General features: G+C 47.2%; 8 protein-coding genes and 1 long non-coding RNA gene across 25 annotated transcripts in view; 6 read left to right on the top strand and 3 right to left on the bottom strand.

The window, feature by feature from the left end:
• BCL7C (BAF chromatin remodeling complex subunit BCL7C) overlaps positions 1-6,376 on the bottom strand; it is an 11,529-nt gene extending 5,153 nt beyond the window's left edge. The window contains exons 1-5 of the mRNA XM_035136555.3: positions 5,726-6,376; positions 3,708-3,786; positions 2,247-2,355; positions 538-699; positions 372-457 (exon numbers count right to left, since the gene is read on the bottom strand). Of these exons, the coding sequence (XP_034992446.3) occupies positions 372-457; positions 538-699; positions 2,247-2,355; positions 3,708-3,786; positions 5,726-5,817 (528 nt within the window). The 5' untranslated portion in view covers positions 5,818-6,376. The remainder of the gene's footprint in view (positions 1-371; positions 458-537; positions 700-2,246; positions 2,356-3,707; positions 3,787-5,725) is intronic.
• Positions 6,377-16,906: 10,530 nt separating this feature from the next.
• On the top strand, positions 16,907-27,330 carry LOC118095352 (cardiotrophin-1-like). Its single transcript, XM_035136554.3, has 3 exons — positions 16,907-16,948; positions 23,511-23,635; positions 24,345-27,330. The coding sequence occupies exons 1-3, from the start codon at positions 16,933-16,935 to the stop codon at positions 24,804-24,806; spliced, it is 603 nt and encodes a 200-aa protein (XP_034992445.3). The 5' UTR covers positions 16,907-16,932; the 3' UTR covers positions 24,807-27,330.
• Positions 27,331-35,413: 8,083 nt separating this feature from the next.
• Positions 35,414-44,442, bottom strand: LOC118095534 (cardiotrophin-2). Its single transcript, XM_088655498.1, has 3 exons — positions 44,000-44,442; positions 41,651-41,793; positions 35,414-38,539 (listed from the first exon to the last, which is right to left on the bottom strand). The coding sequence occupies exons 1-3, from the start codon at positions 44,013-44,015 to the stop codon at positions 38,081-38,083; spliced, it is 618 nt and encodes a 205-aa protein (XP_088511624.1). The 5' UTR covers positions 44,016-44,442; the 3' UTR covers positions 35,414-38,080.
• Positions 44,443-45,610: 1,168 nt separating this feature from the next.
• LOC148684006 (uncharacterized) lies at positions 45,611-48,546 on the top strand. Its single transcript, XR_015946598.1, has 2 exons — positions 45,611-46,007; positions 48,224-48,546. It is a non-coding gene; the product is annotated as an uncharacterized LOC148684006 (long non-coding RNA).
• Positions 48,547-59,752: 11,206 nt separating this feature from the next.
• Positions 59,753-68,255, bottom strand: LOC118095533 (uncharacterized). Of its 2 annotated transcripts, none has more exons than XM_060281780.2 (3): positions 67,979-68,255; positions 65,192-65,401; positions 59,753-62,689 (listed from the first exon to the last, which is right to left on the bottom strand). In XM_060281780.2, the coding sequence occupies exons 2-3, from the start codon at positions 65,289-65,291 to the stop codon at positions 61,773-61,775; spliced, it is 1,017 nt and encodes a 338-aa protein (XP_060137763.2). In that variant the 5' UTR covers positions 65,292-65,401; positions 67,979-68,255; the 3' UTR covers positions 59,753-61,772. The 2 variants fall into 2 exon arrangements, with proteins under 2 accessions (XP_060137763.2, XP_060137764.2); XM_060281781.2 differs by having other exon boundaries at positions 65,192-65,315; positions 67,979-68,248.
• A 9,470-nt stretch (positions 68,256-77,725) lies between these two features.
• FBXL19 (F-box and leucine rich repeat protein 19) lies at positions 77,726-116,536 on the top strand. 7 transcript variants are annotated; one of them, XM_060281777.2, is made up of 13 exons: positions 77,726-79,062; positions 79,267-79,317; positions 85,768-85,972; positions 88,284-88,427; positions 88,532-88,618; positions 91,172-91,387; positions 92,642-92,674; positions 93,694-93,834; positions 97,004-97,731; positions 101,500-101,663; positions 104,235-104,396; positions 105,152-105,370; positions 107,107-116,536. In XM_060281777.2, the coding sequence occupies exons 3-13, from the start codon at positions 85,799-85,801 to the stop codon at positions 107,328-107,330; spliced, it is 2,292 nt and encodes a 763-aa protein (XP_060137760.1). In that variant the 5' UTR covers positions 77,726-79,062; positions 79,267-79,317; positions 85,768-85,798; the 3' UTR covers positions 107,331-116,536. The 7 variants fall into 7 exon arrangements, with proteins under 7 accessions (XP_060137760.1, XP_088510687.1, XP_088510690.1 ...); XM_088654561.1 differs by having other exon boundaries at positions 88,203-88,427; XM_088654564.1 differs by lacking the exon at positions 79,267-79,317 and having other exon boundaries at positions 88,203-88,427.
• Positions 116,537-128,083: 11,547 nt separating this feature from the next.
• Positions 128,084-144,987, top strand: ORAI3 (ORAI calcium release-activated calcium modulator 3). The gene is made up of 2 exons (XM_035135941.3): positions 128,084-128,843; positions 141,292-144,987. Exons 1-2 carry the CDS (start codon positions 128,589-128,591, stop codon positions 141,883-141,885), a joined length of 849 nt encoding a protein of 282 aa, XP_034991832.2. The 5' UTR covers positions 128,084-128,588; the 3' UTR covers positions 141,886-144,987.
• Positions 144,988-152,265: 7,278 nt separating this feature from the next.
• Positions 152,266-185,420, top strand: SETD1A (SET domain containing 1A, histone lysine methyltransferase). 4 transcript variants are annotated; one of them, XM_088656359.1, is made up of 20 exons: positions 152,266-152,552; positions 154,294-154,412; positions 155,941-156,093; positions 161,266-161,361; positions 162,129-162,399; positions 162,499-162,605; positions 162,997-163,220; positions 163,373-164,432; positions 165,202-166,098; positions 166,778-166,954; positions 167,103-167,190; positions 167,315-167,448; positions 168,329-168,401; positions 169,200-169,475; positions 170,266-171,756; positions 172,819-172,988; positions 176,214-176,324; positions 177,133-177,252; positions 178,735-178,872; positions 179,880-185,420. In XM_088656359.1, exons 3-20 carry the CDS (start codon positions 155,956-155,958, stop codon positions 180,051-180,053), a joined length of 5,745 nt encoding a protein of 1,914 aa, XP_088512485.1. In that variant the 5' UTR covers positions 152,266-152,552; positions 154,294-154,412; positions 155,941-155,955; the 3' UTR covers positions 180,054-185,420. The 4 variants fall into 4 exon arrangements, with proteins under 4 accessions (XP_088512485.1, XP_088512482.1, XP_088512483.1 ...); XM_088656356.1 differs by having other exon boundaries at positions 170,254-171,756; XM_088656357.1 differs by having other exon boundaries at positions 152,449-152,562; positions 170,254-171,756.
• Positions 185,421-201,915: 16,495 nt separating this feature from the next.
• HSD3B7 (hydroxy-delta-5-steroid dehydrogenase, 3 beta- and steroid delta-isomerase 7) lies at positions 201,916-258,669 on the top strand. Of its 7 annotated transcripts, none has more exons than XM_088656100.1 (8): positions 201,916-201,965; positions 218,752-221,259; positions 233,014-233,178; positions 243,177-243,320; positions 249,067-249,175; positions 253,853-253,952; positions 254,687-254,849; positions 255,640-258,669. In XM_088656100.1, the coding sequence occupies exons 3-8, from the start codon at positions 233,019-233,021 to the stop codon at positions 256,062-256,064; spliced, it is 1,101 nt and encodes a 366-aa protein (XP_088512226.1). In that variant the 5' UTR covers positions 201,916-201,965; positions 218,752-221,259; positions 233,014-233,018; the 3' UTR covers positions 256,065-258,669. The 7 variants fall into 7 exon arrangements, with proteins under 7 accessions (XP_088512226.1, XP_034990879.3, XP_060137754.2 ...); XM_088656099.1 differs by lacking the exons at positions 201,916-201,965; positions 218,752-221,259 and adding exons at positions 226,734-226,942; positions 230,391-230,481; XM_035134988.3 differs by lacking the exon at positions 218,752-221,259.
• The last annotated feature ends 25,376 nt before the right edge of the window (positions 258,670-284,045 follow it).

Genomic DNA, 284,045 nt, shown 5'->3' with positions numbered 1-284,045 from the left:
TATAATAAATCTAGCATTACCAAGAAACAACCCCTCTCCAAGAAACATTCTGCCTTGATTCCCTCCCCCCCCCCAAGTCTCACCCCAAAGGGCCACTGTACTAAAACAGGTCTATTGTATGGCTTCAGCCAGAAAGGAGGAACTTTGTGGAGCTGGTCGGCTGGTCCCACTCAGCCCTAGACTTAACACACTGCAACACGGTCCATTGCCATTTTCAAGGAGATGCAAGAAGCTGACTGAGTCAGGTCACTGGGTCTATCTAGCCGAATATGGTCTACTTGGAAACGTCGCCATCGAACCTGGGAGCTTTGGCATGCAAAGCAGGGCCTCTACTACTGAGCTCCATCCCTTCTAAGGATCAGCAACCTCACCTGGGTCTCTGACATCTTGGAATCCGGCTCTTCTTTGGTAAGCATGGGAGGTTCATCTGTCCCCTCCAGAAGCATCACTCCGGATTCTGCCACCCAGGAGAGAAATGGAGAGATTAAACAAGCACAGTGTAAGGATTTAAAACCTCACCGTCCTAACATCACCTACCTCCTTCCTGCCCCAGCAAAGGAGGCTGAGAGTCCTCCGCCTTGAGCTCCCCTAGTGGGGTGGGAGTTACGGTCTGGCTGCGGTCCAGGGTGGAGCTGGGGCTGGTGTCCCCGCCTTTCAGCAAGGAGGTCTCCGAAATGGAACTCTGATTGCTGTTCTCGTCTGAGGAAAGCAGAAAGCGGAGCATTAGGAATTGTCTGTGGCTGCTGTTATTGGGCAGCTTGGTTTTATTCAGGGGAGGATCCAAACGCCTCTTTGATTTCGCCATCCACCCTTCTTGCATGAATCCACAGGGTGCCTGGTGCCATTTTTAGGCAGGGCTTAAACTGGAACTCATTTCTGGCACCTCTCAGGTGGGCACCATTGGCAAGGATTCTAGGCGTAATGCCAGCATCTCCATGTGCTTAAATAACAGAGCTGCTCCTCCCTCCAATCACATAGGGCCACTCCAGACTGGTTGGTGGTTTTTAAGGGTGTCTTCTGCAACATGTCACTAATAACAGTGTATGATTACCACTGTCCACCCATCATTCTACTTTGTTATTGGTTCTGCTTCCCCAATGTTGTCACTATTGCTTTCTGGCGAGGCACTCCTGCACTTCAGCCCAACAAAAGCAGGACAAAACCTGGAACATTTGCAGCAGAAAAAGGGAAAGGATTTCAGCAGGAAGTTGTGGAACCTACGCTGATTGCAAACAAAGCGGTATGACCGCCCCAAAACATTTGCAGGTGCAAAGAGTATCGAAAGAGGAATTGTGAATAGCCACCCCAATACCATCATCAGTTCGATTCAGGGAGGTTCGGCTGGTGCCTTCATTAAACATCTTTAGGCACCAGGGGGAAAGTTTCTTCTTCAGCCTTTGGCTGGTTAACCATCTCTGTCCTTTTAAATGTGGGAGGAGGAGTTATTGGTTTGTTCTTGTTATGTGCTTTGTGGTTTGATTCTGCATTTTTATGCTACGAACCGCCCTGAGATCTTCTGATGACAGGCAGTGTACAAATTTAATAAATAAAAATAATATTTTTTTTAAAAAAATGAACACATGATAATAAAAAAAACATGACAGGAAGGAAGTCCTTCTACCTAAAAATCTCAGTAATTTATGGAAAGTTGTCACACATGAGATGTAAGGAGAGGCCCACTAAGCAATAAAGGGAAACGTCTTCCCGAATTAAGGAGCAGATATGAAATATTTTCCTTTAACTTTGCAGAGCCCTAGTTCAGTGCCACTGCTCAGGCTGGCAGAGTGGCACCTCTGGAAAGAGGCCACAGAGGAAGGGGAGGCAAGCCATAAGTGAGGGGGCAGGATCCTAGACTCCATCTCTGCTGCAAGCCCCCCATTGCTTCTAAAACTGGGTATGTCCCCCTCTAGTAGCCAAGAGCAGGGGTCACCAATCTTTATGGACCAGGGGGCACATTTTGAATTTTTGAGAGATCGCCAGAGGCAGCAGTCACAAAACGGGCTGACATAGACACCAGTGAAGTAAACACTGCCGTGGATATGCTTAAGTTCCAGAAGCGTCAGGCAGAACCTCTTCCCAGAGTTAAATTTCAGATCATATTTGGGGAAAACCTTTGGAGAACTACTGTGCTGGAAGTGGCCTGGGCAGCTATGTGGACGGGGCCTTGTAAGCATCCTTTCTCCCCAGCCTGACAAGTGTTTGTCCCTCCCCTCTCCTCCCTCCCCCCCCCACCTTCCACAATGTACCATTGAGGTCCAGCATGAGGAGGGCTGGGTTCCTCCGAGGGCTGGGCATGCGGGCTCTTCGCTCTTTGGTCCGCTGCTGCTCGCTGTTGCCTGCCAGCCGCCTTTTCTCCTGTCAAGGAAGGAAAGTGAGCCAAGAAATAAGGGAAGACTTGAAGAGGATAGGAAAGGGAGCTTGAGAGAAATCGATGTTTTAGCACGGCAGGGCCCCTTCTCTGGAACTCCCTACCTATTGATATTAGTCAGGTGCTGTGGGGTCTCAGGAAAAGCCAAAGAGGCCTGTTCTTGTCCTGTTTTTTTTGCTTAGCCTAACTGATGCCATTTTGTTTCTGTAAAAAAACTGCCTCCTTTAGAACAAGCATAGGCAAACTTGGCCCTCCAGATGTTTTGGGACTACAATTCCCATCATCCCTGACCACTGGTCCTGTTAGCTAGGGATCATGAGACTTGTAGTCCCAAAACATCTGGAGGGCTGAGTTTGCCTATGCCTGCTTTAGAATTTAGGAGGGTGAGCCACAAATCTGTGAAGACCAGATAACGTTGCAAGGCGATTTTCAGGAAAACCTCCCTCTGCCAGGCAACTCTCCCCTTCAAGGTCTCCAGGCAGGGGGTCCTCGAAAGGGGGGAAGCCTATAAAAAGTATGAACAAAATCTATTTGGGGCGGCTTCACCATCACACTGGTGAGTGTGGCTCGCCCGCTCTGTTTTACTTAGCTGAATAAAGGAGTGATTATGGGAATCTCCTCTGTCTATGGCATTTATTGGCTTTTTAGTGACCAAGGCAGCTTGGGCCCAATTAGCGGACCCCAATACAGGTAGTGCCTTTGTTGTACTGTTTTCAACACCCGCTAAACCCTTCTTTGCTTAGGAAAGCCTACCCACTAGACATGTAATTTCATTCCCCAAAATGGAAAGAAGAAGAAGTCCCAGCAAAGGAAGAATGATACATGGAATATGCAGAAATGGCGAAACAGGAAGAATAAGAAATCAAGATAACGAACCTTTTAATAAAAGAATGGAAATGGTTTATTGAATACTTACAGATACAGATAAGAACATTGGCAGGGTTATTGTAATAACCTGAAGTTTCATAAGAGCATATATTTAAAGAAGAAGAACAAATGAGCAAATTTAGTTAATTAGGATATGCAGAAGATATTAAAAATAAATTTAAAGAATCGCAGAAAGAGCGGGGAGGGAAGCCAAGTTTGGAAATGTCAAAATGATTGTAAAATCAGCGAAATGTATAAACTTGAAAAGTAGAATTTTTTTTATAAAAAAGACATGTAATTTCATTATGTACTGTTGATTTTATCTATCTTTTTGACCCCTTTTGTTACATCTACTGTTTTTATTACAGTTTTTAATGAAAATTTTATACTATCTTATGTAAACGGCCTTTTTTTATTAAGCGTTATATAAATTGAGCTAAATAAATATAGAGATAGAACTCTTTCCCCTTACCTCATCTCGGGGGTCCACAATAGGTACCCACTTGTAGATCCGAAGAGATGTGTCCCCAACCGTCACCCATCGCTTTTCCCTAGGAAGCAGAGAAGAGCAAATGGAGTGTTATTAATTAATTTATTAATATTGTTAATTATGCAAGTTGCAGCTTCCCATGTGAGCTCCCAGCAGCACCCACTCAATACAACGTCCCAATATGCAGTCATTTACAGAGAACCAATTGATAGGAACAGGATCCTCAATATTATATTACACATGCATTTATATAAGGAAACATTTAATATCTTGCCATTCCACTAAAGAACCTTCGGTGGCTCATAATGGCAAATATATAAAAGCAACAACAACAAAAACACCCTGAAAACAGCCATAAAAGGGGGGGAAATGAGTCAGATGGAAACTGGACCACCAATAGCAACTAAAGTGGGCCAAATGTTTTCCTAAAGAAAGACATTTTAGTTCAGGCATCCCCAAACTTGGCCCTCCAGATGTTTGGGGACTACAATTCCCATCATCCCTGGCCACTGGTCTTGTTAGCCAGGAATGATGGGAGTTGTAGTCCCAAAACATCTGGTGGGCCGAGTTTTGGGGGGGTGCCTGTTTTAGTTGCTCATCAAAAGACAAGCAGCAAGGTGGATGCCGCCTTCCTTGGGAATAATATTATACTGTACAGTGGTACCTCTGGTTACGAATGCTTCTGGTTATGAACGCTTCAGGTTACAAGCTCTGCTACCCTGGAAGTAGCTGCTCCTGGTTGCGAACTTTGCCCTAGGATGCGAACGGAAATCGTGCAGCGGCAGCGGGAGGCCGCATTAGTGAAAGCACGCCTCAGGATAAGAACAGTTTCAGCTTAAAAATGGATCTCCGGAACGAATTAAGTTCATAACCAGAGGTATTGTAGTCCAAAACATCTGGAGGGCCGAAGTTTGGGGATGCCTGCCTTAGGCCAAGGATAGCCAAGGCGGTGTGTACCAGGTGCTGTGGACTACAACTCCCATCAGCCCCAGCCAGTATGGCCAATAGTCACAGATGAAGGGAACTGTAGGCCAGCAACATCTGGAGGGCATGAAGTTGGCCTCACTCTGCCTCATCCCACCTAATGTTGTGGCTATGAGGAAGAAATAATGGGAACAAAGCAGTGCTTTTCAACAGCCCTCCCTGGAAAGGAAGCAAATGTGGTAATTTATTGGCTGGCAAATCTAGGATCATTCCACACCACCAATATCAATGGATGGAATAATAATAATAATAATAATAATAATAATAATAATAATAATAATAATAATTTATTTGTACCCCGCCCATCTGGCTGGGTTTCCACAGCCACTCTGGGCAGCTTCCAACAGAGATTAAAAATACTGTACATTAAAACATCAGTCCTTAAAAACTTCCCTAAACAGGGCTGCCTTCAGGTGTCTTCTAAAAGTCAGATAGTTGTTTATTTCCTTGACATCTGATTGGAGGGCGTTCCACAGGATGGGCGCCACTACCGAGAAGGTCCTCTGCCTGGTTCCCTGTAACTTGGCTTCTCGCAGTGAGGGAACTGCTTTAAAAAATGCAACTTGACAATCCCCATTCAAAAATGCATTTGGCAAACATTCGCAAAATTGCATGAAACGGACCATGTGCGTCCCAGTGTGAAACTTTGGTTTGGAATACACAGGAGCACAGGCAGCTACAGCTGGTCAGATCACTGGTGCAACTAGTCCAATATTGCCTACACGGACTGGCAGCAGCTCACACAGGTTTCAGACAAGGGGCATTCCCAGCCTCAGCTAGGGTCACCAAGGTTCGAAACTGGGGCCTTCTGCTCTAGCACTGAGCTGCAGCCCAAAACACAGCTGCCAAGCCTTCCGAACGAGACAGGTGTTGTGCCACATGCACCCCAAAGCCCAAACCGACCCCTCACGACCTGCACCGCGGCAACCAGCTCACATCCCTTCTAAAAACGGATGCAGCCAGAGATGGCAGGTCCCTCCAAAAGTTCCTCCGGCCCCTATGCCCATTGGCCTCACCATCTGCGGACATGCTCGATGGCTGCCATCACTTTCTTGATGTCATCTTTCGCCCGGCTGCGTGTCTCAGCTCGAACCGCACGTCCAGACATCACCGGGGATAAACTTTGGAGAGCTGAGCAGAGTGTGGAGGCAGATGCAGAGGAGAAACGGAGACCGTTACGACTGGGATTGCTTTGTTTTGCTTTTGTTCTTCTGCTCTCTTTATCCCATTTCTTTCTTTCTCTTTCTTTCTTTTCTTTTTTCTTTCTTTCCCTGTTCCTCTGCCCCTCTCCGCCTTCTTTTGCTGACTACCCCGAGCACAGGACTAGAAATATCCCCTGTGCATCACTCTGCCATCCGGATATTCAGCCATAGCCTGCCTCTCCATCAGTCAGTCTTCCTCTTCTGTCAGTTTGCGTCAATATTTTGCTGTTTCTCTCCTCTTTTGGTTTCTTGGTTTTTGTTTTTTGGTTTTAATCTGAGCCGTCAGCTACTCACAATTCTCCCTTACGGGTTAGTCCACCATTAATCTCTACTTCCTCCTCTTTGTCTTCTTTTTCCTGTCCTCCGTTTGTCAGGGGGGGGAAAGAAAAAAGAAAACGGAAAAAAGGCGGCTCACCATCGGAAGAAAATAATATAAGTTCTTTGGGTTGTTTTTCCTTTTTTCATAGAGATTTGCAGCACAGGGAGCGCCCTCTGGTGACTAGGAGAGCTGGAGAAGAAGAAGAAATTGACAGTCTGAAATAGAGGATTGCATCCTTTTTGATAAATGCAGAGAGGCAGATGATGGAGCAGGTGGAAAGACAGATTAAGGATAGGCAAAAACAGAGCAAGTGATTGTGTACACTTCTCCTTTGAGCTTAGAGGGGATGCTCGGTTGATCATTTATATCAGAGCTGCGGGTTTTAAACATCAGGTGGGACCTCAGGAAGGTAACACCTTTCACTAGGACCAGCTAAAATGCAACAAGACAAGCTTTCAAGGGCTGTGTACAGGCTCCAATTTATTCTGCAATCCATTTAGCACTGCCTTGTGAAGCAGCATATGCACGACTTAGCCGCAATCTGTATCTATCCTGTCCTTTCTTATGAAATGCTGCATTTTGGCACGTTTTTCCCAAACCAGGTTTGATCCGAATTGAGAAATAGAACAACCTAGCTGCATATTAAGCTGGCAATGTGGCACACAACCAACTTCTCCAGAATTATTCTTCTTCAAGGTGGATATGAAGCAAAATGAACAGGGGATACGGAAAGAGAGAAAAGATGGAGTGCAGAAAGAAAAGGTTTTAGACAGGCTTAAATTCAGTCCTAAATGAGGTTAAGCGTGTGTAGCGCTGCACATTTACATTGGAGTAAGCCCTACTGAATTTAATGAGACTTACTTCTGAGTAGGATTGCACTGCTAGCGTCCGCTCCTAGGCACATTTTTTCAGTGGTACGCCCCACTGAATTCATTGTCACTTATTTCTGAATAAATGTGCACACAAATCGCACAGGAACTTAGATTGCTAAATGCAGAACAGATATTGCATCTTCAAGAGGAGCTGCACCTGTTGCATGCCTGCCTGGCACGTGCCTATTAGAACTACAGAGCCTGTACCGGAAATTGTGTGGCGACCTAAAACCTATGACAAAAGGGTGGGCTGGCAGCAGTCATTCAGCCGTGAGAGGAATCTAACACTCTGCACATGCTCAGGAGAACTTCCTCCTCGTTGGGGGGGGAGGGCAGGGAGGGAAGAAAGTGGCAAGCAACTGTCAAAAAAGCAGCTGTTTTCACGCAAATGGGGGAACCCCATCTTTCTTTTTTACAATTAGCATGTGTTTTTCTCCACTGTTTCTTTTCTTTTCCCATGCCATCCACCCCACCCCACCCCCACCCCGGCCCGCTTTTCAAAGCCTATGAGACAGAACCGGTTAATCTCCGAAAGCTGCTTTCTGGGGATTGGACTTGAGAAGCTCAGCCATGTTCCCACACTGCGCTCAGATCCTTGCGGTGAGTCAGAGGCGTTTTTGGGGGTTGCCATTACCTCAGCCCGGTCTTTGCAAGGCGAAGGAGGGAGGCCCACGTGCTTCCGGGCCCAGTGGTACACTTAGGTAATTTTAGGCTGAGGACTTAATGCTCTTTCGATAGGAGTACCTGCATTCTTTCACTAAGCCCCCCCCCCATGTATGCACTGTGCATTTAAGGCACTGCCACGCCACTTTAGACCCTCGTGGCTTTGCTCAACCATCGTTTGTCCAGGGTGCTTAGTTAGAGTTGTGAACAGGCCCCCATTCCCCCGCCACACACACATGGCTCCAGTCCCCAGAGTTCCCTGGATTTGGATTTCATAGCAGCTGTTTTTATTTTATTTGTGGGGGTTTCATATTCTGTGGTTCCTTGAGCAATTGGAAAAAGGGATAAATATATATGCTGTGTACAGTATATTTCTTGGGGCAAGCTTGGCCCCAAGACACTCTCCGCTGCCTAAGATGACAGACAAGATGGAGCGCCCCCCCCCCATTTTATGTACAAAGGCCAACCGCACTGGCAGCCAGCTCTCACTTTGGAATCAAAAAATGGGACAGGGTCATCTGAAGGCAGCAGGCTAGGTTGGGGGGGGGCGGTTATAGGGCAGGCAGTGGTGGTTGGGACTGGTGGGGCAGAAAGCCAGGAGGCCAATAGTAAGTGGAGCCAGAGCCATTGAGAGGCAGAGTCAACTCATTGCAGTTTCCTCCCTCTCTTCTGTTGAGTTGTGAAAGAGTTGTGAAAGGCTGTGTCACCCTTTCAACTGATTGTAAGTTTTTGGGTTTTTTAAAGGTAGGTCAGTGGGGGCTGCCTGAGGGCAGACTAAGGTTGTTAGGGCAGTATCTTATTAGTAAGGTAAAAAGGTAAAGGTAAAGGGGCCCCTGACCATTAGGTCCAGTCGTGACCGACTCTGGGGTTGCGATGCTAATATCACGTTATTGGCCGAGGGAGCCAGCGTACAGCTTCCAGGTCATGTGGCCAGCATGACAAAGCCGCTTCTGGCGAACCAGAGCAGCGCACGGAAACGCTGTTTACCTATTTATCTACTTGCACTTTGACGTGCTTTTGAACTGCTAGGTTGGCAGGAGCTGGGACTGAGCAATGGGAGCTCACTCCGTCGTGGGGATTCGAACCGCCGACTTTCTGATCAGCAAGCCCTAGGCTCAGTGGTTTAACCCACAGTGCCATCCGAGTCCCTATTAGTATGGTAACTAGCATCATATAACTAGCATTCTGAGTCTAATTAATGCATGAAGGGGTTAATGCCATAGAGTAAGCTGTCCTGCCAGGCTTATTAGCTATGCCACTTCCTCTAACCTCGGGAGGAAATGGGCAGCCAAGCCTTTTGTTGTACTCAGTCTACATATAAATTCAGTGTGTGAGGGGCAGCCTCCATACGACACCTGGAATACTGTGTCTAATTCCGGACACCACCATTTAAGAGGGATGTTGAAAAGCTGGAAGGTGTGAAGAGGAGAGCGACCAAGATGATCGAGGGCCTGGAAACCATGCCTTATGAAGAACTGTTGAGAGGAGCTGGGTATGTTTTGTCTGGAAAAGAAGTGACAGAGGAGATCTTATGGCCGTCTTCAAATATCTAGATGGCTACCACATGGAAGATGGAGCAAGCTTGTTTTCTCCTGCTCTGAAGGGTAGGACTCGAACCCATGGCTTCAAGTTACAAGAAAGAAGATTCCAACTCAACATCAGAAAGAACTTTCTGACAGTAAGAGCTGTTCAAGAGTCAAACAGACTCCCTTGGGAGGTTGTGGACACTCCTTCCTAGGAGGTTTTTGAACATCTGTCATGTATGATCTAGTCAAGATTCCTGCATTGCAGGGATGGACTATATGACCCTTGGGTCCCTTCCAACTCTACGATATTATGATTCTATGATTTACTTAATATTAAGGGTGTGTCCTGCAAACCTTCAGCACACAGGCACTCTCGGGACAGCATAACCTCTTGTTATCCTCTTAGGATAAAAACCGATATAAATCAAACAATAAAAACCAGTGAAACAGCAATAAACAACAGATAAATCATACTGAATACATATAAAAAAATAAGGAGCAGCTAGTAAAAACTATGACTGGCTTAGAAGCCCTAAAAAGTTCTAAATCCGATTGATGGATTGCACTTTCGTACTGCCCACCAACCTGGGCAGTTCACAATGTTATTTTGTAAAAAAAACAACCCACACACAATCCTGGAATTTAAAAAACATCAACCCAAAAGACCAGCTGTAAAAAATTTGGAAGAATTGGGCTGCGATCCTATGGCGCTTACTTCTGTGCAGTCATGTACTGTGGTACCTCGGTTTATGAACACAATTGGTTCCAGAGGTCTGTTCATAAACTGAAGCGAACTTTCCCATTGAAAGTAATGGAAAGTGGATTAATCTGTTCCAGACGGTCCGTGGAGTACTTAAACTGAAGCGTTCATAAACTGAAGCGAACTTTCCCATTGAAAGTAATGGAAAGTGGATTAATCCGTTCCAGACGGGTCTGCGGAGTACTCAACCTGAAGCGTTCTTAACCCGAAGCATGGGTGTAATTGGTTCCGGAAGCCTGTTCATAAACTGAAGCGTTCATAAACTGAAGCAAACTTTCCCATTGAAAGTAATGGAAAGTGGATGAATCTGTTCCAGATGGGTCCGCGGCGTTCGTAATTCGTAAACCGAGGTGTTCATAAACCGAGGTTCCACCGTATAGGGTTTGCTTTGTAAAAAGCTCCCGAAATCAACACCATGGGTGTTGCCAGGCATTCCTCCCTAGGGACAGGAGGGGTGCCACTACCAACAAGCCCCCCTCTTCACCACCATGGAGGTGGTTGTGGAAACGTACACTACCCTAAAGCTCTCGGGAAGAAGAGGGAGATGGTTGTTAAAAGTGCAATCGACGAGAATAAATGCACATTCTGTGCAAAGGGACTGTGGGTGAGAACATGAGGATCATGTTTCTGTGTCTTTCCCACTGCGACCCACAAGGCCCCTCCCTTGTCTCATTGAGTTCAGATAACATTGTCATTTTCTTGGGAAAATGACAGGGAAAACCCCAGCTGGTCAGCCTGCTTCCTTAAGGAAAGTAACCAGCAAAATTCCTTGGGTAGCCCAATGTTAGGGCAAAATTCTGGATGTGAGAATGCTCAGCCACCCAGCTCATCAGGCAAGGGCCTGTGGTCGTTGCAGAGTATAAAAGGAAGGAGTCCAGCCACGATCCGGAGCAAACAGCAAGGTTTATTACTGCGCAGCAGGTTCAATGCCAGACTGAACCCCGTGAACAGGGCTGCAAGAACTTTTAAAAGTTCCCACCACCATCCCATAATGCACATCGAAAGCATCATACATACATCACTTGTGACAGGGTGAAACGTCAGAAAAGGGGAAGGTGCAAGGGGCATTAGCATACAGGTAAACAGGATTAACATAAGGTAACAATGCATGATGTCTCAGGACATTGATAAGCAAGTACCAGTAAGTATCTGGGAGGGGATCCTTGAGTACCTGGCGGGGGGGGGGGGCAATGGGTCCAGGTGTGTGTATTGCCTCTGGCTTCGGAGGGTCGGGAATGGCAGGAGATGGTACCTGAATGCATTATGGATATGCAGAGGAGCACCACCCTGGCTACGTGACCTCTCGCTTAAAGGATTATGGCTGTTCCCTGCATCCCTGAGAGCCCTTGGCCGGAGTCGCAAATCCAACTGTCTCAACGATGGGGTGAGGCCCGAGGGACAAAGGAAACCCCTCAAGCTTCTCTGTCTGGCCAGCAGATCTCTCCCGAGGCCACATCCTCCTCCATGGCCTGGATTCGAATCCTGTGTGTTTTTGCCTAGCTGGAATGTGTCCTTGCATTTAGATGATGATGCCTCTTGCTCACCTGCTCAGAAAGGAGAGTGTGTGTAGAAACTGGCCTACCCATACAAAGGGAACATTTGCATCCAGTGCTGTGGATGTGGCCCTCAGAAGGTTTTCCCAAGAGGGGATTGAGGCCCTCGGAGTGGAAAAGGTTGCTCTCCCTGCCCTGATCTATAACATTATGCTGGGGAAATTGCCCCGTCAATTTTCAAATAGTAACAAATTTCCTGGGAACTGTAGTTTGTTCAGAGAATTCCTGGAAATAGAAGCTCTGTGAAAAAGAGGGTCTCCTAACAATTAGCTCTGAATAGCTCAGTTGGCACAGCTTGAGACTCTTAATCTCAGGGTCGTGGGTTTGAGCCCCACATTGGACAAAAGGTTCCTGCATTGCAGGGGGTTGGACTAGAGGACCGTCATGGTTCCAACTCTCAGCACCCTTAAGAAACTATAGTTCCCAGGATTCGTTGGTGGATTGGGGGGGGGGTTGTTAGCAAGACAAAGAAGAAAGACTAGCAAACACAAGGCTAAAGTCACTCTGCACCTGTTGAACAAAGACAGAAGAGTCAGCTCTTTAAGCATGTATAGCACACTCTGTTTAAAAAGAAAAATCTTTTTGGCAAAGAGTTCTGTGTAACCAAAAAGCTTACAGTTGCCGACACCACATATGCATCTTAAACAAGTTAGGTTCATTTGTTCCTGCAAAAATCTGCACCTTTCCATTCTTGCTCCCTCATCCTGCACCCTGAAAGGATGTGAGTCATAGGGTCTGGATGGGCATTGTACTCCATTCCTTATGATATGTGTGTTAACTGTGCCCATGTGTGTGTCCAATACCCCAACATGAGATTTTCAGAATGGTGACCGTGAGAATTGGCTTAAAAAAAGAAAAAGGGAAAAAAGAAAACATTGCTTTCTAAACAGAACTTCCGGTATTATTTTACGATAAGCCATCTAAGCTTTTGGGTTTTCCCTCCTGCCCCTGACCTGACTTACTGTAAAAGTAAACTCCGTATTGATTTTAATTTGATAATCTTTTACTATTTTATGACTGTGTGCATTATCATTAACTACCTACCATGATGTACGGGTCTAGGTTTAGAAACTTTTTTTATTGTAGTGTGTATTGTGAATGTCAGTGTGGGTGCAAACTTCCTGGTGACACAGAGTTCTCGCTCAAACAACTGACAGTTTTGATGAAACCATGCTGCGATACGCCAAGGAATCCTGCTGGCCTGGCATTCTCTCCCTGACAGTGGTCAGCCTAGGTGCCTCAGGGAAAAAAGTGTAGGGTCGGAGTGGATCAGCCATGTGGGGAAGGATGAAATTATCATTTTGGGGAAGAATATCTGCTGTAAAGATGAATGTGCTACCTAAGATGTTGTTTTTATTTCAAGCAAACCCAGTGATCAGCGGGGTGGGACACTTTAAGGACTGGCAAAAAGCATTATCAAGATTTATCCGGGGGGGGGGGGAGGCACCAAGAATTAAATATGAACTTCTCACAGATATAAAAGAGGTGGATTCTCCCTACCAGACTTGAAATTATATTATGAGGCGTCCTGCCTTTGCTGGCTGAGGGATTGGATATTGGAGAATACAGACAGGGCCGGCCCTAAGGCAAGGCTGGGTGGCGCAATGCACCAGGGGGCGCTGCGCTGCTGCGCCCGCCAAACAGCCGCGCTGGGAAACGGGGGGGGCGGCAGAGGGATCTTCGCACCACAGCGCCAGATATGCTTAAGACGGCCCTGAATACAGACTTACTAGATTTAGAAGGATATGATAATAGATATGGATGGCACACATATTTATGGTATTACAAAGTCAAAGTTCATAGAGGGTTCCTGAAGCACACAATAAGAAAATCAATTTATGAGGTATGGAATAGATATAAAAACTTATTAGAAGTAGAACGGTGTGGATCAGCCATGCCATTTAAGAGCATAAGAGCCTGTTGGACCAGGCCAATGGCACTCTCTTCTTACAGTAGGCCCGTCAGGGACCCAGGTGGCGCTGTGGTTAAACCACTGAGCCTAGGGCTTGCTGATCAGAAGGTCAGCGGTTCGAATCCCTGCGACGGGGTGAGCTCCCGTTGCTCGGTCCCAGCTCCTGCCAACCTAGCAGTTCGAAAGCACGTCAAAATGCAAGTAGATAAATAGGAACCGCTACAGCGGGAAGGTAAACGGCGTTTCCATGTGCTGCTCTGGTTTGCCAGAAGCAGCTTTGTCATGCTGGCCACATGACCTGGAAGCTATACGCCGGCTCCCTCGGCCAATAATGCGAGATGAGCGCCGCAACCCCAGAGTCGGTCACGACTGAACCTAATGGTCAGGGGTCCCTTTTCCTTTCTTACAGTAGGCAACCCATGACAAGCCTGAAGACAGGACTTCTCCCCATTTGTGATTCCCAGCAACTGACACAGTGGAAACAGAACATTGTCAGTGGGCTAGGATCCATTTTCTCACCACAATGCCTAATTGTTTACCCCTCAACCTTTCCTCTAACCTAAAAAGTCCCAAAAGTTTTATCCTTTCCTCAAAGAGGAGTTGCCCATCCCCTTGATTACAGACTCTCCAAGTGTCCCTATTGGCCAGGGACAGTCCTGACTCGAGGGTTGGTCTGCGTAGATAAGATCATTTTTTCAGCCCAACTTCTATTCCCCATTTCCAGAGTTTCTCTTCACAAGGGGGAAAACATCCTTTGCTGTAACATTTGATTAGCAAATACAATGGTACCTTGGTTCTCAAACTTAATCCGTTCCGGAAGTCCGTTCCAAAACCAAAGCATTCCAAAACCATAGAAAGTAAAAAAAAACTTTCTGGAATTAATCCATTCCAGACTTTTAAAAACAACCCCTAAAACAGCAATTTAACATGAATTTTACTATCTAACGAGACCATTGAGCCATAAAATGAAAGCAATAATCAATGTACTGTACTGTAAAATAAATAAGACAGTATTGTAGAGGATAAAAAATAAAATTATTTTTTTTCTTACCTGCACTGATAATAAGGTCTTTGTTTGGATGGGGGGGGGCTTTTATCCATATCCGTTGTCACACAATCAATCAATCAATCAATCAGTAGCTGAACTGGGTTCCACACAGTCACAAAAACAAATTAATCGAAAAAGCCTCAAAGACAAAAACACAAATTAAATAGCAAAAACAAAAGCGCCAAACTTAATCAGTTCCGGAAGTCCATTTGACTTCCAAAATGTTCAAAAACCAAGGTACAGCTTCTGTTTAGTGCAGACGCCCCAGAAACAATGGCCACATAGGATGTTCGGCGTCCCAAAAAATGTTCGAAAACCGGAATACTTGCTTCTGGGTTTTTGGAGTTTGAGAACCAAAGCGTTTGAAAACCAAGGCGTTTGAGAACTGTAAAACTTTGAACTTTCTTGTATTTTCTTTTTTGGTCTGGTTGTTTATCCTGGTATCCTTGCATTCCCCCCCTTTTTTGTTGCAAATAAAAGATCCCCTGCTGTACAGTCTCTGTCCTCATCAGCTTTGGCACGCACAGCAAGGCTGTTGTTGAAAGTTCGCTATCCGGTTCCACCACTACCGCCAAACCGGGTTGTAACAGTGTGTCTGAGCTTTCTTACTTAAATTACACAGCATTCTTCTTAATTGGGCAGGACTGACCTTTCGGGAACTGGCAAGTGAAGCGTGTCAAGGTATGGTCTAAGTACTTTTTGTAGTCCTTCCCATTCATAATACTCCCAAACCAGTTTTGATAATGAATAATTATTTCACCAACCATTTACATTTTAACTACGGTAATTCATAGATCAAGCTATTACATTCGCATATCCAGCTGCTCTTTGGAGATACCAAAGGATAAAATATGCAGTGATCAAAAGCTGTCCATTTCAACTGTACTTGGAAGTCAGTTCCCTGGAACATAGTTGGCTCAGTAAATAGTAAATAGGCTCAGGTTGCACAGCTTAAGGTAATTCATTGAACCCGTTAAAGGTTTCAGCCACATTTGAATGTATTTTTCTGTTATATTTCCCCAAAAAACCTTTTTTAAAAAATAAATAAATAAATCTATTTCTATTATTGGATCAGCTTTGACAGGTGTTAAAAGAATTACTCTGGATCAGGGGTAGGCAACCTAAGGCCCATGGGCTGGATGCGGCCCAACTACCTTCTCAATCCGGCCCACAGACAGTCCAGGAATCAGCATGTTTTTACATGAGTAGAAAATGTCCTTTTATTTAAAATGCATCTCTGGGTTATTTGTGAGGCCTACCTGGTGTTTTTGCATGAGTAGAATGTGTGCTTTTATTTAAAAATGCATCTCTGGGTTATTTGTGGGGCAAAGGAATTTGTTCATTTCCCCCCCAAAATATAGTCCGGCCCACCACATGGTCTGAGGGACGGTGGACCAGCTGAAAAAGGTTGCTGACCCCTGCTCCGGATACTCAGGGATGGGATGGCACCGAAGAAGAAATTGCATAGGTCCTGTTTTTCCCCTAACAGTCCCAATATTGTTTTCTGCTAATTTAAAACAAGTTTGTTGGTTTTTTAAAAACAACAACAAGAACAAGAACACTTAATTCTGAGACCCCACTATTATAACAACTATGTAAACTGGACCCACACTTTAAAATCCCGGGGATGGGGGGGGGGCGAATTCCACCCCTGAATTGATGTTTCCTAAATAAAATGAATCCATGCTTTCCAGTTCCTCCGAACTCTTCATAATTCAGCTTCTCCTATGTTGCTGTCTCTCTCTCTCCCCAACCCCCACTTTACTGACCTGCTGTTTTGTAATTATTTAATGCACCGGATTTTAACTTGGCTGTTTTAATGTTTGGATTGGCTCTGGAAAATCACTGAAGCGGAGGATAGAAATATTTGGATGGAGCTGAATTAAATAATAGGGTCAGCTTCCCCTCTCTGATCTTCCCACCCTAGCCAAAAAATTAAAAATGTATGTAACCGCGGCCCCTTTAAGCCCCACGAGCTGACTTTTGGCCCTGGGGCAAGTGGACGGCCATTCATCTGTATCCAAAGGAGAAGGGGGCGGAGAGAGACATGCGGCCCGCGGGCCGTGCCTTCTCGCCTGCCCCTTGATCTGCCCGCGCCCAGTTACCCCCGCGGACGAGCGGCTGGTCAGCGCCAAGTTTCGTGGAGGGGGGGTCAGAAAAGGGAGAGGAGATTAGATTCCTTGTTCCGGGAACGGAGGCATGTGTGATCTCAGCCTCCTGGAATCCGCGAGTCGCCTGCGATCCCGGGATAGGACGAGGGAGGCGCGGGAGGGGGTGGTGGAGGAAACCCGAGTCCTATAAGAAGCGCGCCGCCACGAAGGTGCAACAAGTGGAGGTGACCCGAGGCTGCAAAGGCGCTGCTGCAAGGATGGAGGTGCTTTCAGGTAGGGGAGAATTGCCAGAAAACTTGGGAAATGGTGTTGGGGGGTGTGTAGAGATAAATCGGTGGATGTCGCCCTGTAAATCCCTTCTCCCACCCCCACAAAAAAGGAGAATGGCTTGATCGAGTTCTTGCTCTGGAAGTTTGCAAAGCGATAGAAGTCAAAGTTCCCAGGCAGCGATGGGGGAAGAGATGCAGAGAGCTGCCCCCCTTAAAAGCAGCTCCGTTTGGAGATGTTATGGAAAGATCATTGTCATATAAAACTTTTATCTGCCGATCGGGCTGGTGTTTGTCTATATGCCCTGATAAGTTGGCAAAAAGGAGCTATTTTTTTCTTTAAAAATGTTTAGGGGTACTCTCATTTTGACTCAAGAAAATCACCATGTTATAGATCAGGTCGGGGAAAATAAATACAGTAAATGGACAAAAGTACAAAGATTCACGAAATATTTAGGGGTATGCGTACCCCTGCATTCCCCCCCTCCGAGAAAAAAGCACTGGCGAAAAGGAAATGGGGAATCACGAGTTGGGACGAGGGAAGCAATCATGTTGGAGCTCCTAGGAGCAGGAGTGGGTAGGAAAAATTGACTGTCCCCTCCTGATTTTTTTTAATTGCCTGGAGGTTTGTTATTGTTATTATAACCTAACTTCAGCTATCCTCTTGTGAAGCAAGCTTTTTCCTTGTTTATAAAGGCAGGTCTTCTGTGCCTTTTAACAGCTGTTTAACGGGCAGGGGTTCAACTAGTAAATCTACTACCTGTCTCACAGGTCTTAAATGTGGAAGAAACCTGCCTGAAAAGCACCCCCCCAAAAAAAAATCTAATGCAATTAATAATTCTGTGACTTTTTGTGTAATAAAAATAATAATCAAATGGTAGTTCTGCCTTGGCTTCAATTGAATTACCAGGCTGGTAAGAGAAAGGAAGCTTTTATCAGGGAGAATCATCAAGGCCAACTTTTGTTTGAACTTGCACAGTGTACACAAGTTCAAACATCTTGGCATCTGCGTGAATGAGTCTGGATGCTATGAATAAGACAAGTCTTTGGTTCAAAATTTCCCATTAGCAGGGCAATGCTCTACAGAAGAAGCTGGTGGAAAATTAACTCAGGGTAAAGGACGCCAAATCCAAACTCTGTTCTGGAACGGGGCTACTGCTGGCTTAGCCGGCAGAAGGAGTACAAATCATTAAATGGTGTTTTTGCTGACTTAATTTATGCCAGGTTCACAAGTCAAAACTCTGAGCTGGCTGGGTTTAGGATCTGGCCTAAGTTCTCTTTTGGGTCCTGCCCGTGCCACACCCCTGGAGGACCCCCTTTCCAGGGCTTACCCCGGCCGCAACGCCACTGGATGCTAACCCCACTCAACTCAGTGGAGCAGAACCCAGCCAGTTGAGCCCACCAACTTAAGCCCTGAAAAGGGGAGGGGGGGAGGTTCTGCGGTGGGACTTAGGCTGGATCCTAACATGATTTCACTTGGTCATGTGAACTAGCCGGTAAGTTATACTGTACCACAAAGAGGGTGGTGTTAACTCGAACACTATTTTAAAGGCTTGTTTCCCCCTCTGCCAGGTTTAGGCTGAGTGGCTGCATTCAGTTGACCAAATTCCCAAGTTGTGCAGACATGTCCTTGGGTGTTCATTATGGGGAAGAAGCTCATAAAACATGGTTAAGTAATACTTCAGATGTGTCAACTGTCAAAAGGCAGGTTTTTCCATACCAGGTGGTAAAGGTTTAAGCTGATTCCACTCTCCCTTTCTAATCTTTCCTGTCCGAGCCAGAATTGTAAAACCTGAGCAATTTCCTTTTCTCCTTCCCTGCCTTCCTTGAGAGCAATGAGTGAGAGATAAATCTTTGCACATATCTCCCGCTTCAGTACCTGAGGCCAAAGTTAAACATTCACTCAGGAAATTTCTCTTCTTCTTGGGGGACTGCTATGCCTGGCCTTGGAGTGCCAGTGTGTGCTTTGCACTTAAGATGGCTGGATGCTATTCTTGGCATTTCCCCCTTGAAGGATTGCAGCTGCGGATGGCGAAGATCTCTCTTGACTTCCAAGATTGCATACAGGCCATGCTACATGTCAAACACCTGACTAAAGAGTCCTGAGAACGGTAGTTTAAGGGTGCTGGGTGCGAGGGTGGACTACAGTTCCCAGGATTCTTTGGTGCAAATAATGTGCTTTAAATGTTAGGTATGTGCACAGCCCCCAGTGCCATTTTGTCCTATTATATTTAGCAATAGCAGCCAACCAAATATCCCCAGGAAGCCCCTAAGGCTTAAGCACAGCAGGAAAGAATTCGCCCTCCCTGTTCTTTTGCACAAGCCTAGCATCTGATTACGGTATCTCTGAACACAAGAGGTTCCATTTAGTTCATGAGAGAAAGAGAGACATAGTAGAGGCTTATTTAAAAACCTTCAGCCTCTGCAACTCTCCTCACCGAGAAACATTTCATCTGTTTCTTGGATTTATATCCTCCTAGGAGTTCAAAGTTCTCCTAGTTCTCATCCTGCCTGTTTCATCCTCACAACAACCCTGTGAGGTAGCTTAGGCCGAGAGCGAGTAACTTGGCCCAAGATCACCCAGAATGGGGATTGGAACCTTGGTCTGCCAAGCCATAGTCCAAAGCTCTCTAACCACTACACCACACGAGCCCCAGGCCCCCAAACTCTCCATCCTTCTCTCATAGAGAAAATGCTTCAGCCTCTTAGACATCTTAGTTTCCTTTTTCTAACTTGGAAAACCAAGACCTGGGAAGTTGCTGCTTTGCTTAAGCACAGGCATGTTCAACAGGTAGATTGTGACCTACTGGTAGATCACTGAACATCTGTGGAAATCACTGGTAGATCACTGGCTCCCCCCAAAGAAGCTCAGCAACTTTGGCTCTCCTAAAAAAGCTCAACTTTGACCCGAACCCCCCAAAACATGGATGGCTTTCCTTCCTAAAAAAGCTCAACAGCCTCAACCTGAACCTCCCAAAGGGGGGTAGATCACTGCCAGTTTTTAACTATGTGAGTAGATCGCAGTCTCTTGGAAGTTGGCCACCCATGGCTTAAGGCAACAGGTAAAGGTAAAGGGACCCCTGACCATTAGGTCCAGTCTTGACCGACTCTGGGGTTGAGGCGCTCATCAGCTTCCAGGTCATGTGGCCAGCATGACAAAGCTGCTTCTGGCAAACCAGAGCAGCACACGGAAACGCCGTTTACCTTCCCGCTTGGAGTGGTACCTATTTATCTACTTGCACTTTGAGGTGCTTTTGAACTGCTAGGTTGGCAGGAGCTGGGACCAAGCAACGGGAGCTCATCCCGTCGTGGGGATTCGAACCGCTGACCTTCTGATCAGCAAGCCCTAGGCTCTGCGGTTTAACCCGCAGTGCCACCTGCGTCCCTGGTAGACCTGGGTAATTATTGCTCGGTGTATTTTTTCCCCCTTTTCAAAACTGGGGGAATCGCCTATCCTGTTGTTTCTTCATCCCTAGGTGTAACCTGAAACTAGCACCCAGGAAGAGCCTCATAACTAAGTCTGCTGCCTCTTCCTACGCTCAGACTTTATGGCTTCCCCCACATGGCTTAGCACCTAGCCTGATGAAGCTTGCACACTCTTTTGGGACCAGCCCAAAATGCCAGGAATTAAAATGCATTTTAAAATGTCAGGAAATAAAAGCTATCGCCCTCCTGTGGATTGCGATATGTCTTCTAGAAATTGGTTGTCTTGCATAAACCATCACACCCTCCTCTATTTCCACTGAGCCCCTCTGTGGGGTTCCCTGCAGTTCCTTCCCACACATAACTCCTGAGTTTGCCTCCCCTCCTGAGTTTGCCTCCCCACCTCTCAGCTTTTCCAAGATACGGTAGAAACACAGGGCACTACACAGGGCACTGCTTCGTTTATCTGACTTGGTATGTCTACTGTGATTGGCACCTGTCCTTCCCCCAGGTTTCAGGCAGGAGCTTTGGGGAGATACCAGGATTGAACCTTTGACCTTCTGCATGCAAAGCAGATGCTCTACCCACTGAGCTACTCTGCCCTTACCCAAGATGTCTGTGATTGCTGCATGAGAGGGTGGGGAGACCAAATTGCTTGGTTGAAGAAAATCTCCTTTGATTGAGGAAATTCTTAGAAGGATTAGAATGCTTCTGATGTGCTGATAATAATCTGTGCATACAAATTGTCTCAATGAGAAGGGTGGAGTGTATCTGATAAGGACAGGCAGGAAGCCTTTGAGCTGTCTGTGATGTGTGTTGATGAGTTGATACAGATGCTGTGGTTTTCCCACTCAGGGAAAAGTGATGTGGACTTTGCCTCTGGTAACCTGGGTTAGTAATCTGATATGGGAGTGCTATTTTTGTTTAAGTCTCGTGTGTGTGTGTGTGTGTGTGTGTGTGTGTGTGTGTGTGTGTGTGTACAGTAGTACTGTACTTAAAAATCCCTTTACATATGACCTGTCATATGCATTAAAGCACCCTTGCAAACTAGGTCAGCTAAAATGTTTCACCCTTAGGAAAAGGTAAAGGGACCCCTGGCAATTAAGTCCAGTCGCAAATGACTCTGGGGTTGCGGCGCTCATCTTGCTTTAAAGGCCGAGGGAGCCGGCGTTTGTCCGCTTCCGCAGACAGTTTTTCCGGGTCATGTGGCCAGCATGACTAAGCTGCTTCTGGCAGAACCAAAGCAGCGCACAGAAACACCGTTTACCTTCCCGCCGGAGCCGTACCTATTTATCTACTTACTTGCACTTTGTGCTGTCGAACTGCTAGGTTGGCAGAAGCTGGGACTGAACAACGGGAGCTCACCCCATTGCGGGGATTCGAACTGCCGACCTTTCAATCAGCAAGCCCAAGCAGCACAGTGGTTTAACCCACAGCACCACCCACGTCCCTTAGGTACAGACTCCAAAATACAAACTGCAGGTCCATTCATTCCATCAGCTGTGAAGACTGCTGGTGTGCCTAAGTGAAATGCAGTTTAATGGGAAAGCTCTTCACTCTTCAATATATTGTTACGTGTGGATCTAGAATTAGCCTCCACAGTCACTGTTAAAACCATGTTTGTGGAAGACAATAAACACCCCCCACACACACACACATCTCCAAGCAGTGTGAGATTCCCAGGTTTCCAGATGCTTGTTCATGTTTCTTTCAGAAATTATGCATGACAGAGAGACTGTGAAGTCTTTATGATATCTGGATTTATTGCACATATATTCAACCCGTGCCTACATGGAGGGATTACAGAGCATTCACATCCTGTGAGGGTCTGGCTTCCCCCTTAAGGGCGGCACTGGAGTCAAAGGATAGCAAAAAATCTGTCCTCTGTGCCTCTTAGTTCCAGCCTGTCATTCCCAGCCCCTCCTTCTCCTTCTTGCTTGCTTGCTCCTTCTTCCTCCCTTACCCCAGCCTCCATCATTCAAAGTTGAAACCCTTAACCTGGCTTTTGCCTCTGCCCGCAAGCACCCAACAAGAAAGGGCCCCACTCCCCTTTGCCTGGCAACCTTGCCCTCCTTGATGGGTTTCCTTGATGGGTCGTTTGTGGCTTTTGTCTCCTGCTAATGGCCCATCCAGCTAGCTCTGCATAACTAAATGCAGGGGTTTCTGTGTTTGGCAAAGTTTAATCGCACCTTGATTAATTTTTACTTTTACTAAATCCAGGAATTATGGGGGAGGATCTGGCATCCAGGAATTTAGGGGAATCTGCCCCCCCAATCCATAGCAATGTTTTAAAGGGGGGGTGCATGTTCTAGAAGTTTTGCTTGCACTTTCTTGACGTATAAATATGCTTGGCGTACTCAAGTTTTTAAAAACATTCTCTTTCTGATCTTTTAGAGGCAAACATAAAAGCCATGTATTTATGATTTTGTTGGATTTTGTTCTGTGGTTTTGAAAGCTGCCTTGAGAGCTTCCTAACCAAGGTGGCCCATAAATATTATTTAAGGCTGTTTTCAGTCCCATTCAACTCCTGCCTTTCCCAACAATTGAGTTATCCTGCTTGTTTGGGGGGGGGGGGAGTTCAGTAAGGAGAGTTGTAGTTTTTTGGATCCCAGCCAACTTCAGCCATTTCCAGTGGCAGGGAGTTGTGACTCTTAACCTTCCCCCCCCCCACACACACTGCCCTATCTGCCCTCTGCCAAAGTGATTTGGTATGTTAGGAATAGGAAGCCATTGTTAAGTGTGTTGGTCTCCCAAGACCTGGGAGACTATGTCCCCCCTCAGACATGAACCTCACTGGGTGGCCTTGGGCCAGTTGCTGTCTCTTAGCCTAACCTACCTCACAGGGTAGCATAAAGGGGGGTGGGGATCCTTGGAGGAAAATCGAGGTGTGTGTATGTATAGGTCGAGAGGTGTCTTTGCTAGAAAATCCCAAAGGTCCCTTGGGGGCACACTGCTTGTTGCATGGTTTTTGGGACCTTGCCTGTGTCTGCTGGGGGTTACACTCTGGGGGGAACCAGTCTGCCTCCTTCGTCTTTTCCAGCCCTTTCCCCTCACAAGCATCTGCAGGGCCCCCCTAGAGGTTTCATATGGGCTGTGAGCTTGCCCAACACACTTATCTTAACTTTCTGCTTGCTTCTTGTCTGCAGTGCCAAGCCACCTTTCGTCATCGCCACCATCTCGCTCCCAGCAAGAAATCGCACTCGGGATCAAAAATGCACACAACCTGGCTATCAACATGCAGGCTGGCACAAAACAGCTGCTAGCAGACTACGTGAGTCTTGAGAACCTGAGAGAGAAATGAACATATTATCAGAGGCTGGGAGTTTTGTGTGTGTGTGTGTGTTCGTGTTCGGCTAAGCACTGGTAGGTTAGGCTAAGGGGCAGTGGTCGGCCCCAGGTCACCCCATGAGCTTGTGTAAAAGTCCCTTTGAGATCCCTTATTGCAAAAATTTGGCTACAATAAAGCCAGCTACGCATGGAAAGACAGAAAGCCTTTCTCCTGAATCCCAGCGAGGATTTGAAACCTGATCTCCTGGGTCCTAGCCTCACACTCTAAACATGAGACAACACTAGCTTTGGATGCAATGCCTTCTGTGTAAAATGATACTGGTTTGCCTTAACTCTGAGCACAGGACGGGGGCTGGCGCAGGTGCGGACAGCCAAGCTGCAGTAACTTGGCCCGTGATCAGAGGCACGTTGCGTTTGAATTGTCTCCTCTTCCCCCATCCCCACCTCCTTAGATCATCTCCTGGTTTGCAATTTCCCTGTAGCTCAGCGAGTGACCTTGGCCTAGCCTCGAAATATCTCAGCCAAACAACAACGTTACAAAAGGGTGTTTGTGAAGACAAAATGCGATTGTCTCATCTGCCGGTACCACCCACTCTCAAGTTCCTTGGAGAAAGGGTGGGGTACAGAGTCCAGGAACCTGAAGGTCAAGGCTTAAGAGCTCTGACCGTCTTGTGTGTCTTTTCATTTCTCAGATGTCTATTCAGGACGAACCCTTCACAAATGCCAGTTTCAACCCTCCCATCGAGCCCTTCCCAGGCCTGCCGTCGCCATCCCTTCCCGCCAGCGCCTGGCTGGACCTTAGTGACGCCGAGCGGCTGCAGCAGAACGCCACAGCCTTCTCCAATTTGCCAGAGTTCCTGTCCGCCGTCAAAAGCCAACAGGAGGAGATCAACCCCGATGCCTGCGACCTGCACCACCAGCTCACGATTTCGGGCCTGCAGTGCCTTGGTCTGTCGAACCACCTTGCATCCATCATGGCCTCCATGGGCCTTGTACCTGCTCCGGCGACGCCGGCTGAGCCGCCGGGATTTGGCGGCTCCTTTTTCATGAAATTTTCCGGCTACCGCGTTTGCCGTCTCTACCGGGATTGGGTCCTCCGTTGCGAAAAGGACCTGGCCCTCCTGGCTGGCAGATACCCTGTCCCCTCGCTCTGAGGGGAAATTATGTGGTGTCAGATGTACCATCCCAGTTGGCTTCTGTTTTTGTGTTGGTGAGGGGAAGTTAGGAGAGTAGTCAACTTTTTCTCTCTACCTACGGAAAGGCTGAAGGAATGAAACGCCCTTCCCTTGTGAGGAATGCTTTTCTCATGTAGCTGCTTCTTCTTCTTCTTCTTTGGCGATCACTCGTATCCGAGTAAGATCATCTTCTGTAAACACAGTTTTAACAAAGTGACTGTGGAGGCCAATTCTGGATCCACATGTCCTTCCACAGTGGGGACATAGGTTTCCAGGCAGGAGTTGATCACGGTGTGGATTTGCCAAGCGTGCCTTCCTCTTAGCACGTTTCTCCCTTGCGTCCTGAGATCGAGTTTCTTCAAAGCCCATGACACCTTTGGTAAAGGCTGTTCTCCAACTGGAGCGCTTGCAGGAAAGGTTGAAGGAATGAAACGCCCTTCCCTTGTGAGGAATGCTTTTCTCATGTAGCTGCTTCTTCTTCTTCTTTGGCGATCACTCGTATCCGAGTAAGATCATCTTCTGTAAACACGGTTTTAACAAAGTGACTGTGGAGGCCAATTCTGGATCCACATGTCCTTCCACAGTGGGGACATAGGTTTCCAGGCAGGAGTTGATCACGGTGTGGATTTGCCAAGCGTGCCTTCCTCTTAGCACGTTTCTCCCTTGCGTCCTGAGATCGAGTTTCTTCAAAGCCCATGACACCTTTGGTAAAGGCTGTTCTCCAACTGGAGCGCTTGCAGGAAAGGTTGAAGGAATGAAACGCCCTTCCCTTGTGAGGAATGCTTTTCTCATGTAGCTGCTTCTTCTTCTTCTTCTTTGGCGATCACTCGTATCCGAGTAAGATCATCTTCTGTAAACACGGTTTTAACAAAGTGACTGTGGAGGCCAATTCTGGATCCACATGTCCTTCCACAGTGGGGACATAGGTTTCCAGGCAGGAGTTGATCACGGTGTGGATTTGCCAAGCGTGCCTTCCTCTTAGCACGTTTCTCCCTTGCGTCCTGAGATCGAGTTTCTTCAAAGCCCATGACACCTTTGGTAAAGGCTGTTCTCCAACTGGAGCGCTTGCAGGCCAGTGTTTCCCAGTTGTCAGTGTTTATACTACATTTTTTTAGATTTGCCTTGAGAGAGTCTTTAAACCTCTTTTGTTGACCACCAGCATTACGCTTTCCATTTTTAAGTTCGGAATAGAGTAGTTGCTTTGGAAGGCGATCATCAGGCATCCGCACAACACGGAAAGGCTGAGGGAATAAAACACCCTTCTCTTGTGAGGAATGCTTTTCTCATGTAGCAGCCCCAGCAAAGCAACACTGAATTGCCTCCATCTTGCCTATCTCTTTCATATTCTCATTCTCGCCCTTCTTGTCTTAAAAAAATAAATTAAAAATCCAGGATATGAAAGGAGAAAATGTTTGCAGAGTTGGCTGTCCCACCTGCCTGAATGCCTTTGCTCATTGTGAGAAGAGCGAGATGGAGCTTCCACCCCACAGCAGCCATTTTGTGAGAGCTACTTTGCCCTCTCAATGTGGAAGAGGTACTCAAGGGGAGCAGGGTATCTTGTTCCATTCCCCCCCCCCCTGTAACACCAATCACTAAGAAACATGATGCTCAAAGGCAGTGGAAAGCCAGTATAGCCTATACTGTATAGTGTCGAGGTCGAGGGGCCGAGGCTGCCATGTCCAGAGCGTGGGGCTTCCAGAGAGTCTTGTGCCTCTGAAGCCTTTCAAAGAAAACATTATAACTCCAGCCTGGCATGTGAGTCCCATGCGCAGAGGGGACCAAGGGCAAGAGAAGAACTGCCTTTTCTTGTCCTCTGTGTGGCGCATTTAGAAATTCAACAGGTAAAGAAAGCCTGTAGGCCCTGTAGATGGCCGACGGGAGAAGCATGAACCTACCACAAAGTTATTCCTGTCACAGTTGTTAAAGGTGCAGAGCGGAGGTGGGGAAAGGTGATTAAGATGGCGCCTTTATGCGCAAGGCTGTTTTGTGGCATTATTCCCGTTCAGTCTGAACCCCTTTCTACTGGGCAGTGAGACACATTGAGAGAGGCTGTATGGTATAGTGGTTAGAGTTCAAATCTCTTACTCTGGCATGAAGCTTACTTGGGCCACTCACTGTCTCTCACCCTAACCTACCTCACAGGGTTATTGTGAGGATGAAATGAGGAGGGGCAGAACCCCCGTCAGTGCTGAGTTAGTTCTCTCAAAAAATTGCCTTGAGGGAGGAACCATTACCTATTTCATGGTATCTTGTTAACCCTTAATAGCCCTTCTCACCCCACCCTTTCCTCCAGTTATGGGGAGGAAGAGGCCTCTTTCTGTGCAAACTCTGGTTTTGAGAAAGCTGTTCTCTTCAGGGTTTTTGTCCCTGCCTTAGAGACTTTAGTTTCTACTGTATGTGTTATTTTTATATTAATTATATATGCGGATATATATATACTGTATGTATATAGCTGCAGCCTAATTATGTGAATATTGTTAAATTAAACTATTTTTAGTAGGAAGCGCAGTCGTTGTGACTTTTCTCTGCGACAGTGGGGAATGGACCTCACGTAATAAACTTCTTTTAAAAATAATAATAATAATAATAATAATAATAATTTATTCATTTTCCATTAATAACAAAAAAGAAATAACATCATAACAAGACGAAAAAGAGAAAAATATAAAAAGAAAAAAGAAAAAATACACACACAAAAAGAAAAATCTCTTGATTTTAACCATTGCCATAAATCTTTAGACTTCCCCCATTCCCCCCCCCTCTTGGTTCCCTATTATTATCCTTAAAACAGTTTTCACATTATTTTCATACATCATGCATCCATTTACATATATTTATTTATTCAATTTCTACTCATTCCAAATCCTCACCTTAATTCAATTCTAACTTATTCACGTAATAAACTTCTGTCAGGTTTCTTTTATTTCCCGAACCTATGGAAGCAAGCATTCAAACGGTACTATATGAAAGGGTGGCCAAGGAAGGGCTCATGGCTACATGCATGCCCACAGGTGCCCCCCCTGTGGCCAACACCGTCCTCTTGTGATGCTGAAATTAGGCTTGAAAGAAGCATTTTATTGGAGTTAACAGGATAGGCCTGGGGGGGGGGGCGGGTGCTCTGTTGCAGAGTCTGGGTATGTGGCTTTCAAATGTGCCCCTAGGCCCAAAATGGGTTTGTTTCTGTCAAAGAGGCCTTCTTGGGCCTGCCAAGAGTGCCTTTCCCTCTCTGCCTAATAAACAGCCCTGTGCGTCGAGGGGCCGAGGCTGCCATGTCCAGAGCGTGGGGCTTCCAGAGAGTCTTGTGCCTCTGAAGCCTTTCAAAGAAAACATGATAGCTCCAGCCTGGCAAGTGAGTCCCATCCGCAGATGGGACCAAGGGCAAAAGAAGAACTGCACACACTGAGGTGATCTCTGCTGAAAAGTGCATTCAGCAGGTGCGACAATTAACTTCATGTGGGAAATCCCTCCATGTTCCATCATGATAGGCACTGTTGCTGCCACTGAGGCGCTGACTAAAAAAAGGCAGCGAGAAAACAGTCACGAGGCAGGCTGCGGGAGCAGCTCAGAAGAGGAGCGCCCCCAGCTTGCAGGCTGCAATTTTTGTCACAGTATTTTTTGTGGACTTGGCTGCCAAAGCAGGCAATGCGGCCCACGGGACGGACTGCCCTGGCCTAGAAGCTGACCCCCCGCTCATAAACACGCACACAGTAGTTCGCTGCTCTGCCCAGGGTCTTTTGCATCGACGCTTCTTCCTAAATACTGCACTGACTCAACAATTCCGACTTAGGTGGTGATGTACCAAATGAGCAGCCAGAACACTTCAGCATTTTTCAACAACTTTCTCCGCCGTTTAAGTGGAAGTGAAGTGAGCAATATTTCACTACCACGCGGCTGTGTTAGAGAGCTTTGGGCCCACTGTCAACTTCAGGGTCTAAATAAAACAAGTGCCAAAATACAGTGAAAACAGCTTCCAAAACTGCAGAAGTGTGTGCTGCCTATGTAGAAGACTGGCAGGGAACAGCTGTCTCTGTGTGTGGAGACATGCAGTTCTGAGCAAATACAGTATTTGGCAGGGAACAGAACTCATTTCAGCAATGCCTCTCTCTCTGTGTGTAGATAAAACCAGAAACTTGTGTATAAACGACTTCTGGCTCAGTAACTGACTCCACGTCATGCACGCATTATAAAGAGGGATTTATGCTGCCTGCCGTGTTAGTTTCCCCCGAAAGGGTTTGCCCTAAACTGATCGAAAAGCCAAGAGGGGGCTGCGAATCCTGTTGTCTCCAGTTCCTGGACTAAACCTGCATAAACACCATACATTTAAAGCAAAACATGCCTCACCATCTGCTGCACAAGCAGCATACACACAGCATTTCATACACATGCATTTTTTTGGACACGAGGGAAATTGTGCAACCACTTCCCACTCTGGAGGCACTGATGGTGAGGTAGGGGCAGCTAAATCCCGAGAGACCGGGAGTCTAGTAGCTCACACTAACAAAATATTAAACTCTGCCCGCCTACCCCTAGGCAAAAACAAAACACAACACAACACCCCAGGATAATGATTTTCAAGAAACCGGGCACTGTTGGTGTCTACATAGTTATAAGTTGCATAGCCAGACTTGAAAGTGGCTGAGCAGGACTTGGTGGAATTCAGGCGAGCCGAGGAAGTTCAGGAGGGCAGATTGCTGTGGCTTGAGCAGCCTGCAAGCTTCATCCCAGTGGACAAGGACAGAGACGAACAGGAGAGACAGGTCTCAGCACTGCCAGGCGGGAACTTTTGAAGAAGGACCATAGCTCAGTTGAAGAACATATGCCTTTGAGTGCAGGTCCCGATTCTTTCCGCAGCATCTTCAGTTAAAGCATCAGGTGATGCCAGGTGTTGTAAAAGCAGGCCCAGCGCCAGCAGCCAACCAAGTAGGACATTGGTTAAAGGCTCCAGGTTATTGGAAGGGCTCCAGGTCATAATAATAATAATAATAATAATAATAATAATAATAATAATAATTTATTTATACCCCGATTAAAAGCTTCCCTAAACAGGGCTGCCTTCAGATGTCCTCTAAAAGTCTGGTAGTTGTTTTTCTTTTTGACATCTGGTGGGAGGGTGTTCCACAGGGGGGGGGTGCCACTACCGAGAAGGCCCTCTGCCTGGTTCCCTGTAGCTTTGCTTCTCGCAGTGAGGGAACTGCCAGAAGGCCCTTGGCGCTGGATCTCACTGTCCGGGAAGAGCGATGGAGGTGGAGACGCTCCTTCAGGTATACTGAACCGAGGCCGTTTAGGGCTTTAAAGTCAGCCTGACCCAGCTCTGCCCTCCTGGCCTGGCCCCTGGGTGCTCTTTGGCAGTGGGTGTTGTAGCACAGCTCCCATCCACAGTGGTTGATTGCCATTTTAAGTTATCCAAAATGTAAGACCCTGGCCCACAGGTATATGAAATTTTCTGATATTATAGATTTTGGGGGAGCCGCTGCCATGGGCTCCCCCAAAATCTGGCGCCAACCCCCCATGTGAAACACATCTCCCAAAAACCCCACCATTGCCAGTCTGTATAGTAAGAGGGCAATCCTAAGCTAGAAGCTCAAGTAGGCTGACCTGATAGAACACTTCTTCACATGCCATAATAATAATAATAACAACAGCAACACCAACAGCAACAGCAACAACCCCCATGACAGAAAGAATAAATTATGCCAGAGCGAAGTACGCCAACTTTATTGGATGGATGCAAAATTATTCTCCCCTGTTTTGTCTTATGGAATTTATACACAGCTCTTGCAAAGAATGTGTTTGTTTGCTTTAGAATATCCCTTTTGCGTCATCCAAAGATACTGGGCTACGTCCAACGACCCAGTGGAACCAGTAAATGAAATATGCCTTCAGCTATAAAGCACTGCATTGAATTCCGATCACCCACCAGCCCCGCCACTTCCTGCATAAACCCGATTGTTGGATGCCAGCCCAGATAAGGAGTTCTCTGTGTCCTTAGTTCCATAACAAATCTCCAAAAGGGTTCGTCACATAGGTTGGGGGGGGCAGCCTCCAAGGGAGCCCCTCGGGATTTCGGAAGATGTTTGCACTGCTCCAGGCAACACATACCCTGTTTCCCCCTTTTTAATACATAGTCATAAAGTAAGCCATGGCAGGGTTTTTAAGCATTTGAGAAATATAAGACATACCCCCAAAATAAGCCATACTTCCGCGCCATGGAAACCAACCCCCACAGGCACCTCCACTCACAGAGTCACTCCATGCGGCCAAGAGCTCTGCTTAACAGCTGATCGCGCTCCCGCCTTGCTGGCTGCATCCCCGTGCTCCGCTTGCCACCACCGCTTGCCACCACCGCTGGGCTCACTGCTTCTTCCTTGCCTGGCCCAGCCAAGGAGCTTGGAGCACCCTGCAGCGGCGGGGGGAGCGCCTGAGCCAGTGGCCTCCGCCTGGCCTGGCCAAGGATGCCTGCTGCCCCACCGCCCGGAACCGGTGGCTGCTGCAGTGCTGAGCACTCAAGAGAGCACAGCAGCGCCCTGAGCCAGCGCCCTGAGCCGTAAAAACCGTACCAGTAATTAAAAAATAAGACATCCCACTGAAAGTAAGCCACCCTGTGTTTTTTTGAGGAAAAAAAGTTATAAGACGGTGTCTTAAAAAGGGGGAAACACGGTACACCTCGTTTTGTGAAACGTTGATGTCAGGGTTCCCCATTTTGCCTTTTGGGGGGAAAAACCCACCAACCTTAAGGAACAGAATTACCCAGCTACAAGCTAGAGCTGGGGAGAACTTGCCCTAACTTTGCACTTCCATTTCAAATGTGTGGAGCCCCATTGGGGAAAGGAGGGCTCCGGTAACCACAGATATTTGGTTAGTCACTGAAGACAGCTAGCATTGGTCAACCCCTGCTTGATTCAGAAATTCCTGGATTCAGTAAAAACTGACTTGAAAGGAGAAAAGAGGATCTGCATGATCTAGACAGGAAAACCACAGAGAGCAGAAGCGGATGGGGAGGGAAAGCTCATGTGCACTAGAGATCAAAAGCCAGCCAGTTCAGGCGAAGGTCAATAGAGGCAAAGGGACCAAGGCCTTCTAGGATGTCGGAAGGAGAGGAAGCCCAACACAGCTCAGCTGGCAGTGCATGGGATTCTTAATCTCAGGGTTGTGAGTTCGAGTTCCACTCGTCATCCTCCATCACCCTGTGAGCACTTCCTACACCAACCTCTCCTTCCCCATCCCCAGCTTGCTCCAGGGTGTCCCAGGCGCTTCAGATGTATGGTGGGATTGTGGCCAAATAAATAAGCAGATGGGGGAATAGTAGGGAGTCCAGTGAAGCTGAGCATGTTCACACATTACACTGGAAACAGGTGCATGCTTGCACCTGTTCAAGTGTTTGGTGAAAGACTGTACACTTTTTTATTTGCACAGCTCAATTATCGTGTACACAGATACTGCACGCATCGAACATTACAAGGGAAAAGTACTCAGGCATGTACAACTATTTTTCTATACAGGGCTGAAGATTGTACACCCTTTGAGTCTCATGGGTATCAAAACGGGGGAAAGTTGATAAAAGTCTAGAATTCTTTATAATGAACTGAGAGAGGACAAGGGTCTTGAGCATTCACCCTGATTTGTCTGTGCAAATTATGCGGGGAGGTGACAGCTGCTATTTATTATTTCATTCTGATTTGTTTGCAAGGGAGGCCATACAATGTTGCATCAAGCCGTTGTGATCCCACACTTTCCTGTGTATTTCCCCCTCACTTTACTTGCCACAAAAGGTATGGTGTGTGTGTGTGTGTGTGTGTGTGTGTGTGTGTGTTTTGGAAGTTGATTTGTCACACGTGCACCACATCCGCTTTAATTGTGCAATCTAAATTTGCCAGTATGCAATTGAATCCCACCCACAAGATAGCAACGGCTTCTTCACCCTCTGTGCATGATCAGAATTTCCCAGGAGAAATAATGACATCCTCACAGCATGCTGTTAGTCATACCGGGCATATAAACATGTTTCATCATCGTATCTGCCGCTTCTCAAAACAGAAGCAAACATATTGCGGTTTCTCCTGCTATTGTACTTCCTGACCATATTCCTCATGGCTTCTTATCAAGCACAGTGTTTCCCTTATCTCTCCGGGAGCCAAAGTCTCATGCCGACTTATCCCTCCTGTCACAGCAATCCTTACAAGCAGCTTCCAGAGAGCCAAAAAACAGCTCCATGACTACCATCCATTTTGCTCTATTCAGTAGGCCTTGTGGGCTGGGTCAGCCTGGATTAGCACCAAGTGAGGCACCGGTCACTAACGTGGTGCCCATGGGTGCCCATGGCTGCAACCACCTCTTGTGGCGCCTGGAAAAGGTCTTGGGGAGGGGGAATCCCCACATCATTTTGAGGGCCTGCCTCTTTTTCTGTGTGTGTGTGTTTCTTTTTAAATGTCGGCCATTATGCCATACTCCCATGGCAGCCATTTTGTGACTGGCGCCCACACCGCTTTCTCAAAAATTCCACATATCCCCACTGGCCCAAAAGAGGTTGGCACACCCTGCTCTGAGGAATTATGAGAAATTCAAAGGATGCCTAGAGAGCTTCCTGCCTCATGACTCCTCAAACATGGATCTGGACCCGGGTGTGCACATCCATGCTCAGAAGCCTTCTTTAACCTTCTTATAGAGCCCTTCCCTCTCACAAAAACCAGTGGTTGCCATCTTTTCTCTGGTGGCTAGATGAAAGGTGCCAATAATACAACTGGCTTATTTTTTTTAATCCCCCAGCATGAAGAGGCAGGGGGGGGAGCTGCACATGTTGAATTTCGGCCTGTCATTCAAAGCATAGCAGGAGGTTTGCCTGTCGCAGTTGGGTCTTCCTTTTGGCCTCTTTGCTTCCTTTGGGGTTGAAGCAATTGGGGATAAAATGCACCCGAGCTCATCCAACAGGGGGCAGCCGTGCCCGTGTCTTGATGGGGGTAGCGTTTGGTGGGTAGGGGGTAAAGGAAGGATGGAATTAGACGTTATAAAGAAAGCAGGGGAGACAAAGGAAGAAACTGAACACCACTGTGGGCTTAGAGAGTCTACACAACAGCCAGTTTCAATCTCTGCACATTCCCAGCGACAACACCCAGAATTCCTGGCTCCCGTCCATTGCTTTCTTTTCTCTGTCATCTCCTCAAACATGTTGGAAAGGGTGTGAATCGTTTTTTTTTTTTTTTTTTTGAGGGAGAGGGAGAGTGACACTCCGGTCTCTGAGCAGATAACCTTGGACTCAGAGGCTGACATGCTGCCCCACAGGCCTTCAAGAGGCGGCAAACAAAGGTCACACTTTCTCCTCCTCCTCCTTTAGTGCCAGGGAGCTGCTACAAAGGCAGGAAGCGGCAGATCCTCTCACTTTCGTTTCCTCAGAAGTGATGCAGGACAACAGACACATCTATCCTGCAAAAGATACGTGCAGCATGACGGCTTAGAACTCCAGGGTCACGCCACTAACTGTGGACATTTCATGCCGTATTTTCGCACCCAGAACCTACACCTGAAGACGCACTTCTTTTTAACTATATACTTTTTCGGCAGAAGTGCTCCAACCCAATTAGCCCCAGGCAGCATGGGAGTTGTAGTTTGGCTATGTCTGAGGGCCGCGGGTTCCCCAGCTCCGCACTAAGCTATTGTTTATTACCGTTTTGGCCTAACTCAGACACTGTGACTGTCCCTCCCTCCATGCAGATATCCTGCAAGCTGTGCTTGCGGACGTCAAGACAGGAACCAGATGGAAGGGCTAGATATTTAGGTGCAGGGTTACGTGGCCCAGCTCCACTTCTTGCTCCCGTGTTGATAAAACCTGCACAGGGATTTTGCAAGTCTGGAAAGCAAGTCTCCTGTTTCCTCAAACACAATTTTGGGGCTTCTCCAAATGACCTGTTCGCTGAGCCGTTCCATTTGCTTTGTTTGCACAAAGCTTAGACAGAAGTTAGAATATCCCCAGGCCTTACTGAGTGCTCATTCTGATTTGTTTGCAAGGGCCTTATACAACAGTGAAAACCTTCCTCCTGATTTGCTTGTGGGGCGTTAAGATGTTTCCTCGTTGACCATTTGTATGCCCCTCACTTTTCAGTGCATTTCCTCATCACTTTCCTAACTGCAAAAAAGTTGTTTGTTTGTTTTTAAGTAAGTTCGTCACGCTACGGTGATAAGACTTTAGTTAATAAAACCTAAATTTCCGGTATGTGGTTGAATCCCGCCAGCAAACTAGCGACATAGCTGCCAAGTTTTCCCTTTTCTCGCGAGGAAGCCTATTCAGCATAATGGAAAATCCCTTTAAAAAAGGGATAACTTGGCAGCTATGACTAGCGACTGACTGAAAGCTCCTTTTGTTAGAGATTGCATACCTGCACCAGTCTTTTGCAAGGAGCATAGTACAGCTCACATTTGGTCTTTGGAAAGTCTCTCAGTCAGGCAGTTTACAAGGAGCACAGGGCAAATACATCAGGGAGGGGTGTTACCATTTTTACTCTTTATTTTGTATGTTAATTTGAGCTCTTCTTCAACCTAGTTCTTCCAGAATAGACTACTGTTGCCCAAGCACCCACACCTTCACAGACATTGGGTCCTCCAATGTCATGGATTTTATTAGACAAAATAAAGTCCCACGTATGTACAAAAGGCAAGGATACATCCAAAGAAATCCTGCAAGGAATGATTGCTGAGGTACCAAAAAATATACTATTTTCAACATTCTTTTTTAAAAAAGTATTTAAAAATATCATACAAAATAAAATCATTTAAAAAAAACCAATTTATAATATCATTGAGAGGTGAGAAAAAAATATGAAGAATATAAAAGACTTTATTTTAAAGCCACTTGGTTTTACCCAAGATGGCTGCATATCCTCCTCAGGATTTTACTGCCTACATACCCAACCACCCCAGAAATGGCTATACCAGGCATCCCCAAACTTCGGCCCTCCAGACGTTTTGGCCTACAATTCCCATGATCCCTAGCTAAGAGGACCAGTGGTCAGGGATGATGGGAATTGTAGTCCAAAACATCTGGAGGGCCGAAGTTTGGGGATGCCTGGGCTATACCTCACTGTTGTTACAAATACATTCTTTGTTCAATATCTAAGGCACAGAGCAAATAACGGCAGTCCCATAACTCTTGTCCTCACTACCCCCAGGTCTGATGGGCTCTTCAGATGTGGTTCATCAGGATGATATTAAACCAAGCAGTAATGTGCATCCCGTTATCTCTTCACATTGCTTGAAAGGCCCTGCAAAGTTCACAAATTCATCAAGGGAATTGGCCACACCCACCCACCCCACCAGCCTGGTGTCCTCTAGATATTTTGGACCACATCTCCCATCATTCATAACCACTGAATGGTCAAGGGAGAGGGCCGGCTCTACCATCAGGTAGTGTGAGATTACCGCCTCAGGTAGTAAATGCTGGAGGGCATGGGGTGGCAACAAGTTGTTGTGGGGACAGAACTGCATGTGCCCTGCAGCCTGCCTTGAATCCCGCAAGCTAGTCTTCTGCCCTAAGATGCAATGGAGAACGCTGCCCTGTTGACACTGTTGGTGTAAGATCCAACGGTCATCGCTTCAGGCAGTGAAATGTTTTGGGCCGGTCCTGTCTATGTGTGATGCCCCCACCTCCTTGAGGAAGTGCTGATGAATATGTAAATTACGTACACTGGAAAGTGTCGTGGATATGAAACACTGACACGTCACAGGCAGCCATGTGTTGGGGTTGCAAGCATCAGATTATTGACGTACATTATTAGTGTCCTCGTTTTACAGTCTATTTTGTAATTTTCCGTCCTTTTCTAAATGTGGAACTTTTCTCTCTCTTTCAGCTCTTCTTAAGCATTATTGCATCTCCAGAGGATGGTTGGACATCAGAAAAAAATTGAATAAATTAGATCCCATTGCCCCTCGTTAAATAGTACATAAATAACCCATACAAACTTCGCTGGGACATAAATAACAATCACTTCATAAATATGCATCTGTGCGCATGTGCGTATATAGATCAGACTTGCCAATGTGGCCTACTCCAAATGTTTTGGACTACAACTCCCATCAACCCCCGCAAAGACTGCCAAGATGAGTAGAGCTGATGGGAATTGCAGTCCAAAAACATCTGAAGAGCAGCAAATTGGAAAAGGCTGGGATGGATCAGTAGACAGATCTAGTTCTCTCTCACACCGCCCCTCCCACTGTAACAGTAGTTGTGATATGCAGTCAGAGTTGAAATCATATTAATCTCAGTTTAAGTGTACGCCTGACTGTTTGCCACTGGAAATAATAGACCACCCCCAGCAGGAGGACAAAGTGCAAAACCAGGAAGCATAAATGCAAGAGATCTCGCTGAGCACAAGTGCACAAGTTGACCTCACAGGGTGAAGACAGACTTAAAGAACTTGGGGTGACCAAGGCCTTAGAACTGAAGTGGCAGGCAAGTGTGCCAGCCAATCGCGTGCATGTTCAACCAACAGCCTTGTCCTCCCTCCTCACTAACACTTCCAGGGAGGTTGTTTGTCTTTTTAAACACACCTTTTAAATTTCTAGATTCAGGTAGGTAGCCGTGTTGGTCTGATGCAGTAGAAATATATTTGAATTTTTTTAAAAAATTGTCCAGTAGCACCTTAAAAGGTAAAGGTAAAGTAGAGACCAACTAAGTTTGTTCTTGGTATGAACTTGCGTGTGCATGCACATGTGTGAAGAAGTGTGCATGCACACAAAAGCTCATACCAAGAACAAACTTAGTTGGTCTCTAAGGTGCTACTGGACATTTTTAAAAAATATATACTGTATATATTTCTACATCTTTTTAAAATGCTGCATAAACATTCTTACGCATTTATCATTTGTTGCATTATTATTATTATTATTATTATTATTATTATTATTATTATTATATTTTAAAATGGGAAAGGCTGTTTTTTTTTAGTGCATGATCTGGAGAGGCCCTTAGTGACATCACAGGGGAGCAGCAGCCAATGAGCACCAAGCACAGCCAGGGGAGGCAGCCAATCAGCACCATGCGCAACCACAGGCTTCTACTGAAAACCTGACGAGTGAGTTGCTGCTTTTTCCAGAGCTCAACTCTGGAGATAAATGTTTGGACTGGATGCAACAAGGGCACTTCCAGATCTTCTCCACCAGTCTGTGGGTATTGAGTCTGTCTTCTCCCTACGCCTGCTTCCCTAAGAAATCTGCAGCAAGGAGAACGGAGGAACCCTTTAACCTGTGAGTTACTCTTTGAGCGATCCTTAAGCTGGGAATTTCTCCACGAGGAGAGAGAAGTCTTTCACCGTCCGGTCAATCCACTCTTTGTACGTGTGGCACACCACGTAGCCCCGGACTTTCTTTTCGAACGTGTCGGCTTCCACAGACTCCAGCATGAGGGGGTCCGTGACGGCAGCGGGCGGGGCTCCCAAGGCAGACATGATAGCCGTCAAGTTGCTGAGGAGGCCTTGGATACGCAAGCGAGTCACCTTCAGCATATCCAGAAGTTCCACTTTGGTGGGGTTGAGCTCAAACTGGTCGTCCCGGACCAGCTGCAGGAACTCTGCAAAGGCGGTGTAGGCCTCGTAATTCTTCTCCACACGCTTGACGTGGCTGAGAGTCCGCCATTCCAGGAACGGGATGCCGGCCGTTGGCACCCCTTCGTAGCGCAGCCTCTGGGCATCGAAGCCGGAGTCGCTAAACGGGCTGCCTTGGTGACTCAGCTGGGAACAGAGAGAAAGAGAGAGGTTGTGTTTTTCAATTTAACAGGATTTGTATGCCACTCAATCACCCGTAACCTTCCAAGCAGAAGAAAGCTGGTGCAGGAATGCGCTGAAGAAATAACCATTGATAAAGATTGCGTTGTCTCCGTACACAATCCGTATTTATGGGGCTGCTGGCCCCTGGCACCTACATGTTGAGACTCTGTCAAAGGCATGGGACAGGAAAACAGACGTAAGAAATGTATTCCCGGGAAACCACCAGCAGTTCAGGGAAAGGCCTACAGCTCAATGGCGGGACATGTGCTTTGCATGCTGGGACTGAATCCCCAGCATCTCCAGCAAGTCTGGGACTGAGAAAAAAAGAACCTGCTTCAGACTCTGGAGAGCTTCTGAGCTAGCTGGGCCGATGACCTGGCTCATTTTAAGCCAACTTCCTTTGTTTCCACTACCTCAAAGGTAGACGATTTTCAAAGGGGTTAAATATTTTTGTGGACTCGAGGGTGCCTGCTACGAAATGCGCCCTCCTCCCTTGTCACTTCTCAGAAATCCTGGGGGTGGCACCCGCCAGTACCAGGCTTTTTCATCCCTTTGGAATTCCTTGCAGGGAAGGCCAACAAAAACAGGCCTCTCGTTGTTCCCCAGATCAGCCGGCCGTAGTTCCACCTGAGTTTCTCTCTCTCTCTCTCTCTCTTTTTTTACAAGGATGCCGTTGGCAGCTTGGCTGTGCGCCAGAGCCCGGGCTGCAATGTCCTCCCTACATCTGGCATCTTGTGCCCAGGCAGGTTGCGGGAAGCAGGGCACAGGAAATCTTTGGGCACTCAGCCACTGCGTTCAGGGATCAGAATAAAGGCGAAGGAGCGGCCACCAGAGAGTGGGAGATATGGGCTCTCGATTGCAGCTTTGGCCGGGGGGGGGGGGGGAAGCGTGGGCGACCAGTGACTCCTCTCTCCCTCGATCATGTTGCAAAGTCAAGGAACAAGCGTTGCAAGAACAATGGAGCAGCCGCAGGCAACCTTTCTGTGCTGTTTCCTGCTGCGCGATACAGGTTTGCTCTGGATCCGCCAGAAGGGGAAAAGGCTCGGTGCAGCTTTGGCTGTGGGTGCCTTTAGCCCGTAGCCTGAGGTGGGCACAGCCTGCTTGGCTACGTTGCCAGGACTGGCACCCGGTTTGCAGCATTTCTTTGCATGACATGGGCTGAGCCAGGTCCTTATGAGATCCTAGCCTCACAGGCCAAATTCAGAAAGTGGAAGGCACCTGCTATCTCAATGATAACAGGTGATTGGGTGCTTTGAAGCCCCAAAGTCGCCAGCACTTCAAGGCTCTTGGCTGTGCACCGGCAGTCATTTTTCTACCTGTACAGCTCCTGATACCGGGTGCAGAGAATTGTAGAGTTGGAAGGCACCCTGAGGATCATCTAATATCCGACCCCTTGCAATGCAGGAATATGCAGCTGTCCCATATGGGGATCGAACCTGCAACCTTGGTCAGCACCATGCTCTAACCCAGCGTTTCTCAACCACTGTTCCGTGGCACACTAGTGTGCCGCGAGACGCTGGCTGGTGTGCCGCGACGTGCGGCGACTGGAAGGGCGATTTGCATTGTCACGTGCCTGGCGGCCGCCAATAAACAGCACTGACCCGCCAGAAAGCAATATTTCTCCTCCTCTTTCCCAAAGCTCAGTGCAAACGAGCCTGGTGGCCGCCAATACACAATACTGACCCGCCGGAAAGCAATATTTGCCAAGTGTTTAATTATAATATAGGGCGGCACAGAGTTAAATTTTTTAACTTTTTTAATGGTGGTGTGCCTCGTGATTTTTTTCACGGAACAAGTGTGCCGTGGCCCAAAAAAGGTTGAGAAACACTGCTCTAACCAACTAAGTTTTGCTTCAGTCCCGCTTGTAATGTGACAGTGAGACATGTCATACTTCGATTTAAATTACAGCAATTCTTTCTGAAGGTGCATGTACACTTATAAATTGGCATATCAATTTTTGTGCAAATCTGCACCCTCTGTTTTTTGGGTTATGCATACCCTTTGTGTTGGTTATGCGTAACCGGCCACCTTAATACACAGATACTGCATATACAAATGCCGGGGGCAAGCAATGAAGTCAGATGCAGCTGTGACCTTTAGGAGCTGCTTGTGAATTTCCCATAGGTATATGGCCGGGTGCTGTTGGAAGGAGAAGGCTGGATTAGATAAGCCTTGGCCTGGTCATTTCTTAAGTCTTTAGCTTCAGGGACAATAATGGAGATTTGAGCCTCACCTATGAAATGTCCCAAGGATACACCGAAAATTTTTAGCCAAAGACCCTCCTACAACTTCACTGATGCTACAAACATATCCCTTAAAAGAGGGGCCTTGTGTCCTCTATACCAAAGAACGCTGATCATATATCCAATGTGTTGTGTAGTTCTGCAACCAAATTCGGGGACTGGTCCTGGGCACAGAATCTCAACCTTTCATTTTCATGAGAAAGCACGCTTCTAGTCCTAAATGTCGCAAGGAAAGGTTGGAAAGGATGCAGGCAAAATCTTAAAAGCATTGCGAGGGATGGTGGCTCTGAGCAGGATTCTCAGGTGTCAGCAACGCCACTGCCCTGCATAGTTTCCTCTCTGACATGCCAGGACCAGCAGTAATAAGGAAATGCATATGTATTTGCTTCATTTGCCTACTTTGCATAATCCTGCCCTCACTTTATTTCTTCTTTCTTTTGCAGACTATAGGTCTGGAACAGAGCAGGTATTTTTTTAAAAAAACATACAAATATATATGTTTAGACTTTCAACTTGCTACTTGCTGCTTATCCATTAAGGACCCCCTTGCTATGGGTAATCCAGAGGGTTCTGGGTTACATTCTGGGTGGCACATTCTGTTCGTGCAAAGTACTTGAACTGAAGGTGTAACGTTAAACAAACAAAGAACCCTCGGCAAATTCTCAATCCCCACCCAACACACCAGATTTCAGAGGAAAGCGGGGAATCATGAGAAAGCTGCCTTCTGAGGAATGCCCACAAGATAATATGCTTCTGAGGAACTAGAAGGATTATTGGGAAAGAGCTGGAACACAGAAGCCGCTCTTCCAGAAGAAAGGCAGAGAGCTCTTACATAGGTGTTCAGAAGGACGGTGCTGTTGGCTTTCATGAGGCGGGCCAGGTTGAAGGTCTGGCCAATGATGGCGTTGACAGGTGAATCCCGGTCAGGGGAGACGATGTGGACCAGGCCTGCACAAATGACGAGGAGACTTCTGGCTGAAAAGGAACAAAATGAATATTCAGTGCAGGGTTGGGTTTTTCTGAATGTGGCTCCTCACCACTGTTTGCTGCCACTTCCCTTTCGCTTCCCGTCTCTCCCGTTGACTCAGTCTTGAGATAAGCTTGCTCAAAGTTCAACCTCCCTCCCAAAATGTGGCAGCGTCCTTGAGATGGCCATTCCCATCTGCCTGAAGATCTCCATCAGGTCGACGTTTTGCTAACCTCGGGAGTCAAGACAGGCCACTTTGAGGCTTTTAAGGGCCCACAAGGCAGCCGCTGTTGATGCTGCGCAGTCGTCCGAAGCAGGAACACAGTCCTGCCATTAGGAAGCGGCGCAAGGGTTTTAGGGCACTCATAGAGGATAGAGCCAGTGGTGGTTGTAAGGGTTAGTTAGAGCAGGGGTGGGCCCAAGGGCCACATTTCCTTCTGGACCACCTCCCAAGGGCCACGTGGTGCCAGAGGTCAAAGTAGACGGAGCAACACATGTAAAGTAGGCTCGTTTCGACACACGCCCCTCTCTAGACTCCAGTCAGACAACGAAGAAGCGTTGGCAGGGTTCAGGGACACATCCCAGCCAGGCAAAAGCATGCGCCACATGAAGCAGGCAGGGCCAATGAGTGGTGTCGTCTAGGGAGAGGGGTGCGGCCTGGGGAATGTTCCAAGGACCAGACAGCAGGGCCAGCCCCGGATGTTTTGTCACCTGAAGCCAAACTGAAAGTGCTGACGCTCCCGGTTTGCCACCACCACTACCACAGAAACCTGCCGCCGCCACCTCCTTGACCACAATTTCACAGGCACACCAGCACTATGGCGACTGGCATGGAGTGTCGCCAATGCCAAGATGCCTGCACCACAGCGAGGAGAGTTGTAGCAAGCGCCTTGTTTACACTCCCGGTTTCCCCATAACTCTCCTCATCATGGCGCAGGTATTCTGCCATTGGTGATGCTCTGGGTTGGCTGCCATAGTGCTGGTGCGCCTGCACATTGGAGCCAGTGGCGGGAGGCAGTAGACGCAGCCTCCAAGGAGCGCACCGCAAGCAGCCTTGGCTACCACAACAACGGGTGGTTGCCGGGTTGTAACGAGCGCTGCAGGGTTAGAGTGTTGGATTACGACCTGGGAGACCAGTGTTCAAATCACTCTCTCAGCCTGACCTACCTCACAAGATTGTTGTGATGATACAATGCAAAAGAGACAGGGGTGCAAACTATTTATATGTCACCTTAATCTCCTAGAAGGAAAGGGTGGTATGTAAATGTCCAGTGATGAGTAAGAATGGAAGCAAAGGGTAGCAATTATATTTCATTTAATATTTAATTTGTGTTGCCATGGGGAAGGGAAGGGCCAATTACATAATCAACTTCATGTCCATGCCTAAAGATGGAAAGAAGAAGTCCCAGCAAAAGAAGAATGGATACAAAAAATTATGGAATACCCAGGAATGCTAAAACTTACCGGAAAAATAAGAACTCAAGATAACAAACTTTTTTTAAATAAAAGAATGGAAATGGTTTGTTGAATATATACAGACGAATTGTAAACAGATAAGAACATTGGCAGGATTATGGTATTCTAATAACCTGCAGTTTCATAAGAGTATATATTTAAAGTAGATGAATAAATGAACTAATTAAGTCAATTTGGATATGCAGAAAATATTAAAAATAAATTTAAGGAACCGCAGAAAGAGGGGGGGAGGTCAAGTTTTGAAATGTTAAAATGGCTCTAAATTTTTTGAAATGTATAAACCTGAAAATCATTTTTTTTAAAAAAAAACACCACTTCATGTCTTAGCATGATTTGGCATGAATGAATCAAATAAAGACACACACACAGAAATGTCTCAATGCAGACATAACACGCTTTGGACTATGACTTGGGAGACCAAATCCATTTCAGACACGAAGCTCACCTGGTGACTTAGTCACCGTTTCTCAGACTAACCTACTTCACAAGGTTGTTTTGAAGGTGAGCAGGGGAGAACTACCCAGAAGGATAAAATGAAACAAATAAAAAGAAAATAGTGCTAGCTTGCATCCACAACATTAACAAATACTGTAAAAGTGATGCGATTATTGGAGCCATAACGTAACAAGTAGAATCCTCCATATTTTTTCCCACTTCTAAAAAAAAACACCCTTAAAAATACCAAGCACGCACATGAATTTATTAGACCATCTTGGAGAAAAGGAAGCTTGCACTTACCCAGAGAAAGAGTCATGGTGCCAAGGTCTCTATGTCACCCCCTAATGGTTGACAAAGGTATCGCTCCTTCCAGGAAATGGCTGCTGTCGCCCCCAAGTGGAGGATGTGGGTATCCCGCTACCCTCTCAAATCACCTCTTTCGCCCCCAAGTGGAGGATGCTTGAATGTCTGGTCCTGACCTCTCTCCCTTTCTCTGAACCAGGAGATGCCAGCTAGTTGTGGGTTTCCTCTGCCCTGAGGCTGCTACTCCTGCTGCTGCTGCTGGTGGTTGATGAGCCCCACTGAGAGAGCTCTTTATATCCAGCCAAGGTGTTGTCCCCATCTTCTGAAATTTCCCCAGCCTTCCTCCCCTCCCCTCTGTGGGCAAACACCTCCTACAGAAAGAGGAAGGGGGGGGGAAAGCATCAGTTCTGCTTCCTGCTCCTAAGACACTAGGCTGGGGGGGGGGAGGAGGGAGGGAGGGGAGGGGCAGATTGTGAAATCTCTCCAATTTCCTGCACAGTTGGGAAGAGAAGGGGGGAGAAATGAAAAGGAAAGCCACGAGGGCATTTTCGTTTCTGATTTGCACAAGGCTGTAGGTTGCTGGTTCAACCAGTGACGCTCTGCTCTGGCAGATAGGGCTGGACTATTTTGGGCAGCTGCCAATGCCCAGATGGTGTGGGATGGGCGACCCCAGACCACCACCCCGCTGCTGAGGAGGGGCAACAGCCGCTGCCTCTGACCGTCCCCTCTCTTTGGGGCAGTGGTAGTAAGAAATATAGAATGGTAGGGGGTCATCTTCTAGTCCGACCAAGAACTGGGCCTGTCTGGGAGGACGGGGCCTCCCTCCTGCAGAGTTCAACCTGCTCGTCTTCCTAGCCCACCACTGCCAACAGGCCTGCCCAATTTTTTGGGGGGCAGATTAGGGATAAGGGATAAGGGAAAGAACTGGGTATTGCCGGGCAGCTGTGGGACATGTTGCTCATCGGTCTCCCAGCTGCAGTTGGCGATGAAGGGAGGATCCCCCGGGGCTGAGGCGGCCAAATCGGAAGGGTGTGGAAGGGGCACAGAGCCAAGCCCTGCTCGCCCCACTGTCTGGGGCCAGGCTCAGATCCTTCCTTTCTTGACTCAGCACATTCCTTTCTCGGCCGCAATACATTCCTGTCCCTAAAGTGGATCCTTTTGATGACCTTGTGATTCCAAGCAAATCAAGCCTGCCCAACTTTCTCTGGTTGCTCAGAGTTGCGAGGTCGAACCGTTCTTTCTATTCTGGCAGCATGTTTAGCAGACAGAAACTCAACAGGCAAAGCTTCCCCCCACCCCTACCCCCGATGCTGTTTTTCCGGGCAGGGGGCAAAACTCTTGCCTTGTTTGATTCCTGCCTGCCAAGCAACTGGTAAAGGCACGGGAACTCTGCCCTGGGGGCGGTAGAAGAGAGAGAGAAAGGACCTTCCATTCATGCCACCTTAAACCCGTTCTTCCTGCCCAGCCCCAAATACACTGGCATTATGCTCCACATTCTGACACAGAGTTTTATGGGCAGGGATGGTGCCAAGAGCCAGACATTCCCCCCCCCCCTCCAAATAGCAGGAAGAGTCAGGTTCCTTATGTGTGTGTTTGTGTACATTATGTACATTGCCGAACTAGGCAGATGCAGGGTGGGGTGAGGAAAGAGGCTGTGAAGCTTTTTCCTACTCAGAGTAAAGCTTTCATTCTGGGAGAATCTGTGGGGCTCCAGAAGTGGGGAGCGGGGAGCTCTGATCGAGTTGGACAAACAAAGTGAAGGCCTCGGGGCCGTGCCACCTGCCTGCTACAGGCCTCCTGGCACGTCCTGGCATTGGGTTACTGTTTGCGAAGAAATTGGAGACGCTCGAGAAAGAAAGAGGAGCAGCGGGCAAAGCGCTGGGCAAGGAGCCAGGCCTACTGGGTCCCCTTCCAGCTCAAGAGACGGGAGGGGTGCGTTCGGAGTCTGATGGGCCAAGTGCAGTCTCCATATCCAGTGCGGAGGGAAGGGAAACCGAGGTGCCAAGTAGGTCCCACGCCTGCTTAGTCAACTGGCATGCCACCCATTCATGCCAGTTGCCAGGAATCGCAAGTGTGGGAAGAGTGGCTGTCGGGCGTTCAGACCCAGCTTGTGGGCTCCCCACAGGCGCCTGGCTGGCCACTGGGAGAACAGGATGATGGGTCCTGGGGGTTCTCCTTACATTTTAGCAGGTGTGCAGCAGAGGGGGGGGGGGTCCAGCAGGTGCAGCTTGCCACATGACGCAGGTCAGAAAAAGAGGATTTAGAGGTGGCGCGGATAAAGACTTGGCAGCCGCACTGCCCTTCTTCTCACCCACCCTGGCAAGCCTCCCGCGCCTTTAAGGGCTGCTCGACAGGCGGAGCATCAACAGGTGTGGCTCCCCATCACACACAATAGGGGGAGGCATTACCAGTTGGATCTCTGCCTGTACCTCCTTTTGTCAGAGCCAGACAAAAGCCTCATCTTCTGCAACCACCTTCGGCCACTTCCACCAGCAACGGCAGCCACAAGCGAGGAGTTTCCTTGTGCAAAAGAAGTCCGGAAAAGACATCTGAGCAACCCTTTGCTTGGGGGGGGGGGGAGGACAATGGAGGGTGGAGGAGAGGCTCCAGTATCTGCCACTTGGGCCTCCCACCCAGCCTAGATCTGCCCGGCCTACTCAGTCTTCAACAGCTTTCCCGCTGCCCCTTCCCTAAAACATGCTTAGAGCCAAGATAATGGAGTGCAGACTTTGCCAGCATGGTGCCCTCCAGTCCAGCTGTTTTGAACAACAACTCCCATTTTTATATTTGTTGGAAGCCGCCCAGAGTGGCCGGGGAAACCCAGCCAGATGGGCGGGGTATAAATAATAAATAATAAATAATAATAATAATAACCACTTGCTTGAGCTCCCATCCCCACCTGCTTTCAAAGTTCAAGCAAATATTCTGGTCCTGAGGGGTAGATTTTTTATTTTTTAAAAATATACAGTACGTATAAGAAAGTCAAAACGACACTCTTGTTCAGGGCCGGCTTTAGGTTTGATGAGACTCTAAGTTACTGAAGGTAATGGGGCCCTTTATATGTCCAACTGCCCTTTGTCAACAACAAATTGTCGCTGTTTTTTTGTGTTGAATATATGCTATATGGCAATTTATGGACCTAATAGGTATCTAAAGCCATTTGCACGTAACAAAGTATGTATTTTACCAAAGTAATTGTTGAACTGAAATACAATTTTAGAGAGCAGGCAGGGCCCATGACTTACATCATAGGAGCCTACACAACACAAACACTGTTGCTGTATGTAGGTTCCATTTTATTTGTTTTTTATCTTATATTTTGGAAATGTACATCCAGGTTTTTTTCCTTCAGTTTTTTTTGGGGGCCCCCCCAAGAGAGTGGGGCCCTAAGCTGTAGCTTGTTTAGCTTATACATAAACCCGGCACTGCTCTTGTTGATGACAAGGCAACCGTGGTCAGTCCCCCTCCAGCTGCAAATCAAAACATAGAATCATCTTGACATATGCCTGTCAAGCCTCTGCTTAAAGACCTCCAAATAAGGAGACTCCACCACACTCCTTGGTAGCAAATTCCACTGCCTAACAGCTCTTACTGTCAGGAAGTTCTTCCTAATGTTTAGGTGGAATCTTCTTTCTTGTAGTTTGAATCCATTGCTCCGTGTCCGCTTCTCTGGAGCAACAGAAAACAACCTTTCTCCCTCCTCTATATGGCATCCTTTTATATATTTGAACATGGCTATCATATCACCCCTTAACCTTCTCTTCTCCAGGCTAAACATACCCAGCTCCCTAAGCCGTTCCTCATAAGGCATCGTTTCCAGGCCTTTGACCATTTTGGTTGCCCTCTTCTGGACACGTAACCACCTTATAATTCCAGCTGCATCCATAATATTTTTGAAGAGGCACTAAACTAGAATACATCCTTTCTTTTTTCCCTTTCCCCTTTTTGCAAGCATTACTTGGTGAGCAGAATACGCTTGATCATTTTGTTCCTGCAAAGTAGTTTCGGGCTCCAGTTTCTGATGCGTGGGGCCTTGGGGTGTGTGTGTTATGGGTGGACCTAAAATTCTCCTTGGTTCACTCACTAGCAACCTTTCCAAGAGTTAATTATTAGGTGCCCTAGACAGTGAAACACACTCTCCTTCCTAGTGACTGATTTCTCTCTCTCTCTCTCTCTCTCTCTCTCTCTCTCTCTCTCTCTCTCTCTCTCTCTGTCGCTAAGGAAATGAAGTCGGATGCCTGGACATGCCAACTTCTTCCATTGCAAGTCTGGGCCTATCCCTTCATCTGGACTGGACCTTGACGTCAGGTGGTGAAATCCTGCCTTTACCCCTCTTCTGGAGATTCCCCAGCATGTCTGCGCATCGGCGGCAAAATCTGGGACAGTGAAAGTGACTCATCCTGGCTAGGAAGGCAGGTGGACTTAGCCGGAGGCGACATTGTCTGAGGCCACTTACGAAAGCTGAAGCTCATGTTGCCTGCCTCCTGCCTCTCCCCCGCAAAACGCTTTTTAAAATAAACGAACAGCAAGCATGGTTGTTTTGACTTTCGTTGCTGCTGGTTCCATTTGAATCTGGCACTGAAATTATTTTGGCTGGGTTTGGGGGAGTCATGTTTCCTGGGTTTTCTCTCTCTCTCTCTCTCCGTCCTGCTCTTTGATGGAAGGGAGCAGATTCCTACCTATAAAAAAAACCCCTGCCTGGCCAGGTGTAGTTGTGGTTTGAGCGCTGGATTCCAGGGAAAGCTTGGAGACCTGGGTTCAAATCCCTGCTGCACTGAGGTTTCCTTTTACCATTAAGAGCTTATAAACTTTATGAAATAAATAAATAAAAGTGCAAAGGCATTCCTCAAACACTCAGCGGCATTGCAGAGACACATGGCAGGGCCTTCCGGTGTAGCGGTTGCAGCGTAGAACTGGACTTGGGTTTGAAGCCCGACTCAGGGCTTGTACAATCTCCTGATTGTCCAAGACTCCCTATTTTCCAGGGGCAGTCCCGGATTTACAGAAGCCATCCCGGTTTCTGATTTTGTCCCGGAATGTCCCGCTTTTCCTTGGGATGTCCCTATTTTCATCAGAGAAATGTTGGAGGACATGGTAGAGCGTCCCTATTCTCATCAGCAAATTGTTGGAGGGTATGGGATAGGACACCCCTATTTTCATCAGATAATTGTTGGGATGCCCTTATTTTCATCGAAGAAATGTTGGAGGGTATGCTAGAAAGCATCAGTCAAGTTTTCCACTTGTCCGGTTTCTAGGCAGGGGTCCGAGCGGTTTTCCCCCTTGCTTTCCCAGGGAAAACCTGCTCTTTAGCGATAAATTGGAACAAACGTCAGTCTGAAGAAAACCCAATTGACTTTTGCTCTGATTCAGTGGTCAAGATCGGATTTCCCTGGTAGAAAGCGGCAAGGTAAAGGCATGGCATGACCTTGGGCCAGCCACCGAGTCTCTCCGCCAAACTTGAGGCTAAACCAATCCCAGGGAAGGAGCATAGCTCAGTGGTATATAAGACATATGCTTGGCGTGCAAAAGGTCCCGGGTTGTTGTTGTTAAAAAGTTTATATACCACTCTATAGCCGAAGGTTTCAGGGCGGTTCATAGAATAAAATCATAATGTAATAACTCAAAATTCAAAATCAAATAAAAAACAACCCAATAATCCCCCCACTGTCTCCAGGTAGGACTGGGAATCTTACATCTGAAACCCTAGAGCCAGTCAGTGTTGATGGTAAACCCAGTCAGATAGACCAATTGCCTGACTTCGAATAAACCTATTCTAAGCCTACCCCAGAGACTGTTCTGAGGATGAAGAGGGTGGATGGGGGGAACCCGGCGTACTGCCCTGAGCTCCTTGGAGGAATAAGAGTAGATTATGATGTGTCTGGCAACAGTTCTGGGGCAATTCTTCGCCCACCATATTTCTAGTTTGTTGCTAGACTTCCTGGTTACCGCAATAGGTGCTGAAATCCCAAGGGAGCAGAAAAGACTATTTATGTATGCGACCACAGCTATGTGGATGTTATTGGCCTGGAAATGGAAAGAAGATAAAGTCCCTACCAGAGAAGAATGGCAGATCAAGTCGATGGATTATGCCAATATGGCTAAAATGACCGGAAGAGTCAGAAATCTGGAAGACCAAAATTTTAATAAGGAATGAGGGAAAATTATAACCTATCTTAAAAAAAAACAACACCATTGTAAACAGTTAAAATCATTAGTAGGATTGGAATAGCACTTTAGCTTAATGGTGAATTTTGGACACAATGGAGATGTAAAAGATTTGGATTATCATAAAAGATGCAGGAGGAAATGATTAACAATAGGAGCCGCAAAGGGGAGGGGGGAAGTTCTTTGGAATCTTGTTTTTATGCTGTATGTTCGATATGTGACTGGAAAATTTTAATCTGAAAAACCAAATAAATAAATTTATATTTCTCGTTTGCTTGTTTCTTTATACTGTTCTTAGCTTTTTGGGGTGTGTGTGTGTGTGCTGACTTTATGCCCCTTCTAATTCTTGGATCTGGCAAGTGTTAACATCTAAGTGAATTCCTGGAATAGCCAGGCTAGCTTTCTTGTGAGGTAATGGCCCATGAAGGTTCAGGGCCAGGGGACAAATGGGTGGTCCCTCTTCCTCCCTCAACTCACTGGTAGTTAGAAAGGCAAAGGCCAAAGTGGATAATTGAGGTGTGTAAACTAGAAGCTGGAGGAGGGACAAGGCTGAAGCCAGTGAGGCAGAGACATGCCTCATTTCTGCTTGCAGCCAAGGCTGCGGCCATAGAATCATAGAATCAGAGTTGGAAGAGACCACAAGGGCCATCCAGTCCAACCCCATGCCAAGCAGGAAACACCATCAAAGCATTCTTGACATATGCCTGTCAAGCCTCTGCTTAAAGACCTCCAAAGAAGGAGACTCCACCACACTCCTTGGTAGCAAATTCCACTGCCGAACAGCTCTTACTGTCGGGAAGTTCTTCCTAATGTTTAGGTGGAATCTTCTTTCTTGTAGTTTGAATCCATTGCTCCGTGTCTGCTTCTCTGGAGCAGCAGAAAACAATCTTTCTCCCTCCTCTATATGACATCCTTTTATATATTTGAACATGGCTATCATATCACCCCTTAACCTTCTCTTCTCCAGGCTAAACATACCCAGTTCCCTAAGCCGTTCCTCATAAGGCATCGTTTCCAGGCCTTTGACCATTTTGGTTGCCCTCTTCTGGACACGTTCCAGCTTGTCAGTATCCTTCTTGAACTGTGGTGCCCAGAACTGGACACAGTACTCCAGGTGAGGTCTGACCAGAGCAGAATACAGTGGTACTATTACTTCCCTTGATCTAGATGCTATACTCCTATTGATGCAGCCCAGAATTGCATTGGCTTTTTTAGCTGCTGACTCACACTGCTGACTCATGTCAAGTTTGTGGTCTACCAAGACTCCTAGATCCTTTTCACATGAAGGGAGCCATGAAGGGAGCCGGCCATGAAGGGAGCCGGCCATGAAGGGAGCCGGACCCTCTTGGGGTGTTGATGCTTTGAACTGCTCCATTGTAGGCTCAGGTTGAAAGATAAAGGTAAAGGGACCCCTGACCATTAGGTCCAGTCGTGACCGACTCTGGGGTTGCGGCACTCATCTCGCGTTATTGGCCGAGGGAGCCGACGTACAGCTTCCAGGTCATGTGGCCAGCATGACTAAGCCGCTTCTGGCGAACCAGAGCAGCGCGCGGAAACGCTGTTTACCTTCCCGCTGTAGTGGTACCTATTTATCTACTTGCACTTTGACATGCTTTCGAACTGCTAGGTTGGCAGGAGCTGGGACCAAGCAACAGGCGCTCACCCCGTTGCGGGGATTTGAACCGCTGACCTTCTGATCGGCAAACCCTAGGCTCTGTGGTTTAATCCACAGCGCCACTCGTGTCCCATAGGCTTAGGTTGTATGTGTGTGTAAATAAACCATATCTCATAAAGGTGCCACAGTCTCCACCGTGCCTCGTTCAAAAGGAAACACAAACTCTGGGAAGGCACCTCAACAAATAACTGGTCCAACTCAGGGATCTCTGGATGTGGGAGGCGATGCAACGGTCAAACTAGCAGTTAACTGGGATAGCGAGAGGGGAAAAACTTTGTTCGAAGTTTTGGTTTTTGTTGTCGTTGCAGAAAATCCACAGCTTGCCTTCACCATGCTAGGCTCAAATCAGGCAGAGGGCCTTCTTGGTAGTGGTGCCTGCCCTGTGGAATGCCCTCCCATCAGATGTCAAGGCAATAAGCAACTATCTGACTTTTAAAAGACATCTGAAGGCAGCCCTGTTTAGGGAAGTTTTTAATGTTTAATGCTGTACAGTATTGTGTTTTTAATATTCGGTTGGGAGACACCCAGAGTGGCTGGGGAAACCGAGCCAGATTGGCGGGGTATAAATAATATTGTTGTTGTTGTTGTTGTTGTTGTTGTTGTTGTTGTTGTTGTTGTTGTTGTTGTTGTTAATATTATATTGAAAGGAACATGACAGATGCCATCAAGTGACTGGCAGAGAAATGATTACTGTATTAAGGAGAACTTACATTTTGCAGCATGAAATACAAACTGTTAAAATATTTTCATTGGGTTTTTTTTTAAGAATCTTTTCCTGGAACAATTTTTTAAATATGTGGATTTGGTTTCTGTCTTTCTCTTCCAGGTTTTCTCATGTGAAATGGGTATTTTGTGGTGCTCGTGATAGTTTCCAACAAGGCTGGGGATCCCGATGTTAATCGGGGCGTTGATGGGGATGGTTGGTTTGGTGTTGCCAAGGGCCTAGTTCTCACTGAGGTAGTAATTCCTTGTGGCTCAGCTGTATACCCCTTCAGGTGGCAGGTGGGGATTACAAGCACTGGAATGCTCTTCCATTTTGAAGGGGAAAACATCCTAGCACACAGACAACTAGATTTAAGGGGGGAGGTATGCAAAGATTTTGCAAACACCCCATTTGCAGTCTCAAGCGGTACAGCGCAGACACAGGATTTTTAACACCTCCATGGAAAGCTGGTGGCAGTTATGGTGGTACAGGCGATTATAGCATTATTTTTTTCTGGTAATAATGTTTGCCGGTGGGGGTGGCGGGGCCCAATTGTGCACAGGATCATGACTGTGTGCTGAGCAGAAAATCAAGATGGCAAAAAACCCCAAACCCACTTCCTAAAACACACATCTCTCATATTAAAACAGTTTTGATGAATAACATAACTAGGAGCCGCAGGCTTTCCAAGTAATTCTGTATTGTTTTAAAGGAGGAAATAATCTCAACTATTTTATAGATAAACAAGCCACTAAAATGTCCTTGCTCCTGAGCTGGAATGTTGCATGTCTACTAAAAATAGGTCCTTCCTTTTACCAGAATGAATCATTACATATTTTGGAGGGGGGAAATGGCCTTGTATAAGGAAACATAAATACAGCTCATCAGAAAGGCAGGTTAAACTGAGATACAGTATCTCCCCTCACAGCCCTACAGTTCCCAGAGAAGAGAGATTGATGATTCAACTGTTCTGGGAATTGTAGATCTATGAGGGGAATAAAGGTAAAGGTAAAGGGACCCCTGACCATTAGGTCTAGTTGTGACCGACTCTGGGGTTGCGGTGCTCATCTCGCTTTATTGGCCGAGGGAGCCGGCGTACAGCTTCCAAGTCATGTGGCCAGCATGACCAAGCCGCTTCTGGCGAACCAGAGCAGCGCACGGAAACGGGGTCCCCTAACAACTCTCAGCAGCGTTAGCAAACTACAGTGGTACCTCGCAAGACAAATGCCCTGCAAGATGAATTTTTCGCAAGACGAATGCGCCTTGCGATCTGATGGTGACTCGCAAGATGAATTTGTTTTGCAAAAAAATCATCTTGCAAATCGCGGTTTCCCATAGGAATGCGTTGAAATTTAATTAATGTGTTCCTATGGGCAAAAAAAGAAAAAAAGAAATTTCAATGCATTCCTATGGGAAACCGCGATTCGCAAGACGAATTTTTCGCAAAACGAATTGACTCGCGGAATGAATTGAATTCGTCTTGCGCGGCACCACTGTATAATTCCCAGGGTTCTTTCAGGGGAAGGCTTGCATAGTGTAGATGCGGCCCTGGTCTGAATTGGAGTTGTCAGAAGACATCAAGGCACTGTGTGAGGCTTGGCCTAGGAGCCCTCCTCAGGTACAGGATGGAGCAGAGGCATGCCACATCAGCTGCTGTAACAAAACCTCTGGGTGAGCCAGGCCTGGTATAAATACAGATAACTCGCAACTTGTGCCGAGTTACGTTCTGGGGCTTGTGTGCAAAGCTGAAATTTCACGCAGTCAGAGTAACCCCAGAAATGCCCTCACAAAGCCATCCCTTTCCAAAGTTACATGCCTTGCCTGCCATGTAAAGCAGAGGCCTTTTAATTTCTCTTCCTTGCTTGCTAGGCTCTGAGATGCTCTCTCTCAGTCTATGGAGGTCCTCATGGGATCTTGAATGAGATTTCACGAGAGCCTTCTTAGGCTGTGCGAGAGCTTCATGGGCGGGAAAACCCAGTGCGGAAAGAGCTTTAAGCTCCCCGTCTTGTGTGCTTCTGATTTGTGTGGTTTCAGCTGGCCAGCTTAAAAAAAATGCTGCCATCGTGCAGGTTAAATGCCTGTGATTGTACAGTGGTGCCTCGCTAGATGAATTTAATTCATTCCGCGAGTCGCTTTGTATAGTGAAAAATTCGTTTTGCGAAGTGGCTCCCATAGGAACGCATTGAAGTGCGGTTTCCCATAGGGTGCCTTGCAAAACAGGGGGGGGGAATCATCTTGCGAGGCACCCTATGGGATGAAAAAAATCGTATTGCAAAGCGCGCCATAGGGAACTTCGTCTTGCAAGTCTCCATTGAAATCGCAAAACGCTTTCGTTTTGCGAGTTTTTCATCTTGTGAGGCATTCGTCTAGCGAGGTACCACTGTACGTGTGGAGTCTGCCCTTCTCCCTTCTCAGTCTTTTTGCTGGAGACTCTTCAGACAAGAGTGCTCTGGTGAGCCAATAAAAGGCACTGTGCTGAAGGAAGCAGAACGCCAATGGCGGATGCTGGAGGAGGGATGTTGCAGGCAGACAGTGAAAGGATGGGTTGCTCAAGGACGGGGGTTATTTTGACTCTCAGGCAAGAGCTGGGAGAAGGGCAGTCACTCTGATTTACTTCAACCCAATTCTTCAGATTCACTTATGGCATGGTGACGTGAAGGGTTGGTCGAGTTTACTTGAAAGGGAGTCCCATTAAATGCAATAGAACAGGGATGTCCATCCAACAGGTTAATCGCGCGGGGGGTCCGTGGTTGATCGTGGGACCCTGACCCCCCCCTCTCAACAACTTTGGCTCCTTAATAAAAAGCTCAACAACTTTGGTCACTGTCAGTTTTTTTTTTTTTAGTGGGAGTAGATCACAAGTGTCTTGAAAGTTGGACATGCCTGCAATGGAACATTTTTGCTGTTTCACAGTCCAGTTTTTGTTTTGGGGTTTTGTTGAATTTCTCTCATTTCAATGTAAAACCCACATCAAAACTTTTTATGCAGTAGTGGAAAGCTCTCTCCCTAGGGATGCTCGCCTGGAGCCAACACTGACAACTTTTCAGTGCCAGGCAAAGACTGTTCTTTAAACATTCTCCCAAGTGTTTGGGCAATAATTTTGTTCTGATCTAGGAGTTACAGTCCTGTTGTTGGGTGCAGGGGGATACAGTATTCTTGTTTTGTAACTGATGATTGTATAAAATACAATATTGTATATCTATAAATATATAAAATTGTAAACTGGGCATGTGGGTTAGTCTCCACTTTTCTCCGAAACCGCTCGATGACCGATTGCTTTCAAATTTGGACACAACGTCCCAAGCGAATATGTGAGTGACCATATACAGGTTGCGTAGATAGATGGCACACCTGTGGCAGGTAAAGCAGCTAAAACCCACTGTTCCCGAACACAAAACTCAGACAGCCGGGGATGCTAGGAGCACAGGAGAGGTTGCAAAACAGCGCCCTCTAGCGACGGCTACACTGGTAACTGCAGCTAGGAAACCTTCCCTCTCCACAGCATCTCGGGTCGGCTTTGAAGACTGGGCCAAGGGGACGGGATACGTCATGGGTCGGGACAGGATGGGGCCAATCACAGGGATGAGCTGGGGAGTGGTGGGGAGGGGACAGAATAGATCATGGGTCGGGACAGAGTGGGGGGAATCACAGGGATAACCTAGGGGTGGGGGGGAGGGGGCAGAATACAGGGATGAGCCACAGCAACGCCAGCTAGTATTGTATAAAAAGCAAAATACTTTTAAGGCACCTCTAGGCCAACACTATTTCTGGATGGGATTCAGTCACATACCATCAAATATCAGATGGCACACTTTAAAAAATGGCTTGAGAGGTCTTGTGCAACGAATCTGCTTCTTTAGAAGACTGGACTTTTTGCAAGAAAATAGTGGGGAAATCCACGGGAAAGTGTGGGACACTTCCTTTGACGCAAAATCACACCTTCCTGCAAACAAACGAAAGTGGATGCTCGTGTTTAATCTACCTGCAAACAAATCAGGATGAATGCTAAATGAATAGCTTGTCCGGAAGCACCCTGAGTGCAGAGTATCGTTTCAATGGATAATGTTTGCTATGTGTGGTATGATTTGCATATTCCTTTTTTTAAAAAAAAAGTCACTTCAAGTCTTCCTTGATTGTCGAAAGTGATAAATAAATTGAATTAATTATATTCACAAGTAAAGCTCTCTTCCCAGGGCTTCATTTGAGCCGGAACTCATGTAGTGGTTGAAAGCATGTATGCTGAGCCAAGTGTCTTCTGCTTGAATGCCATGGCACCAGGTGGCCTAAGGCAACATACTCTTTAGATCCCTGCAGTCTGGTGGGGTTCCCCCCCAGGCCTACTCTGTAACATATCATTGATGCAATAAGAGTGCATTAGTGGGGGATTTTTACTGGCTCACGTACACACTATTTCACTTTATGAGTTTTTCTGTGATGCCTGCCCAGTGCTGTTAAACTCTTGCACTCGCTCTGCTTTAGCACGCCAAAAGTGGTAAACACACAAACAAAAACCAAGGAACTTTTGAAGTATAATAAGTTACAGGATTTCAGCAGGAAGTTAACTTTTTGAGGTTCTCTATAATATCCTTTTCGAGGTTCAGTGGTCAGAACGGTGCACACACTGTTCCTAGGGTAGTTGCACCGATAGCTCTGTATTGCCATGATCACAATTAGTATTATTTATTAAATTTATTTACTGCCTTTCACCCGAAGATCTCAGGGCAATTCACAAGATAAAAAATACAGATAAAAGCACAAATAATAAGTAATAATAAAAAAATGCCCACCCCACAACATTTAAAAGACCATAGAATATTAATCAGCCCAAGGCCTGGTTAAAGAGGAACATTCTTTTGCATGGCGCTTAAAAGTTGTACAGTAATTGGTTCCGGAAGTCCGTACTTAACCTGAAGCGTACTTAATCTGAAGCGAACTTTCCCATTGAAAGTACTTGTTGTTGTTGTTTAGTCGTTTAGTCGTGTCCGACTCTTCGTGACCCCATGGACCATAGCACGCCAGGCACTCCTGTCTCGCACTGCCTCCCGCAGTTTGGTCAAACTCATGTTCGTAGCTTCGAGAACACTGTCCAACCATCTTGTCCTCTGTCGTCCCCTTCTCCTAGTGCCCTCAATCTTTCCCAACATCAGGGTCTTTTCCAAGGATTCTTCTCTTCTCATGAGGTGGCCAAAGTATTGGAGCCTCAGCTTCACGATCTGAAAGTACTTAACTTGAAAGTACTCAACTTAACTTGAAAGTACTCAACTTAACTTGAAAGTACTCAACCTGAAGCGTACTTAACCCGAGGTATGACTGTATAATGAAGGCGCCAGATGAATCTCTCTGTGGAGAGCATTCCATGGATGGGAAGCCACTACAGAGAAGGCCCCGTTCTCATGCTGCCACCCTCCGGACCTCACGTAGAAGAGACATGAGGAAGGGCCTCAAAGGATGTATGTGGAATCCTAGACAGTTTATATGGGGAGAGGTGGTTCTTGAGTTATTGTAGTCCTGAGCCATTTAGGGCTTTGTAAGTCAAAAGCCCTGGGACGCGGGTGGCGCTGTGGGTTAAACCACAGAGCCTAGGGCTTGCCGATCAGAAGGTCGGCGGTTCGAATCCCCACGATGGGGTAAGCTCCCGTTACTCGCTCCCAGCTCCTGTCAACCTAGCAGTTCGAAAGCACCTCAAAGTGCAAGTAGATAAATAGGTACCGCACTGGCGGGAAGGTAAATGGCGTTTCCGTGCGCTGCTCTGGTTCGCCAGAAGCGGCTTTGTCATGCTGGCCACATGACCTGGAAGCTGTACACTGGCTCCCTTGGCCAATAATGCGAGATGAGCACCGCGACCCCAGAGTCGGTCATGACTGGACCTAATGGTCAGGGGTCCCTTTACCTTTACCTTTAAAGTCAAAACCAGCCCTTTGAATTGGGCCTGGAAACTGACTGGCAGCCAGTGCAATCGGACCAGGATCAGTGTAATATGCTCAGACCATCTTGCCCCAGTGAGCAACTTGGCCACTGAATTCTACACCAGCTGAAGTTTTTGGGGTGCCTGGACTCCACTTCTACGACTCCACTTCTACTTCCTGGGTGCCAGACATTTAATTTAGCATGTTAAAATACAAGTCAGGAGCCAGCCTGGTGATGGAGTACTAAATAGGAGTCATTAGCTGGGACAAAGCTCTTTGCCACAGGGCTAACGTGTAGCAACCCCCCCCCAATGGTCAGTTAGTTAGAAAGACAAAAGGAGAGTTTTAGGATGGAGTTTTTGCAATGATGTTGCAGTCTAGAAAAAGCAGCAAGCTGGAAGGAGGGTCAGAGCCATGTTTCAAAGCATGTTTGATTTCTGTTTGAATTTTCGGCTGTGGCTATGGGAAAGGCAAGACCCTTTTGGGGTGGGAATGCTCCGACTCCCAGGCTCAGATTATAGATATAGGTCGTGTGTGTGTGTGTGTGTGTGTGTGTGTGTGTGTGTGTAAATAAGCCATATATCACAAATAAACCACTGTGCCTTGTTTCCAATGGAAACACTGGTGTAAGTGTCAGGAAGCCTCGGAATCTCAGCACTGCTGTGGAGATTGGGTTGGCAGAATATATAATACCCACTGAAGTTTCATCTTTAAGTAGATCTTCCCCTCTTTATCCTTACTATTTACAGTTTTCCAGAAGGGGTGGAACTTTCATAGATTGTGTTTTTGGCAGCAAACCCTCCTTACGCATTCCTGATGGCTCAGTGTTGCCACCTTGTGTCCATGCTGCAACATGCCGGTTTGGTTGCCCCTCACTTGGCGAAATTGAGGGGGACATTCCTAGCTTGCGTTCGGACGGAAGTCTGTTCTGAAACGTTCATTCCCGTGGATAACAAAGAGCTCTCCTTTCTCCCATACTTCTGCCACTCCCGTGTTAAATTAGGCCACGGCCTACAGTCAATGACAGAGTGCAAGTACTCTTGTATCTCATCCGTTTTGATTTCTGCTAAACCTCTTGCATGAGGGATGGAGAACATGTGGTCTCGGCTATTGGTCATGAATGATGGGAGTTGGGAGTCCAGTGAGGTCTGGATGACCACAAGTCATTGTTGTCTCCCCCAATCTTAAAGATGGTCATCCACCTGAGGTTCTGGATACTAACCCTCAGGTTAAGTAAGCTGCAAAATGGGAACCTGGCTCAACAGCGGCTCAGAATGTGTGGACAAATAATTGATAAGGGATCGTGCCGCTTCAACTATTTTATTTGTGGCATGAAACTTGGGAGACAACAGCTTACTCTGCTAGATGGTCAGGGACGATGGCAGCTGAAGCCCAACAACCTCTAGGCCAGAGGTGGGCTACCTGTGGCCCTCCAGATGTCTTGTGGACTCCAACGTCCATCTTCCCTGACCACTAGGCATGCTGGCTGGGGCTGATGGCAGTTGGAGTCCAACAGTATCTGCAGAGCCACAGGTTTGTCCCCTCACAAGGAGGTTCTTAAAGCATCACCGTTATTATTGTTATTGTAATTATCATTATTTGATAAGAAATACTTTCCACTCACCACAGAGGTCCCTCATGAGCTTTTTGCAGACATCACCATCGTATTATAATCATTTGTTTAATAAAAAGGCCCCTGCTTATAACAGGCTTAGAGTCTAAATTAGACAATTCTAGGACACAAATATGGGGGAGCAGGGAGGGCAAAGACCAATAAATACATTTGTCATCTTACAGTACTGAGAAATTCCTTTTAAAAAAAACCCCAAAACCTTTCTCTGAAACAGGCAGGACATTTACCAGTGAAGAAAAGTTGACTTAACACCAGCCTGGGGTCCAGCCCCAATGTATACATTTCAACTATCTCCTCCCCCAAGATGGCCGCCTTGTCTCCTGGCCAGAGTGTCCGTTTTGCCATCCAAAAATCTCCTTGCCTTCCAAACCTCCTCCTTTCTCAAGACCCCCAGCAGGAAGCTGGAGGTGGAACAGAGAACCAAGGTTTGAAGGTCTGGCCAGTCCACCTGCTGACCAGAAAATAAACGTCGGGCTGAATGAAAAAAGGCTTGAGGACACCTTCATGAGTTTTGGTTTTTCGGATGCCTAAATGGGGAGGAAAACAACAACCACAGAAGACACGACTAAGATGGCAACCAAACCACCCATCTCCTCACACCTGTGCTACCTCCCATCTCCTAGCAACCAATCTGACAATCTCCACCCTTTCAAGCCACAAGCCCTAGCAACCGAGTGGCTGGTCCCGAGCTCCTTAGCAACCAAACGTTCTAGAAACACCCAAGCTGCCCGTCTCCTCACTTCCTAGCAACCAACTGCGATCAACGGGACTCCGCAAAATTCATCTGTACCTCTTTCAAATTGGACTTCCCTTCCCTTGAGAAGTTCCTTATCTCACACAGTTTACCCGATAAAGAAATGCTGGTGTTTTCGCTAACCCAACCCTGAAGCTGTTGGGCCTTCTCCCTCTGCCAGCTGCCATGTTTGTGGGCTGCCCTTCCTCAGCCGAATCCCTTGGCCTCCGATTCCACTCATCATCGACCCAACCATCATTCTTAGGCTATCATGGAAACTGACCGCTTGTAACGAGGGCACGGCCAATCTTTACCATTCCCTTCTGAAAACCAGTGATATACTAAGATCTCCGCTGTCTTAAATTATCTGGATAAGAACCCAGGATTCCTCATGATCCCAGGATTCCTCATGATCTCAGCCTTTCTTTATCAGAATAAGTGAACAAAATAATCAACTTCATTGAGAACTAATTCTGCTTTCCTTCTGCTTGTTTGAGAACCTGAATTGTAACTTCCTGAATCACCATCCAATTTACCTTTCCATAGCAACCGATCGCCCATGGTAACCAAACTACCCAGCTCCGTTGCCCTGGTAACAGATACATTGCCCTAGAATACCCTTCCAGGAATGGGATCGGCTCTGGAAAGCAAAGTATTAGTGTTGGGAACCCCACTCCCCCAAATCTTTTCTCCCCCAACAACGAATTGCCCTCAGCAAAGAGCCCACAGCCAACCTCTTTGCCTGGTGGTCAATAAACGCTTTGTGGTAAAATCACCAGTTCTTCTGTCACCTTGGCGACCGAGCAACCAGCCCCCCATCACCCGCTCTTTCCTCCCAAGGACCGATGTCCTCTTGGTGATCAAATCCTGTGGCCGCATGCATTAATCATCTCGCATTCCAGAAACCAGTTGCCACCAGTATTGTTGTGTCTCGTACGGGCCAGATGCCCACTCTTTATTCAACGCCCCACTGCCACCCCATAATCCTCATGGAGCGCGGGTCGATCCGAGGGGAAGGCGGCAGGGGCAACATCGAGGGAGTGAGGGAAGGCCCGGCTAATGTTGGCGACCTCTGAGGAGACAGGGTTTGTTCCGAGTCCCCGTCGCTTGGGCTCGGGCTGGGCAGGCGAGCGAAGGCCGTCCAGATTCCACGGGGTCGCGGTTTGTCTCCCGGAGCGGGCGCCGGGTCGCCGTGCACGCGCTGGTGGCGGATGAGCGTGGAGGAGCGGCCAAAGCTCTTGCCGCAGCGGGCGCAGCGGTAGGGGCGGGCCCCCGTGTGCGCCCTCTGGTGGACGGTGAGGTAGGAGCTGTCGCCGTAGCGCTTGCCGCAGACGTTGCACTTGAAGGGCTTCTCGCCCGAGTGGATGATCTGGTGGCGGATGAGGTGGGAGCTCTCAGAGAAGGATTTGTCGCACTGCGTGCAACGGTAGAGCTTGACGCCCGTGTGCGTGCGCTCGTGGCGCACCAAGTCCGAACGCTGAGAGAAGCTCTTGGCGCACGACCGGCACCCAAACGGCCTCTCCCCCGTGTGCACCCGCTGGTGGCGGATCAGGTGAGAGCTCAGGGTGAAGCTCTTCCCGCAGTCTGTGCAGTCAAAGAACCGGGTGGGAGGGGCCGCCACGCGGCGGTAGCTGCGGCGACAGGGGCGGCTACCCCAGGGGCGCCTCCCTCGGGCGGATTTGGCCCCTCTTGCCTTGGTGCTGCCGACCCCCTCCCCACCGCTGCTGCCGCCACCCTGCAGGACTTCACAGGCGTCCTCCCAACCCAGGACCGGGGCAGAAACCACGGGGGAATCCTCGGAGTCGGGGTCCTCCGGCGCAACAGGGGTTTCTTCCTCTTCCCAGTCCTCATTCTCACTGGTTGTTCCCTCATCTGACGAGAGAGAGAGAGAGAGAGAGAGAGAGAGAGAGAGAGAGAGAGAGTTGAGATATATTATTATTTGTGGTTTCTGCATTTATTTACTTATTTTTAAAATCCATTTTATATTGCCACAGGCATGGCAATACAGTCGGACCTTGGAAGTCGAACGGAATCTGTTCCAGAAGTCCGTTTGACTTTCAAAATGTCTGGAAACCAAAGTGTGGCTTCTGATTGGCTGCAGGAAGCTCCTGTCAGACGTTCGGCTTCCAAAAGTAGTTCGCAAACCATTCGGGAGCCAAAACGTTTGAGAACTAAGCTGTTTGAAAGCCAAGGTACAGCTGCAGTGATATTTATTATACTACTACTACTACTACTGTCCTTTATCAAAAGATCCCAGGGTGGTGCAAAACATGTAGAACACATTTTCCAGAGCATAAACATAAAAACATAATAAAAACCATGACCACAGACAGCAGAATAATAAAATAATCATAAAAACAGCCCCACTTCACAGCTTTAACGGGGTATGGATTATTTAATGGCCCAAAACCTGGGTAAAGAAGAATGATTTTGCCGGGCACCTAAAGATATGATGGCGCCAGGTGATCCTCTCTGGGGGAAGCATTCCACAGTTGTAGAGCCACCACAGAAAAGGCCTGTTCTTGCTTTCCACCCTTTGGACCTCTCTGGGTGAGGGGGGAAAGAGAAGGACCTGCGATGACAAGCACAGGGTCCAATAAGGGGAGAGGCAGTCCTTAAGGTTTTAACGTCCTGAGCCATGTATACTGGTATTCAAGCATATCACAGGGGTTTTTTTTTTTAAAAAAAATGTTTTTAATCTTTATTATGCATTTTAGGTTATGGCTTTAACCTTGTTTCTAACGGCCTCAGTCCAGTATACCTGAAGGAGTGTCTCCACCCCCATTGTTCTGCCCGGAAACGGTGCTGAGGGCCTTCTGGCAATTCCCTCGATGCGAGAAGCCAAGTTACAGGGAACTAGGCAGAGGGCCTTCTCGGTAGTGGCACCCGCCCTGTGGAACGCCCTCCCACCAGATGTCAAAGAGAAAAACAACTACCAGACTTTTAGAGGACATCTGAAGGGAGTCCTGTTTAGGGAAGCTTTTAATGTTTAATAGATTATTGTATTTCAATGTTTTGTTGGAAGCTGCCCAGAGTGGCTGGGGAAACCCAGCCAGATGGGCGGGGTATAAATAATAAATTATTATTATTATATATTTATTAGATGTCAGCTGCCTTGAGCTGTGTGTGAGGAACAGCAGATACAAGAAAATAATAATAGTCATCGTCCTCACTTCATTGAATGTTAGAAACGAGAATGAGAGAGAAACAGAGAGATGATGCTAGGCAAACACCTGGGGGGGGGGGCAAAAGGAGTGCCTTCCCCAGTCATCCTGACCAGCACTTTGCCCAGTGACAGCGCTAGCAGCGGGTCAGGAGGAGGGAATAAAGAATGGAGTGGGGTGAAGAGGGGGCTCTCAGACGTGTCAGAGCCTAGACACCGACCCAGCTGGCCAGAGGGGGAAGGACAGTCCAGTGAGGTGTCGGAGCCTCTGCAACGCTCCAGCCAAAGGATGGGAGAAGGAACGCAGCCCCTTCCGGCGCCCGAACTTAGGCGCGCGCCCACACGCAGGGCTAGGGGGAGGCGCTTTGGGGTGCCCAGGCTTTTATGCTGGCCCAAGACACGAGGGAAGCCATTGCCGGATTCTGAATCAGACTAGGCAGTCATGTTTTCTGATATCTCTGCACTGTAAATAATATGCACAATAAAACTCTGAAAGACAGAGCGGACTGGAGCGTCTTTACTTGAGAGTAGCCGCAACAATCCCCTGACAGCCCCCCACCTTGCTAGCATATCCATCAACTGCCCTGGAAAAAAACGGGACTTTCCTGCTTCTCGCAAGAGGACAGCGGTCCAAATGGCCACTGCGTTTTCATGCAATTTCGGGCTGCACTTTTTTGGGGCACGATGCTCCAAAAGCACATGTTTTGGGGCGGTTTTTCTGAAAAAAAAAGCACTTTTGTGGAGACACAATCTCACATAAGTCATGTGATGTGACACACGGGGGAGTGCAGACCCGGAAGGCAATGTCCTGGATTTGGGCATCACTGCGTTGGAAGATATGTGCTAGCCTTGCCCTGTGTCCGACCATTGGGTCTATCTAGCTCAGTACTGTCCACAATGATTGGCAGCAGCTCTCCTCTCCAGGAATTCAGGCAGGGGTCTGTTTCTGCCCTACCTAGAAAATGAATCTGGGACTTTGTGCACGCAGAGTAGGTGCTTCAACCACCCAACTGCCACCCTGCTTGGGCACCTGAACTCACAAGGATGCTTCAGAATGTTAAGTTAAGGCAAAACCCGAGCGCTCTGCTGCTCTTCCCACTTACACCCAAGTGACGCCACGACACCGTGATCCCCGCAGGATGTTCCCAGAGGCTTCTGGCCTCTTCTAGTCTTGCTCCCCCGTTCTGTGACAGTTTTGCCACTTCCCTCACCTGTTTGGGCATCCCTCGCTCTTTCGCTTTCCTCTGGCCGTCGCTCCAGGTCCCCGTTCGGGACTCGCGGCTCGTCTCTTTGCTCCATCCAGGAGATCATGTTGGGTTTAACGATGGGGGAATCCTACCCACGACAGAGGCGGGGAGAAAACAACAGCAGCAGACTGTGAAATCTTAACACTGCAGTCCCTTCGGGTCTCTTCCAAGCATCTCAAATTGAAATAGGAGACAGAGAATGGATAGATCAGTAGTGTCCCCCCCCCCAAAAAAAACATTTTCCCCACAGACCGCTTGAAAATTGCTGAGGGTCTTAGCGATTTTCCTGCTCGTCACAGCAATTGTAATGCATTGCACTGGAGGCTGCGGGAGTTTTAATTGTGTTTTTATTGCTTCTTTCATTTCTCATATATTGCATCTGACTGTATTTCAATTTGGAATGCACAGAATGCAAGGCGAACGGCGAGAATAAATAATAAGATGCAATATAGAGAAATGAAAGGAGCAATAAAAATACAATTAAAAAGCAGTATGAATATTTCATGGGCCGGCCCCGCCATTTTACAGCCGCTGCAGGTCTGGAAATCCTTGGGGCAGATTGTTATACCAACCCAAGAGGGCAGACCTCTTCTTTTTTTTAGTAAGCAAAAGTGATTTTTAGAAAGGAATTCAGTGAAGCACTATGACAAGCATTTCAGCTTGTCAGACAGAACAATTTCCCCTCTCCTCCCCACACCTAGTGTTCGGGGGGGGGGAATGCTCTCCCCTCACCAAAAAAAACACCAAGCCAATTTGTGGGGATGCAAGGGGCATATGGAAGGAGAGCACAGTTTGCTTTCCCTGGTTTGCTTTCTACTTTCTACTATGGGCAAAAACATTCCTGCGTTGCAGGGGGTTGGACTAGAGGACCCTTGGGGGTCCCTTCCAACTCTACAATTCTATGATTGCTATGGTCTTGGAGTCTGTAAAGAGAAGAAGAAGAAGAAGAAGAAGAAGAAGAAGAAGAAGAAGAAGAAGAAGAAGAAGAAGAAGAAGAAGAAGAAGAAGAAGGAGGAGGAGGAGGAGGAGGGGAAGGGGAAGAAGAAGAAGGGGAAGAAGAAGAAAGTTATTCCACTCTTCTTTTTAACATACAGTGGTACCTCGTGTTACGTACCGTCCCCCTTACGAATGCTTCGGGTTACGAATGCTTCGGAAAAGAATCACCTAGTACAGGAGTTTTAGCTGGTAATGGGGAAGACTTCTCTGAAACCCTGGAGTACAACCTCCAATCAGCAGAGACAATAGTTCGCTAGATCAACCAATGGTCTGCCTTGTTAGAGGACAGCTCTGTATTTTCATATACTTTCTTGCTACCCGTTGATGCTCAGTGAATCCAACACTTCCCTCCCTCACCCATGTGGTTCAAGATAACAATATATTTTATTAAAAAACGTGCATCCAAAATTAAACTTGCAAAGTCGTTTATAACAAGTGGTTCTTCTGAATGACAAGCCCCCGTTTCAATTAAGGGCAAAATCCCCACTGTTCTAAATTGTTTAGGGAGGCTTTTAATGTTTAATAAATTATTGTATTTTATTTTTCTGTTGGAAGCCGCCCAGAGTGGCTGGGGAAACCCAGCCAGATGGACGGGGTATAAATTAATTTGTTGTTGTTGTTGTTGTTGTACATAAACACTATCCAAATGTAATAAATACGGTATGTACTGTAAATAGAAATGTTCACTTCATAGAACCACTGAAGAGTTGGAAGGGCCCTGAGAGTCATCTAGTCCAACCCTCCTGCAATGCAGGAATCACCACTAAAGCATCCATGACAGACGGCCCCCAACGAAGGATCAAAGACAGAAAAAGCAGAATGGGAAGAGAAAGAGGGGAAGTGACAGAAAAGCAGGGAAGGAGAAAGAGAAAAAAAAGATAAGACTTGAAGCTTAGGAGATCTGGAATCAAATTCCTACTTGGCTAGAAAGCTGACTGCGTGGCCTGGAGCCAGCCACAATCTTTCAGCCTAATCTACCTCACAGGGTTGTTGTTCTGATTATAATGCATGTGCTTGTTCATGCAGGGGGAACGGGCTCCTTGTGCCACCCTGAGCATCTTGAGGGAAAGGCAAGACAAAACTGCAAGGGAATAGTGAAATAACCCCACTAAGAACAGGGTATTTGGGGCAGGGCCGTAGCTATGGGGAGGGAGGGGAGCCTTGCCAGGTTTTTTTTTGCCGGGGCGGGGAGTGGGGGAGCACCATCGAGGCTCCCAGAGGTGTGCCAAACTGAGTCTTGCGAAAGAAAGCCTAGTTTGTGTGCGTGGAGGGAGGGGGGGGATAAGAACCCACGTTTTACCCACCCCAACATCTGCGTGCCAGTTTCATGGAAACATTCGCCATGAATGACTGGCAGAGACTTTCAGAAATCAGGAGGCGGACAGGATTGGGTGAGAATGAAGGGATACCTAGATATATATGGAAAGGCGGTGACGGGGAACCAGCCAGAGAAGGAGCTCCCCTCCTTCCCCACTGGCACCAACCTCCGATGGCCATTGTCTCCGCGACAGCAGGTTGCGCCAGCCCTGGCGCCCCTCTTGGGGACGGTGCGGGGTGGTCGTGCCAGGCTGCGCTCTGCCGGACTACACTGGCATAAGCGGCTGAGGATCTTCTCCACACACCCTACCTCCCCCCCAATCCCGGGTGGAGTTTATTCCCCAGTCGCCTCTTCCCTCCCATGGCCAGGATCCTGCTCCTTCCTGCTCCCGTCCGCTGGCCACCCGCCCCTCTCCGCGCCCAGGGAAGCGCACTCACCCAGCGCGCTCCTCCTCCGGGGCGCACGGCGGGCGCGGATCCCCCAGCGCGACCCCCTGCGCGCTTTCTCCTGGGAGGATGGGGCTGTGCGCTGGGGGGCGGGGAGTGGAAGGGGGGCGCGACCTCCGGGGCCCAGCCCCTTTCTCCACCCCCTAAGCCGGTGGCAGAAGAAGCGCACAGCCAGGAGCGCGTGTGCGTCTGGGTGCCTGCAGGAAGTTTCCGCCGCCATGTACCGTCCTTCCAGCTCTCCAGGTTTGCTGCGCTCCCGCTTCTCTCTAGGATGCGGAGGAAATCGCAGCTCGGTGCCTTTAACTCTTCGCGCAGGCGGCTTCCCCGCTCCAAACTTTTCTGTCTCTGATGCTGAACATGACGCCGGCAGCATTGCTAGTCTTCAGCTTTCTTTAAAAAGTCTTGCCTTCACGCGCTATTCTGGGATGGGTGTTCCCTACGGCTTCGCTTTGCATGAGAACCCTGCCGATTTAATATTCATATTAACTTTATTCAGATTTATTTTTCTCCCTTCTACGATTGGATCGAAGACTTCTATAAACTCGCAACATACGAACAACGTGCATGCAAACGCGGACTTGCCATGGACAAATTCAATGATATGTGGAATCCATTCTTACAAATAATGTAGTGAAATACAATAAAAAACTTGTAAAGTAAAAATAAAATAAAAAAGAAGAAGATTTATTCTTCATATTAATGAGCTGTTCGAGAGTGGAACGGCCTGCCCCTGGAGGTTAATAATAATAATATTAATAATAATAATAATAATAATAATAATAATAATAATATTTATACTGTACCCCACCCATCTGGATGGGTTTTCCCAGCCACTCTGGATGGCTTACAGCATATATAAAACACTGAAACATATCCAACATTTAAAACTTACAACAACAATAGTAATAATAATAATAATAATATTTTATTTATACCCCACCCTCCCCAGTCAAAGCCGGGCTCAGAGCACCTAACACCAAATATAAAACTGGTTAAAATACAACTCAACAACAAGACTAAATACTTCAAAATTCAAAATTAAATCAAAAATTAAAACTTACTGATCCTGGGCTGCCTTCAGATGTCTTCTAAAAGTTACGTAGTTCGTGACATCTGAAGCGAGAGTGTTCCACAGGGAGGGCGCAATTACCGAGAAGGTTGTGGACTCTCATTCCTGGGAGGTTTTTAAGCAGAGGTTGGATGATCATCTGTCATGGATGCTTTAGTTGAGATTCCTGCATTGCAGGGGGTTGGACTGGATGACCTCAGGGTCCCTTCCAACCATACAATTCTATGACTCCATGATTCTAACATAGCACCACCAGAGTGCAGTGTGGCTTTGTGGGGCAACTAACTGCATTGCAAGCTGAATTAATGGCACCTCGTTCCCATCGGAAGCATTGGCGTTTAAGTCCTTATGACTAGCACTTCCCCTGGAATTTAACTGAAGCTACACCCAGCTAAAGTCGGGATCCACCCCAAGGTTTCTGCATTCGAAGCCCATGGATATAGATATATGGGTGTATAAGCTCCAGCATCACAATGGTTCTCCAACATCTAAGTCTCATCTTAGAACAGGCAGAGCTGGAGAAATGGACATCGCGGCTGATTATTGCAATGCATGCTATGCAGGCTGCCTTTGAAAGATATTTAGAACTTCAGCTGGTCCAAAATGTTGCAGCTTGGCTGTTGACCAGAGCCAATCAGGGGAAGTACCTAAATCCCTTACTGCAAATGTTCACTGGTTCCTAGCTAATTACTAGGCCAAGTTCAAAGCCCTAAATAGCTTGGGATCGGCATACCGTACCTGCAGGAACATCTGCTTCCACGTCATTAAGGACTTCTGGAGACTGTTTCCTTCACATCCCACCAGCATCTAAATTACATTTGTTTGGGATTTGGAAAAGGGCCTCCTCGGTGGCTGCCCCTAAGCTGTAGAACTGTCATCCTAAGGGCAGCTGCCTTATCCTTCTTGAATGCTCTCCATTGCTGCAGGACCACCGTCCATTCTAAGCAAGTATCTAATCTGCCAATCTGCTTGATGATGATGATGATAATGATGATGATTTTTCCTTCCTGCACATTTTAATCTCAGCGTATCTACTTTCCTATGCCCTGCATTGAATTTTATTGTTTTGTGGACGGCTGTTTCACATGTGAGCGTTAAACTTAACAACAACAACAGCAACAGCAACAGCAACAACAACTGAATGGGATGTTGCTAGATATAATATTTAATACATTATTTCGTAACAAGTTTAATGAGAGTGCATGCATGTGCACATAATAACCTGCTCCTCTACACACTATTTCAAGGGTGAAGAAGGCATCATCGGGCCCAGAGATCCATACAGTACTTTAAATCAAAGGTGGAGAACCTGTATCTCTCTGGATGCCATTGGACTTCAAGTCCCATCAGCCCCTGCTGGCATGACCAGTGGTCTGGGGTGATGGGAGTTGTGGTTCAGCAGATTTTCCCAGTAGCTCAGCAAAGATAAGCAATGAGACCCATTGTAGTGCAGTGCTTAGAGCAGGGGTAGTCAACCCTTTTCAGCAGGGGGCCGGTCCACTGTCCCTCAGACCTTGTGGGGGGCCAGACTATATTTTGAAAAATATATATGAATGAATTCCTGTGCCCCACAAATAACCCTGAGATATATTTTCTATAAAAGCACATGTTCTACTCATGTAAAAACACCAGGCAGGCCCCACAAATAACCCAGAGATGCATTTTAAATAAAAGGACACATTCTACTCATGTAAAATCACGCTGATTCCCAGACTGTCCGCGGGCCAGATTTAGAAGGCGATTGGGCCAGATTTTGCCCCTCCCTGAGCCTTAGTTTGCCTACCCATGGCTTAGAGCACCTGATAAACCCCCTCCCCAAAAGTGCCACATTTTAAAAGGGCATGGGGATGTTGATCAGGTCAACCAAAGGCTTGGTTAAAAAGGAACACCTAAAGGTGTATAATGAAGGCACTAGGCGAACTTCCCTGGGGAGAGCATTCCAAAGATGGAGAGCCACTGCAGAGAAGGCCCCGTTCTCATGTTGCCACCCTCCGGACCTCTCGAGAATGTAAATGTAACACATGAAATAAAATAAACAATTTCTGTCTCTCGATGGTGATGGTGATGGTGATGATGATGATTTAAATTAGTATACCACCCTCCATCCATAAATCCCAGGGTGGTTTGAGGTGGGGAGCAGGAACCTTTTGTGGAAAGGGGAGGGGGGTTATTAGTCTTGTTTTTAATTACGTATTTTGCGTTTTTTATCTCCACCCTCCCCTTCCCACAAAAGGTTCCTGCTCCCCACCTCAAATTAGGCTGTTAGGACCACTTGTTTGTCATAACTCGAATGCAAATTCATATTTATACAGACAGGTAATTCCAGCATTAAGGCTCCCCATCAGCTGTCACCAATTTGCGGCTAATTCTGCCAAAACAAAACACACTCAGCCACTCTCTGGCACCTCGCTGGCTGATGAGACCTTGGTACGCCAACAAAAAGATACCCTTGAACCCTGAAGTTTTACCACATCTACCTTGACAGAATCTAAAATGCACTTGGCTTGATGTCTGCAGAAGGTGTACAGTCTCAGTCCAAAGAGGGTCGTTTGACTGTTACTGACATGGTGCCCTGCCCTCGCTGTGCCTGGCGCCTTATAGAGTGTGCAAGAGGACAGGTCTCTGCCCCGAGAGGCTTGCAATTCAGCTTGGGGGCAACGGCAGAGGAAGAGGAGGCAGCAAGAAGAAATGAGCAGGCAATGAAGAACAGCAACAGTTGCAAAAATACTGTACATCCCAGCTTAATTTTTATTCACATTCTGCCTTTGGTCATTTGGCTCAGTGGTGCCACCTGCTGGATATTTACAGCCCCTCCATGTTTGAGAACAACGTGGGGATGGCTGAAAGCCTGGTCCAGTTTCACTGGACTTCTATAAAATAAAAAATTATAACAGTTCAGATTTCTTATAAATCTATAAAGCGCCATATCCCCCCTATCTTTAAACAAACAAAATAAATGTATAAAGCTGAAACGGATAAGCATTTCTTCTAGCACACGGCAAAACGTTTTAAGTTATAACCTTGATTTTCGTCAAATGTTGCTCATAAATACAGTACGCTTCCTCCCTACCTGCTCCCACCACAAGGTGGTTGGAAGTGTGTTGCCGCCTGCTCAAGGCCATTTAATAGGAATCCACCAATGGGGGGGGGGAAGGTTGCAAGGATTATCACTGAGCAGTTTAATCTCCCTGCCTCCGCACCCCAGATTTTTTTCCCATGGAGATCAGATCAGCAAGGCCTTTTAGCCTCAGGAGAGCTCAGGCCGAGAGAGAGTGATGAGGCAAAGCTCACCTCACCAAGGGAGCTGCTGCATGGCCTACTGGTGGTGATTTGAACCCAGGTCCCTCTGGTTTTAAAATTTAATTGATCAACCTAACCATGGTTGCTATGCTCTGCCTCCACAGTTGGAGACAGTGAGGCTTCTGAATGCCAGTTCCTGGAAATCACAGGAGGGAGAAAGGTCATGTGCAGCTTGGGTCCTGCCTTGTTGGTTTCCCACGAGCATCTGTGTGGCCTGATCCAGCAGGCTCTTCTTATGTCCCCAAGTTCCAATGTTCTTAATTTACAGGATTTATATGCTGCTAGCATTTTAAAGGTTTCACCCATCCATTATGATATCCTCATTCAGGTAGGGGATGAATGAGGCCAGAGGGATATCTGTGTGGGGTATTGCCTCTGATCTTATGGCACCTATCCCATACCCTCCAACACTTCTCTGATGAAAATAGGGACATCCTAGTTCAGTGATGGGCAACCTTTTGAGCTTGGTGTGTCGGAATTCGCCAAAAAACCGAGCATAACTCGGGTGGTGTGTCACTTTGAGAAAAAAACCCATAATTTCACGATATTTATAGTTTAAATAACAAAAATGTATAATTGTAATATATAACTGTATTTAATAAACAAAAAACTAATTATTTAACCAAACCAAACCAAAAAACCCTTATTTATCACAAAGTGCCCAGAGTTGTTGAGCTTTTGGGGGGAAGCTACTGACCAAAGTTTTGGAGGTTTTTTTGGGAGAGGCAAAAGTTGCTTTGCTTTTTTTGGGGGGGGGGGGAAGAGAACAGAAATAAATGTTGAATAATACCTTCGCTGGAACTAACAGAGTCTGCCAAAGAGCCAAAAAAACCCAGTATAGAATGGGTTAAAAAATGAATGCTGTTAACACCCAATCATAGTCTGCCAAAGAACTGAAGTAAAATTTAGACTGGTTCCTATGAACCCAGAGAAATGGATCTTGACCCAGGGAGAGCCCGAGGATCCAGGCAAGCAGACGAATTTAAGCGTCTCCTGCCCACCAAATAACAGAGACCAAACCAGGACGTACGAAGCAAGGCACTTTTATTTTCGCTGTTGCAACAGGGTCCTTCCTCTCTTTCAGTACCAGAAAAAACAGCACAGAAAGGGTTAAAAAACAATCTCTGGCTACCAGCAACAACAACAAAAAAGGATATGGGTTTTAACAGCGGAGACAAGCTGTAGCGGGAGGAGGAGCGGGAGAACAAATGGGGGGGGAAACAACAACAACAACAGCACGAATGGACGGATGGGGCACGTGCCAGCAGTGAGGGCTCTGCGTGTCACGTCTGACACACGTGTCATAGGTTCGCCATCACTTTATTATTATTCATATCCTGCCCATCTGACTGCGTTGTCCCAGCCACTCTGGGTGGCTTCCAACCTTTATAAAATAATAATAATAATAATAATAATAATAATAATAATAATAATAATAAACTTTTTTAAAAACAAAACCTTCCCTATACAAGGCTGACTTCAGATGTCTTCTAAATGTTGTATAGTTATCTCCTTGGCTAAGGGGTTGCACAACTCCATACCCCACAACATTTCCCCGATGAAAATAGGGACGTCCTAAGGCAAAGCGGGACATTCCAGGATCAATTCATAAACCAGGACAGCTTCTATAAATCCCAGATTGTCCCTGGAAAATAGGGACACTTGGAGCGTCTGTCATCCCACTGTAGGCTGGTCCTACATTTTGAGGGCGCTCTGACAGTCTCCATCTGTGGCCTACTGAGACAGAAAGTCTTGGAAGCAGCTTGTTGTTGTTGTTTAGTCGTTTAGTCGTGTCCGACTCTTCGTGACCCCATGGACCATAGCACGCCAGGCACTCCTGTCTTGCACTGCCTCCCGCAGTTTGGTCAAACTCATGTTTGTAGCTTCGAGAACACTGTCCAACCATCTCGTCCTCTGTTGTCCCCTTCTCCTTGTGCCCTCCATCTTTCCCAACATCAAGGTCTTTTCCAAGGATTCTTCTCTTCTCATGAGGTGGCCAAAGTATTGGAGTCTCAGCTTCACGATCTGTCCTTCCAGGGAGCACTCAGGGCTGATTTCCTTAAGAATGGATAGGTTTGATCTTCTAGCAGTCCATGGGATGTTCTAATGAGTGCCACCATTTAAATTTCCCACAATGCTTCAGACCACCACTAAGTCAGAGACATCGTGGGAAATCAGCGAGACCACTCCTCTGGGGATGATCTGAGATCTCTGGGCGGGCGTCAGCAGTGGGGCCGCAGCCTGAGGAACATGGGACCCCAACTCCTGCCAGCATGGCCAGTGGTCAGGAGGAATGATGAGCACTGCGATCAAACCTGGAGGACTAGCTACTGGTTGCCTAACCCTCATGGCAGGAAAAGGAAGATCTTCAGCCGCCGCCATTTCAGAAATGCACTGCTGGGTGCGACAGGTCTTTCTGCACACAGCCCCAAATTGCAGAGGAGCACAGGAAGTGACCAGACCAGTGCTCAGTGTTCCCTACACTGACTGGCAGAAGCTCTCTGGGGCGTCCGACAGAGTTCTCTCCCAGCCCTATCTAGGGATTCCAGGGATTGAACCCGGGACTTCAGCTGCTCTACCGCAGAACGACAACTCTTTTCCGAGAGTGCTGCATTCTGACCCCGGGCTTGATGGTCACCTTGGGGCAGGGAGTGGGGTACTGATGACAGTAGCCGTGAAGCAGGGCCTCTCTTGAGGCGAGCTCTGCTCAGGGTCTCAGCATGGCAGCATGTGGAGCCACCCTTGTCATTTAATGGTATGCATCACCCGGGAACACTCGACTGTAGTGTGCCTTTCTGTCATTAGTATCTGATACTTCAAAAATCACCGAGAAATGTCAAAATGAGGAGGCTCTCCAAAATTAAGAGGAGGCACCTGGCTACCAAATCACTGAATGTGCAAGTGTGGTTGTGAAGACGCAAGGGGAACATATTTTAATCTCGCTCTCTAGCTTCGGCTTTCGAAAATAAATAAAGGAACATTTTTAGGTCCCTGCCTATTTGTATTGTTTTATAGTTCTTTCTTTCTGCCTGACTCTCTTCTTACATTTTCTTCTCACCATTCCTCCAAGATGTGCAAGGCGGAAAAACATGGTTAGTTGCTGTTTTCATTGTTTTCAAATCAATTTTTAGCTGTTTGTATTGCATGTGTGAAAAAGGCCTGGAGATTTACGATGAAGCTGGTTCGTCATTTAATGCGACAACAATTTTAGCTGTGTTATTCTGACTCCCAATGCTCCGTTTTTAAATGTATCGAGATATTATTGTTGTAATCCGCCTTGGGGGCCCTTGTTCAGGGCAGAAAGGCAGAACGCAAATGTTTTTTATAAATCAATACAAATATTGGGCAACACTTCAACTTCCCTACATATTAATATTGTTGCCCACACCCTTATCTCTGAGCAGTGAGAGACTTCAGGGGTTCCTGTGCTTACGGAGAGTTTGCTTTCCTTTGAGTGCCTTTAGGAGATGTGGTTTATTTACACATATATACAACCTGAGCATAGGATGAAAGGGCTCAACAGCATTAATACTCAAACAGATCTTGCTTCTCCATTAGGTTTTCATGGAAGCTCCAAAGCCCAGCTTTGGGTTCAGCACAGAGCAAGACATGTCCTTGGGTTTCCAGTATCAGCCAAGGAATCTCTCTCGATGGAGAACATCATCTAGCAAAGGTGAGGTGGGAACAAGCTCACCTCTTTGTCTCCATGGCAGCCTCTTGGGACATGTAAATGACAGTGCTGTACTTAACTGGACAGCCAAGGTCATTACCTCATCAAAGGAACAGATCTGGCTGCTTTCACCTCATAGATTCTAACTTCACATACACAGAATCAGAGGTTTGGAAGGGACCCGGAGGCATCATGCAGATATCATGCCATATCTAAGAAGCTACACTTTTTGGAGAGATGCTTCTTGCTATGTGAGATAAATTTATCGAAGGTTCTTTCTCCACTTCACTGATTATCGGTCGCATATGAACTGATCTGAAATTATTCAAGTCCCAAACACAGATTTAAAATCACTAAATTTGCTTTTGACCTCCCCTATATGTTGGCTTCTTGCTACCTGCTAGAATAATTCCATAGTGGGGGAAATCATGTTCTTTCTACATTTGAAATTTTAAACCTGAATCCCCTTGTGGGTCATATAATATCAATTTTATGCGGCAAGATCAGTGGGCTTAGGCAGATTCCATACTTGTCCCACATTCATAAGAAATTGCTGATTATAAAGTCTTGTTTTGAGTACTTTGAAACCAAATGTCAAATGTGGTATGGATTGGTTCTTTTATTAAAGTTTCTTTAAGCTGCAGTATTTATGAATTTGTTTCTTTTAACCAGTTAGTTACTTTATTGATATAACTAGTTATACCACTGATATTCTTCCTCTTTTCTTTCATAAGTGAACTGCAACAGCTTCTATTTTTGGTCTTTTATTATTCCAAAGAAACATAAGTGAAATCATCTGTCATCTCACGATCTGTTGCGCTTGCAATTCTATAGCTGAAAACTGGAATAAAAGATTTACCTTTGGTAACAAGGCCATTTTAATTGCGGGAGTTCTCCCAGAGGTTCTCTACATTTGTTTTATTTGTTTATTTCATTTTAAGGAGGGTAAAAACAAACCACACGTTAATACCCTTGAGGAAAGAGGAACTCTGTACATGCTCAGAGGTAAAGTACTCAAACAGTGGCAATCCTATGTACAGTAGATGAAAAAAAAATCTGCATTTTGGTTCGCCTTCCAGACCACTAACGTGCAATGTTGGCAAATGGGAATTATTCACTTAATAAAAACAGAACTCAATTAGCTGTGAGCTATATAACACCACCTCCCGCAATTCCGTTCGGCAGTATACCTCTTTCCCCTCCCCTCCTACTCCGCCATATTAGTTGTAGTCCAGGCTTTCTCCTTGAGGACCTACAGGCAAACGATAAAGGCACTGAGAAATACCCAGACACGGGCCTGGAGGATAGAACTACATTCCCACGATGCCTTTCGCCTCAGTGGCCATCTTAAATGGAGTCCAAACACCTCTCGGAGAACTAGGCTTACACAGGCCTGATCCGATGAGTGAGCAAAACTACCCTTCCCGTGAGGCATTGGGGACGCAGCAGCCGCAAGCTGCCATCTTAGCTGTAGTCCAAACACCTCTTCGGGGGCTATAGCGACCAACGGACCCAAGGCGTCGATGCGGGAAGTAAAACTACAATCCCCACCCGGCATTTCGCGGAGGCATTGGCCGCCATCCCCATTGTAGTCCAAACTTCCCCCAGGTGCCCATAGAGGCGGATGTATCTGAGGTGGCGGAGAAAACTACTTCTCCCATGAGCCCCCGCGCGGCGAGTGTTCCCTTTTGGCCTTCCCGAGACCGCCATGACGGTTTTGTGTGTGTGTGTGTATGTATGCGTTGAGTGAGGTGTATGTATCAGTATGTGTGAGTGAGTGAATGTGAAAGGGAAGGAGGAAGAGGAGAGGATGAGAGAGGCTGGGGGAGGAGGAGGAGGCGGCTCCACCAGCACCGTGGGGCCTAGCTCTGTCCCTTCCGAGGAGCTGTGGGGGCGACTGAACCCCACTCCCCGACCTGCCCCTTTGGAGGGGGGTGGGTGGGTTTAAAGGCCCTCCCTTATGTGGGGGGAGGGACAGCTGGGCAGCGCAGAGCCCCCTTGAGGAAAAGGGTGGGGTGGGGGGCACTAGGTTCCCACTTCCCCCTTGGATTGCAGGGCGTGGGGGCTGGCATTGGGGAGCGCCTAGAGGGCCCCACCCCGTTGCACGAGCAAGGGTTTTGCAAGGTTAACAACCCCCCTTCCATTGCTTCGGAGGGGGGCAGAAGGCTGAGAGATCGCCAAGGAAGGCACTGGGCCTTTCCCATCTGGGCTCTGTGTGTGAGAGTGAGGCCAGAGCTATGTCCCTGATTTAAAGGGAAAGGCTGATCAGCATCAGCATCATAAATATCATTTGGGGAAAGCTTTCACCTAGCCCCCCTCCACTGCTCTCCAAAGTGCATGGAGATGTTGTTAGAGTAACAAGCCAAGGGGCAAGTCCCCCTCCTCCCCCTCTTCCTCCTCCCCCTCTTCTTCTCCCACCTCCAGTAAGCCCAAGGAGTGGGGAGTGGGCTTAGAGAGGGGAGTGGTCTGCCTACATTTGAAAAGGGGAGGGTGGGTGTTCTGGCAACTAAGGAAAATCTCAGTGGTGGGCAGAAGAGGAGGAGGAGTCAGGAGGAAGCAAGGAGGGCTGGAGGGGGGGGGTTACTGGAGGTTGCACCGCGCATAGGCAATGCCCAAGGCTCCATCCAAAATTAGGGGTGCAGGGGGTCCTTGAGTAGATGTGTGCTACAGCGGGAGCTTTCCTTGTTATTTTTTAGATGTTCGGGGGAAGGGAAGCCTCCTCACGCATCATCCCCTTGTTTTCTCCCAAGGGCAAGGAAGGAAACCGTGGAGGGTAGAATAGGAGAGAGGGGGTGAGAGGACTGGGGGAAACTGCTGCTATGAATCTGTAATCGCCTCTTTGGGGAGATCGACCCGCCCCTCCGACTCTTCTCCACCCCCCTATTTTTGTGGGGGGGACCGAGGGAGAGACGCACGCACACACAAATCCTTCAACAACTGGCTGGATCTCTTCTCTCTCTCCCCCCCCCCTCCACTGCCCACCATGACAACAAACCCAGTATTAGAATCGCCATCCGCCCCATGGCCACACAGCAGGTGAGTAGCCCATCTCTCCTTCTCTCCCTGCTCCCAAACCCTTCATGGATTTTAAGGGGGGGCTGCTCCCCACCTCCAATCTCCTCCCATCCTAAGGCACATTTGGCTGGTGCCTGTCTGGGATATGTGAGTGTTTGTGTAGATATATGTGTGTGTGGTGTGTGTAGCGATTGTAAGACGTACAGCATCTTTTCTCTTTCGGAGGCTGCTGATGGATGAGGAAGAATCTTTGGTGCCTGGATGCGCTTCCCAAAGGTAAGTCTCTCCGCCCCCCCCCCCGCCCCAAATCTCTCTTGGCTTTGCGAAAGAATGCTTTTCAAGGAATAGATGTCCCTTTTTTTCCAGAAGCCAACACTTTCTCCCTTCTCCCCCTCCCCATTCAAAATTAATTCGCTCTCCCTCTCCGACCTCCAACGTGATGCTTTGGAGGAGGACCCCCAGTCGCTTTGCAAAACAACCCCTTTCCCCATTAGCTGTATATGCAGGGCAGGTCGTGTGAACGCACACAGCATGTGAAAACATCACAACAACTCATATGCAGTGAAGGAGGATTGGGGGGGGGAGTGCTGTTAAGCTACCAGGCGGGTTGCATGAATGTATCTGTTGAAGGTGGGATCTGCAGCTTCTAAGCCTCCCCCTCCCCCGGTCCCCCCTCAAATGCAAGGTACACTATTGTGCTTTCCTCAGTTTCCCCATTCCTCTCGGCATCTCCTTTGTTGTTTTTGTTTTCTTGGGCATTCTCCCTCTTTCCCACCCTTACGTGCTGTCACCTTGGGCTGGATTGTGTGGAGTGGGGAGGGGGGCGTCGGTATTTTATTTATTTATTTTGTGCCCAAAAGGAAAGCAGGCGTGAGAGCGAGCGGGTACCGGGGTGCATCCTTTTTTTTTGGCCGGGTTGCTTTTTATAAAAAAAAACTGGAAAGAGGGGGTCCTATTCTGGGTGGGCAGCAGCATCTGACGGGCATCAGGGGGAAGCGGAGGAGAGGAGCGGAGTGGCTCCGGGGCGCGCGCGCGTGTCGTGTGCCTGTGTGTGTGGATGTGTGTGCGCGGGGGCAAGCGTGGAACCAAAGTTTCTCCTCTCCGATTTCCAGGGGAAGGAATTGCCGGCCGTAAAGCGCTCCTGCCTCTCTCTCTCTCTGTGTGTTTCTCATGTTTTAAGCCCTGGGGGAGGGAGGGGAGGGGAAGGGAAGCGGAGGAGAGGAGAGGAGGGGATGGGCCGTGTCTGCCGATTTCAGGGGGCCCTGGATCCGGGATGGCTCCGCTCTCCCGCCTCGAGGAGCTGCGGGATCCGGAGGGATCTGCCGGAGGAGGCTCGCCCCCGAGAGCTGCCTGGACTTAGAGGCTTTTAAAGGGGCGGCGAGAGCGGAGATGTGTCAAGCAGGTTGCAGATGGCGGAGAGGAGCCGAGGGGAGCCAGCAGCCGGCACCGTGCAGGGCCAGGCTGAGGTGTTCGGGATCCCTTGCCAGGACCGGGCCTGTCAGCTCTGAGGCCATGCTGGGGCGTGATGAGGTATCGCAGCCAAGTTCCCATAGACACCACGGCCCTCTCCACTGCCTGCCTGCCTCCCACCTGATCCCACATGCTCTGGGAGGGCGAGGGGGCGGCTGGCCGGTGGGTGGCCTTAGGAAGTCGGGGGTGCTGCTTGTGGGATGTGTTTGGTGACTATTTGCAGGGGGGGCACTGTGGGATGTGTGTGTGTGGGGGGGAAGAGCACAGCAAGATCAAGTGGCTTATATTCAGGTTCACCGAGGCCTTCTGCCACCTAACCTGTTTCTCCCCCTTTGCCAGCTCATCCCTAATAGCACCCCCCTGCCCTAATTTACAAAATATATATCTATGAAAAGATGAAGTGATGGTGTTTTGCAGTAAATAACATCAAAAGGTTATGGGCATGCCCAGGTCTGTCCCTCCCCCTCCAGTTTGGGGAACTGAAGTGTTCTGCTGTATAAACCGTAAGTTCATTGCAGGCAGAGGCCATTCAATGTGATGCCTCCACTTTCTCTTCTCTAATTCCTCCTTGAATTTTTTGGTTTGATGCTTTAGGCCTTTCTCCCTAACTGGGACAGACCCTGTCCCCGAAAAACGTGTTAACTCCCCTTGATTGTATTTGTCCCATGTTTCCTTTGCTTCTCTCTCCCCCCCCCCCCCGTGTGAGAATTTAGGGCAAAATTGGACGTTACCCGCAAAACAGCACTTGCCCAGAAAACACAGTTCTGCTTCTGCTTCCCTCCTCCCTCCTCTATGTAATGCCTGGAAGAACTTGCCTCTGCTCTAACAACTCAGTGGCTCTGTCACATCATTCACTGCCAATGGAGGGATGTGCTGACGTCATGGCGCAAGGGAAGTTCTACTGGACATCATGTAGAAAGAGCAGAGAAGTATATCTGAACCAGCCGTGGGTTTGTGTTTTTAAAAAACTTTTCTCAGAGGCTTTGGGATCTAAGTAGTGATGTCGGAGGAGACAATGGGGGCTCTGAGTTTGGTCTTTCAGCTGCAAGCACCTCAGGGCAGGGACCTGCCTTTTTTTGTTGCATTACTGTGCCATGTACCTGTTGATGGTGTTATATTAACGATTGTCATCTGCGACAGTTGCAAATGATGCAAATGTAGCCTTTTCCTTTTTGGCTTTCCCTTTCTGCTTCTGGTATGCTTCTGTTCTCTGAGTTTCCAACCTCCTCTAGCCAACACCCTCCTCCTTTGCCATCTTTCCCCTGTTCAATCTCTCCCTGCTTCAAGAAAGGCCCTGTGAAAATGGTTGCTCTTAGATTAAGCATGTACAGTAGTTTTATTTCAATGGGACTAATAATGTTTTGGGAAGTGCTACCCATAGAAAAGCTTTCTACAGCCTTGCTTTCATCTTGTGTTTATTACTGTGTGATTTTCCTCCTCTGTATCCCAACCTCCCCCCCCCCAAAAAAACACTCCACTTCTAATCCATACTAACAGGCAGCTCCTTGTACATTACAGTTGTTCTTCCCTTTGTTTTATGAAGGTGGAACTCAAATATCCCATGCCCTTACTACTGGTAATTGTTGTTTGAATGTTTATCATTTTTGTATCAATTCCACATCTGAGCCGCCAGCTTGGCAAGCAGGCCTCCAGACAGTACTGGGAAATTTCTTTTGAGATATCATGTTGGTTCCCAAGAATTAGACTTGCTCCCCCACCCGCAATCAGTGACTCGTTGGTGTTTCCTTCTTTTCTCTTTTTTCTAAACCAGATACTGGCTTCTAGAAGCATGAAAAATATTTTTCATGCCCTGCCTGCAGTATTTCCTCGTGAAGGTTCACCTTTCAGGATAGCGACATGAAATCTGCAAATGCCTCATTCTAAACCAGAGGTGGGCAACCTGTGGCCTTCCAGGGATGATGGGAGTTGTAGTCCAGCAACATCTGGAGGGCCACAGGTCCCCCTTTCCTGTCGTAAACCACATTAAAGCAGTGCAACCTTGGCAGCCACACGTTAAGAAGTAACACAGAGAATCACTCAGTGGTGTTGTGGGTTAAATCACAGAGCCCAGGGCTTGCCAATCAGAAGGTCGGCGGTTCAAATCCCCGTGACGGGGTGAGCTCCTGTTGCTTGGTCCCTGCTCCTGCCCACCTAGCAGTTCGAAAGCACATCAAAGTGCAAGTAGTTAAATAGGTACCGCTCCGGCGTTTCTGTGTTCTGCTCTGGTTTGCCAGAAGCGGCTTTGTCATGCTGGTCACATGACCCGGAAGCTGTACGCTGGCTCCCTTGGCCAATAACACGAGATGAGTGCCACAACCCTAGAGTCGGCCACGACTGGACCTAATGGCCAGGGGTCCCTTTACCTTTACCTTTACCCATAGCTAGGGTGCTTCTGCTGTCCTTCCCATTTGCTGATCTCCCTGTCTCTTTAGGAGGGGGAACTCACCTGTTTTCTTGCAGCCCCTTCTATGAAACAGTAGATGGGGGAGAACCTGCATCCCAACACCATGGGCACCTGTAATTAAAGCAGCTATAAATCGCAGTGTCTTTTGTGACTTAGGTGTGAGCAGGTAGAAGAGTGAGAGCAGTGAAGTCCATCCCTTGATCTAACCTAAAAGGTCCCCATTAAGCTGCCGCATTATTAGAATCCAGCTTCTTTTTATTCCGCTACAGCTTTGTCATTAATATTGGGCTTGTAACCTGCGCAGGGTTCTCTGTCTCTTCCTTGCGAGGTGGGTCAGTGTTGCTCTTATTGTAGAGAGAGAGGGACCCGTGGTTGAGCCAAAGTGATGCGCCAAAGGATATATGATGAATCTTTGATAGAGGTAGGATCTGAGTCCATCTTTCTTGCCATTGCAGCAGCTCGAACAGCAAGGCATTTCCTTGGATGCCCCTTACACCTCTGCTGACAGCTGGGGACAACTACATTTTTTCAAACATTTCAGAAGAGTTACTCTCTTTAAAAACGCACCCTCCAACCGCTATAAAAAATTTTTAATTGGGCGCTTTCTCTTCAATAACACACCAAAACCCACTGCAAAGGTTCTTTGATTTGTTCTTCTTTATTGGCTATTGCTGTATAATTGCACCCAGAGCCATGCGTATTCTGTGATTGTATTGGGCATGTGCAAAAGTTGACATTTAGACAGTGCAATCAGCATCAGGACCATGTTTCTAAGTTTGAAAGGTTGCAGCTCAGTGGGGAGGAGGGAGCTGTGCTGGATTTTCAGTGATGGGATGGAGGGGGAGAGAGAGAATCTTAGGGAAATATTTGCTGTCTATCATGATCATAAACAGAATAAATAATGCGGTGGGGGGGGGAGAACTGCTCAATTTTGCGTCATTTACTCAGGTTGCCATGCACCTCAGTTTTTATTGGGGATGAAAATGGAAGCTTTGGTGCTAAACCTTTTTGTTTTGGACCACAAATGTGCTCAAGGTTGCTTCTGGCAATTGTTGCCCTCCCTGCTTGATATTTCCCCCTCCCCAACATTGTTGTGGGTTTCTGATATTTTGACTCCCAACCCATTTTTGTGTGATAACTGTTACAGGGGAGGGAAGTTGGTTTGCATTGAGAACTCTCCGGAGGCTGAGGCAAACCAGAAGACTCTGTGTTGGATGGGGACCCCTTTTATCACTTGAATTTACTGCCCCTATATCCTGCCTTTCTCCCATGATAGACCTTAAGACAGCTTATAAAAAGGTGTTGCTGCACAGCCTGCTTAGTGTTAGCAAGGTTGCTGCTTCATGTGCCTGAAGATCATGTCTTGGAACAAGTAACCCAGAGAAGGAAATAAATAAACTAGAGCCCTAGCTTTCTTTCTGTATTTGTTCATATAGATCAGGGTGCAAAGACACAGAAACAGAAAGATAAAGAGGATTCAAAAGTGGCTCCTCTGTGGGATTGGGAGCTTTGTTTCTGTTTCTGAACTTTGCTGTGCGGTTATATTCGGCAAAGGCTGATTTGCTCTGCATTCTTGGTGCTGATACTGTAATATCGCTTGGTTCCTTACCCTGCTGTGCGATGTTTCTGAGAGAGCTGTAGGGTGTTATGTCTGTGTGTCTGTGTAGTTTGTTCAACAGCAGAGCATTTTTGAAAACTTAGTTTTTGCGGCAGTTGTGGCCTGCAGACACATATACCTTTTTTACCCTTCTTCAGTAAAGTGGCTTGCTCCTCAGGGGTGTGAAGTGCTCCCCCCCCTCCCAGTTCTGTTTCGGACAAAATCTAAAGCCATGGCCATATACACAGGCTTCCTGTTTATAACAAGAAGCATGTCAAGAGCTCTGTGTCGCGTGTCCGGAGCATTTCCCTGATCTTGGAGAAGGATGAAAATCCTGTGTGTGTGCGTGTGTGTGTGTGCGTGCACACACACACACACACAAACAAACAGAGCGATAGCACAGAACGGGCTGCTGTAGGTGAAGTTGAGCAATGCCGTTTGTGGCAAAATGAGAGCTGCAAAATGAGGCTCTTGATTGCTCACACCAAAGAACCAGGCCTGACTGGAAAGTTCTGCAAGGTGTCCGGGTTTGTCACATGACCTGTCCTAGCCTAGACGGCGATGGGATGCACTGCTTTGCGGTTCCACCCTCTCTGGGACGCTAAGGTTCTTCACAGACTCAGAGTTGTGGGCCCACTGCAGACCCCAAGTTCCCTGAATCTGCCAAACTGCAGGTGCATATTGACGCTGGACCCCTCATGCTCTTCACCCTTCCCAAAGCTGGGAGTCGCACCAAGGCATCCTGATGTAGTGGGTTGCCCCGATTTCACTTTGAATGGGTGCAATATGTCTTAACCTGAACTCTTCATTCCATGACCCCTTGATGACAGGGGTGTCTGCGCTCTGCATCTGCCCTGTTGCACAGGGCTGATCAGCAGTGTCTGCACCTTCCTTTTCATCTGAGCCACATCTTTGCTTGCCCCTTACATGACATCAGATGTAGGGCAGGTGGCCTTGGCGTGTCCATCATGACCTTGCAGGCCACATTGGAAATCTTGGCAGTCTTAGCTAGGCCTGTGGGCAAAGGGTCTCCACCGCTCCAGTTTCTTCTTCCAGCTCATTGCATGTTTAATGGTTTCTTCCCCATGACGATTATGCCAGGATCTCGGTTCACTTGTTTTTGCGTTTCAGTTTCCCTCCCTCCTCTTCACCTCGGCGGCTGCCATTTTCCTTGCCCTGCCTGCCTGCCCGCCTTGGGAAGCCGTGGCTCGCTCATTGGTTGCGCACCTCTCTCTTTCTTTCTCTCTCCTTGCAGCCCAGAGAGTAGCTGAAGCGGGACGTAGCCAATGTCGTCCAGCAAAGGGGCGGGGGCTGGAGCTCGCCGGCGGCGGACGCGGTGCCGGAAGTGCAAAGCTTGCCTGCGGTCGGAGTGTGGGGAGTGCCACTTCTGCAAGGACATGAAGAAGTTCGGGGGGCCTGGGCGCATGAAGCAGTCGTGCCTCCAGCGGCAGTGCACGGCGGTGAGTGGGGAAGCGGCCGGGAGGGTGGTTTGCAGGGTGGGTTTCTGTCCAGGGTTTGGGGCTGCTGGTCCCCTGACTCCACCACAGCAAACAGAGGGGCAGTTTGGCGCAGATTGATACGAGAGGCACAAAAAAACCAAACCAAATTGATTTTATTAAAGTTATCACGGGGAAAACTAATAAGCCCAATGGCAAAGTGGTAAGGCACTGGATATCCAATAGGGGCATTCAAAGTGTGTGTGACTAATTGCTCCAAAATGAACTGCGCTGCCATGCCATATGAGAGTCCGGAGTCACCTCTGTTAGCATATAGGCGAGGACACTAAAGTTCAGTAAAGGTATCCTCTCACTTAGATCAGTGATAGCCAAAATTGGCCCTCCAGCTGTTTTGGGACTACAACTCCCATCATCCCTAGCTAACAGGACCAGTGGTCAGGGATGATGGGAATTGTAGCCCCAAAACAGCTGGAGGGCCAAGTTTGGCCACCACTGCTCTTAGATGATTCCTCAGCAACGTCACTTTTGTTGTGTCAATTTCTCTAAAAGAGCCAAAGACCATACCTTTGATCATCAACCATCCAACGTGGAATATGAACTGTGTTTCCAATTATGTGCATTTTCTAACTTTGCCCATGAAAGAAACATGACAAGTGATTTCTGGGTTAATTGCTTGAGATGTGCTGTGATTTTAAATGTGGCATAAGTTTCTGGTCCTTAGGATTGTGAAGGTAAATGCTGTCGAGCCTGCATTGTGGGAGTCTTCAGAAACTCTCACGTGCTTCTAGTTCTCTCAAGGGTTGAGGCAGGTCATTAAAAATGCCGGCCGGATCTCTTTTCAAAGTCCTCATTCTTGCCGCATGTTCCTGTCTCTTCTGGCTTTGGTTGTGACTCTTGGATACATCAGACGTGTAGAAAAAGTTGTGGGGTACAGTTCTAACCAGGATTTAATAATTCAGGGTGCAGGTGGAGGGCTTTGCATGGAGGAATTCTCCATGTTTACAAATATATCTGCATCTGTGCAAGACCACACTGCTCCCTACATATAGAAAAGTAGTATGTTAGGAAGGGAGAGATTTGAAAAGCATGTCCTGCCAGACATGCTGACTTATTACTTTCTGCAGGCAGGATTTGCATTATTATTATTATTATTATTATTATTATTATTATTATTATTATTATTATTAATTTCTACATGGGAGGACTTTCACATATTCAGCTTGCTCTCTGACGTGTCAGCACTGTCCCTCGAGCTATTTTGCTGCATGTTGGAACCTGCTGAGCGTTGCATGTAAAACCAGATCACATCATGTGAGCAAGTGAGGAACTTTGCAAAGGAACTCTCTGCATCTAAACAGCTGCCATGTCAGGCAGAACTGCTGCAGGTTCTTCTTGCAAGCCAGCTTTTGCTTGCAGGGATGGAATATGTTTGTTTGTATCTGTGAGCATTCAAAGATGCCTCCGTCTCCCAATCCTGGAATTGTGCAGCCCGGTACCTGAGTTTATCACATGATTTGGGTTTCTTTTCTTTTTTCCCACATGTTTTAGATCTGCTTTCTATAGGCTGCAGGAGACTTGTTTGATTTGAAGCAAAAGTAATCTTTGATCGGTTTAGATGCTGCAAGCCGTAGTTATTCTAGGAGCCTCCCACCTGATCATTTCCCCCCAGTCTCATAGAAGGTCCCATAGCAATTGCTGAGTGCTATTCTTTCCCTGAAATATTTGTAGAGTAGCGTGTCCTGTGTTTCAAAGTGTTATGTCAGTGATTGCCCCTCTTATGAAAGCTCAGGAACCGAGCACTGTGTGTATATGTGTGGGGTCTGTATTCCTTGTGAAAGAATTACAGAATCATAGAATTGCCGAGTTGGAAGGGACCGCGAGGGAGCCTTCATGGCAAAGCAGGAGCCTTTTACCCAACGTGGGGCTTGAATCTGCAACCCTGAGATTAAGAGCCTCATGCTCTACGAACTGAGCTACCCCAATTCGCATAGAACACGTTTTAACCAATACTTTTGATGCAAAGTTTAGAACCGGGTGTTGCATTCAGTGGTGGAAAAAATTGCAGTGCATTCCCACGAGCAGTGGTGCAATGGATTGGGAAATTGTCAAAGATATGCTTCTTCAGGAATCTCATTTAGCTGCATGGGAGAGCGGCTGCACGCATCTAATGTACTGTCGATTTCTTGACTTTTCCGCAGTTCCTCGTTGTAACCTGTTTCTGCGGGGTGGGAAGGAGCCTCACATGAGTGACCCCCCATCCCTGCCCCCTACCCTCCACCCCTGCCCCTCACTTCCCACCCCTCTCTCGTTGCAGCCAGTTCTACCTCACACGGCCGTGTGCCTGGTGTGTGGGGAGGCCGGGAAAGAGGACACAGTGGAGGGCGAAGAGGAGAAGTTCAACCTGTCGCTCATGGAGTGCACCATTTGCAACGAGATTGTGCATCCGGGCTGCTTGAAGGTGAGGTGGAGGGAGAGAGAGAGAGAGAACGCTCTTGCAAACAACAATAACAACCCCACTCTTTGGGCCTAACAGATGTTGTCACCCACTTTTCTCTTTTGCAGATGGGAAAGGCCGAAGGGGTCATCAACAACGAGATTCCAAACTGTTGGGAATGCCCCAAGTGCAAGAGAGAAGGCAAATCGACGAAAGTACGTCTATGGGGCTGCTGGGCAGTGCAGTGTGCGCTGGGGGGCCATCCGTGCCCAGCCAGGCCAGTCTTGCTTGGGGAGGCTGTGTGTGTATGTGCTGGGGAGGGTGGGCATAACGGGGTCAGGTTTGTGTGTGTATCCTTTCAGTCTGATTTTGCCATTTGGGCTCCTTGCCCTAAGTAGCTGCTTCCGCATCCAGGTTAGGCTCCCAGCTTCTGTGCTTTCCCTTCCCTTGCCCCCTCCCAACCAGGGGCGGATGGTTGTGGGGCCCTGGGTGCAGGGAATACTCAGTATTTCCTGTTGTCGTGTGGAAATAAACTCTTCTCGAGGCCTGCTGGCCCACCATCCTCAAAGAGAGCGGAGCTGCTTGTTGCCTTGGTAGAGTCATGCTTCCAGACCTCATGAATGCAGTGTTGGAGGGTGCTTCTGGGGGCAGGAGAGACAAAGGGGGTGCTGAACCACTGGGCCCTCAGATTTCTCCCCAGTGAATTATCACCTGTATGCAACCGGATCTCTCCTCCCCAACCAGGGTCTTGTGGATCTAGATATGTATTTATAAAATGGTATTCCACTTTTTAACCCGTAAAAGGGTCCTAACAGCTTGTCGGAAGCTTAAAGTGGAGAGATCCATGCAAATCTCCTGAAGAGGAAGTTAAGTACAGCAGAGGCCCTGTCCCAATTCGGAGCAAGTTTTATTTTTTTCAGCTTCCAAATTCCAAAAATGAGGGGTGTTAAAAAGTTGCAACATGACTTGGGCATTCAAAAGTTCTTCTGGTTTAATTACCGTATTTACTCAAATGTAATGGGTAAATTTTTTGGCCAAATTATGTCGTGAAAATTAGGGTGTGCATTAGATTTGGTGGCACATTTACATTCGCCAGCAAATACTTTTTTGGTTTCAAGGTTTGAAAATGGAGGTGCGCATTAGATTTGATGGTGCGCTAGATTTGCGTAAATATGGTAATATTTATTTTACTTACGAAGCAAAACTAAATTGTGTGTAAAAGACATAGAAATCATTAAAATGTATTATATATTAATTATTATATATTAGTATTGTATATCAATACTATTTTTATTTTTATTGTTTATTTTTATTTTTGTTTAGCATTAGCTGACATGTTCAGAAGTTCAAATTGAAATTATTTGATTCTCCGAAAGCAACTTTTGTGCTTCTTCACCAAACATAGACTTGCCAAGCTAAATGTTATTCCGTCACAAAAATTTGAATTCCTCACTCACAGAAACGTATTGAGACCCCTCACTGAAGAAATTCGGGGAAAAAAAGTTTCGCCCCTAAAATGACACTCCCTACGTGTCCCAGCCAACTGTGTACCTCCAGGAGGCAAAGGAATGTTGTGGTTGATGTTCTGCTGATGATAAATATAAAAGGGCACATGTCCCATTTTGGAAACTGCCCATGAGAAGCAACATTTTGAAAAGACAGCCGTGCTTGCAGGGGAGAATCTGTGTGTGACAACGGTGATGTCTCCCCTGCCTGCCTTCCATCAGTTCTTCCCTGCAAGTGCCTCTGCACGAAAAGATTACAAGAAATCAGGGTGGATTTGATTTAAATCACGATTTAAATCACTAGACAGTAAGACTTGATTTAAATCATTTTCTTACATGAAGACTCATTCTTGCTGGTATAATCTTAATATTTACAACCAGATGAAGGTTTCATTTTTGGAATAATAAATTTTCAGAGTACTTTTTACAGTTATATGAAAAAATTGCTGATTTGGTTTTATTACTAGAAACACATATACAGATAATTATGACGTTATTGTGAGGTTTAATAAGTTAACTTTATACAGTATTTGGACAGTTTTCTGCTGTACTTTTTTGGAAGGAGAAAAATAATCATTTCCTTAATAATAATTTAAACAATTTATTTAACTAAAGCAATAACATAGCATATGTTTGTTAACTGATACGATTAAACAATTAAAAAAAAACTTAGGCTGAGTTTTAGCACACATGAAAAACTTAAAACAAATGACTATAATGTAATTTAAATAGAAAAGTATCTTTAGAAAGATTCTTCCTCCAAAAGAATTTTATTTAAAAAATCTGATTTTTTAATTTTTTAATAAAAAAAAGATTGATTTTTATCCACCCTGCAAGAAATGCAAGAACCTTGTTCTTCCCGCCTTCCTTTTTTATCCTCCTTTGGAGACCTTGAGCAAAACCAGTGTCTGGCTCTTTGTCTGCTGTCTGAAAAACATGTTTACGTTCGTTCATGCTCAAGGTCAACGTGCCGTGTTTAAAATGAAACTCCCCACGTGTGTGGAGCCGCCTGCAAGTGGCCGGATCCTGCTGCTGTCGGGTCTGTGCCCAATGCAAGGGACCCGTATCCTGCTGCTCTTGAGAGTCCTCTCGCTTTTGCCGAAGCCCATCCCACTATCCCCCTGTTTTCTTCGTGCAGCAGGAAGCGGCTGGCAGGCCGCTTGCTCTCTTCCTCCTCCTTCTCCCCTCCCTCCATCTTGCAAGTAGGTGAATTGCGGCTCCCCACTAACTGCCCCTGCCCTTCTCCCCTCCTTGTCCCCGCAGGACTCGGGCGACGGCACGGGGAAGCGGCGTTCCGACAACGGCGAGGACGGCGTCCGGTGGAAGCTGACGGACGAGCCTGCTCAGAACAAGAAGAAGTTAGCACCGGCGCCGCCTTTGCCCCCGCCGCCCACGGAGGAAAGCCCGGTTCAGGCCGGGGCCCACAAGCGGAAGAAGGAGAAGGAGCTGCCACCCCCAGACACAGGGCCCAAGAAAAAGGTCAGAGGCTGCTGGCTCTGTCTGAAGGAAGTTGCGTGCCTGGCCAGGGACCCAGGGCCCTCCCCTGCCTCTCCTGGGGTCTCCAATGTGGTTCTGGGCACCACAGTGCCCCCTTGAGACCCACCTTCAGTGCCAGCCAAGCCCCTCTTATCTTTCTGCCCTCTTTTCTTTTTTTACAATGGCTTTCAGGATCCTTTCCCCCCTTTTGGTGGGGGATGGTTTGATTTCAAATCAAGGTGATTTAAATTGGCAAGGTGTCAAAGGGTGATCTAAATCACGGAGCCGGTTCCTCCGATTTCCAAATGTGTCTCTGAGCCCACTAAATGTGAAGGACCCCTAGCCTCCTAGGATCACCCCACTAGAAGACTCCAGCTGGATCATACCAATGGTCCATTTTGGCTAAGCATCCCGTTTCCTCGCAGTGGCAGACAGCTGCTTCCAGGAAGGCCGTGAGCAATGTGCGAAGGCAATAACCCTTTTCCCGTTTTGTCTCTGAGCAGCTGAGATTCTGTGCCATACTGCCTCCGAGGGGGAAGGTTCTTTCTGACACCCCTTTTTTCTCTTGACCCAATGGGGTGAGGACTAGAGGAGGGACAAACAGCTGTTCCTAGAGATCTGAACTGGTGGCTTGCAGAGGCTTTTTGAAATTAGGTCTGAGATTGCGTAACATGAGGTTGAGCTCTGTTATTCTTTCCTACTGAGAGTGAGATTCAGGAGTTCCAATTCCCTTCTGGCATATTAGAGCAGGAATGAGGCATGTGTTTCAGCCCCAGAACCAGATCAAGAACTGGCCTGTCCTCAGCACGCTGTTTGGGGCAGGTGTATAGGGCTGCCCACCTATCAGTCACGGCATCAGGTGGCAGCTTCTCAGACCCGATGATTGGTGCTGACAGTCAGCCCTGCTTTGTCCATTTGCAAGTGTGGTTTACATTGGACCCCACAAATAGGCATGTTTACTCCTCCTTCCCGAGTTGTTGGTCAAGCTTACGGTTTTGGCCTCTGCTGACCACACTAAGAGGGATGGGCAGAGGAGAGAGCTAGCTCCTTCCTCCAGAACATCCCATCACACCTTTTTTCTTTGTTTCTTTACACCCAGTAACTTGCTACACCTCCTTCCCTCTCAGAGATGGGACTGCCCTCCCAACTTGTCCTCATTCCCAAAGACGTTCCTTTGCCCTCAAAATCCTTATTGGGTCTTCTGAAGTAGAGACACTGCAGCCCAGAATTCCAACAGTCTTCTCTTCTCTCTTACAGTTAAAAGGCACGCGGGAAAAGCATTTGAAGAAGGTGAGTGCTTGTGAGTTTTCTCGCCCAGCTTGATTTCATGGAGCAAGGCCAGGATAAGATAACGGGGGGATAGCAGGGGGACCAGGACACGAAGGCTGTGCGGAGAGAAGTGGAAAGTTGAGTGACCTCCTTGCCAGCACGTGAGTGCACTTTGTATTTCTCTAGCACATTTGAGCAAGACGTGCGCCTGCTCTGTTCACCAGCATAGCTTTTGCACGACATTCAGTCGCAGAACCTCCATTCCATCCTCCTTCTCCGCACAGGATTAGCCCAGGAAGCTGCCTCATGCCAGCTCAGACCATTGGTCTGCCCTAGTTCAGTCTTAATCTGCACTAACTGGCAGCGGCGCTTTCTAGGATTCCAGGCAGGGAGTATCTCCCAGTCTTACCTGCAGGTGGTGGGAGGATTGAAGTTGGGACTTTCTGCATGCTAAGCAGATGCCCGATTGCTCAGCTTTGGTCTCATCCGCTACCTGGTCTCAAAAACACCCCCAGCGAAGAAGAGTCCACCCCCCACCTCCTGGGGCAGCTGTCTTTCTGCTGTCAAATAGCTCGTGCTGTTAAGGAAGTTTCTGCTAACGTTTAGCCACAATCAGCTTCCCTGACGTTTCCTCCTGCTCCATCCTCTAGAGCAGGCACCCCCAAACTGCGGCCCTCCAGATGTTTTGGCCTACAACTCCCATGATCCCTAGCTAACAGGACCAATGGTCAGGGATGATGGGAATTGTAGTCCAAAACATCTGGAGGGCCGAAGTTTGGGGATGCCTGCTCTAGAGTGTCAGAGGCTGAGCCTGCTCCATTTTCACTGGGCAGAACCCTGAGCCATCTCCCAGCTCCCAATCATGTCCCTATAAACCCAGGGGGCTGCTGTGTCAGATTCCAAACGGAGGTTCACACAATTCAGTGCACGTTTTTCTCAAGTCACTTGCATGTCCTAAGACGCCTCTCTCTCTCTAGCTCACTTGAACTTTTGTGTGTGTCTCTCTTTCTCTCTTCTCTGCCCGCGCCTCTCCTTTCCAGGCCACTGAGCAGCAGCCTGATGGGAACAAGTTGCAATCCATGCAGACCTGGAGCCGCATGGGCAGCGGGGACTTTGAGGTGAAGGGCACCATCTCCCACCCCTCCATCCACTTGAATCAGATCACCGCCAGCGACTTAGAGGTGAGAGGCGGAGCTTAGCTGGGGCGCCTGTGAGTGGCTGGCAGCCTTCAGGCACGTAGGAAGAACCTTGCCCAATCAGACGTAGGGGAGGCCTTTGGGGAAGCCCGGAAAACACAGATGTGAAGACAGTGGGTTTCTGCAGCTCCTGGTACTGAGAGAGGCATCCTTCCTCGGGAAGCAGGAGCAGTTCGTATGGTGAAAAGAGAAGAACAAGTCCTTGGTTCTGGCTGAGGCAGTAGATAGGAGGGAGCCGGGCAGCATCTCTAGCCACAAAGGGAAGCAGCCGTCTCCCATTTCAAGGCTGAATTGTACTTGTTTATTTTATCCCACCTTTTCCCATGGAAACAGGCGGCAGCAATACGTGGCCCGTCCCCCTTTTTGATCTCCACAGCAGCCCTTTGACGTAGATTAGGCTGAGAGGTGACACCCTGCCCAAGGTCATCCAGTGAGCTTCAGGGCTGAGCAGGGACCCTTTTCTTCCCCCCCTCATACAAAATATGTTCTCGCTGAGCTACAATCCCACAAAGGGGGAGAAAAAACCCCGCCTTCAGGAAAGGTGGACTGGGATTCTCTGCTAGGCACATTCTCCATTTATTCATTGTCCTCATTGGTCTCTCATCCAGGCACTGGCCGGAGCAGGACATGCTGAGCTTCCCAGGGGCTTTCACAGTGTAGCCTGATACTGTCGCTAAGCAGCCACTGGCCCCCCCCCCAATTTTTTTTGCCGTTCTAGCTGGCTTCATGTGTGCCCCAAGTGGCGTGCGGCAGTGGCTGCCAACTTGGGAGGCTTTAAAAGGGGTTTAGCCGAATGGATGGAGGATAAGGCTCCAGAATCGGAGGCAGTACACCTTTGAATACCAGTCACTGGGGATCAGGAATGAGAGAGTTGCTGCTGTCGCACTCAGGCCCTGCTCATGGAGTCGTCTGGTTGGTCAATGTGAGAACAGAACGCTGTGGTGTGATTGATCTGATCCAGAAGGACTGCGCTTGTGTTCCCTTTGGCCACTAGGTGGGGCTGCAGTCATATGACAGGGAATATTATCCCACCTGACCATTTGGGGAGGGGGGGTATCCTGCCAAAGGACAGCTCCCCAGGCTGACGCCGGCACCCTCCTAGCAGGATGTCAAATACACACAAGCGAAGGGCACTGAGATACAGCTGCGAATACAGGCGTTTTCAATTTTCACAAACACGACGTGGTTTCTTGATCCTTTACCACTATTTGATTTATAGCCTGTCCATCTCAAAGCCACAAGGCAGGTAACGTCATATTGAAAACACTAAAATGCTCCTTAAAAAAATTACTGAACCTTAACATCTCTGGCTACTCGTTTTTCCAAACTTGCCCGCTTTGTCCAGAAGATGCCCCGATTTGGGCTTTGGTGAGTCTCCAGGCAATTTTGTTGATTTTTTTTTTTAAAAAAACACGTTTCTGTCTTGTCTGCCAACAACAAGGTTCCCCAAAGTGCCCTGCAAGCAACTGTCTGAAACAGTTTCGTTACAGAAACATTCCAAAGCAGGGCATGGCAGAAAAGCAGCGTCCAGTCAAAAACTGCTAAATGCTTGGTCAGAGATGCTGCTACGGCAGCAAAGTAGATTCTTTTTCCCAACCCCCATGGTTAGATTTGTGGAGAAAGTGGTATCAGCCTCCTGTCTGAAGGGGGGTGCAGCTGGATCTGGAGTTTTGTCTAGAGACCTTAAATAGTCACCCAACTTTGTGGGTGCGTTCCCCATCATCTAATCTGGACATTACGAAGGCAGCTGGACCACGTAGAGGCCAGACTTAAAGGGCTTGCTCTCCATTGATCTTGGGAGACGTTGGGGGTTGGTGGAATGCTCTATTCAGTCCACTTGCATCTCCTGCCTTGTCTTCTGTTGTGGAATTCCAAGCAGACTGTACGTGGGAGCCCTGAGCCCAGGCTGTGTCTCTTGAGTGTTGAGAGTTGCATTTCATATATGTCTAGGGTAGCAGGATGCTGGGATCTTCTCTCCTGGTAAGAATCCGTTGTTTTGAAACGAATGTGTCAACCCTACCATTGGTAAGCACCAAGTCTGGATTGACCATAAAGCAAAATAAGCACATGCTTAGGGCATTAAGAAGGTGGTGGGGTGGGGGCACCACAGATATTTTCCATTGCTGGATTTACCATGGGCCAGCAACTCCACTTTTCAGTTTACAAATTCTGAGACAAAATCTATCTACGTTAATTAAAGCACAAGATTCAGCTGTAAGATAGTAATTAAATTGTTTTTTTTTCATGGAATAAAGTGGAAGTGTACAAAAAACAACAACAGATATTTATCATCTTACTGTAGGTTTTATTTCATTTCAAACAATAACAATTTATTATACGGTTCTATTCTGAATTAGATATATATGGGGGTAACAAAATCTTTTTAAGTGCTTAGGGCAGGGGTAGGCAACCTAAGGCCTGTGGGCCGGATGCGGCCCAACTGCCTTCTCAATCCAGCCCACGGACGGTTCGGGAATCAGCATGCTTTTACCTGAGTAGAATGTGTCCTTTTACTTAAAATGCATCTCTGGGTGATTTGTGGGGCCTGCCTGGCGTTTTTACACGAGTAGAATGTGTGCTTTTATTTAAAATGCATCTCTGGGTTATTTGTGGGGCATAGGAATTCGTTCATTATTTCCCCCAAAATATAGTCCGGCCCACCACATGCTCTGAGAGACGGTGGACCGGCCCACGACTGAAAAAGGTTGCTGACCCCTGGCTTAGGGCCTCTAAAGGTCTTTATCCGGTCCTGGTAAACACCCTCTGGAAGGGAGATCCTAGAATTGTAGAATTGGAAAGGACCACAAGGGTCATTTAGTCCAACTCCCCACAATGCAGGAATCTTTTGCCCAACATGGGGCTTGAACCCCCAATCCTGAGATTCAGAGTTTCATACCAACTGAGCTATCCCAGCTTCTTTTTCAAGACAACATGTGATGAAAAGGTCCAGGCAGGGTGGGATCATGGTGCCCTCCAGAGAGTGGATTCCCAAGACACACCCGCCCCCAGCCAGCATTACCAATTGTCAGGGATGATGGGAGTTGTAGTCCTGCAACACCTGGGAGTTGTAGTCCTGCAAACAGGGAGGGCATCCAGATGAAAGACAACCCAGGGCACGAACTCTCTTGACTACCGGTCTTTCCTTTCCCGCCAGAAGCCGAAGGGTCCTCCGGGCCCCCTGGAGCCCTCCACGCAGTCGGACAAGTCCCACCAGAGGGAAAAGTTGGAGCGCTTCAAGCAGATGTGCCAGATGTTGGAGCGGGTGAAGAACAGCAGCAGCTCGAGCTCCAGTTCGGACTCTGACTCTGACACGGACTCTCGGGGCTCAGACGGCTCCAGCGGGGGGGTGTCAAGCCGAGCCGCCTCCCCAGCCACCCGCTCCCAGCGCCTGGCCGCCCTGGGCTTCAGCGCCAGTGAGGACGATGAGGAAGAGGAGGAGGAGGAAGAGGAGGAGGCGGCGTCGGAGGGCGGGCGGCGCAACGGCAGCTCGGAGACGGCGCGCAACGGCAAGCAGCCAAAAGCTCGGGGGAACTCTCAGGAGAAAGAGAACAATCACCGCCCGACCAGCCGGGGCAGCGAGCGGGCCAAGCAGCAGGCGGGCGGGCGCAAGGCGGGCCGGCCCGCCGGGCAGACGGGCCTGCGCATGGTGGCGCGGACTCAGTTCCTCAACTGGCCCCTAGTGCCCTCGCCGCCCAAGCCTCTGCTGCAGCTGGAGCGGCACGTAGTGCGTCCGCCCCCCGACAGCCCTGAGCCCGACTCCCTGCCCTTGGACAGCGGATCCGACCATATCATGCAGCGGGACGTTTGGTTGGCCGTCTTCCAATACCTCAGCTATCGGGAGCTGTGCGTCTGCATGAGGGTGTGCCGGACGTGGAGCCGTTGGTGAGTGCCAGGGTGGCCGGGGGCTTGCCCGGAGGAGCAGCGCGGGGAGCGCCGGAGAGGTCACGGGAGTGGGGGGGCAGGTTTTGGGTTGCGCTCGTACAGCTGCTTCCTGCTGGGTTCCCCAAGCCTCCCAGAGCCATATTGTTTGGCAGACCCAGGGTGGGGGACTGGGCCTATTCAGCAGCTGCGTAACCTGCGAATGGAGGTGACAGGGAGAGACGGGAGTGCGAATGCCACAAGCGCTGGTGGTGACACCTATGATCTCAGCTGGGCGATAATCTGGTTTTCAACATCGTGATGCAGCGAAACATCACGATATGCTGATATATCATGATGTCTGAAATCAGGATGTAGAGGTATGGGCTGACTTCACGGTTTTTCCTGCATTGTGATTTTTGCCGGCGCCTGCTCTTGTGATTCTTGTGAGTTGAGCCAGCAGAGATAACCGGGGGTGCAGAAATCGAGAGACTTGTTGGCTGGCTTCACGGTATCCCCCGAATTGTGATTTTTGCATAGCACACATACACACATAACGTGCTTTGTGATGTATTGCCAGTTCAAAAGTTATGAAATGGATATCACGATGCAGACTACAAAACCGGTTTTGTCCGATGTATCGATATATCGCCCAGCCCTAATGGGGACTGCTGTGTCTGGAGGGAAGACTGGTCTGCCTCAGGGACCCTTGTAATGTTCTGATGGAGATTTTCTGCTTGAGCTCACGCGTGGGATTTCTCTTGGCAAGAGCTGCCCAAGTCAGGAGTGGTAGGCTTATTTCTCCTTGCACTGAACTGTGCATGGCACGGGATTGAATGGTGACCACGCACATGGGGTAACACCAAGGGGGGCTCTCAGGGAGACGTCCCTTGCTTGAAATCCTGGACAGCTGCTGCCAGTCAGTGTTGCCAGTACTGAGCTAGACAAGCACAGTAGTCCGACTTTATGGCAGGCAGGTTCCCAGGTGCAGAGGCCAGTCTCTTCACATGTGTGCTCCTTGTTTCCTGGGTTACGCTCACGGTTTTTATTTATTTGCTCAGTATCCTAAGGAGCTCTAATATCCAAGGAGCTCAGGGTGGCTGGTATCATTTCTCTTCCTCCCTCTACTGTCGCCCTCACGAGAGCGACCAGGCCAAGGTCAGATATGACCCAGGATCTCGCTGGTCTCAAGGAATGCTGGGAAGTCCTCTCCCCCTAGATAGGCAGAGCGTCCTTGCTGGACATGGTGCTTTTGAGCAGTTCCCACCAGCCTGGGCATGCTTTATAAAAGCAAGGCAAGCAGCAAAAGATGAGCTTGATCTTTGCAAATTTCAACTGTGGGAAGGGAGAGGCCAAGGTCAACGAGGCAGAAATCAGAACAAACGCAGTAATACGCACTTGAGGTTTCTCTGTACGTGATAATGAAGGCTTCGGGGGTTTAAGAAATTGCCTTATCCTTCTGATTTCAACCCCTCTTCATCTTCAAGGCTTCTATGCATATCTATGCCAATAATATTATTATTATCATCCATTTTTTGCAAAGCCAGTAGTAAGAAACAGGAGTCAGGGGTGGGAAGGCAGAACAGTCTTGCACAGGAGGGGTTCAAAACTCAAACGCCAAGGACACTTGCCACTTTCCTCCCTGTGCTTGCCATCTTCACCTGATTTGGTGTCATTTGCCAGCAGCGGCTTGCCATGTGGATTGGTGGCAGGCAGGTGTTTTCTTCGTGCCATTACAGAAAATTCCCACCGTCTTGCATGTTGTCCTGCTGTGCGCAGGCAAATGGAGCGGCTCCTTCTACGTGGCAGACCTCTTCTGTCTGAACATGGGGTCTTTAGCTATGTAGCAGTCAGAACCTAAAAGTGGGCTTAAAAAGCCCCAAACACTTCCTTTTTAAAACAACAACAACAACAACTTCCACCTTCCTAGTTTCACTTTCCGATGGATAGGAAACACCTGCCCATGCCCAGCCCATGCGAAACCTATCAGGGCTATGGGGGTGGAGGAAAAGGGGTGGGGTGGGAGCATTCAGGTGTATAAAAGAGCATTGCCTTAGCGCAGAATGTGATGCTCCCTTTTGACTTCTCAAGAGTCGTGTTGGCATAACTTGCGGTTGCAGCTTGTCCTTGGCACACAGAGGGTCCAGCTGTTGAACTCCAAGCATCTCTAGTTAAAAGGATCTCTAGCAACCAGGTTTGGGAATCATGCCTTTAGGAGACTTTGGGTTTAAGACAGAAAGAAAGAAATATTAGCAAAGATATCCAAGGATTTTACACCACAGAGGGGAAGTTTGTATTGGGGAGGTCTTCTGGAAAGCTAGTCTGCCATTTCTGATGGTTCTCATTGAGGAGCCCCGCCTCTCCTGGCAACTTCTGGGTCGAGCTGCAACCTTTGATCAGTTCAGGGTCGATTGATTACAGACCAATAAAGGCACTTCCATTTAACTGAGCAACACAGAATTGTTTTAAGTTGTTTTTTCCTAATGCGGTTATGAAAGCAACAAGTGGCAGATGCAATATTCACTCTCACTCTAGGCAGGAGGCAGAAGGCTCTTTTTGCACAGTGTTTCTTGTGAAAGATGTGTTCACCATCAAAGACCAATGGAAGGATGCCTTTCCTCCTCCAGAACTGGGTTTTTCCCCCTTCGCGTCGTTGCAGGCAGATGTAGGCAATTGACTTGATATGACTGGTCAGTTAAAAACTCATTGGATTGACTTAAGATTTTTTTTAATTGTGCGGCTATCCTGCTTCTGAGGCACAGTTTGGAAGCAAATGAATGAAAGCTTTAGCTCAGGAATGAAGACCCTGTGGACCTTCCACATATCTTGTGAATGAGCCCCCCCCCCTTAATAGCCTGCAGTGGGTTTTTTTGCTAGCCAGCTAAGAGGCTGGTCTTCTGTGTTTCCATGCTGGATGCAGAAGAGAAAAACCATTTTCTTCACAGACAATGCACAAAGGCAGGATAGTAGCTTTAAATATCACCCTCTACCAAACAGGATGGCAGAGCTGAGAGAGAGAGGCTTCTCTTCCTCCGCAGAAGACAGAAACCCAAACGTCCTTAGGAAGGAAGGGAAAGATTTGCCCCTTCACCTCCACCAGCCCACTGAATTTTTGGTCGCCTGTGACTACTAGCCAAGTTACCATTAGTGTTCGTCTGAATGTCAAATTACTGGGAATCCCAATTGGGAAGAGTTGCTGCGGCACTCGGGTCCTGCCTTCCGCCTTCCTGTAGGCACCTGGTTGGGTACTGTGACTCCTCCTGCATTAAGTACAATCCTGGATGCGGGTGGCGCTGTGGTCTAAACCACTAAGCCTCTTGGGCTTGCTGATAGGAAGGTTGGCAGTTTAAATCCCTGTGATGGGGTGAGCTCCCGTTGCTCTGTCCCAGCTTCTGGCAACCTAGCATTTCGAAAGCACGCCAGTGCAAGTAGATAAATAGGTACCATTGCTGCGGGCAGGTAAATGGCCTTTCCCTGCGCTCTGGTTTCCGTCATGGTGTTCCGTTGTGCCAGAAGCAGTTTAGTCATGCTGGCCACAGAACCCAGAAAGCTGTCTGCGGACAAACACTAGGCCTGAAAGCGAGATGAGCACCACAACCCCATAGTCACCTTTGACTGGTCTTAAGCATCCAGGGGTCCTTTACCTTTTTTTAAAAAAATAATCGTGGACCAACCCACCAATTCTAAACCTTTTAGCCCTGTTAATGAACGATCACACACAGATGTGTTTTTGCACCCCCACCATCTCCTGGGCTGAGTTCTCCTCTTCTGCCGCTCTTCCCCTCACCCCAGGTGCTGTGACAAGCGGCTATGGACGCACATTGACCTGAGCCGTCGGAAATCCATCACTCCCTCCATGCTGAGCGGCATCATCCGCCGGCAGCCGGCCAGCCTTGACCTTAGCTGGACCAACATCTCCAAGAAGCAGCTAATGTGGCTTCTCAACAGGTTGCAAGGTATTGTGGGTGTTTTTTGGGGGGAGTGGAGTTGAATTTGGAGCACTTACACCCCCTTTGCTAATGAAAAGTCTCAAGGAGGCGCACAATGATTTAAAGTTAGGTAGTGGTTGCTAGTGAGCGGCAAAAGTGGCTATATGAGCACACAGCCCAATTGCAATGCTGCTGCTGGATCTCTGGGCCATGGCAGGTCTTGGCGGAAATCACCCCAGCCTGATGCAGCGGCTGGATGTTGTGGCTCAGAGGGAGCGTCTCTTTCAGCTTCTGTTTCCCAGCAGCCAGAGGCTCTTGAAAGAGCAAAAGTGTTTACAGACCTGTACACCCTGCCCTGGTCTTCAGATATTCCAGTTACTGTTGTTATCTGAATAAGTAACTCAGTTGGTTAGAGCGTGGTGCTGATAACGCCAAGGTTGCAGGTTCGATCCCCATAAGGGACAGCTTGCATATGCCTGCATCGCAAGGAGTTGGGACGAGATGATCCTCGGGGTCCCTTCCAACTCTATGATTCCATTATTATTATTTATTAAATAATTGCAGGGAACCAGGCAGAGGGGCTTCTCAGTAGTGGTGCCCATCCTGTGGAACGCCCTCCCATCAGATGTCAAGGGGAAAAACAACAATCTGACTTTTAGAAGACATCTGAAAGCAGTCCTGTTTAGGGAAGTTTGATGTTTTATTGTGTTTTTAATATTCTGTTGGGAGCCACCCAGAGTGGCTGGGGAAACCCAGCCAGATGGGTGTGGTATGTATGTATGTATGTATGTATGTATGTATGTATGTATCCATCCATCCATCCATCCCAGGACAGTTCACAAACAAAACAAAAAAAACCCCAAACAAACCAAAATGAGAATAGGAAATACATAATACATAAACAAAAACAAACCAATAACGCCCTCCTCCCACAAGCACATTTAAAAGGCCATAGAATGTTCGATCAGCCAAAGGCCTGGTTATAAAGAAAAGTTTTCGCCTGGCACCTAAAAGGCAAGGCAAACCTCCCTGGGAAGAGCATTCCACAATTGGGGAGCTACCACAGAAAGGGCCCGTTCTCGTGTTGCCAACCTCTCATGTAGGGGACACACGAAGTGCCTCCCTGTCACTAAATCTCTGGGGCTCAGCAAAGCCATTGAGAAAATAAGCCCAGCCAGAAGTAGACTTGAGTTGTCAGGGTTTTGCATGTGACTTTCAGCTTTCAAGGCACCTTACAAAAATTATCACAGTCAAAATGATATCCGTGCTTGGCATTGGGATTCAATACATCCCCATGGCGACAGGGTTGTCCAGGTGGCATTTTCTGCCTTCGGCCTTGGTTTCCTTGGCAATGTCTTGGGAGGGCGGCCTGGTTGATCAGGGTGTCCCTCGACCTCTGGGGCAGACACTTCCGATAGAGGCGGGACCTCACTTTATGGAGTGGTCCCTCCCCACGCAACAGAAAAACAACAACCAATCTTTCTGCATGGAAAACCTGTATGGCCATGAAATTGGGATGAAAAGAAGCTAAGAAGCGAGTGGGAATATTTCGGGGAATATTTAAAAAGAGATGGCATTAAGCTCAACCTACAAGTGGGAATGAATATGCGATCAGCAGTGGACAAGATAAACAAATCGAAGGGATGAGATAGGGTGGAGAAATAACAGCGAGGCAGCGAACCAAAGAGTTTGAACCAGGATGTCAATGAAGGATAGGTTGGGAAGTCTGTATAGGAACAGGATAAGATGACAAATGTATGTGAAAAACAACAACTGGAAAATGCATAAATCAAAATTGTATATGTATATGTATATAAAAGGAAAAACTGCATGACCAGGAAAGGGCTTCATTCTTAATCTTCTCCTTGACACCTTCATTCCTGCCCAAGTGGACTTTGTTTTGAGCAAAGGCACCCACTGGATGGGGTAGGGGGAGTCCCCACACCCTGGAATGAACCATGGTGTCAAATCCCTGGGTTTTTTTTACAATTCTTTTTTAAAGAGTAAGTTTCTAACATTTGAAGAACCTGCGATACAAGACAAAATATTTCCCTGCCTTTTCAAAATGAGAAACAAGCCTGCTTCCTCTTTCAGCATATTACTTTGCAAACATGCGCCCCAGGGGAAAAAAAATCCTGCTTCTGGAGAGGAGCATTGAATCGGGAGAGCCAACCCTCTCCCTCCCCCCTCAGAGTCTCACGTAGAACAGCCCAGCCACAGGTGTCCCACTTCAGTGAGCCGCTCTGCCTTGAAGCAGGAGGTGGTTTGGTTGGGTAGGCAGCAGTTGGAGGAGATGGGGAACCAGGGTCACGGCCCAGGAACAATTCCACACAGAGGTGCAAGTCTCCTACGCTCCAGCCTCTGCTCTCTCGGGATGCACAAGCCAGTGCCCCCCACAGTCCTTTGCCTCCAGGCTTCCTGCCCTCTCAACGGTGGGTGCGAGGGAATTGGCCTGGGTATATTTTTTTAGTGGGGGAGACACTGAGCTGCGAGGCAGCACTCGTAACTTCTCAAAGGAAGTGGGGGGAGGACCATTTCAGGGTGCGGAGGAGAACCTCAGTGGCAAAGTGTCATCTCCTCATCCCCCCCCCTCCCCAGGCCTCAAGGAACTCATCCTGACAGGCTGCTCTTGGTGCTCTGTGTCGGCGCTCAGCACAGCCAACTTCCCCTCCCTGCGGCTCCTGGATTTGCGCTGGATCGAGGACGTCAAGGACTCTCACCTCCGCGAACTGCTGTTGCCTGTCCCAGATGCCAAGCCGGGTAAAACGGGGCGCGCAGTGGGGTGGGGGTGGAGAGGCACTTTGGGGAAGGGCCTGCAGCAGACTGTTCCGTTCCTTCATCAAACTACAGGCATGAAAAATGGATTGTGTTCCCTCCTCTCCCTGCAAAATACTTCCGGGACATTAGACATCATTAACTGTACAGTGGTACCGCGACATACGAATGCCTCGACTTCTGAAGGTTTCGACTTACAAAGTCGACAACCCTGGAAGTCTTTTCACCGCGTGTGTGTCCGGCGCAGAAGCGCGTAATTGCGCTTTGTGCATGCGCACAGCGGGCGCTTCGACAACCGAAGACCTCCACTTACGAAGAGCATCACGGAACGGATCGCCTTCGTAAGTCGAGGCACCACTGTATATTACTGACCTGATTTGTAAAAGTGGGTCCCTTGCTCATGGAATCTTATTTCTTCATTTTTAAAAATATACTATACCGTCAAGTCCATTGCCTTATTTCTTGGGGGAGCTTCTGTTTCCGGGGCAGCCAAGGCGACGCCCTCTCAAAACTGGACTACAACTCCCATCAACCCTTGCCATTGGCTCAGCCGGTGGGAGTTGGAGTGCAGCAGCTTCCGGAGGGCCTCCTCGGATACAAAATCTGCAAATGCCATTGAACAAACCTCAAACTGCTGCCCTTTAACAGCAGCTTGAGCCGGCCGCCTCCGAAGGGGGTTGCGCCCTCTGGCCCGGCTGCCCCGCCTAACTCGTCTGCTTCCTTCCCCCTGCAACCGCCAGGCCAGAACGACAGTCGGGGTCGGCTCCAGAATGTTTCCGAGCTGCGGCTCTCTGGGCTGGACATCACGGACTCCTCGCTGCGCTTGGTGATCCGGCACACGCCCCAGCTTGCCAAACTGGACCTGAGCCACTGCAACCACGTGGGCGACCAGTCTGTTAACCTGCTGACTGCTGCTAACTCCCCACTCCGAGAGACTCTTGCCGAGCTCAACCTCGCCGGTGAGTGTCGGGGATTTCCTTCCTCTCCCCGAATGCCGTTCCTCAATCTTCTCTCTTACTAATTTGGGTTTGTCGCATTTATATTCCACCTTTCCTCCAAAGAGCTCAAGGTGGCAAACGTGGTTCTCCCCCAGCCCATTTTGATTCTCAGAACAGCCCTGCGAGGCTGGTTAGGCAGACTATCATAAGGTCAGCTTTGTTGGCGGGTGGGGATTTGAACCCTGGTCTCTCCCAGGCCATAGTCTGACACTCACTACACCATGTTGACTCTCTCCTGGTTGCTCTGGTACCAATCCTTTCCTGCTCTTTAGGCAAGTCTTATCGTAGGTCTCCCACTTAGGACATCCCTACTGACCCCTTTTGGGTCTTGTACTGCCTATGCAAGCCTCAGTCGTCTGCCCCCTTCTCTTTCCCTGGCCACATCTGAATGTTGCAGGGAATGGGTGTCAACAACAACAACAGATGTAATTTTTATTGTTACCTCCACCTAGTCCCAAGCACAGCCTCAGAACTTCCAAGTGTGGCTCAGGAAAGAGACAAGAATGACTATTTCTCATCTCAACTTTTTAAACTATCATGGCTCCCAGCCATCCCCCCAAATCCTGGGAATGTATGTTAATTCTATGCTGAGAATCTAATTAGAGAGACCAGTTCCCATAGTTTCCTCAGCCGATGAAATTACTATTCAGCCTGTAAAATATATACAGTGGTACCTCGGTTTATGAACACAATTGGTTCCAGAAGTCTGTTCATAAACCGAAGTGTTCATAAACCGAAGCAAACTTTCCTGCGACGGTGAAGGCCCGGCCTCGCAGAGGGGTCAAGAGAAGCAAGGCCGGGCCTTCACCGTTGCGCCCCTGCAGAGTGGAGAGGCTCGGGGTTGAGAGAAGCCGCCGCCGCTCCAACCAGAGCCAGGCGCACCGCGAGCCACCCCAGCCAGTCCTGGCGCCTGGTGGTGGCGGCGGCTGCTCTGAGGAGGAGAAAGGTCGCCCGGCCGGCACCACGTAGAGAGGGAAGGAGAGCTGCGAGCGCCACCGCCGTGCAGCGAAATGACTCGCCAAGCCTCTCACCGCTGTTTTCTATGCGCGAGGTAAGCGCTTCCAAAGGGACCCCCCCACCCGCGCTGTTTTCAGCCGCTTTGAATGAGACGCGGCCGCAGCACAAGGCACTTGCGTCGGGGAAGGGCTCCAACCACACAGTTTGCCTCCGTGAAGGCATCGGAGCGCTTCTGTGGCTGCGTCCCAGTCGCGGACGCTCCGATGCCTCCGTGGAAGCCTCCATAGGCCTTGGAAAGCTCGGGCTACTTACTTCCGGGTTTCGATGGTTCGTAAACCGAAATTTCGTAAGCCGAGGTGTTCGTAAACCAAGGTACCACTGTAGTGAAAATATGCCTTCCACCCCTTAGAATAAGTGAACTTAGATATTTCCTATGCATGCCACCTTTTTTTAAAAAAAACTTACATGCCACAGGCATGTTCGGTGGGACTTTGGCTTGAAAAACTCCATCCCCGAGACCTTTCTGATTTTTTTGCGTCCTCAATTTCAATTTCTCTGGATTCTAGTGCACTGCAAATTTAGCCTATGGTTTGCTTCTCCATGCTGAGATAGTAATCTTCCCTGTTCCTTTGAGAATGCACCTGCTTTCCCCACACCAGGGGGGTTCTGAAGCAAAACCTTTATTCCTGACTTTTCATCTGCCTGTTCCCCCTTTCCCTACCCTCCCTCCCCCTCCGCAGGGTGCAACCGGCTGACGGATCAGTGTCTGCCCCTTTTCCGCCGCTGCCCGCGCCTCTCCCGCATCGACCTGCGCACCTGCCACCACGTCACGCCCGAGGCCTGCGCCCGCTTTGCCGAGGACTCTGTCTCCAACAGCACCTCCGCCCCCCCGGCCCCCGGCCCGGCACCTCCCGGGCCTCCTTTCCGTTGCTCCGAGGAGAAATTGCTGCTGAAGGACAGCTAATACCCGCCCTGGGGTGGAGGCGCAAGGGAGACTCTGCCTCGCCAGTCGGACAAACCGGACGCGGACTCTGAGAGAACCTTTTTACTTAAAGCCATGCACTGAACCGGAGTGGCGTCTCCACCCCCTCGATGTGCGCAGCTAAAGAAGAGGGTGGAGGGTTGTGCTCCCCCCACCCCACCCCACTCCCCACCCCTGCCAGGGTGGGGGTCGGCCGCCTCTTGCTCCATTCCCCCCTCGTTCCAGGACAGAGCCACGGAGTAAGTGGGGCCTGGGGTAGCCTTGTTGCTTTACAATGCTGGGAAAAGGCGTATTCCTCCTCCTCCCATCATGCACTGCGTCGTCCTCCCCCCCCCAAACCCCAACCTGTCTGTGCCGCAGTCGGTACCATTTTCTCTTTCTCTCGGGGGTGAGGGGGGTTGACACACAGCCTTGAAATGCTGGCTCAGGAGGAAGGCAGCTTATTTTATGGTGTCAGGTTATTTTTCTCACTCCAGCCCCGCTCCCTGATGCATATGTGCACTCCAACCTCCTCCACCCCCCACCTCCCCACATGCTGCCTTTATGATTTTGAAAGTGCGCGTGCCTGCCTGCCTGCCTTCCCCCCCTCCCTCCCCAAGCACTCATTTTTTTCAGTGTGGTTTTTCAAAGGGGTGGGGCAGGGGAGCCAGGCAGCTGATACTTAGATCCCTCCCACCCACCCCCTCACTACACACCCACTGAAATTCCGTCCGCCCCACTTCCATTGGGGAGGGCACAGGCTGTGGGTCGCCACACATGTGCGGGGGCTGAATGTGCAGGCGGTCTCCCGTGGCCCAAATCCGGACCCCATGTTCCTGGCCCTGGAAGCCAAAACGATAACACGCCCCCACCCTCCCATGTGCGCACATGGCAATCCGTACGCATGCTGTCTCCGCTGCTGTATTGTTTACACACGCACACACAATCGACATACACGCATGCACGCACAAGCTGTGTGCGTGGAGAGAGACTCCGTCCCGCAACACTTGCCTCCCCGTCTTTAGTCCCCAGCCGCCACCCCAGGTCACTGGTAGACCGGGCAGAGATTCAGAAGCTTGGGATATCCTCCCCAAAAACGCTTCAGATCCACCTTGTGCGTCCCTGTGCGGAAACCCACATCGAAACGCCGCAAAGGAGCACGCGGGGCCAAGTGTGACACGAAACGTCCTTTATCTCTCGGTGCTGCCCCGTGCGCATGCAAGGAGCTCGTAAGGAGGAAGCGCCTTGAAAACGCCACAGCCCTTCCCATGTGCGCAGCAGGCACGGCGCCTCTTCTGCTGCCCTCTGTATGTATAGCACAGCTCCTAAGGCCTCCCTCTCGGGACACCGTTCCGTACCGCGAAGGTAATGTTGGAGAAGCTGCGTTGTGAAATTAACACGAGCGTGCTCCCTCCCCCTCAAGAGTCAGACAACTTTGGGGGTGTTGATACCAGGAGCACCGTAAAAAGGTGAACCACACACACACACACCAAGCCCATATACCTGTTAATCCAAACAGCCCTGCCTGCTGCCACCCCCCTTGTGTATTCCTCTTCCATCCCATCCTGGCACCTCCATCTACCATTCCACTCCAGCAGCATTTCCAACTCGGAAGTCATGCTCCTTCCTCTCTATCTGCCCCCCCCCCAACTCTCGGCCAGTAATGTGTGTCTGGGTCAGCCCCTGGGGGTGGGGGTGGGGGGCAAGCAAGATGAACAGCTTGAGTCTGCTGTCTTGCTGTGCTTGATTTTTACTTTTGAAAACCCCTCCCGGGAGAGGAGATGCCGCTATCTGGCCTGACCCTCCTTCTCTGCCAGCCCCTCCAACCCTTGTCCAACCCCCACCCCACTTTCCTTCCTTGGTCCATAAGCTTTAATAACCACTTTTAAGGGGGGGGGAGCAGAGAGCTGCGTTTTCTTTCCCACAGCACCACGCATGTTGGGCTTGGGTAGCCTTGTCTTAATTCTGGTCGCCCTCCTCCGCCGCGGAGTTGTCAAACTTGAACACACACGTTTCCCCCTCCCCACCTCGGCTGCGTTCTCTTCCCACCCCGCGGTCGTTCTTTCCCGTTTTTAAAGAGCGTGGTGGCAGGAGGAGGAGGAGGGTGGTGGTGGTGGTGGAAATACTGTAGAAAAAGGCACGAAAAAGAATGTTCCGGACCGAAGACGTGCCTGTTTGCCGGCCATTTCTTGGCTCCTTCTGTGGCGGAGGTGGGATTGATGCGGATAACGGAGCTCTTCTTCCCTTCTGCCATGCTGGCCCGACCCGGCAAGGGAGGCTGGTGCAGCCGTCCAAGGTGCCCAGCTCTGCTCACTGAGCCATTTTTGCTTCTTTAGGTTTCCTCCAACGGGGATGGGACTCGGCTAGGTTTCGGGAGGGAGAGACGGTCAGTCGTCAGCAGGGGGCATCATCACAGGTCACCCGGATTCCCACAGCTGGGGGGGGGACCTCCCTGCCGCTGCTGCCCCCCAACCCAACTTTCTTGTTACAAAGATTTCCCGGAGCCCCTTCTCTTCCTTGGCCCCCTTCCCCTCCACCTCCACCTGGGTCCCCGGAGGATGCCGCCATCAAATGGGGAAGAAGAGGAGAAATGGCTTGAGACTGGGTTGGGTGGTGGTTTTTCTTATTTTATTTTATTTTTGTCAAATCGGTAACCATAACTACTTCTTTTTTGTTTTTTGTTAATATATACTTGAACGTTCATTTATTACTAAAGCATTACTTGAAAAAAAACACACACGCAGCGATAGGTTGTGGAATCGGAGGCGAGGTTTTTGGTGTTTTTTTTGTTTTGTTTTTAAGGTTCTGTTGGGTGCTTTTTATATTGTTTTAAGAAAATCGGTTTTCGTCGTTGCTTTTTTAAACTTTTCATTTGTCCATGGTGGGTTTTTGTTTTGTTTTGTTTTGTTTTTTGTTATTATTAAAATCCTTCCCTCTCACTTGATTAGCCAAAGAGGGCCAAGGTATCTTACTTTCTCCCTTGCCCTGCTCCCTTCTTTTCCCTCCTTCCATAGTCGCCTCTTAGAAGCTCCTAAAACAAAAAGAGAGAGTATTAAAGATGGTGAGGAGCTGTGGGGAGGGAGGGGGGCTAGGATACCACGGAGGCAAGTGTGGGGCAAGGAAGGGAAGCTCAGTATTGTGCATTTATGGGGGGGGAGGGAGAAGATCAAACAGTCCTCTCTCCCCCCCCCCAATATCCTCAAAAAAATAACGCTAACTTTCCTTTGGACACAGCATAAATGCGTACTTGATTCCAGGGCTCCCCACCCCCCACCCCGCTCTGAATCGACACCCTCCTTGGTGCAAATGAGGCCTGCTCTCGCCACAGCAGCCTTTGCTCTGTTCCTTGTCTCCTCGATCTCATTTCCTCCTCCTCATTTCCTCCTCCGACCAAAGGAGACCCGTACACTAAGAAAGGGCAAATTTATGGGTCTGGGTTTCACTGTGTGCTTTATGGATTGTGGAGGATGGGGAGAGGCAAATCACTTAATGTAAAAGGAGTGGGGGGGTCACACTCCCTGTGCCATGGGGTGACCCCCCACCCCAACCCCTCGGCTTCCCTTGTCCAAAACAAGGGGGGCAAGGGGGACGGAGGTGCTGTTTTCAGACATATCATTTAGGGTTTTGTTTTTGTTTTTTTTAAAGAAAAGAAAATATTTGTTTTTAATGGATGTTTTAACTAAGAAAAGAAAAATACCTCAGGTTTTAAAAGAAACGGTGAAGAAAGCGAGAGAGAGAAAAGCGAGAATTATCATCTAAGGGTGCGCTACTATGCTACAGATTGCTGCTTTGGGTGGGGGGGGCTGCGAGGGGTGGGAAGTTGAATGAACCCCAGAGAGGGGCGAAAATGCTCCCTTTGGGCAGGGAGAGGTGGCCGCAGGTGATAAGCCCACCCCTCTGCTCCCCCTCCCCAACCACCCATATTTTCTCCCACCCACAATCACTTGAAAGGCAAATGAGCATTAATATACAGGCAGCTGTCTCTCAAGCCTAAACGGTTTGCTCCTGGAATGATAGAAGAATATGGGGGGGGGCATTTGCTATCACCCCCCCTGCAAAATGAAACAAAAACCCCACGGATGTAGCCTCCCACAAAATGTTCCAAGGGATTCCCCCTCCCCGCCCCCCAAGAGGTATAATATGGAACATTTTCCGGTCGCTGGCGTAATTGCATACACGAAACCCCTTTCCCCAGTTTTTAGCGGACCAAAGCTATATTCCAGCTCCTCGTTTCCTCCCCTCCAGGCGATTTTCTCCATCTTTGGCTACAACTTTTAAACCGCACACACGCCCAGGTTTTTCTCCTCCTCCTCCTCCTCACCTGGATCCACCGAGACAAAGATACCGTAAGCCCCAGGGAGGGGAGGTGGGAGAGAAAGAAAGAAAACACGAAAACTTTAAAGAATCCACTTTGGAGCAATGTGTCTTTCGCAATGTTTGACCTGCACATCTCTGTCCCAGACCCCCCCACCCTTGGGATGCCGGGGAGGGGCGGGCGCGAGACCAGGTTCCGATCTGAATTTCAGGGGTTCTATTATTGTACAATAACTGTTTGCTATATAAACAAAAACTGAAAAAAAAAATCAAAAAAAGGAAGTATGTTTTGGTCTTAAGAAGCCTGTTTTTCATTATTTTCCCCCATCCCCTGGTTTTATTTTCCTTCTGAAAGAAATGTTGCGAATAAAAAAATGTTGGGGTTTTTAATTAATTTTTATTATTATTATTTTCATTGGGTTCTGTTTTATGGTTTCTGGAAATATTTTTTTTATAAACTCTCCTTTTGTTTTTTTTATTAAAGAGTTTTAATTTGTTTTTATTTTGCGTTGGTCCAATGGCCAAATGTTCTAGGGTTTTTTGGAGTGGGGGGGAATTGTCAGTGGAGAGAAGGGGATTTGAATTAATAGATGGATGCATATCTGACACCTTGAGACGCCATTTTCCAGGACTGAAACTGGCGGCACCTTTCAGCTTTGAATCAGAAACTATTTCATTTTAGAGTGTGTGACTGTGAACTTCGGATGAGCTCACCTGTTGTGTTTCTGTGTGAGTCGTTGTTGTGAATGTGCCCTTGCCTGACGGTCAACAGGCCTTTGTCTCTACACCTGCAGCAAAATTAGGTGGTAGAAAAGCCTGTACAAGACGAGACGGGAGGTCGAGGGTAGCAATTCTGAATGAACTCATTTTTTTAAAAAAAAATTCTCTGCAAGTAGAAAAACTGGCAGGGAAAGGAGCTCCCTTCTTGAGATGCTAGTTCTTTACTTGCAGGGATTGATTTAATGCGAGGAACATTAGAAAAATTGCATTACCCACGGCTGCAGCCTGAAGTGGTTCACTCTATGCAACCACCTCACCTCTCTCTTGCTGCATTTGTAGTATGTCACGGAGAGACTCAAAAGAACACCCAAGATGCTCTACAATATTTCTTTTCCTTTAGTAGATGAATCCTAATTCTGTCTGGTCTCTCCACACTGAGGGCGATTCTGCTCTGGCTCAGTCTCTTGGGAAGTTTCAAAGGGGGAGGGTGCACAGTTCGGACTGAGACTCATTGAAAGATGCAGTGGGCAGCTTCCGGGGGTGGGGGTGAGGAGCGTACTTTGGGTTCACAGGTAGTTTAAATTTCCCAAGGTCACCCGTTGATCTTCATGGTTAAGTGGAGATTTGAGTTTATTATAATAATAATAATTTATTATTTATACCCCGCCCATCTGGCTGGGTTTCCCCAGCCACTCTGGGTGGCTTCCAACAGAAAAATAAAACACAGTAATCTATTAAACATTAAAAGCCTCCCTGAACAGGGCTGCCTTCAGATGTCTTCTAAAAGTCTGGTAGTCGTTTTCCTCTTTGACATCTGTTGGGAGGGCGTTCCACAGGGCAGGCGCCACCACCAAGAAGGCCCTCTGCCTAGTTCCCTGCAACTTGGCTTCTCGCAACGAGGGAACCGCCAGAAGGCCCTCGGTGCTGGACCTCACTATCCGGGCAGAATGATGGAGGTGGAGACGCTCCTTCAGGTATACTGGACCGAGGCCATTTAGGGCTTTAAAGGTCAGCACCAACACTTTGAATTGTGCTCGGAAACGTACTGAGAGCCAATGTAGATCTTTCAAGATGTAGATCTTTCAAGAGTTTAGATGTGCTTGGATTTAATTCAGCATTCGAACCCAGTACTGGCCAGAGCCTTTGGGAATTGCAGGTCAATACATCTGGAGGGCAGCAGGGTGGTAAAGGTTGCTGTAGCCGCCAAACCACACTAGTTCTTGTTATTTATGTAATTAATTGATTTATATACAGCTTAATGCGAAAATAGGCTTCAGTATAAACCCCATTATGAAAACATTAAAACAGAAATATCTTTAAAATACACAATAAAGCAAAACCATTCATTTTATTGAAACAGGAGTGTCTGGTCGAGAAATTCCTATATAAACCTATGATGCATAGGTATATAAAACACGTGTTTATTTTGCAGACAGGATTTATTTTGCCATTAAATGACTCGGATACATAAATAAAATATTTGAGCCTAGGGCCCAAGCAGCTGATCAGGATCCCAAAAGGAAAATCCTAATGAAATTATTACTTTTTTATCCTTGTGGGCCAGCTAACTTCTCCCACCCACCCCCAAGTCTTACCGCAAACAATGTGTTTGAGACCCCGTCTCCAAAAGAGTTTGTTACGCAGCTGAAGGGGGAAGGCACTGGTTATGGTTGAGAACAAGGTGTGAACGTTATGGCTGGTACAAAAGGAGAAGGAACTGCAAACAATCCAGAAGACCCGGTTCCAATCCACGGTACTTTTGATAAATAGGAAGGAGAAAGTAAGTTGTGTGTGAGCCTGATGGGACCAGAGTTTCACCCCATCTTTCTTGATGCTGTTCTGCATTATTTTTTGGCCCCCTCAGGTCTCCATAGCTAGGGTTACCATGTTTCAAAAAGTAAAAAACCAGGACACCCCGAAAGGTGTTGGAGGTTGAGCCAGACGTACGGCAGCTCTACCATAGACGTACTCCAGGGCACAAGACTAGGGGTGTGAAGATGGTCTGACGGTAACCTCGTCTTTTCTTTGTTCTGACCTGGAAGCTTTTAGCCAGGTACCTTCTTCATCTAAGGCTATTGATGAAAAGAGATTCCTTTTCTCCGCTGGATTCCCCGCAGTTCTGGCTTTCAACCACCGCTGGGCAGTGGCACACAGGGCCGATTTCCCCGCATCGATTCTCTCCTTCCACTGGTTCGAATCCTCTCCCTGCTCCGTATTCCTTCCCTTCAAGGAGTTTTGTTTGTTACACCCTCGATGGATCTTGTTAGGGAATTTTATAGGGGGGGGGCACCCAAACGAGGCTTCATTTGGGAATCAAGATTGGCACTAATGCCCTCAAGGGGACCCCATTTGATCCTACAACACCACTCTAGTATCGCACCAACACGAACCCCTCAAGATCAAGCCCTGAGTAATAAAGGCTCCCTTTCCTACCCTTTCTCTGTTGCCTGAGACTCTATGTAACCATATTTCTTTATGAATGAATACAGTGTATCTTTATTTCTAAATGAAACCTCCTTTTTGCGACTCTGGCCAAGGGCTCTCAGGGATGCAGGGAACAGCCATAATCCCTTAAGCAAGAGGTCAGGTAGCCAGGGTGGTGCTCCTCTGCATATCCATAATCCATTCAGGTACCATCTCCTGCCATTCCCAACCCTCCGAAGCCAGAGGCAATACACACAACTGGACCCATTGTTTCCCCCCACCAGGTACTCAAGGATCCCTTCCCAGATACTTACTGGTACTTGCTTAACAATGTCCTGGGACATCCTTATGCTAATCCTGCTTACCTCCTGTTTACCTGTATGCTAATGCCCCTTGCACCTTCCCCTTTTCTGACGTTTTACCCTGTCACAAGTGATGTATGTATGATGCTTTCGATGTGCATTATGGGATGGTGGTGGGAAGTTTTAAAAGTTCTTGCAGCCCTGTTCACAGTGTTCAGTCTGGCATTGAACCTGCTGCGCAGTAATAAACCTTGCTGTTTGCTCCGGATCATGGCTGGACTCCTTCCTTTTATACTCCGCAACGACCACAGGCCCTTGCCTGATGAGCTGGGTGGCTGAGCATTCTCGCACCCAGAATTTTGCCCTAACATTTGGCGCCCGAACAGGGACTTGCGGTTCTCCTGTGTGGCTGACTGAGGGCCCCAAGATCTTCAGCCGGCACCAGGCCCTTTTGCCTGGGAAGACCCCTTTGGACCCTCGGCCATCCTCCAGGCGGTAATCTGCAAGTCTCGAAGGACCCAGCCAGGGAGCAAAGGCAAGAACCGGCCGGCCAGCTTCTTCATCCCCAGGATCAACACGGAGGAGTGTGTGAGTATAAGGTTAAAACCCAGTGCACTGGTGGTAGCGGGGTGGTATCTCCTGGCAACTGAATTCTCTGCCCTCTTATCTATCGTGCTTTCTGTCCTGTCTCTCCGGACCGTGTGCCGTGCTCAACTCGAAAGGGGAGTTCTGAGCTCTATCTCTGTTGCTTCTCCACCCCCCCTTTTCCAGAAAAGAGTGGGGGTCCTTTGGTCAGCCGCCCTGGCAGGAAGGCCCTGTCCAAAAGCAAGGGACCAAAGGCTCTTTTTCAACCACTTCAGCCAGCAGGCTGAAGCCTTTTCTGTCCTGTCTTTACCCCAGCCGCACTGGTCGAGCCACGTAACACGTGTATCGTGCGTGAGCCCGCTTCCAAAAGCAAGGGGGGTATTCCGGAGCGAAAAATTCTATCCAAGGGGGTACCTGATCTGGCACCGCAAAGCGTGGGCGTCCAGTAGGGTCCCCTATTTCTCAAGATTGTGACGATAGGTAGGAGGTTGCCAGGAGGGGTAGCCTAACAGGGATTAGGCAGGACATGGCAGAGTGGTTGGAAGCACCCCAAAGAGAAACGGGAAAAGTGAGCACCAAAGGTCTGGGGAGGAAACCAGATAGCTAGGGCTCAGGAGAAACTCTGTGAAATAGCTAGGTAACTTTATTTAGGACTGAGAAACAATAGGAATGGTATATATATGTTTTCACGTTACATGTTGTCTGTTATTTGTTTTGTCTGTTAAGTGTGTGTGCATCTGTTCCTTGTGTCTGCTAGAGATCGTTGTTTCCCTTGAAATAAATAAGAAATGTAATCAAGGTTTGGGAATGTAAGGAGTTTGTGTTTAAAAATTGGCCATGACCTCTACAGACTGCCTTCCTTAAGTTAAAAAAAAAAAAGTTTAAAAATAATAATAATGCAAGCTTGCTTAAATAATTTTATGTTAAGGGATTGATCAACCCAAAAACATGGCAAATATTGAAAAAGGGTGGAAGTGGTGTGTGAATGTTTGTTGGTTGTAAGAGGCTGTAGAAGGCCAATCTTTCTCCAGAGAGTAAAAGAGGGTGTGTGTGTATACCTACCCCTTTCTGTACAGAAAGGGGGAGCAGGAAGGGAAAAGGGAGATTGGAACTTTGAAAATGTTTGTTTGTGAACTCACAATGTTTAAGGTCTGTGTAACAAGGGAGCCATGTGCTCTGTATGTAATGTTTCTGCTGCAACCAGCTTCATTGAGCACAACAGCTCTTTGCAAGCTAAAATGCAGTGTCTATATTTCATAAAGCCTTAGGTAGGTCTCCTTCTGAGAGAAGAGTGTTGTTGTTATGAGGAATCCTTGGAAGTATTAGGACCATGTGACTATGAAATATGGTGTTCCTTCTAGGGAAATGTTATTAAAAGTAGAGGCTCCATAGCCAGCAAATGTCTATCTGAGTCAGTTTAACCTTGGTCCAGTTGGACAGAATGGTGGTAGTGAGAAAGTAAATTCCCTCTTAAAACTGTTTATCCAACCCTCAGGTTTGCTAAAGGCCTCCATGTAAAGTTGGTACTTTTAATCTTCCCCTTCCTTCCTTTTCCCTTAGTACACATGTGTGCTTCCGTGATAGGGCATAGCCCGTGTTTCCTTCCCAGTTAGCCATCTGTACTCAAATGTATGTGTATCCTGCTTTGAAAGGGCGATGATAGTGTTGAGATCCCCATATTTCAGAAGGGATGGACTAGATTACTCAAGATCCCTTCCAACCCTACCAGACTCTTGCAAATGGGGGGGGGGAGTTAAATGAGGAAATTGTATGTTGTATGTGATATGAAAGTGCTAGGTAGGTGGAAGGAGAGAGAGAGAGAATGTGTTTGAAATTACATTTTGTATGTGATGTGAAGGTGCTAGGTAGGTAGAAGGAGAGAGAGAGAGAATGTGTCTGAAATTGTATGTTGTATGTGATGCGAAGGTGCTAGGTAGGTAGGAGAGAAAGAGAATGTGTTTGTAAGTAACCTTGAAAATGCTTGCTCAATACTTTGAAAATATTTTGAAACTTGAAAATGTTCACTTCATGAAGTGTGCAAATGTTTGTTATTGAGAGAGGCTCAAAAGGGGAGTCTTTCTTCAAGTGACTAGAGGAATATTGACTAAAGGAAAATTGAACAGCTATTCCTATAAAGGTGATTTGTTTGTCAAAAGTAGAGCTTCCTTAGCCAGGAATTGTCTATCTGAGTCTAGTTTTAACTTCAATTGTGTTGGGCTCCTGATATAACCTCTTAAGGAAAAACTCATCTGCTAAAGGGTTCTGTATAAAGTTGGTATTTTAATTCAAATCTTGTGGATCCTGTATCTTAGAGGGTTAGACTAAATGACCACAGGGTCCCTTCTAACTCCCATTTTAGAGCTATGTGAAAGGCAATGTGTCTGATGTGGTGATGGGTTGAAATTCAGCCCAGCTCTGCTTTCTGGCAAGGAAAGATTATTGGTTTTCAGAGTTAGAACAAGAGTGTCTTTTTTAAGGAGTGATTATATGAGTTTTACCATTTTGTCTATTAAGGTTTAAAGTTTAAGCACATATAAAAGTCTTGACCATTTCCCCTTGTAAATAAATGGCAGAATATATCTTATGAATTGTGACCCTGTAGCCATTTTCCCATATATGAGGGGGCAGGGAATTTTAGTCTGCCCATGGCTGAAGTTATTTAAAACAAACAAACATTTGCAATTTATGAATTCTGACTGGTCATTTACCCGTACATAAGGGGGCGGGTCATTGTTCCGCTAATGACTAGAGGGAAAGCACACTAATAATAATAATCCACATTTGTGAAATATTTTGAATAAAAGTCTGCACCCCAAAAACCCTGTAGATAAAGGGGGCAAATCTAGATTTCTTTTGCCTGGGGTATGAGATGTTTATATAGTACAGTAAACATGGCTAATTAGTGCCATGACTTCATTAAGGAGTTTAATTTGACCAAACTTTTCTTGCAGCTTTCTGGTGAAAATATTGCGTTGTCTGGATATTGAAGTTTTATATATTTATAGTTTAAGATTTATAAGCCTGCTTCCTAAGCAGCAAGGAACAGGAAATAAGAGGTCAGAAATATCTCAGGACACAAAGGCTAAAGAAATGGATTTAAACTTACCAAAGAATTTAATTTGACCACTTTTTGTTGCTGGTTTGGTGGAAGTGTAAATTGCTGGGTTTCTGGGTAAAATCTAACCTATTCACCCTTCCCTTCCTCTATTCAAATGGTGACTTAGCCAACAGCTGCAACACTTTCAATTGGTACAATGGATTTCTAAATCATGAACTCTGTACATGCACAGAGACTATGTCAGCTTGAAGAGAAAGAGAGGAGAAAAAGAAGGTTGTAACTTAAGAGGTGTCAAGGTTATACTCTGCACATGAAATATTATTCAAATTTCTTAATGTAAAGCGCCCTTCACACTTGGAAATTCATAGAAAATAGCTGTCTTCTCTTCATACTACCCTGATGGTCAGATCCACCCAGTTGACAGACAGACTATGCAAACTAAGGCTCTGTTATAAGAATTTTAAGGTCACATATATAATAATTGTTCATAAAACATGTACATGAATGTACAGGCACATGTCTGAAGCAGCACAGGAAGACAGGCCTGACTGACACCATTTTGACTCTCTGAGCAGGTGTTCCTCTGCAAGGAAGAAGGGGGTGGGGGGAACCTTCTCATTGTCTCAGGTAATCCCTGGCATCCTGATACCCGAGTGCCAGACAAAAGGGTGTGATTAACTTGGCTGGGAAACGGGGAAATGTAAATATCTCTTGTTGATTGGGTTTTGGGGGCAGGGGGCAGGGTCCAGACTGCTCAGATTACTGCTACCAGACCTCCCCTTTCATGATGTACCTATGATGAATCTAGGGAGGGCGGTCTTGGGCTACACCCCTTCTGTGACGTATGGGTCCTTTTCCTAGCTTCCATTTATTAAATCAGTTTTCCATTATTTTCCCATTCACCTTCAAATCTTTAAGGTTACAGTCCAATATTAACATGTGTGGTCTTTATAATGTCTTCGTATTAATTGATAGTAACTTTTTCCTTTTAATCTGATATCTTTGTGTCCAGTCCATCTGAAAAAAAAATGTTGTTTGAGTGGTAATCTAAATATCATTTTGTTTTATTTATGCAATTTTTTTTGCATTTCTACCTTTTCTTCCTGTACATACGAATGTAGCATCTAAGTCATTCTTTCCTGTAAATAATAATAGTAATAATAGTCCCTTTCAAACAGGATACGCGAACCTCAAAGAGAATTCAGAACCACATAAGGAAAATGTTAATAACTTATCAATTGTGTCCTAATTAACAACATTTTTGTCCTTTGTTTCCTCCACAGCCAAACTAGGTGAAGTAAACTAAACAGACTGAGTAGACAATAACAGCAGTAATTAAATATAAATGATAATAATAATATTTAAATGAATAAAATGCTTAACTATGATGAATTACAAGGATATTTTCTCTCTTCGACCTCAAGACTCTGTGCCCTAGGATTTAAAAGCAGCCAGAATTGTCTCAAGCTCACTTGATGACCTCAAGACATACAACTGATATATAATTTACGTTGTGTGATATTCGACAAAAACATTGAACTACTGTACGTCTGACAGTATGTTATTTACACAAAAGGGGGGACGCCCCCTCCACACTTGTAAATTAATAGAAAATTGCTATCTTCTGGTCACTGGGCAAATGCTTCGTCAGTAAATGCTTCCTTGAGATGTACTAATCTCACATTTACCTCTACCATATACTGGTATTAATCCTGGTGTATTTTGCCTCTTGTTTTCTTCCACAGCAAAAAAAAAAGAAAAAAAGAGAGGAGATACAAACAGTAATCCCTTTTATTCTTTTAGTCTTTCTTCCCTTACAGGCATTCTTCCCCCCTGCTATATAAAGTTGACTTCCCTCTGTTTTGGGCTTTGATGCTTCTTTTTAGGTTGCAAATAATCTGCTTTCATTTATTTATTTATTTTTCCATTATGTCTATGAAATTAACCTAAGTACTTCCAAATACAGTATTGTTTTGTAACTGCATTCTGTCAGGTAGCACCTTTAAGTTATCTTCATAAAGTTCTCTTTTAGCAAAAGAACCAAACAAACTTAGCAGGTAATAACAGTAGTAACTATATAGAAAGGCGATGAATAAAATACTTAAATGCATTAAGATTTTATTGTTTACAGCTTCCCAAGAAGACTCTGGCCACAACAATCACATTCCAAAAGGATATGGACTGACAAAAAGGGGGGGGGGGAGATGAATTGTAAGGACATTTTCTGTCCCTTTCTAACCTCAAGCAAATGTGCCAAATGGCTAAAGATGTGTGAAAAAGGCAAGAACTGCCTCAAAACCACAGATTTCCTCAAATACATCCAACTGGGGTGGAATTAATAATTGTATGTTGTGTATATTATGTGTTATTATGTAGAATTGCTGAACTATGTCTGATAGTGTGTTTTCCATGGGGGGAGGGGGGACCACAGTTTTTGTGTAATTGTTTTTATGTTTACCATACTTTTGCTTTTACCCCATTGGAGGGTTCTCATGCATTTTTATACTTTCCAGTAGATCAGGCTATTGTTAAGACCAATTTATTAAGTTAGACCAACTTATCACCACATATTCTTGTCCCACCTGGCACTCTGCAGTGTGCCAACCTTCTCTACACATCTTTTTTAATTGTTTTAACTCATTTGACCAAAAAAAGAGGCTTCAGAATCCATGAAGTCTGGAGACTGGATTTCAGTTAAAGTGTACCAGAAGCAGCCACTTTGACCACCTTGGGAGGGACCATCTCAAGTTCTCCTCACTGCTCTAAAATAGGGGAGAAGAACTCTTGGCTGCATCACACTAGGTGTAAGAAAACAGTACCGGACCTGAATCGGGACCAAGATCGGGCCCAACAGACCGGACCAGACCAGGATCTCCTCTAAACCGCTTTGGACATCTGGACCTCGGAGATAGTTCCAGACCCCAACACCATCAAATTGCGCCTAAGACGTGAATAGTTCCTGCCGTCTATCTTCAGCCTTCCTGCCGTCGCTTCAGCCTTCGCTTCGCTCCTGCTTCCTGCCATCGCTTCAGCCTTCGCTTCCCTTCAGCCTTCATGCCGTAGCTTCAGCCTTCGCTTCGCTCCTGCTTCCTGCCGTCGCTTCAGCCTTCCTGCCATCACTTCAGCCTTCGCTTCCCTTCAGCCTTCATGCCGTCGCTTCAGCCTTCCTGCAGTCGCTTCAGCCTTCGCTTCGCTCCTGCTTCCTACCGTCGCTTCAGCCGCTCACTCGTCGCTTTGTTTTGACAGTTCCTGCTTTGACAGCTGTCAGCCGCTCACTCATCGCTTCGTTTGACAACTCATGCTTTGACAGCTGTCAGTTGTTTGTCGCTCCACGTTGAACTGAACATGGGTCCCATCCTTTACCTCCTTACCCTGTTCTTCTGCTCTCAACCTGCCTTGGTCCTGTCGGACCAATGCTCCAGACTGTAAGCTGACTGCCACTTCCTCGACTACCACACTGTAGACCTAGGGGGCGACCACAACCCTGACCGAATGGGGGATTTCAACTTCTGTCACCCGGGTTCCCAAACCTTACTACGTCACTCGCTGGTGCCTAAAATCACTGGGACTCAGTACTGGGAACTCTCTATATGCCAACCTTTCCATGGAACAACCATACTACCATATGGACTGTGCTAATGGATCGTACCTCCTCTATGGACAAGGTGAGGCCCTTCGCCACCCAAATTGGACAGAAATAGAGCAGGGAGGGGCTGTGCATGTTTATACTGACAAGCAACACCAAACGGAAAACCTAATGTTTGGGTTCCAGTGCCTCCTCTTGACCCCAAAACTTTCAAAGCCCCAACTACAAGGGATTTGTTTGAGGCGATTTTGCTGCCTGTGGAATCCTGGACACACAGAGGGCTGGAAAGGGGGAAGAGTACCTTGAGGGTTGGTACCACCCCATAGGCCCTTCACCCACCTCTCCAGTATGGGACCACACCGGACCACAGCGCTGCGGGGAGATTGCAAAGGACATAACCCTCTTAAACTCCTAACCCCCACACCCTACCAGTACAGCCCCATGCCAGCTCGGAGCAGATCCAACTTTTCTTGAACCTGATTTGCTTTATCACTCGCGACTTACCGGCGGGAAGGCAAAGGAATAAGGGAAAATCAAAATCCCTCCCCAAACTCTCTGACGTGGCTGCCAATAGGGAAACATGGGGCAGGGCACTATTCCCTGTGTATGGAGCTAGCTCCAACCATGTAGACATCTTAAACTTACAGGCGTACTTTTAAAATTCATGCAGAAGGCAGAACAGAACAGAACCGAATTGCTACGGACTCTTTATTGTCCAGTGAGGGCGGGACTTGTGCCCTGATCAACTCTGAGTGCTGCACGTATGTCACAGACCAGACTCTACATATTCCGGGACACTTGAACAATATCCATAAGTTGGCTGGACAACTGGAAGCTATTCAACATGAAGGACTTTCGGACTTTGACATATGGGGCTGCCCCCCCCCCCAACCTAGGATGGTTATTTAAAGGAATTGTTTTAGTTTATGTGTACCTGTGTTTTGTTGTGCCATGCATTGTATTAACCCTTGTTGTTCCCTGTTCCGCTTCTTCCCTGACACAAACCCCTCAAATCTCTTTCCCTAAAGAACTTATTCTCAGCACCGTACCCTCTTCCCAGAATATGTTCAGATGCGACACTTGAGGAAGGAGAATACCAGATCACAGAGCTTTGGCACCCAGGACCCCAGGGAAGGGCAGGAAGGAGCGGAGAAAAGATTCGTTGTTCTTTCAGAACTGGGTCACGAATCTATCTCCGAATGGGGGACTGTTAGGGAATTTTATAGGGGGGGGGCACCCAAACGAGGCTTCATTTGGGAATCAAGATTGGCACTAATGCCCTCAAGGGGACCCCATTTGATCCTACAACACCACTCTAGTATCGCACCAACACGAACCCCTCAAGATCAAGCCCTGAGTAATAAAGGCTCCCTTTCCTACCCTTTCTCTGTTGCCTGAGACTCTATGTAACCATATTTCTTTATGAATGAATACAGTGTATCTTTATTTCTAAATGAAACCTCCTTTTTGCGACTCTGGCCAAGGGCTCTCAGGGATGCAGGGAACAGCCATAATCCCTTAAGCAAGAGGTCAGGTAGCCAGGGTGGTGCTCCTCTGCATATCCATAATCCATTCAGGTACCATCTCCTGCCATTCCCAACCCTCCGAAGCCAGAGGCAATACACACAACTGGACCCATTGTTTCCCCCCACCAGGTACTCAAGGATCCCTTCCCAGATACTTACTGGTACTTGCTTAACAATGTCCTGGGACATCCTTATGCTAATCCTGCTTACCTCCTGTTTACCTGTATGCTAATGCCCCTTGCACCTTCCCCTTTTCTGACGTTTTACCCTGTCACAAGTGATGTATGTATGATGCTTTCGATGTGCATTATGGGATGGTGGTGGGAAGTTTTAAAAGTTCTTGCAGCCCTGTTCACAGTGTTCAGTCTGGCATTGAACCTGCTGCGCAGTAATAAACCTTGCTGTTTGCTCCGGATCATGGCTGGACTCCTTCCTTTTATACTCCGCAACGACCACAGGCCCTTGCCTGATGAGCTGGGTGGCTGAGCATTCTCGCACCCAGAATTTTGCCCTAACAGATCTCATTCCATTCCACGTTTCTTTCTCTTTCAGCTTTTTCTCCCCTTTTATTACAGTGGTACCTTGGTTCTCAAACTTAATCCGTTCCAAAGCCAAGGCACGCTTTCTGATAGAAAGTAATGCAAAATGGATTCATCCGTTCCAGACTTTGAAAAACAACCCCTAAAACAGCAATTTAACATGAATTTTACTATCTAAGGAGACCACTGATCCATAAACACTGATCAAAGTGTTGGTGCTGACCTTTAAAGCCCTAAATGGCCTTGGTCCAGTATACCTGAAGGAGCGTCTCCACCCCCATCATTCTGCCTGGACACTGAGGTCCAGTACAGAGGGCCTTCTGGCGGTTCCCTCGTTGCGAGAAGACAAGTTGCAGGACACCAGGCAGAGGGCCTTCTCGGTGGTGGCGCCCGCCCTGTGGAACGCCCTCCCATCAGATGTCAAAGGAAAAAAAACAGCTACCAGATTTTTAGAAGACATCTGAAGGCAGCCCTGTTTAGGGAGGCTTTTAATATTTAATAGATTATTTTATTTCATTTTTCTGTTGTAAGCCACCCAGAGTGGCTGGGGAAACCCAGCCAGATGGGCGGGGTAACAACAACAACAACAACATGAAAGCAATAAACAATGTACTGCAGTCACACAATCAATCCATCAGTAGCTGAACTGGGTTCCACACAATCACAAAAACAAAACAAAAAGAGCCACAAAAACGCAAAATAAATAGCAAAAGCAGACAGACCTCAGCGTAACACTCAAAACGGAGCACATTTGGCTTCCAAAAAAAATTCGCAAACTGGAACGCTGACTTCCGGGTTTGAAGTATTTGGGTTCCAAGTTGTTTGAGTATCATGGCGTTTGAGAACCAACGTACCACTATATTTGTAAAATTAAAATTGAACCTTCTCCTTGGCTGTTTGTAAGGGTGTAGCTCTATGAGATGTAAATTACAGCTTCATGATTTTAAATGCATGCAGCCTCATGGGTGGAGAAAATATTCTGATGAAGCTGCCGCTGTGTGTGGCCAGCCCATCTGGCGGTCCCCGGGAAAAGTCTGGCCAGTGGTCTCCAAATCTAGTAGAATTAGTACCTCCCAACTTCCCCTGGATGGGATGCAGTCCATTCAATTGTCTCAGGATTTCGCCATCTCCTTCTGCCCCCACACCCTCCCTTCGCTGTGGGGCGAAGATGTAGAGCGGGTCTTTGCAGCACCTCTCGACCCCCTTGCCCTTTCCACCTGCTTTGTGCCCCACCCGAAGTGACTGCGCATGAGGGAGGCTTGTGATTGGCTGCAGCTCAGCTTCGCCAGCTTGCAACAGGCCTGACGCAGCACATCTGTGGTCAGATCTCTCTGTTTTAAAACCAAACGCAAAAAAGTTGGCAACTCTGGTTTTTAATCGGGACAGCAGTGCTGTGGGTGGTGGTGGTGGTTAACAAACAGACAGGGAAAATAATAAATTTATCCCAACAGCAATCTCTGTATGCTTAGGTATCAAAGTCAGGGTAATTATTATTTATTAAAACCACATGTACAACAAGTGTACAAACATTGACTCTCAAATGCTAATCTAACCATAGGAAATTATCTGGGTAATGTATAAATATGACATCGTACTGCCATAAAAGTACAATGCTCATAATAAAAACCAATAGTCTGTCGCTGTAACATTAAAAGCAATAGCTTAACATTTCGGTGTACCTGTTTCAGAGCAAATATTTTGCTCGGCATTTGGGTGGCAAACACAGCGTTTATAACAGAGCCAACGGGGCGCCCCAAGATATGGAAAAACGGTAAAGTTTAAGGCTGAACTCCTATATGCCAGTTTTCTCCAGCCTAGTGCCCACAAATATTTTGACTGGCAGCGACTCCTCAGCAAGTGAGTCAAATCATGAAAAGATTTGGTTCAGTTCCTGTTTAGGTTCAACTGCAAATGAAGTTCTTCCAGGCCACTTTATGTTCAGCAGCTCCTTCAAGCACACTTAACCATCCAGTTCAGGTCAGGTTCACCTGCTCAAATGTAAATAATAATAATAATAATAATAATTTATTACTTATACCCCGCCTATCTGGCTGAGTCTCCCCAGCCACTCTGGGCGGCTCCCAATTGAATATTAAAACAATATAGCATTAAATATAAGGAATGTGATTTATAATGATCTTTTTTGACAGGGATAGAAACAAAACACACCCTGTGTTGCTGGTGTGTCATTGCTGCATCGCCTCACATATGTGTTGTATGTTGACCGAACCTCTGCCCTAAATGAGAAGCCAGCCTCCTGCTGAAGTCTCTGCTTAATGCTTCCCCTACCAAAGAATTGGTTTCATCTGACGTGCCTTTTCTGGTGGAGCTAAGGAGCATACCTCATAGAATCATAGTTGGATGGGACCCTGAGGATCATCTAATGCAGGCATAGGGGAACTCGGCGCTCCAGATGTTTTGGGACTACAACTCCCATCATCCCTAGCTAGCAGGAGCCAGTGGTCAGGGATGATGGGAACTGTAGTCCCAAAACATCTGGAGGGCTGAATTTGCCTATGCCTGATCCTATGCAGGAATAGGCAGCTGTCCCATCCGGGGATCAAACCTCGGCGCTCTAGCAATCTGGGCTGTCCAGGCTGCTCATATACATCAGGTGCTTTTATTATTATTAGATTTATATACTGCCCTTCATCAAAAGATCTCAGGGTGGGTTAGAGTGGTTTTTCTCAGGGTGTGAAGATGAAGAAGCGAAGCTCTTGGCAGGATTCCCTTCTCTGCACGTGGATTGAAAATTAAAATATAATGGAGATACACACACAACTTTGTGCTTTATATCACCTCTCTTTTTTATTCTCTTTTTTCTCTTCTCTTTCCCCCCCTCTTTCCCTCATTTATTTTTCTTCTGTATTTTTAATTTTAATTTTATTTAGACTAGTTGGGTTTTTATTGTATCGCACGTTGAAAACTCTTAATGAAATTGATTAACAGATCTCAGGGCAGTTCACGAGATAAAAAAAATACATGATATAAAAGCACGAACAGTTAAAACAGAAACAACAAAGCAATAACCCACCCAAACACATTTAAAATGCTGTAGAATATTAATCAGCCAAAGGCTGTACTCTCATATTCTGAATCACAAAACTCTTTTCTTTCTTTCTTTCCCTGGTTTATTATGTTCATATCGCAACCTTCCTCCCAAAGGGGCCCAAGGTGGCAAACAACGTGATTAAACATCTTAAAACGTATTTTTAAGTTCCAATACAGACGCAGACGCCGGATCTCCAAAGGCAGGTTGAGAAAAAAGGAAGGTCTTTGGGAGCGGATTGTCAGCCTGTGGATCACGGCTTGAGCAGGTTCCCTGGATCCCTTTTACTGCCCCTTCCGATAAGCGAGTTGCACGGAGCTCCAAGGGGCTTACTTCTGAGTAATCCTGCACAGGGCCTGCGCCGTGACACTCTCCGCCCCGGACGGTCCCGCTTCCTGCAGACCAGGCTCCGCTTCGCAATGCTGAGTCTCACCGCGCCTCTCCTACCTCGCAGGGCTGTTGGGAGGATAAAATCGAGGCGGCGGCGGGAGCCACGTTCGCGAAAAGGAAACGGATCTTTGCCGCGTCGCTACTTCCCCTTTAAAAGCGGCCAAAGCAAACTCCTGTTTCTCTTTCTTCCTCCCTCCCTCTCTTTCCCCGCCCTCCTTCCCTCCCTAACTCCCCCCCTCCTCCCTTCGCGCCCGCCTTCTCAAGCCCAGCCCCGCCGCCCGAGCGAATCGCAACTTTCTTCGCCCCGGCGCGGCGTCGGATCCGCGCTCTCTCCCGCCAACGGTGCTTCCCCTCCTCTGTTCCCCGACGCCCCTCTTTTCTGCCCTCCTTCCCACCCACCCCTCCCCGCCTCCTCCTTTTTAGCTTCGCGGGTCTCGCCGCGCCCCCACTTCCCGCTGCCCCCTCTCCCCAATTTGAGGAGGGCGCCTCCCCCACACTTTCCTTTCCGGTCGCCCCCTCCAACCTATGACCGGCTAAACACCTGGCAGTTACTTTCTCCCCGCTCCCCCCCCCGCTTATCCCATCTCCTCTGTGGGTTCCGCCCCCATCCCTATTTGCGCCCCCTCTATTCCCTCCTCGCAGCACCTCGGAGTTTGCCCGCCCCTTCCAGCCCCCCAACTTCTGCCCCCTCGGCCAGCGTTGCTGCTGCTGCTGCTGCTTGTCCCTCCGCGCCGCGCCCGGCCCCGCTGCCCTCTTCCTCCGGGACTGATGAAGGCGGCCGGCGGCTCCGAGGGGGCGGACGGCGACGGGGCGGACGGCGAGCGGGAGCCGTTGAACCCCGAGGCCTCGGAGACGCTGGGCGTCTCGGCCACGTACCGCGAGTTCGTCCGTCGGAGCTACCTAGAGCTCATGAGCGCCAACCAGCACTCGCTGCATGCGCTCAACTGGCGCCGCCTCTACCTCAGCCGGGCCAAGCTCAAGGCGTCCAGCCGCACCTCGGCGCTGCTCTCCGGCTTCGCCATGGTAAGGAGAGACCCCTGGGTTTGGCAAGGATAGAGCCCGCCGGGGGGGGGGGTTCCCACCCAGCCTCCGCCAGGTCCCCCGGGGCGCCCTCCTCCTACACAAACGAGGTTTTGGTCTGGCAGCGCCCGTCCCGCCCAGGGCTGGTGGGAGCCACCGTCCAGAGCACATGGAGGGCGCCAGGTTGGCGAAGGCTACTCTGATATTCCTTGGCGCGGGTTGGACTAGATGACCCTCGGGTTCCCTTCCAACTCTACACTGCTGTGTTTCTAACAAGGGTTTCCCAAACTTGGCTGTTTTTGGGACTACACCATCCCTGTGGTCAGGGATGATGGGAATTGTAGTCCCCAAACAGCTGGAGACCCAGGTTTGGGAAACCGTTGTAACTGTGCTTCTCCACTCCACCCCACCCCACTCCGGCCAAGAATTAACCCAGACCTGCTGATCCACTGGCCATAATTCTTCCTAACTGGGTGCATCCCTTACATTGCCCAGAGAACACAGAAGCAGCAGCTCTTGTTCCATGGATGTAACCACTAGGCACTGTGCTCAGTTTCTAAAGAACTTATGGGCCCTGCTGCCTTTTCACACCCTGCTAAGCCTGCTTACGGTTTTCTCCTCCAAGGAGAACCTGGACACCTCACTGCACTAACCACTGGTCATTGCTTCCCTTGTCCCAGATAATCCTAGTATACACTAACTATTGCAGACTTCGATCTCCTGTCTCACTCCCTAGCTTGTGAGGTGCTTCCCAGAGTTATGAAAAGAGCCCAGGAGTTTTGACCAAAATCTCCTTTTTTAAAAAGGATGTTGTAAAGCAGGATCAGGTCTTTTCAGAGCGGTTCCATGCAGGACACATGAGGACTGGCATGGGAGTTGGAGCAGAGAAGTTAGGTGTGGTCGCCCCATTATGGTAGATTCTTCTCTCTCTCTCTCCCTCTCTCTCCCTCTCTCTCATCCTCGCTTATTCTTTCCAAAATATGGTGGAAAGCTTGAGATGGTTTCACCTTAGTGGCCCTTCTGTGCGGCTGTTGTTCAGCTGCAGTGAGCATGTAGGAACAGGGCCCGATCCTTGCAAGAGAAGACAGATTCGGGAGTGCTGACTTGCCGCTGAGCTAAAAAAACTAAGCCACCAGCTGGGGAATTTGATGTTGATTTGGAGAGAGACCTCAAAACCATCTGGCCTATTCTCCCTCCAAACAGATATGCAAACCACCCCAAAGAGTCTTGTGGCATTTTAAAGGCCAGAGCTTTTGTTGTGCCACATGTTTCTGTGGACCAGTAGTCCCTTCCAGATATTGGGTGGTGGTTGGTTTCCCCCCCGTTTTTTGTTTTGCAAGTGCATATATGCCATGGATGCAATGACGGCACATTAGTGATGGGTTTAAACTGTAGTGCCCACGCTTCTTTCTGCTTCATTATTGCCATCTGGAGGTGCATTCCGATGCTATAGTACAAAAAAATCCAACCCGAACATTTTTGGAATAATAAAAAAAGAAAATACAGGATTTCATCAGGAAGTTGTGGGACATTTACTGACTTGAAATGAAGCAGTATGTCCGCCTTGGAATGCACCCCAGATGTTCAAAGGGGCCCTAAGTGCACCTGTTTGTGTCCACAAAAGCTTATGCCACAATAAGACAGCCTTTTGATGTGCTTAAGAATTTGGTGTGTGCTGTAATGTGACTGGAATTCAGATCCTGGGTGTCTTGGAAAGGGATCTGTCTTTCCCACATACTTTGAAAATATTCTCTGGACTTGGATTTATGTTCGCTGTCATGCGAGGCTCCCTCTGCGTTTTGGAGCCATCTTGAGCCTCCCTCTCTAAGTTCTTCTCCACAACTCTTATTTGCTCGTAGGGCTTAACCTCAGAACGCCAGGGATTCTGCCATGCATCAGAAGGAGAGAGGGTGTCTGAGCATGCACAGAGAACCCCTCAATCCACGTTAACCACCAAATTGTGGCTCCCTCGCAGTTCATTGAATGCTTAGAATTGCCACCTTTGTCCCCAGCATATTGTGTAAAATAATTCCCATTTCGGTGGTAGCTTGGTTTTTGAACGTCTCCGTTGACAAACATTTCGGAACTCAAATGGTCTTCCGGAACGGATTATGTTCGAAAAACCGAGGTACTACTGTACTTTTTTTTTATAAAAAAAATTACACATCCCACATTTTCTTCCAAGAGGCTAGGGTGCAGGGTTTTCCTTCCCAACCCGTTTTATGTTCACAACAACCCTGTGAGGTGGGTTAGGCTTCGAGAGAGTGACTGGCTCAGAGTCACCTTGCAGGACTGAGTGGGGAACTGAACCCTGCTCTCCTAAGAAGAGCCCTGCGGCAGGATCAGGCCAGAGGCCCATCTAAGTCCATCATTCTGTTCAGACAGTGGCCAACCAGACACTGCCTATGTGAAACCCACAAGCAGGAGGCATGACTCCAGTTGTCAGGCCGGCCCTACCATTAGGCAGAGTGAAGCGGCTGCTTTTTAGGTGCTGTGGAAGGTTTCTTGTTACTGTATTTTGCAGCCAGGAAAGAAGAGAAGCACTTGTGGGCTTTTCTGTCTCCGACAAGCCTGACCAGCTGTGTGCCTGAATCTGTGTGTGGGTGCCACCCTACATCAAACTGTCATGGGCCCATAGCCCACTTGCCAGTCCACATTGCCAGTGCCTCAAAAATTAGAGGCAGAGCTGGGTTCAAAACTTGCTCTGCAATTCCTAATGGTCATTATACAGCCCTTGTTGTTTTTATTATTTATAAGCATCTACAAATTGGCTCCAAATGAGCATACGCAGTGAATTCAGCTTGGAGAGTGGAGTGCTGTGCATTGCATTTTCTCAAAGCATCCTTCTTTGGTTTTTTTTAACCTTGCCCTTGTCCCCCTCCCGCCACCACCAGAATAATATATATATGTTTAACTGAGAACAGGATTGCTTGGAAGCTTCTTAAGAGACACACTGAGTGTGTAACAAATGTCTTACTAATTCCAGACAGAACTCCCAGATATGAGAAATGCCCAAATGGGTGAAGTCAGCCTGGGGATATTTGCTTACAGGCAAATGAGTGCCTTGGCCAATATTTCAGCCTGCTGATTGCCAAAACAAAAGCATCTAGAAAAGAGGCAGGCAAGGTTGGTGGAAGAGGGAAACGGGACAGGAAATTAAAATGAAATTACACAGATGGACAACTATTTGGGGCGGGGGGGACATCTAAAGGAAGATGCCCATGTAATTTGGTTTTAAAATGTGCAAGTTCAGGCTGCTCTTTGCAACCCAAAAACTTGCATACTTTTTTTTTTTAAAAAAAAACTTTCTGGTGACCCGAAACTCTCGTTTGCTTCCCCTTTTCTCCCTTTCACATGGATTCTCCTGGAATTAAGCATCTCAAATGTGGTTTAAACTTCCGCTTTGGGGTGTTTCGTAAGTGGGGCATACGAAAGGACTCGGCCATGTGGAAAGTGGCAAAACGGCACCACCATTTGGGTAGAGTTTACCTTTGTGGTTTTACCAGAAAGAAGGATGCAAAGTTGGACAAAATATCGCATGTGTGTGTATTTAATGTTTGTTTGTGTTTAAAAAACAAAAACAGCATGCAGTTTAAAGATCCTCCTTTCATTGATATGCTGCCCTTACGAAAATAATTGCTTCTGGTCAGAAGGGAATTATACTTAGCAGCAATGTGCTTTTAGGTCCCTTAGGAAAAAAGCGCAACAACAACCCTTGTTAAACTCCTTTTCCAAAGGAAAGGCACTCTGCACATGCTCATGGATGTGTTGCCTTGAGGTATTTAGCAGGGTGAGAGAAAGGCATTCTACCTGGGACTGGAAGCGCTTGGCTTAAGATGCCGCCATTCTTCAATAGCAGTGGTTGTAAATACAGTCTGTATAGTTGGGGACTCGCAACAAAATGTTGCAGCGTGAAGTGCTTCTGATCCAAAGCCACTCACACACAGTTAGCATTCTGTGTCTACTACTTGGCATGATCAGCCCTCACCCTCTCAAGATCCCCACCCCAACTGACTTTCTTAGAAAGCTGCTGACGTCTCGCTCTTGTGGGTGGCTGGTTAAGCAGCGACACACACAGCCTGAACATCGGAAATAGAAGGACTGAGAACAGGATGGTGGTGATATGGGGATGATTACACACGCGCGTGCTGTATCTGATGGAAGTTTCCGCATTTAAAACCATGCTGTTGGCATAAGCGGTTCTTGCATGGACCCAGCCATGGACGATTTTCCTCTGCTTTCTTTTCTTCCTGTGATCCTGGGCCGCCCATCCTATCCAGCAGATTCCAGCCTTCTCCCACCTTAGGTAAACTTTCTTTCAAGAGCGCCACACCCTATATCCTGTAGGCTCCTGCTTGCAATCCAAAACCCAGCAGCATCTGGGGGGGGAGACCAACTAGCTCCTTTTAAAGCAGGAATGTCCAGCTCCCAATAGACTGCGATCTACTCACAGTATTAAAAAACTGGCAGTGATCTACCCATTGTTAAAAAAACTAGCAGTGATCTACCCAAAGTTTTTGAGCTTTTTTGGGAAGCAAAAGTTGTGGAGGTTTTTGGAGAAAGGCAAAGTTGTGGAGCTTTTTTAGAAAGCCAAAGTTGTTGGGTTTTTTTGTTTTTTGTTTTGCTTTTTTCTAAGGAGATTGCTGGGGGGCCAGAGATCAACCAGGTTCTACCCGGAACACCCCATGATCTACCAGTAGATCACGATCTACCTGTTGGACATGACTGAAATCCTCACTGGAATATCAGTGCACAAAATGTTTGCATACGTATCTGTGCTTGAGGGTGTGTGTTTATTCATTCCTTGTCCTTCCGTTTTGAGCCCTGGTCCCTGTGTGACCATCAGTCCTATCAACCATCACCAAATTCTCTCCCCCCCCCCCCAGTAGACCACCTTATCTCTTGCCTTTTTCAGTTGTCGTTAATAAGGCTATTGTAAGTACGGCACATCGTACGTTCTCCTTTACAGCAACCCTGTGAGGTGGCAGGCAGGGCAGCATTATGGCACCTGTGTAAATCAGGCACCCCCAAACTTCGGCCCTCCAGATGTTTTGGACTACAATTCCCATCTTCCCTGACCACTGGTCCTGTTAGCTAGGGATCATGGGAGTTGTAGGCCAAAACATCTGGAGGGCCGCAGTTTGGGGGTGCCTGGTGTAAATAACCCCACAAAAGTCTGTTGCTTTGTGGGTGGGGAAGAGACCGTGGCCGAAGGGCAGAGCCTCTTGCTCTGCAAGCAGAACCTCCAGCATCTCCAGGGAGCTTGCTTCTGCCAGCCCATCAGCCTCAGTACTGTTTACACTGACTGGCAGCTTCTCTCCAAAAATTCTGGCTGACGTTTCTCCCAGTCCTGTCTGGAGGAGCTGGGGATTGAACCCAGTGCCTCCTTGGCACGCTCTGCCACTGAGCTACAGCCCTACTGCTTTGCTATAGGGCTGTAATATGACCCCCATATTTTGCCTGAATGAATGGGCAAATAGCACAGATGGCTTGAACTGAGGTAGGTAGTTAACTGATACCCAAGGCGAAATTGGCTGCATGGATTTTTAACGCAGCCGAATCCCAGGCGTGTCTACTGTACTTGGAAATAAAATCCTGAGTCCCAAGGGGCTTATTTTCCCATTACCCATTGCAAGCGTAGATGTGAAGGCTGCTCCCATTTCTCCTCCATCTGTTCCTTCCTATTGTGGTTGCCCTGGCCTGTGGTCCTTTGCCCTAGCCCCAAATTGGCCCGTTTTAAAAAGGTGCACTGCCGTCACTTTCTCTACCTGTGTTAAGGTGCTGGACTTTACAAACTGCGGAGGTTTGGACTTTTCTAATCCCCACTTAGGCGCAAAGCTGACCTCCAGATAGCCGTTCCAGGCCCAACCCACCTTGCAGGGTTGTCGCAGGAGTATAGGAGCAGGGGTGTGGGGCCGACGTACCCGAGCCGCCCCAGGCTCCCTTGAAAGGAAGGTGGGCTTGAAAGGGAGAAATCGCAGCACAGGCCTGGCACATTTAGATTCCCTGCCTCTTTGGCCAGCCAGGTCCCAAGGCAAAACTGCATTCCGCACGGCGTGATCTCATTTGCTTGTAACCAAAGCAACAAGGGGAGCTTAGTCAGGGAAGGGAGGATCTAAGAAGGGAGACCGGCTGCAAGGCCTATTTCAGGACCAGTTTTTTGGGGTGGGGGAGCTTGTGAAATGCAACCCGAAGAGGGCTCTTCTCTGACGGGAGCGCCATTTGGTTTGGGGGTGGCGGCGTGGGGTGGGCGGATTGGAAATGGAAGGCTGGTGGCTATGATGCTTGGGCTTTGAGGTGTAGAAGTCTTAAGTTCGAATCTCGCCTCTGCTTAGGCAAGCTGCCACAGGCCCTCACCCCCTGCCCTGTAATATGATTGGCCGGGGGGAGAGCGGGGAAGGTCACTGGCTTACCTCGCATGGTTGTCGTAAGGATCCCCGTGAGGCCCTCTGAGTGCACCCAGAGCGTCCTCTGTACTGCTTTGTTTATGAACGGGGACTTTCTCCCTTAGGGGGGCTGAATCGCTGGTTTAAGGTCACCTGGAAATTGTGGGTCACGGCAGAACCGCCTTCGAGCCCTAGAAAGTCTGTTTTCAAGCCTCGGCCCTGCAGCAGGCGAAATCGTATGAGAGCAGAGTGCCTCTGGGCACATGCAGAGAGGAGTTCTCCTTCAATGGACAAAGCGCAGGCAGTTCCCACGTACTTCCAGGCATGCCTGTGGCCTGCACCTCACATTTTTTGAAGCAATTTGGGGGGCTTCTAGCCTAGTCTTGCTTGGGAGACGGCGTGTGACCCTGGTGAGTGTGCCTTGCACACATAATTTGCCTCAGAGGCGCACAAACATTTTTGGCTTGGGCTTCCGAGGAACGATGGCGAGGCAAATGTGCATTGGGGGCTCTCTGCTTTTTTTTGTTTGTGAGTTTCCTAGAGCTTGTGAACAGGGCGGCTGCTGGCAGGAGGCCCTCGCTGGGCTGCAGGAGCCAAGAGTTGGCTTGGTCAAAATCCCTCAGTGACCCTTTGTACCTGACTGAGCCGATATTCTGGGTTTCTCGGCCAGTCGCTCTCAAAAGGGACCTCCCAACGAGGCTCAGAGCGGGTGTGGGGAACTCTGGCCACGAGCTTTGTCATTTGGCCCACTCTTAAAGCAGGAAGTCCTGGGGGCCAAAGGGCAGCGGGAGTGTGGTGTAGTGGTTAGAGCAGGGAGCTGCGTGAGGGAGCCTCCTTTCCTCCCCTCCAAGCAATGCACAACATTTCCTGCAGATCGAGCCATAGCTTTCTTCTGGGCCTAACGCAGGGGTAGTCCATGGTGCTGGACTACAATTCCCATCACCCCCCAACTTTGTGCGGATGGGAGTTGGGCGAGGGCCCGTCGACATCTGGAGGTTGCCATGTTGGATATCCCTTAGCCATACCTCTCCTGTCAGTCTTCCTCACTCTGCACATGGGAGGCACTCTGCATATGCTCAGAGGCACTTGATAGGTTCCAAGGCTGAGTAGGCCACAGCTGCTGCCACCTAGCCAGCAGTCCTGTGGCCCCCGAAGCTAACATGCGTCTATTGGGGTTTTTCGGTTTTGCATAGCATTTAATACTCAATTATTAAGACGCCGTAATGTGTTTCCAGCGGGTGTAGGGAGACGTTGAGATGAGGATCTCTTTCCTTAGTCAGTGGTTCTCAAAGGAGGAGGGGTGAAATTCAAGGACAATCAAAGAAACATTTCAACATTTCAGTGCAGTATAGTATCAAAATATTTTTTTTTTGGGGGGGATATATAGTCGTACCTTGGATTCTGAACGCCCTGGACGTTTTGGCTCCCAAATGCCACAAACCCGGAAGTGATTGTTCCTGTTTGTGAACGTTCTTTTGGAACCTGAATGTCTGGCGGGGCTTCTGATTGGCTACAGGAGCTTCCTGCAGCCAATCAGAAGCCACAATTTGGTTTTCGAACGTTTTGGAAGTCGAACGGACTTCTGGAATGGATTCCGTTTGACTTCCAAGGTACGGATGTATAGCCAGAAACTACCCACGCGCCTCTTCAAGAGCAATTGGCTATTCTTCCACAGTTCTCCACTGCATATTGCTGTGAACAGGGATTTTCAAGTCTTGACAAATATGAAAGATCAGAAAAGAGAAAGGCTTCTTTGTGTTGATGAGGAAACGAGAATGGGAGTCTCATATTAGACCTAATATAAATGAGATTACCCGGCAAAAGCAAGCTCACACCTCTCACCGAGCTTGTATACATACTTAAAGTACATATGTAAGAGGCTCGTTCATAATTATATTTTGGCAGTGATCCATGTTCTTTTGTAGCAGCCTCATTTTATACTTTATGATCATATTATAAAATAGTTGTGTTCTCCGTTGAGACCAAGCACTGCTAGGAGTTGCTTCCTTTTGTTTTCCAGTGTCTGTCTTATTAATAAAAAAATTGGGGCGACGTGAGCACCTTTTTATTCTGAATGTGTGGCCCGGGGGGCGGGAATGAGAACCACCGCCTTAGAAATAAAATTCACGCTTTGCACATGCTCTTGAGTCACTGCACATTTTTTGGGCCAGGATGTCTGAGAAGAAAATAGAGCCTGGCCGTTGTAGGGCCAGGCCTTGCAGGAGCAGACTGCAATGGGTGTGTGTGAGTGTGTGTTGAACCCTGGCTGTGGGTCCCCGCCACCCCTTCCCCCCTGACTTTCCAATTCCTTCCATTCATTCCCTGTCACCTCCAGCTGAGTCTGTGGCACGTGCTGCCTCGTAGGGCCCTTGCCTGCCAGCTGTCATCACTCGGTTTAATGTGGCCCACTTTCTGAAAATAAGCCCTCGGCCGCCACTGCCTCCCTCCCAACGTAACTTGACTCAGGGCTTCGAGGTCGGAGGGGGTTAGTTTGCGGTGACGCAGCAGCCCCTCGGGGTTTTTTAAGGCCACGCTTCAGTTTGTTTGGAGGGGCTCCCTAACCCCATCCCTCGGGGGGGGGGCTCCTTAAACCTCTTGCTCCTGCTTTGCTTCCCAGGCTGTGGGAAACTCTTTTGCTGTGGGTTAAATCCTTCCTTCCTCTGCCATTCCCCCCCCACCTCTCTCTCCTCTGCCCCCCCAAACCAATCCCCATCCCCATTCTCTGGGGAAACGGCCAAGGCCCTGGCATCCTAGCCAGAGCTGGAGCTGTGAACTAATGGGAATATGGGACACACACACACACACACACCCCATCCCTGCAAAGGGTCCCGGTGTCAAGCTGGGGTTTAGCAAGAATGTCGCTTCTAAGGGCAGCCATGATGGGTCTTTGCCTCAGCTGCTGAATTTTGTGTGTGTTGCCGTGGGGAATGGCACCAAAGGCCATTCATTTTCCAGGTGTTTTCTGCCTTTCCTCCCAGAAGCTCAAGGCAGGGTAGGTGGCCCTCCTGCAAGCCGCCTCTTTGTTTCCTCACAACGCTCCCGTGAGGGAGAGCTGGCGACATGCCTACCCAATGAGCTATGTGGGGATTTGAACTCTGGTCTCCCAGATCCTAGTCCCTAGTTCAGCTGCTACACCACACTGGCTCTCTTTGAAAGCACCACATGGGAGCTGCAGAGATACTGGAGGAGCTGCTTCACCCGCTTCCCAGATATCTGTGGGGCAAGCCATATTAGTCCCATATCAAGTCACTGCTCCAAACAGCCACGTTCAGTTGAAAACTAGAGGCACCGATCACACATTTGTGGGGCCACGACTCCTTGGCCTGTCTTCCCACATCGGGATAATAATGCTGGAATTAGGAGGCTGTGGTTCTGAGAATTACTAAGCTATCTCTTTGGAAGTGCTTTGTGCATGCACAAAAACACTATAGCAGCACATATTTTAGCTGTGGTGCTTGCCTCAAGTTGACAAATGACCCTTTATGTCCCTGCCATGACTCTGGCTGTTTCTAGACTGGGCAACCAGTAAGTGTGTGGAAACCGCACAGATTGGTAGAAAGCGGAGAGTTTATTTCAGGGGTTAACTGGAAAGCGGGGTGCAGCCTCTGGGTGGGGTGCTTTGCAAATTCCTCTCAGAATCTGACACAGGAGTGGCTGGATTTGCTCCGTGCTTTAGGAGTGCCTGTTTCTCTTCACTCGTGCTCTGTTTTATTTTGGAAACTAAAACCCCTGATAGGAAGACGCTGCAGCCTGGATGCTCCCTCATCCCAAAGAAACTCAGTCTGCTATCCTAAACACAAGAGCAAGTCCCTTTGAACTCAGCAGGGCTTAACTTCTGAGAAAACCTGCCTGGTTTTTCTGGGCCTAAGCCAACACGCAGACTGCTTAGCACAGGGGTAGCCAGCATGGGCCTCTCCGACTCCCATCAGCCCCAGTTGTGATGACAGCAACTTCTTCTTCTTCTTCTTCTTCTTCTTCTTCTTCTTCTTCTTCTTCTTCTTCTTCTTCTTCTTCTTCTTCTCCTTCTCCTTCTCAAATACAGTGGTACCTCGACTTACGAAGGCGATCCGTTCTGTGGCGCTCTTCGTAAGTTGAAACCTTCGGATGTCGAAGCATCCATTTTGCGCATGCTCGAAGCGCGATTTTGCGCTTCTGTGCATGTGCAGACCGTGCATGCCGCTTCTGCGCAGGCACAGAACGCGCACACGGCGAAAATACTTCTGGGTTTGCCGACTTCGGAAGTCGAAACCTTTGGAAGTCAAGGCATTTGGGTGTCGAGGTACCACTGTACAGTCATACCTCGGTTTAAGTTCGCTTCGGTTTGAGTACTTTCAGTTTAAGTACTCCGCGGACCCGTCTGGAACGGATTAATCCACTTTCCATTACTTTCAATGGGAAAGATCGCTTTGGTTTGAGTACTTTCAGTTTAAGTACTCCGCGGACCCGTCTGGAACGGATTAATCCACTTCCCATTACTTTCAATGGGAAAGCTCGCTTCAGGTTAAGTACGCTTCAGGTTAAGCACAGACTTCTGGAACCAATTGTGTACTTAAACCAAGGTACCACTGTATATATAACGTCCTATACCTGGAGGTCTCAGTGTGGTTCACAGAAAAGATCACAATATATAAAATAAAAATAAAAATAATAACGCACTAACACCCCCCACAAAAGAGCCGCATTTCAAAAGGGTATAGGTCAACCAAAGGCCTGGTTTAAAAGGAACACCTTTGCCTGGTGCCTAAAGGTGTGTAATGAAGGTACTAGGCGAACTTCCCTTGGAAGAACATTCCACAGACGGGGAGCCACTGCAGAGAAGGCCCTGTTATCGTGTTGCCACCCTCTGGACCTCTTGAGGAGGAGGCACACAAAGGAAGGCCTCAGAAGGTGATCTCAGGGTCTGGTTAGGTTCATATGGAATGATGCGGTCCTTGAGGTATTGCGGTCCTGAGCCATTTCAGGCTTTACAGGTCAAAACCAGCACTTTGAATTGGGCCCGGAAACTAATTGGTATCCAGTGCAGTCAGACCAGGATGAGTGTAATATGCTCAAACCATCTTGCTCTGGTGAGCAACCTGGCCATTGAATTCTGCACTAGATGAAGTTCCCAAACCGTCTTCAGAGGCAGCCCTACGTATAACGCATTGCAGTAATCTAACCTTGAGGATAACAGAGCATAGGCAACGGTAGTTAGGCTATCCCTGTCCGGATAGGGGTGTAGCTGGGCCACCTGCCAAAGCTGATGGAAGGCACTCCGGGCCATTGAAGCCGCCTGAGCCTCGAGTGACTGCAAAGGATCCAGGAGTACCCCCAAGCTATGGACCTGCTCCTTCAGAGAAAGTGTTTTTTAAGGTGCCATTGAGTAATAATAATAATAATAATAATAATAATAATAATAATTTATTTATACCCCGCCCAATCTGGCTGGGTTTCCCCAGCCACTCTGGGCGGCTTCCAACAGAACATTAAAATACAATAATCTATTAAACATTAAGGTAAAGGTAAAGGGACCCCTGACCATTAGGTCCAGTCGTGACCGACTCTGGGGTTGTGCGCTCATCTCGCGTTATTGGCCGAGGGAGCCGGCGTACAGCTTCCAGGTCATGTGGCCAGCATGACTAAGCCGCTTCTGGTGAACCAGAGCAGCACACGGAAACGCCATTTACCTTCCTGCTGTATTTATCTACTTGCACTTTGACGTGCTTTCGAACTGCTAGGTTGGCAGGAGCTGGGACCGAGCAAAGGGAGCTCACCCTGTCGCGGGGATTCGAACCGCCGACCTTCTGATCAGCAAGTCCCTAGGCTCTGTGGTTTAACGCACAGCGTCACCTGTGTCCATTAAAAGCTTCCCTAAATAGGGAAACATTAAAAATAAATCAAAAATAAATCAAAAATAGGGAAACATTAAAAGCTTCCCTAAATAGAGCTGCCTTCTGAAAGCTTAAATATCTGAGTTTCTAACACTTTTCTGAGCGTGACTGGCATAGGCCCTAGCCTATTTGCTATCGGATCTTAATTTTGCGTGTATCTCTGTGTGTGTCTGTGTGTCCTTTCTCCCCCCCTAGGTTGCCATGGTCGAGGTGCAACTGGAGGATTACGACTACCCTCGGGAGCTGCTGGTGGCGTTCAGCGCCTGCACTACGGTGCTGGTGGCTGTCCACCTCTTTGCCCTCATGGTCAGCACCTGCATCCTGCCCAACATCGAGGCCGTCAGCAATATCCACAACCTCAACTCAGTCAACGAGTCCCCCCACGAGCGCATGCACCGCTACATCGAGCTGGCCTGGGGCTTCTCCACAGCCCTGGGGATCTTCCTCTTTCTCACCGAGGTGGTGCTGATCTGCTGGGTCAAGTTCCTGCCCGTCGGAAGCGCCGCTGCTGCCGCTCGGAAATGCTGCGTCCCCCCGCCGGCCCCTTCCGGCGGCAACGCCACTGCCCCGGCCCCGACTTCGGCCTCCCCGGACAACTCTGGGTGGAATGCCGCCATGGCTTCCACCATCATTATGGTCCCGGTGGGCGTGGTCTTCATCATCTTCGCGTTGCATTTCTACCGCTCGCTAGTGGGACACAAAACGGACCGGCACCAGCAGGAGCTAGAGGAACTCAACCAGATCAAGTACCAGCTCGACGGAGAAGCCACGGCGCTGCAGGTGGTGTGAAGCTTGTGGCTGACGGCTCCTGGGACGGTTGTTTTTTCCAGGAGAGGAGGGACTGCCTTGCAGACATCCCATATACCGCTCGGTTGGGGGGACCGCGAAGTCGCTGGCACAGTTGGAACTTTATCAAAAGTGGCTGTGACCTCTCCTCTATTTTTATTTTTTTGCTTTTTTGGAAGGCGTTCCTTCCGCCCGCAACCTTTATAACAAAATTGTTTCGTGTCCCCCGGAAAAAATAAAAAGGAAAAGGTTATATGAACGCAGAAGGATTTCTTGAAACGGAAAAGGAGCTGCAAAGTTGAATTCCCTGCCCAAATTCCCGCTGCCCAATGGAGTTTTCAGGATGCACTGAAATGTTTACCGAACGAGGCCTTTGAGTAAAGAGACGGCACTTGCCCCCTGGGAGAAGGGTGGCGGCTTTGCTTATTTGGTTGCGGTTTGTTTTCTTGTGGCTTTGTTCGCTCTTGCAGTCCCCTGCAAAACCAGAGAGAGAGAAAGGTGTCACTCAAAACGAGCTGGGATTTTAAAAAAAAAATGGGTAGGTGGGTCTGAACGAGTCAACCTGCCTTGCCATTTGTCTTCCTCCTCACCCCAGGAGGAATATCTCTATGGCAGGGATGGAGAACCTCTGGCCCTGGGTTCAAGTCCAGGCCTCTCTTTCTGGCCCCCAGGGGGCTGTCTGTAGGCCACTCCCCCTGTTCCCAGACCACATTCCTCATTGGTCCTGCTTCCCGTCTTCCTTGAGTGTTCTTGCCTGGCTGGAATGTGCCCTTGAAATCTGACGAAGATTCTTCCTTTCCTGGGCAGACATGTGAGTGCATGGACAGCCATCGGCCTACTTTATGAAGGTAGAAATTCAGAGCCTGCCCACTTTTGCCCCACGTACCACTAGCATGTAGGCCCCAGAAAGTTGGCTAGACTAAACAGGGAAACTATTTTACTCCACTAGTTGCTGATGTTCCCTGTAAGACCTCTGAACTTAAGGAACCAATCTCTGGCTGGCAGTCCTGAGAAGAGTTGGGAGCCCAATAACATTGCGGAAGTCACACGTTTTCCTGCCCTGTCCGCTCTGTTGGTTGCCACTGCTAGCCGCCCTGTTGTTTTCCATCAGCACCACCGCAGGCTGTGTGCTTCTGAACTGGCTGGCCGAGGGCTGGACCAGCTCTGGAAGTGGGGGTTGCTAAGCAACGGCAACATCTTCCCTTCCTCCCAGTGCTGGAAAGAAAGCTAGGTGGGGGGGGGGGGAATGCAGCCTAATGGCGGCAGTGAACCACTCGGCTCCTGAGGTAAGAGAAAGGATGTGGACAGTTTTAGCAGAGTGGTGTGTGTCTTGTGCGCAAATGAAAGAGAAAAACGCACACACTGACCCTGGTCCCAGGCAGCAGTTTCTAGAGAAACCCTGGCTTTCCAGATATTGAGCAAGGGAATGTTTTCAAAATGACTCATTCCCTTGGGTGGTGTTGAAGATCGGTTCTTTTTCTCTATAGAAGGACAGTTTATCCTCTGCTGCTGGGCTTGAAGGGAAATGGTATATTTTTGTTGGACGAGGAGGAAGCGGACGACTTGAAGGAATATCTGAAACTGAAACACCCACAGCTGCTGGTGTTCTTTTTTCCCGCTTCTTCTTTTTTTGGGGGGAGGAGGGTGTTATCCATTGTGTTCCTACAAAACGCCCCTTGCGTACAAGCAGACAGATCAGCGCTTTGTGTGCGAACTGTTCATCACGAGACCCCACACAGCAAATTATTTATGTGGCCCCGAATCACAAAGGTATCTAAATCCTTGCGATGGGAGCTTGTGGCCAAGGCGTTGAGCAATCTCCCGTTCCCACCGACATCCTGCTCGACCCAGCCTAGGCTGCGATCTTCAGAGGCCTGCTGTTATAATTTGGGGTGACCCCAGTGTCAGGAGCAGGGGGGCAAATTTGGCCCAGCTTTGCAACTTTTCCCAGCAAGTTTTGAAAAAGGTGGTGGCAGTCACTGATTTGGCCCACATCTGCCCACATGTGCCTTTGAGTTCTCTTTGCTGGATCAGGCTAGAGGTTAGGTCTCCCTCATATACCCTCTTTGCCAAGGCCTGCCTTTCTCAGTTTTAAAATGAGGGTTTTAGTGGAGGCCTTTTTTGTTGTGGGGATGCCTTTTAAAAAATCTGTTTTATTTGTTGTGTCAGTGTTTAGCCTGTGTGTGTGTGTGTGTGTATTTCTGATCACCAGTTTTTTTAATCTGTGAAAGGGTATTTATATATTTGGCACCCATGACATTTTCTTAACAATCCCAGGCCCAATGAGGTCTGATAACCCTGCACTAGGTTAGGACGCAACTCATTTTTTATAGACGGGATATTTAAAGCGAGACATTGCCTGATATGCATTCTTAAAAACAAACAAGGAAGTAAAGCAGCTGTAAGTTGCTTCTGGTTGAGCTAAGGAACTGCTGTTTCCTCCTCGGATGATCATCTGCTCAAAATCAGTCTTCCTGCCATCTGCTCCCCTCCCCTCCCCTCACAATGAGTTAAAAAGAGATATAGGGACCTACAGGAAAGTAGCTTTTGTGAGTGTGTGGGGGGGGAAGAGTCAAGAGTTTTTGAATGGGCAAAGAAGGACTTTTTATTTAAAACACCTTTTCCTCCTCTCCATGTTCTCTACCATTGCAGATGTTTTATTTATTTAATAATACGCCTTTTGGATGCGAGGGTGGGGGGCACACACCCATAGTTAAAAGCCGATTCACATTTCTAGTGAGCCGCTAAAGTTGTCGGAGATGAGTTAGCTCAGCAGAGGAGAAAAGGACTGATGGCAGTCAAGGGTGTTGCTGATTATTTCCTGGCGCACAATGTTCATTTTATTTATGTATTTATTTTACAAGGCTTATACACCGCTTGACTGCAATAAAACCTCAAAGCAGTTTGCAAAAAAAGAATAAAATGTTATTAGCAAACAGCGGTTAAAAACGACTATTAAAGCATTCAAAAAACAATTAGCAATTAACAGGAAGCTAAAAACCAGATTAAAACACATGCCAGTATTACTACGTGTCTGGAGAGACTTGCCTAATCGGAAATGCCTAATATTCAGCACAGTAACGAGCGTTGATAATAGGCTAATTGGGGGAAAAAAATCCCGGCTAGCCAATGCGGTACCATCTTTCTTAGACTCTGGCTCCCATCAGCCCCAGCCAACATGCCTAATGGTCAGGAAATGATGGGAACTGGAGTCCCAATAACCATGGAGTCGGTGTTAAAAGCTTACTATTAGCCACACCAGTTCAGTAGCTTGTATGCCTCAAGACAGACATTGCCTTGGCTTTTAAGCATATTTAGCCACATGAGGCTGGTGGGGGGGGGTGTTTCACACATGGGGGCAGAACACACTGTATGTCTCAATATGCACTTGACCATGTATTTCTGTTCCACTCTCCCCTTGGTGGAGCAAGGGAGACCAATTTCTGGCACTTTTTATTCTGTATATTTTTAAAATGAAAAATAAAACTTTTTTTTTTTAAGGAAAGAAAAAAAGCAAAAGTTGTCCAGGTTAACTTTATGGGAACTATCGATTGTGAGCCACAATTGGCCATTTTTCGTTTTCTTTGTTTGTATTTGTGTGTGTGTGTGTGTTTTGTTCTTCTAAGGAAGTGAGCAACATTTATTTCAAGCTGCGCTTCGGCACCATATATGTACTATTTCAGAAGGCAGAAATGTGTAAATATTCTTTCCCACGAAATAACATATATACAAAAACATATCCCTGCAGGTTGAAAGCTAGGACAGAAAGGGATTTCCCAGCCTAGCCTTCAGCCTGGCCAGCTACTTTTCTATATGCAGGGATTTTGGTTACCTGTGGGAGCATTTGCCTGGCAAGTCGGCCCAATGGCTCCGTTGAGCCGAGATACCAACCTCAGTGACACTTCTACTCACTAGTTGGAAGGCATAAAGTACTTGTTCAGCACTGTTGGTGCTACTCAAAGTTGAGTAGTACTGAAATTGCTGCTTGCAGCGAACGACTGTTGTTCTTAAGGTAGGTGCAAGCACACCTGTGGTAGGAATGCTCCCTGCCGAGTTTTGCTTGGAGCAGGTTCTGGACTCTGTTTTTAGAGTTTGTTATCCAATTGTGTATTTGCTCAAATTGTTTTTGGACCAGTTTTCTGTTTAGCATAGTGAATGCTAGCATTATGCTCAAAACAGGTCTAATCATATCTGATCAGGAGCTGTGTGCAACTCAGATACTTGCATATCCAAATATTTACCTACTGCATATGTGCAACCCCTGTTGTTCTTAAGAGATCAACAAAAATTTTTTAAAATACCACTATATGGTTTCCTTTCAGCTGCCTTCTTGAAGTTAGTGGTTGCCTGACTTTCCATTTCTTTTTTTGAACCTAAGTTCTCTCTTCTTCTTTTATTTGCTCAAAGTGCTGTGTAATGCTGTGTGGTTTTGTTTTTTTAAAAGTATGTCCCAATCTGTTAATGTTTGCCCCACGTTTCCTGCCATTGCCATTCCAGCCCACTTCTCCTTTCTCTAAACGTTTTGACTCTGTTCTAAAGAAATCACTCCGGATCTATACAAAACAGCAGAATTAGGTGGCAGAATGTGGAGCTGACAGAATGGACTTGCACTGCTGCAGACTGCAAGGGTGGAATTGGCATTTACCCTGCAGGTCTAGTTTCCTGTAGGTCTCATGAGGCTCATTTGAGTGTATATAGCCTTGTGTCTTCTGCAAGAGATTCTGCCAATCCAAACACCTCCCCACCAGCTGAGCACCGGGTGGTTTGTCACCTGATCTAACACAGGACGTACGGAACTGAGTTAAGGACCTCTGCATATCTTGATGATGAAGCGGCTGCATGAATAGAGAAAAGATATTCTCCCTCTCTCTCAAGAGTCCCGAGAACCTGGGGCGACCTAGCAAAGGTGAATATTTGTGGAGATTCAGCAAAGGCAACAGGAATTACTTTGCACAGTTGAATGATGGGCTTTGCTGTTGGAGCCAGGATGGTTTCAGATTGGATGGGCAACTGTGTTGAGATTCTTGCAGGGGGTTGAACTAGATGGGGAAGGTCGCTATTGAACTCAGGTTCTGTTGGCAATCTTCCCATAGGCAATGTGATAATGGTGCCAAGTGAGATGGGCCTCTGGCCTGAACCAGCAGAGGTTTCCCATCTACTAGAAAGTACTGTTCCCAAAGACCTACGTACGGTACTTGAAATGAGTGCAAGCAGTGGTGCAAGAGCATACATTTATTGTTGTTGTTGTTTAGTCGTTTAGTCGTGTCCGACTCTTCGTGACCCCATGGACCATAGCACGCCAGGCACTCCTGTCTTGCACTGCCTCCTGCAGTTTGGTCAAACTCATGTTCGTAGCTTCGAGAACACTGTCCAACCATCTCGTCCTCTGTCGTCCCCTTCTCCTAGTGCCCTCCATCTTTCCCAACATCAAGGTCTTTTCCAGGGAGTCTTCTCTTCTCATGAGGTGGCCAAAGTATTGGAGCCTCAGCTTCACGATCTGTTCTTCCAGTGAGCACTCAGGGCTGATTTCCTTAAGAATGGATAGGTTTGATCTTCTTGCAGTCCATGGGACTCTCAAGAGTCTCCTCCAGCACCATTTATTATTGCACTTATATTCTGCTCTTTCTTCCAAGGCGCTAACTCAGGGCAGTGTCTATGGTTCTTTTATCCTCACAACAACCCTGCGAAGTGGGTTAGGCCGAGAATGAGTGGCCCAAGATCATTCAAGGAGAGGGGATTTGGACCTGGGCACCCCTAGTCCTGCCCCGAGGACACATCCACACCAGACATGTCAAGCGCCTTTAGGTCACTTTTAACAGGCATGGCTTCCCCCAAAGTACAGTGGTACCTCGGTTTAAGAACAGTCCGGTTTAAGAACCATTTGCTTTACAAAGTCCGCAAAACCGGAAATAGTATCTTGGCTTGAGAACTTTACCTTGGTCTAAGAATGGAATCCGAATGGTGGAAGGGCACTGGCGATGGGAAGCCTCATTTGGGAAAGCGAGCCTCGGTTTAAGAACAGTTTTGGTTTGAGAACGGACTTCCGGAACGGATTAAGTTCATAAACCGAGGTACCCACTGTATCATGGAAACTGTAGTTTGCAGCTGTGGAGAGTTGCTAGGAGACTCCCGCTCCCTTCTCAGAACTAGAATTCCCAGAGTTCCCTTGGAAAGGAAGGCTTGATTGTTAAACCACTCTGGGGACTGGTGTGCCCTTTCAAGCTGCAGAAATGCCTCCACAGCTGGCTCTCTTTTGCCTCTCCTCATTCCGTTCCTTGTTTTGGAACATTTCTCTCTTTCCCCCCCTGGGGGGGGGGGCTTTGACAACTCTTGATCTCGCAAGCGTCCTCTCCCTTCTGGACAAGAGCTGAACTATATATATAATCCCTTTTGAACGCTGGCTGTGCTCCCTGGTTGGTGAAATGTTTACGCTGTCTGGGAATACTCCTGGTCCCAGCTGGGGAAAAGCCAAGAAGGCCTGAGAAACGGAGAGAGAAGGTCAAAAGCAGCAGTGGGCTGAGACAGTGTCTCATTAATGTTCCAGGCTGGATGGGAGCAAGAACACAGGATGGCTGGGATTGAGACGCACACAAACACAAGCACAAAAACAGTATTTACTGTATGTACCTTCCAAGGGTTGGAAGAGAAAAACAGGCAAGCTTCGGGCTTCCATGCAGGTTCCAAAGTACACACTTTTCATGCGTGTGGATGTAGCCAGAGCGGTATCAGGCCTAAGTAAACACCCATCCCAGAATCTTCACCCCGTTATCCTGGGATAGTGAACCTGCTGCCCTCCAGATGTGGAACGTCAATAATAATGGTGATGATGATGATTTATTACTGATAACCCCCCCCCCCAATCTGGCTGGGTTTCCCCAGCCACTCTGGTCAGCTTACAGCATATATTGGAACATAATAAAACACCAAACATTAAAAACTTCCCGATACAGGGCTGCCTTCAGATGTTTTCTAAAAGTTATGTAGTTCTTTATCTCCTTGACATCTGAAGGGAGGTGGTTCCACAGGGTGGGCGCCACTACCAAGAAGGCCCTCTGCCTAGTTCCCTGTAGCCTCACTTCTCGCAGGGAGGGAACTGCCAGAAGGCCCTCGGCGCTGGATCTCAGTGTCCGGGCTGAACCATGGGGGTGGAGATGCTCCTTCAGGTATACTGGGCCGAGGCTGTTTATCAGCACCAAACAGCATTGACAATGGTCAGGAACAACTGACAACTTGGGTGGGGGGGGAGCACAGTCTCCACAGCCTTCTTAACTGGGTGCATTAGAATTTGCTGTGGTTACTCCTTAGGGCAGTGTTTCCCAACCTTGTGCCTCTAGCTGTTTTCGGACTACAATTCCCATCATTCCTGACCACTGGTCTTGCTAGCTAGGGATGATGGGAGTTGTAGTCCAAAAACAGCTGGAGGCACAAGGTTGGGAAACATTGCCAGGCTTAGGGAGTGGGAAAGGACATTCAACAAAGCCTGCAAACGCGCTCCTTTGCTGCAGTTGCAACCTTTGGGTGTGGGCAAACGAACGTTCTGGCTAATAAGTGTCAGAAAGGGTGTAGCTGATCTGGCGCTCTTCCAATGTGGACTACAATTCCCAGCATCCGTGGCCCCTGTAGTCCAATTACATCTGAATGGTGCCATGTTTGCTACCCCTTGGCTAGGTAGCAACTCTTGCCATTGAAAAATGGTTTTAGACACGTGCAGATTGCGCAGTAGCTATCAACAGGGGGCGGTGAACTCCTGGCCCTCAAGATACTTTGGGTATATCACTCTCCTCAGCCTTGGCCATTGTGGCCAATTGTCAAGGATGATGGGAATTATAGTCTGAAAACATTGGAAGCGTACCAAGTTGATCTAGTTCACACTGAGAGGCACATAGGAATCGGGAGTTGCCAGGGATAGATTCTGGGACTTTACGCATGCAAACCATGTGCTCTGCAATGGAGTTATAGCCACACAACCTTTGTGGAAGGGTACAGGGGTCAAAACCAATCTGCCACTAATCCTCCTGTTCCTGCCTATGTATTTGTAGAGATCAGCCAGAGGTTAATTTTTTAGACCTGAACGTGTGGTGCCCTCTGGTGGAAAACAACGTGTGGTGCCCTCTGGTGGAAAGCACACTCTACTCCTTTAACCCTGTCCTGCCCACATCTCAATACTGTGTACAGTACTGCTTTCAAAAGGGGGAAAGGAATCCTTTGACAGAAATAGGGTGTCTGCCTTTAGCTTTAAGACCCTGGAAACATTTTTTAAAAAAGCAAAAACAAATGAATGCACAATTCTTTCTCAGTTTGGGAGTTTCAAACATATCTGGAAATTGAATTGGCATGGTCAAGTTCATTTGTACCTTGCTTTTTAAGACAGAAGAGGTTGAAGCAGACATTTAAGTCTGCTGTATCAGTTGGTGACTCTTATTTGTTTTATTATTTCAGCTTCTATCCTCTGTTCTTACCGGCTTAAAAAACCAACACTTTTTGCGGGGGGGGGGGGAAATGGGAGGAAATACTATGAAGCAAAACACTCCGTTTACATCATTAAATTAAAATATCCTGTGTCATTGGCTTGGCCCTGGTTTGACAGATGTTGGCCTAGCCAAGAAATGTCACATCATTTCCCAAAGGTATTCAGACTCATTGCATACGTGATGATAAACCCAAATTCTATTTACCATTTAAACAAAATGGGAAGATAAATAATTCAAATACATTGACAGGAAGTAATGGGTAAGGCTGAACCACTGTGTGGGGGCAGGGGGGAAGGGATGTTACCTAAATATCTGAACATTGCCAGTCATCAATATATTATCACCAGACTTTCAACTATGGCAAATCATGTGGATCTCAGCATAATCTGGGATTTTCCAGCCCAAATTTTAGAATATCAGGTTTTTGTTTAAATGACAATTTTCACCAACATTTACACCTGGAAATTTTCAAATACTGTATTGCAAAGTATGAAAATGGAAGAAAGGGCTCAGCTATCAAAAAATGGAGTAATCATCTCTCTCCAGTCTTTCACCACTCTATAAAGCAGAGTAGAAGGGCATGAGCAAACAACTGAGCTACCGGTAAGTATTGCTGAGAGGCTTGTACTTATATTTAGGGACATAATCAAAATGTATGTTTCTTCATTATGTAGCGAGCCTAAATGAAAATTCTGTATGTGCATGCATATATATAATCAAGTCATCATATACTGTATTCATTGTTTATATTTTGAATTCAGGAATAATTTCTTGGTTTGGAGGAGAGAACCTTTGATCGTTGACATACAACAGGACTGTCCTTTGCAACTACTTAAAAATAAAAATGGTTACCACCTATTCTAACAAATATTTTGCAAAGTGTCAAAATTACCTGAATTGAAAACATTGCTTTTTAAAAAACCAAAACCTGTTTCTTTTCTTTGCCTGAGCATATTCAACAACTATCGTACCAGTATTTAAAAATAAATAAATAGCCGAATATTAATCCGATGAATAGTTATCTCTCTTACTGGCTCTTCTGACTGTGCTCTGCTAAGAGGCTTTAGTACAGTTTCGTTTTCGGGCGAAAGTACAGAAGCCGACTCCGGTTAGCTCAGTACCACCTTTTGGGGGAGCTGCGATTTCAATTCGGTAGATTCGGGCCGAATTATTTACATGGGCCTTTTCCGAAAGACAAAGCAGACTCAGAATTTCTGGCCCAACCCACGTTACCTTCATTACAATTGTTAAATGGGTTAAATAGCAGCGATCTCACTGTTTGTCGCGAAAGCGTCATGCGCATTTCTAAGTTTGCCATTCCGTTACAACGACTTTAGATTTCGCTTCCGCAGATTCGTCGGTACCACCTTTTTTTGGTCGTCTGGGCGCCTTGAAAACTCTCAGCAGCAGAACAATCTTCTCTGTCCCACGCTACCTAACCTGTACGAAGCACCCACCATATGCAGTAACCGTAATTCGTTTTATTTGGTTGGTCCAGCAACGAATGTGCGAGGAAAGAATCGCGGGCTAGATCTTCGCCCTACCCATTTTTTAAGTCTAGTTGTCATTTCGAATTGAACGATTCGCCACCATCCTACGTTCGCAGAAAACACACACACACACACAAACCCAGAGAAGGGTTTTAAAAAAAACAACCAACCTAATGTTCTGCGGAGCAACACGGAAGCACTGGAAAACGAAGTGAAATGCGTGACTCTGTGAACGGTGGATTGTCTTTCCCTCCCCCTCTTACAGCCCGGTGTCGAAAGCGCAGATCAGGAAAACAAACAAACAGCGACGACGAAGCCGGAGAGCCGGCAAAACCGTCTCCATAGAGAGGAGGGCGGGGTGGTGGTGAGGAGAGGAGCAGCGGTTCTCGCGAGAGTCTCGCCCGAGAGTCTCGCCCGAGCGCTCTGGCCACGCCCCCTGGTCCCTGTCGGCAGCGGCAGAGGGTTGTCACCCTTTTCCCCTTCCCTCTTTTCTTTCCCCCCCTTGTCCTCCCTTCACAGGTCGCGAGGCGAGAATAGCGGCGGAGCAGCGCGAGTCGCCGAGAGCGCGAGGGAGAAAAAGAGAGAGAGAGCTCGCGCGGGGGAAGAGGGAGGCAGCGCGCGAACGAGCGCGAGAGGCCGGACGAAGGGAGGAGGGGGGGCCGCCGTCGCCGCGCGTGCGCCCCCGGAGAGAAGGGAGGAGGAGGAGCGGGTAGGAGCAGGTGACGCGAGCGAGCGGGAGGCGGAGAGGGGAGCGCGCGAGCCCCTTCGCTGGTGAGGGGCGGCGGGGGGAGGAGGGGAGGAGGAGAACGCGCGCGAGTGACGGGTGCGTTGAGGGGGGGGCGGGGAAGAGAAGGCCTTGCGCGAGAGGGGGAGGGAGCAGGAGGGCGCATTGGGTGGGCGGGGCCGGGGCACCTGAAGGGAGGGGAGGACCCCCCTAAAGGGCAGATGGGGAAGGGAGGGGTTGTAACTGAAGAGAGGGATTTGGGGAGGGGGCAGTCTGTGTGGGGAGGGACGAGGCACTATGGGTGTTTTTTTGGGGGGGAGGTGGGAGAGGCCTTTTTGAGAAGGGGGTCCTGGGAGGGAGGCCTCTCCTCCTCTTCCTCCTCCAGCTGACCAGGCTGGGCGCCCAGGGGGTATTGGCGGGATGGCAGGGGGTTGGGGTGTCTTACTGAGGGTGCTGAAGTTTTCTCCCCACCCCCTCCGCTGGAGGCATGCATTTAGGAAGCGAAACGAGCCTCCCCAAAACAACGGGAGGAGGCGTGGTATGGAAAGAAGGGCCCGGTGGGTGGCATCGGATGCTACGGAATAGAATAGGAATAAAAAATTCCTATAGGGAAAGAGGCATTTTGAGGGGCAGGAGAGAGCATTTGACGAGGGATGTTTTTTGGGGGGGGAATGAAGGAGAATCAAATTGTTTTGAGGGGTCCCGTGAGCAGCAAGGCAGAGTGAAACGGTCCATTGAGGGTGAGGTTGAAAGGGAAGGATGATCTGACAGGGTTTGAAGAGGGGAAGGGGGAGAAGGGAGATCTCCACCAATTGGCTGGATGGTAGAAATGGGCGATGTTGCAGATATGTCTGTGAGGAATAGATTTTCCATATCTGCATGACTCTGTGAAAGATGAAGATGGGCAGTGAGAATGGGAGAACTTATGGATGTATTTAGGGACTGTAGAGAGAGAGAGAGAGCGCTCCCATTGACAAATGGGAACAATTAACTCAGGATGGCTTGGAGAGAGGTTGAAAAAGGTCGTGATAAATTGTAAAGCTTAGAGGTAAGGCCTTTAGAGGATAGAGGAGGAATACGAAAGTTAGGAATATTGAAATGAGTGCTTACTCAGAACGGGGGGGGGGGGACGGGGACGACAACAGATAAACCTTGCAATGTTTTAACTGCAAAGGAAATTAGAGGTGAAGACTTTGAGGCACATCTCAGAATGACAAAAACGTAGACTGGGAAAATAATTCTTAGGGCAAGCCTTTTTATCACGAAATCCATTGATGGGGAGGAGCTGAATATGAGGAGGAAGATGATGATAAAGCTGAAGATTGGGGGGGGACTTTGAGGGTATACCCCAACAGAACAGGAGGGCTGTGGATTTCGTAATTCCACTTTGAGAATTTAATTTACAGTATGCAGTCTTCCTATAGCTGGAGGCAGATTGCTTCATCTTGCTTTAATTTAGTTTTTAGGGTAATGCATTGTTGCATAATTTTGGTTAATTTTTAATTTGTGAATATAAGTAACTTTTCCTCTTAAGTAAGGAGGAATACATGTCACCAGGGGATAGAATTGGGAGTCCTGATTCCCAGCATTCACTATTCTAACATGCCATCTGTCATCTTCCAAGGAAGTCTTTTTATTCTACTGCCTGAGAATGTTTCATTATGCAAATTCAAATCCATCATTTGCTTTTGTTTTTTGACATTCACTTTCTGTACTTTCTTCCTAGTTTCCCAAGTGTTGTGTTTCACATTATGGACTGAACCAACTTCATCCAGGTTTTATTGTGAAGGAAGAAAAAACGCACAGCTGTAATAGCTTGACCACAGACGAGCTAATCCACAACAGGTACAATTTTATTCCTGCCTTTTTCTTTCATGCATTCCCTTTGTGCTGCACTTATTTGGAGATCTATATGTCTGTTCTTATGCAATGAGTACGTTGCAAGGTTAAAATTGATGGGCTTCTCAAATTTGCATGCTACTTAGAGAAGGCATGTGGTTCTGGTAATTACATTCTTCATATTCGATAGGAGGTTGAATATGAATAAGAGCAGGATACTGTATTAAATTAACATTTTTCAAATATGTTAAAAGGGGGAAAATAACTTTGAGGTCAGACCCAGAGATTTATCAAGGTGATGTTTTTCAGGCATCAACCTCAGTTATTTCAGTTATGGCGCATTCAAGGAGTATATTATTAAAGGAGGCATATGTGTGAAAATAAGTTGCACAGGGTAATTATTATAATTTTGTCCCCTTGCTCCTATTTTAGCAAAGCTGTTTGCCACCAGTGTGGCAACTCTAAACTAGGGCTGTGTATGCTCTGTGCTTTAAAAAAAATTCTGTTCCAAGAAAAGCTAAACTCTGGTCCCTCTATAAATTATTTGTCAGATTATTGTAATCAATGGCCATTACACGCTACAAATTTGCTCCAGTTGCACAATTTACAAAATTTCTCTTATTTTGCACAATTTATTCTGCTATTCATATTTTAGGCATGGGAGGAGCAAGGCTAAAAATGTCTCATTTTAGTAATTCAAAATCTTATTCAGACAACTCACTAAGATTGGAGCAGGGACTGCCTGCATGCTATCAAGCATTTCTTCATAATTGTTTATTTTTACTATTGCTTTAGAAGAATTTATAAACTACTTAATCAAATAATCCCTAAGCAGTGTAATGAAATACTTTAAAACTGCTATCTGTATCAAGTTGAAAATTTAAAAACAAAATATAAAATTTAAAAACAAAATTTAAAAGCAAATTTAAAAACAGGCATATGTAACTTGTTAACATGTCCAAGTAAAGTTGCTGAAACAGAAATATTTTAGCAGGTATCTAAAACAGCTCAACAAGGATGCTTTATAATTACAAGGAACAGAAGCTTGCTTTTTTTAAAAAAAAATCTGCACTATATACCACATCTTTTGTTCCATGCAATTTTGCAGAACTTTAGCAGGTTCACAGTCCCTGCAATAAAGTTCCGCAAATCTCAAATCCAGGAAACCCAATTCTGAGTATGTATGTAATTCATCCCTCTTCAAATGTGGCCAATTTAATAAAAATGTTATAAATACCACAATGGACAGCCAAATACCTTTGTGCAAGCCACTGAGCTTGTGCAATACAGTAATTGCCCTGACGATAGTAAATGGATTATGGAGAAGAGGTACGGTTGTTCAGGCAGTTTAATATTAAACCCTCTTCTAGTTCTGGGATATACAGGCGCATCTGGTGGTGGTGACTATTCTGGGTACAAAGGTGTCTAGTGTACTTCAGAAATGGCCAAGAGTGGGCTCTTTTGTTATTGTTAACTCTTTCTCATATTAGTAATTATATTATTTAATGCACTGGTTCCATTTCTACTGCTCTAGGGTAAATGAGTCAGAATGGATCAGGAAGGTGGGGGTGACTTCCAGAAAACCCCTAACTTCCAGTGGAGAAACTACAAGCTCATCGTTGACCCAGTGCTCAAGCGGGCCCCGCACAAGGTCTACCGCTATGATGGAGTACATTTCAGCACTAATGTAAGTGGACAGAACTGGATTCTTATTTGAATGGAGTTGGGGAGGATTTGTTTGAGCTGTACTGAGAAAGTGAGGGTGGTTCTGCTTTTCTTGCTGTGTAATATCCATTGGTCGATCCAAGTACCCACTTTTTTCATTTGTGTTCTCCAGCTTTTAAACTCTCTACTTCTCCTGCTCTGTCAGTGTACTGTGTGAGGGGTGGGTGCATTATTAATTCTTTGGTGTTCTGTCTGATTCTGGGTGGACAGCAGAATCCAAGGCACTGTTGCTCAGATTGTGTGATGGGTCAGTTCTGTGCCACACAGTCCCTAGATTACCTGTTTTGTGCACCTCGTCTTCCTGGTTGTCATAGGGTCCCTAACCCCAGCTTCCATACAAATTTCTGTGTCCTTGTGCATTGAGGCTCTAGATCAGGCATCCCCAATCTGCGGCCCTCCAGATGTTTTGGCCTAAAACACCCATGATCCCTAGCTAACAGGACCAGTGGTCAGGGATGATGGGAATTGTAGTCCAAAACATCTGGAGGGCCGAAGTTTGGGGATGCCTGCTCTAGATACTGGATATTTGAATGCAGCAATCTGAATGCTTTCCAGATCTCTCAGCAGGACTGATGCCAAAATTTTTGATGTTGGCTTCTGAAGAATTGAAGCTGCCTTATAGGAATTCTAAATAAGTTCATTTCCATTTTTGGCATTTGTTGTTTTTTAACATGGAACATACAGAGTGCTGTCAGGAAACATGGCAGGTGGCTTTTGTGTGCAGATGGCTACTGAGAGAACAGTGGTGTGAGAGGAGAACAGGGAAAGCAAATATGCCTGTGGCTCTTGGGGCACCTACTGAGGGATTTCTGCAGTGTAGCAGCCTCCCCAAAGGGTGGGAATGAGGAGGGGTGCTTTGGCTGTAGAGGAGGCCAGGTATTATGAACTCCTTAGGCTCTTGTTTCATCTCGCAGCAAGTCAGTCACCACTTTTTCAGTGCCATGGGAATAATTGGGACTTGAGCAATTAAGACCCATTAAAACAAATAGGAACTTAAGTGGCTTAACTTTCCCTGGGTTGCACCTATAGATTCTCTGGCTTTAAAATGATTATAACAGTGCAAATAAAAATGTTTGTTTGTTTATGGCTATTTTATGAATGAGTTTCCTTATTAGCAGAAGCAATAGAAAATGAAAAAGGCATTTGATTTAGATCTCAGTCAGACATTGCTGGCATGGTGTTAAAGAAGAGAAAGCTTTTGGTGGTCTCCAGGTCAAATTCTTTGTATCCTATAGTGTGTTATTGCAAATTATGAATTTCAGACAACAGACATCTGCCCCAGTTCAAGCAATACACAATTGGGCTTATGTCTGTTGGCTAACATTTGATTTGACTTCTGCTGTTTTTAATATTCATAAAATGTTTCATTTTAAAATTGGTTTCTAAAGTCCCCAGTACTGTAGTTCTTATTTTAGAGTTGCCATTAAACTCTCCAACAACATTTGGTTCCATTTTAATTCCCTTCTAGAAGTGAGAATGGGCCTTGTAGCATTGGAGCAGTTTGAATAGCATAGTCTTTATCTCTTGGGTTGCCTGCCATACTTGAAAAAATTCTTTCTTAAATGTCAGCCCACCTCTGAGGCTACCTTTAGTTGTTTGGTCCATTACTTGTTGGTTATAGAATAATTTCTGCTGCTTAACTTCCATTTCCTGTGCACTGTAAAAGCAAGATCCATTGGAATCAATGAACTTATTCCCACATAGCTTGTGTAGACTGTAGTGTGTTATGCCCACTTTACAGACAGAGATTGAGACTGAAAAACAACCTGTCTCAAATATGATTTCCTCCCAAAAATACTATAGTACTTGGAATTTGGAATATAAGGACTAAAATCTATTTTTATCCCCCTTTGCTAATTTGCTATCTGTTTTAGAAAGCTGTTTGTTTGCTATGCATTGGGGTTCCTCTTAAGCTATTGCAACCAAACTTTGCACAGTGGTTTCTGACATCAAGGAATAGGTTTTTATCTGTTTGGATGCCATTGGATGCCATTTTGAATCAAGATGGCAGACTGAACCTTTCAGGGCTGCCATATTCTGCCTTGATCAGACCATACCTGGAGTCCTGGGTCCAGTTCTGGGCACCACAATTTAAGAAGGATTTGGGCAAACTGGAACATGTGCAGGAGAGGGCAACCAAGATAACTAAGGGTCTGGAGGAACAGTTAAGGGAGTGGGCAATGTTTAGCCTGGAAAAGAGACTGAGAGGGGATATGATAGCCATCTTAAAATATCTAAAGCAGAGCTTTCCAAACTGTGTGTTAGTGTGTCATGCAAATGCTCCCTGCGCTCCTGCCGGGACTGGAAAGGGGTTAGTTTAACCTCTGGTTTGCTAGTAAACTGAATTACAGTGTCGCAAAATGATGCATGTCTAAAAGGTGTGTCACCAACGTGAAAAGTTGGGACAGCTCTGGTTTAAAAGGCTGTCACATGGAGGATGGAGCAAGCTTGTTTTCTCCTACTCCAGAGGCTAGGACTTGATCCAATGGATTCAAGACAGCAGATTCCGAATAAACATCAGCAGGAACTGTCTAACAGTAAGAGCTGTTCAACAGTGGAACAGACTCCTACAAGACGTGGTGAATGACCTCCTTCCTTGGAGGTTTTTAAGCAGAGGTTGCCCTCTGCAGAGGTTGGATGGTCATCTATCATGTCTGATCTACTGTAGTTAAAATATTCCTGCATTGCAGGGGTTGGACTAGATGACCCTTGGGACCCTTTCAACTCTATGTTTCTGTAACTTTGGCCACTGATTTCACAACTGCACTGATTTTTTTTTTAATTTCATTAAATTCCCAAGCAACACCTGGCATGAGGCTTCCAGCTTTAAATGTTTGGTGCTAAAATAGTACCTGCGGTCATAAATACACTTGCAGTGATTCCCATCTAGCTCTGTGGAACTCAAGCTTTGACAACTGGGCTGTAGGATGTGTGCCTATTGTTGCTTACATGAACAGTACCTCAAGCTCTAATAAAATATTGTTATGCTAGTTCTTCTGTTAATATAGGAGACAAATGTGAAAACACAGACGCCTGATTCATGCAGCCCCCTCTCCTCTTTAACCTTTCTTAGGCTCCTGATGTCAGTCACAGCTCTGGCATCGTGTCTCACCAATGTAATGAGCACAAAATCCAAAAGATTATACACACTGAGAGGGTTGCCAAAGAATTAGCGTAGCTCCTTCTTGAAATATTCTGATGATTGCAGCCCAAAGAGGAGCTGTGTCTTCCTGTGTTTGCAGTCCCTTTTCTTCCTGCATAGCATGGCAACATTTGATGTGCTTAGTTTCACTTTTCTTCTAGCCTGAGAGTCTGCTTCCCTTGTAGCTGTTGCTTTGTTTGAAAATTCCCCTAAGCAACAGAAGCAGCAGCAGTGACAAAAGACAGTTTCAAAGCTATAGAGAGCCTGGGGGGAGGTGGACAGGAAAAAGAAAAGGTGCTGTGTTTGAAACTATGATGAATTTATGATTTGGGTCATGTTTGTTCAAACAAGCATCAATGACTGGGGGAGTCAGCCTTAAAATTCCATAAAAGAATAACAGTTTGTAACACTCAGACCTGTAATTGCCCAGAATCCCCTCTCCCTTCTGCTCTAATAAGGTTTATTGGAAATATGCTTAATGTAACTTGGTGAATTTGACTTCCAAATAAGTCACTTTGGGTTGGGGTGGAAATGAAACTGAGTATGATGGCCATAATCTGAAGGTCTATATTCATACCTGGGCTTACCTCTATTTCTACTATTAATAGTTCATACAGTACTGTTACTTTGCAGAAGTCTCCCCCCCCCTCCCCTGTGTATGTCTTTATCAGGAGGAGTGAGGGAAGATCACTATTCTCACTGATAGATGAGAGGAACTTGTTCAAGTCTATAAAATGAATCCATACAGAGGTGGGACTTCAGTTTACCCAAAAATTCTAAATCTGCTCTACACAGTTTTTATAGCATTCCTCAAGAGCAGCCACTAGTGTATCTCACTCACTTGAGCCCAGATATAGACATGTTTATTGCTTATATTCTGAGAACAGCTTAGAAGGAAATTGGACTGCTCACATCAGAGCCACAAGTCCACATGTAGATCCTTAACTGAGAAGAATTATAAACTTTTTTTTCATTACAAATTGCAAATCACCATGAAATGCTATGGAGCAGTCCTTGATAACTGGAAACATGCACAAAGTCCTAATGTACATTGTTGCCTTTTAAAATACTTTTTCCTAAATGCTTTGCTTGTTTTGTGTTAATGCCTTCTTTTCACCTGCATTCTGCCTTTTAATGAATATTACAGCTAAAGTATTCCTCTTCTTTTCATATCTGGGGCTCTTACTTTTTTCTGTTTAATCCACATTAATTGCTGCTTGAATGCTTGGAGAATTTTACTGGGGTATGGTTCTCCGGTGTTCAAGCAGTGCTGCAGAGAATCATAGTGTGTGATCTGCATCCTGTCCCAGTTGTCCTGCTGCCTTTCCCCTGAGAACCCAGAAACCTGCAACACAGGCCAAGGCTGGAGAACATGTGACCCTCCAGATGTTGTCAAACACCAGCTGCTGACCACCTGAGCCAGCATAGTCAGTGACCCTGGGTGGAGTTCCATTCCAGCAGCACCTGAAGGGCCACAAGTTCCCCATCCCTCATCCTAGTCTCCAGTTGTGTTTTGTCAAGTATTGGGACAGAACCAGTGTTTGAAACTCCCATTTTTCTAGGTGCATTTTGTGACAGGGAATTTCATTAGCACGAGTAGTTTCTGAGCTTAGTACTGTGCCTAATATTTCAGATTAAAACTGCAGAGTGGAAGGAAAGGAGGACCTTTTTCTGCCTCCGCACTTCTAGCTACTCTCTAAAGACTGGAGAAGAGACCCTCTTAATAGTATTAAGGGGTGGGCATGTGAAAATTGAAAATAAGATTTTAGCTGCAGTTCATTCATTTTCAGCTTTGTATTCTTGTTATAAAAAAGTGTGCCTAGACATTCTGTTGTTGTGCCCATAACCTAGGTTTAAGGTGCCATTTAGCTCCTAGCTTTCATATCTCAGTTTCTAACACTGGGCAGAACCAAGAAGCACTTTATTTCAAGGAGTTCTGTTTCCTGTAAAGGCTTTCTGCATTGTTAATGCCTAACAAAATCTCTTCTCAAGGATTCGGGCCTTGCTCCTGTGGGTGATGTGCGGGATCCCAGACGCAGGATGTGGTCCAAGAACAGAGACATTTCCCTCCCTGTCCCAAAGTTTAAGGTAAGCTACAGCCCACCTGATCATGTATCCTTCTCCAAGTCTTCCAAATCCTCAGCACAGCATTGCTGCCCCATCTTCCTTACCTGGAAGCCTGGTAAATGTCCAGGAGTGACTAAGTGTATAGCTTTATGCCAGGCTGTAAATTAATTGACTGAATTCACTCTTAAGAGGAGAAATGTGGTGGAAGGGAGATTTGGGAGTGCAGGAAAAGAGGAATGGCAAAGAAAACTGCATGTCTTTTCATTCTTGTACTCATTGCTGAGTTCTTTGAATATCTTGTTGTGAAATGTCAGTGGATGATGAATGTGTACCTCCACAGGGGAAAGCTGGGTTCAAAAAACAGTTGAAAATTCTTCAAAGGGGAAAAAGCTCCAGAATTTGCCTTCGTAATAAACTGGACAGATTAAGAATATCTAAAGTTCATTGACTCTAACAAATTGTCTGGATTCATGCAGATATGGCGATTTTGTCTTGGGAAATTGCTAGGGTGGTAGTGGGGGGCAGGGAAATGCGGTGTGTTTGAGGTTATCTTGTCTCGGGTGGAGTTTGACAAGCATCATATAGGAGGGTCAGGAATCTTGAATGCACTGATGAAGGGTCCACCCAGCAGTTCTGCAATCTCTGAACCTCTATTGGTAGGCCATTTTAAAGCTTTTGCTGACTATCCAGAGCATTGGATGATTTTTCTTAATTATTGGGGTGGGGGTACGCTCTTTGGCAATTGAATTAGCCCCCTCGCCCCATCTCCCCTTTTGTTTCTTCTGCAGCTGGATGAGTTCTATGTGGGTCAGATCCCTCTGAAGGAGGTGACCTTTGCCCGGCTCAATGACAACATCAAGGAGCCCTTCCTGGCGGACATGTGCAAAAAGTATGGAGACATTGAGGAGATTGAGATCCTCTACAATCCGAAGAACCGCAAGCACCTGGGCCTCGCCAAGGTGCTCTTCACCAGCACAAGGGGAGCCAAGGAAACTGTCAAGAACCTGCACAACACTTCGGTCATGGGCAACATCATTCATGCTCAGCTCGACATCAAAGGTGCTTGTCCTCCTCTGGCCGTACTCTCAGTTCCGTCTTGCCACCTCAGAGTAGTTCAGAGTAGTTCCCCTTTCCAATAAACGGCTTTTCTCTCCACAGGTCAGCAACGAATGAAGTATTATGAACTGATTGTGAATGGCTCCTATACACCCCAGACTGTCCCCACTGGAGGCAAAACACTCAATGAGAAGTTCCCAGCAGACTCGGTGAGTCTGCTAAAGTCTCACATTTGAATTGTCCAGGTTTAGGGCTACTTTTCCACAGGAAGCCTCACCGAAGGATTTTCTTCTGTATCCAGGATATGATCCTCACTCCTGATTTTTAAAAAAATAGCCATCCTTTGACTCTCCCCCCCCCCACTACTCTTCTGTCTTCCCTCTCTGCATTGCCTGTCCACAAGGCTTCTGCCACCTGCTGGTTGCCAATACCCATAGGAAAACTGCTCAAGTCCTGCTCCTTTGCTAAATGATTGGTATTTTCTCTTGGAGGGGGCTGCATCCAAGTCAGCTTGGAATTAACTACATGACTGGTCCCCATTTTTCAGTCTAGGTGGGACTGCATGGTGAATAATCTGCTCTCAATTCTTCCCTTTTGCAGTCAGAGTCCCGAAGGCGCCACTCAACAGACTCCTCCTACGCTAGTAACACAATGCCTTCAACGCCTGGCAATGGCACACCTTCCTCTCAGGACACTCCATATTCCAGTGGTAGGCAGGATACGCCTTCTTCGTATGGCCAGTACACGCCACAGTCTTCCCAGGGGACTCCGTACACTCCCCGGGGAGGGACGCCATATTCTCAAGATTCTGCTTACTCCAGCAGGTGGGTGATTTATATGTATATCTGCCCTAAGCCCTGGGGGAGTGATGTCAGTGGCATTGCATCCTTGAGCCAGCCTGTGAGGGCTGGCTAAGTGGAAGAGAGCAAAGAGAAGTCTCTCATGGTACTGTCTCTTCTTAATTTTCCTCCTCAAGGCAAGGGACGCCAGGCTACTCTAGCTACCAGCCAGAGCCAACATCGTACAAATCCCGCCGACATGAGAACAGCTTTCCAGACTCGTACTCGCGTCGGCATTATTCTTCTTCGTCCTCTTCCTCCTCCTCGTCGTCTTCTTCCTCTTCCTCCTCCCACTTCCGTAGCAATGACCACCACTACCCTCCCTATAATCAGCAGTTTGATGGTGGCAGTGGCGGCAGCAGTGCTGCCACAATCAGCAGCAGCAGCCGGTACCAACGCCTCTCATCCACCTCAGAAGGGCGCCCGTCTTCTTCCACCCCCTCCTCCTCCTCTCATCGCTCCCACCAAAGAGAGGACCCTGGCTTCCATTCCCGGCACAGGGAGCGCTCCCAGAGGGATGAGGCGACTCCTTCCTCCACAGTCAGCACCCCCACGGTCACCACCCCCTCCTCCTCTTCTTCGTCGTCTGTGGCCACCACAGCCCCAGATAGTGCTCAATTCCAGAACAGCCACGGCTTCCCTCAGCAGAGTGCAGAGCCCTTTCCAGCACCCAGCATTCTCTACCCACCGTACACAGCCACTCCGGAACCTTTCTCCCTTCCCGTGGAACCCCTTGCCGTGGACCAGGACTACCGGCTGCTCCCCACAGCCGAGACTTTTGCTGCCAACTCCTTGCCTCCCACCGAATTTCTTGCTCAGGAAACTAAAGAGAACACCAGCCCAGTAGTGGCAACTGTTGCAGTGGCCGATGACCGGTCCCATTCCCCTGCTGTGCAGACCTCGCCAGCCCGGTCTGGCTCCCCTGCGCCTGAAACTACCAACGAGAGCGTCCCTTTCACTCAGCACAGCAGCTTGGACTCCCGCATCGAGATGCTGCTCAAAGAGCAAAGGTCCAAGTTCTCTTTCCTCATTTTGGACACGGAAGAGGAAGACGAGGAGAAGGGAGGGCCCAAAGGAGTGGAGCCACATGGACCCTGCACTCCACCGCCTCCCCTTCCTGTCAGTTTTGAAGATGTGGTGCCCGCGCTGGACATGGGATCAGGAGCAGAATCTCCGAAAGCCAATGGACAAGATAGAGTAAGTTCTGAGGGTTTTGAATGTGGTTGAATATGGCAGCTTTGGGGGGGGGGGCTCAGTGAAGAACCGAGCCAGCTCATTGGCCATAGAATACTGAGTGATTTGAGAGGGGTGGGATGCAGTGGAACATTCTGAAAGAAGGTATAGGTGGCAGGCTATTTGTTGAACTGTCTCTTCTTGTTGTAGTTGTAGAGCAGTGTCTCTACACGGCACTCCACGTGTTTGGATGTATGTCCCATAAATTCAGCAGTCCTGTTTCCTGCACTTGCAGATCTTGGGTTTTGAACCATTAGAAATGTTTGTTGGGACAGTTAACAGGGCATTGATGATGGTGAACTGTAGGGAGGTGCTGATTGCAGAAATCCTTGCAGGTATCATCTCATCTCCTGAATATCAGCCGCCTTAACAGATGCTGCATCCAGCTTTCTAAGATTTTATGCACAGTCACGAGGGTTGGAACTTACTTAGGTATCTTTGGTGTCTTAAGAATTGGGAGAATGAGAGATAACTTGAGGCTAGGGGTTTTATGTTTGACTTTGCTGGCATGAAATTTGAATTAGTTTCAAGATTATTATTGTGTAGTGTGAATAATTTAATGATATTGTTGGGGTTAGACAGATGAAAAGACAGGCCGGCAGAAATGGGGAATAGTGTTTTGGGAGGTGGTTTGCAGGAATTGCTTTCAGGGAAATGGGTGATGCATGCTGCAGAAGCCAGACAATTGGCTCACTGTGCTATCTCCCTCCCTCCCCTTCTCCTCCCAAATAAGGCATCTCAACAATCTTCAGGTGAAGACATGGAAATCTCTGAGGATGAAGCAGAGGTCGAGCCCCCAACCCCTGTGGCAGGGGTGTCTGAACCCCATTTTTCTGTGATGCCGTCAGCCCTGGGCCACATGCAACTGGGCGTGTCCTCCTTTACCCCCCACCACCGACCAGAGCCTCCCCCCACCTACCCGATACAGCCTCTCATGTCTGTCTCCCTCCCGCACCTGGCGGGCAAGACCCACTCGCTCTCCAACTACGGCCAGGTTGGCCCACGGCATGCTCACCGCCTCTCGGACTTCAGAGGGCGTGCGGGGGTGGTGGGCGGAGGCCGGGGTGCCCCCCACATCTACGACTTTGTCAACTCCATGGAGCTGATGAACCGGCTGGGCAACCAGTGGGGCGGGATGCCCATGTCCTTCCAGATGCAGACGCAGATGCTGAGCCGCCTGCAGCAGCTGCGTCAGAGCAAAGGCCAGTTTGAGGACCCTTTCCCCTACCACCGGGACGCGGCTTCCTTCTGCGGCCGCCCCCTCTACGGGCACGGCTACCTACTGGACCAGGCTAACCGCCACTTCCAGAGAGACCAGCTGTTCATGCAGCAGCCATCAGCAGTGGGGGCCTCAGAGCAGCAGCAGCAGCATTCCTCGGAGCAGCCCCCTCTGCCACCCCCACAGCGCCTCCTTGATTTCCGGGCCGCCTCATGGGGATACCAGGAGGAAGTGGCTCCACCCCCACCTCTTCCAAAGGACCCCCATGCCTCTGTAGTGGACAGCGTCCTTGAGACACTCATGCAGGAGATGAAGAGCATCATGCAGCGTGACCTCAACCGCAAGATGGTGGAGAACGTGGCTTTCAACACCTTTGACAAGTGGTGGGAGCGCAAGGAGGAGAAGGCCAAGGTGATTGTGCGGGGGGTGGGGGTGGGGAAGGCTGCCAAGAGCCTCAGTCTTGGAAGGGGTGAATGTTTGAGACACAATTCCTAACTCTTAGGAATGGGGTGTTGAGGGGGTTGTGGGGATTTGGGAGAGCTGTGGGGCCTGCTTTGCAGCGAGGGGTATGAAAGGCTTAAGGTTTTATTTTTCTTACCGATACAGTGAAAGTGCAAAGTTCCCCAAAATGTGGGCTGCAAACCCGCCACCCAAAAGCCACTACAAGCCTCGCTTCTGCAACCTCAGGATGGCAGCGATGCTTGCAGGATGGCATGTGGGGAAGTAGAAGCTTAGCAGAGGTGTGAAGTGTGTTGAAGGCAGCAGGGTGGGTTAGTAAAGAGGTTTGGATGATGTAGGAACAGGACAAATGGGTATGAAGAGACACAGGGAATGTGGAGCAGATAAACCTAATGAGATATCTGCATTTAGGAAATGAATCTGTCTGCATACATGGATAGAAAGGGTGCTGTTTAATCAACTTTGACAGAAGCTGCTAAAATAATTTCTGTCAAAAGTCTCTGTGTTCTGCTCTTTTTGAGCATGCGATTACCAAGGGTTTGCTGCTCTGCCTGCTCCTCATCCCAGATCCTGAACCCTCTTCCTCAGCCTCTCATCACTGCTGCTAATGCCCAGCTCTCATTATCTGCAGCCTTTCCAGAGTACTGTCAAGCAGCCAGTCAAGGAAGAGGAGAAAGACAAGACAAAGCTGAAAGACCCTGCCCTGTTGTCTCTGGTTGACTGGGCCAAGAGTGGCGGCACTGGCGGCGTGGAAGGGTTTGGCTTTGGGACTGGCTTTCGAGGAGTTCTGGGACTCCCATCCTTCAAGGTGAGGGCCAGCTTCAGGATCTGAAAACCTTGTTTTGGTCAGGAGGCTGCAAGTGGATGGGGGTCATAAAAGACAAAATCTGGTTTGAGCACTTGCTTGAGTGATGGCTCTCTAAGCCCTTCTCATCTCAGGCATCCTCTTGTTCCAGGTGAAAAGGAAAGAGCCATCTGAAATCTCGGAGGACAGTGAAGTGAAGCAGCCACACCCATCTACTCTTGCTGAAGAGGATGAGGAAGGTCAGTCCCTTCAGCCCTGGATAGTTATGGGTGATGGTTGAATTTTTTTTCATAATCAAGGGAGTGTTTTCTATTCTTAAATTAACTCCATCTTACCCTCCCTCTCCCCTGTTCCACCTTGCAGATAAGGATTCCTCACAGGTACCCAAAAGCTCCAAGAGGGATGATGAACGGATCAAAGGGCCAGGAAAAAGGCGGAAACTTTTTTGCTTGGATAGTGAGGGAGAGGAAGCATCTGAGGATTCATCCTCTGAGAAGGTGAGAAGAAAGCACCCCTTATTTATTTGTTTAGGTTTTGGTTTATACACTGCTTGATTGTAATTGAAACCTCAAAGCAGTTTGCATTTGGGCTGTTCCTACCACTATGAGAAACCTCTAGTTCAGGCTTCTCAACCATGGGTCTCCAGGTGTTGTCATACTGTAACTCCCACCATCCCTGGCCAATGATCCTGCTAGCTAGGGATGATGGGAGTTGTAGTCCAGCAATGTCTGGGGACCCAAGGTTGACAAAGGCTGCTCTAGCCAGTTTCAGTTCCCCCCAGCAATCTCAGCCAGGACGCAGCATAAAGCAGTTGAATAGGTCTTTGCGGTAGAATTCTTAAATAGCTTGGATCCTAGAGCTCCCCTTTCCCTCACTGTGCCTGACCAGGTGCCTTGTTGGACCCGGACCAAGACTGCACTCCTCCTTTCCTACAGTTTTAAATGACCATCCCCTGCGAAGCCCTTCAGCATGCCATCTCTCCTCCGTGGCTTTCAATGAGCGCAGAGCCTGATGAGCATTTTACTACTCACTTAGCTATGCTGTTATGTCCTTGGCATGGTTGGACAGCTTGACTGCCCTTTGCTGCTGGGTTTCCAGGCCCTCCCTTTTCTTCTGCGTCTTCTCCCCATCTGACCTCTGCTCCCTTTTCTTCAAACAGCTGAGGCAGCCCTGAAAGCGAAATCACTTTCCAGTTGCACTTTTAGCCTCAAGTCATTCTGCAGGACTTGAGTTCCTTTTTGAACTCATGCCCTCTTCAAGCCACTCTGACTCAGGAGTTCGAGCTGACATTTTGCCATGCGTACCCTTTCCTGCTGCTAATGGGCTTGTTAAAAGATTTCGCCCCCTGAGAAACATTTTATGCTGCTGTCTTCACAGGAGGAGGAGGAGGAGCGGAGGGAGGAAGGTGAAGGTTCTAGGGAGCGCGGCACGAAGAAGGAGGAATCTGAAGGTATTGACAGTTGCCAGTCACCAGAAATGATGAATTTCCATCACTAACATTGTCCTTAATAACAGACTATTGACTTAGGTGGAGATGAAAAATAGTAGGGTCTTCTCTAATCCGTGTGCTTCTTTTGGTATGAATCATGTCCCTTCTGCGTGTAGTTTCCCTATCAATGCATGTGGCATCTCCCTTTACTCTGTTCTTGTAGCACTCAGGACACTTCTCTGCCGAAAAGCCAGCTGGTCATCAGCACTTGGCAGAACTACTGGGTTTTATATACTCAGTAATTACATTCCTTCTTCTACAAAGCTAAATGCTACAACCTGTGGAAAATATGCAAATTTGGGCATATTTTTATTTGCACCATTGAATTAAAAATGTTTTACATAATTCTGCTTTTGCTATTCATAGAGAGGGGCAAGGAATTTTGTGGATCATTGAAAACCCAACCCTCTGCAAGAAATGTTGTTCAACTGTCTCTCCAGCCTTTGACATTTCAGTAGGCATCCACCTTGGCCACGTGCTTTCAAGTGTATCTTTGCAGCCATGGGGTGGTATTAAACTAAGTCCTACTCAGAGTAGACCTGTTGTTCATATCTATTAACATCAATGGGACCACCTATGAGGACTAGAAATTGTGTTTTTTTTTTAAAAAAAAAAAGTTAAGTGGAAGGAGAAATATTTTCAGAAACTGTACTTTGGACCAAGACCACATTCTGCTCTCTACCTGTGCTATGCGTGGGAGTGTGACATGCTCACAGCCATGCTGCTGGTCTTACCTGTCCCCTTTTATCCCTTGTGCAGATGAAGGTGAGAGCGACGGCTCCTCCAAGTATTCTCTCTATGGCGAGTCCGATGAGGACAGTGACAGCACTTCTGATTCAGAGAGCAGCTCTTCGTCTTCTTCTTCCTTGTCCTCCTCTTCATCTGATGAGGAGGAAGCTGAGAGCATGGAGGAAATGGATGAATCTACCATGGACAGCTGCCCCACCGAGCCACTGAGAGACCTGGAAGAGAGAATGCGTCAAACCACAGGCGCTGAGCTTGATAAGAAGAAAACAGAAGCAGGCCTGCTCCAAGGTGAGATGCTCTACCCTGAGTCTTCCAGTCTACCAGCTCTGCCTGGGAGATGGGGAAAGTGTTGAGAGCAGCTGGACAAATTGCAGAGCGTTGGGAGGCCAAGGTGTGGATCGCCATGTTTGCACTCATTGTCTTACCAAAGGGCTGGTGAGCCACATATACATTTTCCCAACGTTGTCCCAGTTCCATGGCTTTCAGTTCCCGCTGTGTCTTGACGCCACCCAGCTTTACTGCTCTACCCCAGAACTTCTGCCTCCGTCCAGTCCTGCATCTCCTGTGGGAGATGTCTGCTTGGATGTTTCATTATTGTTTCAAGCTCAGTATGTCAAAGACTGCCTCACCTTGTATTTTCCCAAATCCCTTCTCTCATTATCTATTGACAATGTCACAATCCACTTGATCAGAAGCAAGCCTTGGTTTTCCCTTTGGTCCTTCTTATTCAATCAATTGCCAAATCATGTCACTTTCCCCTTTACAATATTATGGAAATTTTGCCCTTCCTCTCTCTCCTCAGCCAAAACTCTAGTCCTGCTTATTTCACAACATGACTGCTGCAATTTTTCTCTCTGGTTTTCCATCAACTCACTGTGGTTTTCTCGCATCTATCTCACTTGCCAACATTATTGCCAATATTATTCACCTCTCCCACTGCTTCCACACTATTTAAATTATACCACTGCTTGCTTGTTGGCTTTGTTTCCTGCTCAGTCTCCTTGTTCTCACCTTAAAAATTGGTGACCCCACACTCACCAGTGCACAATTTATCTCCCTCATGCAGGCCATGCGGCAGAAGGAAAGCCTGTTCCTCTGAAGGATGGCATCCTGGCCCTGCATCTAGAAGAGAAGGATGTTGGGACGGCGCCAGAAGAACGACCCAGGCCGGAAGAGCGACCTTCCTCCCCTATCCCACTACTGCCACCACCCAAGAAGCGCCGGAAAACAGTCTCCTTCTCAGCTCCTGGTGAGGATGACGAGATCAAGGCGGCATTTGAGAAGCCACTGGAACCAGCTCCTTCAACGCTTTTGCCTCCGCCACCTCCTCTTCCACCACCACCTCCACCGCCTGTCCCCACAGAGGTAGCACAGGCCCCCTTAGTGCCTGTAGAACCCATGTTACCATCCCAAGTGCCCTTAACCTCGGAACCCCCAGCTCCAGTTGCCTCTCCCCTGCCTCCTGCAGCGCCCCCTGCCAAGGCAGTGGCCCCTGCCAGCCGCAAGAGGGAGACCCCCAAAGCCAACCAAAGAACAATCAGCAACCTGCCGGCTGACCACGCTTCCCTGGTGAAGTGTTGGACGGACGAGCTGCTTCCAGCCGGCCGGTCCCGGAGCCGCTCTCGCTCCCGGAGCTCAGAGCCCCCACGGGCACCCCAGCCCCCTGGAGAGGACAGGCTGCACCTGCGCGAGCGGATGGGCGCTTCCTCGCTGCTGGAGCTGGCGAATCAACCCAACCTGGCCGTGCTGGCGGACGTGGCACTGAAGATGCCCGGCGCAGGCAGTGAAGACTCTGAGGAGACAGAGACCTCCGATGAGGCCGAGGAGCCCAAGGCCATGCCACCAGTCCCCACGCTGCCCCCGGAAGTCAGCAGCATTCTGATGGAGCATAACTACGCCATGGCTGTCCGCGCAGCACCTGCCTCCCGCAAAGCCGACGAGGCGGTGTTGTCTGGCGCCGCCGACCTGCCGCGTGTGGATTTGTACAGCGAGCACATTGGCGAGGTCCTGGAGGCGCCTGAGGAGGTTGTGGCTGATGCCAGTGAGGTCAAAGCTGAGCCTGACGTGGGTGACCTGGTTTCGCTGCCCCCGCCTCCACTACCTGAGAAGCCCAAGGCAGCTGTCCCACAGCAGCAGCAGCAGCAGCAGCAGCAGCAGCAGCAGCAGCAACAACAACCACCCCAGGCCAAGAAGCAGCCCCAGTGGCTCAAGGAAGAGGCCCTAAAGGACCTGGGGACCTTGCACTTTGGGCCTGAGGACCTGTTCCCTTCAGAGAGTGAGGAGGAGGAGGAAGAGGAGGAGGAGAGTGCTGACAGCAGCGACGAAGGGGAGATCCGCAGGCGCTCCCTCCGCTCCCACTCGCACAAGCATGCCCCTGCTCAGCCACCTCCGCTGCCCCTGGCCTTTGAGACGCGCAGTGAGTTTGAGCAGATGACAATCTTGTATGACATCTGGAACTCAGGGCTAGACCTGGAGGACATGAAGTACCTGCGGCTGACGTACGAGCGCCTGCTGCACGAGGACAACAGCACGGACTGGCTGAACGATACCCACTGGGTCCACCACACCAATATCCTTCCTGGAGCGAATGGCAGGCGATTCTGGAGGGTGGGGGCTGGGTATCTTTGCTGCGAATGCATCTTGGGGTTGTACCATTTTGACTAGCAGGGCTTCCTCCACTGGTATCTGGGTATTGTGGTTTGCTGCTACCGAGAATTCTGTTTTAAGATCTTTCCAGATCCAGCAATGGCGAAAGCCAGAGTTGTGTGTGTGAACAATTGTCCCCATTATTGGACTTAACATTGTACAAATGAATAGGTATTCTGCCAAGTACAGGTGCCCCTTGTCTAACAAGGCCAGCAGAGGCACTGGGGGCAGGAGGGTTAGGTTGCAGCTGCTGAAATTCCTAGCATTTAGCATTTAGCAGTTGTCTTGTGAACATTTCCCAGTTCTGCAGTAGTTGGCAGGTTGTGCCATCATCACCATTATTGTGTTCCATGCTAAAGATTCAGAAAGGTGAGTGGTGAAAGTGAAGGTAAGTCTTTTGGGTTTTGTTTTATTAAAAAAGCAAAACCTGTAATCTTTAGAAATGCAAAGCCACAGAAGAGGGAACAACATGAGAGTATGTTTTACACTATGGTTACTTTTGTGGGTTTGGGGGCAGTTGTTGTTATAACAAGATAAGAAATTGGGAAGCTTTAGTTGGTTGCATCCAAAGAAGTCATTGTACGAGGGGAAGGATTTCCCCTTGTGCAATGGAATTTCCCTTCCCTCTCCTCCCCTTCCATCCCCCAAATATGCTCTGGAGGGGTTCCCTTTACCCTCAGGAGCAGATGGCGCGGGAGAGAAGGGAAGGTCCATTGCATGAATGGAAGTCATTACACTCACCCAGTAATTTCCTGAATTCAACTCCATGCCCCTTCCTCGCCCCACCCGTCATTTCTTCCAGGAGGCATGAGGTTTAATTTTGTTAATGGAAGAGATGCATGTATGGCAACCTTTTCACCAAGGGCAAGGCTTCTGAAGAGGGAAATTTGCTTGCTTGGCCCAAACACAAGAGGCAGAAAGAGTCTTGTGTCCCATTTCCTTGCTCCATGCTTTTCTTTTTCTCCTTAACTCTCCCCGCCTCCACTCACAAACATTGCGAACCCCAAGCGGAAGCGGAAGTCGTCAGACCTGCGGGAGCACCAGACAGGCTGTGCCCGCAGCGAGGGCTATTACCATATCAGCAAGAAAGAGAAGGACAAGTACCTCGACGTCTGCCCGGCTACCGTGCAGCAGCTTGATGCTGCTGACGTACAGGTTAGACCCCTCTTTATGCTCCCTGTGTGGTTTTGGGGTGAGCCTAGAGTGACTAGTAAGGGCTGTTATTGAATGAGGGCAGGGGTGACGAATGTGTGCAGACATACATTTTAGAAAGTGGGGGACTGGGCTTACTCCATATCAAGAAGAAATCCAACACTACCAGAGGTTTGGGGGCCTTTGGTCCTCCATATATTGCTTCAACCTCAACGCCCATCACCATTGGCCATGCTTGCTGAGGCCCATGTGAGTTGAAGTTCAGCAACACCTGGACAGCCAAAGGTTTCCCACACCTGCTCTACAGCAAGGTGACCCTAATCACCTTGAGGTGAGAGGAGCCAAATTCTGACATCTGTACGTGCTATGCAGGTTAAGCATTTCCCCCCCCCCTGCTTCTTCCTGTTGTTGTTGTTTAGTCGTTTAGTCGTGTCCGACTCTTCGTGACCCCATGGACCATAGCACGCCAGGCACTCCTGTCTTGCACTGCCTCCCGTAGTTTGGTCAAACTCATGTTCGTAGCTTCGAGAACACTGTCCAACCATCTTGTCCTCTGTCGTCCCCTTCTCCTAGTGCCCTCAATCTTTCCCAACATCAGGGTCTTTTCCAAGGATTCTTCTCTTCTCATGAGGTGGCCAAAGTATTGGAGCCTCAGCTTCACGATCTGTCCTTCCAGGGAGCACTCAGGGCTGATTTCCTTAAGAATGGATAGGTTTGATCTTCTAGCAGTCCATGGGACTCTCAAGAGTCTCCTCCAGCACCATAATTCAAAAGCATCAATTCTTCGGCGATCAGCCTTCTTTATGGTCCAGCTCTCACTTCCATACATCACTACTGGGAAAACCATAGCTTTAACTATACGGACCTTTGTCGGCAAGGTGATGTCTCTGCTTTTTAAGATGCTGTCTAGGTTTGTCATTGCTTTTCTCCCAAGAAGCAGGCGTCTTTTAATTTCGTGACTGCTGTCACCATCTGCAGTGATCAAGGAGCCCAAGAAAGTAAAATCTCTCACTGCCTCCATTTCTTCCCCTTCTATTTGCCAGGAGGTGATGGGACCAGTGGCCATGATCTTGGTTTTTTTGATGTTGAGCTTCAGACCATATTTTGCGCTCTCCTCTTTCACCCTCATTAAAAGGTTCTTTAATTCCTCCTCACTTTCTGTCATCAAGGTTGTGTCATCTGCATATCTGAGGTTGTTGATATTTCTTCCGGCAATCTTAATTCCTGCTTGGGATTCATCTAGTCCAGCCTTTCGCATGATGAATTCTGCATATAAGTTAAATAAGCAGGGAGACAATATACAACCTTGTCGTACTCCTTTCCCAATTTTGAACCAATCAGTTGTTCCATATCCAGTTCTAACTGTAGCTTCTTGTCCCACATAGAGATTTCTCAGGAGACAGATGAGGTGATCAGGCACTCCCATTTCTTTAAGAACTTGCCATAGTTTGCTGTGGTCGACACAGTCAAAGGCTTTTGCATAGTCAATGAAGCAGAAGTAGACGTTTTTCTGGAACTCTCTAGCTTTCTCCATAATCCAGCGCATGTTTGCTATTTGGTCTCTGGTTCCTCTGCCCTTTCGAAATCCAGCTTGCACTTCTGGGAGTTCTCGGTCCACATACTGCCTAAGCCTGCCTTGTAGAATTTTAAGCATAACCTTGCTAGCGTGTGAAATGAGCGCAATTGTGCGGTAGTTGGAGCATTCTTTGGCACTGCCCTTCTTTGGAATTGGGATGTAGACTGATCTTCTCCAATCCTCTGGCCATTGCTGAGTTTTCCAAACTTGCTGGCATATTGGGTGTAGCACCTTAACAGCATCATCTTTTAAAATTTTAAATAGTTCAGCTGGAATATCATCACTTCCACTGGCTTTGTTATTAGCAGTGCTTTCTAAGGCCCATTTGACTTCACTCTCCAAGATGTCTGGCTCAAGGTCAGCAAACACACTACCTGGGGTGTACGAGACCTCCATATCTTTCTGGTATAATTCCTCTGTGTATTCTTGCCACCTCTTCTTGATGTCTTCTGCTTCTGTTAGGTCCTTACCACTTTTGTCCTTGATTATGGTAATCTTTGTACGAAATGTTCCTTTCATATCTCCAATTTTCTTGAACAGATCTCTGGTTTTCCCCATTCTATTGTTTTCCTCTATTTCTTTGCATTGCTCATTTAAGAAGACCCTCTTATCTCTCCTTGCTGTTTTTTGGAAATCTGCATTCAGTTTCCTGTATCTTTCCCTATGCTTCTTCCTAATGAGTTATTTAGTCATTTCTACCACCTTGGCACAATGTTTCTTTTTGTAGTGTTGGGCAAAGATCTGGAACAAGACCCCAAAGCACCATCTCCCTGCAGTTGTTCTTGAGCACCTCCTCTAGCTTTGTAAACGACACCCATGTTACCTGCAAGTTATTTAAGCATATATTTTTAGCTGTAAGGGCTAAAACAATCAAATGATTTTCAGGAAGCAGAAAAACAACACAAAACACCACACTTCTGCAGAATTGCAGGGCATACACACATACCCTGTAAATAACACTGATGATGCTCTCATCTTCACGCCAAATTTTGTGCGGTACTTCAAGAGGCTTTTGATTGTGGCATCAGTCCGTAGTAAGCATGTACCTTATATATTGGGAGTTCTGTGTGCAGGTCCAAACTGACTTGGGAGCAACAAAGGTTTGCAGGCAGGTCAGCCTAAGCACACCCCACACCCTGGGTGTGCGACGGCCCTCTTCTCTCACTGGGTCTAAGAAAACTGGGAGGGGAAAAGAAACATATTTGTTGCCAGTTCAGTTTGAAGGGTCGCACAGTTATCGGGGGAAGCAGGGGCTGACTAAGAATCTAAAGGAGGTGCTTGTGCATGTATAAGAACACAGGCTGTTGCTTTCTATTGAGTCAGACCATTGATCTATCTAGCTAGCTCCTGTGAGCACTTTTGAATACTGACAACATAAAATGCAAAAAGGCAGGGGAGTCTTCTCATTTTGAAAGTACATTGTTTGATAGTTGTGGGAAGTTACAGTACCGTTCTTACTGCTTCCTAAGCCTGCTTACCACCCTCTCTGAAGCTGGGTAAATGTGCAGCTGGGATAGTGAGCCACTTTTAAAGAGTGTCCCTTTCCAAATGTGTGACTCTGCAACAGTCCTCGGTGGTGTGTTCCCCTCCCGCTGTGAGCGGAAGGATTTTGTTTTCATTCATTTTCAACCACTTCTTCCCTCCTCCTTCAGGGCACCAACCGCATCCTGTCCGAACGGCGATCTGAGCAAAGGCGTCTGCTCAGTGCCATTGGCTCCTCCGCCATCTTGGATAGCGACCTTCTGAAACTCAACCAGCTGAAGGTACCCAATTTGTCTTGTTAAGCAAGTTGAAAGAGTGGAGCAAGCAGGAGATGCGCCCTTGGCTGGGGAGATTAAGAGTGTGATCCTAGTATATCCTTGGAAGGCAGTGTACTTGGCCTGGCATGCATTTCAAATGCTGAGGCTTCCCAGAATTGGGCATGGAGGGCTTCTCAGTAGGGGGTGGCTTTCCTCACAGAGCCAATCTTGATCCCCGTGATGCTTTAAAGCAAGTTGCACTATATAGATAGCAAGGAAGCTTTTGGACAAAGATTTTGTCTGCAGTTCACCAAAAGCAATTGTTTTTGCTTGAAAGGTGTCTGTAAGCTCAGATTTACTTGTTTGAGGGACTCCAGATAATGCAGTTGGCACAAGATCTAACTGCTGTAGCTGAGCCTATGCAGAATTTGGCTCTCCACTATTGGAAATAGCATTGTGGGGGCTGTGAGTGTGTTAGGAGTGTGAGGGAAAATGACTGGGGTTAATGGGAGAATAGAAACCATATATATTGAGCCATGGCAACCTATCCACTTATAGTGTGGTTTTAGATGACTCTTTGTCATTGGTGAAGCATGTGTGCATTGAGCAGAAATCATCAGGCAACGCTTTTCTAGAAACCTGAGGACTAAATAATCTCAGAGGTTTTTTTTTAACAAACGTCTGCAATCCAGATGGTATGCTGTGAGTTTTGCACAAACATGCACACTCAGCCTAGCCCCAGGCTCCCATCTGTCCCAGATAGCACATAAGTATCTCACTGCTTCTCCCATACCCATCATTCCTCTCCTCACCGTCCTCCTCTTCCCTGTAGTTCCGCAAGAAGAAGCTACGCTTTGGTCGGAGTCGAATTCATGAATGGGGCCTCTTTGCCATGGAGCCCATCGCTGCTGATGAGATGGTCATTGAGTACGTGGGTCAAAATATCCGGCAGGTGAGCAGTGAGTGGAGGAGACAAGGTCTAGGGAGGAATTCTTGTTTCTGCTGCCTTGATGTCTTGTATGAGCCTGTCTTTATAACATGAGAGCACCAGTCTTGGTCCACAGCCTTGGTCATATCATTTTATCTTGTGTTTAAAACAATCGTTTCGGAAAGCCTAACTTCATAATGTGGCTGGATCGCTCCCATCCCTCACAGAAGCATTCTGGCTTTGTATGGCTGGTATTTAAAGGTGATGGTGCCAATAGTTAACAGGGTGGCTGCAGATATCTCTCTACATGTTTTTTGTGCCTCTGATTGTGTTGCATTAGGAGAGCTTTGTCCAGGATTTCACCACTACTTTGGTTTTTGAAAGATGACCCCTTCCCTAAGCCTGATCTTGTCCCCATAGTTCCTTGATTTATCTTGGTTTTTTTTAAAACAACAACAACAACAACAAAGGCTTGTGGGAAGGTGACTGTGACCAGTGGGCTAGTGCAATGGGGAAGTAGTGGGGAAAAGTACCAAAAGAAATAAGCTTGGGCTCTGTGAGGTTCCTTACTGAACTGCATTTCCTCATTGGAGGTGATGAAATATATGCATGAATATGCAAGCAATTGACACCAGAGGGTGCTCTGGAGACTGCACAGAGCAGGGCTGCCTTTTCATTGCTGCCTTGGGAGGACCTGTTTGTTTCCTGAGTGACAGTTCAGATTGCTCCAACCTTTTTTGCAGCGACACCCAAGGAATTTCCTTCCCAAATGATAGGCATGCTTCTGAGAAGCACTGCACCAACAACTGTCAATTTGCAGTTTGGCACTGGGAAAGTTCCTTAACTGTTTTCAGAGGGCTGCAGCAAAAAGGAGTCTTGATGGCACAAGCTTTTGTGGACAAGAGCTCAGCTCATGCACCTGATGAAGTGGGCACTTGCCCGCAAAAGTGCATTACACCATTTTTTATTAAGCTTAGTTTAAGGTGCCTCAAGACTCTGCAGTTCTTTCTCTGTTACCCAGCACCAAATGCTGGCACATTCCACCTCCTAGATCAGAGGTGGGGGAACTTTTTTGGCCCAGCAGGCGAGCTTGGTCATCTCTCTCTATGGGCCAACTTTGACAGGCAGGCAGGACAACCCGCCATCGCCTGCTATCATGATGGCAGGTGATTGACAGACCTGCCTTGCACAGCATTTCCCCAGTACCCACCAGCCATCTGCTTATTGGGTGCTTAGGAGCCTCAACGCTTCAGCTCTCCTTTCTGTAGGGATCAGCTGCGTGATTTAAGTTCCCATCAGATGTTGTCACATGTGATGTCAGGTATGGGGCAGGTGGCCATGGTTTGGGGAAAACCAAACCTCACAGGACAAATCTACCCCAAGGGCCAGGGATTCCCCACCCTTGTCCTTGATGGGCAATCCCATCCCTTCCATTGACAGAGCAGCCTTGCTTTTTGTTACATGGTCCGTTCTTGAGTGTCCTGACTCACTCCTTCTCCTTCTCAGGTGGTGGCTGACATGCGCGAGAAGCGGTATGCGCAGGAGGGCATCGGGAGCAGCTACCTTTTCCGCGTGGACCACGACACAATAATCGACGCCACCAAATGTGGCAACCTAGCTCGCTTCATCAACCACTGCTGCACGGTAAGCTATGCGGACATTGTAAAGGAAGTTCTCATTAAATGCAAAATAAATAAAAAATTTCTTCCAGCAGCACCTTAGAGACCAACTAAGTTTGTCATTGGCATGAGCTTTCGTGTGTACCAATGACAAACTTAGTTGGTCTCTAAGGTGCTGCTGGAAGAAATTTTTTATTTATTTTGTTTAGACTATGTCAGACCAACACGGCTACCTACCTGTCATTAAATGCATTTATTCATGCAATGTTTTTAATGAACCTACCACTTTACAGAGTTACATGAGCAGGGAAAAACTCCAGTTTAATTTATGTGCATTGTTCTCATTTTGAAGTAGACTAAGCTGCCCTTGACAGACACTGGTGGTGCTGTGGGTTAAACCACACAGCCTAGGGCTTGCTGATCAGAAGGTCGGCGGTTCGAATCCCCGCAATGGGGTGAGCTCCCATTGCTCGGTCCCAGCTCCTGCCAACCTAGCAGTTTGAAAGCACATCAAAGTGCAAGTAGACAAACAGCGGGAAGGTAAATGTGCTGCTCTGGTTCGCCAGAAGCGGCTTTGTCATGCTGGCCACATGACCTGGAAGCTGTACGTCGGCTCCCTCGGCCAATAACACGAGATGAGCGCCACAACCCCAGAGTAGGTCACGACTGGACCTAATGGTCAGGTGTCCCTTTACCTAAGCTGCCCCTAATGTGCCTGCTTCCATGAAAAAGGTCAATAAATCCTGACTGGGGCACCGGGAGCAACTGAATTCTAGAAAGAAGCCCCAGGCTGCTGGTTCAGAGAGTGGGGAAGAGAGTTCACCCTTGTTACTGGCACTTCTTTAGCTTCACATGCAGCGCTTCCACACACCTTGGGAATCACAAATGGAACCTTTGGGGGGGGGGGAGGTTGCTCCTGGCTTACAAATGAGTAACGTAGTGAACTAGTGAGGTGGTGCTGCTGCCATTGGCATGGAGCTGATGTATTAACATCCTGTCCGGTTCACTTTTGTCCATCTTTCCCTCTCTTAGCCCAACTGCTATGCCAAAGTCATCACCATAGAATCCCAGAAGAAGATTGTTATCTATTCCAAGCAGCCCATCAGCATCAACGAGGAGATCACTTACGACTACAAGTTCCCGATTGAGGAGAACAAGATTCCTTGCCTGTGTGGCACAGAGAATTGCCGGGGCACCCTGAACTGAGACATAACCCTGGCGTTTGTATTTATTTTGTTTCCCCAGCCCTAATCTCGCCTCTCACCCGTAGCTCAGCTCTTTTCCCGCAGAGTTGTGGGGAAACTCTCAGACGCCTTAAGACCCATCCATGTTCCCAGCCAATGAGAAAGCACTTCCCTCGCCTCAGGTTCGAATCAACAAGAAGTTCCTTTTTCTTCCACCAGCCAGGCTGGTGATAGTTTCTTTTCAGGTGTTGCTGTCATTTTTGTTCTAGCCTCCAACACCAATTAACAAAACTCCTGTAGATTCTGACTCTTTGCAGAAGTCAAATGTCCTTCCCTTTCCAGCTTAAGAAGGCCTGGATATTAGTGTGGTTAATTCTGTAAGACCCACCAGCTCTGTTGCTAAACTCGGAGTATGGCTTAATATGTGGAGGAAATCAGCAGGGTGGCTGTGGGGTGGAATTTCCCTTCTCGGTATCAACTATTTCAGGTTATGGGTCTCCAGCGCACAGCTGTCAATTAGCTGTTGACTTTGAGAATGGCAGGTTGGGATCAGTGCCTCCTGCGAAACCTTTTGAGGCAGTGCAGTGCTTGATACCCCTAAGGGCACATCTGTTGGAGCTAAGAGCTGCCCAGGCCCTTGAAATTTAAGATTGTGGAGCATTTGTCCTCACATTTCCAAAGGGTTGGGGGGGGGGGTTTCCCCTGTTTTTTTGACAGAGAGGCCTGGAACAATCCCTGCCCCAGGGACTTTGTTCTGGGGTTAAAGGTTGCTCCCGAAATCTTTCTGCTTATGGCCAGGGTGCACTGGGGGCGGGGCGGGGGGCGGAGCATGTCATTGTCCAGACGCATCATTCGGCTAGATTTGTCACCATGGGCAAAAACTTGAACCTTCCTGCTTCAGTGTCTATCTCCTCATAGAATTATCATCCTGTTGATTCTTTCTCCTTCCAAGCACTTGAGGCTAGAGAAATAGAGGTCCTGAAAACCAATTAAGATTGTGTCATTCATTTTGCAATCTCCCTTTTCTGACTCTTTTTTTTTTATTCTGTAACGTGTAGTAAAACAGGGGGACAGGGACTAGCCGTAATAATGAAGGGGAGTTGAGTTTCTTTCCTTGTTACAGTTATGGCTTCAAATGATGCTGACTTACAGCGTAAGCTAAGACTTTCCTACATCCCAGCCACCCCTAATAATTTTTCTTTAGGAGAAGAAAGTTGTGTATATATCTATTCCAGATGGATTGGCTGTTTCTTGTAGAAACACATGCGTTTATTAGTATGTAAATATTTTATTTTGTTTTCCTCTTCATACTAAAACGAAAACTGTAAATAATGTTGCAATGTATTTCCTTCTCCTGTTTTTTTATCCTTGCTTGCCCTGTGCCACCCTTTTCCTTTGATGCCAAGTAGGATTTCTCTCTCCCCACCTTTTCCCTCTAGGGTTTTTTTGGGGAGGGAAGGGAGCATATAACTTTCTGGCAGGGGGTCAAAGAGTGTATTTCTTTATTTCTTTTAAATGGGAGTCAGTTTTGAAAGTGAAATATTTTTAAAGTAGGCATATGGAAATATTTTAGCAGGTTTGTTTGTTTTTTTCATTTTAAAGTTCTGTCTTCATTCTGCTTGTCCCAGTGTTTGAATTTTGAATAGTGTTGAGGTAGGTGTTTGGGAACATATCATCTCCCTGGCTAGCATGTGTTTCCTGCAGTGGACTGTCCAGAGCTATGAGGAATTAGCTGCTTTCAGTTCCCCGCATCCAGAATGCCCTTTACGTTCTAGGGGAAACCACAGGTGACACCTGAAAACGTTTCCATCTGTATTTTAATAGTAGAGAGGGGCAAGGGGGTTGCTTTCAAAGGAGGATCAGCATGCAGGCTGGTAACTCTCTTCTTTCTGCTGCCCTCTGCTGTGTCCCAAATCTTCCCCATCCCAAGACAGCTATTGAGTGAATCCATTTACTTCTCAGTTTCCACCCAATTGGCATATATGGTGTGGGATAAATGGTTGAACTAGTCCAACAGAATAAAATGCAGCCCTTCTGAGATGTCTCTTATTGATCTCACAAGCCTGTAAATGCTTGGGGTGAGTTTTAGACATGCCCATCTCGATGTGGTGTTTCATAGGGCCGAAGAACTGCATATTATGTTAGCCTGGTTTGCCAGTCCATCCTTGCTGAATATAGTTAATGTTGGAAGTGGGGGCATGGAGGGCCTGCTTAATGTTTCGCTACTGCTTCTCCCCCCCAATCCTTCCCTCCAGCTGTTTTGCCCCCAATCCCCATCTTGTACCCCATCTGTGGGTCCAAGAGTGGAAAGAGAGGTAGGAGTGTAGAGAGAAGCAGGGAAGGCTTAAGAACCTTCCACCCACCACGTCTCCTGTGAAAAGGCCCCTTCCATAAATTTTTATTATTATTGTTTAGCAAACACACTTTGGAACTGAACCCTCGTTGGCTGATGTAGTCTGTAGTTCCACCCCATTTCTTCCAGTATTTTGAAGGGTAATTAAGTTCAAGTAACATGCACCTTTCTCACTTTGCTCTACATTCAGTAAAACCTCTCCCACTCTGGGCCTCCTTTGTGTATCCTCTTGGGGGCAGGATTAAAATTGCTACTGCTTTCTGCTCCTTTTCTTTTTTTCACTATGGTGCAATCATGGCACCTCCCCTAAAAGCCCTGGCCAGTTTTAAGGTATGCTTCCATATCTAAAGAAATGGCAGATGACTTCCTCTCCTGCTGTAAAAGGCTCCATTAAGACTTGCCCAATATAAGTTGGGTGTTTTGTTCGTTTGTGGGACAAGGAGCAGAATACTTGCAGCAGGTTTGCTGAATTATATAATTTTGTCGCGCATCTTACACAATTCTTGTCAGAAGCTTAAATTATTTTCCCCCTCTTACTACTATAGTGTTTTGAAACCAAAGAGACAGGAAGTTGTGGAAACCCCATGTTAGCAACCATTGTTTTGAAGTGAAAGGGGGCTGAATCATCTCAAGTAGCTGCCTGTTTTGTTTCTCACTGCCTGGATCTCCCTCCCCACCCCCAGGTGATCTCAGTCTCGAACATCCATAATTCCACTGACTTTCTAAATAAACTCTACACACATTTACTACTTACAGATTTTATTGAGGGGGTGGGGTGGGGAGGAAGGAAGTTGTTTCAGGCATATTCAGTGAGAAACAGGGCCAACCACCCACACCTCCGGTCATTCTCTCATTCCCTTCTGCCTAAAAACCTCAGGTGGATCTTCACCTGCACGGAAGACAGGTGGATTTTAGGCAATTAAATAGTGAAAACAGCTGCAGTAATAAACGGACCCTTTTATGCCCTCCCTTCTACATCTCTCAAGTCCCCGTCTAAGCCCGATAAAATATCGACCTGTCTTTGGTGGACTCTCCCAACTCGAATCTCTGCTGTATTTAAAATTTTGAAATAACTCTCTCCCCAACCCTACATCTTCTTGGCTTTTTTGAAATTATTCGTTGCTGCAGTGTTTGTTTGTCTGTTTGTAAGCTTCGCTCTCACCCACCCCCAGTCAGTCAGAAGGATATGACCGAAGTCTTACTATGCGTCTTGTCTGCATTTCCATTTAAAACAAAACAACAAGCAGCCTGTTGGATTGGAGCTTTTTAAAGGCCCTCTCTCTCCAGGCTGCTGTTTCAGCAGCTCCAGCCCCTTAAAATCCATCTCATCTTAAAGGTTCAGAAACTAGATCCTTCCAAGTCTCCTTGACAAGTTTAAACCAGCAGCCGCCTCTTAACTGTAATAAACTACTGGCCAAACTTTTTCATCCTAGCTATCCATGCTTTTCAGTGTATTGACAGATTTTGATTTCAACTGGAAATTCTTGTAAGAACAAGCTTGCTTCTATTCACAGTTGTGATATTAATTTTTAAAAAAATGTGCCTTTGAGCCAATACATTGCTGGGGAAGAGGGGAGGTGAAGTTTAAAGCACATAATGTCTCTGAATTATGTTTGGTGGCAGATTTTTGAAAAGCTGGCTGTATTTCAGCAGGTTGGCATGACAAATCAAGCTTCTGTTTTTACTGGGTGTAAATCTTTTCTGCTGAAGTCAAGTCACAAACACTGTGTTTAGAGGCGCTGCATCATCTCAGTTCCCAAATATTTCAGAGGGAGGTTTTGGCTGGTTTGGGGAGTGTGACTCTCCTTGTTTTAGATTTGTGGGTATGAATCACTACCACTGAGATACACAAGCAGAGGATTAGAGCTTTCATTTGGCTCAAATGGAAGGGAGAATACCCTGGATTAGGGTTTGGTAGGCTTCCTACCAACATTTCACCTCCTTTAGAAAAGTTCCATTTATTAGATTTTGCCATATATTTTATGCAGGAATGGTTTCTGGTCTTATGAAACCCCTGCTATTTATTTGCATACACCAGTGTGCCTTTTCCAAGCTGTGGATAGAAATCCGTTATTTGCTCATTGCCTGCAGTTGGTTCAAACCCTTTAGTTTTGGCATGAGTTCTCCTCTCCCCAGGTCTTAAATATGCTTTAAAAATTGTTTGCAGTGGGTGGTGGGTGGGATTTATTGCTTCCTTCTTCATCTTGAAATCCAGAAGTCTTGGTTGTTCCGCAGTGGTTCCCCCCCCCCCCCAAGGCTATAAAGAAGGGGAAACCTAAATTTTCTGCACAATGATTTCTGGAACTTTTATCCTGTTTCTAACGTTTATGTAACTTGTCAGACAGAACAGATAAGATTCTTTTTAAAAAATAATAATAATAATTCCCCCGAACCAAACCTGTGCAAATTGTTCCAGATGCTTTAATGAATACCACAAGGTTCTTTCATCTTTCAGAGCTGACTCTTAATTTTCCAGCTTCTTCAAGCTGAATGGTTCTGGAATTACATAGCCACCCACTCGCCTTTTTCTCTTATGTGCATTTCCCCCCCCCCTGTGTACATATATGTAAAATATATATATATATATAATAGATATCCAAAAAGATATATATCTTTACCAGGGAAGGTTAAGCTTTTTAAAACCTTCTCTAGCAGCAGTGGCAGCTTGCTGGGAGTTTTGTGTGTAATGCAGAGGGTGGGCATGTGCACAGATGGATTGATGGATGGGTCCCATTCATTCATTCACTTTCCCTTTCCCTTTCTCTTTCTCTCCCTCCCTCCCTCTCCCTCTCCCTTCCCTGGCTGCCCAGCGGATGGGTCTCTTTAAACGTACATCCCCACTCCTCTGTCTGTCTATATAAATATTATATATATAGATATATATATATATATATATATATATAAATATATTTTCATTTGATCTTATTGGCTTCCTACTTGTAAATATGTTAATAATTTGTGGATTCATTACTTGGTGCCAGATAGCACATTTTTATAAAAGTCATTAAACTTTTATTGTACAAAAACAAAACAAAACCTTGGAGCACGGTTCTTGTTCTCATTTCTAGGCTCGGGGCTGATCACGCACCACACCAAAACAAGTCTGAGTTCTTACGCCACGCAAACCTTGCCTGCCTACCCTTAAGTCATGCATGCAAGGTCATTGTAGGGGTCAGTGCAGCCCCTGCCAACCGAGATGCGCTGGCTGGGACGAACAGAAGTTGTCATCCAAAACGCTTGGAGGGCACCAGGTTGGCAAAACATGGGCTAAAGTGCTGGGCTGTGGGCAAGGAAGGAGGTTGGGGTTCAGGTTCCCACTCAGCCATGAAACATCTCTTTAGGCTAATTTCAAGACAGACTCGCCGGCCCACCTGATAGGTGCATTTCTGAGGTCCTTGGAGAAAGACTGAGATAGGAATGCCATAAGATAATTCAGGGCTTTTCAAATTGAAACTGGTTTTTGGGGGGGTGGGGTGGCAAACTCACATGCCAGGTTTGTGAACTGTTATATTTCTGCTTGCATCAAACCCAAATTGCCTCCATGCAGTTAAGCTAGGAAGCGTTAAGCTAGGAAGCTTCTTCTTTGCCACCATCAGTTTCTGCACACCCAGGACCTAGTGAAAATATTGTGAATAACTAACTCGTGCTTCGTTATTTGTAAGTCTGCCCTGCTCTCATCCATCAGAGGCCATGAGTCTGTATGCATAGTTCATTTCTAAAATAAATATCAATTCCACTTGAACACCAGTTATCCTATTCCTTCACAAGACCACTGACATTTGAAAAACTAAAACTTGTTTGCATGCAGGTAGGTAGCTGTGTTGGTCTGACGTAGTCGAAACAAAATAAAAAAATTCCTTCCAGAAGCACCTTAGATAGTATCTGAAGAAGTGTGCATGCACACGAAAGCTCATACCAATGACAAACTTAGTTGGTCTCTAAGGTGCTGCTGGAAGGAATTTATTTTGTTTGTATGCAGTTTTGGGAAAGTTATCCATCCATAACCAATCACGTTTCATGAATAGAATGGTTTGATATGCACATATTTGCTTAAAGGAGACACGGGTGGTGCTGTGGTCTAAACCACAGAGCCTAGGGCTTGTCGATCAGAAGGTTGGCAGTTCGAATCCCCGCTTAACAGGGCACAATTCTAATTTAACGGAATCGGATCATTTTGGCCAAAAAGAAGATCGTCAGAAATGAGTGTAAAAGTAAAGGTGATAGCCAAGTAAGTTCTGAGAATAGACACGATGAAATTAATAGAACTAAGGATATGTACTTCAATGTGTCACCTGAGAGTATGACTAAAGATTTCCAACCCTAAGGACATTTCAGGCAGTTTCGATAACAGCCATTTCAAATGACTACATTGGTGCCAACACGGTGCCGTGTTGTGATGTAATTGGAAGCCAGGAGGGCACGTAGATTTAAGCTGGGAGTTCCTCTGGCTGACCAGCACCTACTTCATTGGGAGCCAGAGATTTGGCAACCATCAAGGCACCTTGGACCACTCTCCATCCTGCCTCCCCCCCCCTTCTGCCCCTGTCTGATTGTGCTTTAAATGTATTTGCAGTATTTATATACCGCCTTTCAGCTGGACCTCACAAAGCGGTTTACATATTAAAATGGAAAGGTTCTCTTAGGCAGAGATGTTACTGCTTCTTCTCTGTGCCCCTCAGGGCAAAGTGGTCCTTCAGACACTCCTGTGGCGGCAGTTGGTGGAATGAACGGCTACCCTGGGAGTGGGAAGGTGGGAATTCCCCAAGTTTCTTCTCTGCTCCCATAAATTTTGCCCAACTGCCCAGAGACTGTTGGTATCATGTGGCAGCTAAGAGACTGAGCCTCCCTGGTACCAAACTTCCTGTGTCATGAATTTGGTAGGTGGCCGTGGGCAAGGCATGTTCTCTCCCATCCCATCGACGAAATGAGGATAATAAGGACACCAGACAGGGACACAGGCATCTATTGCACCAAAAAAAATGGCCCCACTTCAAAGTACAGTTAGTGGCGTTCCTTTGCCTCCCTGTCAGATTTCCCTTGGCAAAATCTCCCATGGCTTTGGAAAGCAGAACTATTTTCCCCCAGTGTTGCCAATTGCACCTTCTCACCGCAGTGTCACCTCGTATCTCAAAGCCCTTCCCTTCAATGCGGCTCTTGGCTATTGTTTCTGGGGCACCTGCAACAATCAGAAGCTGCACCTTGGTTTTCGAACATTTCGGAAGTCAAACGGACTTCTGGGACAGATTAAGTTCGGCGCTTTTGTTTTTGCTATTTATTTTGCATTTTTGTTTTTGAGGCTTTTTTGGTTAATTTGTTTTTGTGACTGTGTGGAACCCAGTTCAGCTACTGATTGATTGATTGATTGATTGATTGATTGTGTGACTGTGGAAATGGATAAAAGCCCCCCCCCCCCCGGCCAAACAATGACTGTCATCAGTGCAGGTAAGGAAAAAAATTAATTTTAAATTTTTATCATCTACAATATTGTCTTCTTTATTTTATAGTACAGTACATTGATTATTGATTCTATTGGATCAATGGTCTTGTTAGATAGTAAAATTCATGTTAAATTGCTGTTTTAAGGGTTGTTTTTAAAAGTCAGGAATGGATTAATCCATTTTGCATTACTTTCAATGGGAAAGTGCGCCTTGGTTTTGGAACTCTTTGGTTTTGGAACGGACTTCCGGAACAGATTAAGTTTGAGAACCAAGGTACCATTGTAATCCCTAAACAACCAGGTTATTTGAAAGGCTGCCTCCCCCTGTGTAGACATGTAAGATTATTTAGATCAGGCATCCCCAAACTGCGGCCCTCCAGATGTTTTTGCCTACAACTCCCATGATCCCTAGCCAACAGGACCAGTGGTCGGGGAAGTTGGGAATTGTAGTCCAAAACATCTGGAGGGCCGAAGTTTGGGGATGCCTGATTTAGATCACCTGGGGGGATTCTATTTGCAGCACTGCAGCCTATGGAATGGCTTAGGCTGGTGATCTGAAAATGGGCATTTTCTGCTGCTACTCCTGTTCCATGAATTGCCCTTCCTTCTGCCATATGGAGAAGCAGCGACCCTGAGGCACTCCGACCCAAGATTATAAGGAAAACCGCTAATAAAGACCGAAGGTGAGACGCGAAGGTGGGAGGAGAGGAGAGAAAGAGCGAAGCGGTAAACGAGAAGAAAGGTCGGAGGGTTGCCGTGCCCCCACTGGGGCAGAAAACTTGTAAAGGAGTGGCTTTGTACGGACACTTTAGAACTCTGTAATTACGGGAAGCATCCACCAAATGGTTGCCAAGTGGTGATAATTTTAACAGAAAGCCCGAAGCAAGCTATCGCCGGCACAACTTAGTGGAGGCGACAGGCGAGCAGGGGGCGAAGGAGACGAGACGGAGAGGAAGAAGTTGATTGAAAGTAAGATTAATTGGCGTGTGGGAGGAAGGGAGGAAACACTCATTTTATTTCCTGAACTTTGGAACGGAGCTAGGAAGGCAGAGAATATTAAAAGATGGAGGACAGATTTTAACAGATATATGCAGCCTATGGACTTCCCCCTTCTTCAAGGAAGTGAGTAGTGAAATAATGGACACCTGAGGGACAAAGCGCCCACCCCTATGGTAAAGAAGGAATTGAGGAGTGAGGATTAGTGGCAGAGAGCGACATCTGGAGGTGGGGAGGAGCTTTTACCCCCCAAATGAAGTTGAGAGTTTTTAAACTTGCAGTCTAAAGAGCAATTTGCTGAGGAAACTTAACCAGAGGCAAGAAGGGGAGTTTCACTCTTTGCCTGGGGAGAGATATTAATGTGATAACTGCCTAACAGTGGGGAACTCCCAGTGAAAGAGAGGTGGGACACCTAAAGAATAAACAATAATAATAAGAGGAAGAAATAATAATAACAAAAACAAAATAAGCCCGACAATATGAATAAAAACAAAGCCCAAGCAACATCGGCAACAGCAAGTCAAGCCAGGAGACAATCATCATCTCCAGATAATGACGTCTTAGCTGACATCAAAGAACTCATTACGGAGATGAATAAATCTCTGAGTGACAAATTAGATGCCGTTGAGTCCAAAATAGAGACTGTAGAGTCCAAAATAGAACAAAACTCCAAAATGATTGAGGGTATGTCTGGACAAATAACAGAACTAAGCACCAAAAATAAAGAGTTGGATAAAGCAATAAAAGAGACAAATCAGAAAGTGAATAAACAAGAGGAGGCTATAAAAAAAGTGGTGCAGGAGACTAAAGAACTGAGAAGACTACATAACAAAGAGGAGGATGATAGAAGTGACTGGAGGAAAAGATGTGAAGAACTAGAGGACCAGCTGGCACTAATTGAGATGAGACAGAAGGCCCTGATTCTTCGAATGAGAGGCGTCCCAGAGGCCCAAAACGAACAGATTGAAGAGAGATTGGTGAAGGAATTGGCGGCGTGGCTGAAGGTAAAAGAAGAGGACTTATGGATGGATGTAGATAAAATCTACAGAGTAAGGATGGATAAAAAGAAGAAGATGATAGGAGATTGCATGCTCCATCTGAACTCATCTTTATTGAAGGATAAGATTTTACAAAAGAAGAAGAAAGAGGAGCTTGTAATCGACGGGAGAGCGATAGCCATCTACAAAGAAATACCGAAAAGATTTAGACAAAAAAGACAAAAATATAAAAGTTTGACAGATGTCCTGAGGAGAAGAGGAATTTGGTACACCTGGGAGTACCCAGAGGGTGTGACTTTTTTCTATAAAGAGAGAAGGAAGACGATAAAAACAGTTGAAGAGGCGGAGAAATACAGTAGGAGAATTAGGAACGAAATAGGAGGGGAGGAGGGCGACATTGAAGAAGGCCAAGTAGAAGAATAAAGGGGGAGGGGGAAAGAATTAGCTGCATTTATTTTCCTTTATTTTCTTCTGTTTTGACTGTATAAATTGTCCCCTTTTTTTCTTCTTCTTCTTTATTAAACAATTAAGGGGGTGGTTTCGGGTTTAGTAGCTGTTAGAAAAATATATACGATAAGATATAAGTCTCCATCTACCTTCCATCGTAAGTGTAGGGTAAAGTGTGAGTTTTTTATTGATTGGTTGGAATTATTAAAGTGAAATTATAAAGTGATGAATATCAAGGTGGTTTCGTGGAATGTGAATGGCCTGAATAATAAACTGAAGAGGAATAAGGTAGAGCACATCCTGAAGAAAGGGGCCTGGGATGTGATCTGCCTCCAAGAGACACATGTTGCAAGTAGACACAAGAGAGTTCTAGAAAATAAAAGGTTAGGTGAGGTATATATGTCGTTGGACGAGAGAAAGAAGAGGGGTGTAGTCACCTATGTAAAGAAAAATATTAAGACAGAAAAGATCCTCCAGGACGGAGAAGGAAGAATGGTAGGCACAAGGCTACACTTACCAGGTGGTAACGTGGCAGTAATTAACATCTACGCTCCCAATGGAGGAAAATCTGGCTTCTTTAGAAAGTTGAGAGACCAGTTGAGCAAAGTATTAGATGGGGAGGAAATTATATTAATGGGGGACTTTAACGGGGTCTGGAATGCGGAAATGGATAGAACTAATAAGGAAAGAAAGAGTAGGGGAGAATTACCAAAGGAATTCAGAGACTTAATAGAGGAATATGGATTAAAAGATGGTTGGAGAATAAGGAATCCTAAGGAAAAGAAGTTCTCTCATTATTCAGATCTTCATAAGTCGGCAGCCAGATTGGATATGGTGTGGCTATCCACAAATTTGATGTTAAAGGTGACAAATAGTGAAATTTTACCAAAATCAATAAGTGACCATAATCCGGTAATGGTAAATCTGAAAGAGAAAGAGAGTAGAAAAGGTAGGTGGCGAATGGATGAAGGGATGCTAAATGACGAGGGGTTCGTCGCAAAGGTGAAAAAGCTATTGATGGAATTCTTCCAAGTGAACATGAGGGAGGGCATGAATACGACAACAGTTTGGGAGGCGAGTAAAGCCTTTGTGAGGGGCATCTATATCCAACAAAAAAGTAGAATTAATAGAGAGAGGAGGGAAAGAATTAAAAAAATAGAAAAGGACATAGAAGAGAAGGAGAAGGAACTGGGGAAAAATCCAAAGGATGTTAAAATAGCAAATCAGATTAAAATTCTACAAAATAGTTTGTCAATGGTGATAGGAAATGAAATTGAGAAAAAGATAAAATGGGCAAAACAAAGACAATTTGAACAGGGAGGGAAAGCTGGACGTTTGTTATCATGGCAATTGAGGAAAAAACAGGAAAGTAGTTTAATTACAAACATTAGGGAGGGGGAGAAAACCTGGACAAAAAGGGAGGATATCCAGAAGTGTTTTGTAAATTACTATAAACATTTATATAAAGAGGAGGATATAAGTGAGGAAAAATTATGTAGTTATTTTAGGAAATTGAATTTGACCAAATTAAAAGATGAAGAGAGAAGAGAATTAGGTACCCCAATTTTAAAGGAAGAAATATTAGAGGCAATAAATAAATTAAAACAAGGAAAGTCGCCCGGGACAGATGGTTTAGCAAACCAACACTACAAAATTTTTAAGGATGAATTATTAGAAATATATCAAAAATTGGTAAATGAGATTTTGGAGAGAGGAGTATTTCCCAAGACCTGGCAAGAAGCATTCATTGTTCTGATCCCAAAAGAGAATGATAAAAAGGAGGAGGTTGGAAATTTTAGACCTATATCCCTCCTGAATTCGGACTATAAATTTTTTGCGTTGATTTTTGCAAATAGATTAAAGAAAGTATTAAATAGAATATTGGGCAAGGAACAGCAGGGATTTTTGCCCAAGCGTAGAATGCATAACAACATGAGAGTTCTTTTAGATGCAATTGAGTTCCTCGATTGGAATCCGAGTCAAAAACAGCCTTTGTCTTCCTTGACGCTGAGAAAGCGTTTGATAATTTGATTTGGAAATTTATGAAGAAGGTAATGGAAGAGATTGGGATTGAGGGGAATTTTTTAAGAGGAATCAATGCAATATATAAAGAACAATCAGCTAAATTATTAATAAATGGCGAAATTACGGAAGAATTCGAGATTAAAAAAGGTACGAGACAGGGATGTCCATTGTCCCCCCTCCTATTTATTTTATCAATAGAATGCTTAATCAAGGAGATAAAAGAGGACAGAGATATTAAAGGATTGAAAGTTAGGAAGAGTGAGATTAAACTTAAAGCCTTTGCGGACGATATCTTAATAATAATGGAAGATCCAGCGGATTCGGTAGGTAAATTGAAATTTAAATTAAAAAATTATGGGGAAATAGCAGGATTTAAAGTTAATATGGGAAAAACCAAAATGATTCTTAAAAATTTGAGGGAGGATGAAGCGAAGGAACTAGAATTAGCTACGGGTTGGGAGGTGGCAAAAAAGGTAAAATATCTAGGAATAATAGTGACAAAGAATAATGTTAATTTATATGAGAATAATTATAGAAGGCTATGGAAAGAAATTGAAAAGGATTTAGAGAAATGGGACAATTTACACCTATCAATAATGGGAAGAATCTCAACAATAAAAATGATGATATTACCAAAAATCTTATTCTTGTTTCAGATGTTGCCAATTATCGGGAAACCGGAGATTTTTAATAATTGGAAGAGAATTTTAAGCAGATTTATCTGGGGTAAAAAGAAACCTAGAATAAAGTTCAAACTGTTAACAGATAGCAAAGAGAGGGGAGGATGGGGTGTACCGGATTTAAAATTATATTATGCAGCGGCAAACTTGTGCTGGATAAAAGAATGGATTGTGTTAGACAATAGGGAAATTTTAGATCTGGAGGGATTTAGAAACTCTCGTGGGTGGCATGCATACCTTCTGCAGGAAAATGGAAAGACACATAAGGAATTTACTGTCCATGTAATTAAAAATTCAATATTCAGGGTATGGTTGGAATTTAAGAATTTATTGGAACCGAGGACACCGTGGTGGGCATCACCTTTCGAGATAACGGCCCTGGGGGGGGGGAAGAAATAAGGAAAAGTGGCTGACGTACCAAGACCTGGTAAAAGAGGTAGATAACCAATATACACTGAAACCGTATGAGGAGGTTAAAACGCACTGTGCAAGCTGGCTACAATATAATCAAATACAGAGTTTATTTAAAAAACATAGGGAAGTCGGTTTTCAGAAAAATAAATCCAAATTACAAGAATTATTAATTGAAAAGGAGGAAAAACAATTGGCAGTAATATATAAATTTTTGCTGGAGTGGAATTTAAAGGATGAATTAGTCAAAGATGTCATGGTAAAATGGGCACAAGATTTCGGTAGGGTGATTGAATGTACAAAATGGGAGAATTTGTGGATAGAAAGTATAAGATTTACAGCTTGCACAGCGATCAAGGAAAATACAATGAAGATGGTATATAGGTGGCATCTGACACCAGAGAAATTAAGGAAGATATATAAAAAAGGTTCAAATAAGTGTTGGAAATGCCACGAACAAATTGGAACGTACATGCATTGTTGGTGGCAGTGTAAAAAAGTACAAAGGTTCTGGAACATAATTTATGAGAAGTTAAAGAGAATGTTAAGGTGTACATTTGAAAAATCCCCAGAGCTGTTTTTGCTAAGTATGATACCCAGAGGTATACCCAAGGATAGGAGGAATATTTTATTATATGCGGTAGTAGCGGCAAGGACCCTTATAGCACAGAGATGGAAAGGGGAGGAGACACCGACGGTATATGAGTGGCAAAACAAAGTAATAGAGTATATGAATTTGGCAAAGATGACAGCGTATATAAGAAACACCCCGAAACAAAGAATCCAAAGGGAATGGAAATTATTAGAGGAATATTTAAGGAAAGAGGGACTAAATTCAGAATTGGTGGTATGTTTAAACTAAGATCCGTACAAAGAGATAATATATGTTAGGTTAAAGTAAGAAAAACTATCCGGAATTGGCCGGAAAGGAAAGTGGGAACGTAACAAGTAAGAAGAAGAGTATATTGTAAAATAACAGTGGACAGACAATCGGAAGCACTTTTTATACTTTTTATATTCTTTATATTTTTCTTTTTCTTCTTATTTTTATCTGTGTTTCTACGTATGGAAGTATTAGTTTTGTATGCATGATCAGTATAAGATATGATTTATGTAAATTTGTGAATGAGGGATTTTTTAATCTTCTTTTTTTTCCTTTTTTCTTTTTTTCCCCTTTCTTATTTGAGGATTTTCTGTTGGTTCTTATTCTTGTATTTGCTTCTTTCTGGTTTGTTATTATGTAATTTTAAAATTTTTGAAATAAAAGTATTTTTAAACCTAAAAAAAAAAAGAGAGAGAGAAGCAGTGACCATCAGTTACACCAGACGTCTTGCAAAGACTTTATTTTTTATTCTTTTGCCCAGGCTCCCCATGACCACTAAGACTGGATGCCGTTTTATATGTTTGCTTTTGATCTAGTCACCTTCAAATGTTTTTATGTGGGTATGTACTGCTGTTTTATTGGCTATAGGTTGTGGTTTTGTTCTTTGTTTTAATGACTTCAGTTGGTACTGTGTTGGTTGCTGTTTTTGTTTTTTTACTCTACACAGCTGACATATTTTTTAAAACATTCAGTGGTTTGTAAATGGTTTTAAATAAATAGAAATCAGATTTCTGAAACAGAGCTCTCCATCGACAACGCAAACTGATAGTCAAAGAAGCACAAAATCCTTGAAAGAAGAATCGGAGAAGACAGTGAAGAGAGAAAGAGAAGGAAACATAAATGCCATTTGAGCCACATAAATCGTTTGTACTTTTATTGCAAATATCAGTGCTGGTCATTGACTAGCAGTAAAGTTATGGTTTACTTCCTTGGCAACCTGGGCTAACAGATATCCGGCTATGTCAGTACGTATGTTTTATCTTCCCATTTACCTTTCACCTGCCTTCTTTAGAAACCACCGCTGCTCTGCTCAGGCATTCTTAATGCTCCAAATACCAGGAAATTATCATAATTATCAATACAGTCATACCTTGGTTTAAGTACTGTACACTTCGGTTTGAGTACTGTACTTTCAGTTTAAGTACTCCGTGGACCTGTCTGGAATGGATTAATCCACTTTCTATTACTTTCAATGGGAAAGTTCGCTTCAGGTTAAGTACGCTTCAGGTTAAGTACAGACTTCTGGAACCAATTGTGTACTTAAACCGAGGTACCACCGTACTTTGAAAGACAATTTCGGCACATATTCATAGATCTAGATTAATACATTTCCCCACCTACCACCCCCATCGTTCTGCCCGGACACTGAATTTACAGGGAACCAGGCAGAGGACCTTCTCGGTAGTGGCACCCACTCTGTGGAACGCCCTACCACCAGATGTCAAAGAAATAAACATCTGACTGACTTTTAGAAGACATCTGAAGGCAGTTTAGGGAAGCTTTTAATATTTGATGAATTATTGTATTTTAATATTTTTCTGGAAGCCACCCAGAGTGGCTGGGGAAACCCAGCCAGATGGGCGGGGTAACAACAACAACAACAACAACAACAACAACAACAACAACAACAACAACAACAACCCTTCCCATTATAAAACTGGACTATCTTGTCTCCAACATGCATCGGTAGAATCCTGATGTGGAATATGTCTGGTTGGACCCTAATGCCTTTTATGAATAACTTCCTGCTGCATTTGAAAGCTTAGGCCCAGCTGTGAAGAGTACTGTATAACAATCATTTCTGAGTCATTTCACTTCCCATCACATATAGAAATTTGTTCCGCTCTTGCCTGTAAACGGACTGGTTTTGAAAGAATACCAAGCCCTGTTGGCCCAAAGAGGAAGTGGGCTGGAGGCACATTTGCGCCAGAAATGGCAAGCCCTCTTCCGAAAGCACCTTCAGCTCTCTGGGAAATCCAGCTGAAGGGGTGCTCTAACCACTGTGCGTGGCCAGGATGACCTTTGGTCTCGCCATTGGAGTGACCATCTTGCCCTTAATCTGATCACTGGCACAACTGCGGTCAAAGCAGTGATGATCAGACAGGGTGATAAAAGGAACTGGTGACCAGTTATGACACCCAGAGAAGGTGTTTGTATGAACTGATATCTGTAGCTACCGTATCCCTGAGCTTAAAAAAAATTCCTGGGTAAGATTATGGGAGTTATAGGGAGAAAATGGATTTCACTTTCATCTGCACCAGCTCCATCAGACGCAAGAAGGGGATTCTTTTCGTAGGTGACTCATAAGAATGAAGAAGGCCAAGGCCAGCTGAGTCTTATGTAACAGAATGTTTTGTGGGAATTAGCAAACAAGCCTATAGCGCTCAGGTAAAAGAGGTATTTCTCAAAGCCCGAGAACTGGGTTGCTGTTGATTCACAAGTTAATCATCTCAAAGTCGTGTGGGTGGGCGGGGCTATGGACAAAGTTGATCTATGGAAATTCAGTGTGTCCCTGAGAAGCCTGTCTGATTCGTGTGGCTGGAGCCTCACTTGAAATTCAAACCCAGGTTGACGCAGTGCCTGAACAGCCAAGGTAGGAGCAAGATCTGTGGTAAGGTTCAAAGTCACGCTCTGAGAAACGTTGAAGAAAGGCCGAACGGTGGAAGAGCAAAGTATGCGGAGACTACGGTATTGGTTGCACTGCCGCACCTACAATGCTGTCAGGAACGCAGGTCAAACAATTGTACAGCACTATTCCCAGGGCTTGCTGATCAGAAGGTCGGCGGTTCGAATCCCTGTGACGGGGTGAGCTCCCGTTGCTCGGTCCCAGCTCCTGCCAACCTAGCAGTTCGAAAGCATGTCAAAGTGCAAGTAGATAAATAGGAACCGCTACAGCGGGAAGGTAAACGGTGTTTCCATGTGCTGCTCTGGTTTGCCAGAAGCGGCTTTGTCATGCTGGCCACATGACCTGGAAGCTGTATGCCGGCTCCCTCGGCCAATAATGCGAGATGAGCGCGCAACCCCAGAGTCGGTCACGACTGGACCTAATGGTCAGGGGTCCCTTTACCTTTACCTTTATTCCCAGGTTCAGTGTGTGACTTCTTCCTTGGTTTTTGTGTGTTTGTTCAGAGCAGAGGTTTTCAACCTTCTGGGCTCTACAGCTCCCTTGACCCCCTGCATTCTTTCTGCAGCACCCCTTGTGGGGCTCAGGAGCCCAGTTGTGTCACCCCTTACCTGCAGAGCTGGCAGCCTCTCACCCTTTTTCAAACACCCTCTCTTGTGGAGTGCTCCCTTAGCCTCCTCTCCCCTCTCTTTGGGTGTCTTCTGGGCAGCTGCCGCCGCCACCGGTCTCTGAACTGCCCTCCGCTTGCCCCAAAGAGAGGTATTGGAGCACTTTAATCCAGTTTAATTATGCAAATCCTAAATTTCTGGTGTGAGCTTAAATGCTTCCTCCAAAATACAGACAGCCTGGAGGCATCCCAGTTCCAGAGGCCTATTTAATTAAAGCATTAAAAGCATTAATGACTCACTTGAACCAGGCAGTGGCCTGGAATCTAGGTATTCCTGAGGGATGATTAGATACTGAAGCCTGCCTGCCTGCCTGCCTGCAGGGGTGGAGCTGGGGGGGACGTAGGGGGCAGGCCGCCCCGGGTTCCACTATAGGGGGGTGACAGTCGGTGCCCCACCCAGCGACTCCCAAGGCGAGCCCTCCAGCCTCCCGGTAAAAAGCCCACTCGGCACGGCACGGCACACTGCGCCAGTGGGCTATCTACTCCGTTTAGAAGTCGTGGGGGGCGCGATCCCCCTCTATGTAGCACACATGCGTCATTACGTAGCGACACCGCGACCCCCCCCCCGGGTGCATGACAATTTGCCTGCCTGCCTGCCTGCCTCTCTCTCTCACACACACACCCCTCCTGAAATTATATCTCTATCCAGTTTACATCCTCAGTGTTTTAGGGACAAGTTCTTACTAGCTATGCTCCAAGACTTTGGCAGGAATCTCTTCCTTCCTAAGGACAGGGAATGCAGAAATATGGAATTCTGTTTTCTGGTTTGAGGAGAGGAATTCAGTTTCCACAGACTTTAGTTAGAACATTATGAGTGTAGGAATGTAGCCTGTGCATGTAACTCTGGAAGATGGTAAGTGCAAACTTGGTTCTGGGCAGACAGTGGAATTGAGAGTGGTTTGGGGGATGTTGGGAGGAGACGAAGGCTGGGACTCTGACTCTTAGATATTTGGGGCAAGGTGCAAGATTCCCAGGTTCCAATTGTATATTATTGTTGTACTGTATATTAAGTCTAATTTAGCACAAAGAAGGGAGGGGGAAATGGTTGAAGTATGAAGGCTTTGGGGAAGTAATGATGTTCGCTGGCCACTAGGATGCGCACTGCATTAACTTTAACTTCAGCAGGATCAAAAGAGGTGCGGCAATGATGATGCATCCTTTTCTGACTATTTGGGCAGGGAAAGTGGGGAGCATGAATTATTTGAGGAGAAGCTAAATTTTCACTAGCTACAATCCGGGACCAAATGCTTAAGGTCCCGTTCCATATCACGGATGGCAGATTGCAAATAGCAGTCAGCCAATGCAAGTAGCCTTTGCAGCAGGACTGGACAACTATGTTCTTACAAAACACTGCATTTTATGCATCCCCCCCCCCAAAAAAAACCCAGCTTTGATCCCAATTGAGGAAAACAGTTCTGCGTTATCAGCTTGCAATGTTTCCAGAGCCTTAGAGAATTGTGTCTTGCGCATGTCCAGCTGGCTAGTTTGTGGATGACAGGTGAGGTCTAACCTCTTAACTGCTGTTGTCACATTTACTATCTAGGGGGAATAAGCAGCCCCACCTCCTGCTGGGAATAGGGAAGTGGGGTCTGTGTTGTGGAATCTGACCCTACCAGAGAGAGACGGATTGTGGCCAAGTTGTCATGCAAAGTTGCCTGATCATGCTCGCCTCTATTCCTAGAAAGAGAAGAGAAAGTGTCTCTAAGCACGTCCTTCAGCGTTGCTAGGATAAAGAGAGAAAGGAGAAGGCTGCTGTGTTTTGCACTTTGCACCTTTGCTCTTGCATCTCTTTCTGTGTGTGTACACTCAGCAAAATGCCTCTTTATTTTTTATTTCAATCTTGCTCTTGGCTTAGGATTGTTGTTGTTGTTGTTTAGGCGTGTCCGACTCTTCGTGACCCCATGGCACACCAGGCACTCCTGTCTTGCACTGCCTCCCGCAGTTTGGTCAGACTCATGTTCGTAGCTTCAAGAACACTGTCCAACCATCTCATCCTCTGTCGTCCCCTTCTCCTTGTGCCCTCCATCTTTCCCAACATCAGGGTCTTCTCCAGGGAGTCTTCTCTTCTCATGAGGTGGCCAAAGTATTGGAGCCTCAGCTTCACGATATGTCCTTCCAGTGAGCACTCGGGGCTGATTTCCTTCAGAATGGATAGGTTTGATCTTCTTGCAGTCCATGGGACTCTCAAGAGCAGGCATCCACAAACTTTGGCCCTCCAGATGTTTTGGACTACAATTCCCATCTTCCCTGACCACTGGTCCTGTTAGCTAGGGATCATGGGAGTTGTAGGCCAAAACATCTGGAGGGCCGCAGTTTGGGGATGCCTGCTCAAGAGTCTCCTTCAGCACCATAATTCAAAAGCATCAATTCTTCGCCGATCAGCCTTCTTTATGGTCCAGCTCTCACTTCCATACATCACTACTGGGAAAACCATAGCTTTAACTATACGGACCTTTGTCGGCAAGGTGATGTCTCTGCTTTTTAAGATGCTGTCTAGGTTTGTCATTGCTTTTCTCCGAAGAAGCAGGCATCTTTTAATTTCGTGACTGCTGTCACCGTCTGCAGTGATCATGGAACCCAAGAAAGTAAAATCTCTCACTGCCTCCATTTCTTCCCTTCTATTTGCCAGGAGGTGATGGGACCAGTGGCCATGATCTTAGTTTTTTTGATGTTGAGCTTCAGACCATATTTTGCGCTCTCCTCTTTCACCCTCATTAAAAGGTTCTTGAATTCCTCCTCACTTTCTGCCATCAAGGTTGTGTCATCTGCATATCTGAAGCTGTTGATATTTCTTCCAGCAATCTTAATTCCGGTTTGGGATTCATCCAGTCCAGCCTTTCGCATGATGAATTCTGCATATAAGTTAAATAAGCAGGGAGACAATATACAGCCTTATCGCACTCCTTTCCCAATTTAGGATAGCCAACCCTTTTGTTGGCTCCTGCACCTTTAAGAACACCTTTGATGATGTGGCGGTAGAAGCAGACTGGGTGTAGATTTTCCAATTTTCCCAAGAGGGCAGGGGAAACTCTTAGCCAAACCTAGGGGCTGCGTTGGTACATTCCAGCCTTGCGTTGGGCAAGCCGGAGGCCCCCCACAGCGGGGGTCTTGTAAATTCCCATTAAGCAAGATGATGGGGCAAAGTATTTCCTTATTATATTATTTTACAAGCTCATATATTGTCCATGGGAGAGTCATGGCTTGGGCCCCCCAGAAATGTAGCCTGACTAGCATTTCTTTCCTATCTTTAAGGAGTGCCTTTTTGAGGAACAGCTTAGGGGGCTGGGTATGTTTAGCCTGGAGAAGAGAAGGTTGAGGGGGTGAAGGGTTGCTTTCTGCTACCCCAGAAAAGTAGACACAAACCATGGATTCAAACTACAAGAGTATTCCACCCATACGTCAGGAAGAACCTCCCGGCAGCGAGAGCTGTTTGGCAGTGGAATTTGCCTGCAGGTAATGTGGTGGACTCTCCTTCCCTGGAGGTTTCCATGCAGAGGCTTGATAGCCACGTCAGGAATACTCTGATGGTGTTTCCTGCCTGGCAGGTTGGATTGGATCGCCCCCTCTCCATGGCCTCCTCCAACTCAACTCCTTTCTAATGTGAGAGAATATTTTGCCAATAATTTGATCTCAATGAAGTGGGGAGAAATCAGATTCAGTACTTGCTCAAAGATAAACTTAACACACACGTGCACTTTACTTTGTAAGGAATGTTGCCCCTGCAAAGATGTGTGCCTTGCCCACTGTCGCTGCCAGACCTGTTTGGCAGCTGTTCTTGCGGGGTAGGTATGTGATGATCTTATCTATAGCCGAAGGCTACTTCCTTCAGCAATGCTTATCAACTTGGGGGAGTGCCCCCTTCAGATATTTTATGGGGGGTGCAGGAGTGCTAGCTTGGCGCCTCAACCGTGGGTGCCCGGGGCCGTGGGTGCCACGCAGCGTGCGTGGTCCTGGCACTGAAATTTGTGGGTGCCCTGCCCCTTCCTGGGGAATTTTGCCAGGGAGTTGGCACCTATGGGGGAGGACGAAGGGAGTTGGCTCTAGAAACCGATACATCCCAACTACTTATATAAATACGTATATATTTGTGGGAGGGGGGAGCTTTGCCAAGTAGTCACACGCCGCTGAACGTCGTTAGGAGCGCTCTTTATCGTTCGCTTTTAAAGCGCAGTGCCAACTAAACTCTACTCCGAGGAGACCCGTGGAAATGAATGAACCTGAGTGAGCCCCGGGTCTCTGGACTGCTACAGGCAGGCGCCGACAGGATCCAACCCCTGCTAGGACCTGCGGGGAGCCGCCTTCCCGGGGGCGGGGAGCCGCGAGGCGCAGCAGCTACAAAGGCAGCGGCCGCGATGGGGCTCCGAAGGCAGAGAAAGGGACCGGGAACCGGCTGCGGGGGAGTCTCTGGCACCAGGTGAGGACCCCCCGAGGAGAAGCGTGGTGGGGGGCGCCTTCTCCAACACCCCCCACCCACGCCCCACCGCCGCCCAGGCTTTGTGCGCAACTTGCAAAGGGCAGGAGAGAGAGGAAGGAGCCGGTTGGAACTAAGTTCGGGTGCAGGTGGAAAAAAGGAGACGAGGGTGCCCCTGAGCACATGCAGAGTGCATTTGCCGTCGCTCTTCAGCGGCCATAGCTAGTGGGTGGGAGCGGGGCGCTCTCTCTCTCTCTCTCTCTCTCTCTCTCTCTCTCTCTCTCTCTCTCTCTCTCTCTCTCTCTCTCTCTCTCTCTCTCTCTCTCTCTCTCTCTCTCTCTCTCTCTCTCTCTTTCTCGGGGAGTCTTGAAAGAGAGGATTTTTGGCCGGGGTGGTGTTGGTCCCTTCATCCCTAGTCCGGGTCCTGCAGCGTAGCCTCCCTTCGTATCTCCTCCACACGTTACTGCTCCCCTGGCAGATAGATAGCCGCATCACCCGGAAGGTGCCAAGTCAGCCGGTTGTTATTCCGCCAGCTCGGCACAACTCTGCGGAGGGCATGTGCGCTTCGTGCTCGCTGCTGCAAACCAGGCTTACGTTGTCGGGAACTTTCTACAGAGTTGGCACCCTGCACTCTGTGACTCTTCAAGTGCGACAAACCCGGCAGGCAGAAGCTCAAAAGGTGTGGCTTTGCTCCCTCCCTCGTGCCTTTATATCCCACCTCCCAGGAGCTCTAGGTCGAATGCATGACTCAATAATAATAATAATAATAATAATAATAATAATAATAATAATAATAATAATATTCCACAACAACCCTGTGAGGTAGGCTAGGCTGAGAGGCAGTGAGTGACCCGAGTTTCATTGCCAGCTTGATGTGAATCGCATTGGTGGTTTGTTTTGCTTTGTTAGTTGTTCTGCAATAAGTTGTTTTGCCACTGCCCGCAGGGCATACAGTGCAACAATGGGAAATACGGTATATAGCTGGGTGTTTGTGGTACGAAAAGCTATGGGGTGTCTTCAGGATGTTGCAAAATATGGACTGCTTGGTAGCGAAGCAACAGGACTCCCTCCAAACACTGAAAGTGGCATTGCATATGACTGCCCAGGCAGCATCCTGAACCCAAATCATCGTGAATGCGTGATATAAAGGACACCTGGAAGAAGGGGTCCCTTTGCAAAGCGGAGCTTGCTGGAAACAGGTGCCTCCCTCTCAGGTGTGTTTGGAGCTGCTTAGGATGGTACGGTATTAGGCGTTAAGTATTGTGGTCACTTAAGTATTGTGGGCTGCCTTCCACGTGAGCCCCAGAAAACTTTATGACTACTTGGCTTGACGTGAATCGCTCTACAAAAAATGCTCGAATCAGTTCCATCTCTTCACATGTTCTGCGCTCTGAGCCCTTTGAAGCTGGAGCTGGTTCAACAGCAGCAACGGCAGACAGATAATTCTGTGTTCTCCTGTCAAGGGCAGAAGGAATGAACAGCTAGGACGCCTGGGTTCTCTGTGGTTGCTGTCTCTAACCCCACCCCCACCCCACCCCAATCAGAGCACCATTAGGTTGCAGGCATTGCTCCCAAACATTCAGGTTGGTTTCATAGCAGAATTATTATTATTATTATTATTATTATTATTATTATTATTATTATTTTACTGAGTTCGTAAAGTGGAAAATATGTTTCGGGGATGGCAACTCCCTTCCAGTTGTGTGATTTTCTGTGTGTGGAATGGCTGGCAGTGCAGGATGAGGGAAATGCCATTCCTAGTTTGGGGAGGATTCCCTTGGAGGGAATGAGAGGCACTCCTTGAATTTCAGGCCGGCACTTTTATTGGTTGCTGCGTTGGAGCCAGTTAGCCAGAGAAAGAACTGTGGGATGATATTATGAAGTCTGGAGTAAAATGCCTCGTCTTGCTGGAGCCGCTCTGTTCTGTGAACAGTTGCCTGCTTTGGAGCAATGGGATGAATCCAGGAGAAGCGGGGTTTCTTTTTTCACAGTGGCCCAGCTGCAGTGAGAGGGAAGACTGTACCTGTTGGGTTTCTGCCTGTTTTGCAGGTTTTTTAAAGTGTTTTTTTAAAAAAGCACAGGAATTTTATCACGAGAGAAAAGATGGTAACTTTACACATCCTAAAAGATTGCTGCAATGCGTTATACATAGGGCTGCTTCTGAAGACGATTAGGAAACTTCAGCAAGTGCAGAAGTCAGTGGCCAGGTTTCTCACCGGAGCAAGACGATTTGAGCATATTACACTCATCCTGGTCCGACTGCACTGGCTACAAATTAGTTTCCGAGCCCAATTCAAAGTGCTGGTTTTGACCTATAAAGCCTTAAACGGCTCAGGACCGCAATACCTCAAGGACCGCCTCTTTCCATATGAACCTACCTGGACCCTGAGATCATCTTCTGAGGCCCTTCTTTGTGTGCCTCCTCTTTGAGAGGTCCGGAGGGTGGCGACACAAGAACGGGGCCTTCTCTGCACTGGCTCCCCATCTGTGGAATGTGCTCCCCTGGGAGGTTCACCTGGCGCCTTCATTACACACCTTTAGGTGCCAGGCAAAAACATTCCGTTTTAACCATGCCTTTGGTTATCTGATTTACATCCTAAGCCCTTTTTAAATGTGTTGGGGAGGCGTTATTGGGTGTTGCTTTTATTTGATGATGTCTTTTGTGGTTTTAGATTTTGATTTTATCCTGTGAACCTGCGGGCATAGGGCAGTAGATGATGTTGATGATGTTGATAGTGATGGAGCAACTTGTGGTAAGTGAGAGGAGGACTGTTTGGAAGACAGTACTTGTTGCTTCACATATTCAGAGATTGGCAGGTGGCCCTGAAAACAGGTTCTGGGACTACCGCAAATCCTGGCTGAAATGAAGTTGTTGGAGGAGGCTGTCCCACTTACCTCTTGGTCTGATCCAGAGCTTGTGGTGTGCGGACTCCCGCTAGCAATTGCTGACTTGTACTCATGCCTCGTTTTCACTGACATACGAAATTTCTGGGTGCAGGGAATGGTGTGTAGAGGAGCACTGGGCTATTGGCGATTTGGCTCAATCATTAGGGGATTAGACTTTTGATCTCAGGGTGGTGGGTTTGAGCCCCACTTTGGGCAAAAGAGTCCTGCGTTGCAGGGGGTTGGACTAGATGACCCTTGTGGTCCCTTCCAACTTGACGGCTCTAAATCTCAGCGCCACCATCACCCTCCCGGCCTGAACACACACATTCAGCACCTGCAGTTTGAACTGGAGCAGCAGAGATGAAGGTTTTCCCCTTCGGAGGAGAACTAGGCCTTTTTGTAAAAAAATCTTTCCCCTGCCGCTTAACTGTTAAAAGATCCAGGAATCCCTGCTGGAGCTGTGAGCTGCCTGGAAAAGATGCCCTTGGTAGGGAAAAGCAGACTCTGCATGTGCTCAGAGGCACTCTTCCTGCGGGGGACAGCTGTGACCCTGCATTCGGCCTACTGACTCTGTCCTAAATCTGAACCTTGTGGACTACAGCCTCTCACGCTTTAAATTTCATGCCTGGGCCCCACAAATGCAAAGAAAATATGAATATCTGGCATGCAACCAGGTGCGTGGGAACTCCGTGTGATGTTGAAACTAGGGCCCAGGGCTAAATAGCCGCCTTTTCCCCATGTGTGTTACTGGCTTCCCAACCAGCACCTGTGGTCAAATGTGGTTATTAGGGCCGGGCAATTGTGTCGGTTTTGGTTTCTCTCGCTGTGTCTCACTTTCCCAATCTTACATTCAGCTCTCTAGCTCATGAAGAAACAGGTCCCTCATGAAAGTTGATCTGCGCTTTGGTTTGAATTCCTCCTAATAATAAACACATTGAATCACTCCCAAACAGAAACATTTTTGCAAAGCACGTTTCCCCTAATGTCGTGCATTTGTGTGTGCTGTTTTCACTGAAATACACATTTTTTTAAATAAAAAAAACCCATTTAAAACCTGCCTTTTGTGCACATTACTCAGCTGGAGAACCTCATCTCAAAGGGCGAATTTTGAAGGCGGCGTGTGTTTTGGTTGGCATATTGTTTCGGAAAGTGTGATTTTAAATGTGAACTGGATCTAACTTCTTCCACATCCCTAGCAGTTGTTCCGTGCAAACGGTTTTCCCCCCCTTGTAACCAACTTGCACAGATTGGCCCCGTTTTCTGCTGATTCCTTGGGCTAAAGTCTAAGCAAATGCAGCAATAACCCTTTAGGGCTCTGCTTTTCTTTCTTCAGGAAAGGAGCTGTTCTTTGATCTGAAGAGGCTTTTGCAGCCAGCTGTTCTTCCTATCGCCTGGTGTGGTTCAAGGGCTTTGTGTGTGTGGATTTCCTTCCTGCCAAGGCCCCAGGGTGGGAATTGTGGAGTTAAGAGAGCTTCAGCTGGTGCTTAGTGCTGCCACAGATTCTGAATGTGTCTCAAGTTGCATGCAAACCATACACGGAAAGCATGTCCCCACCATGACTCCTGGGAACTGTAGTTTTCTGAGAGGTAAACATCAGTTCACATGATTTTTTTAAAGGGAGGGAATGTGCTTTAAATCTGCTGGGAATTATAGCTCTGTGAAGGGGAAAGTAAAGTTCCCAGGATGCATTGGAGGCCCAAAAGGTGCTTTAAATTCATAGTGCATATGCAGCCCAATGGAGGAGTGGCCAGAAGGTACATCGGGATCTACTCGTAAATCTTTGGGTGGTTTTTTTTTTTAATTGGATCATCAAGAATTTCTGGTAGGGTTCGAGTCAGAAATAACATAGTTCCTCACACCCTGTCCTTAATGCTGGTGCAATTGTTTTACTTGTTTCTATAGTCGTATAAACTGGTTTTTCTTGTTTTTAATATTTTTAATTAAATTGTTATATGCATTAGTACAGATTTAGATTACTGCAGAAATCTGATAAAAACAAGTTTGCCTCACAGTCTCTTATTTATCACCACTTATGTAAATATTTATGAAATATACTCGGAGTCAAGTACATAACAATTTATGTGACTTACGTAGCTTAAAGTTCATTTCCAGGTGAAGGAAATGCCAAAAACAATGTTTTATTAAAAGTCATTACTTACATGCAGTTTATAGACTTAAAAACAATGGCATCCACTTGACTGATTTCCATTCCTGACCACAGACGAACATACAGACTGCAGCAATTTCCGCTTCCTTTTCCGTTCTTATCACAATTCTCAGCCGGTCAGCTAGATGCCTAGCCTAGTAGCACAGAGAGAGAGCTGATCCTTGTCTTCCTTTCTTTCTCCTATTCCTTCATCTCTTGTCTGTGGAGAAGACGATACCAGCTGCGTTGATGTTTTATCTCTTTAAACTACACTCAGTAAACTAGCCGTATTAGTCTTGACTGGGGTAGCCAATGCTGGTGCCCCCCCCCCCGGATATTATTGGACTACAACTCCCATCTGCGTCAGCCAGCATGACCAATGGTCAGGGTTGATGGGATTTGTAGTCCCACACCACACAAAGAGTGCCACGTTGCTTGTCCATAGGCTACGTACACAACATTCATCCATCCATTCATTCATTCATTGTGTTTATATCCCACTTTTTTCTCCAAGGAACCTAGGGTGGCTCACATAGTTAACACACAGGGAGGGACTCTATACTCAACCTGCTCCTTATGGGAGGTGGGGCCAGGCCAGCTAGGAAAGTGTGTGATATTTCTAGGGTCACAGAAATTGCTGCGAGCCCCCTGGGGATGGCAAGAGCCTCTTTTGCCACCTCATTGCCAGCCACTCCCTTCCCCAAAAGTATCTACTGGTAGTAACTGAAGCAGGTTGGTCTCTTAGGGGCTAGTTCCTCCTCTTTTGCATAACAGGAAGGAAGCCACTTATCATCTCCGCAAGGATGTGCTGACCTGGCCTAGCATCCAAGATACATGATTTACTGTCATGCAAAGCAAGGAGGTAAATCTGGATTTAATGGGGGACAAAGATGGGCTGGCATTTGATGAGGCGAAAAGATGGGCTGGCAACTCAAAATATGGGACGCCGATGACTTTGTGCGGATGCCACAGGAAAGCTGCACATGTGAGGCCATGCTGATCCCACAATAAACAGCTGTCCCCCGCCCCCCCCCCCGCCCCAATTTGTGCTTTCTTTCTCACGGCTTGTATGGCTGGTTTATCCTTCCTGCGGCATGGATAAGTCCATGAAGGATGTAATTCGGCTAATGTAGCTTCTGTTTTTAAACCAGCCTCCCACCCCTTTTTGTTTCTAGGAAGTGTGCAGCCTTCCTGGATTAACGTTGGCTTGGGGGGGGGGGCGCGTGACACTTCTCTCTCTCTCGTTTGTTGACGCTTTGAACATCTGCATCCGAAAAAGGGCTCTGCGTCACTTAAAATGTGGCATAAAGCATTTTGAAGACGCCTTGATGTGGAATCAGGCAATGAACCCCCCTTGGCTCAGCGCTGTCTGCTGGGGTTGCCCAAATTCCTTAAAAAAAACACCAAAAAACTAGGGCGGCTGAGGAACTGAAGGGTTTTGCTTTCCCCTCCTTCCATATCGGTGCAGTAAAGCAGAGGTGGAGGAGCCTGAGGCCTGTGGGGGCCTAGAGTGGACCTCCAGGCTTCTGTATCTGGTCTGGGGGGGGCTCTCCAGGCCCCACCCCCTCTGTAGAAACACTGCTCACTTCCAGGCCACAGCCATGCAAAGGTAAAATCCATCTTTTTTGTTCCACCCACTTTTGACTCTAGCTCTGTCTACCACCAGACAGTTAGAATAAAGTCTGCCCGCCTGTTGTTGACATCTGTCTATCTCGAGAGACAATGGGGTGCACCTCTGGGGGTGAAGTCAAACTCCTGCATTACCCTGTTTCTCTGAAAATAAGACACCGTCTTATATTTATTTTTCCTCAAAAAACCCCACGATGGCTTATTTTCAGGGGATGTCTTATTTCCCCCCTCCTCTCCTCCTCCTGCCACGGCTGGCATTGCTGCTGCGCCTATCGCTATGTCTTATTTTCGGGGTATGGCTTATATTCCTTGAATGCTTAAAAATCCCTGCTATGGCTTATTTTATGGCTACGTCTTAAAATAGGGGAAACAGGGTAGGAGCACTGAAGTGACCTCCCCAGGGCACAGGCCTGGGCAGTGTGCATGGGGGACCTGGGCTGCCCAAGGTCTGCCTCAGGTAACAAATAACCCGTTCTCGGCCTTGTTGATGTGGTCCAAAGGAAAGCAGAGCAGTAAGTCTGGCTTCAGCATGGCTGCAGCAGTTGCCAGAAGGGAGACGTACATAGCTGTCAACTTTCGGATTTGAAAATAAGGGATCAGCAGCAGCCTCACCTGTCCCGGGGACACTCTACGGTATATCTAACAATCCAGGATAGCAGCGGGAAACGGCGCTGGAATAAGGGAATTTCCAGCAAAAAAAGGGAAGGCTGACATCTATGAAGGGAAGGCCGACATCCAACTGTCTGAGGGACAGCACTCTGGATTTGTGGAGGGTTTGCTCCTTAGAAGATTAGGCTACCGTATCAAAGATGTCCCGCAAGGGTGGGAAACATCCCCGTGCAGCAAAAGGGTTGCGTCTACAGCTCACAAATAGTAAGAAGGTAGAACAGAGCACTGTGGTTTCTTCCTGTAACTTCTAACAGCTTTGCTGAAATGAGGATTGAGGCACCTCCTGCTTTTCTCACTTCTGCAGCACTGTGATGTGGCAGGAACAGCATCTGCCTGGGAATTGTCCCTTTTATCTAACCTGCTGGGATTCTGCAGTCACTTCTGTGCCTCCTCCTCCTCCGCTTGCCCTCCTCCTCCTCTGCCCTTGTGCAGAACATGCTGATCACTCTCCCCAAGCTCTTGAAACCCTGAACGCCCTCCTGCTGAGGTGGCACCAGTTCAAGGCAGAACAAAGCGATAAAGCAACTAGCAGCCTCGATCTTTTTACCTGGAGCAAAAGCCACGGCAGGGCAACGTCCTCCTCCTCTTCTGCTGACTGCTTTATTGGTGACCTGCAAAGTCGTTTGTTTATTTACTAGGAAGGACTTTTGACCCTTGGCACCCTTGCCGCTGGCTGAGCCCTTTGCACAGGCAGCATTTTTGAATTGGGTTCAGAATCTTGTTCTTTCCCTTTGCAGGTCTCTCTCCCCCTTGCCCTGTGTCAGTTGGAAATTCAGCAGGATGCTGAAAGTCATTCTCTGCCTCCTCCTGGAACACAGCATTTTAAAAAAAAATGCCCCAGAGCTTAGACCTAGGAGTAAACCACAGAAAAACAGGCAGACTCTTCCTCTCTCTAAGCAAGCTCAGACAACCCTGAATCTTCTCCTTACTCTCCTTTAAACTGCAAAAGCTTATCTCCTCCTAGGAATCTTTGGTCTCGATTCCCATCCAGAGCTTATAGGAACTGGGGGTCTGGGTCTCCAGTTGCCGAAACACTTGGGTTCCTGCTGTCTGGTGCAGAAAATGGAGCTGAATCAACGCTTGCGTATTTTTAGTCTGCTGAATGCGTAAATAATGGCGACGCCTTTTCACAGCCACACTTTGTACACCTGACTTGAACAAGCGGAGGCAAGATTTGATGGGGTTACGTTTCCAAACTTGTGTCGCTGGTGTGTTTGCCCACAACACAAATAGCCTTGCTGAAACTCTTGGAAGCCTCAGTCTAATTATAGGCCATGAATCACCCGGTGTGTGTGATGTATTTCTTTTGAGAAGTCTATTTTCTGCCTTGCATTGTTTTGCCTCCAGTCTTCTGCTGCCTTTGAACGGCTCTGTGTACCGCAGCCAAAGTAAGTTGACTTTCGTGACTACCGTAATTAAAGGGTCCTGCGAGCCCAAAGAGCCCAGCTGTGGAAGAGCTACTCCTGGCGGAAGTAGTGTAGTGGCCTCCAAATTGGATGGCTTCAAAAGAGGATCGGACTAGCAATATTAATTTGTATGCAGTTGTGGGGTTTACACAATTCAAAGGTGCTGACCTTTAAAGCCCTAAACGGCCTCGGCCCAGTATACCTGAAGGAGCGTTTCCACCCCCATCACTCAGCCCAGACACTGAGGTCCAGCGCTGAGGGCTTCCTGGCGGTTCCCTCACTGCAAGAAGTGAGGCTACAGGGAACCAGGCAGAGGGCCTTCTCTGTGGAACGCCCTCCCATCAGATGTCAAGGAAATAAACATCTATATTGACTTTTAGAAGGCATCTGAAGGCAGCCTTGTTTGGGAAGTTTTTAGCGTTTGATGTTTTATTGTGTTTTTAATATTCTGTTGGGAGCCGCCCAGAGTGGCTGGGGAAACCCAGCCAGATGGGCGGGTAACAACAACAACAACAACAACAACAACAACAATTTTACAACAAAACAAAGAAAAAACAATGCTGACATAAAAACTCTGCTCATATACCAGGCATGTCCAACAGGTAGATCGTGATCTGCTGATAGATCACTGGACGTCTGCAGTAGATCATTGGCTCCCCCCAAAGAAGCTGAACAAGTGTGGCTCCCCTTAAAAAAGCTCAACATTTTACTTCCTCCCTGAAAAAACTAAACAAATTTGACCCGAACCCCCAAAAAGGGGGTAGATTACTGCCAGTTTTTAACTCTGCGAGTAGATCGCAGTCTCTTGGGAGTTGGCCACCCCTGTCATATACTAAGCAAAAGAATAGAATATCCCCCTGATTCTCCCCCCCCCCCAACCTCACAATGTCTCAGTGTTTCACACCTGTAGAAAGGACTCTATGAATTGAAAACAGAGGTGTTTTATGTACCCTTAACTATGAACATCCTTTAATTAAAACTTTTTTTTAATGGACAGATTCATGAAGGCTGAGGCTATGGATGGGTTCTAGCAAAGATGGCTAGGTTGATCCTCCGGCCTCTTGAGGCAGTATTCCTCTGAAAACCAGCTGTTGGGAATCACAAGGGCAGAAAGAGTAGTGGAGGTACAGTGAAACAGTTCTGCTAGTTCACGGATTTCCATTTGTGCAACAGAACTTCACAGCAGAACTTCCCCTATCTCTCTTCATGCAGCCTCCAAATCTGCTCTGGAGGCTCGGGGGAAGACCCAGAACAGATTTAGGTGGCGCAGGGGGAGAAGAAAGGTAAAGTTCTGTTGCACAGCCAAAAGTCATTGTGCAAAAACAGAACTACTTCGGGGGACACTGCCCTCAGACCAGGGCCGGCACAAGACATTCTGGCACCTGAGGCGAACTGCAAAATGCCGTTGGTCACAGAAGAAGGGGTGAGCGAAGATCTACAATGGGGGACTAAAGATCTGCATCAGGAACAAGGGTGGGAGGAGACGAGCAGCACCTTCTATTCACCAAGAGGCCTCTGTAAAGGGTGGCATGGGAGGCGGGATACCAAAGAGGTGGCAGTTCTGGCCTCCAATGAGCTTGCTGCAGGTATTCCTTTCCTAGAAAGGAACGCTGTGTTCACTAAAATTCAGCATGGGTTTCTGAAAAATAGGTCATGTCAGACTAATCTGATCTCATTTTTTGACAGAATTCCAAGCCTGGTAGATGAAGGGAATGCTGTGGATATAGCTTATCTTGATTTCAGCAAGGCCTTTGATAAGGTGCCCCATGATATTCTTGTAAAGAAGCTGGTAAAATGCGGGCTAGACAATGAAACCATTCAGTGGATTTGTAACTGGCTGGCTGACCGAACCCAAAGGGTGCTCATCAATGGCTCCTCCTCACCCTGGAGAGAAGTGACTAGTGGGGTGCTACCAGGTTCTGTCTTGGACCCAGTCTTATTCAACATGACTTGGATGGAGGGCTTGAGGGCATCCTGAGCAAGTTTGCAGATGACACCAAATTGGGAGGGGAGGACAGGATCACACTTCAAAATGACCTTAACAGATTAGACAACTGGGCCAAAGCAAACAAGATGAATTTTACCAGGGAGAAATGTAAAGTACTACACTTGGGCAAAAAAAAAAAAAGGATGGGTGACACGTGGCTTGAGAGCAGTACATGTGAAAAGGATCTAGGAGTCTTGGTAGACCACAATCTTGACATGAGTCAACAGTGTGATGCAGCAGCTAAAAAAGCCAATGCAATTATGGGCTGCATCAATAGGAGTATAGGATCTAGATCAAGGGAAGTAATAGTACCACTGTATACTGCTCTTGTAAGACCTCACCTGGAGTACTGTGTCCAGTTCTGGGCACCACAGTTCGGGAGGGATGCTGACAAGCTGGAATGCGTCCAGAGGAGGGCAACCAAAATGGCCAAAGGCCTGGAAACGATGCCTTATGAGGAACGGCATGTTTAGCCTGGAGAAGAGAAGGTTAAGGGGTGATATGATAGCCATGTTCAGATATATAAAAGGATGTCATATAGAGGAGGGAGAAAGGTTGTTTTCTGCTGCTCCAGAGAAGCGGACACGGAGCAATGGATTCAAACTACAAGAAAGAAGATTCCACCTAAACATTAGGAAGAACTTCCTGACAGTAAGAGCTGTTTGACAGTGGAATTTGCTGCTAAGGAGTGTGGTGGAGTCTCCTTCTTTGGAGGTCTTTAAGCGGAGGCTTGACAACCATATGTCAAGAATGCTTTGATGGTGTTTCCTGCTTGGCAGGGGGTTGGACTGGATGGTCCTTGTGGTCTCTTCCAACTCTATGATTCTATGAAAGTTCCCGATGTAGATCGTCATTGTTTCCTTGTTCCTGATGTAGATCTTCACTGCTGCCTTTCCTCTTGGCCTGGGGAGGACCGAGAGCCATTTTGCAGTTTGCAGTTTGATGGTGTTTCCTGCTTGGCAGGGGGTTGGACTGGATGGCCCTTGTGGTCTCTTCCAACTCTATGATTCTATGAAGAGGAGGGTGCACTTATGAATGAACAGCTGTGTGGGAACACCAAAGGAAAGGAGGTTATAGTCTGTTCTGCGCAGGTTGCCTGCTCTTTCAGGGCTCTTAATCGGTTAATGGAACTGGACTGCAGAAGTTCTGGCCTTGGCGGTGACTCCAGGATTGGGTTACCGCAATGCACTCTATGTGCAGCTACCCTTGCGCTTGATAAGGAAGCTGCAGTTATGGAAGAATGCCGAGAGAGACACACAATCACTGGCAAGAGTGGGACTCTGTCAGCTGTTTGACTCCTTTGTGTAAAAATCGACACTAGTTGCTAATGGGCGAAGCTCAAGGAGTCATTAGTTTATAATGCCCTTAACACAGAGGTTTCCAACCTTTTTGAGTCCATGGTTTGGCTCCCTTGACCAACTACATTCTTTTTGCGGCACCCCTGTGGGGCTTAGGAGCCCAGTTATGTTGGTTATGTGATCTAAACCACCGAGCCTCTTGGACTTGCCAGTCGGATGGTCGGCGGTTCGAATCCCTGCGACGGAGTGAGCTCCCGTTGCTCTGTCCCAGCTCCTGCCAACCTAGCAGTTCGAAAGCACAGCAGTGCAAGTAGATAAATAGGTACTGCTGCAGTAGGAAGGTAAATGGTGTTTACATGTGCTCTGGCTTCCGTCATGGTGTTCCGTGGTGCCAGAAGCGGTTTAGCCGTGCTGGCCGCATGACCCGGAAAGCTGTCTGTGGACAAACGCCGGCTCCTTCGGCTTGAAAGTGAGATGAGCGCCACACCCCATAGTTGCCTTTGACTGGACTTTTGACCATCCAGGGGTCTTTTCCCTTTACTGTTTACCCCTTGCCAGCAAGCCTCTCACCCTTTGTTGAGAGGCTTGCTGGCAAGGGGTTGCCTGCGGCACCGCTGACCATCATTCAAGGCATCCCAGGGTGCCACGGCACACAGGTTGAAAACAACTGCCTTTACACCTTGAGACCAGGTAGGTAGATCAACAGAGCCAGACTGATACCTAGAGAGAACCTGCTGCAAGACAGACCCAAAAAAGAAAATAACAGAACACCACTAGTCATCACATACAGCTCCCAAGTTAAAACAGTACAACGCATCATCAGAGATCTACAGCCTCTCCTGGACAATGACAGCTCCCTTTCTCAAGCTCTGGGAGGAAGACCTTTCATTGCCTACAGACAGCCACCCAATCTTAAACAACTCCTCACCCACAATAATACAACCACCAGACTTAACATGGACACTGGTACCAGAGCCTGCAATAAACCCAGATGCCAACTTTGCTGCCACATACACCCGGACAACACCATTACTGGCCCCAACAACATCCAACATACCATCTCAGGACTATTTAATTGCTCATCTTCTAACATTGTGTATGCCATCAAATGCCAACAGTGCCCTTCAGCTCTCTATATTGGACAAACAGGCCAAACCCTACGCCAAAGGATAAATGGACATAAATCTGACATCAGGAACCAGAAGACAGAAAAACCAGTAGGAGAACACTTCAATCTCCCAGGACATTCTATACAAGATCTCAAAGTAGCTGTCTTACTACAAAAGAATTTCAGAAATAGACTGGAAAGAGAAGTTGCTGAATTACAACTTATCACCAAGCTCAAAACCATGGAGGGACCTGGTTTGAACAGAGACACTGGATTCTTATCTCATTATACATGATAAAGCGATCTTCAGCCATCTCATTGTCTCAACCCGTGCTTTTTCATGCAAAACCATTTGCAGTCGTTTCTGGTCATCAACAGCTATCAGTCAGTCAATCACCCACTTCCACCACCCTTCTGAGTGATACCCCCTCCCCTCCCCACCCCTTCTCTACATAAGCGCCTGGGGACTCCTATTTCAGTGTATCTGAAGAAGTGTGCATGCACACGAAAGCTCATACCAAAATAAAAACTTAGTTGGTCTTTAAGGTGCTACTGAAGGAATTTTTTTATTTTACCTTGAGACCAGTTTGCCTCCAGGCCTGCCTTACCCCATAAGGTGTCCATTTGACCTTTTCCCTTTGCAGAACTGGCAGTGTTGCAACCGATGCTACATAATACTCGTTCTGCATCTGTTGGAATTCAGTAGTAAAACTACCCTGAAAATTTTATATTCCAAAAACGAAACCTTCACCTGGTTGTAAATATTAAGATTATGCCAGCAAGAATGAGTCTTTCTGTAAAAAAGAAAAGGAAAAAAGAGATTTAAATCAAGTCTTACTGACTAGAGATTTAAATCGATTTAAATCAAATCCACCCTGCTGAGAATTAGCAGGAATAACTTGAGTGCTGCATAGTTTTTAATGTTTGATGTTTTATTATGTTTTTATATCTGTTGGAAGCCAACCAGAGTGGCTGGGGCAACTCCGTCAGATGGACAGGGAACTAATAATAATAATAATAATTAATAATAATAATTAATAATAATAAATGCCTCAAGAATCCATGTCCATCACCAACTTCTTTGCTTTCTGGGCCTTTCCGAGCTCCTTCAGAAAATGCTGTAACTTTTAGAGGAAGAAACAGTTCCCTGTTTTCTTTTTCCCGTTTCCAGTACTGTATAGACTTCTAAATATGTTGGGCATGTGGAAGGTTGGAAGGAGAAGAAAAGGGAATCTATTTGAGCAGCAGATGAGGATTCGTCATGGTTTTGTGTTGTGTTTTTTTCCTATAGAGAAGGGTTATCTGTCATTTTTATTTCTGTACTCAGTGACAGCTTTGTTCGGTGCTTTATAGAGATAGCAGAAAGCCAAGAAGACAGGTGTCTGCCCTGGAGCAAATGTGGACGATGCAGAGTGTGGATTGGAGAAAGAGATAAGAGGTTTAAAGATAATCAAGCAAAGTAGGGGAGGAAATCCTCTTAAGTATTTATATGTGAACATGCAATCCTGTGTGTATTTACATGGAAACAGGAATCTCTGTTCAATGGGATCTACTCCCAGAGTCAGTGGACACAGCATGGGTAGGCAAACTCAGGCCCGGGAGCCGGATCTGGCCCAATCGCCTTCTAAATCCGGCCCGCGGACAGAATCAGCGTGTTTTTACATGAGTAGAATGTGTGCTTTTATTTAAAATGCATCTCTGGGTTATTTGTGGGGCATAGGAATTCGTTCACTCCCCCACCCTGAAGGAAGTAGCCTTCGGCTATAGATAAGATCATCACATACCTACCCCGCAAGAACAGCTGCCAAACAGGTCTGGCAGCGACAGTGGGCAAGGCACACATCTTTGCAGGGGCAACATTCCTTACAAAGTAAAGTGCACGTGTGTGTTAAGTTTATCTTTGAGCAAGAACTGAATCTGATTTCTCCCCACTTCATTGAGATCAAATTATTGGCAAAATATTCTCTCACATTAGAAAGGAGTTGAGTTGGAGGAGGCCATGGAGAGGGGGCGATCCAATCCAACCTGCCAGGCAGGAAACACCATCAGAGTATTCCTGACGTGGCTATCAAGCCTCTGCATGGAAACCTCCAGGGAAGGAGAGTCCACCACATTACCTGCAGGCAAATTCCACTGCCAAACAGCTCTCGCTGCCGGGAGGTTCTTCCTGACGTATGGGTGGAATACTCTTGTAGTTTGAATCCATGGTTTGTGTCTACTTTTCTGGGGTAGCAGAAAGCAACCCTTCACCCCCTCAACCTTCTCTTCTCCAGGCTAAACATACCCAGCCCCCTAAGCTGTTCCTCAAAAAGGCACTCCTTAAAGATAGGAAAGAAATGCTAGTCAGGCTACATTTCTGGGGGCCCCAAGCCATGACTCTCCCATGGACAATATATGAGCTTGTAAAATAATATAATAAGGAAATACTTTGCCCCATCATCTTGCTTAATGGGAATTTACAAGACCCCCGCTGTGGGGGGCCTCCGGCTTGCCCAACGCAAGGCTGGAATGTACCAACGCAGCCAAGGCTGGAATGTATCAACGTGGCACTCCAGAACGGAGGGGTAGGACTGCCCCACCCCACAGGAACAAGGGTATATAATGTAGCTACAAACTCAACACAGTGTGTTGCTTTGAACGCATCACCTTTTTGCCCTGCTTGCATGGCAGAAATAAAAAGCTCTTTTCTCTAAAGCACCCGGTGTCGTTTGACTCCTTTCTTCCTCCACGGTGGCCATGTTGCACTAGGCTCTGGCTGGCAGCCTACAACCCCACCCCCAAATATAGTCCGGCCACCCACAAGGTCTGCGGGACAGTGGACCGGTCCCCTGCTGAAAAAGTTTGCTGACCCCGGCACACAGCATTGCATTACTCGAGCAGGGGATGAGAGTTGAAAGTGAGGAGGCTGATGCAGAGAATGGCAACATGTGCAAATGGCTTTATATACCTATTAGGTCCATAAATTACCATTTAGCATATATTAAACAAAAAACAACAGCGGCAATTTGTTGTTGACAAAGGACAGCTGGACATATAAAGAGCCCCATTACCTTCAGTAGTTTAGGGCCTCATCAAACCTAAATCCGGCCCTGACTCTGGCAATCACATACTGCTGGACTAATGAATGGGTATATTAAGCATTAATGCAACTGCTGGAGTCTCACAGGAGTATTTTTTGTTTTGTTTTGCTGACTGCAAAGAACCAGCACAGAGATGGGCAAAGCATCATGGATAAACACAAAGGCCGCTAGGCCAACACCTTCGGTTATGACAGGTGGAAGCGGGGTTACTTCCCCCAGCAATTTAAAAAATCGTAATCTGCACCTGTGCACACAAATGAGCATAGGAAATGTTGCAAATATCTTTCTTCTTTAGTCTTTGCTATGCGTTTCCTCTTCTCCTTTTTGGGTGGCTATAGTGGGCGCACTGCTTCTTCCTGATATGTGCACAGAGTTGTACAGCTGTGATGTTGGCAAATTCCTGATCTCCTTTGCCTTACTAGTCTCGGACTAGTTACAGGTAGGTAGCCGTGTTGGTCTGAGTCGAAGCAAAATAAAAAAAATTCCTTCAGTAGCACCTTAAAGACCAACTATGTTTTAATTTTGGTATGAGCTTTCATGTGCATGCACACGTCTTCAGAAGAATCTGTTTTTATTACAGAAAAATTTCAGGAACAGACTGGAAAGAGAAGTTGCTGAATTGGAACTCATTACCAAGCTTAAAACCATGGAGCCCCCTGGGATGAACAAAGACATTGGATTCTTATCTCAATATGCATGATCAAGCTTCCTTTAGCGCCTCAGCCCTTGCTTTTCCCCCGCAGGACCAATTGCAGTCATCAGCAGTCGTTAACAGCCACCTACAGGTTTACCACTCCCACCAGCCCATCACCCATTCCCCCCCACCCCCCACCCTCTGTATATACATAAGGGACTGACTTCTGTTTCAAGTGTATCTGAAGAAGTGTGCATGCACACGAAAGCTCATACCAAAATAAAAACTTAGTTGGTCTTTAACATGCTACTGAAGGAATTTTTTTATTTTAGTCGCGGACTGCTAGCCTTGTTCCTTTTGCAATGTGCCTTAACTGAAGAAGAGGTGTGTTAACAGGGAAAGTGAGGGTTTGGTGTTTGAGGGCCATGTCTCCCTTGTTTTGAGCATGATTTGAAGGAACTGAGAGAGGTTGGGGGGCGAGAATCCAGGTGTTCTGCAAAGGAGTCTTTTTCTGGTATGTTTGGAGTGGTTTATAGCCATTAGGAGTGGGGTGGGATTGGAGGATAGTATACTGTTTATATATATATATTAAAAAAAGAAATGGAATAGACATAATACATTACTGTAGTTTATCCTTCTTAAAATATACAATGCCGCTCTAACACAAATTAAACATAGTGGCATTTTATAAAAATGAATATGATGGGTGGAGTGCTCAAATTTTATAATTATTGCCAAAATTTAAAGCTAAAAAGGGAGGGAGGGGGTCAGGCTGGAAGCCACAGCTGGTGACCCCTGGGGTCTCCACCCTTCCTTGTTTGCAGACCTAAGTGGTGTGAACGCCCCTAGTTTCTGATCCAAAGTTGCACGCAACTGGTGTGAGATAATCTGTTTGTTCAGATGCATCCTTCATTCCGCTGTTTTCTTCATTTATCATTATTTGGTGGCTGATGTGCAATGTGTTGGTGTACATAGAGTTTATAATTTGAGACCTGGGCCAAATAAGTGTCACTAAGCTGTTGTCAATTCGTCATGGCAAGAACTGAGAAACTTACTAGAGGATTCTAGTAAATAGAAGGGTAGCTGAAAAGATTCCGGGATCCTATACAGTAGTGCATATGGTGCAATTTATGCATGTTCTGGAAGGTGGGGCCACGGGGAGGGGGGGCTTCTAAGGAATTTTGCGAGCAATAGTGAGAAAGGATTCAGTTTATACATTACTGAAGTGGACAACTTCACCAGAACATCAGTATCTTTTGAAATATCAATACTGTACTTAAATTTCACCCAGCCCTACAATTTTATGATTCTATGTTTAAGGAAATAGAGTCATCCGTTACCCTATATAAATATGATTTTTAAAAACTTCAGAAAGATGTAATATTCCATGCAGTGATCTCTTATAGTGGAGGCATAACAGGGTGACAAAGGCTGGCAAAGGGACACATCCAAAATGCTTCCAAGACTGAGGAACCAGAGACGTCACAATTTCTGAGGTGGCAGAAAGGGCGGCAAACATTCAGGCTACAGGTGGTGGATTTGCTTTTGAAAGTCTCCCTGCTAGTGGGAAAAATAAAAGAAAGTAATTATAAGCTCCTGAGAGGGATTCCGGCACCATTCCTTATATTTGCTAGTTTTTCTTTTACGATTTCCCACCCTCTCCCCGCATTTTTTTTTTAGTGGCATCTCCACCTGAGTTCGGAAGTGGCACAGTCCATTCTGCTAAATGTACAGACAAGGCCTCAAAGCTCTATGGCAACGTGGCTGGCCTTTTCGAGGTGCCCAAATACCCATTGTCTTTCTGTTAATTGGTAACTCTGGCTCTCCCGCTGAGGCGCTGAGAATGTTTGACCAAGCAGGGGATGGCATCAGGAAAGAGGCAGGCATTGACATGCGACCTCCTTGGCGGGTGGCAGGATGCCTCTCTGGGTGCCAGCTGCTGGGAATCGCAAGTGAGGAGAGGGGGCTGTTGCTCTCGGGTCCCCCTTGCCAAGCCTCCCACAGGCATCAGGCTGGCCTGGGCGAGAACAGGATGCTGCACTAGGCAGGGCCGGCCCACCCATGAGGCAAGGTGAAGCGGCTGCCTCAGGTGGCAAGATCCACAGGGGCAGCAGATCCAGCCTCCATCCCAATGCCACCTCTGCTGCAGCTGCTTGGTGAATAGGGGCTGCCCTCTGGGGTCCCCTGGGCTCTGCACCTGCCTGGCATAATTCAGAGCAGGCCCTATTCCTTCCTCCACAATGGTCTTTGATTCCTACGTGAACCTTCGGGTAAAGACTGGAGAAGAGAAGGTTAAGGGGTGATATGATAGCCATGTTCAAATATATTAAAGGATGCCATATAGAGGAGGGTGAAAGGTTGTTTTCTGCTGCTCCAGGGAAGCGGACACGGAGCAATGGATTCAAACTACAAGAAAGAAGATTCCACCTAAACATTAGGAAGAACTTCCTGACAGTAAGAGCTGTTCGACAGTGGAATTTGCTGCCAAGAAGTGTGGTGGAGTCTCCTTCTTTGGAGGTCTTTAAGCAGAGGCTTGACAGCCATATGTCAGGAATGCTTTGATGGTGTTTCCTGCTTGGCAGGGGGTTGGACTGGATGGCCCTTGTGGTCTCTTCCAACTCTATGATTCTATGAAAGTTCCCGATGTAGATCGTCATTGTTTCCTTGTTCCTGATGTAGATCTTCACTGCCGCCTTTCCTCTTGGCCTGGGGAGGACCCAGAGCCATTTTGCAGTTTGCCTCAGGTGCTGAAATATTTCAGGCTGGACCTTTGGCCTGATCCAGCAGGCTCTTCTTACATTGCTGTGCTTCTTTGGCGCCCAGGGCGTTTTCTCCAGGTTGCAGGTGTGCCTACAGGCCCTGAAGCGCTGTTGACTTCTGTCCTGTTCTGCACTCGCCGACCCCCCCCCCATGTCCAAAGGTTAACTCAAAACATGGGCAGTTAAATATCCAAAGAGCAATTCAGAGTCTCCAAAGGGGTCTGAGGCCAAACCTGTAGAGCTAGAACAAGGGCAGAACGTGTTTGCTCAATGGGTTACCAGTTTACGTGGGCTCCTGCGACTGAAGTAAGCCGCTCACTTTCTTGGAACATGAGTAGGCAGATGCAGTTTATTAATCTCTCATTTGCTGCATTAACTATGTTGTAAACTGCCCTGTGGCCTTTTGATAAAGAGCGGCATATCCCAAATAAATCAACTGCTGCCATCCCACAGATTTGGCTCGGGGGCAGAAGATGTTTAGAGCACACACAAAAATGTGGCTGGGCCCCAGCTATAGTGGCAAACTAGGGAGTCACCAAAAATCTAGAGGTGGCAGATAGTTGGATAGATACAGGTTGAATTGATCTACTTTCCCCTCCTTTAATGTGTGTTTAGGGGGGGGGAAGAGAAGAGAAATAAACCATTGGTGGCATTGCCCATGGATACAGGGGGTGGGCTTGCGTACTAATGACTAAGGTGGAGCAAAATGATGTAACAGCCGACTTAACAGAAACGAAACAAATAGTGTTCCCGTGAATTGCTTGTTGACAGAAATGCCCCATTGTTCTGCAGTTCACAGTAAGGCGCAACATGTGCGTAAGGGAACATACGCTTTCTGCTGAAAATCTATTATTAAATAGTGGTGATGCATGGGTGATTTGTTTTCCACCTGGGTGTGAGGAGGAGAGATTATATTGTCTATTTGGATTGATTATAGAGAGACAACTCTACAGAGCTCTGAGTAATGCTCCTGAATGTCAGTTTCTGGAAACCACAGGAGAGGAAAGTGTCCCTTGGTTCATGTCCTGCTTGATTATTTCCCACAGACATTTGGCTGATCACTGAGAGAAGAGGATGCTGGTCAAGATAGGCCATTGGCCTAGAGAGCATTGTGACTAAGCAGTGTACTGTATAAACCTTTCCAAATTAGCAAAATAAAGATGCAACTGTCTCTTCAGGAATAAAAACCAACCCAAGAACAAGAGGACTGTCTGGATTACGACCATTGTATCAATACAGTATTGGCTTCTGAAAGGGGGCCTTGTTTAAGGACTAGGCATCTATTAGACAATACATCAGTGTGTGATATCAGGCCTGTGGTTGCTTTTCACGAGAATTAAAAATGTAAAAGTTTAGTTGCTACATAGAAAGGCCTTGGTAAAAATCATTGCAAGAGCTGCCTAAGTGGAGACTGAAGGTTTAACTAAAAGGTATTTGGACCATGGCCAATATGAATTTCACCACAGGCCGCTCTAATCAAATGATATATACTTCATCCGTGCCAGAAATTAAATGGATGGCTGCAGCACACTCTATGTGGGCTTGCCTTTCCAAGAGTGTTTGGAAATTTTCAGGTGTTTTGAAATGCAGCTGTTGGCCTCATAAGTGTGGCTCGCTGAGAGGAAAGAAGAGCTCGCTCCAATATTGTTCCCAACTTCATTGGTTTCCAGTTAATTTTATTCAGAAGGCTTCTAGGCTGCTCTCCAGCAAGCTCAATGAAGAACCGTGCTTTTAAAAACACAAATTGTGCTTTCAAAAACACAAATTGCAAAATCCGAAATTTAAAACATGACGCGCCACAAGGTGCAAAAGCTCTCATCATATCACTGTAGAAATACAACTGAAAGGACCACATCTTGCAGCTTCTCCCCACCTGGGGGAAGGGCTGTAGCTCAGTGGTTGAGCATCCTCTTTTGTGCCCAGAAGGTCCCAGGTTTTGTGCTCTTTTGTGCCCAGAAGGTCCCAGGTTCAATTCCCGGCATCCCCACATAGGACTGGGAGACATTTCCTGGCTGAAATGCTGTAGAGCCACTTTTTGTCAGTAGATGGTCTATCTCAGTGTAAGACAAATAAAAAAATTCCTTCAGTAGCACCTTAAATTCCTTCAGTAGCACCTTAAATTCCTTCAGTAGCACCTTAAAGACCAACTAAGTTTATATTTTGGTATGAGCTTTCGTGTGCATGCACACGAAAGCTCATACCAAAATATAAACTTAGTTGGTCTTTAAGGTGCTACTGAAGGAATTTTTTTATTTTGCTTCGACTCAGACCAACACAGCTACCTACCTGTCAGTGTAAGACAGGTTCCTTTGTGCTTGAGGTGTGCACCAGCAGGGCCAATGGGTCGGGGATGATGGGAATTGTGGTTGAAACCATTGGGGCAGGGGCACCAAGCTAGGGAAGGCTGACATATTGGTCCCCTGTTTATCCCTGCCAGACCTCCTCCCCATGTGTCCCGGAAGGCCATTTTGTCTAAGCCATGCTCACTTGCTCTTTATCTGTTTCCCTGTCTATCACTGCTACAGGCAGCAGCTGAGCCTAGGAACTCCCTGCCTCTTGATGTCAGGCAGGCATCTTAACTGTACACTCTTTTGGATGTCTGCTTATAGCATTTTTGTTTAAGCCAGCCTATTCAAACGCGTAGGTGCTGGTCAAGGGGTGTTCACCCCAGCCCGCGCGGGAGGAGGTGGATCGAAGATCGGTTTACAGAGCGCCGCGGCCGCTTCTCTCTGGCAGGGAAAGGAGCCACTCCTCCAGCGGGCAGGAGAGGGAGGTGGTCAGTACCACGGAGAGAGGGCTCCACCACCTCAGCCAACAGGGCTCAGAAAGGGAGACGTTTATTCCGTCGCCCCCGTTGCGCAGAGGCCTAAAGCGCAAAGAGGGCCGGAGGAGATTGGGGGGTGCCCAAGTTCTTATGCTGGGGTGGAAAAAGGGGCCACTCCCAGATTCTGCGAGTGACTGTGATGGATGTGAACTTTGTAGCTGTGCACTGTACATAGTACAGTCATACCTCAGTTTATGTACGCCTCGGTTTGAGTATTTTCAGTTTAAGTACTCCACGGACCTGTCTGGAACGGATTAATCCACTTTCCATTACTTTCAATGGGAAAGTTCACTTCAGGTTAAGTACGCTTGAGGTTAAGTACAGACTTCCGGAACCAATTCTGTTTGTAAACCGAATTGCACAATAAACCTGTAAACAGACAGGTCGGAGTCCGGAGTCGTTACTCGTGAGCAACCACAACACGCCCTGACAGTGCTGTTGTGTTTTGATCTCTTCTACTGTTACTTACACACCTTACACGAGTGTTTTTATATACCTAGATTATATAGAAGTCACACCTGTGACAAGTTAGAACATAATTTTATAGAAAAACCTTTCCTGGATAACATCTGCTGGATGGTCAAAGCAGCACAGCTAAGGATGCCTCGGCTGCTGCCATTGGCTGCAGACTATCTGTGACATCACAATAACATTGCCCAGCATAGCCCAGCCAGGGGATCAGGCCCACCCCAGCAGGCCCACCCCAGGATTTCCATCTGCTGGATGTCAAAGCAACACAGCTGAGGATGCTGCATCATAATCTCAGGCCTAAGCTGCTGCCATTGGCTGAAGACAATCTGTGACTTCACAAACGAACATGGCAACCTAATGAATATAAATGTGGGCCTTTTACACTTTCCCATCAGAACATACCAATTAATGAAACTTACTTTCTGTGTAGTCGATCTGCTATAGTTCATCAAACTAATGCCTCGCCGAAGATCAAACTTAGGTCGTCATACTTGCGGAGCGGAAGCTGTGCGACAAGTAATTGCAAAGCAAACTGAGCAAGAACGGGCATCAGCAAAAGAACAGAACAGACAAAGAAAGGCTCAAACACGGGCCAAGAAAGCAGCAGAGCGACTTGAGGATACACGGTTGCCCAGCCGGGGGAAACGGCCAGGCCGCAGGCGTATGCAAGGGGGTGAGATAGAGGGGTGCCGTCACACGGGAGGAAGATGATGTCACGCAGTGGGGGGACCAGAGAGAGGGGTGTCGTGACTGGGGTGAGGAACGGGGGCGCTATGTGGAGGAGGGCCGTGGATGAATGGGTCGGGGTGGGGGATTGATTGTCTGCAAAATGAAGGGGGACTCTGAGGGTGAGGGGACTCTGAGCCACAGCAACGCGTGACCGGGAACAGCTAGTGTGTATGTATGTGTGTGTGTGTGTGTGTATATATATATATATATATATATATATATATATATATATATACACACACACACACACACACACACACACACACACACACAGTGGTACCTCTACTTACGAATAACTCTACTTACGAATGTTTCTACTTATGAATGGAGCTCCGTCCGCCATCTTGGATGTGGTTTAGATAGATAGGATTTTTTCTACTTACGAATTTGTAGATAGGGTTGCTTCGACTTACGAATTTTTTTCTCCCAATGCATTCCTATGAGATTCGACTTACAATTTTTTCCGACTTACGAATGTGTGTTCGGAACGCATTAAATTTGTAAGTAGAGGTACCACTAATAAACATATGTACAAACATGCTTTCATTTATTTTTAAATGTTTTCAACTGTTATTTAGTGATAATTTTCATATATTTCTCGTAAACCATGTAAGAGGTTTTTTTTTTTTTTTTTTACTACAATCCAGCGCTATATAAATTTTGTTAAATATATGATGTTGGATGCAGGGCCAAAAGGGAGTTTGCTTTGCCAGCACCAACAACCAAACAACCTGAGATTCCCCGCTGCTTCTCTAGTTAACTGCTTCCCTCTTGCTCAATGGCTACCTCACCAGCTCAGGGATAGCCAACTTAGCATCTTCCAGGTGTTTTTTGGAGTACAACGCCCATCATTCCTTGACCATAGGCCACACTGGCTGGAGCTAGTAGTCTAACCACATCTGGAGTGAGAGCCCTTTAGCTTCCCTTGATCTGGCTCTTTATACATATTTGGAATTGTAGACTGACTGGATGTGTGTGGGGGGGCAGGGCTGTGTTCCCTGCACCTGCCCCTCTGACGGCTGCGTGCTGACCATCTGCTTCCAAGCCTATTCTGTCATGTCATGAAAACCCTGACAGTGCAGGAAATGAGTGGTATTTTTCTTGATGGCAACATGACATTTGTTTCCTCTCTTTCTCATTTCCTTTTGGCTGCCATTTATAGGGGACTCGGTTAGTGTTTACCATCACACGTCAAATCTGAGGATAATTGCTCTTCTACATATGGTAGATGAGAAGGGGATTCAAGTTTGCAGCATGCTAACTGCTGAATGAATAAGTGAGCGACTGTCTTCTTTCGTTTGATTTTGCTACAAAGGGTTTCCTCCCGGTATTTGCGTCTTTTGATTTCGCCCAGGTACGGTCTTTCAACAGGTTTGATGCTCACACTAATAATTGCCTTCAAAGCGTTCTGCAAACCGCAGAAGTATTTATTTATTTTTAACGGATTTTAATTACGTCGTGCAGTTTTGTGATAATTTATTGCTCTAGAAATGCATTTGTATCGGCCAGTTCCTTAACTCTTTCGGCTAATTGTTTTAAATTTAGTTAGGGAATATGGGCTTCATTGACTCTTGATTAATCTTTTCTAAATACGTTTGCAGTAGGAGCACATAATATCAGTCATGTATGAGCACAAATAGCTTTATAGTTTTTTAAAATAAATAGCTAAGAAGTGGTGTTGGCATGTTCTGTAGATTCCCCTGATTTTGGACTAAACCCTAGAAATTAATAAATGCTAGGATTTTGGGTTCTTTGTGATATGCAGGGAGAATATATGCTGCAAGAGGGGGTTCCTGGGCTGCTTTATGCAAACCAGTCTTGCTGGCTTGAGGGAAGAGCAAGCGTTACAATAGAGAGACATTGAGGGTAGCCAACAATTCATTGTCCCAGGTATGACCAGAGACTGGAGATTTGGGAGGTTGCCAGGGTAACTGATCTGGGGGAGGGCAAGGTGCTTCTGGGAAGAAGAAAGGGAGAGATCCATCTTGGGGAAGGTGAAAGAAGGACTGCCTGCCATGCTCTGGGCCATGCTGTAAGATCTGGACCCCCTCCAAGCAGACCAAGGGTGTAAATAGGTGAATAAACCCTATTTCTTAAAGCACAACAGTCTCCGCCGTGTCTTCTATTCTCAAAAGGGACACGGATCCTGTGTTGGCACCTGAGATCCTGTACGCTCTTGCCACGGCTTGGCAGAGAGAGGGGCAGGTGCTGGGCTTTTGTAACAGTACGTTGGGAATGAGTTCTAAAATTCCCTGGTCTTTCAGTATTCTGAGAATGGCCATTGCTATTTGTTCGGCATCTAGGGTGCCTGTAGACTGTCGGTGTGGGTTTTTGTTTTTGTTTTGCGAGAGGGATTAAAGTGCATTCCTGGAGGTTTAGGGTTAGCAATAAAAGTGGTTTGAAACACTGTGTCGTCCAAGGACAGCAAAAATACGCATTTTTAAAAGGAAACAGACTTTTATCAGTTAGGAAAGTGTCAGGGAAATTCATTGAAAAGTGTAGAGCGAATACTGTAAATGATGGGAAGACGTATTAAACATCCTGTAGGCAAATCAGGATGAATGCCCTTTGTGCAATTTTCCTGCAAAGAGATTGCAGTGAATGCTTAATAAAGATTGGGTACAATCTAGCCGTCAAAGCATATACCACTTGTAGCAGTTGTGGCTTCCTTCAAAGGTTCCTGGGAGCTGTAGTTTTTAAGGGTGTGGAGAGTTGTTATAAGAGCTACAGTTCCCAGCACCCTTAACAAACTGCAATTCCCAGAATTCTTTGGATGATGCTGAATAAATAAGTTGTCTGGAGTGAATTTTGAATTTGCCTCAGGCAGCAAAAACTCTTGGACCTGCCTTTAGTGATGGGTGTGATGTCGAAGCAGCCTTGAAACCCTTGCACTCCTTGCTATTGAAATTGGCACATTTTAACGTATTTCAGTTGAGCTGTGCAGAATGGATTGTACACCCACCCCAACCCCCCAAGCAGCGGTAATTTGTAAGGAACGAGCTACTTGGGTTTTGTGTTTCTTTGTAAGAAAAAAATCAATGAAGACTTTATGCCATCTTGCAATACTCAGTACAGTCATATCTTGGTTCGCAAACGCCTTGCAAGTCAAATGTTTTGGCTCCCGAATGCCGCTAACCCGAAAGTGAGTGTTCCAGTTTGCGGATGTTCTTTGGAACCCGAATGTCCAACACGGCTTCCGTGGCTTCTGATTGGCTGCAGAAGCTTTCTGCAGCCAATCGGAAGCCGCTCCTTGGTTTCCGAACGTTTTGGAAGTTGAATGGACTTCCGGAACGGATTCCGTTCGACTTCCAAGGTACCACTGCATAGATGTATCTGTATACGTGTGTGTATGTTTGTGTTTTGTGTATGCATGTACACAAATGACCCATTAGCAGAGACAAGCAAGAGACACTCCTACTAGGGAGCAGATCCACTACCCCACATTAGATCCTCAAGGAGGAAAATGCTTCTTTTCCAAGCCTGCCAAACGCGCCCCCCCCCACTCCTTTTACTGGAGGAAAGTGGGATGCTTCACCTTTCCTACGCCAACATTTCTGAGAAATCTGTGAATCGAAACTAGCCTTCCCATAATTGGCCTCAACAAAGAGGCAGTGAATGGTCATCCTGGGCCATTAAAAAAACAACCAACCCACCCTATCAATGTTCTTTTGTGAGATCTCAGACTTTGATCTGCCTTCTCTTTTTAAAGGAAAGCCACTGGTGTGATACAGCTGGTTCTTGGACAGCAAACCTGCAACAATGCTCTGCTTTTGTGTCGCTTTTCTGAATGAATTTGGCCTTGTTTCCTAGGGGGAAACTTGCAGCAGTCTTGATTTCTGCATCTTTGGCTTGTCGGACTGACCAAGCCTCTTGTTTATTTTGAGGGATGCCTTTTGGAGAGGGGCAGCGGGTGTGTCTAGGCTCTCCCCCAACCTGCATGTAAGAATGTGACTCATGCACGGTTTTACACAATTACAAGGGGCTTGTGCCTTGGCATGCAGACCAAAGGCCTGTGCCCCAGTGCTTAAAAAAGGAGAGTGACTCTTTGACTTGTCTGGCAGTGTTTCTGTATAAAGTCTGAGCATATAAGGCAGCAAATTGATAGGCTTTTAAAATATGCTGCTTTTAAAGGCAGTGCCATTGTAATAGTATCCAAGTACAGGCTCCTAAACCTTGTGATTCTCCTCCCATGCTGCACACCCCTTTCCTCTCGCTGCCCCCGCCCCACCCCACCCCACCCCAGGCACACATTAAAATATGGAATACGTTGCAAATGGGGAATTGCTACATTTTCCATTGGGGTGTGTGTGTAAGGTATTGGCTTTTGTTTTAGGCCCCTGTTTCCCTTGATGGGCTGTATTACAGTTGCTGCATCCCACACATAAAGCAGACTTTTGATTGTGCAAATGGGACTTCTTCCCTTCTCCCCCAGTGCACCCCCAAAATCTCCTCTGGAAGGTTGAGGGACCCTCTGGAGCAGATTGTGGGTAAGTGTGGGGTGGCGGGGCAGGGGGAGAAGAGGGAACAGGGCGTTACGTCCCCCCGGGGGGACTCTGGACTTGGCCCAACTGATCTTTCTCTTTTCAAAGTGAGAGAGTGGTTAGAAGCCGACAAGCACGTTTTATTCTAAAACAAGCATTCACTTATCTGTTAGAAGCAGGCTTGGAAAGGAGGCTAACCAATGTCACCTTATCACAGATTTCCCAGTAACTTGCGATTTGGGGTTGTTGTGAGAAGCTTAATCTGGCTATGCAAACGTGACTGCTTTGGGCTGATCTCTCTCTATCTTGCACCTCCCACAGCCAAAACAAGTTCTGTCTCACTTCTGACATTGTCTGCTCTTATCACCACTCATTGAGGACGTGACTTGGACCCAGGAATGCTGAATGCCAGGTTCTGTCTGCCCCACCTACAAAAAAATCATGATTGCATTTTATTTTATTTTATTTTATTGGTTTTGTTTTGTTTTTTGGTCTTTATGCAGCTATTAACTGAGGCCCCATCCACACAGTACTTTTAAAGCACACGTATGGCAGTCATTGCTCCCTCCTCCCCAAGAATCCCGGGAACTTAATTCCCCCCCCCCAAGCTACAATTCCCAGCACCCTTAACAAACTTCAGTTCCCAAGATTCCCTCAGGGGGAAGCCGTGGCCATTAAAGTGTTATAAGAAGGTTTAAAATGTACTGGGAATTTAATATTGGAATGTTAGATCACAAGTGCACTGTACATTTAAAGCCGTATCATGCTACTTTAAACAGCTGTGGCTTCCCCAAAGAGTTATGGGAGCTGGAGTTTGCTAAGGGAGCTGAGAGTGGCTAGTTGGCAGATCCCTATTCCCCTCACACAGCTAAATTCCAGAGTTCCCGGGGGGGGGGGGGATTGCTTGTTAAAGCGCTCCGAGAAACTCCATTTAGAAGGCATCAAACCAGGTGTGACTGGCTGCTTCGTGAGTCTCTCAAGCATGTCGATACAGAAACAGGACACCTTTCCAAATGGTCCATTTGACAGGTGCTGAGATTAATAGGGGACACCTGCACGAAACTCCAGAAGCGCTGCAGCTGATCACTGTCATACAAAGGAGGAGGAGGAGGAGGAGGAAGACCCCCCCTCAAAATGGAGAGAGCTTGTGGTTATTTCTTCCCTTCCCCTCCAGCATTCCTCATGTGAGAGATTCCTTAAACTGCTTCCCTTTGGCGTTTTGCAGAATCCTTCTCTTGCTTAGCTGTGATAGATCACTGGGGCAACCATTTTCCAGACCGATAATTGTGCATCTTGCAGCATAGGGGAAACAACTGGCCTGCTTCACAGTTAAAGCTGAAGTTGAGACACGCTAAAACAGAACCGTAAAGGTGACGGGTTGGCGAGAAGTGGGTGTGCAGCTGTAAACACCCTGGATTAGGGACGGGGAATCTTTTTTTTCTGACCGAGGGCCGCATTCTCCCTTCTAAGGGCCACATCTAGTGGCCGGCAGGGCCAGAGGCAAAAACAGGCAGAGCAATGAAAGGAAATTTTACCTTTTTACCTAATTTCTGCCCCCACTCGCCCCTGCCCCCCTTCATCCTCCATCAAGAGAAGCAAGAGTCATTGTCAGAGTTCAGGGGTGCATGCCAGCCAGGTGAAAACCCTCAAGGATGTTGCAAAGCAGGCCAGGGAGGGGGTGCGGCCTCTGGAGAGTCCTGAGGGCCAGATAGGGAGGTGTTGAGGGCCGCATTGATGTTCTCCACCCTGTCTTGGGTCCTCTGAACAGTTTCGGGTGTGTGCAGCTGTGGCCGGTGGTCTCGTGCCCCTCTGTTCTTCAGTCTCCTGCAGGTGCCTCAGTGCATTTGCAAAGGTGTCTCTCTTCTGTTTAGCCACTTGGAGGCAGCCCCCCCAAACTGCTCTGCAAACACCTTTCCTCCTCCTAAGGACCCTGTGCCTTCCAATGTCTCCTCTATCACTTTTATCTTTGTGTGCTGTCTCTTTTCTTCTCTCCTGCATGTAAGCCTCACTTGACCGGCCGTAAGCCTGAGGGCAGTGGGGCCTGTTTCTTTTTCTTTTTGCTTTCTGTGTGAAGCTAGGGATGTCAGAAGGCAGCGGCTTCCATCCCAACCTCTCTTTGTCACAACCCCACTTTTTCCATCCTGCCAGAGTTTGGTTTCTGGCAAATCCGGCATCCTTCATCTCGCTGCCTCTCTGTTTAATGTAACTTAGGTAAATTACGTGAGTTACGAATCAGAAGCAATTAATGGTGCAGTTATTTCCATGCCGTTCATTTCAGTGTAAATGAAATGTCAAAACGATATTTGTTCCCCCCCCCCAAAAAAAGTATTTAATTGCATATTGGCTGCGGGCTTTAAAAAAACAACGTGAGCAAATACTGATTGTGTCAGTCGGATTGATTTCCGCTCCAGACCTGGGACGAAAATGTGGGCAGCAGCGATTTCTTCTTCCATTTCCATTTGTGATGAAATTCTTTGACTTCCCTATGTGAAGTACCTAGTCCTATTACAGGTAGGTAGACGTGTTGGTCTGACGTAGTCGAAACAAAATTAAAAAAATTCCTTCCAGCGGCACCTTAGAGACCAACGGTAAGTTTGTCATTGGTATGAGCTTTTGTGTGCATGCACACTTCTTCAGATACACTTCAGATATACGTATATATAAGCGTCCGGTGACTTCTGTTTCAGTGTATCTGAAGAAGTGTGCATGCACACGAAAGCTCATACCAATGACAAACTTACCGTTGGTCTCTAAGGTGCTGCTGGAAGGAATTTTTTTATTTTGTTTCGACTAGTCCTATTAAGCATTCTAGAAATAGTACTGTCTGAACCACTGCTGGGGAATCTTAGCTGCCAGCTTCTGTTGCTCACCCCTTCCAGATCTCTACAGTTCTTTTGTTTCTCCAGACTGAAAGCACATTTTATCTTTTTCTCCCCACTTGCAGGGCAAATGGGGTCATCATGCAAAAACCAGATCTACCTTGTGACAGGCGGCTGCGGTTTTCTGGGGAAAAATCTGGTCCAGATGCTTCTGAAGGAGGAGCCTGGCCTTGCAGAAGTGCGTGTCTTTGACTTGCACCTCGATGAAAGCATGCGGCACCTGGATAGAGGTAAGGTGCCCAATCCCCTGGGTCACTCTTCCCTGTTCCTGTAGAGCTTGTCTTTCTGCTTTGCTGGGCGTGGATTCCACTTTCCTGAGGGTCTTGCACAGAATGGGCAAATACATTTTGAGAGAGTCTCCAAAAATCTCTCCAGAGAAATGCCGATCTGCCTCCACGACTGGCCGCGTTAAAGGCCATAGGGGAGGATGTCGGGGCATACCCCCCAACATTTCCCCAATGAAAATAGGGGCGTCCTATTCCATAACAGAAAGGGACACGGGTGGTGCTATGGTCTAAACCAGGCATCTCCAAACTGCGGCCCTCCAGATGTTTTGGCCTACAACTCCCATGATCCCTAGCTAAGAGGACCAGTGGTCAGGGAAGATGGGAATTGTAGTCCAAAACATCTGGAGAGCCGAAGTTTGGGGATGCCTGGTCTAAACCACTGAGCCTCTTCGGCTTGCCGATCAGAAGGTCGGCGGTTCGAATCCCCATGACAGGGTGAGCTCCCATTGCTTGGTCCTAGCTCCTGCCAACCTAGCAGTTCAAAAGCACATAGTGCCAGTAGATAAATTGGTACCGCTCCGATGGGAAGGTGAACGGCATTTCTGTGTGCTGCATAGCTGCCAAGTCTCCCGCTGAAAAAGGCGGGATCAGCAGCGGTGCGGCACTGGAAGTCGCTTCTAAGCATGTCTGGACATGCGTAGAAGCAACTTCCGGTGCTGGCGCTGCCCGATTTTCGGTGCCCAGACATGGGCAAAGCGGCATCCGAAATGGAGCCTCCTTGGCAGGTAGGAAATCCGAGGAATTTCCGGGATTTTTTTCTATTTGGGATAACAGCGGGAAACGGATTAAAAGCCGGGGGTTTCCCGTGAAAAATGGGAGATTTGGCAGCTATGGTGTGCTGCTCTGGCTTAGTCATGCTGGCCACATGACCCGGAAAAACTGTGGAAGCGGACAAGCGCTGGCTCCCTCGGCCTGTAAAGCGAGATGAGCGCCGCAACCCCAGAGTCATTCACAACTGAACTTAAATGTCAGGGGTCACTTTACATATTCCATAACAACAACAAAACAACAACAACAACAACAACAACAACAACAACGTTATTTATACCATGCCCATCTGATTGGGTTGCCCCAGTTACTCTGGGTGGCTTCCAAATTATATAAAAACATTAAAAAACTTCTCTATGCAGGGCTGCCTTCAGATGTCTTATAAAGGTTGTATAGTTACTTATCTCCTTGGCTTGGGGGGGGGGGTGGAGGGTCGCCTAGCGCCACACCTTCCAACATTTCTCTGATGAAAATAGGGACGTCCTAAGGAAAAACGGGATCAAATCAGAAACCGGAATGGGTTCAGTCAATCCAGGACTGTCCCTGGAAAATAGGGACGCTTGGAGGGTCTGCCAGTGTGGTCATCCATATCTTGGCAATATATATAGTCCCGTGAGTGTCTGGAGGTGGTTGGAGGTTGGATGGCGGATAACAGATTGAGGTTGAATCCTGACAAGACAGAAGTACTGTTTGTGGGGGACAGGAGGCGGGCGGGTGTGGAGGACTCCCTGGTCCTGAATGGGGTAACTGTGCCCCTGAAGGACCAGGTGCGCAGCCTGGGAGTCATTTTGGACTCACAGCTGTCCATGGAGGCACAGGTCAATTCTGTATCCAGGGCAGCTGTTTATCAGCTCCATCTGGTACGCAGGCTGAGACTCTACCTGCCCGCGAACTGTCTCACCAGAGTGGTTCATGCTCTAGTTATCTCTTGCTTGGACTACTGCAATGTGCTCTATGTGGGGCTACCTTTGACGGTGACCCGGAAATTACAATTAATCCAGAATGCGGCAGCTAGACTGGTGACTGGGAGTAGCCACCGAGACCACATAACACCGGTCTTGAAAGACCTACATTGGCTCCCAGTACGTTTCCGAGCACAATTCAAAGTGTTGGTGCTGATCTTTAAAGGCCTAAACGGCCTTGGTCCAGTATATCTGAAGGAGCATCTCCACCTCCATCGTTCTGCCTGGACACTGAGGTCCAGTGCCGAGGGCCTTCTGGCAGTTCCCTCGCTGCGAGAAGCCAAGTTACAGGGAACCAGGCAGAGGGCCTTCTCGGTGGTGGCACCCGCCCTGTGGAATGCCCTCCCACCAGATGTCAAAGAGGAAAAGCAACTACCAGACTTTTAGAGGACATCTGAAGGCTGCCCTGTTTAGGGAAGCTTTTAATGTTTAATAAATTATTGTATTTTAAAACTTCTGTTGGAAGCCACCCAGAGTGGCTGGGGAAACCCAGCCAGATGGGCGGGGTATAAATAATAATAATTATTATACCTGTGGCTCCAACTTGTTTTCAATGTTGAATTTTAAAATTGCTGTAACTTGCCCTGGTACATTATGGCGAAGGTGGGTTAGCAACAATGACAGCACCTGCTGTACAGGTATAAGCTCTGTGCAATTAAATAAAGGTGAATGCTGGAATAAAGTCCTCTGAAGGTGGCCTAAAGGTCAGGTATGAAAGGGACCCACGGCGTGTTAGAGCTGGTGTGGGGAGCCTTTGCTGAACTGTAACTTTCACCATCCCCTGCCCCTGCCGTGCTTGCTGGGGTTGATGGGATTTGTAGTTTATCAACATCAGGAGCACCAAAGCACATCTGCTGGAGCATGGCGGGGAGGCTAACTTTCTAAAAAGCCCAACTGTGTTCCTGAAAATCGGTGGAGTTTTGAAACTGGCCCCTGTTATCTTCTTTGAAAGTCCTTGGCTTCTAAGGCAGGTTTCCCAGTTGAGCCCCAGCTTAACATTTATTTCCCTGGTTATATAAACAGGAGGCTAAAATATTTTCCATCTTGGCAACCTGTGTCCACGCGAGAGAGTTTCACAGAAATGAGCCCATGTAATGCTAAGTTTTATTCATTTTTCTTGGGCGCTAACCCCACCACCACCCCGTCTAAAAGGACTCATATGTTTCAAGGTCTGAAGGTGTGTGACCTTTAAAAACACATTTTCCCCTCCAAGTGAAAAATGAGTAGTCTCCACAAGAATGTTGCTAGAAACCCTAGGAATGTGGATGGCAGCCAATAGCACAATAAGTCTGTCTCTTTCCCCCCCAGTCCTTGGCATCTAATTCACTTGTTGCAGAGCACTCTTACATTTGCTTGCTTGGCAGTCAAATCCTACAGTGTTCAATGAGGCTTACTCATGAGTAAGGATGGCCTGGTGAAACATGGAACTAATGCACCTTTAATTGTTGTTGTTGTTGTTGTTTTACACAGCTGTTAAAGGTCTGCTTTTGCATCTCTCTACCCAAGCAAGTGTGTTTTTAATGATTGCAGCTCCATCTGTGAATGTTTTTACACCAGGCATCCCCAAACTGCGGCCCTCCAGATGTTTTGGCCTACAACTCCCATGATCCCTAGCTAACAGGACCAGTGGTCAGGGATGATGGGAATTGTAGTCCAAAACATCTGGAGGGCCAAAGTTTTGGGATGCCTGTTTTACACCTTGGTGTTACTGGGTTAACTGCAGCTGAGTTTCGGAGGGTGCAGAACACAAATAAAGATGGGCAGGGGGGGGGAGAGAAGAATTGCTCATCTTTACTCGATTTTTTAAAAATTATGTCCCGCCTTTCAAATTAAAAAGTTAGCTTACAGAAAAGAAAAGAAAAAACGAAACTTTGGTTAAAAATAAATAGCCTTTGTAAGATAGAGCTAAACATAAAGCAGCCTTAATTTAAACTATCCTGGGAATTTGAATGAAGGTATTGATTGATTGATTGATGACAATTTGTATACACAGCTCAAATTCAAAACAAAAACTCTTTACAACTTTAAAACAAAGCCCTTTACAACTTAGGTTAAATGCAACTAGATAAAGTGCCAGAAATTTATACATTCCATAAAATTGACAACTAAACAGAGCATCTTTTTTTTTTTAGTATCAAACATTATATGCGAAAACACAAAGAAAATTTGTTGCAAATGTAGCAGGATGACTTAACAAAATATCCTCTAAGCATCAGGAAAGTGAAATATTATGCACGAAAACCAGCTAAAAAGTATAAATTCCACCCTTTTAAAGGGTTAGTGTATCGCTCCCTATAATAGGAAACCCACGACTCTCCTCATGTTGCTGGACTGCAGTGTGGTGTAGTGGTTAAGAGCAGTAGACTCGTAATCTGGGGAACCGGGTTTGCGTCTCCGCTCCTCCACATGCAGCTGCTGGCTGACTTTGGGCTAGTCACGCTTCTCTGAAGTCTCTCAGCCCCACTCACCTCACAGGGTGTTTGTTGTGGGGGAGGAGGGGAAAGGAGATTGTTAGCCGCTTTGAGACTCCTTCGGGTAGTGATAAAGTGGGATATCAAATCCAAACTCTTCTCCTTCTCCTTCTCCTTCTCCTTCTCCTTCTTCTCCTTCTCCTTCTCCTTCTCCTTCTCCTCCTCCTTCTCCTTCTCCTCCTTCTCCTTCTCCTCCTCCTCCTCCTCCTCCTCCTCCTCCTCCTCCCATCTTCCCCAACCATTGGGCAAGCTGGTTCAGCCTGCTGGGACTTGGGAGTCCCCAACAACACAAAGAGGGCTAACTTCTCCCTGTTATAATAAATTAAAGCAACCAGTTTGGAAGCAAAGAAAGCTCCTGAGACTGGAAGCTGCATCTTTTGTACCCCCTCTGGAAATCTTTTTGTGGGTGCGAGCAATTGTCACATAAGGAAGGGAAAGTTCCTGAGAGCAAAATGGAGGCAATGCTCTGAGATACTACAACTTGCGGGCAGCATCATCCAGCCCGTGAGTAGTTCTGTCCCTGAAACAACCAGCCAGGAAGCCAGCCAACATGTGGCAAGAAAATGTGCCTGTGCGGTTCTCGGGGAGGAAGCTTTGGAGGGCAGGATAGGGCCAACATAACACTCTGTTCCCTCGCATTGATTCATCTGGTACAGGCCCATTTTCCCCATGTGCGGTGTGCAGCTCGCTGTTGACCTTCAAAACTGTTCCCTGCAAGATGCAGAGGGTGTGGTGGTGATGGTTTATTTGCAGGAAAACCGCCCCCCCACCCCCAAAATGAGGGGTTTTGCTGGCAGGGTGCAAAAAGACCACACCCACACATGGAAGTGTTTTGTCGGAGCATGGACCTCCGTGTGAGTGCGTGCTCCCAGTCGGTACACAGCCAGCCTTGGCTGCAGAGAAGCCGATGTTCCAAATGCTGTCCACTGCAGCTGGTTGCGATTCGCTCTCTTTGCCTCGTGCCTGGCCCATGTCCTTTGGCGGAGCTCGCGTGCGCTGCCAAAATCTCTTCGGCTTGGCCGAGTGCAAATAGCACTCAGTAGCAAGCAGCAGGGCAAAAAAACAGGAATCTGAGAAACAAGAATCGAGAACCGGGAGAGGGGGTGGGGTGGGGTGGAGGGAACGAAGGGCCTGCCTGGGGATTTCTCCCCGAGAGAAGCCCAGTAGCGACCTCATATCCTTCTGCGTCCAAGGTCTCTTCTGTGTTGGTTTCAGTCCAGGGTAAACAAGGCCTGCCCTCGAAAGCACATCTGATTTGATTTGAGGAAGCAATGAGACAATGAAGTTTCACCGGTTTCTAGTGGCAAGGATGCAGTTTGACCAAGGGAAGGAGGTGTTTTGGGGGGAGAAAAAAAGAGGCTAGCGACAGAGTCAATAGTTAATGCAAGCAAAATGTCCCTCCTGGTGAGGTGTGGGCAGTGGGAGTCAATATACCGAAAGTTGGTGAAGTTGCATGGCCTTGCTTCTCTGCTTTGGCAGGCTCATTGTGTCAGGGAGTCCCAACACCTCCCAGAGTCAGCCCCATCTGCCTTCTTCCAAGCAGGCTGCCGCTTATTATACCTGTAAAAAGTGGGCTTGCTAATGTGAAGGGGATGGAGGGGGGGGGGAATCGGCTAAGGCCATTTGCAAGGCCTCTGTAGGGGGAAAAATGCGAGTTTCCTTGGATATCAACAAAGCTATGGGTCATTTATGGTACGTGAAAGTGTTAGGAATAAAGAGGACACTTCTTGTGCATGTGCAAGAGTTTATTTTCCTTTCCCACTAAGGTCCCATCTGCACTATTCATTTCAAAGCAGTGTCATCCCACTTCAAACAGTTGTGGCTTCCCCCAAACTATCTTGGGAACTGTAGTTTGTTAAGGGTGCTGATAGTTGTTTGGAGGCTCACAGAGTTACAATTCTTTTGGATTCCTTGACAAGAGGGGTTAATTGTTAAACCGCTCGGGGAATTGTCACTCTCTGAGGGGAACTCTTTGGCACCCTTAACGAACTACAACTCTCAGCACTACAGTTCCCAGGGTTCTTTGTTGGGAAGCCATGACCGTTTAAAGTGTCATAATGCTACCTTGAATGTGTAGTGCAGCTGCGGCCTAAGAGATGCTTCATGTGCCACATTTTTCTCTTTACCGGGAAAGAAAAAAGCTAGGGTGTATCTGATATATGCTGTGGATTAGCAACTGGGAATCCTTGGGCCAAATCTGGCCTTTTGCCAATTTAGAGGGGGAAAGGGCTAGAAAGGAAGTGGTACCTTGCAAGAATATTAATTTGCAAGCAGCTACTTTAAGTAATAGGGGCTGAGGCATTTCCCATTGCCAGGTACTCCTTGCTCCAGCCTTTGCGACCAGGACTGACTGAGGAGGGAGTGAACCAGTGCCACAACTTTTGCTTTGCTCAGGAAGCCAGTGTGGAACATGGATATTTGTTTGTGTAATGAAACAAACCCTTCACCACGTGTGGAATTGTCTTGGTTTATAAGAGACGTTTCATCACATCAGGAGCCAGTACCCACAATCCTGGGGGCCAGGGAATACCCCGAGAAGTGGCTTTGATGCTGCTAATGCAAAGCAGGCTTCGGCCTGGTAGTTGCCAGGATGGGCGACAGCTTTGGAGCTCTGCTGGAGCCACTCGGAGCGCCTTCTCCCCCCAAAAATAAAAATAAAATAAGAATAAAAAAATTGGGTATAAATAAGTAACTGGGAAGGGTGGGAATATGACTCTAGTCCCTTCCCGGATGCCTCCTGGTGACCTTTCATTGGTAATGGCTCTTTCAAGTTCCAGAGAATTGAGTTTCCAGCACCACATTTAGAAGGGGAAATGGTTTTGACAGCCAGCTAAGTGACAGGCAGCCAGAAAGCATCTGGGCAGGAAAAAGCAGAGAAGAAGGACACTGCCTCCTGTCAAGGCCTGGCGTGACGTAAAGGGAGGCAGATAGGAGTGAGCCGCAAGCCCCCATGGTCCCTGGGTGAGTGGGCAAGCAGGTTGATGGGGACAGGAAGGGCGACGGGTGCCCTGGCCGTTCATTCCTGGCAGGTGTTTCGTAGCAGATGCCATCATGGCAGGATTTCCTGAGGGGGTTTCCTGCCTGCGAAATACAGGAGAGGAAGAGAAGGAGGCACTTGGTGAACTTGGTGTAACCCACTAGATCCCGTTCCTTCCTGTTCTCCCCGCCTGCCACGTCTCTCTAACCTGTTGTGAGGTTTCAAAAATTATCATGGATAAAACCAGCTGCCCAGGAAAGAACACCAAAGTTCACTTTCCATCCTTCACCTTTCCAGTGGTGGTTAGCCTGAGAAGCAAGTGGGTCTTGAAGGTGACAATACCCATAAAAGCTGTTGCATTTAAGATGTAATGGCGCCGGACATGGCATACACCGCAAGTGTCTTGGCAAAACCAGGACATCCCTTTTTTTTTCTCGCGAGAGATCGGTAGCTGCCCTCTAACTGGAATTGGTTTTTCCAGAAGGGTGAGTTGGCTCATGTGCAGCATCAGATTTCTTTGAGAAACTGTTTTCGTCTGTCTTATTGTATTCATTTATTTTTTTAATTGTTCTACAGTGCTCGGATATTTGCTAATGTTTGGTGGTCTGTCAATTTTCCAAATATAATTCTTGTCTGGTATGTCCTCTAAGCTTTCTGTGACAAGCCCCGTCCACATGTCCCTTCAGTGCGACCAAGGCTGTCCTTGTGGCATTTTTAAAAAACTGCTCCTAAAACTAGACAAAACAAAAGCGGTTGTGAGAGGGGCCGATGGCTCAAACAACACAGTCTCTCGTTCCAAGGAAAACTTGATGAAACAACATTAAGCCCAGGATGTTTTTGTAATCTCTTGTCATGCTTGCTTATATGATTGCCTTGCTGTGCTGAAACAAAGTGAGAGGCAGAAGTGTTTCAAGCAATACCTTATTATCTTAGTGCTAAGCCAATTGTGGGGCCAATTGGCTAATACCTGTGACATCAAGAACACCTCCCCACCTACTGGTATATATATTTTTAAAACCTCCCTTCTTTTTATTTTAAATGTATAAGCCAGGATAGGCTGCACATATTATGCAATACTTTTTGTGTGTGAAAACAAAAATAAAGAATGCCTGAGGTGTGCAAGGAAGGTAGTTTGGTGGCTAACTTAACCTTTGGCTCCATAAGAAGGCATGACTTTGATGCAAATTGTAAAGCCAGCAAGAAGTCGATCTTATGCCATGCCTGACTTTGACTTCCTGTTGAAATGTTGAATATGTTCTTCACTCAATAGGTGGACACAGTAAGTAAAGAAGTGGAGTATGTCCCATGTTATGGGGCAGCTAAATATGGACCTTGTGGGGGGTGTTGTTTCTAGAAAGTTTACCCTTCTGGGTGTCCAAATGCAGAGGAGACCTTTTGAGCTGAGAGTGGGTGTGCAATTTCTTGCATTTTCTCTTCTCCGTGTTCTCTGTAGGAAATGTGGGGCAGCAGAGAATGGTGCCAAGGGGTGACAGTGGTGATGGTGTGGTTTCTAACCCCCCCCCCCAGCTTTGCCTGGAACAAAAGACAGTGCTATTTCTAGGAAGGGGTGGGGAGAAATTAGATTCAGCTTGCATTTAAAGGCAAAACTACTTAATTTACGCTTTCTAAAACAATGTGCAAACCGAAGCACAGCCACCGCTTGAAATTCACACATCATTTTGCACTCCAGTTCTCCAGCCAAGTAATGTGTACAAATATGTAGATGTTAAGGTACACATATATTAATCAGAATGACATGCAAAATGCATTATGTTAGGGGAAGTTGCTTTACAAAGATGTTTATATTATTCCATACTAAAGGGGTATATTAGGAGGCTTTAGTTGGCGTCTGTCTGTCTCGGGAGACAACGGAGGAATGTGTCTTGGGGGCTGAGAAGATAGCAATAAAAAAACACTGTTTAGTTTTCATGAGGACTTCAACAATAAATATGTTCACAAACCAATGTGGGAATGTGGAGAGCTAAGCACCAATATGTGGAAAATGAGAAAGAGAACTTGACACATCCACCCAACCCTCTTTCTGGGAGGAGGCATTTAATTATATAACCAGGTATTTGGCTTTGTTCTTTCTCGACAGCCTGCCGTAGAAGTGTGTGGTGCTTCTCACTCATAAGGAGGATTCCCCTAAGCTGGCTCGACTCATTCAGTATGCAGGAATGCCTCGGTATTGCCACAGGGCAGAAGTGGGAAGGTTTGCCTTCAGCACGCAGCTGAATCCCCTCCTGAATTCAGTGATGCAAATCAAAATGGAAATTTGCACAAAGGCAAATTGCTGAAACACATTGCAGTTTCCATGCTCCGGTTTTGCATCCAATGATATGCTTTGCGTGTTTAGAAGATCCAGGTTGGGTCCCTGTAGCCTCCAGGCAGCTCCTGATGTTTCTATCTGGGGTGTGCATAAGGACAGCTGTGGCTCTCAATGATTTTCCAATCGTTCGTATGGGCAGGGCTAGGAGCACAAAGGAGGATGCCACTTTGCTTCTCCTCCCTCTGTTGGGGGCAGGGAGGATGGTGAGAAGGGGAGAGACGTGGATCTGTTTGTGTTTAGTATGTTCTTTCCTAATTAAGAAACCAAGGTAGACTTGATGCTACCGCCTTTTCTCTCTGACCCAGGTAGCAACTGAAAGTCCCAACTCATCTCTCTCTCTCTCTCTCTCTCTCTCTCTCTCTCTCTCTCTCTCTCTCTCTCTCTCTCTCTCTCTCTCTCTCTCTCTCTCCTTGTTCTCAAAAACAAAAACAAAGTGACTCTGATCCAGGGCGACATCAGCAACCTGGAGGATGTGAAGGCAGCCATGAAAGGAGCCCACCTGGTCATCCACACTGCCAGCCTGGTGGATGTTTGGGGCAGAGTCTCACCTGAGAAGATCACTGCGGTCAACGTTCAAGGTAGGAATTGAAAGACTACCCAGTCAGGCCTCTTTCCCCCATGGTCCAGAGGAAGTCGCCCTGCCCATTACAGGACCACGGAGAGCACCACAGCAGCCTGGTTCACACATAATGCTAAGCCATGGTTTGTTTCACAAAACATGAGTTAACCGCAAGTTTGTCAAACAAACATGGCTTGTTTCTCCAACACTTGTTTTGTTCTCGTCTTGTGGTTGTGGAGTTTTGTGAGTGTCTAGGGTGACTTCAACAAACCATGGCTAAGGGAATGGTGCTGGGTTTCCATATAACCACCAGGCTGTAGTTATAGCAAAACAAGCCATAGATAAGCTTCTGGCAGGGTTTGCAGATAATAATAAGCCATGCTTATTATTATTAAGCTCACTGGAAGGACAGATCATGAAGCTGAGGCTCCAATACTTTGGCCACCTCATGAGAAGAGAAGACTCCCTGGAAAAGACCCTGATGTTGGGAAAGATTGAGGGCACTAGGAGAAGGGGACGACAGAGGACGAGATGGTTGGACAGTGTTCTCGAAGCTACGAACATGAGTTTGACCAAACTGTGGGAGGCAGTGCAAGACAGGAGTGCCTGGCGTGCTATGGTCCTTGGGGTCATGAAGAGTCGGACACGACTAAACGACTAAACAACAAAATTATTATTAAACAGAGTCTCATAAAACATGGTTTAGTGTTATGAGGCAACCAAGATGTCAGAAAGGTGGCTGGGGAGCAAATGTTACCAGGTTGCTCAAGCCAGTGAACCAGGCCACGTTCCAGAGGAAGGCCAAGCATACCCACAATGCATTGTCATCCAGCCGTGACCTGACACAGCAGGCCTCTTCTTGCCCTCTTATGTTAAGAAAAGGTCTGGATTTTTAAGAATCGCTTGATGGGAAGTGCTAATATTTCAGCCTGTCTTTCTAGAAGATAAAAGTCAAATATTTTGAAGGGAGCAACGCCTGCTTTTGCCAAGTTAATAAATCTGTTTTTCAGGAGGCTGGCGGGGGTGGTTGAAGACTGTTCTGTGAAAAACGTAATAAGAATTGCTAAATAAAATTGCAATGGAAAGGAAAATATTACAACTGGGAAATTAGCATTGCTTGTATAAAGGAGGAAAACAGAGAGATTTCTCTGAAACAGTGCTGCTAAGCCTTTCCAAGAACTAGCTGGCTAATTCCTCTAAAGTAGGCTTGGGGGATCCTGGGGCTCTCCAGCAGTTGCTGGACTCCAACTCCCATCAGCCTCAGCTAGCCTGGCCAATGGACAGGGATGCTGGTAGTTGTAGTCCAGCAACACATGCCAGGCTTGCAGGTTCCTCAGCTTTGCCCTAAAGCAGGGTTTCCCAAACGTGGGTCTCTAGCTGTCTTTGGACTACAACTCCCATCATCCCTAGCTAGCAGGACCGGTGTTCAAGGAAGAGCGTTTCCAGGTTCAGGAAGCCACTATCTCATGTGGGTCTCCTGCCCCACATCCCGGAGGCTGAAGAACAGACTCTGGTTCCTTAAGGGGAGAGCCAGTTTCCCTCTGTGTATGCACAGAGACCCTCTTACCATTATTGTAGCTTCATCTTTTTTCAGAGGCTGAGCCCTGGCGTCACAGGCAAGGGGATCAAGCCTAGCTGGGAAGCACGGCCTGTGAGCCCACAGCTCAGTAGTGCAGGCTACACAGGTTGCATGCGGGAGGTCTCCGTCTGATTCACAGCACCTCTAGGAGGTGCTGGGAGAGACTTTTACCTGAAACATTGGAGAGCCACTGCCAGCCTGTGTAGGAGTGGGGAACTTCCAGCCAATTTCCCTCACTCATGAGGTCATGGAGGGGGGGGGTTTAAATCCTGTGTTGGCTATGCACACCCATTCCCAACAGGGGACATGGGCAGGTAGCCAACGCAGCAGGATTATACTCCCACCTTGTCAGCTGACAAGCAGGGGTGTGTGTGTTAAATCCTTCTGGGAGCAAGATTTAATCCTCACCCATCAGCTGCTCAGCAAGCGTTAAATCCTGGATCGAGGAAGGGGTACACATGGAAATCCCTGCTAAAACCAAGGTTCCCCTCCACCCCTACCCCCAACTCGGTCTGACTTGATATAAGGCAGAATCCAAGGTCCTTCCCTCTCATTTCTGCTTTGAGGGGATCTGCGGCAATTGAGCTGAGATGCTCCTTCCATTCCCCCCCCCCTTTGGCTTTACATCAGATGCTCCTGGCTGAGGGCGTTTGGAGAGAAAACAACAGGAACGGGATTGCCACGTTTTTAAAGCACCATCACTCATCCTTTCCTTCTGGCAGCCTAAGAGGAAAAGCTCTGTCCTGTCCTGTCCGACCTTCCTATTCCACCAAACTTTAATAGCCGGTTCTGACTCCATGGCCCCCAAGTGGCTCCATTTGGGGTGCAGTGTTTGTTTGTTTCTTTGTTTGGGAAAGGGCATTGAGGGTTTTGGGGGAAAACCCTCTGTCAGTTACTGATGTAAAACCGATCAAGGCAGAGATGAGTCAGGAACAAGGATAATAACATCCATGTGTGGGCATTCCTTTTAATTTATGAACGTCCTCCACATTTGCCAGGGAGTAATGAGGCCGGCAGGGAGGGCCTGTGAAGTCTGGGATGAAATTCCTGCCGCTACATGAGATGCAAAGGCCCACGTTTCTATATATTTCAACATTTTCTCTCACAGGCCAAAACAGGTGCTTGTTATTGCACAACAGAAAGTGGGTTGATCCCCTTACACAACTGTCAGGTATTCTGGAAGAGGATGGGTTGAGAACCAGGGTTGGGGCTGGGTTGGTCTTGTTTTGCAGATCATTTGTTTTATTTCTCTCCCCCGCCACTGCCTTTTACCTGCACAGCAACCCTCTGAGGTAGTTTGGACTGAGGCAGGCTAGCTTCATTCCACACATAAGGCCAAGCCAAACTGTGGCTTAGCGAGAATGAGCTAGTGTTCAGGTATAGTGGTACCTCGGTTTTCGAACAGTCCTGTTTACGAACTATTCAGTTTACAAACTCCGCAAAACCGGAGGTAGTGTCCCGGTTTGCGAACTTTACCTCAGTCTATGAACGGAAGCCGAACGGTGGAAGGGCATCGGCGGCGGGAGGCCTCACTAGGGAAATTGCGCCTCGGTTTACGAATGGATTTGATTTAAGAACGGACTTCAGGAATGGATTAAGTTCATCAACCGAGGTAGCACTGTACCTGGGAAGAAAACCACAGCTGTTTTGATCCTCCCCTGGTTCTGCGCCCTGTGTGCTACCTGGAGCCGAGCCGTGGTTTGGCACCACGTTCTGTGGAAACACAGGGTTGTGGTTTGTCTCACTACCATCAAACCACAAGCTTGTCACCACAGTTTGCTCTTGGTTTACCAACTCACTGACTGGCTTGAGGCCGGCTAATGGGGTTTCACGACTGGGTGTTGTAGCCTGACGTTGTTCTAGCCTGACCTTCTCACCACGATGCCATATTGGCTCTTAACAGAAGAGGGCCCAGAGTTCCACATCCCAGCATCCCTTCCCCTCCCAACACCAGCTCTCAAGGGACCTCACTGAGAAGTTCTGTGGTGGTGGCAGGCCTCTGAAAACCCTGGGAAGCCACTGCCAGTCATTGTGGGCAGTCCTGAACTAGATGGACCAATTGTCTGATTTGGGACGCTTCCTAGGACAGTGCTTGAGTTATAGGGACCTGGGACACTCCATTGTGTCTCTCTCCTCCCCCGGGAACCCCAACTCCCAACCTGCCCCAAGCCACTGAATCCTGGTTGCAAAAGCCCTCTGATATTTCCACCCCTCCCAGCAGGGGCGACCCAGTCGCTGTCTAGGGGGATGCAGTTAGTGTGGAAATGTTAGGGATGTGGATTAGGATATATTATTAGATAGATCCTATCCAAGCTTGTGTTAGCAAGCTTCCAATATCAGCAGAGTGACATTCCCCTTTTGTGCGCAGCAAAGCGTGAGCGTTAGGTTCGTTAGAACCTCTGCAACAATATTATACTTCAATATTATACTTCCTGGCAAATCCCCTTTGTCCCTCTTAAAAGAAATACACGACACAATAGTATTAAAATAAGATAGAGTTTACTCACATGACATCCTGAATTAACAGCATAATCTTAGAAAAGCAGGCTTACGTAGAAAAGTTACAAATATATACACCTGGAGTCTACGTACTAAAGTGAGGCTCCGTCTGGTCTCTCTCTTGGCAGCAGGCCAAGAGGGAGAACCATCCTAACTGGAGATTCTCTGGAGATGTGTTCCTGTTGAAGGAGAAAAGGCTAAGAAAGAGAATAGCTGCTGGCTAGGGGCTTTTGTCTGCCAGCTAATCCATCTCATCTGCATATCTGGAGGAACAGGAACTGAGTCAGGTGTTCCCCCAGGTGAGTCCCTCTTAGTGGACACTCTAGGAACTGTTGTGACTTGTCTGCCCCAGTGTTCCATCCCATAGTTAGGACACTGGAAGAGCCCTGCTGGATCCCTCTCAAGAGCTGCAGAGTACCATTTCCCACAGCGGCCAGTCAAATGCTTCCAGGAATCCCCCCCACCACCAGCATTTTGTACTGAGAAGTATACTGCTGCCACTGATAAACCCGCTCTGTACCTCTGTAGTTGACATTGTACAAACATGGAATCGAGAAATGTTGAAAACCTTAGCTTGCTTTTTTATGTTTTAGAACAAGTTACTAGTGCTTGTTGTTTCAGCAACTCCAGCTGGAAGTAGCAGAAGGTAGCAGCAGTAGGGGGTTGTCAGGGTTTCTAGCTGTCAGGGCAGGAGGGGGTGTTATGGGGGCGGGGGGCTCAGTACTTTGCAAGCCTTCTCCTCCTCTCTGAGTTGGCTGAAACAGGGGAAAGAAAGGTGCCCAGTGTAGGCAGAGCTCCGCAGGAGGGGAGTGGCTAAATTTGCAGGAAAGGCTGTTCCCCCTCGTCCAAAGTCACCAGCAGGGCCGGCTCCTGCAGAGACAGCCTTTGCCTGCGCACACTTACCTTCCTGGAAGGAACAAGAGGTGGTGCCCTGAATAGCCAGTATGGGTGTCCTTCCGGGTGTTCTTGGGTTCCCATCAACCCCAGGCAGCATGGTCTAGTGCAGGGGTCAGCAAACATTTTCAGCTGGGGGCCGGTCCACCGTCCCTCAGACCTTGTGGGGGGGCCGGACTATATTTTGAAGGGAAAAAAATGAACGAATTCCTATGCCCCACAAATAACCCAGAGATGCATTTTAAATAAAGGGACACATTCTACTCATGTAAAAACATGCCGATTCCCGGACCATCTGTGGGCTGGATTTACCCTGTTTCCCCTATTTTAAGACGTAGTCATAAAATAAGCCATAGCAGGATATTTAAGCATTCAAGGAATATAAGCCATACCCCGAAAATAAGACATAGTGATAGGCGCAGCAGCAATGCCGGCCGCGGCAGGAGGAGGGGAAAAAATAAGACCTCCCCTGAAAATAAGCCATAGTGGGGTGTTTTTTAAAGGAAAAATAAATATAAGACGGTGCCTTTATTTTCGGAGAAATACGGTAGAAGGCGATTGGGCTGGATCCAGCCCTTGGGCCTTAGTTTGCCTACCCATGTTCTAGTGGTTCTAGTGGTCAGGGATGATGGGAACTGGAAGGGACCATGTTCTCTGCCCCTGGGCTGGCCAAGAGGTGTGTTTTATGTGTCTCATCTCCCCCTCTCCCTCTCCCTCTCCCTCTCCCTCTCCCTCTCCCTCTTTCTCTTTTTCTCTCCTTTCTCCTCTTCTGTTTTCCATCATTTCGGCACAGGAACTCAGAACATCATCGAAGCATGTGTGACACAAGGAACCCAGTACCTGATTTACACCAGCAGCATGGAAGTGGTGGGGCCCAATGCGAGGGGTGACCCCTTCTTCAGGTACGTGCCTCACCTGGGGCTTGCGGCATCTCTGCCCCAGCTGCATTGGCTCCAGTGTGTATGCTGGGCTCCCTTCCCCTTCCACAGCACAGACGTATCTCCTTCTCAGTCTGTGCTGCATCCCGCAGGGGCTTTTCAGGCTGAGTTATGAGAATGTCCATTAAAGGCAGGCGAGTTCTTCCTCTAACTTCCTTTTGCCTTTAGAAAGCCCACCCATCATCTTTCAAAACTATGCAACACCCCTGTGAGGTAGGCTAGCCTGAGCCAGTGAGAAATGCAGCCATCCTATCATTGGAAGGCACTTTCAATAAAGTGATGTGCCTAAAGCGCTTGTGTTCTCTCTCACACACATACACAGAGCCCTGATATCCACAGCAGGGAGTTCCCTCTGGCTTTGGTCCAGGCTCTGGCTTTGGTCCTGTACAAGGGCTTCCCCTGTGTCCTCCCTGGCAACATCAAAACAACACATGTACACAGCAACGGTAACCCTGGAGATGGGCAATGGAGATATATTACATATAACAGCGCTCCCTACATGGCAATATTTTTCCCCCTGTTTCTAACACTGTGCATGCACCATGCATTTAAAGCAACCCTCCCCCCTGCCGAAGGATCCTGGGAACTGTAGTCTGTTAATGGTGCAGGGGATTGTAGCTCTGTGAAGGGAAAACCACAGTTCCTAGGATTCTTTGAAAGGAGCTTTAAGAGAGGATCAGACACAGTGGCTCTCAATGGCTATGTCCTGCCTCCACTGCTGGAGGACGTTTGCCTCAGAATGCTACGGTAGTTTCTGGGAATCGCAAGAGGGGAGAACGGTGTTGTGCTTGGGCGTTGCTTTTCGGGCTTCCCATAGGCTGACCATTGTGGGAATAGGATGCTGGAGTGACCCAGCAGGGCTGTCCTTCCATTCTTAAGCCTTGCACAGTTCCTTGAATGTGCTTTAAATGTATGGTGTGTGGATGCAGCCTAAATTGCCACTTCCACTAAAGCAAGAGATTGGTAGTTTCTTGTCTGCAAACACTTTAATCGCCTCCCTTGTCTGCAAACACAAAACGTCTCGGTGCTGAATATTTTGGCCCGGGGCAAGGAAAGAAAATGGAGAAACTCAGACAGCTGTCTGGTATGTGTGTGTGTATGTGTTTGTGTGTGCAAGGAATGGGACATTAAGCACCCATAATCCATCTTTCTCGAAGAGTGCTGAAAACATGCAAGCTCCCAACCTTTTGAGGCCCATTTGCAAATCTTAAAATGTATCATAGGCACCAGAGAATGCTGGCTTTACAGAAGAAAAACTGGCAATGCCTGAAACTCCCCCTAGCCCTACAAAACAAACAGATAAAACACACCCACCCAGACAACCACACACGCAGACAGTAAAGCAGGGAACACCTGCAACTGAGCAATTCCTAAAAGCCAAATTCATTTTAAAAAACAACATTAACTAGGGAGGAATCACAGAATTGTAGAGTTGGAAGGGACCTAAAGGGTCATCTAGTCCAATCCTCTGCAGAGCAGAGGGCACCAATTTGGGGGACCCCCAGGTTACACAATAACACCTCCCTTGGATTCTCCCACCCCTACCAATCAAAAGGAAGCTTATGATGTCCATGCGCTGCAATAAAGATGCCTCTCTGGAATGATATGATGGAATTGTGGGGTGGGTGGTCTTTGTAGGGGGTAGGATTTTGTTGTTGTTGTTGAGGAAGTGAGGGACTAATCAAGTTATAAGTTTCAGCTTGCAATAGGTACTGGGAAATGCTGCAGCTTTAATGCACATTTATTAAAAGGTATAAATTAATGCCCCCTTCACCAACCCGGCCCCGGTTATGCACCAACTACCAGAGCTGAAGAAAGTGAAATTGACCAATTCTATGAAGACCTACAACACCTTCTAGAAATGACACCAAAGAAGGATGTTCTTCTCATTACAGGGGATTGGAATGCTAAAGTAGGGAATCAAGAGATAAAAGGAACAACTGGCAAGTTTGGCCTTGGAGTTCAAAATGAAGCAGGGCAAAGGCTAATAGAGTTCTGTCAAGAGAACAAGCTGGTCATCACAAACACTCTCTTCCAACAACACAAGAGACGACTCTACACATGGATATCACCAAATGGGCAGCATCGAAATCAGATTGATTATATTCTCTGCAGCCAAAGATGGAGAAGCTCTATACAATCAGCAAAAACAAGACCTGGAGCTGACTGTAACTCAGATCATCAGCTTCTTATAGCAAAATTCCAGCTTAAACTGAAGAAAGTAGGAAAAACCACTGGGCCAGTAAGATACAATCTGAATCAAATCCCTTATGAATACACAGTGGAAGTGAGGAACAGGTTTAAGGATTTAGATTTGGTGGACAGAGTGCCTGAAGAGCTATGGATGGAGGCTCGTAACATTATACAGGAGGCAGCAACGAAAACCATCCCAAGGAAAAGGAAATGCAAGAAAGCAAAATGGCTGTCCAACGAGGCCTTACAAATAGCGGAGGAGAGGAGGCAAGCAAAATGCAAGGGAGATAGGGAAAGATACAGGAAACTGAATGCAGATTTCCAAAAAACAGCAAGGAGAGACAAGAGAGTCTTCTTAAATGAGCAATGCAAAGAAATAGAGGAAAACAATAGAATGGGGAAAACCAGAGATCTGTTCAAGAAAATTGGAGATATGAAAGGAACATTTCGTACAAAGATTACCATAATCAAGGACAAAAGTGGTAAGGACCTAACAGAAGCAGAAGACATCAAGAAGAGGTGGCAAGAATACACAGAGGAATTATACCAGAAAGACATGGAGGTTTCGTACACCCCAGGTAGTGTGGTTGCTGACCTTGAGCCAGACATCTTGGAGAGTGAAGTCAAATGGGCCTTAGAAAGCACTGCTAATAACAAGGCCAGTGGAAGTGATGATATTCCAGCTGAACTATTTAAAATTTTAAAAGATGATGCTGTTAAGGTGCTACACCCAATATGCCAGCAAGTTTGGAAAACTCAGCAATGGCCAGAGGATTGGAGAAGATCAGTCTACATCCCAATTCCAAAGAAGGGCAGTGCCAAAGAATGCTCCAACTACCGCACAATTGCGCTCATTTCACACGCTAGCAAGGTTATGCTTAAAATTCTACAAGGCAGGCTTAGGCAGTATGTGGACCGAGAACTCCCAGAAGTGCAAGCTGGATTTCGAAAGGGCAGAGGAACCAGAGACCAAATAGCAAACATGCGCTGGATTATGGAGAAAGCTAGAGAGTTCCAGAAAAACGTCTACTTCTGCTTCATTGACTATGCAAAAGCCTTTGACTGTGTCGACCACAGCAAACTATGGCAAGTTCTTAAAGAAATGGGAGTGCCTGATCACCTCATCTGTCTCCTGAGAAATCTCTATGTGGGACAAGAAGCTACAGTTAGAACTGGATATGGAACAACTGAGTGGTTCAAAATTGGGAAAGGAGTACGACAAGGTTGTATATTGTCTCCCTGCTTATTTAACTTATATGCAGAATTCATCATGCGAAAGGCTGGACTAGATGAATCCCAAGCCGGAATTAAGATTGCCGGAAGAAATATCAACAACCTCAGATATGCAGATGACACAACCTTGATGGCAGAAAGCGAGGAGGAATTAAAGAACCTTTTAATGAGGGTGAAAGAGGAGAGCGCAAAATATGGTCTGAAGCTCAACATCAAAAAAACCAAGATCATGGCCACTGGTCCCATCACCTCCTGGCAAATAGAAGGGGAAGAAATGGAGGCAGTGAGAGATTTTACCTTCTTGGGCTCCTTGATCACTGCAGATGGTGACAGCAGTCACGAAATTAAAAGACGCCTGCTTCTTGGGAGAAAAGCAATGACAAACCTAGACAGCATCTTAAAAAGCAGAGACATCACCTTGCCGACAAAGGTCCGTATAGTTAAAGCTATGGTTTTCCCAGTAGTGATGTATGGAAGTGAGAGTTGGACCATAAAGAAGGCTGATCGCCGAAGAATTGATGCTTTTGAATTATGGTGCTGGAGGAGACTCTTGAGAGTCCCATGGACTGCAAGAAGATCAAACCTATCCATTCTTAAGGAAATCAGCCCTGAGTGCTCCCTGGAAGGACAGATCGTGAAGCTGAGGCTCCAATACTTTGGCCACCTCATGAGAAGAGAAGAATCCTTGGAAAAGACCCTGATGTTGGGAAAGATTGAGGGCACTAGGAGAAGGGGACGTCAGAGGACGAGATGGTTGGACAGTGTTCTCGAAGCTACCAACATGAGTTTGACCAAACTGCGGGAGGCAGTGCAAGACAGGAGTGCCTGGCGTGCTATGGTCCATGGGGTCACGAAGAGTCGGACACGACTAAACGACTAAACAACAACAACAATAAATTAATGCACATTACAGTTGCAGCGTTTCCCACCGTGCTTTTGCAATGCTGGGAGAAACAATACCCAACCAAGCAAGCTCTTCCTTCTACCCATCTCTTTTAAGATGCAGGCACCTTGCCCTGCACTTGACAGCAGCCCCTGTACCATTATAACACAGTGCATTGGAGTTAATTGAACAAAACTGAAGTATATTAAGGTACATTATTTTGTAGCAGAGACGGAAAAGGATGGGTCTGGCAGGTGGGGCTTCTGGGCTCTCTTTCTCTACATTGAAGTATTGGGTTCTGATTCCCTGTGGCATGTTCCTCTTCTTTGCAGGGGAAACGAAGACACCAAATATGAGGTTATTCACACCGAGCCTTACCCGGTTAGCAAAGCCAAGGCTGAGCGCTTGGTTATCGAAGCCAATGGACGAGCGGTGAGTCAGGCTCCGCTTCAGCCCAGGTTTGGAATGGAACAAAGAACCTTAAAAGGACTAACAGATTTATTAGGACATAAATGTTCAAGAGCCAAAACCTGCTTCCTCAGATGCATGGCACGAACCCTTCACCTCTGTCAGCCAACTAAGAACAATTTATGCATCTAATGATGCAGGCTGCTGTCAGTGGATGTTTATGTGCCCCAGTAACTCGACTAGTCTCTTACAAGAGTCTTGTGGCCCCGTACAAGTGCAGCAAGATGTCCCCTCTGCGATGTATTTACGACACTCTTAAAACCCACCCTTTCTCTCCTCCCTCTAATGAGCTTGAGTGCACGTAGCATTTCCTTATCATTCTGATAACCCTGTGTGGTAGGGTTATTTAGTCATCCTTGTTTTGATTTGTATACGACAGTGACCATTCATGCTGCGTTCACCCTGATTCACTTGCAGGGTGTTTACTCATCTTCTTGTTAGTCATTTGCTCACTCTGCACCTTCCAAACTGCTTAAAAAGTCCAGTTTCTTTTTTCCCAAAGTGGGTTTGTTGCAACTGGGGGAGACAGAGCCCTTTGATCCGCATACCCTCAACTTGAATCCCTCCAGCAAAATGCTTGACCACCCAGAGGCTCCTCTACCCCACATGTGTCACAGTGGGGAGGTGGGAAGGGAACCAGGTCCTTGGTGGCAGGGGGAGCTAACAGGTTTTCTCCACCTCCTCTTCTGTGCCGCCAGGTGGAAGGAGGGAAGCAGCTGGTCACTTGTGCTCTCCGGCCGACTGGCATCTATGGGGAGCACCACCCACTCATGAAACAGTTTTACGAGAAAGGGCTGATCACCAAAAGGTGTCTGATGCGAGCCACCCCACCCTCCACCGAGCACGGCAGGGTCTATGTCGGTAAGTCTCGCATGCACGCTGTGTGCCATTCTTGAACTGCGATGTCACCACGAACTTCAGGTGCCTTTGCGCGCGCTCCCTCTGGTCCTTTATAGCCAGAGTCCCAGAGAAGCAAGATGGCGTTGCTGCTTTTTTATCAAAACAAACAACCTTTCCCTCCTGGAATGCTTTGCTGCTTTGCCCATGACAAAAGCAAAGCAAGAACACCAGAGCCTGTGTATTAACATTTCGCAGTCGGACCTCTTGAATTCTTTTCCCAAGAGGAACAGATAAACCACAATGGGGATTTGTAAATTAATTTGTGTAAGGGTTTGGAGGGGAATGCGGCCGCTCCTGGGCCTGCTTTTTATTAGTTTGCTAACCTCTGCTAGAGGGCGATTGGCTCACAATGTGTTTTAAAAAGCGGTTTTCTTGAAAGAAGATCCCTTTGATCTCCTGTAACTTAAATTACGAATTTATTTTTATTTCCTCCATACAAGGAAGGCTGAGCTAAGCCCTTGGCAAATACACAAGCAAAGACTTGTGTGCTTACGGACTGGCTGCAGATACAGATGCTCAGTCGTCCCAAAGCGCTCTGAGTCAATGACCTGATGACACTCACCTCTCTTATTGTTTATATTCCCATCTGTAGGATCTCTCTCTCTCTCTCTCTCTCTCTCTCTCTCTCTCTCTCTCTCTCTCTCTCTCTCTCTCTCTCCCCCCCCCCCCGTTGCGTAGGTTGCTTTAGCGATCCTGTTTCTCATTCCCAAGTGTTTCTCCTCTTTTCCTCCCCCTGCCAACCCTTTTGCAGGCAACGTGTCTTGGATGCACTTGCTGGTGGCCCGGAAGATCCAGGAGTCTCCCTTGACTGTTTCAGGCCAGGTTTATTTCTGCTACGACGACTCGCCTTACAAGAGCTACGAGGACTTCAACATGGAGTTTCTGGGCTCCTGCGGCTTCCACCTGCTGGGCTCCCAGCCGCTGCTGCCTCCCTGGCTCCTGCGGTTCATTGCGCTGTTCAATGCCTTCCTGCAGTGGCTGCTGAAGCCCCTGTGCAACTATGCGCCCATCCTCAACCCCTACACTCTGGCTGTGGCAAGCACCACCTTCACAGTGCAGACCAGCAAGGCCAAGGAGCACTTTGGCTACAAGCCCCTCTACAGCTGGGAGGAGAGCCGGGCCCGCACTGTGAAATGGCTCCAGGAGATCGATGCCCAGAGGGATGCTGGGAAATGAGACACGGGCCGTGTGTGCGGGGGAGAGGGACAGGGAAGCCAGGAGAGAGAGGGACTTCCCCCCCTTGCTCCCCCAAAGCAGCCTAGCCCTGGGTTTTGCTTCCACTGGAGCATCCGAGTACATTTCCCCACACTCTTGCAGAAGCTGTTTTTATTATAACCTAGTGCCGTCAAGAGTAATTTCATCTTGGTAGACTCTGGATTACACTATTGGTTTAATCCTTGTAATTACTATTATTTATTCATCACTCGCAAAGCCCTTAAAAGGATGACCGGGAGAGGGTGGAAAGAGGAACTGATCTGTGGGGGAACCTGCTCCAGGATTTGGCAGCAACCACTTTCAATGAGAGTGTGCCAGTTCTGCCGAAATCTGTTTTGAATGTTGGTTAAGCATATAGTTTTACTTCAGTAAGAAGAGCTGTGTGCTCCACTGGTGGCTGTCATCTGTCAAGGCCGGTAGGGTGTTAAGCAGGAGGCTAACATTAGGGAGCGCCAGAGGCAATGGCAGGCAGAGCTAAGGAATGCTAGATTGGTCCTTACCTTCCTACCTGGTGAATTTCACAAGGGCAGCCCTGAGACTAAGGAGAAAGAGGAGGCTGCCAGCTCAGTGCCACCTTCTGGGCTGGTTAAAAGAAGGCAAATTGGTGGGCCAGGGCTTCCCTTTTGCCCTAATGAACCTGCCTTCCCTGGCGTGCTCTTTCATCAGAACCTCCAATCTCAGTGTTAGTATTACTTCTACGATCTGGATCTTGCTTGGGCTGCGTTGCACATTCCAGACTCCCTCTCTGATGGGAGTCCTCCTCTTCCAGAGCCACTTTCCTTCGTTCTTATTCCATTCCCATGGCAGTCTTTATTTTCAGTGTGCTACAAATGAATGGCACAGTGGGTCTGGGGTGTGTGTGTGTGTGTGCGTGCAATTTCATGCTGCCATCATTCCTTTCCTGTAGCAATGTGAATCCCTCTGAAGGATCCTCGATCCATTCCGCATCGCCGCGATCCCATTCCAGTTTTTTTCTTCCTACCTCAATCGCCACTACACCGCCGGTTCCAGTACAGTCGGGATCCGGATCCATGTTTTGATTTTCATCCAGCCTCTCCTCTCAGTGTAGGACTTCACTTAGCGTGACATAGGATGCCATGATTTATTTTTCCTGCCACTTTTTGCGGGGCTTGTGCACTATGAATATGACTGGAGAATCATGGCGGATTTTTCTTTAAAAAACACACACCACTACAATGGGTGGGTGGAGCCCAGAGGTCCCTGCCTGCAGTCTGATTAATAAGGGACAGCTAACAGCTTCCCCGATTCTGACTCTTTGCCATGTGGTTTTACTCCTCCCCTTTGAGATTTGACCCAGTAAAAGAGGCTCATTTTCCTGAAACGTCCTGTCAAATGTAGGAACTTGGCAACCTCGCAGGATCTAAGGATTGACAGTACTGAAGAAAAGTGACAAAGGCACACAACACACTGTTGCTGGGCTGGACAAGATGCAGGAAAGCCCACTGACAAAATCCTTAATGGGGAAGGCGAAAGTGTTTAGGACATGTTTAAGTTTAGATGATTTGAAGGTTGGGGTGATTAGGAATTCGTGAGGGGCAGGGTGAGTGTTAAGTATGCATTTCCACGCAGAGCTTAATTTCTCGTTTCTGAACCATGATGCAAACCGAAACACAACTTTCCTTTAAAATTTGCACGTTTCTGAATTTTGCGATGCAGTTCTCATAGTGTGCACAAAAATGAATATTTAGTGTAGATGAGGCACAAAACAACGTTGCGGTGAGGGAAATTGCTTTCAGAAAGGCATGTATTAGTAGGGCCCCCCCAAAAAACAATGGATTTAGAATGGGGCATCCTGAAGGTTTTAAAAAAGAGAAACTGAGATTGCTGGAGCCAACCATCCCTAGGGCTGATAGAGGCAGATAAAATGATTTGTGACATGGAGGAACCCAATTGAAATAGGTGTTTCTCCCTCTTTCACAGTACAAAAATTGGCTGGAGATGGAAGAGGAAGTTGCTTACCACACAGTGACTTAATTAATTGACGGAGTTCACTGCGCTGTCAGTAAATGTGACGCCTACTCAGTTTATATCCCACCCTTCCTCCCGAGAGAGCTCAGGGTGCCAAATGCATCAATAAAAATATAATAACTTTCTAAAACCAGCTAAAAACAAGCACATTCCCTCAGCCAGTTATCTCAGGGGTTATCGTTCAGCCATCAAATGCCCGGGTAAACAAGTAAGTCTTTTTAAATCACTGGCTTAAGCTGGCTTTTTAGAGGGAACAAGGCAAAAAGATGGCAGATCAGGCCGCTGGTCACAGGGGTTGGAAGTGGAATGTCCCTGGCTGGCAGAGATTGTTCCTGCCTTGATGCCCTGCTCATGGGCTCCTCAGAGGAATCTTTTCTGGGCTGGACGGACCTTTTTGTCGTATCCGTTAGTACGACCAGCTGTCTTCACCCCGAAAGAGCATTGTTGGTGCTTAAACTGGGCGCGGTGAAGATGCCAGCCTGCTGCTCCCGCTGGTGAAACCAAATAATAATGTAGAACGTATTCTTTGATCAAAGTCTTAACTATTATAAATAAATACGTTGAATTCTGACAACAAGTTTGGCTCCTGTTTTCCCTCCTGTTGTGTCGGTGGGGAGCCTTGGCAGGGCCATGCAGAGATTGGTCGTAGGAATGGTAGAAGAATGAGAATTCTGAAGTCTGTAGGAGAGCTCCCTCCCTAAAATCTCTTCTCTTCCTCTAACAGTGCTATAAATGGCATGTTTATGAACAAGGTGGAAATTGTAGGCACGTGGAAGTTTTCAGATCGCCTGACAGATAAGACTCACTGCTTGTGAATAGAGGTGAATACCGGTAATATCAAGGTTAGAAAATCCACTGGATATGGCTTATATGCAAGTACAAACAAAAGCCGTGTCTGCAGAGTCTAAACTCCAACTCCCAGCAGCCCCAGCCAGCATGGCCAGTGGCCAGGCATGATGGGAATTGAGGTTCATGTTGGCCATCCCTGGTATAAACGGATTGCACCACTCCCTGTGTTTGCGAATACCTTGGGTGGATGCGAGAAGCTTCTTTTTTTAATTAATATTTTTTATTAAATTTTCCAATTAAAACACATCAAATCACATTGAAATTATTCCCAATTACATTTTTACAAATCCAAATTAATCATACAATTCCAATTAGAGAAAACATTCCAATTATAGCCAGTTATACTTAATTTTTCGAACTCCCATGCCTCCGATCCCCTGAGCTCCCTGTTAATCACCAATATCCTTTGCTTCCTTTTGAATTTATCCCTCATTTAACAGCCTCTGATATAAATATCACATATTTTCAAGTCTATTACTGTCCTTTCTCGGCCTCCGAGTTTACGTTGCCCGCTGGATGTTTCCAAATACTTTCTGTCTCTGTGTGGACTATATCTGTAACCTGCCTCCGATCTCTGGCCCTTGATACCAATTAAGTCATAAATTATATCCAAATTCTCCTCCATGGCTCCTCTGAAAATAGAATCACAGTCTTTCCAGTAGAGGAAAAGCCAGACGTCTCTTCTCACTCTTCTCAAAACCGAACGGCTACTTCTCTACCTCTGACTGCGTTCCATTCCAGCACCATCTTGTTTGATTTACGAACTGCGGCACAAATCTTAGATCCTCCTTACAGTCACAAATCTTCAGCCTCTCAGCCGGGGCCAGGATTTTAAGGGAGATTTTTGCAAAAATGTCAAATTGTATATAATAACTCCAATGTCAGATTTATTTTAAATTCCGTATCCACCAGTTTGTACTCTCCATTATCCTGCTGCTCTAGATCAAGTCTGATGTTCCGTCCAGGAAAGGTATTTAATAAATTATAGGCAAAGAACAAAGAAAAAAGTTGCACTTCCCTGTAAGGCGTCTCGGATTCTCTAGATGCTTGCTCTTCACTCCTGCGATGTTTCCTCTTATCTCTCAGTGGCCGTAATTCAAATCATTCTCTCTGCTACTCAGGGCTGTGTCCATAAGCAATAAATTTCCACTCTTTCATCTGAGGCATGCACAAAACTTTCCTCTAATTCAAATTCCAAGTAATGGGACCCATCTGCCTGGTGGGTGGCTTCCAGGAGTGCCGACTCCAACGGGTGCACAGCCCAGCCCCCCCCCGCAGGGGTCCGGGCAGGTTAAGGGGCATCTGTGGGCCAGCGGCCCCCTCCCTTAGCGTCCCGGGAGGGGTAAGGGAGGCTGCATACTCCCGAGGAAGCCGCCGTGAAAAAAACTCTTGGAGCGGAGAAGATGGAATTGTCCGCCATTCCCTCCAGCAGTGGGCGGAGTCTCGGATGCGAGAAGCTTCTTGGTGTGTTTTGACCCCTCCCTAGTTCTGCGAAGAGAGAGGTGTCAAGGGAAAACACAAGTGTGCATCAAAATCTGGTACTTGTCCAAACGAGGAATACATGTGAATGCCTTTTGCGTTCAACCCTGGTCTCCCAGAGGATAAAGTTAGCTAAGAGAGTCTGAAGGGAATGTCGATAGTGCTGGTGAAAATGATGCCGTCAGAGATGGGATCTGCCTAGCTTGTGCAGCTACCTTGGGGGGGGGGTTAATGTTTGATGAATAGCCAGCCATCGGTATGTCTCTTACCACAGACATTTCCGTAGCATGTGATTTATATAATTAAGCAAGCTACGTTGTCTTTAGCGGTATTCCGCCCTGTTCATTTCAATCGGAAGGAAAAAACACTGCAAACCAGGGGTGGAGAAGGAATTGGCTACATAATCGTTTGCGGAGTGGAAGCAGCGACGCAGACGAATACTGATCATCTCTGCTGGATTGATTTGCATTTTGGACATGGGACCGAATAGGTGCGCATCAGAAACTTCTGCTCCCGTTTCTGTTTTGTTCAGAATTCTCCATCTCTAATGGCAAGCACCCATAGACACAGTCCTACAGGCAAGCTGAGAGCTAATGGAGGGTGGGCATTTATTTAAAATAATTCCTATACTAGTCTATTACATGTTAAAATTCAAGCCCTGGGCTTTGTGTATTCTGCAATTCTCCGAGAGCACAGAAAAGTGAAAGAACAGGCAAAGCTAGCTTCCTGGGAATCTGTGTTTTTTTAAAAGAGCATGTTTCTGTCCCTCACCGATTGCAAAGACTGCTTGAAATTGTGTGGATGATAGCTGTAAATTCTTGGGTGCTAGAGGTGGCTGAATAAGGCTTCCAGTGGCTGGGAACAGGGCTCCAGAGCCCTGAGTAGCTCATTGATGGGGAAAGAGAGAGAAAATATTGCAAAATAAGAGAGCGCAAGTACGATTTATGCGGCTTGCAAAATTGGCTGTGCTATTTGACCCTGATGTGACCTTTCATGAAGAGAACCCACAGCCCTGTTTCACTAGAAAAAGAATCAGTAAGGCCCTTTTTTTTGTCCAGTGGTACTTGCTCCCAGGTTATTGGCTATGGGGCAGTGACCTTACACACAGTAGCTTTGTCCATAGGCCCTAGTGTCTAGAGCAGTGTTTCCCAACCTTGTGCCTCCAGCTGTTTTCGGACTACAATTCCCATCATTCCTGACCACTGGTCTTGCTAGCTAGGGATGATGGGAGTTGTAGTCCAAAACAGCTGGAGGCACAAGGTTGGGAAACACTGGTCTAGAGCAGGCATCCCCAAACTTTGGCCCTCCAGATGTTTTGGACTACAATTCCCATAATCCCTGACCACTGGTCAGGGCCGGCTCTAGGGGAAGGCTGGTGGTGCGGGGCACCAGGGCGCTGTGCCGCTAGGGGGGCGCCACACAGCGGAGCCATGCGGCAGCCGTGCTGCGCCCGCCCACCAGCCCTGGCAAGAAACGGGGCGGTGCGGGGGCGCCGGAGCGATCTCCGCACCACGGCGCCCGGGCGCCCGACATGCTTAAGACGGCCCTGCCACTGGTCCTGTTAGCTAGGGATCATGGGAGTTGTAGGCCAAAACATCTGGAGGGCCGCAGTTTGGGGGTGCCTGGTCTAGAGTGATACCTTATTGATGCAAACTGGGGGACATTTGTAGGGAGACAAGCAGAGCAGGACCATTTGCTGCCATTAGCTGTAAAGGCCGTAAATGGGGGAAATAAATAAAAAAAAGTCATCTGAAGTCATGCGGGTTCAGGTGTTGCCATGGCTGATAGTTTGTGGTGTGCCTAGGAACCATTATATGGAATCTGAGAAAACTGACATACGGTAGAACTTGAAAAGGTCTATAGCTCTCATTGTCATGGAGACATAGCGCAAGGGATCCAGCAACCAGGATTTTTATTTTTTGGTACCTGATACATGCCCCCTCCAACCCCCAATGCCTGACTGCCGGAGCCGCCTTATAGGACTACAGATCCCTACAGACATTACTGACTTAACACCAGAATAAAAAAGGCCTAGAGCCTTGAAAACAAATCATCTGAGAGTTTTCAAGGTAAGGTGCTCATCTTGATCTGATGCATGTTCACTTTCTTTGAAATGTGCACATTTCTGAGGCATTTGCTGGTAGCTGGGATTTCTTAGCATCTGCCCCGCCCCCTTTCCCCCTCTTAGAGATGCATGTGAAATGGGGAGGCTATCGAAGTGGGGTGCATCTCTGTCACACACAGTCAGTCACCAACTGCTCAAAGAACAAGCAAACCTTTGTCAACAGTCTTGGAGCCCAGTGACCGGGAGGTGGGGTGTGTGGGCTGACCTCCGCCTCCCTCCTTCGCCCCAAGAGGAAGATGGAATGGAGCGTTTGGAAACCGAAATTGCAAACGAAGCAGAACTTGCCCATTGCAGCAACAGCTGACAAAGGGGCGGCGTGGCGAAGAGGCCTGCTGTCATTCCATCTGCCATATAGCTCCAAGGACACTAAAAACGATACTATTGGCGTGAGACAGTGGGAGGAGAGCACCCCAGAGAATGCTCTTCTTCTTCCTCCAAGACAGGACAAGTTCCACCCAAAGAGCCAAGAGATGGATGTCTGCAAGGGGCGCCACATAGACCCATCTGTGGAGGAAATCAGCAAGCCCTGCGCATTGCAAGGCCACCAGGAGGGTATATAATTTTTATTACATTTTTATTTTTATTTTTATTAAATTTTCTGTTTTACAATTTAGAATACTCATTTATACATCGTTAAAACATCAATGACTTCTCTTTCCATGGTGCGTTTTGCATATCATAAATCCCTGCACATTTTACCAAAAAACTAAACCATTCAGTATTCCGTTATTACATCCATCAAAATGTATTTACACTGTTGGATTTATCTTAATGCTGCCAACGTTTTCAAGTGTACACATTTCCCCCATATATATTCAATAAACATTTTCCAGAACGTATGTTCTTCTTGTTCTCTTATTTTATATGTTAAGTCTGCAAGCTGCACACATTCCGTCAGCTTAAATTGCCGTTCTTCTTTAGTTGGGACCTCGCTCGTTTTCCATTTTGGGGCTAACGAAACAGGGGCTGCAGTAGTGGCAAACCTGAACAACCTTTTTTGACACCCGGGAATTTCCATCTTTTTGTTGCCCCACTTTAAACGGTCATGGCTTCCCTCAGATAATCCTGGGAGCTGTTGATTGTTCAGGGTGCTGAAAGTTGTTAGGAAGCTTCCTATTTCTCTTAAAGGTAAAGGGACCCCTGGCCGTTAGGTCCAGTCGCGGACGACTCTGGGGTTGCAGCACTCATCTTGCTTTACTGGCCAAGGGAGCTGGCGTACAGCTTCCAGGTCATGTGGCCAGCATGACTAAGCCGCTTCTGGCGAACCAGAGCAGTGCACAGAAATGCTGTTTACCTTCCCGCCGGAGCAGTACCTATTTATCTACCTGCACTTAGTGCTTTCAAACTGCTAGGTTGGCAGGAGCTGGGACCGAGCAAGAGGAGCTCAACCGTCGTGGGGATTCGAACTGCCAGCCTTCCGATCGGCAAGCCCTAGGCTCTGTGGTTTAGACCACAGCCCCACCCGCGTCCCCTATTTCTCTTAAAAGGTAAAGGTAAAGGGACCCCTGACCATTAGGTCCAGTCGTGACCGACTCTGGGGTTGCGCGCTCATCTCGCATTATTGGTCTCAGGGAGCTGGCGTATAGCTTCCAGGTCATGTGGCCAGCATGACAAAGCCGCTTCTGGCAAACCAGAGCAGCACATGGAAACGCCGTTTACCTTCCCACTGTAGCGGTTCCTATTTATCTACTTGCATTTTGAGGTGCTTTCGAACTGCTAGGTTGGCAGGAGCTGGGACCAAGCAACGGGAGCTCACCCCGTCACAGGGATTCGAACCGCCGACCTTCTGATCAGCAAGCCCTAGGCTCAGTGGTTTAACCACAGCGCCACCTGGGTCCCTTACCGTGCTACAATTCACCTGGGTCTCTTACCGTGCTACAATTCCCAGAATCCCCTGGGAAGAGGGACTGAGAAGGTGCACCCCAAACGTTCTCTCTTGTGGCTCCAGAGGGTCCGTTGGGCAGTTGTGGTGAGCAAGTTCTCTTTCAGGGCCTCGCCTTCTGATCTTGTTATTCGGGGTTCTTCCCGAGGGTTCCCCAGAGCAGGGACACACACAGAGAGTGCCAGGTCTCGAAAAGCTCCAGTGTTTTGGCACGGCTGAATGCTGCCCCTTAGTGGCATGGTTTGGCCAGTGTCTGGCTGCTTCCAGGGGCAGCATCGTTCTCTCATCACTCCCAGGAGAAGAGTTTGCATTTCTTGTCCATTCTCCGAGGACAGAGGAGAAGCGCAGCTGGTCCCGGAAGCTCTGCGTTGGTTTTGGGAGGGGAGGCGAAAGGCGAAATGGCTCAAAGGCTGTCAATAAGGCGTAGTCAGAGACAAATGCTAGGTCAACTCTGGCTGGACATCATGTAATCTGCGCGCTGCCAAATGTTATAGGGTGGGGGTGCCATCTGTCTTTTAGCATCTCCCCCACCCACACAGGAAACTGCAGGACTCCTGACATTTGGAATACTTAGCTAGGAGGACATATTGGGTGGATAGCCACACTATTTTTGTGGAATGTAGCCTGAAAGAACATGGATTCCTGGAAATCTTGGTTTTTTTTAATTACCTTCAAACAAATCCAGTTTCTAGTCCTCATGAGCAAGGACGCTGAGTTTGCAATAAAAAACCCACCCTATGGAGGAGGGCTTGCCCCTTGAGTTATTTGCCTCTCCTCACGTAGCCTCCAGCCTTCAACGGATTATTATTTACTGTAGTTGCTTCCCCCCCCAAAAAATAAAAGTGACTAGGGGCGAAATGTGATCACCCTGCAGCTGAAATACTTGGAATTGGGTGCCTGTTGAAACTTCCTTCTTAGAAAATGTGGGCTGAGTCAGGCCCCCTGTGGCCCTAATCCAGACCACAATTAATGTGCCCTAGAGCAGGCCCAGCTGGCAAGGAAGGGAAGGAAACATCCCAAAGGAAACATTTCCATTCCCCACATCCAGTGTAACAGATTTGGGGAACCTTTGGCCCTGCAGGTATTGGTGGACTACAATTCCCATCAGCCCCCCCCAACAAGGTTGAACCAATGGCCAGAGATGATGGGAACTGTAGTCCATCAACACCTGGAGGGCCAAAGGTTCCCCATACCGGCAATAGAAGCTGATGGGATTTCATGTTTATTTTATTTTCCTAACTCCATATAAAGATTTAAGAGGGGGCATACGTAACCATCCTTCCACTGCTGGGATCCTGGGCTATACTTGAACCCCACCCACCCCCAATTCTTCAACAATGTTGCAAAGCGAGGAATAGAGAAATGTTTTAAAAGGTTTCTCAGGGTACAGGATCATGCACTGGGGAAGACACCATTCATGTGCCTTATAAGCTCTTTACAAAACTCCATCCTTGTTTATCCTTCCTGTTTTCCATTATGGAGGGCTGAGGCTGATCATTCTTGTTTCTTAATGTGAAAGAAGAAGAAGAAAATATTAGGCGATAAATATTTGGTAGTGTGTAGCAACAATCCAACAGAAAACCATTGGCAAGATGATTTCGAACGGGAGGTCGCCTCTAGGGTGTAACATAGCCCAGCTGCCCGGAGGAAGGAAACATGCAGTCAGTGTTGACGAGAGGAATCGTGTTCGAATCCTCCCTTGTGCCTCTGCCTCATCCCCCCCTCCCAAAGGGAAGGGGGTAGGTATGCCTTTGCTCGGGAGCTCAAATCTGCACCAGGAGGCCTATTGCTCATCTAGCCCCCCCCCCTGCAGCAAAGAGATGACACAGCCCCACCCAGGCTCCTTCTGTTCCCTGCGGAGGAGAGAGAACAGATTGCCTTGCGCTCCCTAGTTTTGTGTCTAAGAAGAGAGGTTAACTAAGGTTGCCTGCTTGCCAGGAAACAAACAAACAAAAAACAACTGCCCTGGTTTGCTCCTGACTGTTTTCTAACCTCCCAAAATCAGCAGGTGAAGCTGGTTATGACGACAGGGAGACAACGGCTGGCATCTGGGCACAGCTGCAGATCGTGTTGCTGTTAAGGGGAGAGCTATGGGGCTGGCTGAAAAGTCGAGGCTTGGGGCGGATTTGGAAACCATGTATGGACCGCTCCATCCCTGAAGGAGGTTGCTGTGGGTAGCACAGGCTCCCGGTTTTATTGGGGTGAATGGGTGGGGGGCTATTAAAGCAGGATGCTCTCAGTAAGACCCTCTCTTGGATTACCCTTGGCACTCTCAGAACACTGGCAAAACTTGCCCTCTTTCTTTGGAGTGCAAGGCAGGCTGGTCTATCTTGACATGACTGTCTGCTGATTCCATGCTTGGGAGGTTGGGAATCAGGGCTGAGAGGAGGCTCCAGGACTCAGCAGTGGGGGCCCTGCAGCCCTGAATTTGGAAACCAGCCCCGTGTTGTTACTGACACTGGATAGCTCAGTTGGTTAGGGCATGGTGCTGATAACGCCAAGGTTGCAGGTTCGATTCCCGTATGGGACAGCTGCATGTTGATCCTCAGGGTCCCTTCCAATTCTGTGATTCTACATTGATGCTTTCTGGAAAGTCCTGCCACTTTCCCCAGGGAAAACTCGCTCTTTACTGCTGAATCGGAGCAAACATCAATCGGGTTTTCCGGAGATTGATGTTTGCTCTGATTCAGCAGTAAAGAGCAGGTTTTCCTAGGTAAAGCAGTGGGGCAAATGGAAAACTGGTCTGATCCATGCTTTACTGTTTCTCACCGAAGCAACCTGTTTACTCATGAGGTGCCAAGCTTTTGGATTCAGTCTCCATCCCATCTTGTACCAGTTTTTCAAAAACCTTATCACCCTGCATTATCTCTGTGCTCACCTCATCTCCTTTACACTAGGGTTGTCAAACTGCCCAGAAAATAAAGCCCCGCCTTGGTGTTATGTCTAAAAGCAGTAACCTTGCCCACAAAACAAAAACAAAAACATGGCAGTTAGCATGAGTCCCTGCTTATGGCTGCACATGTGAGCTGGGGAAGAGAACCATGCTATGCCAGACACAGCAACGGGAGCCGATTTCAAAGTTGGCAACCCTTTCCTGCTGCCTATTACTGGAAGGTTGCTATATTTAAAGCGGCTCCTATATAATTCAGCCTTTCCCAAGTTAAAGCGCTAACAGGAAGTTTAAATAAAATCTCTGCTATGGAGAAGGCAGCCACAACAGCTCCTCATGCCCCCAGAGGGCGGTGCGTGTGCTTGTATGTGTACCACAGAACTTGGATCAAGCCAGAAAAACAGTTTGAGGGTTCTCCCCCCCCCCTTTCTTCTTCTGCTGTTTGTGTTTTGATTTTCAGCTCTAATTCACTGCCGGCCGCCAGAGGGCAGCAGGACATTATTTACTGCAAAAACCACTACATTAAGAAACTATGCTCCCAGGCAGCCTAAAAATAAAATCAAGACGGCAAGGAGGGAGGGGAGGAGGGGGGAGAAGAAGTGGGAGAATATTTTTAAAGTACGTTTATTAAAGCCAGAGGGCAGTAGGTCAGGATAGATGGGAACAGACAGAGCGCTGCGTGCATGTGATATCGTGTAAGGAAGCAGCGGTCAGAATGAGAGTCGGCGGCTCAGGATGTTGGGGGCCGGGCTCACCGTTTGACAGCTTGTATAACTGTCTGGAGCGCTGTCCAGGGAGGGAGCATTCGCCTGCCAGCTTCTGCACCTGCCCCTCTCTCTTTTTATTATTATTTGCGTTTGTTTGCATCTTGGGGGTTTAAGATGCGGGAAGGAAAGCAGCCATAATCTACTGAAACGCAGCAGCCGTTCAGAAGAGTGCTTGACTGACCTTTCCCCCTCCCCATTTGCTTTCTTTTAACAAGGGTTTGTTTTCTTCTGTTCTTTGAGGACCCTGAATTCCTCTTCTCTCCAACAGTGAGAAGCACATTGCTTTACCCTGCAGGACCCGTGCTTAGGTCCTGGGGTTGGGGTATTGCGCTGTGCTGTAGGCGTTGGGTCATGGGAAGAATAGAATAGAATAGAATAGAATAGAATAGAATAGAATAGAATAGAATAGAATAGTAATTTATTCGCCAAGTACTTACATAGGTACTTGGAATTTGCTTTGGCTAATTTTACAATGTAAACGTACTTCATACAAAATATCTGTTAAATATCTGTGTGAGGATCGGAGTGTGCAGAACACTATTTCAAGCAAAGAGGAGCCACTCCGACTCCGCCTGGAGCTTTTGCCTTCTGTCCCTGTAGTGACTTCAGAACAGGTTGAGGTGGTTGTTGGTGCCTCTGGCGGCGAGTGAATTGCTCTAGTTGATAATGCTTGACTTTGCTATAAAACTGATTCAGGTCGTTTGCCAATTTTTGACTCCGGAGCAGAAGAATATGTTCTCTTAGATTCAGTAAAAGAAGACGTTCTCTTATATTCAGAAATGTTCTGTAAATTCTTCCAAAGAGTAGCCGAGACATGTTTGAGAATTGAGTCCAGATCATAGGTTCGTTTTGCCACTATAATCTCATTCGTCAGTGCGCTCCTAGCTTGGTTGTACAAATTTATGTCTCCTTTCCTCGAACCCGGAGGATCTCTGTGCCTTTATAATCTTATGTGTGGCAGGCAGACAACCAACAGGTGAAGCCCTTCAAACTGCTGGGGGAAAGCACGGCTACACCCTGAATGGCTATTTGTTGCAGGAAGGCTCAAGGCCTAAAAGGCAGAAAATGGAAACGTTCATCCCTGGCTTTGTGAAGCAGACAAGGGGGAACCTGTGGCCCTCACAAGGGGAGCGTCTACATTGCAAACACTTCTTGGTTTGAAAGCCAATGGAGATGTTAGGGGGCTGCTGTGCTCCAGAGAACAGAAGGCTGAGGTTCAGAAGAGGAGCACCCCAGTCTCTTGGCAAGCGCTGAGTGGCTTGGCAAACCAGCGAGCAGAAATGCCATTATCTAATCGGATTGCGTGCTAATCGGGTAGGGTGGATAATCCTGGATCGTTAAAGGGAAATCTCGTTAGAACAATCCCATTTCAAATGCTCGGTAAGCCCGCTGTGCGATAACAGCTGGGCAGGCCTAAGCAATTCCCCAGCACTCTGCCTCCTCTGAGATTGCACTCAGAGGCCTTACCTAGACGGGGAAAATATTACAAATTTCCCTTAAGACGGCATTGAGGAACCTGTGGCTCTCTCCAGTCGTCATTGGACTCCACCGCCCATCAGTCACAGCAAATACGGCCAATGGTCAGAGACGATGAGAGGCTCTGTGTCAAAAGCGAGGAAGTGGGTTGTTAGAGGAAAGAAAAGTGACGTGGGCACGGAAAAGTCTCCTTTGGGGAGGTGTGTGTGTGTGTGTGTGTGTGTGTGTGTGTATGCTAGGGTTCTTGGTTTTTATTGTATCTTTTAAAGAACTGCACATGAACAGAAACTGTTAAAAATATATATCAAGAAATGAAGGTGATAAAAACTATTGAAGACATCAGAGTAATAAAATCCGAGAGGTTTTGAAGCAGGGAGACTTATGAGGAACGGAAGAGGCTTTTAATAATTGAATGATATTCCTGCCACTACAGCTTTGCGACTCGGTGCAGTTATTGAAAAGCTGGCCATTTGTTTTCAGTCTGGTGAGTTGAAAGGGAACAAGGCTGAGGAAGATATTAAAAAGGAAAAGGCTGGAAGGAGGGGTGCGGGCAGGCAGGCAGGCAAGTGGCTGGGTATCTGTTGGGTCACTGAAACTAGCCAGTCCTCAGCCAAATAGCACAGCTGTGGCTGTTGGGATCTGAGAATGATGGCGAGGAAATATTTTTCGGAGTAGCGGAAAATCTGTCTTTCTGCAGATTTCCCTCCCAGGGTTGCTGAGTGGAGAGGTGGGATGCAGAGGGTACTCCTGTCCCAGGCAAGAAAAGGAAGCAAGTCTCTAGTCCTCACAGAACAAAAGTTATGAAGCAGAAATTGGAGTCACCATAATGGCTATTGGTTTGCGAGAGATGAGCCTGCTTCCGCCTTTCAGTGCTTTTAGTCAATGAGAGGAATCAGGGCTGTGATTGATGAGTCCTAGAGAACAATGTAGAGCCCAACAGAAAACTCTAAAATGGCCCCAGAACTCGCAGGCATTGGAGAATGAATTTTCTGGTGAATTCTTAAGCCGTTTTGGGGTCTTCCTTGATGCGTGCATGACTCTAGGTTTTTTCCTCTGGATTCACACAATGGAGAAGGACTCCCTGAGGCATTTTGAAGCTGTTTTCTGACTATGGAAGCATTAAACAAATTGCATTGCAAATGCAGATAACACATCCATGCAAATCTTATGCAGGCTTCTGTCCGACTAGGGCAAGGGGCAGGAGGCCCAACCACAATATACCAGGCCCAGAAAATCCTGAGGGTAGACGTGCTTCATCTCCTTCAATTTGACGGCTGCTTCCCCCCTCCCTATCAGGATCATTGATATCCGAGTATGCAGAAGTGTCCAAGCCTGGCTTCTGACGCCTATCTGCATAATTGCTTTGATTTCTGAATAAATTCATCCTGCCCTTTCCACTCTCTTGCATAACATGGATTATACTTGTGGCCATCATGGGAGCAGGAAGGAAGTATTCAAGGCACAGCAGCAACCCACTGGGGGAACTGCTTCTTGAGCCCTCCGACCAATTGTCTGGCTTCTGAGATTTCAAGCAAGTGTCACCCTCCCGTTTTTGAGCACATGAAGGTGAGATACTTGCCAAAAGCAGATCTTCTTAGGCACCCATGCAAAAGTAGAATGGATCCAGCCATTCCTTTCCAGCCAAGGTCAACAGCGGAGCCAGATACCTCTTTGAATTATAACTCCCTCCACTGCATCGGAAAACCAAGACCGTGCATCTGCCCCATTGTTCAGAGTTGGCCGCAAGTAGGACTCCCAAACTTTTGCCCTCCATTTCCCCTTCCTGGTTCTCATTCTTTCTTCCCCTCCAGTTCACTCCAGCTGGCAGGACGCTTCTCCAAGCATAGTCTGGCTTTCGTGGAGAAGTGCTGAGAGACGGCCCATCTTGACCCAATTCAGCAAGGCGCTTCATCCCATGGCCCTCTTTTGCAGTTAGAGTGCTGGTGAAGAATCAGGGAGGACCTGCATTATAGCCCTGTAGGCCAGCTCACGATTTCTCTGCCTAAGTTCCCTCGCAGGATTGTGTGGGGATAAAAAACACGGGAAAGACACATGCTTTCCTGGGCTCTTTGGAGGACAGCAAGATTGGGCGGGGGTGGGGGGTGGGGATTTGTCTGAGTTTGAGTTTTGTTTGGGGAACAGGCTGCTGCTGCCTAGGTGACAGTGTCATGAAGGAGGCTGGTGGCAGCTGTCAAACCCCCTTTCTGCTAGAAAGGAGCTTCTTTTGAAGAGGCGAGGGCCTGCCCAATTTGCATTGCTTTCAGCCAGGCTTGGGGAGAAAGGCATCAGCAGAATCTGAGCCAGGAACAGCGGCGTGTGGAGAATGACCTGAATTTCAAAATATACAAATTAGCGCAGTTTTGGAGTTTTTTAAATCCTTCAATGATACTATTTGGCACGAGAAGCAGCTCTTGCTATATCACAGCACCAGGTGAAAACGGACTTTGCTACCACCACGAAGATTTATTTGTGAATGGAGGAGGAGAATTGTGTCTCCTCCTTGCAGCCTCATTCCCCCTCCTCCGCGGAGCAAGGGGCTGCGACTGAGAAAATGGCCTGTGTCCATTGCGCTTGCACCTTTCAAGGCTACCAGAGCAGTTCGGCACCCCTTACATTGTGACACCCCGGTCCACTGCTTCCAGGGCCTGCTGTCTTATGACAGGCCTGTCTGGCGAGGAGCTCTTGCATGTAAATTGCAGCTCAGCGGGAGAGGCCATGTCTTGCACTTTGAAGGCTCGGTTCTTCCCTGGCCTCTTCTCTGTGTTTCAAGTCCTCAATGACTTGGACCCCCTCCACCCCCCCTGAATATCAGAAAGGCTGCCTCCCTTCTTCCCTACTAGTCCCTTCCAGGTGTTAAAAATGACAGGGGGGGGGCTTCTTGGTAGTTTCGCCTCCTCCAGAAGTGCAAGGGGGGGGGAGGATGTCTCTGAAGAGAGCATATTTGTGGCAGCCCCTAAGTCAGGCATGGGCAACCTTGGCTCTCCGGATGTTTTGGAACTACAACTCCCATGATCCCTAGCTAACAGGGCCAGTGGTCAGGGATCATGGGAGTTGTAGTTCCAAAACGTCTGGAGAGCCAAGGTTGCCTATGCCTGCCCTAAGTTGTGGACTTCCCTTCCCTGCAGAGGCATGTGTGACTTCTTGACTTTACTGGCCTTTGAACGCCTGGAATGTATGTTTTCAGGACCCAGCCTATTCTTGTATACCCATCAACTGCCCTGGAAAAACTAGGACACCCCGTTTCCCCCTACAATTTTGGCACCTTGCTCTCCTGCAATTTCGGGTCAAGATCTCAACACACCTGTCCCCCAAAGTGTTTTTCCAAGTCTACAATGTTGCACAGCATGCCAAAATACATATTTTGGGGGGACCGTTCCCCCCAAAAGTGTTTTTTTCTGGCCGTCGTGGAGAAGTGCTAGAAAGACCATTCCCCGCCCAAGTCCCACAGAAAATTTGCTGTGGGTCAGGGTCAATGACACGGGGGCTAGATGGGCAAAAAAAACCCCTTAACCATGAAGCAGTAGCCAAAACTCCTCATTGATATGCCGTGTATTGAACTGGATTCACTACGAGGGCTTTAGTTTTGCCTGTCGCATGTTATGTTTTGAGAGACGTGCTCAACTTCCCTTGAAAGTTGCGTGACTTCTGACTTCAGTGGCCATCAGCTCTCCTGATAAGCTCTCCTGGCAAAACCCAAGTCAGATCTGCACAGAATTAAATCCTTGGAACAAGGAGAAAGAGAGGGAGAGAGAGGTGGACTGTTTAAGACACACAGAGAGACACAAGGCAGGCAAAAGGTGATACCTTTTTATTAGACCAACTTCCGTTGGCGAGAGCGTGCAAAGCCGTCGAGCATTTGGAAAGGTTTAGCATTTAGTCACTGGCTTTAACTAAGCACATTCGGACAGACATTGAAAAAAAAAAACCAAAACAAAACAAAACAAAAAAGGACGAAATCAAATCATTATCTCTTCTTTAAAATGAAAAGGACTGTTTGTTGTTGTCGTTTTTTGGAAAAGAAAAAAGGACGAAGTAGTAATAGAGCCACACGAACAAGTTCGGAAAGAAATCTGGAAAGAAACTTCCCCAGAAAAAAACACTCAAACCCTCCGAAGTCAGCCAGTTAAAGCGCATTCAGAACAAAACAAACGCAACTTTTTTCCACGAAAAAACGGGGGGTGGGGGAGAGAGAGAGAGAGGAGGAGGAAGGGAAGGGCACCCGTCACGCACAGCAGCTGGTATTTACACACGGAGGCGGGGAAGGAACTATAGAGTGGAGAAAAAATATTCTTGAAAAAGAGGAGGAGGAGGAAGCTAGGAGGTGAGATGGGGAGATGAGTCCTTTTAACAAATTTGGGCCCTGAATCTAGCCAAGATTCACACGGCAACCTAACCTTGGTTTCTTCCCCTGTTGATCTCTCATTCCACAGCATGCTATGGCTTGCTGTGGGTGCAGAGCCCTGAGACAGACATGGAGCCATGCACGTTGCCTGGAGTCAGTGACTCCCACCTCTAAAACCCCCAGGATTTTTTCACCTCTCAATTTTATTTTATTTTAGCAGTGGGCACATGTGTCATTCCCCCATTGAGGGGGGGGGGAGGAGGAGGAGAAATGCTTCCTTTCAACCCTGCTTGAAAGCATTCTCACCTTTGTTTTTATTGGCCAGCAATTGCAAAACAAAATGAAATAATGTCATTTTTTTAAAAAAAAAATGAAGATGGGTGAATTCTGCTGGTCACTCTCAGATGTGCATCTTAAGGCTGCTTTCGGCAACGCAGTGACCTCTAAATGGCTTGGACCAGCCAGTATTTTCATCATGTGTGCTGTAGTCCAAAACATATGGAAGGCACCCGGTTAGCGAAGACTGTTCAAGGGGAAGGTATCAACCGCGAGTTTCAAGCTAGCTTAACCGCCATGCCATTGACTACTAAGGAATCTTAGGCATACTAAGGCAGGCATCCTCTGCATGTTGCTGATGTACAACTTCAAACGATGCCCCGGCCATGCCTGCTGTAGCCGATGGGAGTTGCAGTTCAGCACCACCACCATCAAACTAGAATTCCCCAAGCTACAGTTCTGTGCTTTGCATGGAAGGCATGGCGGTTAGACTGGTTTGAAACCAGCTTAAGGTCGTGGCACAGAAGCGTCTAAAGCAAAAGATGAGAAAAATCTTGCACGCTTAAAGACAGGGCAAGCTAAAAATCCAGATAAATCGGATAGCCTAACTGCGTCCCCAGCAGACTGGTTGAATTAAGAGGAGACAGTCAGCTAACCACAGGACTAGGAGGGAATTGGGTCTATAGGCCAATAATTCTAAGATGACATTTTCACATCGTTGTCATTGCCTCTTATAAAGTCACGCGGAAGCGGGGAAGGGAGGTGGCTCTTCCCCCTGCATAGGACGAAAAGGAAACATCCCAATTTGCATCAAGGTCTCCTTCCGTTTTCACCAGGAAAATGCTCCATAGGGAGCGACGGAATCTGTGGTTCATGATGACTGGGGGGGGGGATGAGATTGGGGTGCAAGCCGCTGCGAGGCTGCCTGACGTGTGTCCTGCCGAAATGAACGGGGGCTTCGCGAGAGCGCATCGCCTTGCGCAACCTTCGCTCCCTTCGGTGGGGCACGACCGTGACAACCTCCCAGGGGACGGCACCCTCAAACACTTGTTCTTAAACAGGGCCGAGTCTTGCTGAGGGCTTTTGCAAAGGGCCCCGAAGGCTGACGGAGCTGGGTTTCCCACTTCAAGTTAAGCAACTGTGTAAATCTTTGGGTGACCAGGGGCTGGCGAGCCCTTCTGACTCCTTGAAAGCACCACGTGAGAGGAGGAGGCGGCCGGGGGGAGGAGGAGGGGGAAAATATATTTTAAATAGGAAGATGGAGATTATATATTTATATATATATTTCTTTTGTAGAAAAATAAATAAATATTCCCCCCTTTTCTTTTGGACCGAGGGAGCTCTTCCAACAGGATATACATCGTAAAGGAAGCAGGAATGGATATTTTCTTACTCGCCAGCAAAAGCGCCAACAAATCTGACGAGTTTCCAGCTGGGGATTAGATTCCTTTGAACAAACCACCAGCAAGTTGCTTCCCAGCCCCTCGCTCCCCGAATCAAAAGCCTGCTGGAATATATGTATTTCTATGGTATTTGGAGACAGTCCTCGACTTGGAATGATGATCTTTGGGTTGGCAAACTTCTAGTCCTCGGTTGCCTCTACCTGCATAATTCAGTATTGTATTGACATGTGAATAAGCCTAAAGTCACTAGATATGTGGGGTTTGCTATGTTTTGGAAATAGGAAGATTTACATACAAGGATGTCGGAGAACTCATTGCAAAGGGAAAAGACAAATAAGCTCGTTTGTTGACAAAATGCAGGCTTATCTTCAAAAAACGAACGTCTAGCTTTTAGGCTGGTGATGTTTTCATAAGGAAATCTCAGAGGGTGCTAGACTCTCCTTCACCGGAGGTTTTTAAACTGAATTTGGATGGCCCATCTGTCGGGGATTAGCTGTGATTCCTGCATCGCCGGAGGCTGGACTAGATTGACCCCTGGTGTTCCTTCCATCTCCACAATTCTATGATTCTAAGGCCCCAATATTGTTCGTTCCTCTTGAAAGATACCTCATGTGGTCTATTTGGAGAGGTTTATCTGCGGGGCGAGGACTCTGGTGTCAAACCGTCCGGCTGCCACGGGGAAGCGTGGAGCCTGGACCGCATTATCAAAGTCACAAAGACCTTGGGCTAGTTGCTGCCTCTCAGCCTGGCCTACCTCACAGGGTTGTTGTGGGGATTCAATGAGGAGAGGGAGAACCGTGAACGGCAGCTCGAGCTCCTTGCAGAAAAAAGGTGGGATAGAAACGCAATAAATGAATAAGGAATAATAAAAAAGGCCCAAGGTTAACAGATCCCGCTAGGCCTGTCATCTAGAAGTGGCAGGGTGGGGGCGTGACAATCTCCTTTTAATATTTCAGTTCTCCAGATGTGGAAACTCCGGCTCGGGTAAGGAGCTTTTGCGAGTGCTCTCTGCACATATATTCCTTTGTAAACGTGGAAGAGGGCTCCTGCGCTGCAACGAACAGGGAGCCCCATGTAAGGAAGAGATTCATCCTGCACCAGAGCATACAAGGATCTCTGAGAGGACTATACGCTGACCGCCAATCAGATGAACTCCCTCGATCCAAAACCAAATGAAAAACAAAGAAACAAGGAACAGGAAAGAGAGATGACGAAACATTCGTCCCGTAAAAGGATCCTCAGTAACAGCATGGTTTTTATGGGGCAAAGAGGGAAATAGTTTTCTTTTCTCTCTCTTATTTTTTTCTGTTTGTAAAATGAGTTGATTGGTGAAATGGGGGGGGGGGAGAAGGTATGCCGAGAGTTTGTCCCCCTCTTTTGTTGGTTGGTGGTTTTTATTTTTATTTTTTAACACCAAATAAATAAAGCAGAGGGGAATAAAAGAGTCAGGGAAAAGAAGGATATGTCAATGGGAAATGAAGAATGATATATTTTTCTGGGAAAAAAGGAAGTTTTTTTAAAAAAGTTGTTGTTTCTTAGCAAATACGCCACAGACTACAATAAACCGCCTACATTGAAACAATACACAGATCAATACCCAAAATGGAAAGTCAAGGGGTTTTCGACACGTTCGTAGGGTTTGTCTTTTTATCTTTGCGTCGTCATATTTTCTTTTTAAAACAGTTTTTTGTTGGTTTGTGTGTTATATTGGATATATTTTTTTTGTAAAAAAGATCAAAAAATCTAAGTTTTCTTTGTTCTTTTTTCTGGATTTTGATCTCTTTTTATGCAGAGATGACATGATGAAGGCTTTATAAAGAGAAAATAAGGAATGTATGTATGTATTTACACAGAGAAAACACAGTACTGTACAAATATACTCTGGAGTTTACACTGCATTTACCCCCAAACAAAGGTATCCTTTAAACGCATTTTAACAATGAAATAAAAGCACCCCATGGCAAATGGATAGATTAACCCTGAATGTAAAGGACGATTCTTTGAAGAGACCAAGGCATTCCCACCCTTAAAGAGTAAATCAATCCAGCCTCCCAACAGAACACGAAAAATGCAGTTCACACAAGTATAAGCAGCTTTTCAGGGCAAACCGTGTGTGTGGACTACATCTCCCACCATGCACTGCACACTTAATTTGAGCCAGTCCCGCATACCGTAATTTCTGTAATAGATGAACCCCAGATATTGAATGGAAACTTTTTGGGCTTGGTTGAGGGTAATTACAGTTCCGTTCACATCATTAATGTGTGTGTGTGTTTGAGTGGAACTGTGTCAGGGTGTGTTTGTGTGTTTACGTGTGTGTGTGTGTGTGTTTATACACACACACAAAAAGATGAGCCGCACACTCACACCGGTAAGTCAGACCTATGTGTTCGATTTGCACGCTTGTGACACACACATTAATATACTGATATAGCTTAGTGGCTGAATTTGCAATGGCTTTTAGATGTCGCAACACAACGATTTAGACCCTGAGCCACTTTGGAGTTGGGATCATGGCAGCCAGTTCCCAACTGGGCCTTCTTGACTGCTCAGCGATATGGGGGGTGGGGGCGGTGGGGGGTAAACAGATTGCCTCTAAATGTACACTTTAGAAACCCATTGCATAGCAAAAACGTGGCCTATACCAGTATATACATAAATGTTACCTCTACCTCTCCACTATATAATACAGATAAATGGTTCTCAAATTGCCAGCGAGCTACAGCAATGGAACGTCTCCCAAAAGAAGCCAAGGAAAAGACAAAGTTTCCAATTGCCCTCGGAGAAATGTATAGCCGAGATGAGTTTTGAAGGCAGTGTTAATCCTCAGTACTGTATTGGCAGCCAACCCAAGGGACAGGGCACGTGATCTGTGGTTTTGTTGAGGGCAGAGAGGGGAGGAGAGAGGTGGGGGGGGCCCCCCTCCAACCTCCTGGCCCAATCGAGGGGAGTCACAGAAGGGATTTCATCTCCCCCAGCAACTGTTTGCCCTTTCCTTGGTAGACCCACCTTGCACTTTGAGAACCAATCGCACGCACACACGCGCACACACGCACGCACACATAAATACTTATAGCGCATAGTATTTAGGCACATTAAAAGCTGGACACAGGCACCAACAGTGTCACGTATGCATGTTAAGCATACTTCGTCATGCCAACAACATGTAACAGACATTTGCCACACTCTGTACTCCAGTTACGTCCCCGCAAGGTCTCGTAAGCATCCCACGAATGTGGGGATTGTGTTAACCCTGGTTGGTTTCTCTTAAGAGTCAAGCTTCGCGATCAGCAGACCTAATGCACTGCTTCGAGCTGCGGGTGGAGGATGGGCTGTTTGAATGCTTGCTCAAGTACAATATAACTTCCCTCCCTAAGCAGAACAAACATATGCCAGCAAAATGGACGGAATTTATAAAGTTTAGTACGCGGAAGGGATCAAGCGTCTGGTCCTCTGCCTGCTGTCTGAAGGTGTGTGGGTTCAGCACCAGGAGATAAGTCACACAGATCTGTTGACCGCGTAGCTCAGCTCTAAACAGAATAACTAATAAATATATGGTGATGGGGGTCCGCTTCTCCATTCTTGCTGAAGCTAAGGACAGGCAAACCCGTCAATTTCAGTTCCTCTCCATTTCTCATTTCCACCAGTCTTATAAGATCAGTTCTCCACATTTCAGTTTGCAATTGCGGGGGGCTGGGGGGGAGAGGCTTCATGAAGAGTTGGAGAGCTTCATTACAAAATTCGGAGAAGGGCAAATTTCAAAGGATGGCTGTGTTTCAGTTGAGAAATTGTTTCAGGAAGCATGAATTGGGTTGATTCCTGTTTAAATGTACTGTAGGCCGAATTGAATTTCTGCCCCGCCCTTAGGTGAAGCAACTCAGGTATACTAGCTTCTGCGATCTATTTCCACAATTACTAAAGGGTCAGTGAATTTCCAGTGCATGGTTAGATAAATGTTTGCGTTTTCTAGCTACCCTTTGATTCACATAATCAGGGTGGTTAACATAAAAATAAAAAGGTGATGGGTTCCCCCAGTTTCCTCTTGTAAATTTGTGCATTGCATTTCTGATACAGGTTTCATTTGCAAATAAAAGATTAGAATTGGTACCCTATTAAGCAGTATTTGAAAGATCATTCTTTGCTCTTCTATAACTGCATTCATTGTTTGTTAATTCTCTGTTAATGGTGTGAACTAATCCAGACTGAGTGATCGTGTGAACCCCCTGATTTGGTGGTGCCTTAAGAAAAGAAAGAAAAGTTGCCCATAGAATCTTCCTATATAGTCTGACAGCAAGGATGCCATGTATATGAGGATACTTATGCCTAGATCTCAAAGCCCCTTACCCTGGAGCAACCTTTGCCCAAATCCCCACTGAAGTTTAAGGATCTCCTCCTTCTGGAGTAAGCAGGGCAAAGGACTGCATGATCACATGCGCATGATCACATGCAGAAAACCAGAAACATACAGAGAAACACACAGGCACACCCACACATATGCAAACACACATCACATACTGCTTGAAGTATACAACAAGCGTGTGTTTATATATGTTTACCTATATCCCCATCAGCTCCGATGTATATAGGTACAAAAAACCTCCACGCTGAACAAATGTTGAACATATCTACATACATACAGATATGTATTCACACACACACACACACACACACACACACACACACACACACACTTTTAAAAATCAGAACCAAAGGTGACGGAAGAAATAGCAGATGCGTAAATGGGTAAGGGAAATGAGAGTTTGGAGGTGGGGGGAAATCACCGTTACCCACCCCAGTGGGAAAGTAGCATGGAGGACCCTTTTGTTTAAGAGAGTGAACCCTGGGGAACAGAATTGCAGGTGGAACTGGGCGGGGCCTAACTGGATAGGATCCTGAGCATTACGGAACGATTGGGCATCCTCCCTCTAGAATTGCATTATTTCCTCTCACTAGTCTGGAGTCATTCCACGCTAAGGGTCACCTTCCACAGCCAAGAGGGTTGGATAATTTCCATCGCCGCTTCTGGCTACTTATTCCCATGTGGGTGACTCCTTGAATTTTCCACATTCAATGCATTTTTAAAGCCTGAGGCATCCATGGCCAGAATTTTTGGGGCTGCCTGAATCTGCCTCCCAGTCTGGATTAGCAGGCTCAGGAAATGCTTGGGAGGAAACGTTCTGAAAGGTGCGCACACCTAGCTGTCACTGCTAGCGCATTGACAGGAAGTGAAAAAGTCACGAGTGGATCGATGGCAGGGGTAGCCCATGAAAGGTTGTTGGTGGGGGCTTTGTGCTTCCCTGACCTGTGCCCCTCTCAATCTAGGAAGACCATCAAATGTAGAGCCCACTTCACCTTACACTGCGGCCATGGGAAACAGAAGACGCTTTCAGCGAAGAACAAGTCCGTTTGGACCTTGCCATCTTTGATAACTGGCGTATTGAGGAATCCCACAACACACCAGGAATTCCGCACTGAGAGCAGGCGCACAAGAAAGAATGAAATGCCGTCCTGTCAGCCCAAATGACCCAGCCAAAAAGGAGGCTGCCCACTGCATCTCTGTTTGCTCACTTCTCGGGCTTTGTCAAATCCACCAGGAATGGGGCATTTCTGCTGAGTCTCTGCATTGGGAGGGACTGGGTGATGCAATGACGGTCAAGACAGAGACTTGGTAAACTGGCTTCCCCTCAAAGGAGACATGCCCCGAAGAGGGATTTATGCAAAAACACCGGGGTGGGGTGGGGTGGGGTGGGGTGGGACTTATTACACGCTCTCTCTGGAAAACACCTCAGGCGTAAGAATGCTCCAGAACTTTGAAAAACACTGCATGTTCCTAGAGAAGTGTTAGATTCTGGAGAAAATAATTTTCATGCTATTTTTTTTAAAAAAACAACAACAACTATCTTTCCCCCAGAATGGTAACTCCACAACACAATCTACTCATATTATTATAATTGGATTGTTGGTACTCACTCCAGGTAATTCCAGATCTACAAAAGCCTACCTAGAAGCAGCTAATGTTCTACTACAAAATCTAATCATTGGGTGTGCTTTTTCTCTCCCTCTTCATCTTTTAAATAGAGATGCCATTTAAAGGAGCAAACATAACCGAGTGCTCCTGAAAAGGATGCATAGTTTGGGTGCTAAGGTTGCTGGCGCAGTTGCATTGCTCGTTTTATTTTCTCGGAAAGGCAGAAAGCTGTTTCACTAGACTTGACACAGGGGCGCAGTATTACCTTACCCCAGAATACTGCAGCACCTTTGGTAAGTGGGTTCTTAAATACTGCAGCATATTTGGCAAGGGTCATAGTGTGGCTTCTTCTAATCGTATCAGGTGCTGTTGTTGTTTTCTGCTAAGGATACGGCATCATTAGGATACTCTAGCGATGGAGCACTGTTACTCAGGGGCGAGCATTTTAACACGAAGAGGCCAATGGAATAATAATACTTTGCTGATTTTTAAGAGCTGGGTAACCTGACTGTAGCATGGCCAGAGTATGCTTTCATGGCAATCAGTACCTTAGTACTGCTTCTTATTTCACAGGCACTGATACAACCGACAGCTAAGCTATACACTGTGCATAATTAGTTCTGTGCATGGAGTTTTGATATGGATATGCCCTTGCTTTTGCATTCAGCTGGGTTTGGGGTTTGGCTCTCTTTCCGCATGAGCGACGCTTTGTGCATGCAGAAATCGACCTGAAGATCCTCCCAGGACTTCCGTCCTTCCTAGTCTGAGTAGGATCTCGCGCTGGTCTTCTCGGATGGAAGGCAGAGCGAGGGATCGCCTCTCGTTTATGGCAGCCAGCGAGATCCCACAGCAGCCTGGTTGCTCAGTGTAGATAATGGAAGGTCACGAAAGAGGATCAATGGGGCAAGGCAATGCGGCTGGGGGAACAGGGCAGAGGAATCAAAACAAGTGGGGGAAAAACAACAACCCAGATCCAAAGGCTGTGATCCCAAGTATGCATACCTGAAAGCAAGAACCACTTCACACATTCAGCAGAACCACGTGGTAAAGCACTTTCCGTGCCAAGCTGGGCTGTGGGTGGGGGGCAACTGGAATTTTCAGTGCTCCAAAACGTCTTGCCAAAGAGAAAACAAGCATGTTTCAGGGAGACAGATAGGCTGACTCCTTACGAGGATTCCGGATTTGAGAAGGGTTTGTTATCAAACACACAACCCCCTATCTCTAATCTGAAATGGTCCGATGAAAGCTTTCCCCCCTGATTCTGCTGAAATGTAGAGACTGCCCTTAAGAGGTGGGGGAACAACATACCCTGCAAACATCCCAGAAAAACCGAGGCATCCCATTTTTTTCTCGCGAGAGAAGGGCAGCCATTTCGGGGTGCCACGGTCTCGCACAATTTTGCATTGTGATTTCCCCTCTGAAATCATGCAGTGCCTCAAAATGCAAGGTTTTAGCCGCCATGCCCAGAGAAAGCACTTGGAGGGGGGGGGAATCGTGGCGCGAAATCACGATGCCAAAAATGGCGGCCGTTCTCTCACGAAAATGAATGGGAAAATGGTGTCCTTGTTTTTGCCTTCGATGTGTTGGAGGGTATGGGACAAAGGATATTGCATGGTATGCTATCAAATACCTCCAAGTGGTTGCCCTGCTGTACGAATTAAGCCTGTTCTAGCTGGTGCATTTGGGATCAGCCTTCAAGGGAACCAACTGCCATATAAGTAAGTCTTCACTGCTGTAGCAACAGCTGACAACTTTAGTACAGTTGAGGCTATTTTCTTCTATCTTGCTACTGGTGGTAGCAACAACCTCACTATTTTATTTTATTTTATTTCCTCGTTGAATTGCAGGGAAGAAACCCTGACAGCCCTTCTCCACCAAGTCTGGAAAACTGGAATGTTATTAGAATCATGAACAAGCCTTCTACTGTTTGTTGACCATGCCCCTTTCGTTAACGGCTGATTCCTGGCAGTGGATTACTAAGACAGGCATTTCTGTTTCTGATTCGAAGTCGCTCAGAGCTGAATTGCATGTTCAAAAACACCACAGCCAGCAAGGCCCCCTGGAGCCATACCATGTCAGCATGCAAGTGAGGGGGCTGGGTTCAAGAAGGTCCTCCTCCTGTCAGAATCTCTCTGAAAATAGAAAATGAGCACACCCAGGAGGAGATGAGGGTAAGCTGAAACCTATAAGCTAGTTTTCCATGGGCAGGAAGAGTGTTTTTTGTTTTTGTTTTTTTAATGAAGAAGAATTCAAAATGTGAGAACTCCCCTGCAGTCTGACATGGTACACTCTGCATTTTGTGGGACATTTCTAAACAAGCACTGCAGCCCCGCAGGTGGAATTTTTGGTCCACAAAGGGCCAAGGCAGAGGCGACATTAGTCATGTGGTGAGCCGTGCCGTGGATGATATTTGAAAACACTGTAGACATAAATACTCACTGGCCCAGATAATGGTTTCGAGTGGAACTGCCCCCCTCCCCACATGTCTGCAATGGG

The sequence above is a fragment of the Zootoca vivipara genome, chromosome 12 (assembly GCF_965207765.1).
Source record: "Zootoca vivipara chromosome 12, rZooViv2.hap1.1, whole genome shotgun sequence".
Classification (NCBI taxonomy): Eukaryota; Metazoa; Chordata; class Lepidosauria; order Squamata; family Lacertidae; genus Zootoca; species Zootoca vivipara.
Note: the sequence above shows the minus strand (reverse complement) of the source record. Positions and strands in the feature narration are given on the sequence as shown.

Excerpts from the sequence above, each read along its gene's own strand:
- LOC118095534 (XM_088655498.1), bottom strand. Across the intron at positions 38,540-41,650 it reads CCGTCCTTCTGAACACCTAT|CTGAGTCACCAAGGCAGCCC; the intron begins GTAAGAGCTCTC and ends CTCTGTTCCCAG.
- HSD3B7 (XM_088656099.1), top strand. Across the intron at positions 233,179-243,176 it reads CATGCGGCACCTGGATAGAG|TGACTCTGATCCAGGGCGAC; the intron begins GTAAGGTGCCCA and ends ACAAAAACAAAG. Across the intron at positions 253,953-254,686 it reads TCGAAGCCAATGGACGAGCG|GTGGAAGGAGGGAAGCAGCT; the intron begins GTGAGTCAGGCT and ends CTGTGCCGCCAG.
- LOC118095352 (XM_035136554.3), top strand. Across the intron at positions 23,636-24,344 it reads AACAGCTGCTAGCAGACTAC|ATGTCTATTCAGGACGAACC; the intron begins GTGAGTCTTGAG and ends TTCATTTCTCAG.
- LOC118095533 (XM_060281780.2), bottom strand. The coding sequence starts at position 65,291 with ATGATCTCCTGGATGGAGCAAAGAGACGAGCCGCGAGTCCCGAACGGG. Across the intron at positions 62,690-65,191 it reads AGCGAGGGATGCCCAAACAG|ATGAGGGAACAACCAGTGAG; the intron begins GTGAGGGAAGTG and ends CTCTCTCGTCAG.
- ORAI3 (XM_035135941.3), top strand. The coding sequence starts at position 128,589 with ATGAAGGCGGCCGGCGGCTCCGAGGGGGCGGACGGCGACGGGGCGGAC. Across the intron at positions 128,844-141,291 it reads TGCTCTCCGGCTTCGCCATG|GTTGCCATGGTCGAGGTGCA; the intron begins GTAAGGAGAGAC and ends CTCCCCCCCTAG.
- FBXL19 (XM_088654564.1), top strand. The coding sequence starts at position 85,799 with ATGTCGTCCAGCAAAGGGGCGGGGGCTGGAGCTCGCCGGCGGCGGACG. Across the intron at positions 92,675-93,693 it reads GGGAAAAGCATTTGAAGAAG|GCCACTGAGCAGCAGCCTGA; the intron begins GTGAGTGCTTGT and ends TCTCCTTTCCAG. Across the intron at positions 104,397-105,151 it reads TGTCCCAGATGCCAAGCCGG|GCCAGAACGACAGTCGGGGT; the intron begins GTAAAACGGGGC and ends TGCAACCGCCAG.
- SETD1A (XM_088656356.1), top strand. The coding sequence starts at position 155,956 with ATGGATCAGGAAGGTGGGGGTGACTTCCAGAAAACCCCTAACTTCCAG. Across the intron at positions 156,094-161,265 it reads GAGTACATTTCAGCACTAAT|GATTCGGGCCTTGCTCCTGT; the intron begins GTAAGTGGACAG and ends TCTCTTCTCAAG. Across the intron at positions 162,606-162,996 it reads AGAAGTTCCCAGCAGACTCG|TCAGAGTCCCGAAGGCGCCA; the intron begins GTGAGTCTGCTA and ends TCCCTTTTGCAG.